Source organism: Cydia amplana, chromosome 8 (assembly GCF_948474715.1).
Source record: "Cydia amplana chromosome 8, ilCydAmpl1.1, whole genome shotgun sequence".
Classification (NCBI taxonomy): Eukaryota; Metazoa; Arthropoda; class Insecta; order Lepidoptera; family Tortricidae; genus Cydia; species Cydia amplana.
This window is the reverse complement of record NC_086076.1, coordinates 11,654,188-11,942,545: the sequence shown is the minus strand read 5'-3', so window position 1 is coordinate 11,942,545 and position 288,358 is coordinate 11,654,188. Positions and strand designations below refer to the sequence as shown.

The following is a 288,358-nucleotide window of genomic DNA, read 5'->3' as shown; positions in this document are numbered from 1 at the left end:
GAAGCGACTTGAGTGATACTTAAAGTCCTCTAGACTGCCTTGGAAATTAGTTATCAAACTATTTGTTTTAAAATTGGATTTTTACCAAATATAGATCAACAATGGATGTTCTTATCTAAATGGCTCCGACGGAAGATCAGTGCTGGCCAACAGGCCAGCACCATACTGAGGCTATATACCATTTCGTGGCTGTAGATAGTCATGTCTTGTTTATTTTTAGTTGGGTTTGGTTTATTATATGCCATGAACAGACATATATTGTGGCAAAAACGAGTATTTGAATAGTAATAATGTATAGTAAGTTTTCACACCTTATTAGTGTAAAAATTGTAAAAGTTTATTAAACAGGGTTTTGGTATGTCAATAACCTATGGTAACAATACTGGTAGGTAGTCTTTATTTCACAACTATATCGTGGATTTTACCCGTTCGAGCCAAATTGGCCTCTAACGACTTCTGAGGTAAAATTACTCACTCTTAGGAGTACTATTCGTTACATGACTAATCAGCTTTAATATCTTGTATTTCACCGTATTGGTTTCGTAATTTTAATGTAGCTTAGGCTGATTAAAGGTTGTCTGCGTCTAAAATGCACCACGTCAGATCTATAACGCATTTGATTGTTTTGAAACGTGGTAAACACACTTCGCTATCATCACGAGCCGAGAATTTTAAATCTTCCGTTCTAAAATAATCCATGACCCGGATTTATTATGCGATTGTTATTCGCTATGAATAGGTAGGTACTTGCTCAAAATTAAAATCAACTGATTCATACGTGCCGTACATGAAGATCCTTATCCGCATCCTATTAGAACCTGCAAAAGGTTTTTATAACTTAGTCAAACGTTTAATCCTAATTGAGATGATTGTATTTGGACTTAATCAAAGTTAATTACTGATTCTCATTAGGCTAAAACTACACCAATTTGTTAGAAAGAAAAACTAAAGTTAATGACAAAAATGTTGTATGATGGTTGACGGGTGGCGAAGCGTGTCCGAATAAGTACATTGGGTTACTATCAGCATCGGGCGACATAGTGCGCATAGCTAAGCCAAATATGGTTAGGCAACGCGTAAAAGGCCGGGTTACTTAAGCGCTACATCTCGCTGACGGCTGCTTCGGTGACAGACGGCCGGTGCTACGTCACCGTCCTATTATTGTCGCGTCGCGTCGCGTCGGAAGCGTCGGGAGGCAATCTTTAAAAGTCAAGGGCGGGATACTGGACCAATGTTAACTGGTGTTATTTAAAGAGCATAGTATCGGCTAGAGGGACTTTCAAAAATGTATTTTTCCTCCACTCGTTACATCAATTGATATTGCACTTTAACAGCATTTCAATTAGTAGAAGCATTGGTTGACATTACTTATTAATGTCCATAATGTTGATATTTAATACGTAGATATCAACATCCGCGGTACTACCTAAAATGATTCAATGTTTTTTTTTTTGGTATAAACATTAATCACGATGATCATTTTCATGAAGGAATGTATAAATACAACAACAAACAACATGCCAAAAAATTTATAGAGCTTATGAAACCAAGATATATATTTCAAGATTGAATAAATAGCAAAAACAAGATTTAGCTACTTACCTTCCGGCATTTAGACGCATAATATAGCCGTGAGCTTTAATTACTTAAATTTTATTTATTAATCAGAATCACATAGCTCACCTTACTGAGACTAAAAATAAGTATTAACCGTATTATAATTGAATTCACAAATTGCAACACCTTCAAATGTTAAAATATATAGGTAAACCCCTCAACAACTGGGGCATTCCAGAAAAGTGTCGGCTACGTGACGCTTTTTTTTACCACTACCGATAAAGCTAAGCTTAGAAATTCAACGGTATATATGACACCGTAAGATTGTGAACCCGTTAGTTTATAATCTAACGTAGGTTAGGTTAGGTTAGATTATAATCTCCCTACCGTCAGTTTATAATGTAACTAGCGAGATTATAATATGACGAGTGTTTACAATTTTACGGTGACGTATATACAATACAGATTTCAGCAGGTTATTGTTAGAAGGTAGCTGCCATTCCCGTCAGTTTCCCGATAAAGTAGATCTTTTTGGTGGAATACGCCAATAAACGGTTCAAAACATTACACACATACACTACATTGTACTAAAAATCCATTTGTATTATGTGACTGTTTGTGTTCTAAATAAATAAATAAAAAAACAACAACAATTAATGCGAGTGGTACATGAAAACCCTAGCCCAATTACCTTCTCTCAGAGCCTATAAAATTTTCAACAAAGCGTAATTGGTAGATCGAGTGGCTGATCGATGGTATCATCGTAATTGGCTCAGTAAACTTGGAGCGGAGGTATGTAATTATAGTCTAAATCAGAAAGGAATGTCAGAGATCTGAGTAGGAAGTCAAGAGGAAGCACCATCACGTTACGTTTCTTAAATCAAAAAGATTGGTTACAATTTATGTCGATGCGATCAGTGATAGGAACAAGGAAACATTGTTCTTCTGAAATGTTGGAGAAAGAGTTTTTGAGCTTTCACTTTATTTATAAATATTGCATTATGGTCAACCGTGTTTCAAACTAAACAAAATGTCTTAATTGTTCAACATACCTTATAATAAGAAAATTAATAATATAATGAAATGAATTACAATTATTAAAATTTACTTAAAATAACATATATACTGAAATTAACTATCGTCTATAAATTCATTTAACATTGTTTACCTGTTGCTAAATTAGGTATTTTACGAAAACTAGGTCAGTTTCATAGTTTTAATGGAAACATAGGTAGACAAGACGAATTTAGAAATCTGCGAACTTCAAACAATAATCTTAGCAAAATTCGCAACATGACACAATTGGGCAATTAAAGTGCATAAAATCAACAGAAACGAAACCACAACTAATCATTATTGCTATCGATACACTTGAGATGTGAGTAAGACGAATTCTCGATGGCTGTCGTAGCAATAGTTTACAAAAGGTCTTTGGGTTCTCATAGTTTTTAATGTCAATAGTCAAATAACGCCCGGAGCTTAGCGCTTATGACAGATTATATGTGACGTAATTAGTCCTGCGACCAACCTATTATTAACGTGCCTACATTAACACCTACGGACAGATGGCATTATGCATGAACTAACCACGATTTTTAATAGCTACTCGTGATGAGATGATATATTGCGTGATTTATATTTGGGTTTAATTCGAGGGCATTTATTATTCTTAATAGAAACACTCGCTGTGTCTATTTATTTGTTTGTTTGTCTTATCTAACCTAGCATGCGTGTAGATAATAATTACATTATATTCATATAGTAAATATATTGGAAACAAAATGAATAGGTAATTGAGTTCTAATATGAACAATTGTAAGTTTATTTAATTACACAAACGGGTCTACCGCGATATAATTTCATTGTTTTTACCTTTAATTCCGACGTTTCAGCTGAGTTGCACGCTCTGTGGTCACGGAAAGACTGACGTCCCAACAAATGTCAACGGAGATATTAATAAAACACCACTAAACTACCCAAAATTAGTTAATAAAAATGTTCGGGGTAGACAAAGAAATTGCAGCTACCCGTCAAAGTTTAATGTTTATTGTCCACGGCACGACACGCAACACTCACAGTATCCGCACACTGGTCCGAAGAGATATTCGCTGGTTTCAACATTTGAATCACTGATCCCCAAGTTGATAATTTGTACACGTCCTCTCGATTGAAATTTTTAGGGTGTTTTTTAATTTTAATCGCCTCTCTCACGATCCGCGGATAATAGTGTCGCTCGTTGGAGAGGACTTTGGGTTTATGTAGCTCAATCCAGTGATTCATTCCTGTTGTCAGCAAGTGCTCAGCTATTGCGGATTTGTTTACATGGCGATTTTTAACAGCCGCTATGTGTTCTTTCACCCTCTCTTGAACGCTGCGCTTAGTTTGGCCAATGTACGCACTTCCACAACTGCATTCTATGTTGTAGACACCCGGATTCTGGTACGGAATGACATCCTTTGGGCTGCGTACAAGACTTTCTACTTTAGATAACGGCGTGTATACAGTCTTAATGGAGAATTTCTTCAGTACTGATCCAACTTTGTCCGTTATCCCTTTCACATATGGCAAAAATATGTGTACAAAACGCGAGAGTTTAAAGTGTTAAATTGTAAGTTTATTTTATTGGAAATCTGGATAGTCACTGATATATCTTATAATCTAAATTATGACGCGACGCTTTAAACACCAGATTTTAGTGGACACTTCCAACGGTGTCCACCACTAGCTAAATAAAATTGTTGAAGGCCTCAAGATGTAACTTAATATTATACAGTATAACGAATATACATTTCTCCCTTCCGGCTTGATCATCATTCGCAAGTTATCATCCGTAATCACTTGTAAGAACGAAATAAGCACTACATCTTAAAACAGGCTTTTTAATTAAGTATACCATATTTGGTTAATTAGTTGTGCTGCAGGTAGCTTTATTTTTTACCGAGTCTTCAAAATTACAGGCTATTATTGTTTATATAAGCATCCCTTTCATCTTGATCCATCTATGTCCGTAACATCTTTGACATAACAGAGTTGTACCTTTAACGACATAAGAACAAGGAAAGTCCATATTAGTGTATCGGTTATATTTATTGTGTTGAACTTTCTCTTGCTAGAGACATAATCGCCATAATCGGCTTATTATTGTTATTGTTAAGGAACTTAGCCGCATAATGGACTTCTGTATCAAGGAGCTAGTCCATCTGAATCAATATAATATGTTAAAAGTAATTACGGAAGTAAATAGACAAAGGCAGTTATAGACTGAGCAATTTATCTGAATCAGAGTTTATAATATGGCAACAAAACAAACAAAGACCCTGTAATTTTTATACTACAAGTAAGTGTCAAATTAATATTTATAGTATAAATTTATAGACATATGTTGAATTTACATAATATTTGGCTGATCATAATATTTGGATTTCATAGTTAGTACGCCACGTAGGAGTCTAGTATTATTACGTAGGATATACGAAACCGGACACACTTAATCGATATTTTCTGCAGTCTTATTGCAGTATTGCAACCAAAAACACGCGTTTGCGTCAAGTGTTTGTATGGGATTTTGAATTTCCTAAACATGCCGCTTGGCGCGCTGTTCAAAATAACATAAAAAATAGACATAATGCAAACGCTCTTTACGCTATCGAATGAAATGTATACTAGGGGTTCAGATTGACGTGTGAACTCGCACGACGCACCCAATGTGAAGACCGCCATTCTTTCTTTTTTCGCATAATCAATGTGTCTTGCATCCATCGACGTAGACAAAAAGATGAGCGCCCCAGGCATTATCAATCAACTAAAAGAAAGATGATATAACATTTGACCGACAACGCAACATCTGACCCATCAGTCACAGCCAGCCATACCCAAATTTCAAACCGTCTTGCCTAAGTTAATAACGCTGAAAGAGAGCTTAGCTAGAAGAAGCTTAGCTTAAAATATAACTTCACTAGTACCTATAGGATACGCCATTCCAGTATTTCTATAGGTAAGTTGTAACACCTATAGCTAAAAAACTATTTTATTCAACATTTTAGGCCCCGTGGTTGCGGAGATAAAGGGGGGTGGTATATTTTCTTAAATGGTTTTTTTTTTAATTATTTTATTCTGAAATGTAAAATTATTCTTAATCCGATAGGACATGTAAGTGCTCGCTTGCTAAGCTTAATAAAATGATCTGGCCTTCAGTACGAATCCTTAACATAAACTTCAAACTATATTCGCACTATATCCATTTTCATTGCCACAATGTCAATATATACGCGGGCATATGGACACTTCGCAGTAACTTATGTATTATACTATACATATGGGTCATTCAAAGTCTTACAATATTCAGAAGTGCTATGATGGCCGTCTCTTTATCATTTGTCACCATGCCTGTCACTTTCTAACAACTATGTAAGTGCGAAAGTGACGCATGACATGACAGGTGATAAAAACACGACCATGATACCGTTGCAGAATAACTTATCGTACTCAGGTGCGTGATCTTGCTGAATTCTTCGAAAATCGTGGTACGATTGTTATCGAATTCCTTTTGCTCCAGCGGTATGAAGTTTGCCATCATTATAGGTCACGACCCTCGCAATATAAAAGTATACAATGTCTGCAATGCTTGCTATGTGAGCATTCGAATGGATATTTTACATCACATCACTTCGTTCTTAAATAAGATAATTACTATGTAATTTATGATTAATTTGCATCTCGTCTGATTTCAAAATTTACATCACAATATTTTTTTTTCATACAAATATTCGTAATGTTTTCCCTGGATTAACATAGGGAACGTTTTCCCTGGATTATTATCTAGTATAAACTATTGTATAGTTCGACCACGCACAATCAACGAACTTTATTAAAGTAAAATATGATGGCGGCAGCTTTCATCCTGCGCTCCATAGGTACAAAAACTATAAAAGTTTCATTATAAGAAAATTTTAACGTACCACTATGACCTTTACAAACGGTTTGGTTCAACAGTCCCTAAACAAAATGAAAGCCATAGGTAAAGTCACATACTTGCGATGCTAATATATGTACATACATAGTTAACCTGGGTTTATTTTATAAATTATTTATAGTATTGAGACCGATATACATTATACAGGATGGCCAAAATACGTTGATTTTTTTTTACGGCGGCACATTGTTGGTAAGTTTAACACACGTTTGCATTTGAGTATTAAAGCTAAAGGGGGATATTTTGAACATATTTTGTTTTGTTTTAGTTAAATGAATGTGGATTGAATTTTTAATGCCATGTTTTATAAAACGTGAAAGTAAGAAAATATTCCTAAAATATTTTTGTAAAGTTTGGGTCATGCTGTAGGTATGTCTGCACGCATTATCTTAAGAATGCTATGTTTTACAACTTGCCACTTTAGCGTTACATAAAGTACATGTTTTTACATCAAACTCAAGTTTTTACACCGTGTAAAATTAACATATATGCAACAGAATATTATGTACATAATCAAATCATAATGATGTTAGTCACAGTTGCTCGTTATTTTAACGGGATTCTGAAATATCGAATAACAATTTAGCACCTTCGTTAATACGATTTACCTACTTGCGAAATACCTGCAAATTTTTAATTGTTTATTAGGTAAACATTTTTAGACAACAGATAACTATTTTGATTATGAAATACAAATGCGTTTATTTCATTAGTAGTTAGTCCATCTTAAGTATAAAGAGTGCGGTAGATAAGTATCTAAGCAATATGCAAATACCTATTGTCAGTGCAATAATTTGTTATTGTACCAATTTTGTGTTATTGAAGAGAATAAGAAACTAATAATAAAAACAGAAACATTTTGTCTTAGGCGGAATCATTATACTTATTCCAAATAAGCAAATACCTGAGTACCTACAATAAGCTCAAAATTACGGCACAAAACTCTGACTGCGATACGCCTTTGCTCGCGTTTACTATGGCATGGCAATAATCGATTAACACAGACGCCTCGTGGCAGATGAGCTTGCATTGAATTCCGGTTTCAATTATTCAGAGTCACGACTTGATCTTGAATTAACTTGCATACCTTGCCTATATTTTATTATAAAGGTATTTCATTGTGGTATGTTAAGCTAAGCTTTTGTTATTGCACTTTTAAATATGTACTTATAGGGCTTATAGGGTTATTAGGGGTGCTTATAGGGTTATTTTTATTATTCATTGTAAATAGTGAATTGGATTGCAGGAAGAATTTTTATTATTGACGGTCAGTACGCGAGGACCAGCAACTATAACGCGTTTCAACGCAGAAAAGAGTGATCATGATAATTTTCAGTATAATAACGAGTAGGTACCTAACATTTATTTTGAGTGGGCACTTTTTATGTTATTTTATATGCATGGTCGTAATAATTAGTTTATATGTTAAGAAAATATACAAACTTATACCCAGCGACCGAGACAGATAATTCTACCTTATGTGTAAATAAATGTTATTTTTATTTTACCTACTACTTTGTCGGTGTGATTGACATATACCCCTAAATGCAGCATTTTAGTACAAAAAAAATGACAAGATGACATCAGAAAAACTAAGATTAATCTAACTTAATGTATAATGTTACTGCTACACTTTGTTTTGTCATAGTCGGTGCAGAGTTAACTTATATGGACTCTAGCAAAATCCTCAATCGCTTTCAATTTCTTCTATAAACTTGGAGACAGCAATGACATGCGCTCTAGACTTGTGGATAACATTATTCAGGCGCTGTATTAATAACTTACACCGTATACAGTGGGCTGTATTTACATCGAGCACTTTGCTATACCTTTCACGTAAGGCGTTATTGAGCGTTTGAGTCAGAGTTAATAGTCTGTAATTTCTACCTCCTTATTCATAAAACGTAGTCTCATAAACCTCTGGTAAATTTTGTCCCTTTATAAAATAATTATCAAAATGACGGAGAGGGACAAACGATTATCAAATGCAAAGAGTAGAAGTTCCTAAAATGTCATTCAATAGAAGTTGCTAACTATGTAAACAAACCGCCATACTAAAATTGACACTGAATGTCAATTTACTAGTAACTTTTGTTTACATAAAGTCCGTCAACCAAATCTTGTCAGTAGTAAAAGGCGGCAAATTTGAAAAATCGCGGGTTAGCAACACTGTGTTCAAATAATTCCAAAACGCGTGTCATCTGTGTTTTATCTGTGGAATGTGGACCGTGAATGACAGCCGTCACCTTATTTGTTTTCATTTGGTTTTCATTCTGAATCGTTTCTGTTTCAAGAGATATTTCTGCTGTCACCATTAAATACCAATACATTAAATAAGAATAAGCAAAGCTAAGGGGCCTACAATGTACAATCATGCTCGTTGATGGTAAACATTACTAAAAATTGAGGTTATGACAAGTATTGGAAGAACTCTTTCGAACTTTTAAGATTATGTTCAGTTTTTTTGTTTTAGGGTTAAAAGGCATAAATAAAATTAAAACCTATGCCTAAATCTATCCAACAAGACCATAAATTGTGTCCTGGAAACCGTCCATAGGCCCACATGTCTAATATTTTCAGCAATGAGTTGTGACTATTTACAAAGGTAAATCTTTTAAACAGTATTAAGAGCCTTGATTATATCGCCGTTCTTTCGCAATATCTACCTAATCCATACATGTTTGTTGCAGGATTAAATCTTGCCCAATATAAGGCGTTCGTAGTAGGTAGTATCTTTTCAGACAATACTTACCTATGGCGGTTTATGTACGTGTACAACGCAACCAAGTCGAAAAGTGACCCTTATCTTATTTACCTTTAAATTAAATAAACACCCAAATATCAGTTGTTTTATTTTTAATATGTATATTGTACAATATATACCAATCAAAAAAATTACACAGGTATGTCATATTCATCCAGAACAGTACACTAATTTACATTAACAAGTGGCATATTATATTGTAAATAACAAATATATGCACTATCTAATTATCTGCATTTTGATATGATTTTATTTTAGTAAACTTAGAAGACATAGATAGGGAACAAAGAGAATATAAGCACTACGATAGAGAGTTGTTTTTGATATCTTCAAATTTGTTCATCATTTTGATTAACATTGTTTTAACATCGCTTTTAAATTGTCCGTCCATGTTTCAATTTTTTTCAATAAACCGCGAGTGACAATTTGAATTGACGTACGCAGGGCGCGCTCAGCGGAAAAAAAAACTGTTGGTTCGATGTACATTGCTGCTTTTCTTAGCGCAATACTGCTCTTTGAGTGTTGCCCTACTTTAGTTTGCTTTACATTGCTACTGACAAGATTTGGTTGACGGACTATAGTTAGCAAGTTCTATTGAATGACACTTTAAGCATGTATATGATCAAAATGTTTGTTACTTTTGAGATACATTTATAAATAATGCCATTATATCAATAATACCTATACACATAAAAGTTATTTACAATACTTGTAGTTACATAAGCATTTTAGCATCAATGTAGCGGATGAAACAATGCGAGAAAAGTATCTGATATTCCGGATAACTTTTCCAAATAAACGTAGATACTTATACCTAAAACTCTACCTATACGTTTAAAAGTATATATTTTACAGTCTTAACTGTTCTACATATAGACCCATCACTTTTTGTTAAGCTGTTACAGAATAGTTATACCTTTGACACCTTGTTTGATCCTCTACTTTTGATGCTGACTGTACCTACCTATCTCTTTCCATATTCTTAAATAGACGTGTGTATATGTAGAGAAACAATATAGGTGCAAAGTAGCATAGCCGTCACAGACACTTGCCGAATCTTTAACTAGGCAAAAAAATCAAACCAAACATAACTATATTGAATAATTTAATAATATTTAAGTATAAGTACAGTTACTATATATCTACTAACTATTCAAACTGAAACGGGTAGGGTACTTCATACTCGTCGATGCCAAATCCCTCGTAGTCGGGAAACTGCGGACCAACCTTGGCAACTGCAAAAGAAGCATTCCTCAACAAACAATACAAACGAACACAATAGGATTACGAATCGTTTACTGACGTTAATTGCATCTGATACGCGTAACGTGTCTGTTTGTTAAATGTGGTGTTAATGGCCTGGGTAATCATTAGCGAAATTGGGAAATGGAAATTCGCTATTTAGAATATTACGAAATAAAAAGTTGGTTGGCCTAGGTGTTTTCTAGGTTGATGAAGAATATTTTAAACTTATATCTTATACTTTCATATGTAAGCAGTATTTACTAGGTAGCAGAAATTTATTTCAGTACCTACGCACAACTTGTAAATATATAGTTACTAATAAGTATAAATGAATTTTCTAATGTGGCGTCTTCTTGTGATGAAAAATTGACTGAACTGTGTTTTATTCTTAGGAAATAATTTCCGGATTTTCGTAAACAAGTAATAATTCGATTGCCCAGTTTCATAGTAATATTAATAATTCACAGATACTTACAAATAGGACCACCAGTTCCAAATATTCGCTTAGGATAAATTTCTACGGGGATGGGCACAGCTTTTTCCAAATAGTGTACGACTGGTCCACGAGCGATTACTCCCTGAGGTAGTCCATGTGGGATTCCTTGTGGTATTCTTTGGTGTATCCCTTGGGGTATTCCGTGGGGTATTCCTTGGGGTATTCCCTGTGGTATCCCGTGATGTCCCTGAGGTATGGCTTGAGGAATGATTTGCAGTGAAGGTTGATGATGGCCATGATGAGGTGGTGGTGCTGCATGAAGACTCGGTCCACTCTTCGAGACTACGGCGTTGAAGCCATTGACAGAGTCCGCCGTGTAATCGACTGTTCGAACGGAGCCGTCGGGTTCCACTAGGGAATATTGTCCTGGAATATGTTAATTTAATGTTATTTTGATGGTAGGTACGTACGCCAATACAATTAGTTGTGACGTCATTCATAAACTCACCACGTGCCTCAATTAGCTATTAATAGTTTGACTTAATCTGTCATTATTATTTTTCTATTAATTTTAAGAAAGGGATATAAGAAGACCAAGTTAACTCTGCAGGATCATCATTAGCTGCTCTTGTGCCTATATCTGCCCCGTTAATACTGACACCCTCTCTCTTTGTTCTGTTCATGTGTGCCATAGACTAGGAATCCTCTAGACGGAATTTAGAGCAATTATTTCATGAACCCGATGCTGCCAAAAATACGGGGGTGCGGGGGGACGAGGTGAGCGAATCCCGTGCCGTGATTGGTCCGTTCAAAGACACGGACCAATCACGGCACGGACTTCTGACACTTTGACTCGAAGATGGAGTAAAACTACCATATATAGTGGCAGACGGGGTAGCGTTACTATGCTCAGTCTAGAGGATGTCTTGTCTATGATGTGTGCAAAGTTAGCTTAGAAGGACACCAATTGAGCCTTGTAAAGTTTTATTAATAAGGGGGTTTATATTTAAAATATTTATACTTTTGATTGGTTGGATTTTTGGAACATTCATATTGCAAAAAAATTCTAGGCTATAACCGCGAAAATCAAAGTTCGTAAATTGCGGGCGTCTTTCTCTGTCACTCTAATTACGCCTTCATTGGAGTGAAAGAGAAAGATCCCCGCAATTTGCGATTTTCGGTTTTCGCGGGAGCCCCTCTAAGCCGTTTCTCCGGTAATTCGTAAAGCCCCAGTACGGATATGATGGTCGTTCTTGTCTACGTGACAGCGTGATAAAACGGTGTCCGTCACTTTCTTTCCCACGGTGTTAAACAGTGACAGTTATTTTATCACGTGGATAAAGATGGATAAAGCTATCCATAATAGGCTGGCTGATCGCATATTTATGGCGGACAAACACCTGTGATCTGGAGCATTCACGAATTCACCACCCTAGGTATGTAATGTACTATTCCCGGGTCTATTGTTTCCCGAATAGTTTTAAGTCATAATGTATTATTTTCCCGCATTTTCGTTAGTCATAATTTATTTGGTTCAGAAACGCGTCACTTTTCAAGATTTCCATAAAACAAACCTAGCCCATCTATAGGATAACCTGACGAAAATCCTGAAAAGTTAACGGTTTCAGTTTTATGCCTAATGATAATATTACAAACAATACATTATGACTTAAAACTTGATGGGAAACAAAGGATCCCTATTTTCCTATTGCTAGAGCTATTTTCCGTGTAATATATTTCCCTTTCCCAAACATGGTAGTATTGTTTAATAAATCGGCGAGTATAACGTAGTTTAGCAAACAATGCCATGAAAACAGTCAAAGATCAAGATAAAGTAGTTACTGTGACTTGTAGTTAAAAGTAGTTACTCTGGGAACTGCGATTGTATGCGATGTACATGATTACTTCTCAGCTGCATAATTCTTATAAATGCCTATAGCTGTACATATTTTTTTATTTAGAATGATGATCAAGGGGTTAGTATTAGGTTAGTATAGGTATGTTTTTTTTTTCTTTCATAATTTATTTTCATTGAGCTCAAAATTATCGTAAGTCTCCTATTATTCTCTTTCTGGCCTAGACATAAATAGTTACCAAATGTTCAAGTGTAAACACCGGTTTTAAAATGTCGGTCAATAAAATTGAAAATATATATAGGTATCTGTCTAAATGGTAGGTATACCTACTTCCATTTTGAATTTATTTCGACATGACTTTCTTAATCTGTAACACGAGCAAATAATTAAAACACATATTATACTCCTCAAACTATAAAACTTTTGTTAAACAACTTTTAAAAATTATGAATCCTTTAGACTTCCGATTTTTCATACAATAGTTATTTGTACAACAAGAGATCAAAGTTTGATATTTCTTCGAGTGCTTATTTTGAGTCCCGTGCAAGCGAAAGATTCTATACTCTCTATAATCTTGAGCGTAGTAAGGGACTCAAAAGCGCACGAGATGTAAATAACTTTGATCTCGTGTAGTTCACAAAACTTTTCACCTCAGCAGTGAGAACATATTAGAGAACCCGAAAAATGTATTCCTTCTTCATCACTTACCTCTATTCACTCATATTTTCTTAAGATATACCAACAATTAAGTTTCCCCTCAGCAGCTTGAACAAGGGTACTTTGCTACTTATAAACAGTGAGCAAAATGCGATTTTGCTCACTGTTTTTAAGTAGCAAAGTACCCTTGTTCGAGCTGCTGAGGTGAAAAATAAATATTGCCTTCAATTTACACTGACATCTGTGTGTTTGACGTTGCTTGTCACGCTTTAAACATAACAAAATTTGCAATACATTGCGTCTTAGTATAAACTTTAAAGTGTAATAAAAATCAAAACATGAGTTATTTTCTAAAGTTCTGGACAAATGTTGGTCAGTTTGAGGAGTATAGCCTACATTTTATTTTATTGCTCCTATTACAGGAAACACCCTGTATAACTTGTAGGAACTTTACCTGTTGTTGTTTTTTTAAACCGATTGATCCAAAACTGTTACTGGGCGGCTACCTACTTACATCAATTTGATAGGTAATTTATAAATACCTATATTATTTGATATACCTTTGACAACATCACCGTCTCGTGTCTCGTGTTGTGACTTCACGTCACCGGTGCTGTGATCTGCCACTCCATAATTGAAGGCGTATCTGGGGCGATCTTGCTGAAATTCAGTGAATCTTTTGTAAATTATTGGTCAACATCGCTTAATCACGGTGGATATATTCAAATCTGACTCAAATGAGAATTTGTAAATTTAATAAATATTTAAACACAACTTGACACCGCCTCTCTAGTGTCCACTGTCCAGTGTTGTCTATGTATAATTATATCTGGCTTAATACATCACTAATCATATTTATCGATTAAAAATATCTAAACTTTTTTCTGATGATTATCAACCACTCACTTTTACAAATAAATAAAACACTTACATAATATCCTTCATAATTTCCAACTTCCATCGATGGCTGAAAAACTCCGTTATATTTGGGATTAGGATCCGCCTGCGCCACTGCAGCGATCACCACCAAAGTTACACACTCTAAACAATACATTATGCAAACACTACTCAAATGCGACTGCAGAGCTGAATGGCTGATCCCTGAATAAGACAATAGAGGGTGTATGGGTATTTATATGTGGCCTTATTTGTCAGCGAGCGCCAGCCTTGGGCAGCTTCCGAAAATGAAGTTTCCTTGCGCGGACGCGGCGGCTAATTGAGAAAATTTTCGCAGGCCACAATGGTCGCATGTAGATTACGTTGCAACACCGTATTGCCTTTATGGGAGCTGTTCAATCTCGGGACAGGTGCATCGCGTGGCCACGTTTTATGGAACGAGTTCATATTCCGCTGTGGTTTTAGAATAACTCATCACGATTACTTACCTACTATTTTTTACATCATCATGTTAATTGAATCTTTACAGATATTATGAGCATCGTATTTCTAATAAGGCAGGTACATACCAATTGAAATCCTCCTCGGTGATGGATAAACAATTTGTACATCCATATAAACAGCCGAGAGTCCATTATGAAGGTTTTAGCAATTGCTCTCGTGATTCTCATTATGGGTGTCCACCACCGCATACCATCAGACGATTAATCGGCTCGTTAGCCTCCTATAACATAAAAAATCCATTTTCACTAAAACTCTGTGTAATTATATTTAATATAATCCTGTATATTTGTATTAAGCTTCTTTGGATGTTTTTTTTTGTTTAATTATAGGTATTTAATTGAGCGAAACCGAAGCCAACACATAAGCGGCCCTTTCGACAATTTATTTAAATTTAAAGGATGCTGGCCTTACCCTTACTTGGTGAAAGCAATGGACTAGATACTGGGCTACAAGAAAAAAATACTAGAAGCCCCCCTAATAAAACGGTAGGTATACAATTTTATTTTCTAGGAGACGGTGACTCGCCTCCAAAAAGCGACATCTTACATGGCTCAAGGGCAACTTCGGTGTAGGGAGTTGGGGATAAAGTGGTATCACTGGACTTTAAACAAGCCGTCTCGCCACTTATACTTATTTACTTCATTTTCTATGACAGGTGAACAGTGATCACGTGATGTTTTCTATAGAAAACGAAGTGTCAGATGCCTCGGCCCGGACCCAGGCCGTTCTAACGTGGGTCATCCTTAAATAAAATGACGTATTATTATTTTTATGAACATTCACTACAATTAGGTTAAGAAACGAGTGTCATTTACTTATAAAGGACAAAAAGACGCATATTAATTATTAACATAGTTAGACCTAACAATTCGTAAAGTGCACATGCAAGAAAAAAATAATTTGAAATTGTTGATTAAGTAAATGCCAAAATATATATTACCAAATATATGACTACAATAACATACCAAAAAGCAGGTGAAAACAAACCTCAAATAACAATGATAATCCGCCATTTGCAAAAAAATGGCACACCGCGGTATTCGGAAAACAAGACTCGTTCTAGAGAAGAGAACGGTACGATAATTTACTAGATATCTGGTAGCTTAGATTTCAACTGGATATCTTTTGCAGCTCAATTCGGGCAAGCAATGTCAGTTTTACGTTAAATTATCGTAGTAAGATCGTTTCAAAATCGTTTTGAGATCTATAAATACATAACGAGACGTTTTAGACATTGTGGAAATCGTTCAGATATTCCTCCAGATTCGCGGAAATGTCAAATTTGACAGGCTAGGTAGATCTTAAAAATACCGTTGTCGTATCTTGGTGATGTCTAAAAGATATCTAGTTCAAAATCCGAATCGGGCCCACATTCTTATTACAATTCTTGTAAGAAGAGTTCAAAAGTTCCTCGATAAAACAAAACTGAATTAGTACCTTCATGCTGATTTACCTAGACGTTTTTTCCCGACGAGACAGGATATCCGAGGCATTAAGCCCACAAGGAATTGTTGATGTTTAACTTCAGCTAATCATGAATGACGAAAATTAGACACGTCGGCGTCGTGCTGTTGTTGTTTTAATTATAGGATTTACTTACATCAAAGGGTATATTGATTTCTTCACCCACACTTTGTATAAAGATATTGTTTAATATGTAATTTTCGATATTTGATAAAATAATTGGGTTATTGCAACAAGAGATAAAATAAACGTGGAATATCCTCTTAATTCCTAAAGATTTCTGAAGTTTTATTGCCTTAATGTGGGGTGAGTAGGCCAATCCTAACTACGAAATAAGTCGAGTGCTGATCCAAACCCTTTTGGCTCCAAGTCAGAAAACATTTATTTTTGTATAATAACAGTAATGAGTAGTTCACTTAGAACAAAGGGGTAATAATTTATCCAAACGCTATTATTTGGATAACACCATGAGGACAGCCTTCGCAGGTGTTTGTAACTACTCAAAAGCATTATCTCAATGTAATCTTTATAGTTTCATTGTTAACCATGGTTCCGTGTAAGTAAGGCCCTTGTGCAATTTTGTAAACTCTAGTAAATACAAGAAAAAATCACATTTTCTAAATACAACAACCTTATATTTAAACTCTATTATTAATCCTTATCCTATAAATTCATGCAATAAGCGTAATTTCGACAAAGTTACTTATCAAATTTATCTTCATATTTTTTAATAAAAATTAGCATTTATAAATATAGAATATATGTTTTTTCGACTTTTTTTATTATATAATGGAATGAAAATTCATCTTAGCGGATTGTTTCGTTTTCTGCAAACGATTGTCATGTTGGCTAGGCCCCCTGGTATATCAGAATGCAGTATCTGAATATTTCGAACCGATTTATAATGTCCTTCTATTCAGAGGGCCTACCGCGAACCACGTTCGACGTGTTGCCTCCCTGTCACACTTACGTACGAATTTACAAGTGCGACAGAGAGGCAACACGTCGAACGTGGTTCGCGGTAGGCCCTCTGAGACTATAGGTAATTGCTTTACGTAACAGTACGCAATACAGCATAATACTCATTCACAAAGAGTACTTATTGTGTACTTATGACAAATTCTTGCGGTACTTTTGTCACTGAATTTGTTTTTGTCTTTGAGATTGTCTGGCAATACTATTCATACAGCTTATTAAATTTGATTGTTTATCTAGAAATGTTAACAAATTAATACTTACCCACATACTGTGCACATGGCATAATAATTATACCAAGATAAGATAGACTTAGATAATAATTTCAATTGGCAAAAAGGCCACTTATATTAACATACCTAGATATAACCTGAATACAATCTGAAATAGATACTAATTAATTTTTCCAATGATACGTACGTAACAATACCAACATAACTATGAAAGTCTTCTCGCTAATAATATTGTTTAATTAGTACCTACCTATATAAACAAACAATTCTCCTACACATTTTAAACACAATTTCAAGCACAATGATCCAAAAAAGAAAGAATGTAAAACAAGTGAGCAAAAACGGTTTGTTTACGATCCATTCCATGTCAAAAGCGACCCGGCACTGCCATTCATAACACGGGACTGATACCATCACGTTTCCATACAGACGCAATGTATGCTGACGTATCAGACATCAACATGAATAAATGCAGGGACCAGTAACGCATTTCTGAATGCATTCAAACATTGTACGATTTCATAGGTGTTTTTGTTTATGTTGATATCACCCAGCCTCCGCCACTGAAGGGCTTAGTACTTAGCTTTTTCTTTAGTACCGAATTATATCATATCTATTTAAACTTATGAGTCACCGTCATGATTTTTATGTAAGTTTGGACCCGGATGATAGAATATTATTTTATTCCGTACGACCGGGTTAGAGCAATAATTATCAAAATTATGTAATTTATTTTTAACCTATCAATTTGTCACACGTTAATGTTTATTTATTTAAACTTTATTGCACAAATGTACACAAAAAAAGTACAAATGGCGGACTTAACGCCTTGAGGCATTCTCTACCAGTCAACCATTTGGCTAAACAGAGACAGTTTGTTTATTGAAAAAAAATGTGCACTTTTACTAACATATATGGAGTGAAACCCCTACTATAATAGTAAAACTTCTAAACTACAGCAGCAGCAACACAATAATGTATACATCTGTTCTTAATTTCAATAATATATCTTTCGACAAACGGGCGCATGTAAATATAAGGGTTCCGTTTTTGCCTTTTAGGCTACGGAATTGTAAAAATTAAAAAATGCCTCTTGTAAGTACTTATACGAAATTTCAAGATGCATTTAAGATTGCGAATAAACTGGTGGCATGATTTCAACAGGACGTTCATGTTCAATCTGTCATGTTGTATCTTCCCACACATTTTCCCATAAAGGTGACAGTCCATTTCCAACCGCAGCTGCACTGTTCATTTTACTATGGAAATTGACAGTAACAGCGACGCCTTCAGTACCAGTAGTGCACTGCGGTCAGAAATGGAATGTTACCCTAAACCTACCTACAACGTTTCACTTAACTATGTATCTTTTCCAAAAGTTTATTCAAATGCTAATACTGCTAAGTACTCCTGATAGTGAGGACTAGTATGGCCAGGGAGGTTGTTTATAAGATAAATAACCACTATGTAGTCTTGTATTGTATCAATTTATTCTCACATTTATTTGTGACAATCGTAAATATTGATACAAAAGTATTACATAAAACGAAAAGGAAGTTTAATAACCACGTATTTACGTACATCAGGGCATCAAGTAGATACATTTGTGTGGTACGTGCTAATACACATTTAAAAATCTAGTTAGTCTATAGATAGTTACAAACATCAGGTACATCTGGAAATTTATCAAAATAAGATATAAATAAAAACAAGAATAATTATCTCTTCCTAGCGACAAGCGTATAAAAGAGTACTTAAATCTAATCAACAATAACCTAAATTTAAATAACAGTAACACTTACAAACTTAGCAAAATCGAGAATAAGGCCTTCTAAGACACAGTTCGACTATGAGAGATCGTATCCAATAAATTCATTCAGAATTTAGCAATTGTCAACAATGTTCGTTTATTTTTCATTAAATTAGTAACGTCAACTTAAATCAACGCAGGAGTAAGTAGGCGGATGCGTATTGCTTAACCAAGACACCTGTATCTGACTAAACAGCTACACCGAATGCAGTTTCCTCTAATATTCTACATCTAACATGATTGTTCATTAAAACATGTTAAAATTAAAAATAACCGACGTAAATTTTAATGTACCTATGCCACATAACCCACTCAGCAAGCATTGGACTTTTGTCCCATTGGCATAGAAAACAACGAATTTGCAGCACAGCCCAGTAAATTCAGAAGCTACATTTTTCTCCCTGCGTTGACACAAGTAATGAACCAATCTAAACGCTAATGATGATGGTGTAGAAGAGTGGCTTCGTGCTGGGAGATGGGCGCGGTCTTGTGCACGACCGCGTTGAACCCGTTGTGTTTGTCGGCCGTGTAGTCCACAGTGCGCAGGGAACCGTCCGGCTCCACGACTGTGTATTGACCTGGAAACAAAGGATTTTATGTTAAGATTATACATACATAGTTTTTTGTTTAGTTGAATACGGTTACGGTTTTCTCTATGGAAATCCATTAAGTAATACCCGCTGCCTTTGTATATTCTCACATTGGCATACAAAATCGAAAGCCGTGAAAAAACATTGAGCCAAGGAATCCTCTCCTCGAACGTATCGGATTTAATACATTTTTTTAATTCCTTGTAATAAGAAAAAATAAATAAATAATACTTAGTAAAATTGTACAACTACCACAAATAAATCCCCGATATTAATGCCAAGTGAACATGCGCACCAACGAACTGCCCCACTTCGTAATAGTGTTTGGACCTAAGGCCCGACTTTACGAAGTAGGTATTAAATAAGTCACTTTATTGTCATCACGTCGTCAGGATATACGAGTAATGAGAACCTGGAGAAATCGAAAGATCTATTCAAATATTGTAGGCACATCATTATAGAGTGATTTGGATATTTTTATAGTAACTCGTACATTTATATTCGGTAACCAACAGTTCGTGAGGTGAAACTCGGGATGAAAACCGGAAAATGATGTTTTGCGAAAGTTGGTTCCTTCTTTCTTTATTGTAATGTAAAGGGGCCCACTGATTCCGCCGGACGATATCAGCCTGTCAGTTGTTCGGAACTGTCAACTTTTTGTTGTAACTGTCAGGCTGATGTCGTCCGGCGGACTGATAATCGGTGGGCTACGAACATAGACTAGGAATCCTCTAGACGGAGTTTAGAGCAATTATTTCATGAAACCGATGCTGCCAAAAATACGGGGGTGCGGGGGGACGAGGTGAGCGAATCCCGGTCCGTTCAAAGACACGGACCAATTACGGCACGGGATTCTGACACTTTGACTCGAAGATGGAGTAAAACTACCGTATATAGTGGCAGAGGGGGTAGCGTTACTATGCTCAGTCTAGAGGATGTCTTGTCTGTGGCTACGAATTACACAGAACGACACGACACAATCAGCGATCTTACCTTTGACTACGTCACCATCGCGGCTCTCGTGATGAGTTTTGATGTCACCGGTGTGGAAGTCGTTCACCCCATATTTGAAGACGTATTTTGGATACGCCTGAAACAGATGAAGAAACATTATTGATTTGGTTGACAGTTTTGCAACATTTTCTATTAATAATGATAGATATTTGCTTAAACTTGTTTCTATTAGTAATGTAGACTGGTGTGGTTGCAGGCTTGACAGCTTAGGAGACCCACTAAAGTAGTAGAGTGAGATGGATATATATTAAGCTCTCTGACACTGATCAGGTCTGCAATGCTCCTAAAGGGATTATTTGACGTTATGGTATTGTTATTATAATAGATGTTTTATAAAGTGTCATTAATATTGTTAAAATGTAATAGTTGATTAATGTTAGTAAATATCAAAAGTATTATATAATATCATAGTTAAGACCGTTGACTAAAACGAAACGCCGATGGACATGTACAATAACAAAACGCTAATGTCAAGAACTAGGGATTTTGATATAACCTAACAACCTAAAAGAACGCTTTTGTTAAATATGCATTAAACTACGTGTTTTTCAGCAGATAAATGTGGTTTTAATTGATGATTCCACATGCTGCTTTTATCAGAAGTGGAAAAGAAAAAAATTTTTTTACGTCCACCATATTCTGGATTGCTCGCTTATTGTTGACGGATCACCGGATGAACGCCACCGGTCCAAGTGATTTTGCTGTAGTGTTCGCACCATTCATCATTGAATAATAATTATGGCAAATCTTTGGTGAAGCCTTATGAAGGCGGATGTGTTGTTTATGACGGTTTGCATGGCTTTCGTTCATGGCGTCATACCAATCTTGCCCAATACGAGAAGTTAGTTGGAATAAGACATTTGGTAAGCTATATCGTATCGTTTCAATTGTTGGAGTGAGGTACAAGCCACCTAAGTTATAATATAATTGTAAGCAGATCAAGAACTTGAGTGCCATAGTGTCAAATATTGAATAGTATTACATACTTAATCAAGGAAAACCTGTGAAAGGTTGTGTTATAGACTATTGCACTTGTTGTAGGATAGTATTGCATGTATGCAAACATTTTCCAGCCTAAAATCTTAGATCTAATGGTACAATGGCAATGACCCTCAGTTATGAGGAATCGAGGAAGAAGAAGAATGTTAAAATGATCCCTTTGAGAATGTTTTGGGAAGTGTAGCATGATCACATTATGGAAAGAGATGTTAATAATTGTCATTTCAGATAAAGTTGTTGCTTCATTTATATTTTCACAGAATAAATGTGTTTTCCTGTTGGAGGTATTGTTTACCAGAACAAGCTTTATGTCTGCATAAGCGCAGAGGTGTTGCAGAATAATTACACACAAATGAGTAAAAGGATTTGGAGGTATATAAAATATAATCAGCCATACAAGATTGAACGAGGTAAGCCAAATTATACAAAGTTTTATGGTGTTATGTGAGCAGAATTCACATAATTTGTAAGTAAAAGTACTAGTAGGTATAGCATGGTAAAAATTTTAAATAAAATATTTACAATTGAAATTGAAATTGTCTTCTACATTGAATAATTATTATTTATTAACATGTTTCAAATGAAGACTGCCTGAACATGTTGCAAAAACAGAGAAGACTATAAAGCTTTAGAGGGTTTTTGTCGGAGACCCCGACAACCTGACTAGTGAAAATGTAAAATCAATGATAAAGAAATATAACAAAACTATAACTGAGTCAGTGATTGAAGGCTAATTGTATTGTATTGTTTCAAATAAAATAGAACAGGCCAGCATAGATACTAAAAGCATGTGATGTCCAAATGGAAAGGTTGAAGTGACATGTGCCATGAGCACGGACATGTACTCGAAGGATATGGTTGTTGACTGTACCATATCAGACAGTTCAGAAGTGAATTAATAAAAATGTTATGTTATGAATTATGATACTTGTAAAAGTGCTAATTAATTTAAATTATTAATGAAGTCTTGGTTAGTCATGGAAACCATAGTCAATACTACTATAATATAACACAAGAATGATTAGAATGATGACTCAATGCCTTGTTTCAAGGATAATAATATTTCTGAATGTGTTTGTTCCTAAGTTAAGCTTCAATCTAATTGTCAAATAAAAAAAAAAAAAAAAAAATGCGGAATAAGATGTGACAGAAGCAGATCACATATTTTTGTTGTTTGTTAAATGTTGCATGTTGTGTGTTGTTAGAATGTTCGAATGTCTTCACAAAGGGCCACTGCAGCTGCTTGATGGGAGTCATCACCGAACTGGATGGTGCAAGAAATTATTTGCAGTAAAAGAAATCTGTCGGTGAGAGATGACTCCGTAGTATGTCAAAAGTTACCAAGTTGAATGCTGCATGCACCACTATGAGAGAAGTTAAGTATTCTCAACACAAGTTCTTTTGTTTCATTAAGTTGAAGTATTTGGCTGTTTCATGCCAATTTTTATTGAAAATCTGACAGTGTCATAGTATAATGGTAATAATATAATGGCACTACATAAGTGTTATAAAAGGTAAAATATAATAAATTTATTGGTGTTTTGACACGAAGGTGGTAAACCTTATGTGGGTATGTGAAGAATTAACATTGAAAGATGGCTAGCTATAGAATAGAATAAAATTACTTTTTAACAAACTGGGTACAGAAGATGACATTTATACAAGAACATTGTCCCAACAGTACCCAATATAGGCGTGCAATGTTTACTTACATCTACTTAATATCTATATTTACTATGCTAGCATCGTGCAAAGTATGCCTTAAACTAATTAGTTAGGTACCCAGAACCCAGAACTAATAGTTAAGTTATTACCTGACGTAACTAATTTTGTGACTTAAAAGCTTGGCGTTGTATAATATTATCTCTATCATATTCAAAATATTAACGTTATGTCATACAACAGTACATATTTCTAGAATATAAATTCCATTTAGCGTAAGAAATTCTTCCCTCTCAAAGTAGGCTCTATGGGATTTCCAGTTTAGATGTGGGTCAATGGTTATTCCTGTTTCACTAATATTAAAATCATCGGGATTGTAACTGCTGAGCTGCATAACATTTGTTTTGGTAAAATTTACATTTAGGTTTATTTTTCCTAGCCTTTCGATCGTTTTTCTTAATGTGCAATTATAGGCTACTTGCCTACTAGTCAAATTAGCTTCTTTGTTAACTGTCAAAACGATTTACTAGTGTGGAATTTACATTAAAACGAGTATAGTGACATCACGGTCAACTCACCTACTTTTCATAATTTTACCCGATTTATTAAATAGTACGTAATTGTGATTAAAAATAACTTTCATCTGTGTTTTATAATGATTATCACGCTTGAGACACGCCTGTATTTACTATCACGTATTCCGATTGATTTATTTCTATTGTTTTGGAATTATTACAATATTTTGAAATAACTGTACGTTGTCTATAAAAAAAAAAGGTAGTTTTCAAACAGATTTAAAGCATGACTTCTTACGCCTGTGTTTTTTTTAATTGCCGTAATAAAACACTGTGAATGACACAGACGAAAGTCTCGTACATATCGATAAATAAGGCTACACATTCATATGACAAATTTTATCCCATATGTCTTTGAAAATTCTATGCTCATACAATATGGACAGTATACAGATACACCTTAGGTCAATATTGTGATCACATGTTTTGTTGACATTATAATTTTTTTATAAAATCTATTTTTAATACGAGAATCTCGAGAGAGTATGTGACTTGTTATATAAGTGTACATTTTGATACATGTTGATGTAATTGAAGCCATCATCATTCTTACCAGTTGACGTCCCACGGCTGGGCATATGCTTTCCCTGATTGGTCATATATAATTCATTCTGATCAAACATTTGGATAAATTATTAGAAAATATTTAGAAAGCAAGGATGGTTCAACCGTAATTTCAAATGTTGAATCCAAACGTGTTATGTTATGTATGACGAACAAAATTATTGCCCTGACGTATGGTTACAGAATGTACTGGCAAAAGTCTGCGTGGGTCTGCATACCTGAGCATTGGTGCGAGTCTGGCGGGCCTAAGTGGCGCGCAGTCATCGCGGACATTGGAGTTGCTGAGCACCAGTCAGCTGCGTCACAAGTCCCCTGATGTGACTTGGAAGGCGTATGAGGCTCAAAAGTTAAGTGTTATAGAAGCAAGAAAAAAAAACTGCCGACTTTCAGGGCTAACCTAACTGATAACCGATTATGAGTTATTGTTGTTTATGAAAGTGTCATGTTTATTTTTGTTAAAAGAAAGTATTGCCGATTTTGCTGTTATTTGTTGATAAATATGATTGAGATTGAGTGATCATGTTCGCACGGCTACACTGGTGTCAGTGGTGACTGGTGGGGTACGGAGCGAAATGTCTCAACGTAATTGAGACTAATGAAACAATATTTTTAATGACATATTAGAGAATGTGTGATAAGTAAAATGTTACAAATAATAATTTTGAAATGTAAGTAATCTGGCTTGTGTGTATTTATGGCTTTCAGGTGAAGTCCATGGTGCAGTTGCGGCTGTAAGCGTTGGGTGGCCAGATCAATTGTGAACTGGTGAAGTCCACGGTGCAGCTGGGGCTTGAAGTTGTGGGTGGCCGGATCAATTGTGAACCGGTGAAGTCCACTGTGCAGCTGGAAGCCGTGGGTGGCCAGATCAATTGTGAACTGGTGAAGTCCACGGTGCAGCTTGAAGTTGTGGGTGGCCGGATCAATTGTGAACCGGTGAAGTCCACTGTGCAGCTGGAAGTCGTGGGTGGCCGGATCAATTGTGAACCGGTGAAGTCCACGGTGCAGCTGGAAGCCGTGAATGGCCAGATCAATTGTGAACTGGTGAAATTCACGGTGTGTTGTTATAAGTCGTCTGTATCCTGATGTAGACGGAGTCAATCGTGTCGCCGATGTAATCACAAATCGAGGAACAACAAGAAGAGCCATCAACAAGATGTGTATTATCCCAACTACAGACGTTGTCGAAGGGAAGAATGGTTTACCTACCCATTAAAGGGCAACAAACTCTGAATTCTGTAGAAGGGACTTTGCTACATTTCTAAACCGACCTATAAGAAGATATAGTTTAAGAACAAGCTACTGTTCAAGCACCTTTCATCTTCAAGCGAAAGCAATCAAGCTAAACATATTGCAGGATTTGCAGGTTGTCGAAGGGTTGACTAGACCTCCATTCTAGACCCGTGAAAGGCAACATAAAGAATTTCTGCAATTTTTTTTTTTGGACCTAGCTATACGCGTTGCAGGTTGTCGAAGGGTTGACTAGACCTCCATTCTAGACCCGTGAAAGGCAACATAAAGAATTTCTGCAATTTTTTTTGGACCTAGCTATACGCGTTGCAGGTTGTCGAAGGGTTGACTAGACCTCCATTCTAGACCCGTGAAAGGCAACATAAAGAATTTCTGCAATTTTTTTTGGACCTAGCTATACGCGTTGCAGGTTGTCGAAGGGTTGACTAGACCTCCATTCTAGACCCGTGAAAGGCAACATAAAGAATTTCTGCAATTTTTTTTGGACCTAGCTATACGCGTTGCAGGTTGTCGAAGGGTTGACTAGACCTCCATTCTAGACCCATGAAAGGCAACATAAAGAATTTCTGCAATTTTTTTTTTGGACCTAGCTATACGCGTTGCAGGTTGTCGAAGGGTTGACTAGATCGCCATTCTAGACCTGTGAAAGGCAACTTAAAGAATTGCAACTGTTTAGTTGAAAGCCAGGCTTTCAACGCCGGGAGGATGTACGAGCACCCGACGGCCACGAAGGGATGCGGGGTGCGGGACGCAGCCCACACGGTAGAAGAGCGCGGCCGATCGGTCGCTCCCACCAGTCGGCGAGTCACCTCTGAAGCACGCACACGTCACTTAGAGTCAATTTTTATAATTTTCGTAATTTAACTTTGATATTGTGAACTTAGTAATAAATAGCTGGAGTTCTTATTGTCCGCCTGGACAATAGTGGCAATTTTATGTAGAGAATGGAAAATGTGACTAACTCCAACTGGGTCCTCGTATTTCATGTTTTAATTAATGTTAAAATTGTTTCACATTTTTGATAACTAAAATCACAAATTAAACATTGTAATTTTATGTTTGTTTAGGGACAAACAAATTTTTATCAGGAAGGCCGACTGATAGATATTTGCTTAAACTTGTTTCTATTAGTAATGTAGACTGGTGTGGTTGCAGGCTTGACAGCTTAGGAGACCCACTAAAGTAGTAGAGTGAGATGGATATATATTAAGCTCTCTGACACTGATCAGGTCTGCAATGCTCCTAAAGGGATTATTTGACGTTATGGTATTGTTATTATAATAGATGTTTTATAAAGTGTCATTAATATTGTTAAAATGTAATAGTTGATTAATGTTAGTAAATATCAAAAGTATTATATAATATCATAGTTAAGACCGTTGACTAAAACGAAACGCCGATGGACATGTACAATAACAAAACGCTAATGTCAAGAACTAGGGATTTTGATATAACCTAACAACCTAAAAGAACGCTTTTGTTAAATATGCATTAAACTACGTGTTTTTCAGCAGATAAATGTGGTTTTAATTGATGATTCCACATGCTGCTTTTAATAATAAAGGTATCATATATTAATTAATAATCAACAGTAACTGTCATATGTTAATTCTAAGGTATGTTCAAGGTAATTAAAATAATGTTACTCTATGAAGCGGGCATTTAGAACAGTGCCCAAATATCGGTAAAAAACATATGGCTTTTAACTCTCGTTAATTACTACGATAGTATTATCAAATGTCCCCAAAATGTACGGCCTTGCAACGTTCTAGTTCATAGGTAAGGACCTTAGCTTTCCGTTTCGATTTCGAATGTATAGACAATTAAAAAGATCTCGTCACCCCCTTCCTTACCAATAAAACTACCTGTAATATAGGTAGTAAAGATTCCATCATTCTACTCACGTTTCTCTTCCATCGTAATACTTTAGAAGTTTATACTAACATTACATAAACGATGTCACAGCTATGAACATACTACTAACTAGCGCAGATCCTCGCAGATCGTTCTTTTATCGCAGTGAAACGTTTCACGAATGACAATCATTATGTAAGTGCTTCCGCTGTCGCGCAGTGGTTATGTGACGAGAGAGGAGCGAGCAGGTAGGTATGCGATTAGCATTGAGTGATGGTTATTATAAATAACTGGACTTTTTGGAGTTTTGCAAGTTACTGAAGTCAAAACATGTTCGTAATAGTCGATTTTATTTAAAGTTGAATAAGTACTTACACCACTTCCGTTTAATTCACACTCTTTTCAATTAGGATTGAATAGTAAGGTTAAAAAGTTATTAAAGAGAAGAAAACAGCATATTTGTAAGTTGTAGTTTTTTTAAACACCTTATTAGCATAACAGACATGTGGCTTCCAAACCTGAGATACTGAACCCGGCTCCTAGATAAAGAACCCTCGCTAAGATGTCTAAAAGTAGCTTACTTGTACTTAGTTCAATTGTTGTACTAAAATCTTGGTAATAATTTGAATTTCGTACTATTTTTATACGCAGTAGGTATTTATATTAGATACAAAAATAAAATTACATTCGATTTTGGTTAGATGTTAACCGCCTATAAATCGCGGCCTCTTGTCACTGGCACCACCGCCAAAAGTTTGCGAAGAAGCGCGTGCGACTGTCAACTATTATAGCGCAATACGACACAGGAAGTGTCGTTTGTATGAGAATTCCTGCTTATTCATGAATATAAAACTGCTTTATATCTACAATAAGTATTATCTACTCTTTATTGTCTACAATAAGTAGTGATTATAATACTTCCTCTCGACCTTTTTTTTTAGTCGCTGATTGTGATATCTATCTAATTTGATTAAACGAGAAATATCGTAGTCTCTGAAATCGCTTGTTCGATGAAATTGGCAAATATCATTAGAGATATATGTGTAGGTTTTCTTCTAGCGAAAAATGTTTTTCCTGTTAACGCTTAAAGCAACAAAAAACGCCTATGAAATAGAATCTTTTCCGACGTATGTTGTATTTAAAATTAATTAGAATTTATAGCTATTACGATTATTGATCGGTAATCGCCAATTAATTTTATGATATCTTGTGAAATGTACACGTAAATATTAAAACGTAGTTTAATTTATTTGTTTTCCCATAGTTATTTATGAGTTAGGTATGTTTGTAAATGTTAATTACTTATATTTTACATAATTAATCCAATTCTGATAAACACAGTTCGATAATATAAAACAAATCGCTTACTGTACTGTAATCGCTTGCTCATTATAGGTAATAAGTAAACACCTTAAAGGGGCCCACTGATTACTAGTCCGCCGGACGATATCGGCCTATCAGTTGTTCGGAGCTGTCAACTTTTTGTTCTAACTGACAGGCCGATATCGTCCGGCGGACTCATAGTCAGTGGGCTCCTTAAGAGCTACTAAAAACATAACAGTCCCTGCGTGCATTAATATCATTGCTGTAAATATAATAATTTGCGAGCGTTGCAACGTTACTTCGTTGCGTTTTGTATAATCGTTTGAATATTTCATTGGTTTCATTTCCATACCCGTTTCGCATCGCATTTGTAGCACTACAAATTTGCATGTTACTTCCTTTTTCCGTCAATTTGATGTCATTTAAGTATCCGTTAAGTGATAAATATTGCACTATTCAATGATGTTTATATTTTTGGTTGAATAATTTCGTTCTGGCATCTGGTTCTTTGTAAAATAAATAATATGCCCTAGTTCCCTAGTACATACATCATTTATATACATATATACTACCTATATCAGCTATCTCAATGTCTTTAATCTGTGTTTTGGCATTAATTTATTGGCATTTTACTAGTTTATTACAATATGACTTTAAATGTAGGTATGTAAATCATTCTCAAGCATCTAATAAACTAAATATATAAATTAATTCTCAGATGTTCCCAAATTATTGATATTGTAAATAGATGTGATGTTTTGTTTAAGTATAGGTACTTTTTCAAATCTGGCGTTTTAATTCCAGTTTAACGATTTAACATTTTTCAAACTAAGCAAGATTCCGTTTCTACATACATAGCGGATAATACTTTACGTTTTATAATGTACTAGAATAATACCTACATGTTATGAGATGGTTAAAAGTGAAACAGTGAATATTGAAATAGTAATGGAAAGCCATTGCAATGAAAGTTGTAATTGAAGTGTAATGTGTATTGGACTAAGCAGTGGGGCATTACGTATGGCTGACTTTACGACTAACACTTTAATAAAGACTTCTCTAGACTAGATTAATAGACATTACATTTTGCTAAGGTAGATGACGAAGAACGCCTTAGTCCTCCTTTCGCTCGTTGACTGTATCCTTTTAGCATTCAAATATATTACTTCAATAAATTAATATACTCAGACGTAATTGTATTTTACAGATTTTATTTTTATAGTAATGTGTAAGGCGGTTATCATACTGATGCTCTGTCCCCGCGTGACACCCGCCTATTTAAGTAAGGGAGGTGAAGCACAACGGAATGTTATTTCGATTGCAATAAAATGAGATATGTAATGTTATCTTCATGCTTAACGTTTCCAGAACTCCCAAGGAGGCATATGTGATGAAATACAGTAGTATCTATGAATCCAGGGTCGAGAACGAACCAGTGACATCTCTGAAAAATCCATATGCTAAGGTTTCCGCACACCATCAAATGACTCAATTTTTCCTACAGTCCCCAAATTATCCAGTATCCTAAATTTAAAATGATCTTACATAATAGTCGACGTGTTCATCTTCGGAGACGTGGTGTTCGAAGCCCAGGCGAGGCTGCGCGCGCTCGACGGTAGCCGCAGACTTGGATTCAGATGGCCGGACGTATGTGAACATCCGACAGTGCGCGCATGCCACCAGCGCCAGGGCTACGATTGTTAGCTGAAAATTTAAACAAATGAGATGAGAGCTTTATCTAGAAGAGTAGATAAGATATGAGCTTTATCTAGAAGAGTATGCGATCAGAAGCTTTCGTTGACGCCTCTATTGTGCTAATCAGATTTACTGCAAGTTGTAAGATCGGATGTAAAGTAAAGTACAAGGTACTTATTAAAATTAACTTGGTTTACGCTCAGGAATATACTCTTGAAATTAACATATTAAGAAGAGCACGGTGTATCAAGAAAGTTACGGTAGGTACCATATGGTCAAACGGTAGGTAGGTAGTATTTGAATTATAATAATACATATTTGCAAAAGAAAAATAATCATATGAATTTGTACCAAAAATATGTATAATATTATTTGACAGCTAATTTAAGAGAATCCAAAATGTGTTACGATAGTATTAAAATACTTATGCATTAATGGTATCAAACTAACTTTCGTAACAGATTAATTATAGTGGTCCTACTTTTGAATAAATTAACTTATGGCGATCTACTTTTTCTTTATTTTGTAATTTTATGGGTTTGAAACTCGGTAAAAAATGGACACCCAACAAAATATACACTCATTATAGAATAAAAGAAATATTCAGAGTTTATAATTATGTAAAGAGATTACAGCTATTAAGAGCTACACGATGTAATACGTTTAATATTAACATTACATGATTTTCATTTTTCTAATATGGATATTTTAACTAAAACTATTGGTGCTATTATATCATCTATTTACATATCATAATTAACAACTAAACGATAGTGAAACCACAACTAAGTAGATATTTCATTCACAAGCAGACTTAATAAAATCATCTTTGAAGTAAACAATGGCCATATTGTATTATCAATACATGATCGATAAAACAAAGGTAAGTTTTTTCCTTGTGCTCCCACAGCTTTCAGAAGATGCCGGTTATTGTCACCGCAGTTATGTGGAATGTGTTATTGTCATGACTTAAGTTCACTTTTGTTTTCACTTAGTGTAAAGCCTGAGTGGACGCTCGGAGCGGAGCGTTCGGCGGGGCGTGCAGCGTGGCGTCGGGCTCACAAGTAATTTGAGCAGCGTGCACTAAGGCCGCTCCTATACGCTTGAATTTGTTTAACATGCACGCCGCACGCCCCGCCCCGCTGCACGCCCAACAAGAGCGTCCACTCGGGTCTTACACTTAGGCAAATATGTATCATGTAATGAGGTGCTTGAACGGCGCAAGTCTGAATACTCTGAATCAAAGAAGAGTAGGTAGATTAAAAGAGTTTCTTTGGAAGGAAAATAAAATTGTATATACTCAAACCAAGTTAATTCTGTTCCTACTTCGATGTTGCAAAGTGTGAAACTGTGGAAGTGTCATAATAAAAGTCACATTATCATATTAGTTTGACATTTATGGTGACACTCAATACTTTGTTATTGCAAAGTCTGAGCTAACTTAGCTTGGTCCTGCCTGCTTTCGCAAATAGTTCCTAACATACGAGTAAGTAAACAAGCTAAGATTAGGATAAGTTTAATAGTCGTTTATAATAAAAATAAATAAAGATGTTAATAACTGACTAGAGTCCGCTTAAGCTAACTTTGCACCCACTTAATTGTATAAAACAAAGTGAAGGCGTCTCGTTCAATAATTATACACGTCATATTTTTAAATTTGACATTAACGATGACATTACGAGTATCATACTTTGTCATTGCAAATGACATGTCTTGGTCTGACTCTACAATTATTATCGCACAGTTCACACACTCTTTTTGTTTTTAATAACACGCTTTTATTAGATCGACCTGTATGTAACTAACTATGTAATGGAATCTTGCAAATTAAATTTGATCAACTTCCCGATTTCCGATTGTGCTGAAATTTTGCATACACATGTAAGTCGGGTGACAATACAATTTTATGGTACCATTGAGCTGATCTGATAATGGAGACAAGAGGTGGCCATAGGAACTCTGTGATGAAACAACGCAACCTAATTGTGTTAGGGGTTTTTAGAATTGTCTCGATGAGTATTAGTTGTCTGTCGTAAGAAAAGTACAGTCAGCCATAAAAGCTTGTACCAAAAATGATTTTTTTGCCAAAAACTTATTATTCATTTTAAAGAGACGTAACTATAACTTCGTTTTGCTATAGGTAAATATAATATTATTGATTGATTATCAGAGCTCGGCGGGGGTGAGCTATTCACCTTATAATTTGACAAGTCTTACGTCATATTATAAGGAAATTAGCTCATCCCAACCCCCCCCCCCCCCCCCGCCGAGCTCTGTTGATTATAGAATTTAAAACATATAAAAATTCTGAGTTTGATCTTTACTATTGGGTATTCTTCCAGTTTTCCAAAGTGCATGATGATCAAACTAGCTTATAAGTTATAATTAGACTGTGTTGAAGCAACGACTCATTTAATTACCTTCGATTTAATAACCGGGAAGGAAACTTAGGTTATCATTTAATCAGATATTAGCTTCCCTCCTTCAGCTATTAGAGCATTCTTTTGACATAAGTACTTCCAAACATGAAACTTGTCGGACATTCATACAACTATGTAACACTGTTGTTAGTTTAATTATTCATTCAGTTAATATCCTACTATCTATTGAATAGTTTTTGTTGATCTAACAAAAATATCATATTCCACAATTAATAGCGATAATGATGGTTATTTAGGTAATTCTGTTGTAAATGTAATGTAAATTTGTAAGTATGACGTGAATTGAAGTCGGGGATGGTGTTACAAAAATGGCTTAATTTCTCCATTGCCTTAAAAAATAACCATAATCACCTTGAAGGCCATTTTCTTTTCGAATCACTAAAGCACCACACTAAACCGAAAAACAGGAGTTCGCTTTTCGGTAGCAAGTTTACGAATGTGAGGAGTGAAAACACGCGGGGACTTTATATGTGGTGCGGTGGTGGGCGCCGGCGCCGGGAAAACATGAGATCAGGTAACGGAGGCGTAACAACCCGCCAATTGTTATACTTGGACTAGTTTTTACAAATGAGATTCGGTGGACGGTATGCTTTGTTTTTGTGAAGTCAGAACAATTTTACGGTACCGTAAAAACTGTCTGTAGAAGAAGGGTAAGAAGTTACTCGAGGTTGTTTACAGCAGTCACTTATACCACCTATGCCTTATTGTTCTGGCTGGTAGCTAACTAGTTGAAGTTTTTTCTTCGATAATTACAACTACTATAATCATAATATTGAGAAAATATTTATGAAGAGGCTTCACGAATACGTAGTGATTTGTAGTTCAATCAATAATTAACACATCGGTCTTGTTTACTAAATTTAAAAATCGTGTCCTCAAACAGTTTTATGGCATTTTCTAACAATGAACATGAACACAACCTAAGTTAGGTTACCCAAAGACTAAATATAATTCTTATATGTAGTATTGGTATTTAATTTTTGTTCGTAAATTACCGAGCAAATGTTTATCCATAATCAGCAAAAATGATTCGTGAAATCTTAGTAAATATTGTATTATTATTACCTTAGCTTATGTCATTCCTCACCCAGATTCATAAATTTTTCATCCAATGTGTGCAGTTATCAGAAGGAGTCTGCAATTTGACATGCAACATTGCACTGCTAAGTGTAGCAAAGCGTAAAGCTCGATCTAATTACATACTAAACAAAACCTTCGACTCGACGTTCTATCTCGTTTTAACTAGTTATGTGTATATGCGATAGAGAGATTAGTTTGCGATTGAGTAGTATTGCTCGGTAAGCAGTAGTTCATTGAATAATGTTTGATGATTACAGCACTTGCATCAGTTTACGTGTAAAAATCAACTCAAGCTATGAGCGTTCCTGTTATGAGGAAATTTAATGGTTATAATAATAACGGTTTTGCATATAATATAGGTTTCGAATTCGAACCCATAATTTTTTTTATTTTTCAATTTCTGCTATAAAATGTATCAATGGTGAGTACTAGACCTTGGAATTATCTAAATCAAAGTTAGCTAGAATATGTTAAATGGGTGCATTGGATGCAAAATTTTATTGCTTGCACTTCAACAAACACTAACAAACACGAACAATAATAAAAGCTGTAAGGAAATAAAAATTTGGTTAGCTCGCTTGACTCTAGTAAAAGTGTGTGAAGATTGGAATTTTATATTAAGTTTAACATAGCACAGTTGATATTCAAACAAATAAAGATTAGCCTAAAACGTAATTGAATCAACGATCGATGGTCGGATGATAAATTTCCGGTTCCACGATATTCAGATCCTGGGAAAAGACTGAAAGTCAACTAATTCCTCTGTTTAAATAACAGTCGCCATCTGCATATTACGTTTTTACTGCATTTAGGTTATTTTAAATAATGTATAATAAATATAAAATGTGATAAAAGTTTGGATAATTTAAGCCAGTCTTTTATGTACATACCTAAATATTATGTATTTTATACACTGGAATAGTATATAGAAAATGACATAAATCCTACGTTATAGAAAAGTAAACGTAAGTTATGTTCTGAACAATAAAATGAGTTATTTTTACGAGGTTGTCAACTTTTGAAGACAACATAATACCAAATAGAAGCGCGCGTTGAAGTCATTGTCTAAAGTGGTTACGGAATCTGAATGGTTTCACATACCCACTACTTATTGTACCCACTTACCCATTTGTCTCGTTTCATTCAATTGAATTTGTTCTTTACGCCGCCGGTGACAAAGTCCTGGTTTAATTTTTTTGTTAAACTAAAATACGACGTTACAAAAGCATCTTAATATTTTCCAATTTTGGTGTTGAAAAATTATATTACCTACAATATGTCACTAATACGCGAGTCGGGTTACATAAGCAGTGAGTGCGATCTGTGTGATTGGTCTACTTAACATCCTACTCTAGTCAGTCTCGTGACGATTTAAGTCCCGTTTAGAGCACTGAGGCCCACTTGCACCATTCCACTAACCCGGGGTTAAGCGGTTAAACCTTCGGAAGCCCGTATTGATCGAAGGTTTAAACCATTAACCTTAGTGTCAAATTGTACTGGTAACCATGGTAACTTCAGGCTTAACTGGTTAACCCCGGGTTAGTGGAATGGTGCAAGTGGGGCTAACAGACTACAACTTATTTGTATTATGATATTTTTCAAACATGGTGGTAATGGTAATGGTTTTTCATTTCAATTTTTCATATTCAGCGAAAATGAATCCTACATCGCTAGTCAATTTGCTGTATATTATTATAGGCAGTATAATACTGGGTGATTTCGGGGTCGTGATCCTGAATGTCAAATATGTATTATTACCTATTCTATTCAAAATGAATATTTAAAAATGCCTTTGGGGCAATTGGGGCCGCCACGACACTATAGTAACTACCTCGTCTTACATACGAATAGGTTCGGTACTCGTGTTTTTCTCTTTGTGCGTTCGTTTCTACTGTAGTGATGTTGTTACTTACATCTGCACAAAACGGGTTTATTTATGATTCTCGAGTCATAACACTGTCAGTAGTTACGATGAATATTGCACAATATCTAATAATTAAGTATAATTATTGCCCGTTTAGCATCACTAGCACTAAAACTGGATGAATGTCCTAGTTTAAAGCCAGATTGCTTACTAGATTACTACAAATAATTGCAGTGTTACCTTGTTATCATTAACTTTCACCTAGTTATGTATAGAAAATGTATAGGATAGCGCAAACAACTGCAATTTGGATTTTTTGAAATTTTGGAAATTTGGAGTAGTTATGACATAAGGAGTAGTTATGGTTATGACATAATAGGAAAAGCGAATAATATTTTCCTTCCGATGCTTCAATAGGATTTAGGAAATTACTTAAACACCTATTGTACTTGGTATTAGCCGGGTCCATCCACACAGAGTGAGCATACGCGCGAGGCAATTTCCTCGCGCACAAAACGGCCAGACACATTGGCGCGACATATCCCGCGTTGAAATAGACTACCCGTCCCTCTTTTATTAACATAGTTGGAACCTAATGTTAAATAGTATTAACTTAAAAATACTTATGCTAAGCCAAGTACAATAAAGTACCTATGTTTCTCTTACCCCATCTGACCTTAAATAAATGTTATTACCAGGCATTTAGGAAATAACTAGGTCCCTATTTAATGTAAACACCTTGCTTGAAACTTTCGCTTAGGTACTGTTTATATTTCCTTATGCATAATTTAAAACAGAGCACAATCCTCAACTTATTAGCATAGATCAGCATTTAGAATAACAATAGACTAACTTTAACAAGTCCCTCCGTACGTGCTATCCTCATAGCATATTCAGCCAACACACCATATTTTACCATCGGTAAAGTAGTCCATCGCCTGTCACAGGTATTACCTCACTTGGGTATCTTTATAACTAAACCGTATCAACTTAACAACGCTATTGAACAATACAAGATACTTACGTCATCTCATAGTGTAATACTTACCGAGTTTTCTTTAATTTATAATTAATTTAGTGGGACTTATCTTAAGTTAAATCTTTAAGCCGGAAGAAAAATCGAGAACGATTATGGAAAATGTGTGATGCTCTATATGCAATGAAGTTTCGGCCAAGTCCGAGAATATATGACAGGCCGTAGACCAATTGCATGTTGACCTACTTGTACCTGGGAATGTATTTTTCAAGTATTATAATTTAAAAAATTCCTTGAGACTATTAATACCTACCTACATAAATTGTGAGTATTATTTTCAATAGGCCCAATCGAACTTTGTAATAACCTACTTTTATAAATTACAGAAATGTCAAGATACAAATTCGATTACTCCCATGAATGGTGGGCCTAAAACGTTTCCTTTCTTTTAATGAGCGTGCGGGAAGCGCGGAAATAATTAAAAATCGTATGAAAGCAAACGCCCTCCTATACAGCCCATTCAAACGCATAAATGTTATTTCATAAAAAGGAAAAGAGACACTACAGTAGGGTTAAGACGGCCGGCTCTTTATCATTTGTCACCATGGCTGTCACTTTCGCACTTACATATTTGTTAGAACGTGACAGCCATGGTGACAAATGATAAAGAGCCGGCCATCTTAGTCCTACAGGACGCAAAAAAAATTGTGACGTTTATGGACTTAACGCAGTCAGTCAGTCTGTCAGTAAGAGGCAGAACATTGGTTCAATCATTTTGATCCCGGGAAATATAATGTAGCTCGATCTGTCTACCTACTGTCGTATAGATCACATTTTATTAGATTTGATTTTAGCTCCATCTGTGTCTAAATGTTGGAACTGGCACCATGCGAGAATAATGCTGCAATCACTGGTTCTCTGCTCTACGTAACGCCGACTCATATCGCCACGATGTCGCTACTTTACTTCAACTATGAAAATTTTATGTGACCAGTGCAGTAGTTTAATTATTTTTTTTAATTAAATTGGAGATGGGCCTTGTCACTTATCTGTTGTACCATTAATGGTCGGTGAGCAATCGTCACAAAACTGACGGTCAATGTCTGATATAAAGGTATAAACTAAGGAATGCAAATCGGTTATTTTTTGTATGGAAATAATCGGTTATTAACCGAAACCGCGGTTATTTCCATACAAAAAATAACCGGTTTGCATTCCCTAGTATAAACGTGACTTTAACTGATTTTATGTCGTGCTTCAAAATACAAGTTGAAATGGAAAAGCCCCGGAGAATCTATAAATATCGGAAAATGCTTCTTATTAACCAAAAAAGTACCTATATATGCCAAAAACTTACATCTCCCTGTTTCAGAATGAGCCTGAAATTAACTTGTGGAGGATAATAATAAAAATGAACTGTTAGTAACAGTAAATATTATTTCAATAAAATATAAACTAAACAGGACCGATGTAAAAGTAATTAGGTATGGAATTATGTAGGTCTTTTCCTCATAAAAATATCCAACGTTTGTCGAATCTTTCTTATGGTTTTCCTCATTTCCTTGGCCTTTTCATCAGCTTTAACGTTAGGCATTTTCACAGAATCGTAAAAATTATAATCTTCGGCCTGGTCTTCATCATTAGTTTCATGATTTTGTTGGTTATTGTTAGAATTATCATTAGTATACTCGTTTGTCGGGTTTTCGATTGTGTAGATTTTGTCAACGACAGGAAAGTCTAATTTTAACGGCACCAATGTATCTGTCTCCTCGGCGGTTGGATTAGCTCCTGAGAAAGTTAAACTTTGGGTCTCTTTTGCGGTTTCTGGGATCTTGTATCCTCTTAAATCGATGCTGGAAATAATATTATACATGCTTAGAACCCACAAAATAACCGTTTAAAAATAAACAGTGACGGGATGAGTGAACATAGATACCTAGTGCATAATATCCATACATTCAGATTAAAACAAATCAATTACACTAACACTACACTTAATTCCCTCTGGATATTTTTAGTGGTTAGTATGTTTAGTTCAACAAAAAAAACTACTTATACACCTGTAACTATTTCTATCAGCAAAGTACTTCACATGCACGCGGTTACCCTGTGCGTCTACATATTGATATGTCCCAACTAGCGTTCCATTCGGATAAGTTTTCTCGTCTCTTGTCTCGAGGTTTGTACCTGGACAACAAAACTAATCGTACATAAACTTTACAAAACATATCCTTATAAGTACATTGTTAATGCAATATAGGAACTTACATTTCACTATTGTGGGAAAAAACAATAACACGATACGAATAATTCTGTGTACCATTTTCATAAAGTCAAAGTGACGGTTGAAGAAACTCGAGAAAAGACTTAAGTGAAAATAAAACCAAAAAAGGTTGTTAAAATAGTATAATGTTTTCAGAGAAGCTAAATAAAATATAGGGTCGGATATGAATTGACATTGTTTCTCCTTATCTCATTCTTTGCTATAGTACGGTGTGGTTTCTTCCTCTTCCAAGTGACTGTATCTTCATCGGTATTCACGATGGTGTTAGGGTTGACTATTGGTGCAGTGTAGAGATTAGGGCGGTCTTTCATTACCCTGAAATAAATATAAAAACACCATGATGAAGTGCATCATTGTTTTCCGTCGTATTTTCTCGGAAACGTTCGTATTTGTCATGCTACTTCAGTCAACCTCAGTACTTTTTGTACCGAGACTGACTGAAATAGCAACAAGACACGTGCGTACGTTTCCGTAAAAATACGATGGAAAATAATTATCTTATAACTTTAAACGAGCAATTCTTATACCTATATTTATTTTATTTATATGTATATATATTTCGGGGATCTCGGGAACGGGTTCGATCTTCGATGAAATTTGCTATACCTGGGTTTTTGGGGGCGAAAAATCGATCTAGCTAGGTTTTATCTCTGGGAAAACGCGCATTTTTGACATTTTATATTTTTTCCGAGCAAAGCTCGGTCTCCCAGATATTGTACTCTAATACGATCAAGTAATAATTATGTACGATCTCTCGTACCTGTTTAACACCATGGTTGCAAATAATAAATGATTTATGATTTAATAATGAAATAGGACGAGCGGCATAACTTTGATAGTGATACCAACGTATAACCGTCCGTTTTAGTTCTGGTGGGGACAGAAAGGTATATTTACCCATTGATAATTATAAATATAATAGTTCTAGGATATTACTTCGTGGTTTGTTTACTAATATGCATGGTAAAGTAAAATTAGGTACCTCTTGACACCAAATGATTTATAACTCAAGATAGGTCACGGGCGTTCCAAAATTGAAGCGCTTACCTTGTGACAAATTGGACAAGTTGCCTTTAGGTATTTTTTGTGCTCCTCAAGTATGAGTATAACCTATCTATGGTTATATAATATCATTGCTTGACACATCATATTTCAATGTTACGGCTATGCTAACCCACATCTGAATTTCGATATCTATACTAACCTGTATCCTTTCTCATCAGCCACATATCGGTACCGATGAGCCCGGCCCGCCGGGTCCAGGTACCCGTAGCTGCCCACTACGGTACCGTTGGGGTACCGCTCCTCATTCCGGTACTGGGTGTTGCCGGTGGCTGCGTCTAATACGTCGTAAGCCGGGTCTCCACCAAGCGCACGCGCTCGCGAGGCAGCCTCGGATGTGTGGCTCGCGAGCCTGGCCTCGCGAGGCAGCCTCGCGGTTTCGCTCGGAGACACTGAGGCGAGCCTCGCGAGGCAGACCGAGCCATCAGAAGTCCGAGGCAATTCACGATGGATAGTTGTGTTATTTCTGCTGGTGCTATTTTTCTAGTGGCTTATTGTTTAAAAAAGAGGAAAAATTCATGTTTCAAGAAAAGACCAAGACGCTGGTGGATAAAAAAACTTTATGCCGTCGCAATAAACATGGGAATAAATTATTTCAAGATTTGAAACATGACGAAACCGTACATAATTTTACACGTATGTCCCTGGAAGATTTTGAAAATTTGTGCTCATTGTTGTCTGAGAAAGTTAAAAAGTGCGAGACAAATTATAGAGAAAATTACTATTTTGTCGCTCAGCCGTTTCTGGTTGATTGGGTCTGTCTGAGAAACAATGGGGGCACGTGCATCTGTTGTTACTAGCCGGTTAACTGACCTGGCTTGTGCAAATTGTTTTGTTGTTCCTTCCTGGTTATTTATTTGTGCTTTTGTTTTATTCTGCCACGGTTTTTCTTTTGTTCGTTAATATCTCACGTGTGAATAGTTGAAACTAGCAAACAGTGTCCCTTTATTTGATAATGTCATCGTTTTCTAGTTTAATGATAAGGAATTGGTTGAGGACCCATTTCTAGTGAAGTGAACAATGTAGTAAAATCAAATTTTTACTACGTTTTCTACACAAAAACGCACGTTTCGTAACATAGGTATGTGTTGGGTTATGACAAAGCAAAAACATAAATGCAATAAATAATACCTAGTATTTTTTTACATTCCGTCTACAGAAGAAGAATGGCTAGCTATATCGGAAGAATTTGAGAATAAATGGAATATACCCCATGTTGCTCCAATCAGCAATGGATGGAAAACATGTTATGTTTCAAGCACCGATTATTTAAAACTATCTGCGCTCGCGAGCCAAAACCACCACCAGTCCACACCGAACGAACAGCGCACACTGAGGCACCTTTGAGCATGTCACATTTACCGACAGCGGACGGCTCGACCCCGAGGCACGCTCGGCCGAGCCAACGTGCGCCCGAACGGCCTCGAGGCACGTCCACATAGACCGAGCATTTGGCTCGCGAGGCTGCCTCGCGGGCGCATGCGCTTGGTGGAGACGCGGCTGTAGCCGAACGCGTATGTGCCAGGGTAACCTGGTTTATTTTTAATGTAGGTACATTTTAATAGGTACCATAAAAAACATATGATAAATAAAATAAATACATATACAAGTAACCTACTTATAGATAATTGTCGAAAAGATTTTTTAGTTTTGTGGTCACAAAACGTAATATTTATTTTTGTGACTGACGAAAAAGGAGGGAATTGCTTTTGTAGTAAAAGCAAGTAAAAGTATAACGTCAGATGACAACCAAAACCCACTAATTAAGTAATTACCTACTATTTACCACAAGTTCATTAGCCATAGTGAATTATATTAGTACCAAAATTAGGTCGACTCGACTTTTGTAGGTATAATATTTTTTTAGTAATTAGTAATTTTTGGTTGTCACCTGACGATAATATACTAAAACAAAAATTATATATGAATAAAATGCATCTTACCATCAATATTGTTGTAAAAGTAGCTAGGCATTGGCTCCGCTAGACTCAGTCTGGGTTGCCTAGGTGCAGAACTAACCCACGTAGGAGTCATCCAAGATATCAGGATTAACACCTATTAAAATCGTTGTATTACCATTTATTTCTATTTTTAAATACATACACGCTTCTATGTATTATTAGGTAATAAATAGGTAATGTTACCAGCCCGGTATCGCATTAGGGAATACGATTAGTAAGTAACAGAAATAGTAATCCTGTAAATATAATCCACTCCTCTAGTTCTGACTTAGCAAATCTACGTCGCCGTGAGTTAACCAGAATTAATCTTCAGTCGTAATTAGGATGCCAGTAGCAAAAAATTGCCCACTAAAATAATAAAAAGCACTTCATTTTGAAAGAGATTAATTAATAGACATTCTTTTGATGTTAGATTTCATATAACTTGTAAAATTTCTGGTTTTATAAATTAACCTGCAAGTGTATCAAATTCTCCTAAGTAGGCTTTTCTTCTGGGTATCTTCTAGGTATGTACTCGTAAATAGAAGTAAAACGTAAAATGTACGGGCACAAGACCCTAATATTCAGTTTTCCGGTTAAATGGTAAATAATTACCTGACTAAGGGAATAGCCCAGTGGGATAATAGAGGCAAGTGCCACCAATTTTACCTTTTACCTGAATTTATAGGGTTGCCCACTTGATTACCTGATCTTACTACAGTTTAGAATGTAGCTGATATACCGTGATTTAGCACCTAAATAAAATGAAACTTGAATAACACAATTTTATTCAATTTTAATTATATCACATACCTTAATGAAAAAATCCTTGTTTATCATTTTCAACAAATCTTATAATCGTTTCATTCACTAAGTCTTTGAAAATAATGAGACGACCACCAGGAGCACTATATTACGGCGGTGTCGGTTCACCAACGACGAAGGAAGCGAGTGTTGACGGGCAAACAGGCGTTGGCCACATGCGTGGACTCTTTTATGAACGACTCCTTTTAGTGGATTTTACTTGACAAAAACGGCTGGTCAAGCGTGAGCTAGTGTCAAGTAAAGGATCCGCAGGAACCGCTGTAGATTTGCAGGCGGGTTGCTTCCAAACTGGAACTTGCAGGTTGGCCCCGGCTCATACCAATGAGTTTTTTGGAAGAATATTAAAAAAATATTAGTTGATACCAAATGCACCTAGATAAAGTAAAACATCGTTAGCTGCAACCGGGAAAAGCGGGGTAAGATGAGAAGAAGGAGCATGAAATTTAAACTTATAAGCGAATTCCTATGACTGTTTTTATACTACTTCATGATGAACTACTCGAATACTATCTGCACATGTTAATTTTTCTACCCAAGCGCGGAACCCTAAAAGTAAAGCGTTTGTTTCTCGTAAACATTGTGGGTGAAGGCAATTTCGCCCATATCCGCTACACTGATGTCATACCAAGCAAGAGTAGGATAAGGAACTGCCTTTTGGAGGTATTTGTATCATAGTAGGAGGTTAGTGACACCTCGGACAATAAATAAAAATACAGTATTAATTTGTAAATTTTTTATGTAAATAAATATTAATTCTTAAATTAATCTTTATTAACATGCAACAATATGGCGACTCTTCAGTAAATACACCTAATTTACAATAGGTGCTTTTTATTATACTACTAAACGGTACAGTCGGCATCAATAGTATGAAAAAACGCACAAAAGTATCTGCCTGCTGATGTCCGATACGCTACTTTTGATGCTGACTGTACGTGTTACTAAATTATTCGGCAATTTAGAGTAAGACACTTTAATCTGTAGGTACCTTTCTTATTAATATCCTACAATAGGATCAACAACAAATATTTACAACTTTCTTACGCAGGTAATAATGAGAGTTTTTATTGAGTAAATTCCTAAAAATATGCAAGCTCGTAAGCAATAACTCTACTATTTATTTTAACATTTGATTACTTCTCACTAAATTTGAAAACGCTCATATAAATTTGCGTTGAACAACCTTTTGAAACGTTGCATATATATAATAAACTTGTATGATGATGATGATGATAAACTTGTACACAGTTTTAAGTCTGGCTTTAGATAAAAGGCGTGAATATTCTTTTTTGGCATTTACGACCGCCGACGCCCACAATGCCTTTTTATGAAGTAACTGTTAAATCTAATAAAACCACCATAAACTCAATTCGACTATAATACAAGTTGTTTGTTTTGCACTTCTGTCTTAGTTCAGTCATTATTTTGTAACTTTAGGAATTGGCTCATTAAAAATAATAGGCATTTAACCGGACGGTAATTTTGTCATTTATACATTAACAAAATTATTAATTAATTGCACAATTCGTGTGTTATTTTGCTCGTTTGTATAATTCAGCACTATTTTATAATTTAGCAGCCTAAAAAGAGTTATATTTATAACGTTATAACTTTGCAGCTTCACGCACTTTTCATGTACACTTCTGGACTAAATGATTCGGTTTTATTGCTCGTAAATGTTCACAGTAAAAGTATGTAACTAACTCGTGTTTTAATATTGTTCAACAAATTTAATATTGTTTTCTTTACATTTATAAGTTGACGCTTAACCTAGATTATTGTCGAAGAGGGTCTCTCTGACGGTGCTGACAACATTGACGTATATCTCAGGACGGGCCTTACGGGCACTAAAAATGAGTTCAGCGGTGTCACTCACGAATTCGAGTCAATCGTGCAGTCAAGGACCGGAAAACCCCTCTTTACGCTTAATCCTATCCATTCGGTAACCCAATCAATTCGGTTACCGTATCATTCGGTAACCCTATCATACTGTTACCTGATTGTAACGGTAAGCTTATTGAAACGGTAACCTTAACCTTTAACCGAGTTAATCTCAAAACCCCATCGCGTTAGGGTTTTTGTTAGGGGTTTTTAACCGGTTTTTATTCAGTTATGGTAACCTTTATTATCGGTTGCTTATTGGTTTGCTACATTCGTATTTAGTGATGTGCCGTCAGTCAAATACCTACTAAAAGAAAAAGTTAATTTATTAATAGAACTAATAGTTTATTTTGTTATTTTTGTATTTTTTTTTTAATTTTGCATATTTTAATGTTTTTGTTTATTTTAATGTTTTTGTTTATTTTACTTATTTTGTCTATTTTTTTATTTTGTTTATTTTACTTATTTCATTTATTTTATTTGTCATTAATTTTGTTAATTTTATTTATATAATTTATTTTGATTATTTTGATTATTTTATTTATTTTGTTTATTTATTTTTATTTTTTATTTTATGTATTTTATGTATTTGATTTACTTTATTTACTTTATTTACTTTATTTACTTTATTTACTTTATTTACTTTATTTACTTTATTTACTTTATTTACTTTATTTACTTTATTTACTTTATTTACTTTATTTACTTTATTTACTTTATTTACTTTATTTACTTTATTTACTTTATTTACTTTATTTACTTTATTTACTTTATTTACTTTATTTACTTTAAGTACTTTATTTACTTTATTTACTTTATTTACTTTATTTACCTTATTTACCTTATTTACCTTATTTACTTTATTTACTTTATTTACTTTATTTACTTTATTTATTTATTTATTTTATTTATTTTATTTATTTTATTTATTTTATTTATTTTATTTATTTTATTTATTTTATTTATTTTATTTATTTTATTTATTTTATTTATTTTATTTATTTTATTTATTTTATTTATTTTATTTATTTTATTTATTTTATTTATTTTATTTATTTTATTTATTTTATTTATTTTATTTATTTTATTTATTTTATTTATTTTATTTATTTTATTTATTTTATTTATTTTATTTATTTTATTTATTTTATTTATTTTATTTATTTTATTTATTTTATTTATTTTATTTATTTTATTTATTTTATTTATTTTATTTATTTTATTTATTTTATTTATTTTATTTATTTTATTTATTTTATTTATTTTATTTATTTTATTTATTTTATTTATTTTATTTATTTTATTTATTTTATTTATTTTATTTATTTTATTTATTTTATTTATTTTATTTATTTTATTTATTTTATTTATTTTATTTATTTTATTTATTTTATTTATTTTATTTATTTTATTTATTTTATTTATTTTATTTATTTTATTTATTTTATTTATTTTATTTATTTTATTTATTTTATTTATTTTATTTATTTTATTTATTTTATTTATTTTATTTATTTTATTTATTTTATTTATTTTATTTATTTTATTTATTTTATTTATTTTATTTATTTTATTTATTTTATTTATTTTATTTATTTTATTTATTTTATTTATTTTATTTATTTTATTTATTTTATTTATTTTATTTATTTTATTTATTTTATTTATTTTATTTATTTTATTTATTTTATTTATTTTATTTATTTTATTTATTTTATTTATTTTATTTATTTTATTTATTTTATTTATTTTATTTATTTTATTTATTTTATTTATTTTATTTATTTTATTTATTTTATTTATTTTATTTATTTTATTTATTTTATTTATTTTATTTATTTTATTTATTTTATTTATTTTATTTATTTTATTTATTTTATTTATTTTATTTATTTTATTTATTTTACTTATTTTATTTATTTTATTTATTTTATTTATTTTGTTTATTTTATTTATCTTATTTATTTTATTAGGATAAAGTTCATTTATTTAACTTAAAAGGTAATAATAAAAAAACATTACAACTAACTATGAAATCTATAAATTAAAAATTTAAAACCTAAACGGGCAGGTCTGTATAATGCCTTCGTCTGAATTGTAACTCTATTTCGATTTGCAAATCATGATATTGATAACACTTAAAAAATAAAAACTTATAAATAAAAAATTTGGCCTAGGTCGTGGTCACTCGGTAGGGTACCCAGAAGGCTGGCCGCATTGCCCCGCTGGATGGCAATGCTGATCCGCTGGGCAAAATATTGGCCAGCCCTCTGGTCGCCAGAAGCCTCTATAAGGCGCTTTGAGAGCTCCTTATAGAGGCTACGTGCGCTAGGTCCCCACGGCCCCAGGGTTTCCACCCCAAACGCCGCAAATATGTAGCTACTACCTAGTGTCGCATATTTGCGGCGTTTGAGGCTTTCGGCTGAGGATGCCGCCGCACCAGCACCAACTTTGGTGCTTGGAATATGGGACGGCGCCAGGGTATCTACACAGGTAGCGTCCCAGACAAGTGGCCGACCCATACTCCAAGGCACCAGCGTCATTCCGTCAGGCCTCTTGCCATCGTCCCTGGCCAGACCGTTGGGCTCGAGGACCGACGGTATCTTGGCACTGACAAGGGCCCTTCGGATGACGTCGTTGAGGCTGGCGTGGCGGGGGATCCTACCAGCGCTCCGGACACAAGAGAGGCCATAAACCTAAACTAAAATTAAAATAAACCTACTTAAAAATTAAACTAATACTTATAATATTATATAAAAACTAAAATGCAATACTAATAAAATAGATGTCAATAATATAATTTATTTGTTTTTTTTTTATTTATTTCATTTATTTTATCTATTTTATTTGTGCCGGTTGCCGGGTTGCCGTTCTGTCAGAGAGGAGATGGCGGCCTACCTCCAGCCTTGCCAGGTAGGTTTTGGTACACCTTTGGGGTGCGAGGCGGCAATCCACGCGACAAGGCATTTTTCAATGAAGCACGAGCACAGCGATACTGTCATCGTCAAACTAGATTTGAAAAATGCATTTAATTCTGTCGAAAGGGATGTCATTCTACAGCAAGTAAAACTTCGCACACCCCATCTGTATCCATTCCTTTTCCAGTGCTACGCCTTTAAAAGCAACCTTTTTTATGAGGGCACTGTAATCGCCTCACAGGTCGGCGCCCAACAGGGCGATCCATTGGGACCTCTCGTATTTTGTCTGGCAATCCAAAGTCTGATAGCGGCATTAGAGTCGCCTCTGAATGTCTGGTACTTAGACGATGGGACCATAGGAGGTGATTCTGATGTCGTATTTAATGACGTTGCCAAGCTTTTGCCAGCACTACGAGCTATTGGGTTAGAGGTGAGTTCCTCAAAGTGTGAGTTGTTTGCTTGCAGCCCCCTGGCGTTAAGCTCCTTGTCCAAATTTGAATCTTTGCTGCCGGGCGTAAAGGTTATCAATAAGGCATCTTTTAGTCTTCTTGGTGCGCCAATTTTCCCTGAAGGCGTGAGTTCGATGCTTCAGGCAAAGACATCCGCTTTGGGGTCTTCCTTTGAACGTTTAAAGCATTTATCGGCTCATGTATCTCTTACGCTACTGCGTAACTGTTTCTCGATGCCGCGCATAACTTATTCTCTGCGGACGGCGCCCACTTGGATGTTTAAGCAAGACACAGAGGACTACGATACCGTGCTCAAACAGGGTCTGGAAGGTCTATTAAACATCCAATTGGTTGATGAACAATGGCGCCAGGCAACACTCCCTATTCGGTATGGGGGTTTAGGTATTCGCCGTATGCATGACATTGGAATTGTCTCGTTCCTCGCTTCCTCTCATGCTTCGGCGGGCCTTGTTGCGAAGATTCTCTCCGTGAACAGTGGCAACATCTGCCTTCCTTTCCTGCAGGAGGCCCTTGATGAGTGGTCGACTCGGTCGTCTGGTGGGACGCAGCCGGACGATCCTGCTTTGCAGAGACTCTGGGACGACACCTTGTGCGAGCTAACATATTCGCAATTGCTGGCTCAGGCGGTTAGGGTTGAAGATGTGGCTCGTCTTAAAGCGGTAGGACAACCTGAATCGGGGGCCTGGTTGCAGGCACTGCCTTCGCCACATTTGGGGACTCTACTGGACAACGACACCCTGAGAGTAGGAGTCGCCTTACGGCTGGGTTCCAAGGTGTGCGAGCCCCATCGCTGTATATGTGGAATGGCGGTGGAAGCGAATGGGCACCACGGCCTGAGCTGCTCCCGGGCTGCGGGGCGGTTCCCGAGACACCATGCGATCAATGAATTAATACGTCGTACCATGGTCTCGGCGAACGTGCCTTGCATTCTGGAGCCTCAAGGCTTAAGCCGTACAGACGGGAAGCGCCCGGACGGCTTAACGCTGGTTCCGTGGGCCAAAGGCCGCTGCTTGCTCTGGGATGCAACCTGCGTGAGTACTTTTGCGCCTACTCATCTTGCTCCCGGTAGCCGGCTGGCAGGCGCAGCCGCGACAAATGCCGCGAGGCTCAAGCGTTTAAAATACGCTAACCTGGAACCAGCGTACGATTTTGTCCCGGTCGCGGTGGAAGCTGCTGGGCCGTGGTGTTCGGAGGCGAAGAAGTTGGTTGGAGACTTGGGGCGGCGTCTACGTGACAGAGGGTGCGATCCACGTTCAGGCTCCTACTTAGTCCAACAGATATCGCTTGCCATCCAGCGCGGTAATGCCGCTAGTATCTTTGGCACTTTTGGGCTGGGTGGGGGTCGGAATGGGGGCGATAAGTAGGTTATTTTATAGTTTAGTGTGCTTTTTTATTTTTTATTTTAAGGTAGTTTTAGTGTTTTTGTTTGTGTTTTTTTTTAATTGTATTATTGTATTTATATTATTGAAATAAAATTAATTTGATTTGGTTTTATTTGTTTTATTTATTTTAGAAACTTACAAAATTAAAAGTAGTAGTATGTAACTACAAAAGTTAAATTAATTCAGAATAACATTCTAATTGAATAAAACGTTATTTAGTATAATCCTACATCTGGAATAAATATTCCGTTTTGTCTTTTTCATTTAAAATAAAAATGTCATGATTTATTCACTTTCTATTTATTCTAAAATAACGAGTGCAAGAATTATTCTTATTCAAATCGATTGGAATAAGAATGAAATTTCTGTTTTTATTCTTATTCTTATTCAAGTTATTTTTTGCCCAACTCTGCTCTAGATTACTCTCGTGTTGTTGAAGGTGACTATTGAACAAAATCTGCAAAATATCTTTCATGTATGAAGTCAATTATTTGCACTTCCTAGTACCTAATAACATGAAGATAATAAATATACCTACACGGGCGAAGCAACATGCGTATTTAAATCGAAACGCTGCGCTCCGCTGGCACGCGCTACAACGCAAGTGCACCGAATGTTTAAAGGTCGTGGTATTTTCTATTGTATTAGGATATTTAGGATTAAGCAGAATGCGGTGAGAGTCATAGTGACAACAATAAAGCCTTATTATTGTACTACACTACAGTATTGTTATCAGTACTCTGCCGTGTCATGACTAATTGATGTAATTGTAGATACATGAGTTAGTGGTAACAAGGTTAAATGGCATTTATTTGGTCATATTATACGTCATATTATATGTAGTACAATGTATATAGATAGTAAAATGAATTTCACCCCTCTTTTCAATGGTCGGATTGATTTGAATTTTTGAAGCCTTCGAAACGGTGATGATAATTTTATAATGAAGCTACATAGAAAGTAAACTGCGAAATTATAATTATGATGGTTCAATGTATATTTCTTTGCGTATTAAGTATGTATTTTGTTTATTATTCCTACCAGCCTTGAGGTCTTACGTATGCTATCTCTTTCACACCTACGGAAAGTGAATGAGATAGTAAATTACTGCAGGTAAGAAAAGAGTCCTACGCTTATCACTATAATTAAATAGATTTGCAGAAAGTTGCAGGCGTGTTTGCACTTGAGACCGTCATTCATTACTCATTGGCAATAACAATAGGATTAAGTCGTGGCGTGGTGAATTATTTGTCAGCATTTGCTAAACACGTGCGGCAAGCGTTGTGTCAAATATACCTGTTAATTTCCGTCTAAATAATAAATGCAAATTTTAAATATCAGAAGAGCTTTTAAAAACACCATAAGTCTTGGTAGTAACTCGGATACTGAAACCACATACTATAGTTCGTTTTTTTTTTAGCATTAGAAATAAGGTAATAGTACATTATTGCAGAGGCCGGGAAAGGGCAATTCGTGGATGAGTTTCGATTCGTTCGAAGAAGACGAATCCACGAATTGCTATTCCTGCCGAGGCATATATAGTGCTTTTCTCCAAACATGCGAGGAAATAAGGTAAAATAATAATTATTTAAGCAGCAAGCATCACTCAAATCGAACCTTCACATCAAAAATGTCAAAAACAATTTCCCTCTAAAATATTTTTTTTTTTAAGTTAAGGGCACAAACTTATTCTGCCATTCAGTACCATTCAATATAATTGTGCAATATAGTTGGTCAAACCAATTTGTCAGTCAGTAAGAACCAGGAAAACTATACCCATCCTTTTCTTTTGGGTGCTAGTACTAGTGTAAGACAAAGATAGTATGATTCTCTCTGTCTCTGTTTATGTACACGGATGAGATCCTTAAAAAAATATAAAAATAATCTTTGATTTTATTAAGCAGTATTTGCACGATCATACACGAGCACAACGGTCTTGTAAGAACGAGACAAGTAAGGTCGTTTATCTTACTATCTCACTCTATCCTATAGTTTGAAATGATAGCTGATCGGGTCGTGTAGACGCGGCTCGCGGCTACAATAATTGGCTGTTTGCGTTTTTTATTTTTAAAAAGTAAAAAACACTACAGTAATAAGTCATTACTGTAGTGTTTTTTTCATTCCCGTCCACTAGAACAGGACAGCGATAGTTTGATTTTTTTAAATTAGAGTTTGACAATAACGTAGAACTTCACGTACTATTTTTGCTACAATAAGGTGAACATTTCCGAGCATATTGGAGAAAACAATCTTGATGTCTCTTTTAATTGAAAAGCACATTTTAAAAATAAGTTACGGTAAATATGTAACAATTATGAATCTAATACGATCTTTTATAGTCTTCTGCTTTCATAAGTAATAGTTATGGTTTTTAAAAAGTGTTTTTCAATTAAAAGACATGTCAAAATCGCTTACCTTCTTTCAAGTTCTTTCTAATGCTAAAAAAAACGAATTATAAACATAATTCGAAAACAGAAAAAAATCATGAGTATTTTCCCCATTTGTTCCTGCCCAACGTGATCGCCGCGATACATGAGGCGGGGACATATGGGAATGATTTAACTGAAGCGCCTATTCCCATCTGTGCCCGGCGGGGAGAAATAGGAATACACCATATCAAGCCATTCCTTATCCTACCTTTAAAAACATCTTTTTTAGGGTTCCGTACCCAAAGGGTATAAACGGGACCCTATTACTAAGACTCCTCTATCCGTCTGTCTGTCACCAGGCTGTATCTCATGAACCGTGATAGCTAGGCAGTTGAAATTTTCACAAATAATTAATTTCTGTTGCTGCTATTACAACAAATACTAAAAACAGCATATAATAAATATCTAAGTGGGGCTCCCATACAACAAACGTGATTTATTTGCTGGTTTTTGCGTAATGGTGCGGAACCCTTCCTGCGCGAGTCAGACTCGCACTTGGCCGGTTTTTTATTTTTTACATTAATTTAGGCACAGTGAGCCATTGAAGAGTTTCGCTATCCACCATCCGTTCAGAGCAGCTGAATTGTACCTGATGATTTAGTTATCACATTAAAATAAATACGGGTATCGTCCAATACCAAGACTATGCGGCAGTAAATTAAATTTGTAAGATTTTATTGCATAAAATCAGGTATAAATTAGTCAAGAAACATAATAGTTTCTTGTCTAATTTACTTCTATCTATACGTAACGCCTATATGGCACCCATACTACATGTTTAATCCAGGAATATTATTTAGAATATAAAATCATGATTATATTTATTTGATTAAGAATGAGATGATTCTTATTCAATTTTTTCACATACGAATTATTTCCGATCAAAATTATTTGAATAATTTTGACGGGAATAAAATCAACATGATTTTATTCTTAGGAATTCTTATTTAAATAATGATTTTATTCTTGAATGCCCAACACTGCTTACTAAGTATGTATGTAATGTATGTATCTATTTAATTTAATCAAAACTATTTCACCTACCAATGTTATAGATACCCAATGAATATGTATAATGAATTCTGCCCTAGTAGCACGGTCGCATTTTTATCGTTTATCACCATGCCTGTCACGTTCTAACAAGTATGTAAGTGCGAAAGTGACGGGCATAGTGATAGTCGATAAAAATGGAACCGTGCTGAGCCCCCTGGTATTAATGAAAGATTTGTAGTATTAAAATAAGTTTATAACTGCTATAGATATATATTTTCTGATCGCTGCATTAAGCGGTACAAGGTAAATTACGACTTAGCTCATACAACTCACCGCATCTAAAAACATTTTAAACTAAAGTCTATTTTTTATTCGGTAGACTAAAATGACATTTCGTAGTATGAACATCATGTGTCATTTCATTTCATACTATGAAATGTCATTTTAGTCTACCGAATAAAAAAATAGACTTTAATTGCTTATTATAAAATAAGCTCATAATAACTAGTACATATGTCATTTGTTAACAATGGTAAAATATCTACCACAATCCGCTAGCGCATGTATCTTTATCACAAAGTGTTTTTTTTTTAAATCACTTAAGATAAATTATACCTAACTAGGTACCAGTAAAATTACTAGTTAGGTGAAAATTTTTCTTTAAATCAGTCTTTAATCTGTAGGTACATATCAAGTGTGAACCCGAAAATAAAAATAATAATCTAAGTAGCATAAAATATATCTAAATAATAGCAGATATTACTAGGATAGGATGTTGTTTACTTGCAACCCCTTTTCTAAAAATTTCTAAACTAGAATTGACAAAAACAATAGGAACACACAGGTATAAAGATAAACAAAGGAATGGCCGCGCTGCGCCGCGGCTGTCGCTCTAAAAATAATACTGTAATCGCTCACTTGTTTTCAATTTTAGCTTAAGGACTCAAAGTGCAATATTGTTTGAATTGACAATAAGCGAAGTTACCGGCAAAAAAACTTGTTTGTGCTGGAGGCTTCATAGACCGCCCATGCCAACCACGGTTATTCAATAATAAGTTGAATTTAAGTCTGCGTAAAGTTTACAATCGTTTGAACTGGTTCAAAACCTTATTATGAGGTAACAGCATAGACGGGGTTTTTATTTCGGTTACCGGTAACAGGGGTTAACTCGATCTGATACGGTTACCGAATCAAAGTGTTACCTTATGAGACGGTTACCGTTATGGTAGGGGTTTTTATAACCACTTCTAAAATAACCCTATGAAAAACCCCGGTTAAGGTAACCGGTTCCGGTCCCTGCGTGCAGTCTAATGCTAGTTGCGATCAATCGCGCGCGTGATGCGAACTCATCAACCAATCGCGTTGTAGCGATGTCACACCGCTGTACTGGCCCCATTCATGCCCCATTTTTATTGCCCGTAAGGCCAGTCCTGAGATATACGTCAACGGCTGACAACAAGTAGTGGTGCTGGGTTTGAAGGTATAAGTTATAAATAGGTATGTTATACTGTATTTTTTTAATTATTTAGCAAATCTACTTTTAGTCAAAAACTAAGCTACCTTGTACTAAAAAACCGTTTTGTCGTCTACATCGTACATTAAACTGGCCTTTAAAGTAGGTACAAATACAAACTTTGTTAAAAAATACTAAATTTACCTTGAAATTGTTTTCTAAAAATCCAAATTCGTGTTACTTTTTCTCTTAATCCACCCAAACCCAGATTTCCTTTAAAGGCGATATGCTTTTATCATATCATCAATAATTTTCATATCAGATGACCCGCTAACTTACTTATTGCTGAGGAGAATGTTGCCATACTTGACAACATAAGTTTTGTTCCTACCGAAAGAATTGTAAATCGTGTAGACTTCGTATTTGTTCTTTATTCAAATTCACCACATACGTAAGAAAAGTAGTTCAAAAACGTCTAAATTGAATATATGTACGAGTATGTACCTATATTAATAGTCTAAATCTCTAGATCCAATACTAGTTAAACGGTTAATTAAATAAAACTAATTAATTACCGACATTTGATTAATTTAGAACCCCTTAAGATTGAACATTGGTGGCTAAATGCACAAAAATTATTTTACCTAAGAATAGACTTACAAAATCGTGTAAAACGTTAAAATTGTTGTCTTAAAACACGTCCGGCCGTGGTTTGATTTTTCGCATTTTTCCGCTACGAGATCAAACTAATTCTAGTCTAAAATTAACCCATTGAACTAAATTAAACCGGTTACCGAGTTTTCTAGCTAAATCTATCAACTTTAACTGGCATATTAAATGTCAAACATTCGTACCTTTACCTGTATCCTTTCACAGAGCGCTATGTAAATCCTTTTAAGATTAGAACCGCGTAAATGACGTGTCTCCATAAACGGTGCCTGCTCGAGACCCGTTCCTAATATCGTTTATGGAACTCATCAATTTATAAATGTTACAACTAGTCATAAATATGAAATTAGGGGTTTTTGAACTGCGAACTTGTAAGTCCGCTACGGCAACTATGACTAAGAGCCATATTAATGTTGTATATTTTAATTGTAGTTTTAATATAAAATCGATTAATGTTATACATGGCTTCATTTAACTAACTGATTAAATTTAAAGAATTATGTGAAGTCACCAACGTGCAATAGGCATTATTGGCCATTCCCAAGTGTTTATGAAAGCAGGCCTGAACCCATACCAGTAGGTACATATAGTAGAACAAACTTTATTTTGATGCGTGAAATGCATTAATTTCATCAATATCCATGGGATCCGGTAGCCGTACCAAAACATAATAATTCAGTATCACATTTTGATTCAACGCCGCAGTACTTAGCCAGATAAAAGAGCAATCTACTTAATATCAGGCCATTCGTCATGTGTGCTTTGACCCCGCCGGGGCGTATTTATCTTGTTTTCTATTAAGGCCCGCAGTGAACCACCAGTGTTTTATATTGCTACAATTTTTCTTTTCAACATACTCTGTCAGGAGGCCATTATTTATGTATATGTACGTGTTTGGGTCAGTCTATATGGGCTTTTAATTTTGGGTTGTTAACGTTAGTCACAGTCATTATGGTGTTTTTCTTTAGAGCTTTAATTTTCAAGGGTTGGAATTTCAGCTAACCCCAACCGAGGTTGGTTGACCCAACTATGTATATTTTTGTATTTTTAAACGGATTAGGTTTTTCACACATTAATGGAATATTTTATTCCCATTTTCAATTCTACAGTGTCTGGTCTTCTTTGACCTTAAAAGTATTGTATGTAGTTTAATATAATTCGGACTGTTGTAATATCAATGCTGCCTGAGCATATGTCTAAGTCTAAGATGGAATATTTTTTCTCTATCACTTGTTTATACAGTTTAAATAATGTGTTTTAGTTACACCTAGAGACTAATACTAATAGCTTAATTATAACAACGTAACAAGTTTTGCCTTATTAAAACGGGATGGTTTAAAATATCGATCGACTTCGAGAATACTACTAATAAAGTAATATTAATAAAACCACTTCAAGTATAAAAAAGTAATTTATTAAATAACCTGCCGTAGAGTTCAAAAATATACATTCATAAAATAGTATATGTTTATACAAAAACTAAAGAGTTCGATAAACTGAAAACATAAATCAGATAGACAAAATAGTGTCTGAGATCAATAGGCTAAATATTTGAACGGGCAACGAATCGTGTAAAGATACTGAGGAATATTGAATAAACATCGTTATGCTTTAAGTATATGCTCATAAATACTAACTAGGTAAACAACCATTACGTACCTATATTAAACCTTAAAATAACACATTAATAAATTGTACTCCAGATGCTGTTATTTGTTGGTAACACACAGTAGCAAATCCTAGACCACTTCGCAATACCATACATATCTGACTGAAAGATGTTTGCAGTTTTCAAAAATACAACAATATTTTAGTTTCCCTTATCAAGTATACATAAACCTGTGTGTACCACGAATATATAAGGTCTTATTTAATCCTACTACGGAAACTTTTTGTACTCTTTTGTTTCACTTACCGTATATAAGGTCCTACTTGATCATTTGCTTTATGTCACAAATATATTTTTACATATATAAACATACAAAACTAAACAACGGTTCTATCCAAATCCGTCATAACCTTGAGAGTTAATGAATATATCTAATTCATTGTCCAAATACCAAAAAGTGCACTTACACTATAATAAAGTATACGCTAGCTCACCTGAATAAGGGGAAAAAGTTTAAAGGACACTTTACTGGTAATTATCTCGCTCGAAAAAATCGGTAATGTGTACTCTAATTAATCATTTGTCCGACTTTTTGCCAGATCGAGCGGCAGCATTCGTAGTCATGTTAGTGTAATCCGTATGGTGATATGGCGAGCGCAGGCGCAGCGTAGTGTGGAGCTACTGCTATTGGCTGTAACCATAGAGAAATATAATAAGACAAGAGTGCTCACTCCATATATCAGTTAGACTATTAATTTCAGTGTCTACATCTAGCATCGTGTAGCGGAATTATCAGTACTGCTACTTGACAATAGATGTAGGAAAGTCTTATCTCAACAGCATAAGACTTTCCGGTCGGTGCTACATCTATTGTCAAGTAGCAGTACTGATAGTTTCGCTATTCGATGCTTGATGCTAATAGTCTTTTTGGTACTAAAACTCATGTATGGAGTGAGCAATCTATGTATTTTTTTCTCTATGCTGTAACACACAGAAAATTCAATTACTAGGATTACAACAAAATATACATGTAGGTAAATTAACATACTAATGAAATAATTATAACTTAGATACGTACAGAATAACCGAATACATTCTCTCCCACGAATTTGATTGAATTTAATTAGAGCACTTACCAGCGAAATATAGACCTATTGATACTATTTTATTTTGAATCAAATCGTAGCAAAAGCCGTTACAGTAATGTTTCTCATCATCAGAGATCGGACAGATTGGCGTCATTGCTCGCAAGAATGTGGACATGACTCCAAATTTGATTAAATAATTAATCATTTAATTAATTTTTTACCTGAGATTTAATTTTGTTCCCTAGTCAATAAATAGTATACCTACAGAAATTTTGGAAAACAACTAATTATTTTTTTAAATAAATTTACATTATAAGAACTCTTTGTGTTATTTATTGATTAGGAATCAAAATTAAACCTCAGGTAAGAAATTAATTAAATGATTAATTATTTAATCAATTTTGGAGTCATGTCCACATTATTGCTAGCAATGTCGCAAATTTGTCCGATCTCTGCTCATCATACAATAATTAAAGAAATAAAAACAATTTAAAAAAATCCATCTTTATTTAAAAAAAATACAAAATTATACACGTAGCAATGTTTAACAAGATAATTTTTAAACATCTTTCAGCAATTAATTTCAACTTTTAACTTGATGGACATGTATAAGGTTAATTTTACGGAACCTCATTTTAATTGATGGGAGATTTCAAAAGCTACATCTAGTAATTTGGCGTATCAATTGAGTTCAAGATCATGGTGTACTCGAGCGTGACTGTCGCTGGCCAATTATTACGGACTTTCTTTTTCATTGCCAGGTTGCATTAATTCAATTGTTGTTTCAATTGTTGGTTCTTCGGCCAAAAACATTTATGTACCTACTAAATAAAGTTAGGCGAACCTTATACGCAAGATCCATATTGTAATCCGTCAATTATATTGACGGATTACGATATTTATTGACGTGTAGGGTAGTGTATTGACGGATCACAATATTTCACTGGATTTCTGGAAATGCTTGTGATCTGATCATTCTGATCCTAGATCCTGGATCGTGATATTTATCTTGCGTGTAGTGTCGCGCTTGATATTTACCTGCCTCGTACAAAGATCGCTTCGTACTGACGCGATCCGTATTGATGGTGTAGGGTGTGCTGTGATCCGGCCCAAGATACATAATAAATATCATGATAATTATCACAATATTTATTGACGTGTAGGGTTCGCCCAGCTCCACTCAGCGCTCAAAATAATTATACATGTTTTTTTTAATAATCGCTAGAAAGATACAAGTGCCTATGATATTTGAGGTTCCGTCGATTCCTTGTACCTAGTCCAATATTAAATTTCTATTTTGTACTATAATGAAAATGGAGTCCAAGTTTATTGGATAACACAATAAATAGGTAAATAAAGGAGTTCTGAAATAGCAACTCAGTATACACTCGAATTTAAAACCTCAGTTTTTGACTCTGTCCGTCCGTCTGTCTGTCCATCCGTATGTCACAGTCATTTTACTCAGAAACAATAAGGATATTAATATTAATACTATTTGGAATGCAAGTGTGTTGTATTTATGAGCCACGACAGGAATATTAACTTATTAAAAACTTATGAACTGACTGACTGCTAAAACTGTTTCGGCATTCGTTGCAGCATCTTGCTCGTAAATCTAATATGGTGAGCATGAGACGCACTATGAGTAATGTCAAATCCAGTTGCGATTTTTAAATTTGGAATGCGGCTCCTGGACTGTGCATATTCCCGAGATTCTTTTCCTTATCAAGGAAATTCGGTGAAATATGTTGTCCAAGTTCTACCTGTTTCCTTATAAGCCTACGCGCCATTAGCCTTGCGCAAGCACAGATTGCAGAGAAATCGAGTTTGTGTAATGTTGCGCCCCCTGACGACTTATCTAGTTGTCCAGTCTGTCGCGGCGGAACAAATTATATCTATGGTTTACTTGGAAAATAATAAGACAATGTGAACACACTAGATTGATTTCGCTTGGTCGCATAAGGGACTCGAGCATTTCCCAACTATTTTTGTAAATCCTAGGTCTAAAAAATATAGGAAATTCAAATTACTACTTAATGGGTCCCGAGCGCGAAAAATTAAGTAAAATAGCAATGGTCGCATTGTGTACCTACACGTCGATTCGGTGGCCATGTGGCAGGGGTCACGGAACGCACGCTCGACTGTCATCCGTTTGCTCTAACCATAACACACACACACTGCATTAAGAATCGTTTACTAAAAACAAAAGGTCACCACACATATATTAATTTTACTTGCAAAATTATACGTTACGGGCAGGATTACTGAGTTACGTCCTACACTATTGTATACTACAACCCATGTACATCCCTAGAACCCAATATCTGCAGATAATTTAGATGTACTTACATGAATACAGAACGTAAACGTAGACGCAAGTGATATAAGCGGTGGCGCTGCGATACTAAATTAGAACAAGAGCACTTATGTGCGGTGACCGCGAGTTTTCATATATGCTCCATCTTGTAGTTGAGGTGATCTGTGGTTTTAATTAATGTACGGCGGTAGGTGTCAGCGCCGACGGTGTATACGCTCGAAGCGTGCGTTTCGTGGCCGTAGCTGGCTGAATATACGAGTATACTGACCGCGGGATGCACGGCGTGCCCGGTCTTGTGCACAACCGCATTGAATCCGTTGTGGTCGTCAGCCGAATACGCCACGGTTCGCGTCGACCCGTCAGGCTCCACTAGTGAGTAGCTACCTAAAGATAAAATGGATGTTGAATAGTTGCCTACATACCTATGTGTTCGAGGAAATTATAAAATATCAATCCTCTGTGTAACATTAAAATTAAGTACTATAGCAGAACATCAGATGACACAAAACTATTAGGTATTACAAGTGTGCATAATTTGTGTGATTTCAATTTGATCAATTGTTATGCCATACATAATTATGTTCGTTTAAAGATTATAAACGTTAATCCAACTTCAATTTATTTCATATAGAAATAAGTGACAAACCCATTCAATGAAATCAGTCTAGCAATTTCGAGGCTAGGCTTTCCCATCGAATTTCGCAAACGTTCGTACAAAAAGTACTGAGGTTCGTACAAAAAGTGGTGAGGAATATTACGATTTTCAAACAACCTATGTATTTTTGTTCCATTGTCTATCCCCATATTGTTTCATCCTCGCTTTATTCGCCTAGTAACAAAGTTTCATTTATATTTCACGAAAGCACCTTATTCTTGGATTAAGATGAAAAGTACCTTTAACAACATCGCCGTCTCTCTCCTCTTGCTGCGACTTTATGTCACCGGTGTGTGGGTCTTTTACGCCGTAGTTAAACGCGTACCTGGGATAAGCCTGTAAAAATAACAATGTTACAAAGGCTATTTTCTCTATACAATAATCGAACGAAATTAGACACAAAATATCAGAACGAATTTACAACTTCACGAGAAATGGGTAAATTACTGTAACGGGATAGGCTACAATAATATTTTAGTGTGCAATATTTTTTATTAGGTCTGATAATTTGTGAAAGAAAGAACTACAGATGATAATACATCTCTTAGCCTTTGCGTTTTCTTAGGTTAAAAATCTCTCTCTCTCAACTTAACGTTGACCAAGAACGTATATTTTATAGTCTCACCACAGGCTTCGCATACACCACCGCACTGATCTATGCAATAACGCGCACAGGCCGCACAGCAATGAGTATGGCGGAGCTCAGCCAAAATTCCCTCTGCTAAAGTAACGTGACTCACCACCAGCTTGGCATGGACGACGGATGCGTGCACATGCACAACGGGAGCGTGCACGAGCGGAGCATGCGCGTACACCGCGCCCGGCTCCGCATATCGCGGAGTCCAGCCAACATTCCCTCTGATAAACGCGACTTCCCACAGGCTCGGCATGGACGACGGGTGCGTGCACGACGGGAGCGTGTACGAGCGAGGCATGCGCTTACACCGCGCCCGGCAACGCGTACTGCGGAGCTCAGCCAGCATTCCCTGCGCTAAAGTACTTAACGCGACTTACTACTGGCTCAGCATGGACGACGGGTGCGTGCACGAGCGGGGCGTGCGCGTACACTGCTCCCGGCAACACGTACTGCGGAGCTCAGCCAGCATTCCATGTGCTAAAGTACTTAACGCGACTTACTACTGGCTCAGCATGGACGACGGGTGCGTGCACGAGCGGAGCATGCGCGTACACCGCGCCCGGCACCGCATATCGCGGAGTCCAGCCAACATTCCCTCTGATAAACGCGACTTCCCACAGGCTCGGCATGGACGACGGGTGCGTGCACGACGGGAGCGCGTACGAGCGAGGCATGCGCTTACACCGCGCCCGGCAACGCGTACTGCGGAGCTCAGCCAGCATTCCCTGCGCTAAAGTACTTAACGCGACTTACTACTGGCTCAGCATGGACGACGGGTGCGTGCACGAGCGGGGCGTGCGCGTACACCGCTCCCGGCAACGCGTACTGCGAAGCTCAGCCAGCATTCCCTGTGCTAAAGTACTTAACGCGACTTACTACTGGCTCAGCATGGACGACGGGTGCGTGCACGAGCGGAGCATGCGCGTACACCGCGCCCGGCTCCGCATATCGCGGAGTCCAGCCAACATTCCCTCTGATAAACGCGACTTCCCACAGGCTCGGCATGGACGACGGGTGCGTGCACGACGGGAGCGTGTACGAGCGAGGCATGCGCTTACACCGCGCCCGGCAACGCGTACTGCGGAGCTCAGCCAGCATTCCCTGCGCTAAAGTACTTAACGCGACTTACTACTGGCTCAGCATGGACGACGGGTGCGTGCACGAGCGGGGCGTGCGCGTACACTGCTCCCGGCAACACGTACTGCGGAGCTCAGCCAGCATTCCATGTGCTAAAGTACTTAACGCGACTTACTACTGGCTCAGCATGGACGACGGGTGCGTGCACGAGCGGAGCATGCGCGTACACCGCGCCCGGCACCGCATATCGCGGAGTCCAGCCAACATTCCCTCTGATAAACGCGACTTCCCACAGGCTCGGCATGGACGACGGGTGCGTGCACGACGGGAGCGCGTACGAGCGAGGCATGCGCTTACACCGCGCCCGGCAACGCGTACTGCGGAGCTCAGCCAGCATTCCCTGCGCTAAAGTACTTAACGCGACTTACTACTGGCTCAGCATGGACGACGGGTGCGTGCACGAGCGGGGCGTGCGCGTACACCGCTCCCGGCAACGCGTACTGCGAAGCTCAGCCAGCATTCCCTGTGCTAAAGTACTTAACGCGACTTACTACTGGCTCAGCATGGACGACGGGTGCGTGCACGAGCGGGGCGTGCGCGTACACCGCACCCGGCAACGCGTACTGTGGTGCCGCCCAGCCGGCGCTCACGCACGCTAGTAGCACGAGTACCTTCCAATATTTATGACAATAATAAATTAAATTTTATCTGATAAGTGATAAAACATTTCCGGGTGTGCACACTTGCCTTAGATTAGGTACACGCAAAGTCTAAGATACTGCTACAAAGCACCTATCATTGTTGAAATGAACATTCTAATTTGTTGTTTGTTGCTAGGCGAAACCTAGCCGCAAAAACCTATTTTGTTATACATTCTGTTAGATTAGGTATATTAAAAGATCTTAATATGACAAAAGACCCTACATGTTTTGTGGCAATTTTATTCGGAAAATAATAAAATGATTTTGTAAATATTCTAATATGTATAAAAAGGAGAAGAAATGTCAGAATATGTGGTCATAGTCTTAAAAAGTTATATATATTCATATTTATGGAATGTTGTTCTTCAGTTTTTAGATCGCGTGTTATCCAAAAAAAATGTCGTAGTATTTCGGACTAAAAATGTCCGAAATGAAGTTGACATATCATTATTTTCAATTGTTTGGTTGAGTTAATTGTAAGCTCGGTTATACAGTAGTAGTATTTAATTATTGAGTATGAAATTTTTTTTAAAAATCTGTAATTACGAAAACCATGTCTTTTAGTTTCCTTTAATGTCCTTTATTGTTAGCCAAACGCAGACACAAGAAAACAAGCAACAACGGTTGCACTCCGGGAGTGCCGATAGAAGTGAAAACTCACCTCACTATGTTACCGACCAGGGAGGTTGCGAACATCCGCATCCGCATCCGCAACCGCGGAACATCCGCATTATTTTCAACATCCGCATCCGCATCCGCATCCGCATAAAATCGATGCGGAGCTTATGCGGATGCGGATGTCGAACAAGTCGGTACAGGAACGTCTTAGCGGCGGCGTAAGTGCTAGGTAATTTCGTCATTACCTATAACGAAATCGTCTAGATCCAGAAAAGTCGGCGAAGTTACTGTTTATTAAATATAACGCACCTATATTCTTGCTCAAATACTAAACGTTTGGTTTTTTTTAATAAAAAAATACTAAAAATGTAATATTTGACGTTTTCTAAGTACCTAATCTTGACATCCGCATCCGCATCCGCATCCGCGGATGTAAGCCTTTAAAAATCCGCATCCGCATCCGCATCCGCGGATGTCAAAAAATCTGCATCCGCAACATCCCTGTTACCGACGCCCGGTAACACGATACATACGTTTAGCGGAGGTATTCTATTTATTTATTATATATTATTATCATTCCCAAATAAGATCACACTTTTTCATTGACATGTTTATTTACATACTGCCATGACAACGTCAAATTATTTGAACATAGGTAAAGAGTCTTGAAAACGAGTCCGCAACATAAATGTCAAATAACATTGATTTAAATGCCATTTAAATTATGAGTGGCCACCTTAAGGGCCACGTGATCGCCTTACGCCCCTTACGGTCACGTGATCGCCTTACGCTGTCTCGAGTTTATCATTTTTTCCCCACCTCAAAAAGTGCCCAGCGCCGCTAAAGAAGTTTTCACTTCAAAAACATCTTGTATAGGTAAAAACATCCAAAACTCCTTAGGACCTCCAGAGTTATGAATAAAGTTACAGCCGATTAGGCTGACACAATGACACTTATTAGTTACTTATTACGCATGAACACCTAATATGTGCCTGGTAATAGTGATAATGTTTAACACTGATTTAAACTTTCACGATTTTTACACATTATTAAATTATACAACGGGACTTAATCGCGTATCTAAGTTTTAAGATTTACCTCCGACGTTTCGAGGACGGCGTTGTCCCCGTGGTCTCGGAGAAGACTGGCTTAAGTTGACATCAGCATCGTCTAACCGCGCGAGTTTTTCGAACTACCCGCACTTGGTCTTGTTTATCCGCTTCATGGACTAACCTACTATAGGTTAGTCCATGTCCGCTTGAACGTTTTGCGCACTAGGGATGTCACTCTGTCGACACACAACACTAACGATATTCGATTTATCGACTGTCGATATTCGTTTACATTTACTAATGACTGGATTCCATGTGGATGAGATCTTGAAACCCTCGTCCCGATTGAAATTACTATGTTTTACAGTCGATAAATCGAATATCGTTAGTGTTGTGTGTCGACAGAGTGACATCCCTAGTGCGCAAAACGTTCAAGCGGATAAACAAGACCAAGTGCGGGTAGTTCGAAAAACTCGCGCGGTTAGACGATGCTGATGTCAACTTAAGCCAGTCTTCTCCGAGACCACGGGGACAACGCCGTCCTCGAAACGTCGGAGGTAAATCTTAAAACTTAGATACGCGATTAAGTCCCGTTGTATAATTTAATAATGTGATAATGTTTGTCACAAATAAAAGATTCTTATTCTTATTAACATGTTTAATTTAACTGTCCCTAAAAAAACTGTCCCATAATATACTTAATATTTCCACCCTTACATTGACTTCACCTAACCAGTTTAAATTAGTAATAGTAGTAGTAGTAGTCGTTTAACTGCTCGTGCTAATATTGATACCCGAGCAAGCGAAAGATTCCAAAATTGAATCGAAAAATGGAATCTTGAGCGTTGCGAGGGTTTCAAAGCACGAGGGTTAAACAAAATTTGCCCCCGAGTGAAACACAAAATTTTTCACCACACCGACCCGAAGCAAATATAAAAATGTAAAATATCAAACAAAATCAAACCAAATCCAAATGAATGTTATTAAATATAATAATATTAGGTCCTTACATATGAAATTGGCGTTTGGCGAACTGGCAACTTTGGTTCAAAATATGTGGCGTTCGGCTAAGAATTCCAAATTCAAATTTATTTCAAATTTAAGACCATGTATTTCTGTGTTCGAATTACGAAATTTATTTGTTATCGCGTCATTTGTTTTTCTTTCACATCGTTCTGTTCACAATATGGAGAACTTAAAATATCGCTATATTTACGAATATGAGTTTCACCTCGGCACTAGTGCTGCAGAAACGGCTCGTAGGATTAACAATGCGTATGGGGAAGCTACTGCAAAAGAAAATACGGTACGTTATTGGTTCCAACGTTTCCGTTCTGGAAATTTTGACCTACAGAACAAGCCCCGTGGACGGCCGGAGACAGAAGTTGATAACGAAGAATTAAAAGCAATTGTGGAAGCAGATCCATCGCAAACCACGTCAGAGTTAGCGGCAGGCTTCGGTGTGAGTGATAAAACCATTTTGATTCACTTGAAACAAATTGGAAAAGTGAAAAAACTTGAAAAATGGGTACCGCATGAATTGAGCGACGCAAACAAAGAAACACGCGTCGAGTGTTAATTGCGTTTCACTTCTCAACCGGCACAATAATGAAGGCATTTTGAATCGTATCGTTACTTGTGATGAAAAATGGATCCTGTACGATAACCGGAAACGTTCTTCACAATGGCTGAACCCAGGTGAACCAGCCAAATTCTGCCCGAAACGAAAGTTGACTCAGAAAAAGGTACTGGTAAGTGTCTGGTGGACTAGTGCCGGTGTCATCCATTACAGTTTCTTAAGATCTGGGCAAACAATCACGGCTGATGTGTATTGTCAACAATTGCAAACGATGATGGAAAAGCTAGCCATTAAACAACCCAGACTGGTCAATCGATCTAGCCCACTGCTGCTTCAGGACAATGCTCGACCACATACGGCACGTTTGACGGCCGCAAAACTAAGGGAGCTGCGACTGGAATGTCTTCGACACCCACCATACTCCCCGGACCTTGCTCCAACTGATTACCATTTTTTTCGGAATTTGGACAACTTCATGCAAGGAAAAAAATTCAATTCTCACGAGGCTGTCCAAACGGCCTTCAAAGATTTTATTGATTCTCGCTCACACACTTTTTTTAGTAAAGGAATCAATGAACTACCTTCGAGATGGCAAAAGTGCATAGATAGCCATGGTACATACTTTGACTAAATAAAAAAATAGTTTCAAAAAAAAATCGTTTTCATTTCTGCCATATGAAACGCCAATTTCATATGTAAGGACCTAATATTTATCATCCAAAATCATCATAATTATAAAAGTCAATTCTACCGGCAAACATAAGAAAACAACTCAAAATTTGCATTTGATTACTTTGCCTCACATGTGAATAAAATGCAACTTTGCTATCAGTTATTGAAGTGCAAAGTAAGCCCTTCCAAGCTGGTGTGGTGAAAATATATTATCGTTATCAAGATAATTATGTGGAAGACAAGACATTGCGAAACTTACCCACATGTTCTCTTCGTACTAGCTAAAAGCTGCACACCGGGCTGCGGGCCCGATCGCCGCTCGCTTATAAATATGAAGCCCCACCACACACCTGCATACGTAGATGCACCAGGGTGCATACCACTTGGGACTTTAAGCAACAGATTTTTCCACAATATATTTAATTTTAAACCTTATTAAAAACTAGTCCCACAATACATGCATAATCTTTAGTTTGTATGTGGACAATCACAAAAAATATCATGTGACTTTTGACGTAAGCGAAAGAACTTTGAAATAAAACAATATATAGTTAAAGGGAGTCGCACTACAAAAAACTTTGTGAACTTTATTCGATAGGCAAACGGTTCATCAAACAAGCATGAACCTACCAAATACCTACCTACTGAATATACAATATCATAATTAATTTGTTTCCTGAACGAATCGCTAAGAACTACGTGGAACAAATAAGATTGTACAATTTACAACACAGGTACAATTTGGTTTTCAAAAATAGCAGAATTATAAATAGGCAAACAAGGTCGTAGCCACGTCGTAGCAAATCTGTGATTCAAATGTTTCCTTAAAAATGATCATTAGTCTAATATTAGCTACAACTTGATTTTTATTTACTTAGGTACCTACATTTGAATGATTTAAGTACAAATTGAAAACATGTCCAATGGTCTAATTAATTAGATAGTTATGGTTTGTAACCGTAAATTCGTTTTAGTTTGAACTTGTCACCTTAAATCCTTCTTTTGGATCAATTTAACACCGTGGATACATTTTTGCTGGCCTAGTCTAGATTGTCGCAATGTGGCCGACATCACATGAGTTATTAGAGTGAGTTTACGAAACCCGATCAGGGCCCACTCGGTACCCATTGGTGTCCTTTAGAAAGTAGTCTATTTAGCTTTGCAGCTTGCTATTCTATCTTCTGTATTTGAAACAGGAACGCAAATATAATTATAGATTCGAACTATAATTCGAAATTCGAATGGCGTTTTAACGACGATGCAGATTAGCTGAGCGATCCTTCTGTGACCAGTGTGAATAGATTAGGATTAGGCATTCAAATTACTGCATATTTAATTTTGCATCTTGATTTGCAATAGACTCTGTTCGGAAAGAGAAGAGTCGTGGAATGTATTGTGCCCCATACGTTCCACGGCTCTTCTCTTTCCGCACAGGGCTATAACCGCGAAAATCGAAGTTCTACAAATGCAGGCATTTTTCTCTGTCACTTTAATTACGTCTTCATGAGAGTAAAAGAGAAAGATCCCCGCAATTTGCGAAAATCGGTTTTCGCGGTAGCCCCCCAGACTCTACAAGCGCGGATCTTATTCAAAATGGATGGAACTAATTTAACTTGTACCTTATGAAATTACCTCTGGAAACAAAGATGCTCTTTAGTAAATATAATTATTTATTAGCAATGAAAGCCAAGGGTGGGTGTAGAAGTAATAATATTTAAGTATATGAAACACCTGAAACAAAACTGCTGGGATTTCCTATTAATTTGATTTTACTTTCGGTGCATCTTTCATATATAATTATAAATATGAACAGGTTGCACTATAAGAAGCATGATAAGAAGTACAAATGTGGTTCCTGAATCACGAAACTCAAGAATGATCAAGATAGCAGCACACTGAGAAAGCTCTCTACCCCGTCGACAGGGCACAGGTCATTAAGTCAAAAGTAAGTAATAACTAAGACTCAGGTCATACTAATCAAGTTCGTTGTACATACTAACCTATTGACTTCTGACTCGAGAACTCTCTATTTGAACTCGCCGCTTTATGTCTTTACGCCCTTCCTATGAAGCTTCTTAGGTACATTACGAGTAGGTATATTTTCTTCCCCTTTCCTTATACCTATATAGGTACTACTAAACCGGTTACTTCAAAGTAACAAATCAAACAGTAGTCGATTTATATTTAAATTTAAAAGGATCTCTATTACCTAATAGGTACCTACCTATGTCACGTCGTGACAATGACAAAAAACAAGTAGAAGTATTTATACCGACGTGTGACCGGTTGCGATGCGATATGTGAATGTGCAGTATATTTACATATTTTATATAGGTACTAATTTATAGTGAACAAAAGGGTCCAAAATATTTCTTATAGTTATCTGGTGTGTTGGTAGTCAGGCTAATGATAAATTATAGGCGTAGGATGATCTGTTCTGTTCAGATTGCTTAAATCTATAAATTGAAGGTGCAATGTGCATACTCGTATGCTTTAAATTTGGTATAGGCGGATTACTTATTCAACAACTATTTATGTATTTCTGAAGTTGCTAGATCTGTACTGTTATATCCACGCTAACCAATCATTTTCCTTAGGATAGCTTCCGCAACATTGAAAATCCAAGAATGTTTATCTCCAACGCACGCAATAGACGAATATTAAATGTCAAAGTTTACGATAGCCCTACTATAATATACTATTATAGTCCCCCTAGACGACCCAATGTATGTAAGTATACCTAATCTCTGATGTCACAGATGTCAATATATAGTGGTTTACCTAAAGCGAGTACTCAGTAAGCGATGCTGATTGCTGTGAGCTTATTGCTGCCCAGCTATTATAATATTACTGACAATAGACATCGATAAATGTTACGTAATATCCACAAGGGGCGAATGCTGGCAATTTGTCTTGTTGGCCACATAACTTACTGGGTTATATCATAGTCATCTAATATTATACTTTATATACGTACGAAGTTACAAAACTGCTTCCTACTTTAAAATGAAATTGTTTACGTACAATATACATAATAGGCATATTTTAATTATAAGTTTTAGGTTAGCAGAAAATCCTTTGATAACTTTGTTCGTCAGTGGTAAATTTGTGTACCTACAGCTCACCAGATAGTAAGGAGACTCCGAAACAAATGGACACTTGCAATACTTGCATCTTCAGAAGTGTCTCTTACGTTAATGATTTAGAATTTAGTGTAACTAAGTAAGTTTCGCTTGTCATTTTCTTGCAACAATCGAAAATCTGTAAAGTTGAAATTTGAACAGTGTAGAAGTAATACGGGCAATAAAATTTAAACTATTTCGCCGCACTGACCAAAAATGAGAGACAACTATTTTTAAATCAATTGAATTTTTTGTAGATTTAGACGAATGTAGTCCATTGCTGCATGCTGGATGTACTTTTTTATGTATGAGTATCTCTGTGTATCCTCCTAGTCCTAGCCTAGTCGGTAGTGACCCTGCCTACGAAGCAGGAAGTCCCGGGATCGAATCCTGGTAAGGGCATTGACTTATTTGTATGTTCATCACGAATATTTGTTCCTGAGTTATGGATGTTTAATGTATCTATTTAAGTATATCTATGTATCTATTTAAGTATGTATTTATCTATATAAGTTTGTATACTGACGCCTAGTACGTTCTTCACGCTTTTATTCTCTTAACAATAAAGTCATTCAGGATCATTTTTAACACCTCGCCCGTTTAGCAACTATTGCTGTTGACTGTACAATAGTACAAGGCTTAGTTTGGGTCGATCTGTGTAAGATTGTCTCCAAAATATATATTTTTCTTAATATTGAGTGAGTTCTGTGGATAAATGAGTACCGTAAAATATGCCCACTTTATTCCCCACTGGGTAATTGTGCTCCATCAGTTTTAACTATATAAAAACATCATTCAAATGTTAAACAAAATAGTAGTGATGGTCTACTCGTATATGTCGCAGGCATTTTGTAGGAATCCGCCGTTTACAAACGGCGTCGTCAATTTACAAACGACTTCACGTTTGTAAAATGACGACGCCGTAAGTAAGTAAGTAAGTAAGTAAGTAAGTAAGTAAATAAGTATACCAATTATTATAGATTACACGTATAAGTAAGTATATTTAAATTATGTATTAAAACGGTTTGTCTCTTTATTATAGGTACTAGCTGTTGCCCGCGACTTCGTACGCGTGGATTTGTATATTGGTGGTTATATATTCTACATTAGCTTAGAACATTATGCAGCAAGAGATTGCGGTAGGACGGTTAATCATTTCTTAATTATTAATATTATACGACGCATGAGACTTGTCTTTTACAACCTACGAAGTTTCAAGCCCCTAACTGAATAAAATTGTCCTCGATGTAATCCCTCTAAACCCCCTTAGAAGATTTTCATGTCCTCTATTTAAGGGGACGGTATATGACGTTTTCGATTTAGAGCTCACTTTGTGCAATCAATTTGTTCAAGAAATGTTTAATAACTGCATTAAATTATACGTAAATTTGTTCACGAAGAAGCCGTGTACCGGCTCTTTACGGCATAATATTTTTTATTTGCTGTAATTCTCTACAAATCGACACTAAAAGTATCCAAAAATCAAAATATGGAGTTCCGTTTGAGCAACACGCATTACAGTTTTGCCTTTAACAGTAATTGAGTTGTTGTGTGATTTTGAAAGCTAGATAACTAAACTAGCAAATTATTATCTACTTATATTTTTACTCACAAATACAACACAGAAATTCAATCCCAAATGTAAACTTTCGTACAATTTCCATACATTGACGACATCACTCAAAATTCTTCTTCGAGTCAGATGGCCGCTGGCCTTGGATCGAAGCAGACGTGTACTTCGTCGTAGCTCGTTTTTGACATTATTTAGACATTTCATCATATACGCATACGAAAATGTATACCAGTAGATAAATTGTATTTCAAAAAATAGGGTAAATAAATTTATTTAAAATTTGATTTGTTGTTATTTACAGGTCGTAACGATCGAAAACAGCAGTAAACTATCCTAAAACAATACGATTACAATTGAATTTAAGTAACTTGTTCCTTCAAAACCCGCTTAAAATGAAAAAAGTTTAAAGACTCGTTTTACTGATTGGGATTGATTTTCATTATGCTGGTATCAATTTTGCGTCATTAAAAAAAAGTATATGACTTCTGTACGTCAATGACATTTGATGTCAATTGTAATCTTGTATTTACGTTAGAGAATATTATATATTCATTTAAATATTACTTACCTATTAATACGAAGCGTAATTCGTTTAATACCTGAAAGTCTTAGTGTCTACACCTACTTTGTTGCCGTTCGTTCCGTCTATATGTGTGCGATTACGTGCTGTTCTCAATAATCAAGAAACAAGCCATAATCTTCAAGAATAAAATAACAGCTAGACTAGCATTTAGTACTAACTAGTTTTTGCGGATTTGGAGACAAGAGATGAAGCTTACAGGCTAATACCGCTGCGGTCTGGTTATTGTTATGTGTATATATCGAGTATTATATAAATTTACTATAAAATAACAATGTTTTTCTACTCCAGCACTTAAATGTGTCAATTAAATGACTGACAGTGATATCTAAAGCAATGTCATTTGAATGCTTTGTCTATAGGCTCATAAGATGACTGCTAGCAGTCATCTTATGAGTATAATACAACTGCTTTATTTTTTTTAAAGATACAAGTTCCGATCATCTTGATTGAAAGAGGTATGTTTTCATTTACAATAATAACTCTTTTTTTTTTAAATAATAACTCAATTTTTTTAAATAATAACTCTTTTTTTTTAATAATAACTTTTTTTTAATAATAACCCTTTTTTTTAATAATCTCTTTTTTTAAATAATAACTCTCTTTTTTTTTTTTTTTTTTTTTTTTTTTTTTTTTTTTTTTTTTTTTTTTTTTTGCTGCAGCTGTCATAGAAAAAGTAATGTATGCAACAGCTCATAATTGGTTCTTAAAATTCTCGGGTCTTTTTTTACAAAACTCGACTTTTTTTTTTTTTTTTGCTGCAGCTGTCATAGAAAAAGTAATGTATGCAACAGCTCATAATTGGTTCTTAAAATTCTCGGGTCTTTTTTTACAAAACTCGACTACGTCTCGTTTTGTAACTTCGACCCTTGAATTTTAAGAACCCTTATTATATCACTGTTGCATAAACTACTATTTATTTCAATGACATTATGTGCGTGGGTATGTATGTTTCGATGATTATAAGAATTTTGTCCACACAATAATTGTGCAAAGCAGAGACTGCATCATGCTTTCTTTACGGTATAAGCGGTATGGTACCGTTATTATTTATCAATACCGGTTCGTTTTGAAGGTAAAACTATACCGGTTGAAATACAAAGTACGGTACCGGTATAAAATTACAGCAGGGACAACCATTTTTTTAGGTGTACAGTCAGCTGCAGAGAAAAGGTACGACCAGATAGATAATTGTATGCAGGGGTGGTACCTTTTCTCTGCAGCTAGCTGTACCTAAACCATCATTGACCGAGCGTTGGCGAAGGTCTCCGTTTCAACTTGGGCAAAAATGCTTTCGTATGTCCGAATTCTTCTCCTTTGCATATCACATTTCTCAACTGATTCTCGTGAAAATTTGGTAGTCCGATATAATTATTCGGTTTCTTTTTTTTTTGAACAATATAAAATAGGCAGAAATTGTCATAAAGGACTTAAGCGCCAGTAGGGTCTGTGACACTTAAGACCACTGCGATTATTAGGTACTTACTGGCCCCTATTTCACCACGACCACGGTGACAGGTGCGACAGTTGTCGACATCACTGTTGCTGACGTCACAGGCCTCCATAGGCTACGGTAACCGCTTACCATCGGACGGGCGATGTGCTTGTTTGCCACCAACATTTTAATAAATAAATAAATAAACTCCATTATATTGCCACTAAAAAATTCTTATTTTGCGAAGCTAATGACAATTGTCACAAGAAACACGGCAACTGTATCGAAATTGCGACACAGAACTCATTTCCTGTCAAGACTTACCGAAAATTCTTTGAAAAATCTTGTGACAATTGTCACAAGATTTTTTCGCGAGAGAAATGTCTGTTATATCCGATATAATAAAGTTTTTTTTTAATAATAGGTACAATGACGGTGGCAAACACGAATACGGCCCGCCCGATGGTAAGCGGTAACTGTATTATTAAATTGTACAACGGGACTTAATCGCGTATCTAAGTTTTAAGATTTACCTCCGACGTTTCGAGGACGGCGTTGTCCCCGTGGTCTCGGAGAAGACTGGCTTAAGTTGACATCAGCATCTTCTAACCGCGCGAGTTTTTCGAACTACCCGCACTTGGTCTTGTTTATCCGCTTGAACGTTTTGCGGTTCCGTTGTACAATTTAATAATGTGTAAAAATCGTGAAAGTTTAAATCAGTGTTAGCGGTAACTGTAGTCCATGGATGCCTATGGCGTCAATAACAGTGATGTTTTTGTCGTACCTGTCACCGTGGTGAAATAGGGGCCAGATTACGCCGCGCCGCGTGGAATGTGAGGTGCATTGGGGTAAATGCATACCATTCACTCAAGGAAAATAATCTCCCTTATAAGATCACTCGTGTGTCTGCCATTTTGTTAAAGCCAATTTTCACCGTAACTACTGGACTAGTTCAATTGAAATTTAGTACACATATGTCAAGTAAGGAAGTAGTAAGTCGGTGATCCGAAGATGAGTAACGTAAATAAATGAACTTTTAACTTTGCGGCGATTTTTGGTATCATGTGACATATCAGATATAATACATAATTATAAGTAGGTGAGCAAAAATGTACCATAACCTAACTCAGAATTGTATTACATAAATACATATACAAAAAATAGTTCAACGCCAAAAGATTAATGGAAGACCTATGTCCTATAATAGGTGAGTTGGTCTTAAACAAAAAATATGCAATAAAAATGTGTAACTGTGGAACCCATAGTGAATCCTACTCGTACATGATCGGTTTTTATATTATGTACCTATAAGATATTTTCTACTTTAAACTTTATAAGTGTACCTACATAATATTTACTTATAAGCAGTTGTCACGTAAAATATTTGTAGATTTTTTTGGAAGTATGTGTCACATCATCATCATCTTCCTCGCGTTGTCCCGGCATTTTGACACGGCTCAAGGGAGCCTGGGGTCCGCTTGGCAATTAATCCCATAAATTGGCGTGGGCACTAATTTTTATGAAAGCGACTGCCATCTGACCTTCCAACCCATAGGGGGTAAACTAGGCTCTTATTGGGATTAGTCCGGTTTTTTCACGATGTTTTCCTTCACCGAAAAGCGACTGGTAAATATCAAATTATATTTCGTACATAAGTTCCGAAAAACTCATTGGTACGAGCCGGAATTGCAATTCGCACGCTCTTACCGCTAGGCCTCCAGCGATTTTTTTTAAGTATGTATAGCACAAAAAAATATTTAGAAATGTAACATTTAAGGTAGGTAATTAAAATACGGTATAAACATTATTGGAGAAGACTTGGAGGAAGTGTCATAGGGATCTACATTCGATGCGTGGAAAACAAGTTCTTTTGTCTAATTATAATCCATCGGCAATCACGCGAGCGCATAAAACGAAAATCATTTTTTTTTCACTCCCTAAAACTCCCTTAACCTAATAACAGTAAAACAAAAAATAAAATATAGAGGGTTACCAACCAGCCAAAGAATTATAAGTAGATATATGCACTTATCCCAACGCACCTCACGTTCTACTCTGCACGGGGTTCATTGCCGCTCCTACCGCCGTAAGTAACTATCAACACCTACATTATCAAGGCTACGATCGAAGATAATCGCTTCAGCACTGAAATAATACCGGTGGAATACCGGTATAATATTTTTTATTTTAATTGTATTAATTTAATAGTGAAACAAAAGGCGAATATACCACATAAAAGTAAATCGGTAAAGATATTAGGGGTACATTAGCCAACACTGTTTCCATATATTTTCAAATTTTATTTTGTCCGCCTTAATTAAATTTTGCACCCTGCCGGAACTTTATTTATTTAAATTCTCATTTAATTGATTTTGAGCCTTATGAAAAGTCGTATAGAGTAGTAAATAAAATTTTACATCTGACTTAATGACATCTGGTTTTATTCGGTTTAACTTTAGAAAACGCGTATCTCGACAAAGCCATAATGTAGAAAATTGTCAACAACCAAATGAATTATTAGAATTTAAATACGTCACGTGTGACATGAACAGACAAGGAAAGCAAGATTAAATGTATTGTTTCTCTTTCTTCTTTCAATGGAACGCTTTTCCTAAAAGGAGGCCACTAAACTCAAAACGCTATCTTAAAAAAAACTTGATGGGTCAGTGACCTATCCCAGTAAAGTGAGGTAGTGTGCGTGAAGTGCGCTTGTGTGTGAAATGGGGTAAATTGACAGAATCTGAAAATTTACCCACCTCTACCGTCACCTTAATAAAACCTACTACCTAACTACATATTTACGAAGTTTCAAGTTCCTAGCTTTAAATAAAATTTGCACCCTAAGACGAACTATCATCCCCTTTTTAACCCCCTTAGGGGTTGAATTTCCAAAAACGTTGCAATTACTTTTTTTGTAATCGGCTATTATGGCTTTCTAAGAAGTTTCAAAGCATTTGTAATGGATTCAAACATTCAACCCCTGTTTAACCCTGTTAGGGGATGAATTATACAAAACGCTGAAATTACTTTCCCTGAATTTTAATAATATCCCGAAATACAAAGATTCAAGTCCCGCGTTCGAAAAAATGTTTGATATCCATACAAACTTTCAACCCCTTTTTCACCACTTTAGGGGATGAATATTCAATAACGCTGAAATTAGTTTTCTTGTATTTTAATAACATATATATTTACGAAGTTTCAAGTTCCTAGCTTAAAATAAAATTTGAACTCCATACAAAATTTCAACCCCTTTTTAACCCTGTTAGGGGATTTACAAAACGCTGAAATAACTTTTCCTGTCTTCTAATAATATCCCCAAATACAAAGATTCAAGTCCCGAACTCTCAAAAATATTTGATATCCGTACAAATTTTCAACCCCATGTTTTACCACCTTGGGGGATGAATTTTTAAAAACACTGAAATTTGTTTTCTTGTATCTTAATTCAATAACTTTTTGCAAAGTTTCAATTTCCTAGCTTAAAATAAAATTTGCACCCTAAGACGAACTTTCATCCCCTTTTTAACCCCCTTAGGGGTTGAATTTCCAAAAACGTTGCAATTACTTTTTTTGTAATCGGCTATTATGCCTTTCTAAGAAGTTTCAAAGCATTTGAAATGGATTCAAACTTTCAACCCCTGTTTAACCCTGTTAGGGGATGAATTATACAAAACGCTGAAATAACTTAACCTGTCTTCTAATAATATCCCCAAATACAAAGATTCAAGTCCCGCACTCTCAAAAATATTTGATATCCGTACAAATTTTCAACCCCATGTTTTACCACCTTGGGGGATGAATTTTTAAAAACGCTGAAATTTGTTTTCTTGTATCTTAATTCAATACCTTTTTGCAAAGTTTCAAGTTCCTAGCTTAAAATAAAATTTGCACCCTAAGACGAACTTTAATCCCCTTTTTAACCCCCTTAGGGGTTGAATTTCCAAAAACGTTGCAATTACTTTTTTTTGTCATCGGCTATTATGCCTTTCTAAGAAGTTTCAAAGCATTTGTAATGTATTCAAACTTTCAACCCCTGTTTAACCCTGTTAGGGGATGAATTTTACAAAACGCTGAAATTACTTTTCCTGTATTTTAATAATATCCCGAAATACAAAGATTCAAGTCCCGCGTTCGAAAAAATGTTTGATATCCATACAAACTTTCAACCCCTTTTTCACCACTTTACATGAATATTCAAAAACGCTGAAATTAGTTTTCTTGTATTTTAATAACATATATTTTTACGAAGTTTCAAGTTCCTAGCTTAAAATAAAATTTGAACGCCATACAAACTTTCAACCCCTTTTTAACCCTGTTAGGGGATGAATTTTACCAAAACTGAAATAACTTTTCCTGTCTTCTAATAATATCCCCAAATACAAAGATTCAAGTCCCGCACTCTCAAAAATATTTTATATCCGTACAAATTTTTAACACCTTGGGGGATGAATTTTTAAAAACGCTGAAATTTGTTTTCTTGTATCTTAATTTAATATCTATTTGCAAAGTTTCAAGTTCGTAGCTTAAAATAAAATTTGCACGCTAAGACGAACTTTCATCCCCTTTTTAACCCCCATAGGGGTTGAATTTCCAAAAACGTTGCAATTACTTTTTTTTGTTATCGGCTATTATGCCTTTCTAAGAAGTTTCAAAGCATTTGTAATGGATTCAAACTTTCAACCCCTGTTTAACCCTGTTAGGGGATGAATTTTACAAAACGCTGAAATCACTTTTCCTGTATTTTAATAATATCCCCAAATACAAAGATTCAAGTCCCGCGTTCGAAAAAATGTTTGATATCCATACAAACTTTCAACCCCTTTTTCACCACTTTAGGGGATGAATATTCAAATACGCTGAAATTAGTTTTCTTGTATTTTAATAACATATATTTTTACGACGTTTCAAGTTCCTAGCTTAAAATAAAATTTAAACGCCATACAAACTTTCAACCCCTTTTTAACCCTGTTAGGGGATGAATTTTACCAAACGCTGAAATAACTTTTCCTGTCTTCTAATAATATCCCCAAATACAAAGATTCAAGTCCCGCACTCTCAAAAATATTTGATATCCGTACAAATTTTTAACCCCATGTTTTACCACCTTGAGGGATGAATTTTTAAAAACGCTGAAATTTGTTTTCTTGTATCTTAATTTAATACCTATTTGCAAAGTTTCAAGTTCGTAGCTTAAAATAAAATTTGCACCCTAAGACGAACTTTCATCCCCTTTTTAACCCCCTTAGGGGTTGAATTTCCAAAAACGTTGCAATTACTTTTTTTTTTGTTATCGGCTATTATGCCTTTCTAAGAAGTTTCAAAGCATTTGTAATGAATTCAAACTTTCAACCCCTGTTTAACCCTGTTAGGGGATGAATTTTACAAAACGCTGAAATTACTTTTCCTGTATTTTAATAATATCCCCAAATACAAAGATTCAAGTCCCGCACTCTCAAAAATATTTGATCTCCGTACAAATTTTCCACTCCTTTTTTACCACCTTGGGGGATGAATTTTTAAAAATGCTGAAATTAGTTTTGTTTTTTAATTTAATACCTTTTTACGAAGTTTTAAGGTCCTAGCTTAAAATAAAATTTGCACCCCAGGACAAAGTTTCATCCCCTTTTTTACCCCCTTAGAGGTTGAGTTACATAAAACGTCGCAATTACTTTTTTTTGTCATCGGCTATTATGCGTTTCTAAGAAGTTTCAAAGCATTTGTAATGGATTCAATCTTTCAACCCCTGTTTAACCCTGTTAGGGGATGAATTTTACAAAACGCTGAAATTACTTTTCCTGTATTTTAATAATATCCCCAAATACAAAGATTCAAGTCCCGCACTCTCAAAAATATTTGATCTCCGTACAAATTTTCAACCCCTTTTTTACCACCTTGGGGGATGAATTTTTAAAAACGCTGAAATTAGTTTTCTTATTTTTTAATTTAATACCTTTTTACGAAGTTTCAAGGTCCTAGCTTAAAATAAAATTTGCACCACAGGACAAAGTTTCATCCCCTTTTTTACCCCCTTAGAGGTTTAATTAACTAAAACGTCGCAATTACTTTTTTTTGTCATCGGCTATTATGCCTTTCTAAGAAGTTTCAAAGCATTTGTAATGGATTCAAACTTTCAACCCCTTTTTAACCCTGTTAGGGGATGAATTTTCAAAAACGCTGAAATTACTTTTCCTTCTTATAATAATATCCCCATATACAACACTCACAAAAATATTTCATCTCCATACAAACTTTCAACCCCTTTTTCACCACCTTGGGGGTGAATTTTCGAAAACGCAGAAATTAATTTTCTTGTTTTTTAATTTAATACCTTTTTACGAAGTTTCAAGGTCCTAGCTTAAAATAAAATTTGCACCGCAGGACAAAGTTTCATCCCCTTTTTTACCCCCTTAGAGGTTGAATTACCTAAAACGTCGCAATTACTTTTTTTTGTCATCGGCTATTATGCCTTTCTAAGAAGTTTCAAAGCATTTGTAATGGATTCAATCTTTCAACCCCTGTTTAAACCCTGTTAGGGGATGAATTTTACAAAACGCTGAAATTACTTTTCCTGTATTTTAATAATATCCCCAAATACAAAGATTCAAGTCCCGCACTCTCAAAAATATTTGATCTCCGTACAAATTTTCAACCCCTTTTTTACCACCTTGGGGGATGAATTTTTAAAAACGCTGAAATTAGTTTTCTTGTTTTTTAATTTAATACCTTTTTACGAAGTTTCAAGGTCCTAGCTTAAAATAAAATTTGCACCCCAGGACAAAGTTTCATCCCCTTTTTTACCCCCTTAGAGGTTGAATTACCTAAAACGTCGCAATTACTTTTTTTTGTCATCGGCTATTATGCCTTTCTAAGAAGTTTCAAAGCATTTGTAATGGATTCAAACTTTCAACCCCTTTTTAACCCTGTTAGGGGATGAATTTTCAAAAACGCTGAAATTACTTTTCCCGTCTTATAATAGTATCCCCATATACAAAGTTTCAAGTCCAACACTCACAAAAATATTTGATCTCCATATAAACTTTCAACCCCTTTTTCACCACCTTGGGGGATGAATTTTCGAAAACGCAGAAATTAATTTTCTTGTTTTTTAATATAGTACATTTTTACAAAGTTTCAATTTCCTAGCTCAAAATAAAACTTGAACCCCATACAAACTTTCATCCCCTTTTTAACCCCCTTAGGGGTTGAATTTCTCAAAATCGCTCCTTAGCTCTTATACATTTTATAAATGCAACCTAGTGTCCAAATTTCAACTTTCTAGCATTTGTAGTTTCGGCTCTACGTTGATGAGTCAGTCAGTCAGTCAGTCAGTCAGTCAATCAGTCAGGACACGTGCATTTATATATATAGACTAGCTGTTGCCCGCGACTTCGTACGCGTGGATTTGTATATTGGTGGTTATATATTCTACATTAGCTTAGAACATTATGCAGCAAGAGATTGCGGTAGGACGGTTAATCATTTCTTAATTATTAATATTATACAACGCATGAGACTTTTCTTTCACAACCTAGGTACGAAGTTTCAAGCCCCTAACTGAATAAAATTGTCCTCGATGTAATCCCTCTAAACCCCCTTAGAAGATTTTCATGTCCTCTATTTAATAAAACCTACTACCTAACTACCTATTTACGAAGTTGCAAGTTCCTAGCTTTAAATAAAATTTGCACCCTAAGACGAACTTTCATCCCCTTTTTAACCCCCTTAGGGGTTGAATTTCCAAAAACGTTGCAATTACTTTTTTTGTAATCGGCTATTATGCCTTTCTAAAAAGTTTCAAAGCATTTGTAATGGATTCAAACTTTCAACCCCTGTTTAACCCTGTTAGGGGATGAATTTTACAAAACGCTGAAATTACTTTTCCTGTATTTTAATAATATCCCGAAATACAAAGATTCAAGTCCCGCGTTCGAAAAAATGTTTGATATCCATACAAACTTTCAACCCCTTTTTCACCACTTTAGGGGATGAATATTCAAAAACGCTGAAATTAGTTTTCTTGTATTTTAATAACATATATTTTTACGAAGTTTCAAGTTCCTAGCTTAAAATAAAATTTGAACTCCATACAAACTTTCAACCCCTTTTTAACCCTGTTAGGGGATTAATTTTACAAAACACTGAAATAACTTGTCCTGTCTTCTAATAATATCATCAAATACAAAGATTCAAGTCCCGCACTCTCAAAAATATTTGATATCCGTACAAATTTTCAACCCCATGTTTTACCACCTTGGGGGATGATTTTTTAAAAACGCTGAAATTTGTTTTCTTGTATCTTAATTTAATACCTTTTTGCAAAGATTCAAGTTCCTAGCTTAAAATAAAATTTGCACCCTAAGACGAACTTTCATCCACTTTTTAACCCCCTTAGGGGTTGAATTTCCAAAAACGTTGCAATTACTTTTTTTTGTAATCGGCTATTATGCCTTTCTAAGAAGTTTCAAAGCATTTGTAATGGATTCAAACTTTCAACCCCTGTTTAACCCTGTTAGGGGATGAATTTTACAAAACGCTGAAATTACTTTTCCTGTATTTTAATAATATCCCCAAATACAAAGATTCAAGTCCTGCGTTCGAAAAAATGTTTGATATCCTTACAAACTTTCAACCCCTTTTTCACCACTTTAGGGGATGAATATTCAAAAACGCTGAAATTAGTTTTCTTGTATTTTAATATCATATATTTTTACGAAGTTTCAAGTTCCTAGCTTAAAATAAAATTTGAACTCCATACAAACTTTCAACCCCTTTTTAACCCTGTTAGGGGATTAATTTTACAAAACACTGAAATAACTTGTCCTGTCTTCTAATAATATCATCAAATACAAAGATTCAAGTCCCGCACTCTCAAAAATATTTGATATCCGTACAAATTTTCAACCCCATGTTTTACCACCTTGGGGGATGATTTTTTAAAAACGCTGAAATTTGTTTTCTTGTATCTTAATTTAATACCTTTTTGCAAAGTTTCAAGTTCCTAGCTTAAAATAAAATTTGCACCCTATGACGAACTTTCATCCCCTTTTTAACCCCCTTAGGGGTTAAATTTCCAAAAACGTTGCAATTACTTTTTTTTGTAATCGGCTATTATGCATTTCTAAGAAGTTTCAAAGCATTTGTAATGGATTCAAACTTTCAACCCCTGTTTAACCCTGTTAGGGGTAGAATTTTACAAAACGCTGAAATTACTTTTCCTGTATTTTAATAATATCCCCAAATACAAAGATTCAAGTCCCGCACTCTCAAAAATATTTGATCTCCGTACAAATTTTCAACCTCTTTTTTACCACCTTGGGGGATGAATTTTTAAAAACGCTGAAATTAGTTTTCTTGTTTCTAATTTAATACCTTTTTACGAAGTTTCAAGTTCCTAGCTTAAAATAAAATTTGCACCCTATGACGAACTTTCATTCCCTTTTTAACCCCCTTAGGGGTTAAATTTCCAAAAACGTTGCAATTACTTTTTTTTGTAATCGGCTATTATGCCTTTCTAAAAAGTTTCAAAGCATTTGTAATGGATTCAAACTTTCAACCCCTGTTTAACCCTGTTAGGGGATGAATTTTACAAAACGCTGAAATTACTTTTCCTGTATTTTAATAATATCCCCAAATACAAAGATTCAAGTCCTGCGTTCGAAAAAATGTTTGATATCCTTACAAACTTTCAACCCCTTTTTCACCACTTTAGGGGATGAATATTCAAAAACGCTGAAATTAGTTTTCTTGTATTTTAATATCATATATTTTTACGAAGTTTCAAGTTCCTAGCTTAAAATAAAATTTGAACTCCATACAAACTTTCAACCCCTTTTTAACCCTGTTAGGGGATTAATTTTACAAAACACTGAAATAACTTGTCCTGTCTTCTAATAATATCATCAAATACAAAGATTCAAGTCCCGCACTCTCAAAAATATTTGATATCCGTACAAATTTTCAACCCCATGTTTTACCACCTTGGGGGATGATTTTTTAAAAACGCTGAAATTTGTTTTCTTGTATCTTAATTTAATACCTTTTTGCAAAGTTTCAAGTTCCTAGCTTAAAATAAAATTTGCACCCTATGACGAACTTTCATCCCCTTTTTAACCCCCTTAGGGGTTAAATTTCCAAAAACGTTGCAATTACTTTTTTTTGTAATCGGCTATTATGCATTTCTAAGAAGTTTCAAAGCATTTGTAATGGATTCAAACTTTCAACCCCTGTTTAACCCTGTTAGGGGTAGAATTTTACAAAACGCTGAAATTACTTTTCCTGTATTTTAATAATATCCCCAAATACAAAGATTCAAGTCCCGCACTCTCAAAAATATTTGATCTCCGTACAAATTTTCAACCTCTTTTTTACCACCTTGGGGGATGAATTTTTAAAAACGCTGAAATTAGTTTTCTTGTTTCTAATTTAATACCTTTTTACGAAGTTTCAAGTTCCTAGCTTAAAATAAAATTTGCACCCTATGACGAACTTTCATTCCCTTTTTAACCCCCTTAGGGGTTAAATTTCCAAAAACGTTGCAATTACTTTTTTTTGTAATCGGCTATTATGCCTTTCTAAAAAGTTTCAAAGCATTTGTAATGGATTCAAACTTTCAACCCCTGTTTAACCCTGTTAGGGGATGAATTTTACAAAACGCTGAAATTACTTTTCCTGTATTTTAATAATATCCCCAAATACAAAGATTCAAGTCCTGCGTTCGAAAAAATGTTTGATATCCTTACAAACTTTCAACCCCTTTTTCACCACTTTAGGGGATGAATATTCAAAAACGCTGAAATTAGTTTTCTTGTATTTTAATAACATATATTTTTACGAAGTTTCAAGTTCCTAGCTTAAAATAAAATTTGAACTCCATACAAACTTTCAACCCCTTTTTAACCCTGTTAGGGGATTAATTTTACAAAACACTGAAATAACTTGTCCTGTCTTCTAATAATATCATCAAATACAAAGATTCAAGTCCCGCACTCTCAAAAATATTTGATATCCGTACAAATTTTCAACCCCATGTTTTACCACCTTGGGGGATGATTTTTTAAAAACGCTGAAATTTGTTTTCTTGTATCTTAATTTAATATCTTTTTGCAAAGTTTCAAGTTCCTAGCTTAAAATAAAATTTGCACCCTATGACGAACTTTCATCCCCTTTTTAACCCCCTTAGGGGTTAAATTTCCAAAAACGTTGCAATTACTTTTTTTTGTAATCGGCTATTATGCCTTTCTAAGAAGTTTCAAAGCATTTGTAATGGATTCAAACTTTCAACCCCTGTTTAACCCTGTTAGGGGTAGAATTTTACAAAACGCTGAAATTACTTTTCCTGTATTTTAATAATATCCCCAAATACAAAGATTCAAGTCCCGCACTCTCAAAAATATTTGATCTCCGTACAAATTTTCAACCCCTTTTTTACCACCTTGGGGGATGAATTTTTAAAAACGCTGAAATTAGTTTTCTTGTTTTTTAATTTAATACCTTTTTACGAAGTTTCAAGGTCCTAGCTTAAAATAAAATTTGCACCCCAGGACAAAGTTTCATCCCCTTTTTTACCCCCTTAGGGGTTGAATTACCTAAAACGTCGCAATTATTTTTTTTTGTCATCGGCTATTATGCCTTTCTAAGAAGTTTCAAAGCATTTGTAATGGATTCAAATTTTCAACCCCTTTTTAACCCTGTTAGGGGATGAATTTTCAAAAACGCTGAAATTACTTTTCCCGTCTTATAATAATATCCCCATATACAAAGTTTCAAGTTCAACACTCACAAAAATATTTGATCTCCATACAAACTTTCAACTCCTTTTTCACCACCTTGGGGGATGAATTTTCGAAAACGCAGAAATTAGTTTTCTTGTTTTTTAATATAGTACATTTTTACAAAGTTTCAAATTCCTATCTTAAAATAAAACTTGCACCCCATACAACCTTTCATCCCCTTTTTAACCCCCTTAGGGGTTGAATTTTTCAAAATCGCTTCTTATCTCTTGTACACTTTATAAATTCAACCTAGTGTGCAAATTTCAACTTTCTAGCTTTTGTAGTTTCGGCTCTGCGTTGATGAATCAGTCAGTCAGTCAGTCAGTCAGTCAGTCAGTCAGGACACTTGCATTTATATATATAGATATAATAAAGAGACAAGAGACTTAATACATATCAATAAATACTCGAAACCCCGCGATGTATGTCTAACTATTCATACTCACACTAACTTTAAAGTTCGAGAGAAAAATGTGAACTGCTTACCATTTGAGGCCTAATAGGACCAATAACCGTGCCATGGGAATGTATGGAGTGAACCATATACATACTTTAGATAATATTCAAGCCGAGATACTGATCCAATAATTACAGTACCCCAGATAGTTACGTAATGTTTTACAAAGTAGGATAATAATAATATATCATGGGCATTGGATGAACATTTTGTTGAAATGATTTCATAACGGTTGATTATAAACCATATAGGGCTTAAGTATACGGAAATCACGGTATTAAATAATACCTACCAATAAAAGCTAACTCAAAGCACGACATCCAGAAAAGTACCTCATGAATTTAAAATTTTAAGTCTTCTCCGAAACCACGGGGACAACGCCGTCCTCGAAACGTCGGAGGTAAATCTTAAAACTAAGATACGCGATTAAGATCCGTTGTACAATTTAATAATGTGTAAAAATCGTGAAAGTTTAAATCAGAGATTCAAATTTGTTTATGTAATACCTGTGGGTATTAAAATCGCTGATTTCATAAATCACTTCTACACAGTAAAATTGAATTATTATGACGTCATGATGCCTTAGCCCTGGCATCATGACGTCATAATAATTTCATTCCTAGATTCATTTGCAGTATTAATTTTGTTGTTTCCATTTTATAAATGTATAAATAAGTTTATTTTATAAACGTCAGTTCCACTCAAGACACTTCATATAATAGCTGTCTTCATCAATGAAATGAGTAATGTATATGTAGACAAGACCGTTCCGGACAGATTTACACCTTCTATATTAATTAAACAGAAATAGCATTCAAACAGAGACGATGAGATCAAAGATACGGTTATGCATGGACATTAGACATTGACTCGAAGTTTGACAGAGCTGTGACCTATATAGGTAGACCGATGTTTGCCATCAGTCGGGTTTAAAAAATAGTAATCTAACTATTTATAATCAGTCGACTAATGAATTTATGAACTAGTGAGTTTGATCGTTTTACTCGTACTAAAGCATACGAGAAATGCAAGCTTACAATATTTAATTTAATTGACATATCCGACGTTTAATCTTGTTATTGTCGCAGTTTTCGTAGCGAAGAAACTCTGACGTCTATTCGAGGAAATGAAGTTAGGTTAACGAGATTTGTCTAATGTATTATGTGGGTTTAATTCACTGACATTATTTTGGTTAACGTCTTAATGTTTGACTGGAGATATTTATGTTAAACTAATAAACATATCTGATTCAACAGAGCGATAATGAAAATAAAGTTTGATTTTTTCTAGTTATGTTAGATATGGTGGTGTGGTTTAGATACGTGATAGTTATGGTTTTTTTTTTAATATGGTCCTGTATGTAACTCATCGGTGTTATATTTTTATCCGGTATACATATTAATTGACGAAATATTATTTATGAGAATGAGCATTTTCTTAAATCATAATTTTATCTGAACTTAAACAACACCCTGGTCAGGTCATAAAACCATCATCATCTTCATCTTCCTCGCGTTATCCCGGCATTTTGCCACAGCTCATGGGAGCCTGGGGTCCGCTTGGCAACTAATCCCAGTAATTGGCGTGGGCACTAGTTTTTACGAAAGCGACTGCCATCTGACCTTCCAGCCCAGAGGGTAAACTAGGCCCGTATTGGGATTAGTCCGGTTTCCTTACGATGTTTTTCTTCACCGAAAAGCGACTGGTAAATATCAAAAGATATTTCGTACATAAGTTCCGAAAAACTCATTGGTACGAGCCGGGGTTCGAACCCGCGACCTCCGGATTGCAAGTCGCACGCTCTTACCGCTAGGCCACCAGCGCTTTTTCCAGGTCATAAAACCATATTAAAAATTAAATACCTAGTATAAAAAAAGGCTTTTGGCCAAACGAAAATTTGGCAAACCAAATTCGGGTGGTAACCATTTGGTCCACAAAAGTTTCTTGCCAATTTCCATAACTAATATCTACACTTACAACAAAAACCTAACGATTTCATGACCCTTATAAAATAATGTAAACATCCGCTAATAAATTGCATGCAGGCGCAAGCCGCTTCAGAAATACCTAAATCCCACAATTAGGATCATCTCGCGGCGGGAGCGCCCGCGCGAGCGGCGCCGAACCAACATGCCTGAAAGTGCGTTATTTATTTATTTTAACATCCTCACTTGCCAGCACACCTTAGTATCCATAGAGCCACCGATTAGAAGACACTTATAAGTTAATATTGTCATATTCATGCGCGTGACGCTGCGCTTCTCTCGCCACATGGATTTCGGTTGCAACGACAAGAACTCTGGCGAAGTGGAGTGCTACCTCGAAATACGTAAATAATTTTTACTAAGCGCTTGCACCCGGTGATTTAGCTTTATTGTTGTTGTGGAACATCGCATTGTAATTGATATTTTTAGTTGGAATCGGCTTTTTGGGTTGTGTAAACAGGCCGGGCTCTTCTGGCATTAAGTCCGTGTGTCAGCGCAGTCTGAGCTTGTTTGCCGAGTCAAACGCTGTTATGAGCATTAGTTGTTATAATATTTGGAGTAACAATAGTGAGTGAAGTTAACAGGCGAGATGCGCACGGAACTAAGAACGATGAGTACTAGACGTGACAATATACCCAGTCGTGAGTACTTATCCGTAGGTAGGCTTCGTTATCTAAGTTGTAATAAAGCTCTAATATTTGCGTCTGAACATTTTAGATTGCGATACGGGTACTTCTTGCGCAATCACGATACAAATGCGTAAGTACTTGTCTTAGTATCCTGCTTGGTTTCATAACAAGAGTGCATTATTAATCCTTTTGTCTTAATTTAGACAACTTGATTGCATCTTTTACTTATCCATATATTGACGCTGGCCGAATTATTTATTTACTTTTAGTAGAAAGAATGTATTATATTCATCCTTTTTGTTCCTGGTCTTCGTTGTTATGAACGAACGTAGTTTTATATTTTTGAATTGAAGCACCCTTAACTTTATTTGCAATGCTTATTTCGTCCCTACGGCTGTATCAATTAGGTGCCTACATATTTATTTTATGATCAACTGCAATTACATAAACTTACTTTATGATCTGCGTAAGACAGACTAAAAAAGGTAAAATGTGGAATTTCACCTGCTCAAACAGATTCGTCCTGACTAAAGGCATTGACACCCTTATTGTAAACAAACTAACCTTTGCTTGAGATTGATAAATACATGAATAAAGAGCTGAGCGAGTGTCTTCAACAGCTAACCCCGAGGCGGTGGGCTGCGTGGAGCGGTTCGCGACCTTCATGTCTCTACTCCTGGTCATCATCACATTCCCGTTCTCGCTGTTCGAGTGCTTTAAGGTAATACTTGCATTTTTATATCTATTTCTACAACATATAACAATTCAACTTAATACTTATTATGCACAGTAGGTACTTTTGAGGCTTTCGAAGCTTGCAAATCCAGAGGTAGCGCAGGTAACGCGCGTTGCCGATTCATGAACACTGCAAATTCGTTGTGCACGTGCTATGTGAGCGTACCTAGCTGTAGAGTGTAATGTTTCTGTGGCTCGTAATTCTGTCGAATCCTTCACTGAAACCCAACGCAACTGAAACACTGTGATGTCGCCAAAATTGAAAATAAATGATTGGATTTGATAACATTCTTTAGTATTTTCCATTAAGGTTATCAACGTTACCAGTTTACAATTTGAGAAGACTTTCTTGTTCATGTGTTCAGGCCTGAATAAAGATGCTTAAGCTAATAATGCTATGATAGCAGATTTAGTATTGAATTGCAGCTCCCTCTTTAATTGCAGGTGGTGCAGGAATTTGAACGCGCCGTAATATTCAGGCTAGGCCGATTGAGAAAAGGCGGCGCGAGAGGCCCCGGATTGTTTTTTGTGCTGCCATGTATAGACACCTATAGAAAGGTGGACTTAAGAACTGTGTCTTTTGATGTGCCGCCTCAAGAAGTAAGTATATATTGGTATCATTCATTAGATATTAAAATATTACCTAGCATTGTGGTATTAGTGGTGTGGCCAGAGCTTTGAATACGGTTAATATATACCTTTAAGTATGCTATATACAAGAGGTGTATTTCCGGAAATTCTTTGTCTCATACCTTTAAATTTCTAAATATGCCAAATTTAACCAAAATCCTTTCATTAGTTTAACCTGGTCAGGTTTTGGTTGGAGTCTGCCCTTGCAAATATAATCTTGTTTTCATGTGATTATTTTTCCTGGCAGTTGCCTTTTTTATTAAAGTAGATCCACATCACATATGTTTAATATAACTTACACTAAATATACGACAATAACGGAGTACCTAACATTGACTACTTATTTATATCGGAGTGAGATCAAATAAGTGTACATGTAACTCATGTATTATTTACTCAGATATATTTCACTACACTGTACTCGTATAGTCGTAGACTAAACGGTTGAGTAGAATTTATCCTTGCATTTAAAGCCTAATGCCCAGAAATGCCCGGTTTAACATCAATAGAGCAAATTGTCATATAAAAATCAGCGACCGTATCTTATAACACTGTAAACATTTTCTCAGAACATCCCGACTGTAAAAAGGTAAACGCGTCAATGATTTTTATTGCCACGAATTCAGTAGTATTGAAACAGTTAACCCCATTCCTGCTGCGATTAATTGATGGCCCTCTAAACTATCAATCAACGGTTTACGGCGTACAAACAATCCGTCTTTGAATCCCATTGTCTAATAATAGTTGGATTTAGAATGCCGTATCACAGGTCTATGCCAAAAAGTAAGTTGCGATCGGATTCGAGCCTTCCAAATTATAAAAATTGTCCTATTGAATTGATCTAAGTTGGTCGCAAATAAATAAATTTATTTATTATATGGCTTACGGGTAATTTTTGTATTTCAGTATATGTTGTTGGGTTGCGCAGGCCATCTACTTCAGCGTAATGCCGTCATCTGCGGCGCTGTATCCCGGCAGTTTTGGGGTCTCAATACCCTAAGCCAAACAAGAAACATAATGTTGGTTCGCTCGCACTATACGTGCTTACTCAATCAAAAATAACACCTCGGACTGTAAAGGTTGTAGGAGATATGAAAAATAATCGTTTGAGAAATACAATATGTAGATGAAATACGAAAGCATGTTTTGGTCAAGCTGAAAAGGAGACGCTTCGCTCACGCTTATACATATGTACTAGGTAGAAAACAGGACCTCGGAGTCGTCCCACTATATAAAGTTGCAGCAGACATTTAAATGAGAACTCGGTACAAAATATAAAAAATTAGGTATCAAATTTAATTAATACTAACTAAGACAACCTTTAGGGTAGTAGGAGATAATGAACAGAAGTTTTGAAACAGGTATGTAGCCAGGTCCGAATATTTATTGGGTTTATAAAAATAATCAATTGTGATACTTAACAAACACGGCTAAATTAGTGTAAGTGCAGGTTATAATTGCGGCGCGCCAATAAATGGTCAATATCATAAATCGGTGCGCGCGCGTTTATTTTGACACGCGAATATGCGCGGGAACGGACGGATCGCAGATCCGACCTCAATCTGCAGCGTAATGTAAACTGAACGGGATTCTGCAGTTCAGTCGTTATTGATTTTAGATTCCGGGTTTGCATGTTTTTATTAATATTTAAATATACTTGATGAGCTAGGGTTTAAGGGAATGGCGGAGTACCTAGTGGCACGCCACAGCTGACAGCTAAATTGATTTATTAGGCACATTAGATTATTTATTTTTCATTAGGCATCAAAATCACCCTTGCACGTTATTTATTGTTGTTATATAAATATAAATATATAATATAATAAGATATGCTGTTTACCATAAGATTCCAGTTAATGAACAAAAGGGGTAAATATAAAATTGATTAACTTACCTATACCAGGGAGTTCTCAACGTGCAGAAAGCAAACCCCCAAGGGTTTGCCAGAGATCGTAAAAAAGTTCACAGCAAGCAACAAGTATCACCCAGACTTTCTTTTACCTATAAATACCAATTAATGTTATGTTTGTTCGTTATATACGTGCTTCGTAATCGTCTGGGATATTGATTAATGATTAGGTTCAGGGATACGCGGGATAAAATGTTTATAATTTTATCAATTAAGTACAACATGTAATAGATTAGAGCTGTGAGTCTAGGTGCTAGCTACTTACTTCGCCTGATGACATTTTCTGAGTTCAAATGTCGTGGGAAGCTGGCAGCCTGTGGCAGCAGGCATCAGCCTTGACACCACTACGACTTACAACCTTTAATTGATAAAGCAGAACCAATGTATGTACTTACGTCACTGACTCAGTAACCCAAATAGGATCTCCTCAGGGCTCAGACACAAGAGAACTGTCACTTTTTCCTATTTTGCGAAACTTCACGCCAGTTAAAGAAAAACAAGAAAATGTTTTTTGATACGAAAGCCACACTTGCTCGATATGAGATTTCATAAATTAGTACGCCGTAGTATTTTGATTCTCGATATTAATATGCAACCTAAAGTATCTAATGAGCATTTTCTAAAATAAGATGATTTTGCTTTTTTCAGCGACTAATTTAGAGTTTATAGAATGTAAAGTCTATTTTTTTATTCGGTAGACTGAAATGACAGTTCATAGTATGAACATAAAATGTCATTTCATACTTTGAAATGTCATTTCAGTCTACCGAATAAAAAAATAGACTTTAAGTGTACGTACGATAATGCACACGATAGGTAGGTATTCAATATTGTTTTATCGCCTTATACACGATGTTGCAATATGCTGTATTTTTAGGGTTCCGTAGCCAAATGGCAAAAAACGGAACCCTTATAGATTCGTCATGTCTGTCTGTCTGTGTCTGTCTGTCTGTCTGTCTGTCTGTCTGTCTGTCTGTCCGTCTGTCTGTCCGTCCGTATGTCACAGCCACTTTTCTCCGAAACTATAAGAACTATACTGTTGAAACTTGGTAAGTAGATGTATTCTGTGAACCGCATTAAGATTTTCACACAAAAATAAAAAAATAAACAATAAATTTTTGGGGTTCCCCATACTTCGAACTGAAACTCAAAATTTTTTTTTTCATCAAACCCATACGTGTGGGGTATCTATGGATAGGTCTTCAAAAATGATATTGAGGTTTCTAATATCATTTTTTTCTAAACTGAATAGTTTGCGCGAGAGACACTTCCAAAGTGGTAAAATGTGTCCCCCCCCCTGTAACTTCTAAAATAAGAGAATGATAAAACTAAAAAAAATATATGATGTACATTACCATGTAAACTTCCACCGAAAATTAGTTTGAACGAGATCTAGTAAGTAGTTTTTTTTATATACGTCATAAATCGCCTAAATACGGAACCCTTCTTGGGCGAGTCCGACTCGCATTTGGCCGCTTTTTTTAATACGCTGCTATTTTCTAGTCTCTACTTTCAACCGAGTCTAGCACTATTTTTAATCTGAATTTCAGGTTTTAACGAGAGACTCCGTGACAGTAGCTGTAGATGCCGTAGTGTACTACAAGATAAAAGAACCTTTGAACGCAGTCGTGAAGGTAGCGGACTACAGGTAAATAATTAAATTAATAATTAGATGCACAATCCAGTAACTAAACAAGTTACATCGCCATTTACCATCGTAACATATTATTATGCAACTAGTAACTTTGTCTTGACATACGCCACGATAACTTTAGTTGTTCTTGTATACGTATGACAAAATAATTCTTACAAAAGCGGATTCATCTAGTTTCGTCTCGGCCAATGTTCTTAATAAATTACACTACCTATTTTAATATAACCTGCCCAGCGGGCTCAGCACGGTTCCATTTTTATCGACTATCACTATGCCCGTCACTTTCGCACTTACATACTTGTTAGAACGTGACATGCATAAACGATAAAAATGCGGCCGTGGCAGGAATTACAAAGATATAAAAAAGGAGTAAAAGTAGTATTTAATATGAATTCTACAGTACACCATAGCATAAAAAGGGGAACAAACTATGAGTGAGGATTGTGTCTAGACAGCTCCTGCTTTGAGATATTTTTCTGTGAAATTTAATATTATAAGAAACTCGACGCTTTTGTCAAGGATTTTCTTTACGCCGACGCGTCCATGTCTGTATTTCATCAAGTTTATTGCTGTCTTCAACCCTTAGATGTATAAGCGATGTAAATTGATGTGTGTCTCAGAAATTTCAAATGAAGAGATCGTTTTTGAAGTGCTGCAATTTTCTACGGTACGATTGTTATTCAATTGATTTTACATTCATTTTAAAAGCAATGAAAACATTTTTAATGTCGTTTGAGCGTCTTTTGTCTTCTTAGGTTACTTTGGGGCAGCTTGATTGATTTTCTTGTACAGACAGTAGCAATAGTTGTTCAAAATTATCTTGACGCGACTTTATTGTTAACAGAATAAGGGTAACATTCCATTGACTGCAGCTGCACTACTGGTACTGAACGCGCCGCTGTTACTGTCAATTTCCATAGTAAAATTGACAGTAATGCAGCTGCGGTTGGAAATGGACTGTCACCTTAAGAGCGCAGCTGCTGCTGACTGTACTGCAAGTCTCACTAAATAACTTTTACTACGGTGGCGTCAACCCCGAATGAGCATAATAAACAGTTATTTCAAAAAGAACATCAACATATTATTCGCCAAAATGTATGATAGTTTCACACATACTCGTACAAATACATTTATTAACAGAAACATTGCATTTCCACAAAAGACAGCATGAATCGTGGCAATTCACGTGGTATGTATGTATTATATAGTATTTTTATAAAGGCTGGATTCCCCTAGTGTGTGGCACAAGCATATTCAGTACAGAAATACTTGTGCCACACAATTCCGCACACTGGTGGAATCCCGCCTTAACATGTATAAACCTACCCAGTGCATCCACACGACTGTTGGCTGCGACGACGCTGCGCAACGTGCTGGGCATGCGTGACCTGGCGCAGCTGCTGTCTGACCGAGAAGCCATCAGCCACATGATGCAAGCCAATCTGGACGAGGCCACGGATCCATGGGGTGTGGAGGTAGAGCGAGTGGAGATGTAAGTTTGAGAAAGAATCGGCACGATGTATCATAAAGTGCGATAAGCGACTGCCTGACCAGAAAGGCTTTCGCTAAATGATGTTACTCAACCTAAATGAGACCACGTATTCAGGGGATGTCTAGGTAAAGCGAGTGGAGATGTAAGTTTGAGAAAGTATCGGCACGATGTATCAGTCATAGAATTTGCGGTAGACGACTGCCTGACTAGAAAGCCTTTTGCTACATAATGTAAGCCAATTTTAGACAAGGCCAAGAATTTGTGAGTGTCGAGGTGGATCGTCTCGAAATGTAAGTGCATATAAAGAATCGGATGTTACAGGAGCAGGAGTTTTTTACGGTCTCCCTGAAAAACTATTAGCCATATCTGGACAACAGCAGCGGGGAGTATGTGCAAATGTTGGTCAGGCAAAGAGATGAGCCCCGAGAAGTTTTTTTTTATTACAGGAATCTTTTTTTAAATTTTGGTTGCATACCGGTGTCTCATTACATAGGTATCTACATCGAAACATTTTACTTCTTATTTACTACTTGTCAACGTGTTACAGTTAGGTTTATAAACAGTTATATTATTACTTTAGTTATACTCAAGCTTCAGTAAATAACGACAATTTCCTCCGTCGTCCAGCAAAGACGTGAGACTGCCAGTACAACTGCAGCGCGCGATGGCCGCCGAAGCCGAGGCTGACCGCGAGGCGCGCGCGAAGATTATCGCGGCCGAAGGCGAGATCAAAGCCTCCAAGGCGCTGAAAGAAGCCTCCCTAGTCATGATAGATAACCCTATGGCCCTTCAGGTTAGTTTGCATAATCGCACTGATACTTACATATAAAATCCAAGATAATGAAGTCCTGTTCCCTTATTACCAATGTGATTTGTGGTTTATCTTATGCGAGGTTCAACTGTGCAGATTACTAACACTTTTTTTTAAATAGGAATACTGTTTAATCAAAAAAAATTGCCCTCAGCTCCGGTATCTTCAGTCATTGAATACCATTTCAGCGGAGAAGAACTCTACAATAATATTTCCATTCCCAATGGATTTCCTGAAGACATTCTTAGGAGTTCCTGGTCCAAGCAATGCGTCATTACCCATATAATTAATTACAATATATTTCTACGCGTTATGGCCACATTTTTATTTTTACTGTGAATTGCTTAATGAACCTACTCGTAGTCATTTTAAGGAATCTGGAATTTAGTACATTGATGTATATTATAATGTATACTTACTGCTCTTTGGTATGTATGTAGATTTTTTTTTAATCTTTATTTATTTATAGAGGGTTTTTACAAATGCCACCCTCATAGTGGCTCTCTAATAAAACTACAACAATCTAACTTTCACTATTTCTAATTTGTAAGAGGGCCTTGACCATATTATAAAGAAGCCCAGCCTTCGGAGGCTGGACATGCCAGGATGCTATTGACTCTGCCGAGGTCATAGCACCTGACATTGAGCAAACGACGCTGTGCAGCACCTCGGCGACATTCCATTGAAATATGAAACATATCTTCAACTACTCCGCATAAGTTACATTTAGGCGAGTCAACTTTTAAAGCGTAAATTACGCATCATAAACGCAAAACTATTTAAAGGAATGTGGCCAGATCGCAATCTAAGAGCAACAATTAAATCTTGCCTGTTCATCCTACAGAAAGAGAACCATGGAGCACGAGGAAGTATGGGTTGGATGGTTTTATGTAGGTTTGTGTTAGATAGGTGCAAGTTATATAGGTGTTAGTAATCAAATGCATAAAAACTCAAACTATAAATATACTTAGAATACCTAAATCCTCTATTCTTTAGTTTTTGGTCTGTTGTCAAAATTGAGCTATCAAGGTCTGATTGTAAATCATTTGTAAATTGTCCCTGCGATTCAACGCAAGTTTTTCTTTTATATTGGTTTAAATTTATACAAACTTTAACCATGGCCAATTCTTTACCTCGTGTCAAGTCTAATGGAATGCAGCCTGCCCAACCATTATTAACAGGTATTTTGAAACTTTAACTAACTATAAATCTCTATTCAAGTTTCAACTATGAAGAACATAATTATTTTTACACATAGTTGTTAGCACAGAACAATAAATATTAAATAATCGTTCCGGTCTTAGCAGTTCACGAAATTTAAATTATGTTACAAAAACTATCAACCCCTGGGTAACAGTTTTTGTATCTTGGTGCGTTTAAATTGATGATCTCGGATAAACTCTTCTGAGTGTTGGTGTAGAATGTTAAAAATATTAAAATACAATAATAATAAATATATGAGCCTAGTGTGGGGAGCATTGTATGGCTTCTCTTGTAATGTTGACTTCTTGATATAAATATAATATTATTTTGTTTATATCTCCTTGGATTTCACGGGCCTATAAATCCCGGTCTTTGCTAATAGGCTTGCGTGGGGTTGGGGGGATCTTTAATGTCATGTAGAATTGTTATTGTTAATTTATTGTTATTATTAGATTAGATTAGATACTGACGTTTCATTATACACTTTTTTAAACGGCAAATACTTTTAATGATGGTAACGAAATTTTGGAACAATTGTTCCAAACTATAGCGGATATAATTATTTAACGAGATTTCAAACCACCGATATCCAACTAGCTTAGCGGAAACGAGTAAATACAAGTATAATAACGTAAATTTATAACATAATTTCAGATATCCAAAAAGAGATCGTAAAGGAAAGAATAATACGGGCACTGGCTATATTACTAATTATTTTGTGCCCAATAGCACTACTATGTTGCTTCAAAGTAAGTATAATGCTACCGATTTTTGTTTGTAAACAAAAACAACAATTTGGTATATTTTGTGTATAAACCAAAAACAAAAAAATCGGATACTTCAATTTTTGCGCGTTTATCCTCATATAAACAATTTATACCTACATATATTATACAGGTGGTAAAGGAATATAGACGAGCGGTTATCCTCCGCTTCGGGAGAGTGCGCGATGACTCTCCTGCCGGTCCGGGCATCATCTGGGTGGTGCCTTGTACAGACTCCGTCATTCAGATAGACCTCAGAACGCAGTCTATCAACTTGCCACCGCAACTGGTAATCTAATCTACACATCGTGGCGGTGCGTCCATAAAAACCGATTCCCACCGACTCCGGCTGTTTTTGAACATTTGAGCAGAGTTGTAAAGGGGAATATGTAAGTCAAATTAACCCCGGCTTGCCTATGGATATGTTTGACGCGCCGCCACTGCTACACATGAATTGTTTCAAACATGTACCATTTGGTTCTTGGCATTTTTACGCCAAATGCACTACGTCAATCAATCAATCAATCAATCAATCAAACTTTTATTGATAAAATAGAAGTATTTTACATGTCAATACATTATTTCCATTACAACAAATTCAAATTAAGCATCAAGCAAATTATAATCTATTTCTAATTATTAATGTCTATCTAATTTAAAAAAATATATATATATTTTAATTATCAAGAAGATTAACAGTAATTAGGTATAACTTATTTCTATTACATGTAGTCAAAATTATATCTAAATTTAAATTTAAATCTAAAATAAAAATATATATCAAATATGATATTCTCGTAGGTAGTCTGCCATATGTCAGAGCGTTTTTTTTTTTATATCAGGCATATTCTATTGTTCTAACAAAACATGTATCCGTTATCTAGAAATTGAGCCCGTTCATGGACACGTAATCCAACCGACTAGGTATGGCACAAAATATATTTTTATTTTTCTCTCTCTCTCTCTTACATGGTGATGGGGTCAGCTTTCCGTGTCTTTTGCTTCCACTTCGCCCTATTTTTATTTTCAGATATTAACGAAGGACTATGTGACGGCTAATGTGGGTGCAATAGTAAACTACCGTGTTTACAAGCCACTCCATTGTTTATTGAACATTCGATCACACATGTAATTTATTTTTGTTATCAATTCTTAGAAAATAGTACTTATACTAACTATACGACTTATTTAATAGAATTTTGTAAAGATTCGATTTAATCCGACCGAAACGCATGCACTGATATAATTATTCTTCTGAGAAAGGCTAAAAACGTCTACGATATCACTTAATTACTTATTTAATTTTTATAAAAGTAATAGAATCATCAAAATAATAAAATGATCATACAATTTTTAGGGATGCGACAGAGATGCTGACCATCTCCGTCTTAAGGAATATAATAAGTAAACATTCACTAACGGACGTACTTACGCTTCGAGAGTCAATTAGTCTGCAGGTGAAGACTGAAGTGGCAAGAGCGGCAGCTGAGTGGGGCGTCAAAATAGAACAAGTTGAAATGTAGGTATATATGTACATCATACAGTCAGCATCTCATACAAAGACATGGCCAGAGTGGCTAAATATACCACAACACATCTTTTGTTTATGGTACGAGTAACATGGTGTGTTAGGGTATATTTGGCCACTTTCACACACAGTCCAGATCTATTTGATGTGGACTGTACCTACATGTACTATATAAGGTCAAGTTTATAAAATAGAAATCATTAGAATTGAAATTGAATCGAATTTATAATAAGTAGGTATAAATGAATGATTTCACAATAAGAATCGAACTACAATTTTTCACAATTCCAGAAAAGACATTGGATTACCAGTGGAACTACAAAAAGCTATGGCAGCTGAAGCCGAGGGAAGACGTATTGCGAAAGCAAACATTATTGCTTCTGAGGGGGAAGTAAAAACCGCTGAATACTTACAAGAGGCATCTAAAATGATAATGCAAAATCCACAAATCATGCTGGTAAAACCATTACGTCCATTGCATAACTAAAAAAGTTTTCTGAGCTAATTTTACTTTTAGCATTAAGGTCGGGTGACTCTTCAGTATGTGGTTATAGGTGAACTTTTTGGCCTTGGGCTGATGAAGTAAAATAAAATCGGATACTTATGAGCTTACCTTATGAGCTTTTTAATAAAATAACTTAGTCTACAATAGTTATTTGCACAACAAGAGATCAAAGTTTGATATTTCTTCGAGTGCTTATTTTGAGTCCCGTGCAAGCGAAAGATTCTATAATAGATATACGAGCGTAGCGAGTGAATCTAATTTAGAATCTTGAGCGTAGTAAGGGACTCAAAAGCGCACGAGATCATAGAGAAAAATATACATAGAGTGCTCACTCCATACATCAGTTCAGACTATTCATTTCAGTGTCTACATCTAGCATCGAGTAGCGGAACTATCAGTACTGCTACTTGACAATAGATGTAGCACCGACCGGAAAGTCTTATCTCAACAGCATAAGACTTTCCGGTCGGTGGCTACATCTGTTGTCAAGTAGCAGTACTGATAGTTCCGCTACTCGATGCTAGATGCTAATAGTCTTTTTGGTACTAAAACTGATGTATGGAGTGAGCACTCTATGTATTTTTTTCTCTATGACGAGATGTAAATAACTTTGATCTCGTGTAGTTCAAAAAACTTTTCACCTCAGCAGTGAGAACATATTAGATAACCCGAAAAATGTATTACTTCTTCATCACTTACCTATTCACTCATGTTTTCTTAAGATATACCAACAATTAAGTTTTCACCTCAGCAGCTCGAACAAGGGTACTTTGCTACTTAAAAACAGTGAGCAAAATCGCATTTTGCTCATTTTGTCTCACTCAGTGAGCAAACTGCGATTTTGCTCACTGTTTTTAAGTGGCAAAGTTCGAGCTGCTGAGGTGAAAAAAAATTGGTCCATTATAAGATTTATAAGTATTAGGTTTAATGAAATGAATGCTGAGGAGAGAGAGAGAGACAGAGAGAGGTTTAATTAAATGAAGTACATTTTATTTAGTAAGAAGAACGTGCTCCAGTTAATTGTGTTTTTCCTAATCGTAAACTGAATATCTAGATAAGAATCACCAGAAGTGAAGCGAGAAAAGAAAAGTTGTGCGATGACGATGAGCAACGTTAGATTCTTTAACTTAGATAAACTCTATCCCGTTGTTTATATTTTCTTTTTCAGCTAAGATATCTGCAAACTCTTAATGCAGTCGCAGCGCAGCAATCGACTTCTATATTTTTTCCGTTTCCTCTTCAAATACCAGATGCATACCAGACGTGATTTTCAATGAGAACCTTTTTTAATCAAATCGTAATAGAAAAAGTCTGTATTCCTGATAAATCAATATGTCACATCCGTCAAAGGATAAAAATACATCTCAACTTTTTTAGAAATCCTACTGTAACTTACTAAACAGCATTGAATGGTTAATTATATGAAAATGCAAACTTCGGCTGTTAGTTCTGAGAGTGGGATTTATCAAGATTTTACGCGTTCAAGACTAGGACACCAAGGTTATTAATTCACCGAGATAACCTGTTGTATTTAACGTAAAGTTTTATTTCGGTTCTTAAGTCTTAATAGTCTAATACAATTATTTAATTCGTTTTCAGAAAGTGATCCAATGATAGAGAAGATTTTGGTATTTTTATCCGTAATATTAGTTATCATATTATTTCCATTTTCTCTGGCATGCATTTTTATAGTAAGTTTACATCGTTTTGTTAGTTTATATTTCACTGAACTTAGTTTTGCTAAGTTCCTTTTCCATTATATTGTGGTTTGTTGAAACAATCAGAAAATTAAATGATTAAAAATGTCAAAAACAAACCAAAGGTAAACGCTTTGTATTTATTTTGCATTGTAGAGTGTCCGCCAATTTGAACGCATCGTGATATTAAGAAATGGCAAAATTTTCGCCAACCGATGCTATGGCCCAGGACTAATTTTCTACTTGCCTTGTATTGATAATATTAAATACATAGACCTTCGAATTATGTGCCATACTCTGCCACCGGAAGAGGTGAGTTTTGCGACTGGACCAAACTTAACTTCTAATTATTGATTTTAATGTGTTTAAGTCATAGAGAAACATTTTAGTGCCTGTCTTCCCGTATAAGCTTAAAGTACAAAGTAAATAGGTAGTATTTAATAAAAAATAAGATTATTTAATAAGCATAATATTTAGCGAGCTCACATGAGAGGACGCCCAGGATCGCGCAAAGTGGAGAAAGGCAAGTAGGAACTAGGGAAGCGGACCCTGGCAGCTACGCTGACGCTAGGTAGAATTAGAACATTAAGCGAGTATTTTTAAGAGCCAACAGGAGTGGTCATTTCTCCATACAAACGTACTCGACTGTTTCCTCCGTGGGTTTTGAAGCTATAGCAATGATTTTTTCAACACAGATTAATATTGTCAATATCTGTGTCGGACCGTTTTGCTTTTTTTGATATTTTTGTTTTTTAAGGCGCTAGAGCCCTTCAAAAATGGCCAAAATGGCCTAATTGACTATGCCGCAATGAGAGGCGCGCTATTCAAAACTTATATCAATTAGCCAAAAAAGCAAAACGGTCCGACACAGATAATGTCATAATCATTTAGATTTCCAAATTTGGTTACGATTGGTTAAGTTTTGGAGGAGGAAACAGTCGAGTACGAAACCTCGATTTTTGAGATTTTTACGCAGGATTTTTATGCTATACTGTTCCTGTATTAAGTACCCCGTAAGGAAACTATTGTTACATACTAATGTTTTGGTTTTTTTTATTGTGAATTTAATAATTTAAAAATTATTTAATCTTAATACCATTCCAATTAGTTGACCAAGGGCGGGTTTAAATTCAGCAAGCTGTACCCGCACCTTTTTAATTACTTACACAATTTTTTGCACAATGTTTAGATAAATACTTACCTACTTACTTCATATACCTAAGATGGATTAATTACCTACCTAACCCTTATATTATACCTAAGAACTGATGTAAAAAGTAATGAAATAAATGCATTTGTATTGTATTGTATTGATTTTTCGCCTTGTCCTTATCGCACTAGTTTTATGAGCCGCTTCCGTTAGCGAGACGGGTATATTTACCTAAAATATTTAAATCTCAGCTCCTGTTGGCTCTTAATATTATGTTCTAGAATCTAGAGCATAGGTATACCTCGTGTGCTCATTAAAATACATTGAGTAGGTACCTACTTATATTTAAAATGTCATTGTGTGTTTACTGGCGGGAAAATATCGGTATTATTGGTAATAATAGAGGAAAACCTTAAATGTAATAGGTAATACCATTTTTAAAACTAATTGTTACATTTTTGATACAGTGTTTAACCAGAGACTCTTTAACTCTAACTGTGCAAGCGGTGGTGTACTACAGAGTAGTAGAACCATTATGGTCGATAATTAACGTGGCTGATTTCAAGTAAGTGAACTACGCTCAAAAGCATTGAAAATAAGTTAATGCATATTGTAATTTTTATTAAATGTGACCTATTTTTATTGCCCAAAAGTGAAAATTAGTGTGTCAATATGCTGGTTGGATAGAGTTAAATGAGCTGATAAATGAGAGCTGGTTAGAAAGTAACCTTTCCAAAGAAATATATGCGACTTATCTTATAAGGTAGGTACATTCGCCATCAGTTATATCGGAGCGGCCGAGGCGCTCAATTTTTTTCTGAACACGCACTCAAGCGGCTTGACAATAGAGGCGTGTTGAGATATTTTTGAGCACCTCGGCCGCTCCGATATATCTTATGGCGACTGTACTTACTACCACACAAGGTATAATGTCCTATAGAGTCACAATGAGGTCGTGCTCGCATTTAATTGAAGTTTTGTATTTGCACCTACAGTTTGCGTTCGATATATAATTAATAATTATTCGTTCGTTCATTCGGTGTGATTTTTCTCTAACAAGACATTTATAACTTTTGTTAAATTAAGTGAAAATATGTATTGCCTAAATATAATTACCTACTTAGTACCTACTTCCAGCATGTCGACAAAGTATTTGGCGGCAACTGCTCTTCGAAATACTATTGGGAGACATAGATTATCCGAACTCCTCGTCAACAGAGCCGAAATATGTGCTGAAGTTTTAGAGGCTATGAAACAATTAACAACTAAATGGGGTGTTTTTGTCATAAGAATTGAAATGTAAGAATTATTATTTGTTACGCTTATTTTAACTTGCCTTGTTAGTTAGTATTGTACATACGTTAGTTTTAATCAAATCTTGAAACCTAAATTCGCAAGTGCAAGTGTTATTTATACGTCATAATTTCGCTGTTAGGTCGTGGCCCAAATCGAATATTTAGTTAATTTCATTTTTATGTATATTGTTTTTCTTTGTATCTTTATATTTTGTAGTTTCACAGTGCCTTGGTTTTATACTGTAATGCTGTGTTACTTATTTGATCAATAAATAAATAAATAAATAAACAATAAAAGGTTGACGTTTAAAATAACACTGCGTGTGCTATCAAGACCGTTGCAGACTTATCTTGGTCTTACTCTAGAAAGATGACGATGATTATTATACCCATGGAGCGCCCCAAAATTACCGTAGTATGGAACTCCTATACTAGTTACTGGCACACGTGTCTTGTTAGGGCGCTCCACGGGTTATAACACAATGTCTAAGAGCCGGTACAGATGAACTGCAACCCGACTGCAACTTGTATGGTTACAGTTGGGGTGCAGTCAGCGTGCAATTCCCATAAAAATTGCAGTCGGGTTACAGTCCGTTTCGTCGTTCGGCCCTGAGATGTAATAATCAATTAGCAATTTACTATGTAATTCCGATTTTGTTCAATTCTTCTTCAATTACGATATGAATTATATTGTAAATATTTTACTTGTAAGTTATTTGACGCTGCTTTTGTTTAACAGGAACAACTTATCAATACCACTCCAGTTAAAGCAGGCTATGGCGACGGAGGCCGTGTCATTGAGATTATCGAATGCCAAGATCATGGTGGCCCAGGCCGAAATAGAGTCAACCAAAAGTCTGGAAAAGGCTACATCTATGTTGATGGACAATCCCCTTGGCATGCAGGTGAGACTTTTTTAGTTTGTTATGAGCTTCAGGTCCTTTTAATTTCAATAAATTTCCTTTGCGGGGAGAGGATGGGAGCTAGCGAGCTCCAGGGGCGTGCGAGGACGGTCTCCAGAAACTTATCCTGACAGAATTGCCATGTAGGCAGCTGGAGAAAAGTGATGACAAACTAAAGTCATGGAACTCACTTTACTAGCAATAGCTCCTTAAAAATATATTTATGAGCAGTGGCGGATTCGCAGTAGGCCCGGGCCTAAGGCGGCAAAAAATTAGGGGCGGAAAACTGTGCCCAAAAAAATGGCTGATCATAACAAGAAATAACTCAATATGTAGTCAGTATGATGAGTGCTGAGAAAGGGGCGGCAACAGGGTTTGGGGCCTAGGGCGGCAAAGACTGCAAATCCGCCACTGTTTATGAGACTATTACACAAACGTAAATATTAGGACTTGTAAGATATATTAACACCACTAGAGCGTTCTTTAACGAGTAAGTATGTACATGTATACCTCCCAGAAAGTCAACTACTTAACCTGTAAATACGAGTAGAGTCGGTGCGAAAAGTCGTAGAATATATAGGGTCCCTTACATTCCACGACTCTTTTCATTCCGCACAGACTATGCCTTTTATCAATAACTAAGTCGATGAAACTTCGCTCTGTGAGAATTGTAAACTCTAGGCGCGTCTTCTCTTTACTCGAATACCTATCTAGAGATGCATAACTAACTTATCCTTATCAATAAAAAATGAAAACTTGTTGGTCAAAAACGACTAATAATAGTAATAATCAAGAAAGACAATAGTGAAGGAAAAAAGTAAAATTAGTAAGGGAATTGATAAGGCAAAGGTGTTTTAATAAACCTAAGGCCACTGAAGAATTTTACTTTGTTCGTTCATTCAATTAGTCACAAGATTGCGGGCGAGGTGTTCAAAATGATCTTGACTCGACTTTATTGTTAAGAGAATAAGAGCGCGTCAAGGTAATTTTGAACACCTCGCCCGCTTAGCAACTTCTACTGATATCTGTATTATACCTACTCGTAATAAGAATTTTATTATTTTCAGTTAAGATATTTACAATCTCTCCAATCGATCGCTGGAGACAAAACTCATACAATAGTGTTTCCGTATTCAAAAGATATGTTGCGCAGTCTGCTTGGTAATAAGTAAATAGCAAAGCTCATGCAAATGTTATTGCTTATTACATTTTGATTAATATACGATATTATTATAGGTTATTATCTAGTTATAGATTTGTTTTGTAAGTTACTTGTAGGTATTGTACGGCTGTTTTAGTTACTTATGTATTAATTATACATTTTAATTATCATAATAGTTATTTTTTAATTTATTGATTAAACCTTCATCTTAAGATGTAAGTAAATTAACGCCACTTAGGGCCCGATTCGGATTTTATAATAGACATCTACTAGATATCTTTTAGACGTCACCAAGATACGATAACGATATGTTTAAGATCTAACCTGTCAAATTTGACATTTCTGCGATTCTGCGATACTCTTGAACGATTTCCACAAGATATGACTTAGAGATCCAATTCACATCTAATAGATATCTAACACTATCTAACGTAAAAGTGACATTGGTTGCCCGAATTGAGCTGCAAAAGAGAACTAGTTGAAATCTAAACTATAACATATCTAGAATGGATCTAGTACGTGTCGTCTCTTGTGAATATCTTGAAGTTCGAATACGGCAGTTGGTCATAAGTGTTTGGTTTTAAGCATGAATAAGCGATAACAAGGAGATGGATGCTGCGATATTACTCAAAAATAAAGAACCAAATATTTCCTTAAGTTTTATTAAAGAGTAAAAAACACAATAATAAATAGGCAACACTAAAACAACAGCTTACGTAACACGACTAGTACTCTCGAGAGTCATCTTGTTCTTTGGCGCGACCGTAGTGCACCGGTCTTTGGGCTTGCCCGCCCTCCTGTTTATGCACCGTTGCCTGCAAAAAAAGTTAACACGTTACTATTTGCCATACATGTAACTAGCCAGTATAATAGCATTGGTTGCACAGTCACTGACCACGTAATGCACAATTACTCGCAATTACACTGCTTCTTATTTTTTCACAGCTTGCTTTGTCAACATACTGATAAAAATTAAACGCCGTTTGCATTGCGATGTTGTTTTTTCGGGAAAGTGGACCACGGTTGTATGACATTCGCTTTATCGACGACGTTGCATGACTGTTGAATTTGAAACACTGGCATATAAAATTAGGAAATGATCAAGTATAGGTTGATCGGCAAACATCTTTACTATTGATTATAGTATTTAATATTTAAGGGTTGTGCTCCGTGGTTTCGTTACGCAACTTGGGTATAATATGTGATATTGTCTCTGAAATGTACTACTCGTAGGTACAATCAGCTAAGTGCTTAGCTAAGTATAATTAGTATTATCTCTTAGAAACAAAAGAGATGTACCTGCAACCATTTGGCGTGTGCTAAGTGTAATTAGGTGGATTTCCATCTTCACAATAGAAAAACTGCATACTACAATACGTAAAATTATAAGGATGGATATAATATAATATGGATACAATAGTATAATCTCCGCTAAGTTACGAAATCGGGAAGCGACTGTTTAGAAAAAAGCATCTAAAGGATCGCACTATATAGCGCTTTTTCATAAGATTTATGTCATACGAAGTCGTGAGCTGATAATAAATAATAATGTCACACTTAACACTGTTGTACTCACTTGGAAACCGTTCTTCGGGTCAGCGGTGTACCTCACCAGACGGACCGAACCGTCGGGCTCGACCAGAGAGTATTCGCCGTGCACGACGTCCCCGTCGCGGGACTCCTTGTGGTTCTGCAGGTTGCCGGTGCGAGGGTCCTCCACTCCGTACGCGTATTGGTAGTCGGGTTTAGCCTGGGGATATGACAATTCTAGGTACTGTAAACTGTAAGCATAGCATTATTTACTTTAGAAATAGGTTGTATTAAGAAAACAGCCGCGGTTCAGTACTAACCCAGCTTATGCCAGCTCTTGATTAACTAAAAAAACTCTCATGTATCCGGAAGTTAGTAAAAATAAATTAATTCTCATTTGATAGAATAGGTATACGGCTATTCTTAAAATATCTATTGCCACCAGAATAACGGCGATCACCCGCAATCCAATCATCTAAGATCTTCATTAATATTGTCATCTGTTAAGTTAAAGAGTATATGAAAAATTATACCTACTGATAAGACTTTTCCTTGTTTATAACTAGGTAACTATAATTATTTACCTGCTTACTACTTACCACGTAACAACTTTTACTTACCACGTAATCTACTGTTTTCAAATGCGCGTATTTAGCGGTATCGGGGTGGATTTGACCTGTCTTGTGATCGTAACCGTAATCGGCATGCTGCTGAGCTGGGATCCCATCAGCTGCTGGCACTTGTACCTCTATGATCTGACCACTCACGGGACCACTGAATCGGTTGTAAGAATAACCCCCATGCTTGGCTGCTAGCCCGGTGGCTACCAAAGCGAGAAACGTTGTTACCTGCAGAAAAAACAACAAATAGTTTTATTATGTTGATATTCTAGCCACGCTTTCTCGACAAAAAACGGAACGACCTTTACGGTGTTTGGGCACTGTCTCGCTATTACTCAATAACATTGGCAATGAAAAATGAACCGAGGAAAATTTGATTCAACTAAAGAGAAAAAGCGAATCAATTTATCTATGCTCTTTTATGAAGTAAGTAATTGAATTAGACTTTTGTATACTTCATTAAGTACTTGAACTTTTTTCCTAGATTTTTGTCTATATAGACTTACCTATACAATTTTTTATCCAACGTTATTGCTTTAGGTAAACAACGATTTTCTCATTTTTTATTAGTTACAATAAGTAAAATTATATTTTATTTATAAGTAGGTATATTAATAAAATATGATAAGTAGGTATTTAATGTCGTAAGTAGGTATGTGTGCGTTTATAGTTTATCATATATATTTACCTTGAACAGAAATGCCATTTCGAGTATACAAGTGGGGTCTGCAGCGATAGTCCTGCGGAACTGACGTCTGCAGGCCGGGGCTGCGGTTTTATACTACCTACACTATGCAAGCAATCGTGAACTTGCCACTTAGATTGCGCCAAACTATGAATCAATAATTTTTCAATAACTATTTGGCTACGCAGTTACAATAGGCGTTGCGTACAGTTTTCAGTAAGGGTCCCAAGGTTTCACCGAGTAAGCTGAGGTTACTGGATTCCTATAAGTACGATGCTGATTAATGAGGACCATCATTCATCATTAATCTCTTGTCTGTGTATGATAAGGATCGTGACCGAATTTTTAGTCATTTATTTCTTCTCTAAGTAATCAGCAGCAGAAGTTGGTAAGCGGGCGAGGTGTTCAAAATTACCTTGACACGCTCTTATTCTCTTAAAGTCAACAAAGTCTCTTAAAGGCGACAATAAAGTCGCGTCCTGACCATTCTGAACAACTGACCTGCTTAGCAACTTCTGCTGCTGACTGTACAGCACAGCCAAGGTTTGAATCCACGATTTTTGACCACCACAAACCACAGCTCATGGACAAATTTAGAGGAACGCAAAAAAGGGTTCAGTTACTTAATACACACCGTAAAACGTCTAATATAAATATTCAAACATAATATTTCTATATTATTATTTACATACAGGGTGGCCCATTTAGATCGGTCAGTATGGGAAAGTCTGAAACTATATATAAGACATACGAAGATTTGTTCTTAGGAACCATGTCATCGATTTTAATAACAAGAAGAACTGCATTCATACATTTAAAAAAAACCTTTACTCAGCTCGGGAATCGAACCCGGTCTAAGCAGTAAATTTTACTATGAGTCATGATGTCTAAAATGAATAAAATTGCATTGTTTTCATACTCTTTAATTTATTTTAGTACCTAAGTGTTCGAAATGACCACCGCCTTTTTATTATTTTGAGTAGGTACAGGTTTTTTTTTAAATGTATGAATGCAGTTCTTCTTGTTATTAAAATCGATGACATGGTTCCTAAGAACAGATCTTCGTATGTCTTATAGTTTCAGACTTTCCCATACTGACCGATCTAAATGGGCCAACCTGTATAATCTAGTACCCACGCCAATTCCTGGGATTAGTTGACAAGTGGACCCCAGGCTCCCATGAGCCGTGGCAAAATGCCGGGACAACGCGAGGAAGATGATGATTATTTATATATAATCATAAACGAAATTGTAGGTATATATATTTTGAATTGCTACGTTAGTCATAAAATTAATCTCTCTTTTTTGGCGGAGCCCATTGGGCGCAATTGGGGTCAAAATAACTTCGCATCCCTAGGTAGATTAGGTAGGAGCAAAAATACCCCAAAGAATGGTGGGTATCTTGTGCTCCTTATTCATAGCTTCGCTTTATATAAAACAACATTTCATAAAGTTGATTTACCGATAAAATATGTTATTATAAGATGATAAAGATAAAGATAAAGATATTTATTTGCAAAAATGTAGTGGTAAATATAGTTGGACAGTGGACAATTAAGTGCGTACATTTACTTAAAGAAGCATGCAAACTTTCCTTATTAACTAGGTACTATAACTAAGTATATATATATATAAAAAATTATAGAACAATAAGAGCACACATACTAATTAATTTCTATCTAAGATATACAATATATTATAATCATTATCCATCATCATTCATGTTCTTCCTAATATTTAATTCGTTTAAATATTTAATAATGAACAGTTTAAAAAATAAGTTTTTGGCAAAAATTTCATTTTTGGTACAAGCTTTTATCGCTGACTGTACTTTTCTTACGACAGACAACTAATACCTACTCATCGAGACAATTCTAAAAACCCCTAACACAATTAGGTTGCGTTGTTTCATCACAGAGTTCCTATGGCCACCTCCTGTCTCCATCATCAGATCAGTTCGACAGTACGATATTATTGTATTGTCATCAGAACTACATACAGCTGCCAATTTTAATGACGCTACGATCCTTGGAAGATGGTTAAATTAGTTATCTTAGATTCCATTACATAGTTACATACAGGTCGACCTAATAAAAGCTTGTTAATTTTAATATTCAAATTTTTCTTAAAGTGGAGCAAAAATTGGAGCAAAGTAGGACCATTTTACGGCACCTAAAGTATAATACAAATCGGCATTGTTTTCTAGTTTACACAAAATATATTCTTGTGAACTATTTGACTCTAGGTATAGGTACCTAACTGGTCAAGTGATTGATTAGGTAGTGTTTTTGATTGATTAGTGCATGATTAGTGTGTTTTTAATGATATAGGAAGCAAACGAGCAGACGGATAAAAGCATGGCACGAGCGGACGGGTAAGCGATTACCGCCTCCCATGGACACGCAAAACCAGAGGACATTTAAAGGCCCCAGTACACAATGGGCCATCGCCGGCCACTCCAAGGGACGCATTTATGCGTTAGAGGGAGCAAGTGATATTGCTATCTCATTCTACCGCATGGCTGCGTCTCTTGGAGTGGCCGGCGATGGCCCATTGTGTACTGGGGCCTTAAGATGGGAGTACGCTCCTTTCTTGAAAGTCGTATCGGTCCGGAAATACGTATAAACACTGAATGAATCCGTTTAGTTGCGTCTATTATGCTGGCTACATACGTAACGATAAATCGTAGCGATTAAACTGTGCAGTCCAATTTGCGCAGTTTTATCTGCCGTGTGTATGACAAATCGTTGTCGATTATCGTTGATCGGTGGCAGTTGCAAATTATATTAGAAAAATCGTTGTCGATGCGTTTGCACAGTTTTATCGTTGCGTGTGGATGGCGATCGGTCATTTCGGCAGTACTTCACGTAGCTTGCTTGTGTGCGCACGTTCGTTCCTCGAGTAAATAATGAAAAATGTAATGAAAAATATAAAAATGAATCCATATTTCTCTTGGTCACGGCATCACGCGTGAACGGCTGGACCAATTTCGCTAATTCTTTTTGTCTTAAAATTTGTCAAGCAGATCTTGTCAGTAGAAAAAGGCGGCAAATTTTATAAATGTAGGCGCGAAGGGACTTCGTCTCATAGAAAATTATAATTTCGCGCCTTTTTCTACTGACAAGATTTGCTTGACTGTCTATATGTTAGTTATTGTCAGGAGAAGTTTCTTATGACAGAAAAAAAATAAGAAAGTTGCTCGGAACATTAGAAAATTTAAGAAAACTTAACTACCACATTAACTTTGATGACATGGATAACATGTTTCTTGCGTGAGCTTCTGCAGAGAACTGACGATCGACGCCGATATCGGAGGCGTGTGGAGGCACTAGGAACGTTCGATTTATCTGCACAGTCGGACTGCACAGTTTAATCGCTACGATTTATAGTTACGTGTGTAGCCGGCATTATTCATCTTAGCGTTTGAAAGAAACTTGACGTCAGTTCGCCTAATGCCGGCTACACACGTAACTATAAATCGTAGCGATTAATCTGTGCAGTCCGATTTGCGCAGTTTTATCTACCGTGTGTATGACAAATCGTTGTCGATTATCGTACACTGTGATAAAACTGCGCAAATCGGACTGCACAGATTAATCGCTACCATTTAGTTAACGTGTGTAGCCGGGGTAATAAAATCCAAAATCGTTATCTCCCTTTATCGCTCTAGGATATTCGAGCTATAGAGAGGCAGATAATAGTTTTCACATTATCGATGTTGGCGTTACACAAATCTTGTCAGGAAACGAACAAAAAGCAGCAATACATCGAACAATGAAATGTAAACAAAACCGTTCCACAGATAAGATATAAATGACGTAGTGTTGCTGACCTGCATTTTTCAAATTTGCCGCCTTCTTCTACTGACAAGATTTGCTTAACCAACTATAGTTATGATATGAAATGTGTTGTCAACATGTATCATTGCCTTTGTAAAGCTGGTCAACCAAATCTTGTCAGTAAAAAAAGGCGAGAAATTCAAATTTTCTATGGGACGATATCCCTTCGCGCCTACATTATTCAAATTTGTGCCTTTTTCTACTGAGAAGATGTATAGTTTTTTTTCTTATTTCCTGACAAATTTGGTTTGACCAACTATAGCTAGGCAAAAAAGAGTAGAAATTAAAATGTGGCAACACTGTAGTGTCGTCCCGTTTTTCTTAAGTAGAGTCCAGACAAGCTGGGCAAATCGACCGATTTGATCAGAAAAATAATTGGCGCCAATCTCATCTGGCGTCCACACGTACACAATTTAATCACCAATTTGCATTCCATAGATACTAACTTCGAAAATTGGCATTTTTGTGTCCGCACCTGCTGATTTGATCGGGGAATCATATTGGCGTTTGCGTCCGCACGGCCTGATTCGATCGGACAATTTCATCAGATTGACGAAAAATTGTCTCGTCTAGACTCTAAGCCCCGCTACACACGTTCTAACTATAGATGGTCAAACCAATTTGTCAGTAAATAGGAACAAAAAAAACTATACTCATCCTTTTCTTTTGGGTGCTAGTACTAGTGTAAGACAAAGATAGTATGACTCTCTCTGTCTATGTTTGAAATAAGACAGTCCTTTGACACACTTTATAAATCGTAGCGATTAATCTGTGCAGTCCGATTTGCGCAGTTTTATCTACCGTGTAAAACTGCGCAAATCGGGCTGCACAGATTAATCGCTACGATTTATAGTTACATGTAAAGCATATAACTATAAATATATTATACTACTACTCATATATATATTATACTACTACTCATAAAGCCGGCATAAGACGTTTAGAGCAAAATACCGGATTGAACTTCCTGAAAAGAAAAATCCTATTCATGATAAGGCAGACTGTATGGCTTAGAGCTTAAGCCTATCTAGATGGACGAAAAAATTTTTTTGACACTTGACAGTAGTTGACATTGACAGTGAAATGAGAAAAATTAGAAAAACAGAATTGGCGCGTTGTTGATCTCTTGGATTTGTTGTTATTTCCAGTGATTTACAATAACTCGAACTAAATCCTGATTTTTAATATGCATTACGCCTAGTAATTATTTAACAAGCCATGTCCAGTCCCGAAAAGAAACGTATGAAATATGGTCCTAATAATCAAGTACAACGTGAATCCACAAATGTGATAGAAAAGCGTACAAGGTCTGAAGTAAAAACAGAATTAGAACGGCAAAAAGAGCTGCAAACCATGAAGAGGAAAATTTTTGTATATGCATGTGAAAAGGTGTCATGTGAAGCATATTTAAATCGGCAAAAACGGTTACAAATCTTGAATTTACCAGCCTGTGCGAAAAGTGAATGCAACCATTTAAAACATGAGGTAAACTACAAATCCAATGTTTTGTATAAGAACAATAAGTAAACTGGGCACATTTTTGTGTACTGAAGCCTGAAGCATAGCTAATGTATAACAAAAAAACTAGGTGGAAATAAGTTCAGGTATCCCTGGATTTGTCCATGTTTGTGGAGTTTGTATGTCAAGTGGCAAAAACCTCTTTTGCCATATATAACAAAGAATATAATAATCATATATTTAGTTATATTTGTTAAATTGATTTCAGACAGTCCAAGAAATGCCTTGTTATGCTACAGAGACTTTCAACATTGAAATAAAAAGCGGAATGTGGTATGATGCATTAGAAGTGTGTCAAGTCAACATTTCCTGTGATCAATACTTATCGGCTGAAGTCATGAAAGAAATTATTGAAATAATGCTGGTGAGCATCAGTCTTTGTATTCTATTTTGTTACCTGCCCCTGTGTTACAGTAGTGTTACTCAAAACTATTTCTGTTGATGATCATTTTCCACATAATATTAAAAGATAGACATTTCTAACCTAATCTCTAGCAGGATCAAGCAACCATAACAAATTATTGCAACATCCTTGGTTTAAACTAAATCTGTTTGTGGTAGAAATTTAAAGACTACAAACTAAACAGTCACAAAAAAAAAGTAAAGTTAAGGTACATATTAATTCACATTTATAGACAGGTCTAACGTGAAATTTATTCACCTTTATTTACTGACGTTTCGACACAGGTTTCACTGATCATGGTCTCGGCTAGCCGAGATCACCGCATGTTAGCCGAGACCATGACCTGTTTCGAAACTTGGGTAAATAAAGGTAATTAAATAAATTTCGCGTAACGCTACGTCTTACGTAGGCGAACAACGCGCGAACGCCGCGCGGCCGCCGCGCCGCTTCGCGTCTAAATCGCTCACGTACGAGTAGGACATACCTATACGTATCAACGGTTTGTTTCATCCTCGCCGCGCCGCGCCGCGTTCGCGCGTTGTCCGCCTACGTAAGCCGTAGCGTTTAGACCCGTCTATAAATGTGAGTTAGTGTTCAAAACGCCAGTTTTAAATATTATAAACTTAAGGTATGTGTAAATTTGTCTAGCAACAATTTAAAATTTGTATTACATGTTTCAGAATGCACACGATGATAGTTATGTAAACTACACAGTAGAGGAATTAATAGATAAATGCCAACTAGTCCTTGCTGTGAATTTCAGCACTCACCCCCCATGTCCCACATTATTAAGAAAGTGCTACGAAAACTTTCTTACAACACCTATGGATTTGAAAGGCAACACATTTACTAATCGGGGGGAATGTGGTTTCACTGAAGGAGTCATCAAATATTGTATGAACCGGCTGGAAAATGACATAAATGCTGAAAACAATGAACCCCTAGTAAATCTCTATGAGAACACACCTTTTGAAATGAAGGAAGGTGTTCAAGGTTTACATTGGCAAAAGGAGAAATGTGAAATATTCGAAAGCCTTGAAAGACCAGAAAGAATTAAAAGGCTGATGGCTGTCCTTGAGAGCACCATTGAACTAATACAATACGACCTCGCCATATGGCTTACAAGGTTACATATTTTTACTATAAGACTTATACTATTCAGTGGCCCAAATCCCAATATTAATTTAATAATTTTATTAGTTAATAATATTCTTACAGGCACACGAGGAATATGGGCACACATATTATGAATTTGAAGGGAAGACCCTTGCTTGCTGCCCTTCTATGGCCAACTACTCCCCTAAACACTGGGGGTTTCACCAAAAATTGTCGCCAGATAGTAGACTTGTTTATATACGTCATTCACCTGCAGTATCCAGAGGAACACATACAACTGATGACTGTAAGTGTTAGTCTGGCAATAAAAATATGACGAAAAATATTTGTTGGCCACTGTACCAATGATTTATTTGAAAACCTACTAGAAAGACCATATAAAACGACTTGTGGTGACAATACATTGGCACTCCACATTTACGGCCTGTAATGTAACTCATGTAAATTACAAGTATCAACTTTTAGGTCCAGGGGTATACTTAGCATGGGCTAATATTAGAGTATCTAATATACAAAGTAGCATTTTTATTATTGTTGTTCAAATTTGTAGGATGTGTTCTACTATTTACAAAATTTGTAAATAAATAGGAGCATTACAGTGTTGTATCTTTTTCAGACCTGGCTAAACACTATGATTCAAATTATCTATATATGTGAAACAAAATCCAATAGTGACTACCCCAATTTAGGGAAATACTGCAACTCATTTGCAACTAAATTTTATGAGAGCATGACAAGTAATGAAAAAGGTAAGTAGAAATTTATTCACAAGATCTGGCTTATAATAGTACAAACTAGTATAAAGTCTGCACCTGCAGTAGCCTTAGTTGAATTATTGATTATATTTCAATTTTTTAAACATGCAGATTACGTCTGCGAGCGATATTCCAAATTTTATATTAAAGGAAAAAATGGAAAAATTACGCTTCCGGCAGGACTTGAACCCGCAACCTCCGCAATCCGTGCGTTAGCTCTTCCAATTGCATGCGTGTATGCATGAGGGAAGGAATGGAAAAATTCGCAAAAATTCTGGTAGGCTTCCGTAGCTCAATTGGAAGAGCTAACGCACGGATTGCGGAGGTTGCGGGTTCAAGTCCTGCCGGAAGCGTAATTTTTCCATTTTTTCCTTTAATATAAAATTTGATTATATTTATTTCTTTAAAATTTGATTCAGGCAACAAGGCCCATGGATGCATATTTTGTACTGGCAGCGTTTGCATACTCTCTCTCTGACTAATAATTGTCTTTATTTTGCAGGTCTGTCCAATGATTCAGTAATCCATATATTGGAGAGAATTCAGCCCTCCTTCATGAGATACCTGATAGGAATGCATGTAACCAAATCTTTTTTAAAGGTCAAAGAAAGAGAGGACAATGTGATCAAAGTTTTAATTAACTACATTGAAAAGTGTCAAAAGGAAGGATATCCTCAATGCAGTGACATGCAAGTATTGAAATCACAATCTTCCACAACAGATAACACATATGACATGTTACTTTCCTTGATGGAGCAATGCAGACTGAATGAAGTTAGTCTTTCAAGCTCAGATAATAACAACAATGGATTTACAAAAATGTCACCCTCAGAGCCTGATAAAGTTGTCAGTGAATATCATGTGGTGAATACACTATATGTGACACTTGAAGCTCTTTTAGATGCTTATAGTGTGAATACCATACATGAGACATTAGATGATCTCAATAACAAATTATTGCAAGGCTCTTCGCAAGCTTTCAATATAGTTATGCCCAAACCTGGCACATATTCCGTTTCTGTAGACTACATAAAGAAATACAGAACAATTTATGCATCCCTGCAAGAACTCATGAAGATGAAGCAAAGAATGATGAAAGATAAAGGGTGGCCAGAAGTGCTAGACCTGTTTAATAATATATTGGAATAGCACTCTCAATACCTCTACTTTTTAAGATTTTTTAAATATCTTTACCATTTATGATTCTAAGTTTTAAACCGAGATGTACCTGCTGATTAAACTATTTTTAAACAAATTATAAAAGTTACCATGAGACATGAGAAACAAATAAAACTTTTGTACTTTCCGGAGAACTATTTTTATTAAACTACCATACATACATACATTAAAAAACTAATATTTCGGCATGAAATGACCTCTAGCCTTCCTGCTGCGTTTAGCTCTCTCTATATCAACATCAGGGTACTCTGCTTTAAGTTTTCCCATATCCATGTCAGGGAACCTTTTCAAAAGGTGTTGCACATGATGGAAGTCCCTATTCCGAGCCTTGCGTTTCTCATTGAGCTGTTTCTCTCTGTACAATCGGAAGAACTTCTTCACAGCCCTGCTGTTAACAATTCCATGTTCCAAATAAGGCTTCACCCATCGACTATTCATGAATTGCGGGATAAAATATTCCTTCTTTTCGTACTTTTCAGGCAACCCAAATACATTTACAACATCAGTTACTGGTCTCTCTCCAGTTTCTCCTGTCTCCAGCTGGTAATATGCCACATTACGCTCCCTCACAACTGTCTCTATGTTATTCATAGACTCTTGCACTTTATCTATTCTTTCTGGATTAGGAAACAATCTTACTTTTTCATTACATGCATGTTCCATAGTATAAAGCATGTTGCGTTCTTTTAAGAGCACATACCACAACTTGTGTAGATCAGTGTTCGATTTTATCCTAAGTTCATCTAGTTTCCACGCTCTTCCTACTTTAATATTAGTCTCCTTCCAGTTTTTCTTATTATCGAAAAATTCCATTAGATCTTGAACAACATTAGTTGTGTGTAAGGCTTTTCTATTGAAAACGGGGACACAAGCACCAACAACATTGTAAGACTGGTGGTACAGCGCTACTGATGTCTTAATTAAACTCCTGATCCCAGGAATCATTGTACTTATTCTTTAAACCTGTATTTTGCGAGAATTTGCAGGTTAATATTGAGGATGAACATTGAACAAAAAATGACAACTGAACTGACAAGGGTAGTGACTTTTTTTTATTAATTATGGCCTGGCTGGATGCGAATTATTTAATCCAAGTGAAGTGAAAATGAACCCTGGTGCGGTGCGGTAGTGTGTTACGGCTTATAAGTCCCCTTCATACTCGTGCGCGAAGCCGCGAATGCGAGTGAGGAGGCGATTTTCACAGACTGCGAATCGACGCCACACTCGCGTTCCCGGCTTCGCGCTGCGATTCGCGCACGAGTGTGGAGGGGGCTTTACTACCCGTCGCGCCTTAAAGTGTTAACACACTATCGCACCGCACCGCGACCTTGCTGCTTTGCACCCATAAGTGAGAGCAAGAAAGAGATATCTGTTTCTCGCTCTCACTTATGGAAGCGACGCACCAAGGTGTGTTACCACTTTTAAAAGCCATAACACACTACTACACCGCCTGATTGATTGGTGTGGTTCTAGGATGCATCCAGGCCAATAATTGTAAAAAAAAACTTATTCTGTTCCAGATATATTAAGAAACGCAAAATATAGATATTATATATTGGACAGAATCTTCAGATTTTTATTAATCAGCGTTTTTAACCCAAGCTTAGACAATTTACGGTAAAAGAAAGCTTTTGGAACGTCACGTCATGTCATGATTATATTTATGCATTTATTTATGGTTAGTTTTTTTGTTAGGAAGGAGACGCAAAGCAGGAAGAAAATGTTTGTGATATTGTAAAAAAGCCGTGCCTGTGGACTTTTAATTAAAGTTATAAACGACTTATCAAGAACTGAATGAAAGTGTTAGTGCTGTGCTGCTGTTAAAGAATTCATATTACGGAGAGGTGAACCATTCAAAGGTATGATAGTGAAAAAGAATTGTCATAAGTTTTAAGACCTTAACATTTCTGTTTTTAAGCTTGGTGATCAAAATAACGTTTAGTTATGTAAGACGTGATAATATTTTACCAATTTAAAGAAGAGTCGTATTCGGAAGGTAATCTTGGTGTTTTGAAGTAAACACAGGTAACCTTTTTATGACAACAGCATTTATACAGTGGAATTATTTTATCATCGTCAACATTGCAAACAAATCTCATCATGTTACATTTAATGCAATTTTATTTTAAGGTTCCATTTTTAGAGAGAGCATCATATTATTTAATATTTAATTTATGCTCTTTGTCCCATTTTGTTTACTTATACCTAACACCAATTTGTGAATCTGTTTCTAAAATAACAATTTTGCCAACTAAGGTTTATTAAATATTGTCAGGTTCAACAATAACTTTTAAATTACCCACTTAATTCTTTAAACTAATAAACTAAATTAAAATCGATTTATCTTTATATGTAGAAAGTCTTAGCCAAATATACCCAAGATTTAACTTTTATGTAAATTGAAAGGGGTTATTAATATATTGTTAGATTTATCATAATTAAAATCGTTAGCCCTAGTTTAAAAAATCTCACTTATAAATAATAAACGTGGGACGTATAGGTTCTATAATGTTTATTTAATTATTTTATGAATGTGTTACACATTATTAAGAAAGAAAATGTCCATGTGCAAGGTTGACCCAGCCTCACACACCTATACTTCGTTTTTTTTAGCATTAGAAATAAGGTAAATAATCTTGATGTGTCTTTTAATTGAAAAACACATTTTAAAAATAAGTTACGGTAAATATGTAACAATTATGAATCTAATATGATCTTTTATAGTCTTCTGCTTTCATAAGTAATAGTTACTGATTTTTACAAAGTGTTTTTCAATTAAAAGACATGTCAAAATCGCTTACCTTCTTTCAAGTTCTTTCTAATGCTAAAAAAAATGAACTATAGCTTCCAAGTTTTATATTACCATTTTATTGGGTTATTTGGTGATTTTGTATGGGCACTAATACATATATGTACATTCACAAATCAAAGTGTTGTGTATCTTCTTTTATGTTTATAACGCTTGTGTGTGATGTATATTAGTAATAACAGAACCCTCCTTAGACAACACGACAGTTGGGTAAAAATACGATAAACTCATACCTACATTTAAAAAACTTATCTATTAAGGTTGCTAACTTGTCCTGAACTGGACCTCAAACTATTTTCATACCAAATATTTAAATCGGTTCAGCGGTTTAAGTGTGAAGAGGTAACAGACAGTCAGATTTACTTTTGCATTTATAATATTAGTAAGTGCTTATGGGAAGAACTTAAAAAATGTCACCACAAAATAAGGTTGGCAAATAGAGTTGAACCCTAAATTACAATTTTAAATTATAAGTTTTGTTGATTGCAGAACTAAAATACTCAGCTCTAAGTTCATCCATTCCATTTGGGATGTTTATTTCAACAAAATATATAATATCCCAAATATTTATGCTATTACTTTACATATTGAATTATTTATATAGTTCACATTTACAGTCTGGATTGGGATGATTTTACATACAAAATCACTAATAGTATTAGCTCGTATTTTATTATGCAATAGGCCCCTGGTCCCTGGTAGGTATTTCTAAAAGATTTCGAACGTCAATCGATGGCCACGGCCATTTAGGGTTTAAGCTTAAATTAAAATGTATTTTGTTATTCAATACCTACGTATTATTAAATTATACAACGGGACTTAATCGCGTATCTAAGTTTTAAGATTTACCTCCGACGTTTCGAGGACGGCGTTGTCCCCGTGGTCTCGGATGTGTAAAAATCGTGAAAGTTTAAATCAGTGTAATACCTACTTAATTGCTAGAAATTTTCAATGTAAAAAATACCAATTGTGTTTTCCGCCGACATTGAAATACTATAAGTTATTACCAGAGCCCGGAATTCTCGTAGCATTTTTGAGCTGTCATAGGGACTTCTCGTTTATCGACTTCCGATTATACATGTGTACCTATATCGATAAATACAGAATACAATATGTAAAATATAATTACGAGTAGAAGTGACAAGTAAACAACATGCAGTCTTATCGCGAATGAGCGATCTCTTCGAGATAACCTTTGGATATCAACTTTTAGGAAATTATAAATAGAAATTAAAATAATTAAATTATATTTAAAAATTAAATTCGCGATAAGACTGCATGTTGTTTACTTCTACTCGTAATCATATTTTACGTATTGTATTCTGTATTTATCGATATACATATGTATAATCGGAAGTCGATAAACGAGAAGTCCCTATGACAGCTCGAAAATGCTTCGAGAATTCCGGGCTCTGGTTATTACTATTAGCGCACCCAAGAATGAAGTGACGATGACATAGCGCGGAAATGTTAAGAACCCACTCGCGAATTTCGGTAAGAAATACACGTGTACCACATGTGTACCGCGCATTTTGCAGCCTTGAAAACCCGATGTGGTATTTCAGAAAATCTTTTGTGCCGTTCACAATCGTATATACAGTCGACATTAAACATATATAAACATTATCCGCCTTGTTACAACGTCATAGGGTGCAAAAGTGTAAACATATCTTTGGCGTTGGCCGGACATGTGACCTTTGTAAAATGATAGTATGTGGCCCGTGCGGCGAGCCCGGCGGCGTTGTAGTAAGTAATTTGTTGCGTGCATTAAGCAAGTTGCTCGTTACGGACCCGCCAAACAACGTAATGTCTCAATTGGTGGTGTCTCCACCTCCTGATAACCACCCTAAATTATTTCACTCAACAGCATTCTCTCGTTAGAGTAATTTAAGCTTTATGAATTCTTAACGCGGCTGAACTAGATTGTGATCTACGACAATACTGAGCACCGCTAGCATAATGTCGCGATACTGCGCTACAGATATTTTATATCGTGTTTGAGCGAGAACACTATGTTTTGCATGATATATGAAAGTTTATACTGACTGAGAATGATGACTGATAAATAGTTCTATTTTATCTCCTTCCTTGGGCCAAACTATCTCTTGACCTAATTTCATCTAAATCCGTTCAGCGGTTTAAGCTTGAAGAGGTAAGGAGGTAACAGACAGACAGAGTCACTTTCGCATTTAAAAAATTAGTAGGGATGTTCATAGATTGGTAAGGACCTAAGGACCCACTTTAGATTGTCCTTGTATCGGTCACTATACATTTAGAATTTAGTTCTGTATAAATAAATTTCTTTTCACTTTAGAGTAAGGTTTCGCTCCGGTCTGGCCTGGTAGTATAAATGGAAATATGTATACTACAATAAATTCGTGGCATCGTACAATAAAATGAAATTGTACAATAAAAACATGGCGCGAATGAGTCCCGTCATCGTCACCAGTTTGAAAAACATAAACCAGTACATATATGCAAAATAAAGGGAACCTGTAGGTGTGGCGCGGATGCGAACGGGCTTACAACGTATAAAAACAACGTAGTCAAACTGTTCGCTGGTCTGAAGGGCCCACACAATACCCTCTTGAGTTGCTTGCATTGTTTGTCAGAACAAGTAGGTAGTTAGTGAGTGGCGAAACATAAATTCCTGTCAATTTCTAGCTTCGACACGAACTTAAAACGGATGATTACTAAATTATAAATTCGAAACTCGATTTGTCGTTGAATTATTGCCTCATAATTTATCACAGCGAAGCTTGGAATTAATATCACGTACCCTTTACCATAACAGTCGGGCGAGTAGGTGCTTACACTGGATCTCCGTATTGAATCGTTGATTAGATCAGGCGCCGCTTTGTTTCGCGAGCATTATCTGGCTCGCTTGTCACTCACACTCGACCCACTGACGGTGGACTGAGGCGATCAATGGGATTCTATATTATGACAGAGATGACTGAATACTAAAGACTAATGTCCATAAAGAGGGTTGCCAGAGTCAAATGACTGTCGGCGGAACATATTACTCGTAAAACTGGTAGTCGCTGTGACAGACAGAATTTGTACAGTGGTGGCAATGAAAGAATATCGTAACAACATTTAATAATGATCTAGATTCTAGAGAATATCACAGGAAACCCTTGGACGACTGCTGCGCATGACCTGTTATTGGCGTTTTGGATTTTAAAACTGTGGAGGCACTTGTCCATGGCAGTGGCAGTCTTTCTGCTGGTATAAGGAATCTCCTTACGAAGTAGCTCTTCCGAAACAAATGTTTGATTTTGAAGCGTTATAAGGCAAAATACAAATAATATAGACATTCCTTAAGTAACTGTAGACAGTTATGTAGACATAGCAAAAGTTTAGTATATTCCAATACTGACTTCCGATACAAATACTGACTGTATTTTGGAAGCGTCGTCACACTTATTTACCACAATTACAACCAAGTAGAGCCAAGTAGGTTCGTATAACGACCCGAATGTGTGTAAGCTCTTGATAAATAAAACAAAATAAGCTCAGACTTCATTACGATCTGATTGTGAAGCGTGTTCGCACTCACGCGATATTGCTGTTTGCACCGACGGTTCCCAAATATTGTTATGAAATTATCGCTGAAACTCTCATATGAAATATTGTATTAAAGTTAGCTAAAAGTAGGTAGCCAAGAAATAACTATACCTAGGTTTGTTTTAATTAAATGTTAATAGAGGTAGCTGTGTATGTTATGTAGCATTTTTTATCAAAATGTAATTCTAAAGGTTCTTAGCCAATAATTAACTGTAGACCGTTGGTTAAATCAGCCAGAAGACGTCTATTGTTGGACAGATTTGTCTACAATATATTTCCACAATCTCGAGTAGATTTGACCTTGTCACAACTGTACGATATCCCAAATATGTATTACCTATATTCTTTTCTACGTCAACTATGACAACTTAAACCTATATATTATTATATCTTATGCTACAAAGGTGCTCTCAAGTTCGTTAAATGTAGGTATTTGAGTAATGACCATAGGATAAGTCCGGCTGGTATGTTTAATAGCAAGTTAATGGTTGTTTACTGTACATAGATTTGTTCGCGACGACGATCTATGGACGCGTTGATTTAATCGGACGCTTTGTTCAGACAACGGACGCTTTATCTTACACGGTTGTCGCATGCGTTCGGTCATTTCATGGCTGATATTACAATTAATCGAGTTCAGGCGAGTCGAACCTTCAAGCCATTTTAAGTTGTAATTGTAAAGTGTCTGGTCTTCGGTGGACATTAACAGTAACACCGTCCAACTGTATACAGCGTGATTTTGAAGGCTTTGAAATGCTTTCCATATAACGTGACGCTATGAGCAGCTTACACAATGTCATTCACCCTTCTAGTCAACCAGACATCTTGCATTTACCCGATAGACACGAGTTTCGTTAGAATTAAAATACCTACATACAATCATTTCTGGCATCACAACATTCAACAACGACGTTACTAAAAAAGTAAAAAAGCGGCCAAGTGTGAGTCGGACTCGCCCATGAAGGGTTCCGTATTTAGGCGATTTATGACAAAAAAACTACTTATTAGATCTCGTTCAAACCAATTTTCGGTGGAAGTTTGCATGGTAATGTACATCATATATTTTTTTTAGTTTTCTCATTCTCTTATTTTAGAAGTTACAGGGGGGGGGGACACATTTTACCACTTTGGAAGTGTCTCTCGCGCAAACTATTCAGTTTAGAAAAAATGATATTAGAAACTTCAATATCATTTTTGAAGACCTATCCATAGATGGGTTTGATGAAAAAAAAAATTTTTGAGTTACAGTTCTAAGTATGGGGAACCCCCAAAATTTATTGTTTGTTTTCTATTTTTGTGTGAAAATCTTAATGCGGTTCACAGAATACATCTACTTACCAAGTTTCAACAGTATAGTTCTTATAGTTTCGGAAAAAAATGGCTGTGACATACGGACGGACAGACAGACAGACATGACGAATCCATAAGGGTTCCGTTTTTTGCCATTTGCCACGGAACCCTAAAAAGTAAAAATATCACAGCTCTGTTGAGGAAGTCCCAAGTCTGTTAAAATTTAATAACAATTCATGAATTTGATCTGGGTTTGTTATGATTAAAAACTAAATCATCAGAATACGCCTCCTAATAGTGACTAGGGGACTAGGGCCTAGCTAGTCCACACTGTCCCCAGTAGATTCGACTGCGCTCAGTGCAATGGGAACACAGTGCCATTGGGCGTCCGCGTCCGGTGCGTCCGGTTCGCTTCTCTACTGTTTGTTTGAATACAACTGAACACTGAACCGTAAGCTGATGTCGGAGGATTGCGTAATCCAATTCAGAAATTGTTGACGAGCCCGTATTACTTTTGTAAGGTATCCGCTTTGTTAAAGTTTCAAAATGTTATGAAACATAAGAACCCTTCTGTATGGAAAGCCACTATTAGTTTTACTTTCCCGTACATTGAATACCTACGTGGGTAAAGTAAGATTCTGTGTTTTATTAATAGCATTAAATTAAATAAGTACCTATTACGAAGTCCAATAATTTGATTTCCCTAATTATACGCAAAATCGCGAAAAGAAAATGTTTGCCTTAATTTGTATAGGTATGGTACACAGAATACCTACTTACCTCGTAAAAGACAGGCTGGTATTGATCTCTGAATGCTTTGACTGTTCAGTTCCATTTCCATGTTATGAAATCGAAAACCAAATAAAATTTGGGAAACGTAAAATATATGTTGCCTGATTCCTGAATTGCAATAAATAGCTTAAATAACTTTGATTTGTTTGATTTTTTTAACGCTCGAAAGTAGGTAAGTAGTGCTTAGTCAACAATCGAATAACTGCACGATTACTTAAATAAAATTTGTAGTAATAGATTTAACAATATTTCTGTAACATACTTCGCTTTCTTACAAACTCGTAGCAATTTCTTTCTTTTAACCTAACAGCAATCCTAAGCTAACTCCGCTACAAAGAATTGTACCTGAGTTAAGGTTTGAGTCGAAATTATTGACGTCTCTAAGTGATACCTAAGTATTTATGTTGTTAGTATCGTTTGTAATTTTAATTGTGGTTTACGTCTATGGAGTTATTTATAGAATGATGTGCTCATAGAATCAGCAATTTGGCTGAATGACGAGTTGTGACGACACGGAAGTCCTCTGTCATCAATTATTAAAGTTATGGGCATTTAATTACAGATAGGGATGTTTTACATAGACAGGGGTTGTTGGGAAAACAAATTTAATCATAATAATATTCCCTGGCATTATTAAACTAATTAATGATATGCTTGATTGTATGCAGAATAGTTTTACATGGACTGAATGCATAATTAATATAAAAGGAAGACAAATGTTTCACATAAAACAATGTAGGAATTATTAAGACATTACTTTGTAAAATGAAAGCTAAGGCTGTGAGCATTGCATAAGTGTCCACCACGTGTCCACTGAATAGTTGGAAACTTACTTTAACTATAGTAATCTACAGTATTTACTGTAAATTAGAGGAATTAGATACTACTTAAGTGGAAGAAGCTTTGTATGTCAAACTTATTTGAACATTGTAGGTGTTCGCTTAATAAAATAAAAAACTTAATTTTGCAAATTACTATAAAACTAGGGAATCAAAATACATAATTTCGATGTAAAAGGAGTCTGTATATGTGTTTATTACATAGGAATTTATCAATTAACTAATTACTGTACAATATTTATTTTCAATATAAGTATCTACATAAGCGGGTTAAATAAATAAATTGCAAAATAAGGATTCATTCTAGTAAAAACATTGTAAATTTAGAGAAACATATTATGTATCAATTATGTAGAATGTATTTAAGTAAGGCAATGAAACTTTATAATATGATTATAAGCTAAAATTTACATAGAAAAATCTTTTGTATGTAAGCATGAATTTACACCTAGGAAAAGTCTGGTCTAGATTGCAATTGAGAGATTAGGGAGTCTTTAAAGCTTAAGGGAAGTATATTTCAATCAATTTATGTAATATAATGTATATAAATTCGAACATTTAATGTTCACAAGTAAGTTTTGAACAAGGAAAGTTTGTATGTTAAAATCATGAAAAATTGAGATTAATATTGTAAAAAATTGTTTTAAGAGATTAGATCATATGTCTAAGAAATAGTTTTAGTCATAATTAACAGTAGAAATATCAGGAAAAGGTAGAGAAAGGCTTGCAAATAATTTGCTAGGTGAAAATCGTATATGACAATTTCAACTAGGAAAAATCATGGGAAATTGATGGTGTAGATACAAGTTGCTACTATAGAAAATTAAAACATATGATTAAAAGATAGTTTTAGCCTTATTTAACAGTGAAAATTTTGGGAAATTCAAAGAATCATACAAATAAAATGATAGGTTATTTTTGATCATAACTTTTAAACTAAGGGAATTACCGATATGAAATTATAGGAATATATAAATAAAATATAGATACATCTGATTTTGCATTAATTTTCATCTAAAAATAAGTATTTTGCTCAAAATTATGAGAAATATATTCCATAGGAAAAATTTCATAATATAGTTTCAAAGGAAAATGAACCTTAATTCAAACATAATAAGGTTCAAATTTGCTTGCACCATAGTATCGATAATTCGAATAAGGAACGGGTGAAGGGAATTACGTTATTTTCGTCGACGAACAGGACGAAGAAGACGATTGAAACGTTAAAGACGGCCAGGACGATAAAATTTGGGGGTATAAATAGAGGGGCCCAATTCTCGGAGATTCATTCAGTCTACAGCAGCCGAACCAAGAAGAGCTCCAGAAGAAGACCAGTAGAAGAAGCAGAAGAGCCCAGAAGAGGATCCAGGAAGCAGAAGCGAGAAGCCCATCGGACACCGAGGAAGAGGGCTGCACATCGGACACCGAGGAAGAAAGCTGCGGAGGCCTAAGCAGGCAGTCACCGAACACCAAGCCCATCAGACACCGAGGAAGAAAGCTGCGGAGGCCTAAGCAGGCAGTCACCGAACACCAAGCTCATTGGACACCGAGGAAGACTGCGAGCCCTAAGCGGGCAGACTCCGAAACAGAACACTGCGGACCCCTAAGCTGGGCATTCTCCGAACAACTTCGAGCGACGGGAGCTGGATGCAGAGCTTCGGGTGCAGGTCGCAGAGCGTCGGAGCGGGTAGCAGAGAATCCTGAGCTCACCGAAGCCTTCTAGTTTCCGTTTTTATTTTAGATCGGTTGTGAAAACTTAGTACCTACCATGTTACTGAAAAGCTGAATGAGATAATTACAGGGAATAAGATGATTATAGAATGCGAACTTATTAGAATAAGAAAATAAGATCTTGGCAAAGCGAAATATTTATTGATTTCTAGGGACTGTTTAAATATAGAGATAATTAATTAAATAATCCTCAGCTTTGGCATTATGAATTTATTGCCATTTATGCCATGTATTGATATTTTGCAAAGAAATCTTGCATTCAAAGATATTGAAACTGAATTAAATGAGAATAAAATGCTTTTGCGTTAAAGAATTTGAAATAATCATAAAAAATGACTAAAATTGGAATGAAGCCTTTACCAATAAATGAAAAGGCCTGGTATAAAAAAGTATGCCAAAATTCTGTTCATATTTCATGATTTGGGGAACATCGGATAGCTGAGCGATTCCGAAAGTTTATAGATGTAAAAGAATCTCATCTGTACTCTGTGTTCAATACGAAATATAAAGAATTGAAACTTGAATTGAATATAATTTATTAGTTATGTATTTATTTTTGGCTTTATTCTGATTTTCATTTGATAGATAGATTTATAAGTAGAAGCATAAATTTAAGGGTTAGATGTTCCACTTCAGAATACTCCCGAATCAATAATTTACAGGATGATGTCATCATGGATCCTCCTCTTCCAAGAAGTCAATTTATTAATGAAACTCAAATTATATGATTTTCTTATATTCAATTATTGTAGAAAGCTATTGCGATTTTTATGTATATTAGCTTTTGACCATGATCAGAGAAAATGAAATATAATTTAGCTTGAGCCTTAGTAGTCGTCCCGTCTTATGACAAGTTGCATTGAAAGGAATTCCAGCAGTTTTTCTTTCATGGTTTCTTTTCTGCTGGATTGTAGGTTACGAAACCATAGTAGAGTCTTATTAATTGTTAAGCAGGTAACTTTTAGGGACTAAAATAATTAAACTCTAAAACAAAACTCCTCAACTAAAAATCATCTTTTCTGGTTAATAAATGCTTAAATTCCTTATTCTGTGTTTGCTTTGGTGATTATCCCTGCTCTCCTAAAAGTTCCTGAGTTACTATTAACAATGTAGGATCTTACCACTACGATCTTTGCCTGGCCATAGTTTATAAGAAGACTGCAAAGCATGGAAATTCTGACTCAAAGGGAATTAACAAATTAGTTTTATAGTATGGTAAATTTTAGGTTAGCTTTCAAATGTTTTCATTAAAGGGTTAAGTAAGTTCTTTGAATTTAGGAGGGTTAGACGTTAGAATATTAATCCGTAAGCGTTTAGGTAAGTAAGTAGTAAGGGTTCTTTTCAGAGTATTGTTTACGTTTCACGTTTGCAGGTTTTATGTGTTTAGATTTAGATCCAAATCCAATGATAGCTCGTCGCATGATGACATAAAACGTTATGGCATCCAAAAATAGTTGAGATTCCCACAAACACATAACTTAGTATAAATCAAATTGGTAACTTTTGAGTGAAATATTGACGGAATGTTTGAAATGCAGATTCCATGAGATATTCGTTGAGAGACTTAAATAGAAAACCATTTAAGCATATTCTGTGAATCTTGAGTAGCGTTTTTCAAAGGACCAAGAGATCAAAGCTATTGAGGCGAATAAATGAAAAGAAGATACCCTATTTCTTTGTGCACGCTAAGAGGCTATTTTGTATTTGGCTTACCGTTTTCAATTTTGCAGATTCAATCCCATGTGTAAACACATCGTAATCAATTTAAAGAGCGATTAAACGGAAACACTTTTGAGACCAGAGTGGCCCATTGTTTGTACTTAAAATGGGATAACTGGGTTTTGAGAAAATATTTAGCCTCCCCGTTAAGTGCCCCCAGCTTTTAAATGGGCCATTTTTTAAATCACGCCTGTTAAATGATGTTATCGCGCTTCGCTGTCTCAGAACGAGAAAACTTTATACACATATTGGTACAGAACAGAATACACATAAAATTTTATATAGTGATGATGTTTGCTGGCTGTTATGTTTTGAATCAAATACCTACATGTCATTTGCGTACCGTGCCAGAATGGTTATTGCCTCGACCTTGTTGGCGAAGGCATTGGCAGAAGGCATTTGCCCGATATGAGTCATTCACATTATGTACGTCCAGCGGCAGCTAACGAAGATTTGCAGTCTTAGAGAAATTAAGGTAAGAAGGATATTCCGGCGCCCCGAAGTAAAATTAATGTGTATCGTCCTATTGTATAGTTCACTGCCAACCTAAAAATGCCATCGATATATTTCACGAAAAGAGTTGCTTTTTTGGGAGGTGGCTGACGCGCCCAATAGGAGTATTGCCCACAATATGTATATATCCAGAAAAGAAAAGAGTTTTTCTGGTAGGTGGCTAGCCTGCCCAATTTGAATAATGCCCGTTTCAATGTGAGGAGATCTTATTGTAGAAGTTTAGGATTAGGTATGCTATGTAGTTAATTGTAAGTAGGTACCAAGTATCAAAAAGGCGGAATCGAGGTAGCTTTATTCTTAGTGCAATTCTAATGTATTTATTCCGGTATCCTAATCATGAATCATGTAATACCGATGATCAATAAATCATGAAATCTTGTACCGGCTCATCATCATCATCTTGCTAGGCCTTGTTCCCATTTACTTGGGGTCGGCCTTCCCTGTTTTTTTCCAATCTTGTACCGGCTTAATCTTAATTTAGTCCTTGTATAAAAGACAGATTACATTGCTTTGCGTGCATTATTTAAATCCGTTCTACACTAGCTAGCGATTATGCCGTGAATAAAGTCCTCGGAGCCAACTGCTGCCAAATCATCCGCGTAATGCTGCCGCAAGCTGTTGACTGTAGTCCGGTCAATGAGGATTTTATACATCCAAATGTGGGAGACATCAAATTCAACGTATTGACATTTTTTGTTTGTAGATATTTGTAGTAAATAAATACTGTTAACCTCAACTAAGTATGAGTGACACCTGGGTCTTCAAAAGTACTGAACATTATTTCTAAGTCAAGTTAATTCAATCAAATTGTTACCATGCTGCTTAAATTTGTTAGTTATACGAAATAATACAAATAAGTACAGTTAAACAACTTTAATATATTAACCTAAAGGTTATCAACGTTAAATCTGAATTAATAATATGTGACAAAGCTTTATGGGTAAACACTATTGAATAAATAAGGAGTTCACGGAGTTCACTTCACGGAGTTAGATACCTAGGTACTCATAACAACAAATATATGTACATGGCAAATACCCCATATTCAATAGTACCATTAGTACCTATTTATAGTGTAAACGACCACGTTGGCTTGAAATCGTATAGGTAATGTGACAATGATTTTGATAATCATTCCTAAATAACAAAAACGTTAAAAGTGTTTTGGCCCATTTTAATATCTTCCTAGTAGTAGAAAATTACCTCATTCTAAGTTCCGATAAAAAGATATCATAAAATTGTATTAAAGATATCATAAAATCTAGAGCAGTGAAAGTGCCAAGTTGTCATATACAACCTGTATTGATTATATTCGCCGTGTGGTCGTTCCCGTAATGCTTGCCGTTGTGACAGATACTTCCCGCACTTGACGCTTGAGTGCCATCATTAGTATGTTCGACGTTTTACAGGTGTTCTTACTTGCTCACTTAATAGATACAACAGGCTGTTCTAAACGGGGTGTAATGCTATTAATTTCATACCGCATATAATAAAGGAACATTTGTATTTCACACTAGTTCTAATAAGAAAACCAATACCTCTACAAAAAAATTTTTCGTCGCTTATTATTCAATACCAGTTTATCTTATTTAGACATAAATTAAATAGGTACCTAATCATAGTAATTATATTGATGCCTGTTAACAGATTCCATAGACACGGACTAATAATAAAACACATAACATACAATTCAAATAGAAGTCACGTTCCGAACGCTGTTATAATTAACAAGATGAATTTTAAATTACCTTTCCGCTGTAACGCAAATAGCGTCCGAATTTTCTTTCAAACAATGTTTCATGTATTTTCCGAGGGCGCTCCAATTATTACAGGCTTTTATTTGTTTATCAAATCAGCGTTGATAAGTGAGTGCACGCGGCGTCACTGTAATTGTCCCGACTCTTTATTCAGCGGAGGTCACACGTTATCTGAAACAGCTGTCGAGCGCACACGGCCTACAATGGACTCGTTTGTATCCGCGCCGTGTAATATTGTTTGTAATTTAAAATATCTGGTGTGTTGGTGCCGCTATTTTCCGGCTCAATTGTGGAGTTATCCGAGGTATTGTTGCGTTGATTAGATCAGGGTAGCTTTGTTCCGTGGAGAATGGCTCTCACCACTGGAGCTAGACGATTGGTGTCGCACGCGACCTCATTGAGCGCGCTAACTCTAATCTAATACTTACTTACCTGACACTTCTATTGGACATCGGTGTTAGTGCAACTTTACACAGCGTAACAAAAATATTGACAATATTAATGGAACTGACGGGGCCTACCCAGGCTTCCGATTGTCACCCTTCTCGGTTACGGAACCCTAAAAAATAATCCAGATTGAAATTTTGAATTCGGTCAAAAACAATACTCTGAAAAAAAAACGAGGTAACTACGTAAAGCCGCTACACATAACTTTCAAAAATTGTTTATCAAACTTTCTACTTCGAGCTAGAGATCGGAATATTCAGAGATACGTTCATAGGTAGACAAGACGCCCTTGGAGAACCGAACTGTTGCTCCAGCGTGACCTGGACGCGCGCCGCTGCATACAAAATGATAGGATTTTCTCGGTTTATATTCCATTTCAGTGCAATTTATTACGTGTGGCTTTGATACTGGAAGGGAAAAGGTTTTAAATAATATTATTATATAATTGTTTGCCATACCATTTATTTGTGGTGAATTTATGGTTAGCGTATCCTAGGTTAGGATATCGCCGTGTTTGCTTACTGACCTTGTTTACCCTCGTAAATTATCCATTTAAATTAAACTATTCGTTATAAACAATTCATGTAAAATATGTTGCATTGTTCAACTAAGCAAATTATACGTGTTTCACAAATTGCCCTTCTAATATGTAAACGGTGTTTATCGAACTTCGTCCTTTGACAGCCTATACGTGGAAGTTATGGGAGCGGCAAAGCTCCTATTGTAGTTGAAGGCCCATTTTACTTTTTTATCCTGCGAACGTCATTTATTTTCAAGCACCTCCCTACTACGAAGCCTCCCAACAAAACAGGCAAAAATGGAGGATACGCCTGAGAAGCCGCTAACAATACGCTAATGCCTTATGTTTGCGCTCACTGCCTTCCCGCCGTCAGACTCTATTATCACGGCTGCCCTCTGTTCGCTGAATTGGCTAAATGTTTTGTGCCTCCCGAAAATATTGTAGATGACAGTGAAATTGTTGATGAACGATCGCTTGCCCTCGACAGGTTCAGTTCAGCTACCTTGCTCTCATTTATTTTTTTACTAAGTAAATGTTTTTTATTGGCACCTACTCTGAAGTGAATTTATCTAATGAATGAATGAATGAAATCTTTATTTCAGGCAACTAGTGGCCCATACATAAATACCTTAAAACTAGCATACATGTTATAAAATATAACTAAAAACTAAAAATCACATGATTGCTATGCATTACGCAACCCTGCAGTAATGAAATGTCACATCATATACCTAATTAATTTGGTATATTGAGCGAAAAAAACGCGTGCTGTATCGGCGCATTGCTGAATGCCTTCATTTGCACATTAATGCGATTTTTGTTTGCGATTTTATTTAAGTAACCCTCTTTGGGTTGCTACATTATGGAATCACACTTAGATCAATGAATCTACTGATTTAGTAGAAACTTAATAGATTAAGCTGAATATAAATATCTTCACCCGTCATATATGCATTGCAAATATGTTAAGCATTGCAAATATTTCTAATTTAATAATGTCTGCATTAAGTAATTGTAGGTAACAACTTCATTGCAGTATTTCATGTTTTGTTCCGGCATTCCCAAATGGTTTTTACTGTTATCGATCGCTCCTAAAAGCAGTTCACGCAAATGTTTAACCTACTATCGCACCCGTAATGGCTTTGAAATTTGTGATGGATTACGTGTGATAGGTACACGAGGAGTGTTCACTATACGGTGTGTAAGGATGTGTGCATATCGCGAGGGCGTGTCGATCAATCACGGGCGAGGATGGACGCGCGACAGGCCATTAGGAAAGCACCGCGTGTCGGCGGGGCTCAGGTGCCGGCTGGCCCGGCCGGCTCGCCACCTGACTGCCTCGTCGCCTAAACACCCCACACATCGCACGAATGCCCCTGCCCTTGTCGTCTTCAATCAGCCGACCAACCGGCCGCATGATTCATAACGCAATGACACACTATGCTTATCGGTTAATTTACATTTAGCATCGATACCGAATAGCTGCCATACTTGCCGCAAAACTAAATGGCGAGTCAGGTCATAATGGTATCACTCTTGGTTGGTCTTAGGAGATAGCGTTATGATCTCAGTCGCCAGTTGGTATTACGGCAAGTACTTAGTCAGTTTACAAGTATTTTTTCGTCGATCGTCACGAATAAAAATCTTTTATCTTTTAAATTAACATGTGGTTAGCGAACGTTCTAGTCTATGGACTCAATGAAATTCAAAAGTGTCACCTGAACCTTTGCCGTGTAGGGGCAAATGTCAGATGCCGTGCCCTTTAACCTCAACGCGTCCTTGGGAGCTCGGGAGCATAAAATAATAACGGATGCACGATTTTTAGGGTTCCGTAGCCAAATGGCAAAAAACGGAACCCTTATAGATTCGTCATGTCTGTCTGTCTGTCTGTCTGTCCGTCTGTCTGTCCGTCCGTATGTCACAGCCACTTTTCTCCGAAACTATAACAACTATACTGTTGAAACTTGGTAAGTAGATGTATTCTGTGAACCGCATTAAGATTTTCACACAAAAATAGAAAAAAAACAATAAAATTTTGGGGTTCCCCATCGAACTGAAACTCAAAATTTTTTTTTTCATCAAACCCATACGTGTGGGGTATCTATGGATGGATAGGTCTTCAAAAATGATATTGAGGTTTCTAATATCATTTTTTTCTAAACTGAATAGTTTGCGCGAGAGACACTTCCAAAGTGGTAAAATGTGTGTGTCCCCCCCCCCCTGTAACTTCTAAAATAAGAGAATGATAAAACTAAAAAAAATATATGATGTACATTACCATGTAAACTTCCACCGAAAATTGGTTTGAACGAGATCTAGTAAGTAAGTAGTTTTTTTTTATACGTCATAAATCGCCTAAATACGGAACCCTTCATGGGCGAGTCCGACTCGCACTTGGCCGCTTTTTATTTAGATGGTAATAAAACCTGATACATATTAGCATTTTTATTAAGTAATCACGTTGTGTTCACTTTATTGTAATACTTCACTACATAGTATAAAACAAATCTGTCTGTCTGTCTGTCTGTATGCTTAGATCTTTAAATCTACGCAACGGATTTTGATGCGGGTTTTTTTAATAGATAGAGTGATTCAAGAGGAAGGTTTATGTATAATTTGTTAACCCGTGCGAAGCCGGGGCGGGTCGCTAGTTTTAATATTAAAATCGATTAAAGTTGCCCGCATTTCCGGTAGTTAGGTATAAACCAACTTATTGCTTTCCTGGATTTTATCGGTAATTCTTGCTGATCTGCCTAATGCAATTCCGCTCAAACGTGACATGATTCGAAAACGTCAATATCCTAACTATTCACCCGCAGCCAATATAAATAAAATCTGCGTCAAATGCAATAAAATGTCACCCCGTTTACGCGACGTTACTTGAACGATTACCTGCATACGAGCGGTTCCCGGCGCGGGCGATAAGATGGATCGCGAGCAATAAAACGACTACAGCCGCAGCCAACTGCGATTGCGACATATGCCATGGGTGCTATTTTAATCGCGGACTAAGCGTAAGTAAGGCGGACGCTGAATAGAACCAGCATAAGTGCGCTCTAGGATGACATACAGTTGTTGCGAGTCTTAAGATCGAGGTTACACTAGTTTACCTGAGCGTTTGATTCGGTAAGCAATGCGAAAAAATGGTCATATCTGCAAACCGCTGCCGTTGGCAGCCTAGCGTGTAACAAAACGTTTTCAGGCTCAGAGTTACCGGAGACGTCACAGTTCCTCGGTGTGTGAACCTTACTTTTGTGTGGAGCGACTTGTCTCCAATTAACTTTGTCCTCAAACTTATCTCTCGACAAGTTTGACAAGCCACTCAGTCTGACACTGAATCGAATAGATGTCTAGGTTTCAAACAATGTAACGGTTTGGTAATTATGACATTAATAGGTAATATCGAGAGTATTCCCAAGCATAAACCATTTTAAAACCTTATAGAATTAATAGTTGTAACTTATGTTAGATTTAGTAATACCCTATTAACATAATTATCCGGCTATTACCGTTTGATTTATTTATAGACTAATCAAATAACAACCGAATCTTAAATAGAAGTACAGAGCCAATAACTTACAGAAGCCATTTTAGTACACAACTATGAACATAGAAGTATCATAAACTTGTGACATTTATGAAATAAGACTATTATTAAAACAGATTATATCGCGTATATTAAACGTCGGGATGTAGAATAAATTTAATATATACGCGATATAATCCGTTTTAATAGTTTTATTTCATGAGTAACTATCGCGGTAACCGAAGACAATATTTTGTGACATTTACTTGATTAATTTCATTCACCCGCGTTTGATAAATTTAATGATAATGACCTTTAAATTATCAATTCAATGTTAAATACATTAGTAACCATCATTTATCTCACCCATTTATACCTATTACACGTTCATGGGAAACAATGCGGTACATGTAGACGCGTGGTGGTCACACGCCGCCATAATAGACTGAGTCCATTAATTAGGCCTACATGTTTCATCGTAATGGACATCGGTTGACGCCTCCTGTACAGTAACGGCCGTATAATTGATGGCCCAAACAGGTTGCCCTTAACGTCACCATTCCATGTTACTCCAACGATTCAACCTGTTTTAGCCTGAATGTTTAGTTTGGGGTATTACAGTAACAGAATCTAAATTATACTTCACCGGAAAATTTCTTACTGCTCCGGGAAATTATACTTTTTAAAGAAATCTTTTACGAAATTTGACTATTTTGTATCCATAAATAATTAAAATTAAATTATTATAAATATCCTGACATACAAGAATTGCTTTAGAGCTAGTTCCATGGATTTTAGGAGAAAGTTGTTAGAAATAGTCATTCTTTTGGACAATTATTGATTGTTTACAATTTACAATACTTAATTTTAGGTTAGCTATGAAGTATAGTATACAGACTTCGCGGTTTTTGCTTAATTTAATATTCATAAAATTCTGGATACGAAAAACATTGGTTAACTAACTACAAAGTTATGAAGTATCCAATATCAGCCATGCTCGGGAAATATTGTAACTAAAGCAAGTTTCGTTTGATATTTAATTGGCTCTCGAGGTCCAGTGGAGTTCGTTCGGGCATACGTTTTCTGCTAGCTCCATACAGCAGAAGTTTTCTTGACGTTAAAGCATGTCTAAAACCAATACGGTTACATTCGTATTTTTTTAATAAACTCCTAGTACCTATTCTCTGTTCAGTCACGTCTTTTATTGTCCACTATCGGTTTATTCTCTATTTCCGCGTTGGGATAGCTATTCACCTTTCCACAGGTAGGTTGCTATTGCGGAAGATAGGGGATGTTATTTAAATAGCATACAGAGCGCAAGCGAGTCAAACCCCCAGGCAAACCAGTATAAATGCCCTCTCCGTTTGCTCATTGTTCTTACTAAACGGAGTAGCCATTAACAGGCTTTCCCCTCTGTCGAAAATAGGCGGCCAACGGTCATACACAATGTATGGACTGACGTTTATCTGACATGGCTATTTTTACGTTACGCATACATTTGACGTTCCCCTCCCCCGCAAAAATCGGCAGACTGTTTTGTACAGAAAATTACAGACATGGCGTCTCCGTTTGATTATATCCTCCAAGGTTCTTACGGATATGGAGGTAATATTTAAATTAGTTTGGACGATCTGTTGACACACCCGCCCTCCGTAGGCATTGGGCATATGTTGCGGAGTCGATGATGTGTGCTGCAAACGTGCGACCGTGCGTCCTGCGCCGCCGGGCGGCATGTTTGAGATAAGCCGTGAGCGCTGGATGCCTCTTGTGGCTTGTGGTCGACAATTACGCATACCCCTTTACCTTGAATGCACCGCATATAATGCACCCCTTATATTATCACCGCCAGAGCATGGCTTGTGATTGTGTTTTCGAGTATCGATCTAGATTTTAAATTGATAGATGAAGATGACTATCAGGAACATCATGCCTGATAGATAAAAAAGGCGCTTTAGTTTCTGTAAATTCTCCATTTTTAAAAATCAGTCTGCTTATTAGCTTGATAAGTAACATTTTTCGCTGTTTATTTTTAAAGGCTGATATAGAAAAAAAATTATATATGTATGTCTTATGTTTCAGGTAATATTATATACTTATATTGAAAGGAGGTACTGGAGGAAGTGAGTAGTTTTTTTATTGCACGCAATTAATTGCAATTTACAATTTTGATTTTAATCTTTTTTTTTAACCAGGAGAGTGCATTAAGTTCTTTAAACCAAACAATTCAAATTCTTCCACATACTTATAGCAAGTATAGGCTGGCATGGAATAATGGAACGAAAAAAAACTATACATTAACTAATTCATTCCAATCTAACATCGATACTTCTGCGGCGTATTTTCCAATAAAGCTCAAGAATAAGCTTATAGCCCGAGGAGTCAGTGCCGCGTTCCGAAGTCGACCCGCGTGTCGGCCGCTGCAACATGCTTTTCTACGTAGGTTGCCCTGAAAGTTTCGGGAATTGCATACTTAGGAACGTATATTTGACATGTGTTATACCTCTTTGTTACAAGCATAGTCTCATTATTCGAAAACACTGGCCACTTAGAAAAAAAAACAATGTTCTATTTTCAATTGTTTTTTAAAGTCGTTGAGTCGCTGGTGAAAATGGAGCTGTCCCGCGAAAGTTTTAGAGCAATGATTTATTATGACTTTAAAAGTGGATTAACACAACAACAATGTGGAGACCGATTGACTATTGCTTTTAGTAGTGAAGCACCTTCGAAGACGACAATATACAGGTGGTATTCGGAATTTCAACGTGGCCGTGTGTCTCTTGCGGATGACGTACGTGAGGGTCGACCGAAAACTGCCGTTACCGATCAAAACATCGATGTTGTTCGCCAACTGATAAAAGAAGATAGGCATGTTACATATCGGGAAATTCAGGAGACTTTAGGCATTGGAATGAGTCAGGTACAAGTTATTTTACAGCAAGAGTTGGGCGTGCGGAAGTTGTTTTCCCGGTGGATTCCTCACTTGTTATCTGACGAGCAGAAAACGGTCCGTGTCAATTGGTGCCACAAAACCCTAAAAAGATTTAATGGAGGAAGCTCAACTGCCGTTTTTAGTATTGTGTCAGGTGACGAGTCATGGATTTACGCATATGAGCCTGAATCCAAAAACCAATCTCGAGTATGGGTTTACGAAGACGAGCCGAAGCCAACAAAAGTTGTTCGTTCTCGCAGCACGATCAAAAAAATGGTAGCCACGTTTGTCTCCAAATCGGGTCACGTGGCGACTATTGCTCTTGAAGATCGAAGAACTGTCAATGCCGATTGGTATATAGGCGTTTGTTTACCGATTGTTTTTGCTGAACTGCGAAAAAATAACCCTAACCGCCGTATTATACTACACCATGATAATGCCAGCCCTCATACTGCTCAGAAAACAAACGACTATCTGAAGGGCGAAAAAGTCGAATTACTGGACCATCCTCCGTACAGCCCCGACCTAAGTCCCAACGATTTTTTTACTTTCCCGAAAATAAAGAATCGGTTGCGTGGTCAGCGTTTTCAGACCGCGGAAGAAGCAGTCCACGCTTATAAAATGGCCATTTCGTCAACCCCCAGTTCAGAGTTCAATAACTGTTTTGAAAACTGGTTTCAGAGAATGAAAAAGTGCATTAAACACAAAGGAGAATACTTTGAAAAACAATAAAAGTACTTTTATTTCATTTAAACGCGTATTTTTTCCAATTCCCGAAACTTTCAGGGCAACCTACGTAGCTAATTAGCTACAAGATATTTCCTCAATTGCCTCAACCTCGGTCCCACCGATTTTGTGTTAAACCGTTATTAAGAATTTGAGAGAGAAATCTTTATAGTCCATTTGTATTGTTGGTGTAAGGTAAGAGCTCCAATTTATATCCATATTTATTAGGAGGCGTACCTTTCTCTGGATGGCGAATGCGCCGAAGGAGCCATTAGCCGCAGCGTGATAACGGCTAAAATTGAAATGGAGGGTTCTGCTGATATTTTATTCCGATCCTTAGGCGGCGACATCATTTAAATAAATACAGTGCCAATCACTTAAATAGCCTCACCTATATATTGTGAGTATTATAATTATACGTGATTATTTTTATCAATATATCTTAAATTTGAATTGTACGCCCTGACGTTTATCGAACGACACAAGTCCGAATTTGTCTGCGCGCGAAACGTTGTGGACGCAAGAGCTAATACGGGCCGTCCACATGAATAGCCTCAGTCAGGGACCGGAACCGGTTACCTTAACCGGGGTTTTTCATAGGGTTATTTTAGAAGTGGTTATAAAAACCCCTACCATAACGGTAACCGTCTCATAAGGTAACACTTTGATTCGGTAACCGTATCAGATCGAGTTAACCCCTGTTACCGGTAACCGAAATAAAAACCCCGTCTATGCTGTTACCTCATAATAAGGTTTTGAACCAGTTCAAACGATTGTAAACTTTACGCAGACTTAAATTCAACTTATTATTGAATAACCGTGGTTGGCATGGGCGGTCTATGAAGCCTCCAGCACAAACAAGTTTTTTTGCCGGTAACTTCGCTTATTGTCAATTCAAACAATATTGCACTTTGAGTCCTTAAGCTAAAATTGAAAACAAGTGAGCGATTACAGTATTATTTTTAGAGCGACAGCCGCGGCGCAGCGCGGCCATTCCTTTGTTTATCTTTATACCTGTGTGTTCCTATTGTTTTTGTCAATTCTAGTTTAGAAATTTTTAGAAAAGGGGTTGCAAGTAAACAACATCCTATCCTAGTAATATCTGCTATTATTTAGATATATTTTATGCTACTTAGATTATTATTTTTATTTTCGGGTTCACACTTGATATGTACCTACAGATTAAAGACTGATTTAAAGAAAAATTTTCACCTAACTAGTAATTTTACTGGTACCTAGTTAGGTATAATTTATCTTAAGTGATTTAAAAAAAAAACACTTTGTGATAAAGATACATGCGCTAGCGGATTGTGGTAGATATTTTACCATTGTTAACAAATGACATATGTACTAGTTATTATGAGCTTATTTTATAATAAGCAATTAAAGTCTATTTTTTTATTCGGTAGACTAAAATGACATTTCATAGTATGAAATGAAATGACACATGATGTTCATACTACGAAATGTCATTTTAGTCTACCGAATAAAAAATAGACTTTAGTTTAAAATGTTTTTAGATGCGGTGAGTTGTATGAGCTAAGTCGTAATTTACCTTGTACCGCTTAATGCAGCGATCAGAAAATATATATCTATAGCAGTTATAAACTTATTTTAATACTACAAATCTTTCATTAATACCAGGGGGCTCAGCACGGTTCCATTTTTATCGACTATCACTATGCCCGTCACTTTCGCACTTACATACTTGTTAGAACGTGACAGGCATGGTGATAAACGATAAAAATGCGACCGTGCTACTAGGGCAGAATTCATTATACATATTCATTGGGTATCTATAACATTGGTAGGTGAAATAGTTTTGATTAAATTAAATAGATACATACATTACATACATACTTAGTAAGCAGTGTTGGGCATTCAAGAATAAAATCATTATTTAAATAAGAATTCCTAAGAATAAAATCATGTTGATTTTATTCCCGTCAAAATTATTCAAATAATTTTGATCGGAAATAATTCGTATGTGAAAAAATTGAATAAGAATCATCTCATTCTTAATCAAATAAATATAATCATGATTTTATATTCTAAATAATATTCCTGGATTAAACATGTAGTATGGGTGCCATATAGGCGTTACGTATAGATAGAAGTAAATTAGACAAGAAACTATTATGTTTCTTGACTAATTTATACCTGATTTTATGCAATAAAATCTTACAAATTTAATTTACTGCCGCATAGTCTTGGTATTGGACGATACCCGTATTTATTTTAATGTGATAACTAAATCATCAGGTACAATTCAGCTGCTCTGAACGGATGGTGGATAGCGAAACTCTTCAATGGCTCACTGTGCCTAAATTAATGTAAAAAATAAAAAACCGGCCAAGTGCGAGTCTGACTCGCGCAGGAAGGGTTCCGCACCATTACGCAAAAACCAGCAAATAAATCACGTTTGTTGTATGGGAGCCCCACTTAGATATTTATTATATGCTGTTTTTAGTATTTGTTGTAATAGCAGCAACAGAAATTAATTATTTGTGAAAATTTCAACTGCCTAGCTATCACGGTTCATGAGATACAGCCTGGTGACAGACAGACGGATAGAGGAGTCTTAGTAATAGGGTCCCGTTTATACCCTTTGGGTACGGAACCCTAAAAAAGATGTTTTTAAAGGTAGGATAAGGAATGGCTTGATATGGTGTATTCCTATTTCTCCCCGCCGGGCACAGATGGGAATAGGCGCTTCAGTTAAATCATTCCCATATGTCCCCGCCTCATGTATCGCGGCGATCACGTTGGGCAGGAACAAATGGGGAAAATACTCATGATTTTTTTCTGTTTTCGAATTATGTTTATAATTCGTTTTTTTTAGCATTAGAAAGAACTTGAAAGAAGGTAAGCGATTTTGACATGTCTTTTAATTGAAAAACACTTTTTAAAAACCATAACTATTACTTATGAAAGCAGAAGACTATAAAAGATCGTATTAGATTCATAATTGTTACATATTTACCGTAACTTATTTTTAAAATGTGCTTTTCAATTAAAAGAGACATCAAGATTGTTTTCTCCAATATGCTCGGAAATGTTCACCTTATTGTAGCAAAAATAGTACGTGAAGTTCTACGTTATTGTCAAACTCTAATTTAAAAAAATCAAACTATCGCTGTCCTGTTCTAGTGGACGGGAATGAAAAAAACACTACAGTAATGACTTATTACTGTAGTGTTTTTTACTTTTTAAAAATAAAAAACGCAAACAGCCAATTATTGTAGCCGCGAGCCGCGTCTACACGACCCGATCAGCTATCATTTCAAACTATAGGATAGAGTGAGATAGTAAGATAAACGACCTTACTTGTCTCGTTCTTACAAGACCGTTGTGCTCGTGTATGATCGTGCAAATACTGCTTAATAAAATCAAAGATTATTTTTATATTTTTTTAAGGATCTCATCCGTGTACATAAACAGAGACAGAGAGAATCATACTATCTTTGTCTTACACTAGTACTAGCACCCAAAAGAAAAGGATGGGTATAGTTTTCCTGGTTCTTACTGACTGACAAATTGGTTTGACCAACTATATTGCACAATTATATTGAATGGTACTGAATGGCAGAATAAGTTTGTGCCCTTAACTTAAAAAAAAAAATATTTTAGAGGGAAATTGTTTTTGACATTTTTGATGTGAAGGTTCGATTTGAGTGATGCTTGCTGCTTAAATAATTATTATTTTACCTTATTTCCTCGCATGTTTGGAGAAAAGCACTATATATGCCTCGGCAGGAATAGCAATTCGTGGATTCGTCTTCTTCGAACGAATCGAAACTCATCCACGAATTGCCCTTTCCCGGCCTCTGCAATAATGTACTATTACCTTATTTCTAATGCTAAAAAAAAAACGAACTATAGTATGTGGTTTCAGTATCCGAGTTACTACCAAGACTTATGGTGTTTTTAAAAGCTCTTCTGATATTTAAAATTTGCATTTATTATTTAGACGGAAATTAACAGGTATATTTGACACAACGCTTGCCGCACGTGTTTAGCAAATGCTGACAAATAATTCACCACGCCACGACTTAATCCTATTGTTATTGCCAATGAGTAATGAATGACGGTCTCAAGTGCAAACACGCCTGCAACTTTCTGCAAATCTATTTAATTATAGTGATAAGCGTAGGACTCTTTTCTTACCTGCAGTAATTTACTATCTCATTCACTTTCCGTAGGTGTGAAAGAGATAGCATACGTAAGACCTCAAGGCTGGTAGGAATAATAAACAAAATACATACTTAATACGCAAAGAAATATACATTGAACCATCATAATTATAATTTCGCAGTTTACTTTCTATGTAGCTTCATTATAAAATTATCATCACCGTTTCGAAGGCTTCAAAAATTCAAATCAATCCGACCATTGAAAAGAGGGGTGAAATTCATTTTACTATCTATATACATTGTACTACATATAATATGACGTATAATATGACCAAATAAATGCCATTTAACCTTGTTACCACTAACTCATGTATCTACAATTACATCAATTAGTCATGACACGGCAGAGTACTGATAACAATACTGTAGTGTAGTACAATAATAAGGCTTTATTGTTGTCACTATGACTCTCACCGCATTCTGCTTAATCCTAAATATCCTAATACAATAGAAAATACCACGACCTTTAAACATTCGGTGCACTTGCGTTGTAGCGCGTGCCAGCGGAGCGCAGCGTTTCGATTTAAATACGCATGTTGCTTCGCCCGTGTAGGTATATTTATTATCTTCATGTTATTAGGTACTAGGAAGTGCAAATAATTGACTTCATACATGAAAGATATTTTGCAGATTTTGTTCAATAGTCACCTTCAACAACACGAGAGTAATCTAGAGCAGAGTTGGGCAAAAAATAACTTGAATAAGAATAAGAATAAAAACAGAAATTTCATTCTTATTCCAATCGATTTGAATAAGAATAATTCTTGCACTCGTTATTTTAGAATAAATAGAAAGTGAATAAATCATGACATTTTTATTTTAAATGAAAAAGACAAAACGGAATATTTATTCCAGATGTAGGATTATACTAAATAACGTTTTATTCAATTAGAATGTTATTCTGAATTAATTTAACTTTTGTAGTTACATACTACTACTTTTAATTTTGTAAGTTTCTAAAATAAATAAAACAAATAAAACCAAATCAAATTAATTTTATTTCAATAATATAAATACAATAATACAATTAAAAAAAAACACAAACAAAAACACTAAAACTACCTTAAAATAAAAAATAAAAAAGCACACTAAACTATAAAATAACCTACTTATCGCCCCCATTCCGACCCCCACCCAGCCCAAAAGTGCCAAAGATACTAGCGGCATTACCGCGCTGGATGGCAAGCGATATCTGTTGGACTAAGTAGGAGCCTGAACGTGGATCGCACCCTCTGTCACGTAGACGCCGCCCCAAGTCTCCAACCAACTTCTTCGCCTCCGAACACCACGGCCCAGCAGCTTCCACCGCGACCGGGACAAAATCGTACGCTGGTTCCAGGTTAGCGTATTTTAAACGCTTGAGCCTCGCGGCATTTGTCGCGGCTGCGCCTGCCAGCCGGCTACCGGGAGCAAGATGAGTAGGCGCAAAAGTACTCACGCAGGTTGCATCCCAGAGCAAGCAGCGGCCTTTGGCCCACGGAACCAGCGTTAAGCCGTCCGGGCGCTTCCCGTCTGTACGGCTTAAGCCTTGAGGCTCCAGAATGCAAGGCACGTTCGCCGAGACCATGGTACGACGTATTAATTCATTGATCGCATGGTGTCTCGGGAACCGCCCCGCAGCCCGGGAGCAGCTCAGGCCGTGGTGCCCATTCGCTTCCACCGCCATTCCACATATACAGCGATGGGGCTCGCACACCTTGGAACCCAGCCGTAAGGCGACTCCTACTCTCAGGGTGTCGTTGTCCAGTAGAGTCCCCAAATGTGGCGAAGGCAGTGCCTGCAACCAGGCCCCCGATTCAGGTTGTCCTACCGCTTTAAGACGAGCCACATCTTCAACCCTAACCGCCTGAGCCAGCAATTGCGAATATGTTAGCTCGCACAAGGTGTCGTCCCAGAGTCTCTGCAAAGCAGGATCGTCCGGCTGCGTCCCACCAGACGACCGAGTCGACCACTCATCAAGGGCCTCCTGCAGGAAAGGAAGGCAGATGTTGCCACTGTTCACGGAGAGAATCTTCGCAACAAGGCCCGCCGAAGCATGAGAGGAAGCGAGGAACGAGACAATTCCAATGTCATGCATACGGCGAATACCTAAACCCCCATACCGAATAGGGAGTGTTGCCTGGCGCCATTGTTCATCAACCAATTGGATGTTTAATAGACCTTCCAGACCCTGTTTGAGCACGGTATCGTAGTCCTCTGTGTCTTGCTTAAACATCCAAGTGGGCGCCGTCCGCAGAGAATAAGTTATGCGCGGCATCGAGAAACAGTTACGCAGTAGCGTAAGAGATACATGAGCCGATAAATGCTTTAAACGTTCAAAGGAAGACCCCAAAGCGGATGTCTTTGCCTGAAGCATCGAACTCACGCCTTCAGGGAAAATTGGCGCACCAAGAAGACTAAAAGATGCCTTATTGATAACCTTTACGCCCGGCAGCAAAGATTCAAATTTGGACAAGGAGCTTAACGCCAGGGGGCTGCAAGCAAACAACTCACACTTTGAGGAACTCACCTCTAACCCAATAGCTCGTAGTGCTGGCAAAAGCTTGGCAACGTCATTAAATACGACATCAGAATCACCTCCTATGGTCCCATCGTCTAAGTACCAGACATTCAGAGGCGACTCTAATGCCGCTATCAGACTTTGGATTGCCAGACAAAATACGAGAGGTCCCAATGGATCGCCCTGTTGGGCGCCGACCTGTGAGGCGATTACAGTGCCCTCATAAAAAAGGTTGCTTTTAAAGGCGTAGCACTGGAAAAGGAATGGATACAGATGGGGTGTGCGAAGTTTTACTTGCTGTAGAATGACATCCCTTTCGACAGAATTAAATGCATTTTTCAAATCTAGTTTGACGATGACAGTATCGCTGTGCTCGTGCTTCATTGAAAAATGCCTTGTCGCGTGGATTGCCGCCTCGCACCCCAAAGGTGTACCAAAACCTACCTGGCAAGGCTGGAGGTAGGCCGCCATCTCCTCTCTGACAGAACGGCAACCCGGCAACCGGCACAAATAAAATAGATAAAATAAATGAAATAAATAAAAAAAAAACAAATAAATTATATTATTGACATCTATTTTATTAGTATTGCATTTTAGTTTTTATATAATATTATAAGTATTAGTTTAATTTTTAAGTAGGTTTATTTTAATTTTAGTTTAGGTTTATGGCCTCTCTTGTGTCCGGAGCGCTGGTAGGATCCCCCGCCACGCCAGCCTCAACGACGTCATCCGAAGGGCCCTTGTCAGTGCCAAGATACCGTCGGTCCTCGAGCCCAACGGTCTGGCCAGGGACGATGGCAAGAGGCCTGACGGAATGACGCTGGTGCCTTGGAGTATGGGTCGGCCACTTGTCTGGGACGCTACCTGTGTAGATACCCTGGCGCCGTCCCATATTCCAAGCACCAAAGTTGGTGCTGGTGCGGCGGCATCCTCAGCCGAAAGCCTCAAACGCCGCAAATATGCGACACTAGGTAGTAGCTACATATTTGCGGCGTTTGGGGTGGAAACCCTGGGGCCGTGGGGACCTAGCGCACGTAGCCTCTATAAGGAGCTCTCAAAGCGCCTTATAGAGGCTTCTGGCGACCAGAGGGCTGGCCAATATTTTGCCCAGCGGATCAGCATTGCCATCCAGCGGGGCAATGCGGCCAGCCTTCTGGGTACCCTACCGAGTGACCACGACCTAGGCCAAATTTTTTATTTATAAGTTTTTATTTTTTAAGTGTTATCAATATCATGATTTGCAAATCGAAATAGAGTTACAATTCAGACGAAGGCATTATACAGACCTGCCCGTTTAGGTTTTAAATTTTTAATTTATAGATTTCATAGTTAGTTGTAATGTTTTTTTATTATTACCTTTTAAGTTAAATAAATGAACTTTATCCTAATAAAATAAATAAGATAAATAAAATAAACAAAATAAATAAAATAAATAAAATAAATAAAATAAGTAAAATAAATAAAATAAATAAAATAAATAAAATAAATAAAATAAATAAAATAAATAAAATAAATAAAATAAATAAAATAAATAAAATAAATAAAATAAATAAAATAAATAAAATAAATAAAATAAATAAAATAAATAAAATAAATAAAATAAATAAAATAAATAAAATAAATAAAATAAATAAAATAAATAAAATAAATAAAATAAATAAAATAAATAAAATAAATAAAATAAATAAAATAAATAAAATAAATAAAATAAATAAAATAAATAAAATAAATAAAATAAATAAAATAAATAAAATAAATAAAATAAATAAAATAAATAAAATAAATAAAATAAATAAAATAAATAAAATAAATAAAATAAATAAAATAAATAAAATAAATAAAATAAATAAAATAAATAAAATAAATAAAATAAATAAAATAAATAAAATAAATAAAATAAATAAAATAAATAAAATAAATAAAATAAATAAAATAAATAAAATAAATAAAATAAATAAAATAAATAAAATAAATAAAATAAATAAAATAAATAAAATAAATAAAATAAATAAAATAAATAAAATAAATAAAATAAATAAAATAAATAAAATAAATAAAATAAATAAAATAAATAAAATAAATAAAATAAATAAAATAAATAAAATAAATAAAATAAATAAAATAAATAAAATAAATAAAATAAATAAAATAAATAAAATAAATAAAATAAATAAAATAAATAAAATAAATAAAATAAATAAAATAAATAAAATAAATAAAATAAATAAAATAAATAAAATAAATAAAATAAATAAAATAAATAAAATAAATAAAATAAATAAAATAAATAAATAAATAAAGTAAATAAAGTAAATAAAGTAAATAAAGTAAATAAGGTAAATAAGGTAAATAAGGTAAATAAAGTAAATAAAGTAAATAAAGTAAATAAAGTACTTAAAGTAAATAAAGTAAATAAAGTAAATAAAGTAAATAAAGTAAATAAAGTAAATAAAGTAAATAAAGTAAATAAAGTAAATAAAGTAAATAAAGTAAATAAAGTAAATAAAGTAAATAAAGTAAATAAAGTAAATAAAGTAAATAAAGTAAATAAAGTAAATAAAGTAAATAAAGTAAATAAAGTAAATAAAGTAAATAAAGTAAATAAAGTAAATAAAGTAAATAAAGTAAATCAAATACATAAAATACATAAAATAAAAAATAAAAATAAATAAACAAAATAAATAAAATAATCAAAATAATCAAAATAAATTATATAAATAAAATTAACAAAATTAATGACAAATAAAATAAATGAAATAAGTAAAATAAACAAAATAAAAAAATAGACAAAATAAGTAAAATAAACAAAAACATTAAAATAAACAAAAACATTAAAATATGCAAAATTAAAAAAAAAATACAAAAATAACAAAATAAACTATTAGTTCTATTAATAAATTAACTTTTTCTTTTAGTAGGTATTTGACTGACGGCACATCACTAAATACGAATGTAGCAAACCAATAAGCAACCGATAATAAAGGTTACCATAACTGAATAAAAACCGGTTAAAAACCCCTAACAAAAACCCTAACGCGATGGGGTTTTGAGATTAACTCGGTTAAAGGTTAAGGTTACCGTTTCAATAAGCTTACCGTTACAATCAGGTAACAGTATGATAGGGTTACCGAATGATACGGTAACCGAATTGATTGGGTTACCGAATGGATAGGATTAAGCGTAAAGAGGGGTTTTCCGGTCCTTGGCCTCAGTGTAACATAATCGTCCAAACCGTGCATTTAAGTTTCGCTTTCAAATTTATTTTATTATGATTAGATAATACAGATGGCATTCTATTAAGTACCTGCAGTAACGCGATAAACACAGTGTTTTTGTGACTATGGGACGTGGAAAAAACTTACAAGTTTAGAAATTGAAAAGGTTAATTTTTATTTAACTCTAAAATTATCCCATCGTGAGATAGCTCAAAAAATAGGTCGCAGCCCTAAAGTTATTAATAATTATGTTAAAAATAAGGAAAATTACGGCCACCAGTATAAAGGACGCACAAAATTTGCCACTACGGATCGTGAACGTCGACTTATTTTACGCACTGCTTCAAATTCCACCAAGACCGCCAGGCAAATAGCTAGTGAAATAAATACTAGAGCACCTCTCTCTACAGTTCGACGGATTATTAGAACATCATCCCACCTCAAACGAAAAAAACTCATGAGAAAACCTCCTTTGCGCGAACAACATGTGGCGGGTCGACTGTCTTTGGCTAAAAAGTACATGTGCTGGAAAACCGAGTGGCGAAATGTGATTTTTAGTGATGAGAAAAAGTTTAATCTAGATGGTCCAGATGGATTTAAATATTATTTTCATGACCTAAGGAAAGAACCGAAAGTACTATCACGTCATCATTCAACTCTCGGATCGGTGATGGTTTGGGGAGCAATTTCTTACTATGGTACTGTTGATTTAATTGTGGTAGACGGAAGACTAAATTCTGAAAAGTATTTAAATTTATTAAAAGAAACAAAAAGTAAGATCAGAAAAGTAATAGGTAGAAAAAAAGTGTTTTTTTAGCATGATAATGCTCCCATACACAAGTCAGCCATAGTTACAAAGTGGTTTGAAGAAAACCAGATTGAAGTTCTAGATTGGCCATCCTTGTCCCCTGATCTGAACATCATGGAAAATGCCTGGGGTTGGCTTTCTCGGCAAGTATATTACAACGGAAGACAGTTTAGTAATAAAGAAGAACTCATTCAAGCTATTTACACTGTTTGGGATTCTGTGGACGTTAATTACATACATTCTTTATATGAATCACTACCTAAACGTATTTTCGAATTAATAAGGTCTAATGGAAGGTATACGAAATATTAAACGAGAGTTTTAATAACTAAACAGTATCTTTTAGCATGTGAGGCTATTCAAGTGGAAGGGTCAATTTATTTGTTTGACGTTATTTCTTAAAACTTTGATTAGATAACAATAAATATTGTATTTACTATTACAAGGCTTCTTGTTTTATTTCATATTTAATGTTTAATATATATCTCCTTTTTATATTACTATGAGAAATATTAATTTTGTTGAGTGAGGCTATTCAAGTGGCTGGCACTGGTATTTGGCACGAAATCTCCTCACGGCTTGGATTTCAGCCGCCCCTTTTTCAACTTTGGAGAAAGTCGTCTTTATTTTAACAGCAGTGAAGTTAATGTGAGCGGGACTTACGATTTTCCTTTGATTCGTTAAAAATGTTTTTTTAGGTTTCAGGATAAGCTTGTTTTTATTAGGGCTTGCGTAAATTTTGGTGATTCGGTTCGTGAGGTCGCATTGTCTGTGCTGTGGTTGCGCTCGGCACTCAACGCTTGTAGGGCCAACAGATCGGTTTTCGATATGAATGGACCGAGCATTTCTATAATACTTAAAGCACAATAGAGTGTGGAAAGGAGTGGGCGAGGCGAGAACAGTGCGGTGAACGTATACCTAGCTATTGTGAGGCGTCGACGTCGGAAGACCTTTGTTCTAGCAGGGCACGGCTCGGCGCCGGGCGGCGAGCGTTACTTTATCTTATTACACGTGTCGCTTGCGGTCTAACGAAGCTGCCCACCGCAATTGTTCCACCTTCTGAATTAATGTGACTCGCCTTATAATAGCTCGAGCCGGTGCCTAACCGTAACTATTGTGTTTACAATGTGCTCTGAGGACAATCTCGCCGTATCAGATGAATGTATGACAATTCCAGAATAACTTCCTTGGTGCCTCGCACTCGCGTATGGAAATTGATTTAAATTTTCGTATATACACAAATGCTATACATAATACTCATATTATTTATTTTTATAAAGCATGAAGTAAGATTGCCTTAGTCCTTTGTATGAGTCAGATATCCAGTTGATCGGTTTCTATTTAAAAACCTAAAATACCGCAAGTCTTAAATATCTACAAATCAGATTTATTCAAATGTATTATCAATTTTCCGTTATCTTGTATTTCGCAACTCCTTTAACGTGAAAGAGCGCTCCAGGAACGAAAACTAAATTCGCACCCAATTTGGAACAATCTAAGGATTCTAAAGTATGAATATTAAATTTTCAGTTTCAATGCCCATTCCCGTGAATAACAATTTTCTGCATCGGCAGTGCCAGTCCTAACAGGAAAGTTGTCGACTTATAAACATGTCTAGTTTCGAAATTTTAGAATAAATTGGATTATTTAATAAATCTAAATACTTACCTATATCTAAATTAGACATTTTATACCGTTAGTATTGACAAAAAAAATTTAGCTTGAACCCTAAATGGATCATCAATTAAACTCTGTGACCGTACACAATTATAATAATATAACAAAATTCTCTTGTTTTGTATTTAATTCGGTAGCTAAGCTTAGATATTTCTTTATAATTTGCGTTTTACTTACAAAACCTTCGGGTAAGGGAAAATCGCACAAGAATGTACAGGAATATTTATACTAATTGAAGACATAAAACACAGTGGGCTCGTGCAACATTCAGGCCCTGATCTTACGCAAGGTATAGAGCTATAATTGTTTGCCGTACTATATACTATTTATCCCTGACTAACATATTAGGGCGGCGAGTGTGTAACAAAACGAATTTATTCTGTTTAACCAAAGTAAAAAGGAATAATGTTTACGTAAACGCTCGTATTTAATATTGCAAACACGCGTTTTGACCTCTAATTAATAAAGGGCATCTGTCTGTACATTTTCACTTGGTGGATAAACAAGTTCTGAGAATTGAGATATTATTTGAGTACCTATTTTTTTGACCACCAAAGTGGATAAAACCGCTCGAAACAGAAGACTGGAAAGCTTTATAGGAGGCTTTTGTCGGGGACCCCGACAACCTGACTAGTGAAAATTTAAAATAAATAAAAACTATACTTAACTGAGTCAGTGATTATAAAGGCTTATTGTATTGTATTGTATTGTACCCATTTTTTAAAAGTTACATTACTACAGGGGAATAACTTCATCTAAGTTTTATTTCAGTTGTAATGTGATCTTCTCCTCTGGGAACGTCGAAACTTACGATTTGTTTGTCAACTTTCCGTGTCATCCATATTAGAGGTTAAACTCGTGTTTTTAGTTAGGTTGAATATTTTTGATCGTTGCCTGGTGCCTCAGTTACTGGCGGGAGAGGGAGATGGGGTATCGACGGCCACAAACGGCTATGACCCAACAGCGCTAAATTACCTTTCGTTTAGACCTGGATTGTGGCATCTGCCTACAAAGCTGCCATCAGCCTTGCGTTAATGAGTCCTCGCCATATATGCTCGTACTCTAACAATGAGCCCCATTGTTGCTGTTTAAAAGCTTAATAGGCGTCTGTTCAATTCTCATTGTCTACTCTACTTGCATCGAAGCGTATGTACATATATTTTCTTATATTTGTTCAGTGTTGACTCGTAAGTCCTCACTCGTATAGTATCAAGATTATTCTTGATTTTATTATTCCATTACAAAATGAACGTCGTTGCTGCACCTGCTTACTTAATTAATCGTTTCGTAGTCTCACAAAGTCTCATTTTGCAAGAAAATTAATTTCAGTCTACGTGTCTCACCTCTACTTACTTATAGCTTAGATATAGCAAAGTTCGCCTTGAGTTGAATCAAAATGCAATTTTCTTAAGTTTTACGTAAGAAACAAATGGTAAATCATGGTCCTTATTTTCAGCTAGTTAAAGTTAAAGTTTTGGTGGAATATTCCTGAGATCCCCGTTTCTCCTTGTTTTCTAGTAGGTACCTAATGTATGCCTTGACGATGGTAAAGATGGCGTTGCCTCGCCGATCTCGCCTTTATTCCAAAGGCTTTTAACGTGTTCGCTGCCATACAAGTCTGCTATTTCTGTTGAACATAATTCGGCTTAACAGGCTGTAAATAATGTGGATGGTACAACAAAACTTTACAATATTGCAGTCTTAAAATACTTAGGATGTCAATGGATAAAACGGTTGCCCGTTTTTGCTAATAGTTAAATAAAACAGCAATCAGCAGCAGAGTCACTCCAATTTCAATAAATTCCTTAAAGAAATTCTCTCCCTTTTCCCAAATTAAACCATAGTTCAAAATAATAGGTATGAACAATTATCATTATTTTATGCGGGCGTAAATTGAAACAGTCTATAACGAGATTAACGACTAGCACATACCCAACGTGAGCCGCATGCCTGCACCACATGTATTTGCATCGATAAACTAAGTTTTGCTTGTATTATCCGATCGAACAAGCTCAAATGCAAATAAGTACCGGATAGTTGGATCAATGGGAATGCACATTCTGTTTCTAAATTAGTGAATACTTTTTATTATTTATTTACTACCTACACAAGTGCCTCCTAAGAAATGTAAACCAAATGAAAAAGCGGTATAAGTATGTATTTTTAGATACTCATTTGAGTCATTGGTATCTACGAGTATCTGAGTCATCAAAATTAGCAAATCTGTGCAAAACATTTAATATTTACCAGTTGCTTTTTGGTGAAGGAAAACATCGTGAGGAAAACGGACTAAATAAGGCCTAGTATCCCCTCTGCGTTGGAAGGTCAGATGGCAGTCGCTTTCATAAAAACTAGTGCCTACGTCAATTGTTGGGAATAGTTGTCGCATAATGCCGGGATAACGCGAGCAAGAAGAGAAGAAGAGGATCCTTTTGACGAAAACACGGAATATATTTTTTCTAAAAAGTGAGTAGGTAACAATCTGTTGTTTGTTCGTAGCGCGGTCAGGGAACTCGGGAAGTCGGAGCAAGAATTAAAACGCCCAAGGAAAAATTAATCTAGTGTCCCGGCCCGACAAATATTGTTGTTTGGTCGGTCCGGGGGCTATAAGTAATCTGGGCACGTTATGCACTCCGTCGGGCGGTTTATTGGAAAAGTGGATCCTCGCTGACCAAGGACCGGAAAACCCCTCTTTACGCTTAATCCTATCCATTCGGTAACCCAATCAATTCGGTTACCGTATCATTCGGTAACCCTATCATACTGTTACCTGATTGTAACGGTAAGCTTATTGAAACGGTAACCTTAACCTTTAACCGAGTTAATCTCAAAACCCCATCGCGTTAGGGTTTTTGTTAGGGGTTTTTAACCGGTTTTTATTCAGTTATGGTAACCTTTATTATCGGTTGCTTATTGGTTTGCTACATTCGTATTTAGTGATGTGCCGTCAGTCAAATACCTACTAAAAGAAAAAGTTAATTTATTAATAGAACTAATAGTTTATTTTGTTATTTTTGTATTTTTTTTTTAATTTTGCATATTTTAATGTTTTTGTTTATTTTAATGTTTTTGTTTATTTTACTTATTTTGTCTATTTTTTTATTTTGTTTATTTTACTTATTTCATTTATTTTATTTGTCATTAATTTTGTTAATTTTATTTATATAATTTATTTTGATTATTTTGATTATTTTATTTATTTTGTTTATTTATTTTTATTTTTTATTTTATGTATTTTATGTATTTGATTTACTTTATTTACTTTATTTACTTTATTTACTTTATTTACTTTATTTACTTTATTTACTTTATTTACTTTATTTACTTTATTTACTTTATTTACTTTATTTACTTTATTTACTTTATTTACTTTATTTACTTTATTTACTTTATTTACTTTATTTACTTTATTTACTTTATTTACTTTATTTACTTTATTTACTTTAAGTACTTTATTTACTTTATTTACTTTATTTACTTTATTTACCTTATTTACCTTATTTACCTTATTTACTTTATTTACTTTATTTACTTTATTTACTTTATTTATTTATTTATTTTATTTATTTTATTTATTTTATTTATTTTATTTATTTTATTTATTTTATTTATTTTATTTATTTTATTTATTTTATTTATTTTATTTATTTTATTTATTTTATTTATTTTATTTATTTTATTTATTTTATTTATTTTATTTATTTTATTTATTTTATTTATTTTATTTATTTTATTTATTTTATTTATTTTATTTATTTTATTTATTTTATTTATTTTATTTATTTTATTTATTTTATTTATTTTATTTATTTTATTTATTTTATTTATTTTATTTATTTTATTTATTTTATTTATTTTATTTATTTTATTTATTTTATTTATTTTATTTATTTTATTTATTTTATTTATTTTATTTATTTTATTTATTTTATTTATTTTATTTATTTTATTTATTTTATTTATTTTATTTATTTTATTTATTTTATTTATTTTATTTATTTTATTTATTTTATTTATTTTATTTATTTTATTTATTTTATTTATTTTATTTATTTTATTTATTTTATTTATTTTATTTATTTTATTTATTTTATTTATTTTATTTATTTTATTTATTTTATTTATTTTATTTATTTTATTTATTTTATTTATTTTATTTATTTTATTTATTTTATTTATTTTATTTATTTTATTTATTTTATTTATTTTATTTATTTTATTTATTTTATTTATTTTATTTATTTTATTTATTTTATTTATTTTATTTATTTTATTTATTTTATTTATTTTATTTATTTTATTTATTTTATTTATTTTATTTATTTTATTTATTTTATTTATTTTATTTATTTTATTTATTTTATTTATTTTATTTATTTTATTTATTTTATTTATTTTATTTATTTTATTTATTTTATTTATTTTATTTATTTTATTTATTTTATTTATTTTATTTATTTTATTTATTTTATTTATTTTATTTATTTTATTTATTTTATTTATTTTATTTATTTTATTTATTTTATTTATTTTACTTATTTTATTTATTTTATTTATTTTATTTATTTTGTTTATTTTATTTATCTTATTTATTTTATTAGGATAAAGTTCATTTATTTAACTTAAAAGGTAATAATAAAAAAACATTACAACTAACTATGAAATCTATAAATTAAAAATTTAAAACCTAAACGGGCAGGTCTGTATAATGCCTTCGTCTGAATTGTAACTCTATTTCGATTTGCAAATCATGATATTGATAACACTTAAAAAATAAAAACTTATAAATAAAAAATTTGGCCTAGGTCGTGGTCACTCGGTAGGGTACCCAGAAGGCTGGCCGCATTGCCCCGCTGGATGGCAATGCTGATCCGCTGGGCAAAATATTGGCCAGCCCTCTGGTCGCCAGAAGCCTCTATAAGGCGCTTTGAGAGCTCCTTATAGAGGCTACGTGCGCTAGGTCCCCACGGCCCCAGGGTTTCCACCCCAAACGCCGCAAATATGTAGCTACTACCTAGTGTCGCATATTTGCGGCGTTTGAGGCTTTCGGCTGAGGATGCCGCCGCACCAGCACCAACTTTGGTGCTTGGAATATGGGACGGCGCCAGGGTATCTACACAGGTAGCGTCCCAGACAAGTGGCCGACCCATACTCCAAGGCACCAGCGTCATTCCGTCAGGCCTCTTGCCATCGTCCCTGGCCAGACCGTTGGGCTCGAGGACCGACGGTATCTTGGCACTGACAAGGGCCCTTCGGATGACGTCGTTGAGGCTGGCGTGGCGGGGGATCCTACCAGCGCTCCGGACACAAGAGAGGCCATAAACCTAAACTAAAATTAAAATAAACCTACTTAAAAATTAAACTAATACTTATAATATTATATAAAAACTAAAATGCAATACTAATAAAATAGATGTCAATAATATAATTTATTTGTTTTTTTTTTATTTATTTCATTTATTTTATCTATTTTATTTGTGCCGGTTGCCGGGTTGCCGTTCTGTCAGAGAGGAGATGGCGGCCTACCTCCAGCCTTGCCAGGTAGGTTTTGGTACACCTTTGGGGTGCGAGGCGGCAATCCACGCGACAAGGCATTTTTCAATGAAGCACGAGCACAGCGATACTGTCATCGTCAAACTAGATTTGAAAAATGCATTTAATTCTGTCGAAAGGGATGTCATTCTACAGCAAGTAAAACTTCGCACACCCCATCTGTATCCATTCCTTTTCCAGTGCTACGCCTTTAAAAGCAACCTTTTTTATGAGGGCACTGTAATCGCCTCACAGGTCGGCGCCCAACAGGGCGATCCATTGGGACCTCTCGTATTTTGTCTGGCAATCCAAAGTCTGATAGCGGCATTAGAGTCGCCTCTGAATGTCTGGTACTTAGACGATGGGACCATAGGAGGTGATTCTGATGTCGTATTTAATGACGTTGCCAAGCTTTTGCCAGCACTACGAGCTATTGGGTTAGAGGTGAGTTCCTCAAAGTGTGAGTTGTTTGCTTGCAGCCCCCTGGCGTTAAGCTCCTTGTCCAAATTTGAATCTTTGCTGCCGGGCGTAAAGGTTATCAATAAGGCATCTTTTAGTCTTCTTGGTGCGCCAATTTTCCCTGAAGGCGTGAGTTCGATGCTTCAGGCAAAGACATCCGCTTTGGGGTCTTCCTTTGAACGTTTAAAGCATTTATCGGCTCATGTATCTCTTACGCTACTGCGTAACTGTTTCTCGATGCCGCGCATAACTTATTCTCTGCGGACGGCGCCCACTTGGATGTTTAAGCAAGACACAGAGGACTACGATACCGTGCTCAAACAGGGTCTGGAAGGTCTATTAAACATCCAATTGGTTGATGAACAATGGCGCCAGGCAACACTCCCTATTCGGTATGGGGGTTTAGGTATTCGCCGTATGCATGACATTGGAATTGTCTCGTTCCTCGCTTCCTCTCATGCTTCGGCGGGCCTTGTTGCGAAGATTCTCTCCGTGAACAGTGGCAACATCTGCCTTCCTTTCCTGCAGGAGGCCCTTGATGAGTGGTCGACTCGGTCGTCTGGTGGGACGCAGCCGGACGATCCTGCTTTGCAGAGACTCTGGGACGACACCTTGTGCGAGCTAACATATTCGCAATTGCTGGCTCAGGCGGTTAGGGTTGAAGATGTGGCTCGTCTTAAAGCGGTAGGACAACCTGAATCGGGGGCCTGGTTGCAGGCACTGCCTTCGCCACATTTGGGGACTCTACTGGACAACGACACCCTGAGAGTAGGAGTCGCCTTACGGCTGGGTTCCAAGGTGTGCGAGCCCCATCGCTGTATATGTGGAATGGCGGTGGAAGCGAATGGGCACCACGGCCTGAGCTGCTCCCGGGCTGCGGGGCGGTTCCCGAGACACCATGCGATCAATGAATTAATACGTCGTACCATGGTCTCGGCGAACGTGCCTTGCATTCTGGAGCCTCAAGGCTTAAGCCGTACAGACGGGAAGCGCCCGGACGGCTTAACGCTGGTTCCGTGGGCCAAAGGCCGCTGCTTGCTCTGGGATGCAACCTGCGTGAGTACTTTTGCGCCTACTCATCTTGCTCCCGGTAGCCGGCTGGCAGGCGCAGCCGCGACAAATGCCGCGAGGCTCAAGCGTTTAAAATACGCTAACCTGGAACCAGCGTACGATTTTGTCCCGGTCGCGGTGGAAGCTGCTGGGCCGTGGTGTTCGGAGGCGAAGAAGTTGGTTGGAGACTTGGGGCGGCGTCTACGTGACAGAGGGTGCGATCCACGTTCAGGCTCCTACTTAGTCCAACAGATATCGCTTGCCATCCAGCGCGGTAATGCCGCTAGTATCTTTGGCACTTTTGGGCTGGGTGGGGGTCGGAATGGGGGCGATAAGTAGGTTATTTTATAGTTTAGTGTGCTTTTTTATTTTTTATTTTAAGGTAGTTTTAGTGTTTTTGTTTGTGTTTTTTTTTTATTGTATTATTGTATTTATATTATTGAAATAAAATTAATTTGATTTGGTTTTATTTGTTTTATTTATTTTAGAAACTTACAAAATTAAAAGTAGTAGTATGTAACTACAAAAGTTAAATTAATTCAGAATAACATTCTAATTGAATAAAACGTTATTTAGTATAATCCTACATCTGGAATAAATATTCCGTTTTGTCTTTTTCATTTAAAATAAAAATGTCATGATTTATTCACTTTCTATTTATTCTAAAATAACGAGTGCAAGAATTATTCTTATTCAAATCGATTGGAATAAGAATGAAATTTCTGTTTTTATTCTTATTCTTATTCAAGTTATTTTTTGCCCAACTCTGCTCTAGATTACTCTCGTGTTGTTGAAGGTGACTATTGAACAAAATCTGCAAAATATCTTTCATGTATGAAGTCAATTATTTGCACTTCCTAGTACCTAATAACATGAAGATAATAAATATACCTACACGGGCGAAGCAACATGCGTATTTAAATCGAAACGCTGCGCTCCGCTGGCACGCGCTACAACGCAAGTGCACCGAATGTTTAAAGGTCGTGGTATTTTCTATTGTATTAGGATATTTAGGATTAAGCAGAATGCGGTGAGAGTCATAGTGACAACAATAAAGCCTTATTATTGTACTACACTACAGTATTGTTATCAGTACTCTGCCGTGTCATGACTAATTGATGTAATTGTAGATACATGAGTTAGTGGTAACAAGGTTAAATGGCATTTATTTGGTCATATTATACGTCATATTATATGTAGTACAATGTATATAGATAGTAAAATGAATTTCACCCCTCTTTTCAATGGTCGGATTGATTTGAATTTTTGAAGCCTTCGAAACGGTGATGATAATTTTATAATGAAGCTACATAGAAAGTAAACTGCGAAATTATAATTATGATGGTTCAATGTATATTTCTTTGCGTATTAAGTATGTATTTTGTTTATTATTCCTACCAGCCTTGAGGTCTTACGTATGCTATCTCTTTCACACCTACGGAAAGTGAATGAGATAGTAAATTACTGCAGGTAAGAAAAGAGTCCTACGCTTATCACTATAATTAAATAGATTTGCAGAAAGTTGCAGGCGTGTTTGCACTTGAGACCGTCATTCATTACTCATTGGCAATAACAATAGGATTAAGTCGTGGCGTGGTGAATTATTTGTCAGCATTTGCTAAACACGTGCGGCAAGCGTTGTGTCAAATATACCTGTTAATTTCCGTCTAAATAATAAATGCAAATTTTAAATATCAGAAGAGCTTTTAAAAACACCATAAGTCTTGGTAGTAACTCGGATACTGAAACCACATACTATAGTTCGTTTTTTTTTTAGCATTAGAAATAAGGTAATAGTACATTATTGCAGAGGCCGGGAAAGGGCAATTCGTGGATGAGTTTCGATTCGTTCGAAGAAGACGAATCCACGAATTGCTATTCCTGCCGAGGCATATATAGTGCTTTTCTCCAAACATGCGAGGAAATAAGGTAAAATAATAATTATTTAAGCAGCAAGCATCACTCAAATCGAACCTTCACATCAAAAATGTCAAAAACAATTTCCCTCTAAAATATTTTTTTTTTTAAGTTAAGGGCACAAACTTATTCTGCCATTCAGTACCATTCAATATAATTGTGCAATATAGTTGGTCAAACCAATTTGTCAGTCAGTAAGAACCAGGAAAACTATACCCATCCTTTTCTTTTGGGTGCTAGTACTAGTGTAAGACAAAGATAGTATGATTCTCTCTGTCTCTGTTTATGTACACGGATGAGATCCTTAAAAAAATATAAAAATAATCTTTGATTTTATTAAGCAGTATTTGCACGATCATACACGAGCACAACGGTCTTGTAAGAACGAGACAAGTAAGGTCGTTTATCTTACTATCTCACTCTATCCTATAGTTTGAAATGATAGCTGATCGGGTCGTGTAGACGCGGCTCGCGGCTACAATAATTGGCTGTTTGCGTTTTTTATTTTTAAAAAGTAAAAAACACTACAGTAATAAGTCATTACTGTAGTGTTTTTTTCATTCCCGTCCACTAGAACAGGACAGCGATAGTTTGATTTTTTTAAATTAGAGTTTGACAATAACGTAGAACTTCACGTACTATTTTTGCTACAATAAGGTGAACATTTCCGAGCATATTGGAGAAAACAATCTTGATGTCTCTTTTAATTGAAAAGCACATTTTAAAAATAAGTTACGGTAAATATGTAACAATTATGAATCTAATACGATCTTTTATAGTCTTCTGCTTTCATAAGTAATAGTTATGGTTTTTAAAAAGTGTTTTTCAATTAAAAGACATGTCAAAATCGCTTACCTTCTTTCAAGTTCTTTCTAATGCTAAAAAAAACGAATTATAAACATAATTCGAAAACAGAAAAAAATCATGAGTATTTTCCCCATTTGTTCCTGCCCAACGTGATCGCCGCGATACATGAGGCGGGGACATATGGGAATGATTTAACTGAAGCGCCTATTCCCATCTGTGCCCGGCGGGGAGAAATAGGAATACACCATATCAAGCCATTCCTTATCCTACCTTTAAAAACATCTTTTTTAGGGTTCCGTACCCAAAGGGTATAAACGGGACCCTATTACTAAGACTCCTCTATCCGTCTGTCTGTCACCAGGCTGTATCTCATGAACCGTGATAGCTAGGCAGTTGAAATTTTCACAAATAATTAATTTCTGTTGCTGCTATTACAACAAATACTAAAAACAGCATATAATAAATATCTAAGTGGGGCTCCCATACAACAAACGTGATTTATTTGCTGGTTTTTGCGTAATGGTGCGGAACCCTTCCTGCGCGAGTCAGACTCGCACTTGGCCGGTTTTTTATTTTTTACATTAATTTAGGCACAGTGAGCCATTGAAGAGTTTCGCTATCCACCATCCGTTCAGAGCAGCTGAATTGTACCTGATGATTTAGTTATCACATTAAAATAAATACGGGTATCGTCCAATACCAAGACTATGCGGCAGTAAATTAAATTTGTAAGATTTTATTGCATAAAATCAGGTATAAATTAGTCAAGAAACATAATAGTTTCTTGTCTAATTTACTTCTATCTATACGTAACGCCTATATGGCACCCATACTACATGTTTAATCCAGGAATATTATTTAGAATATAAAATCATGATTATATTTATTTGATTAAGAATGAGATGATTCTTATTCAATTTTTTCACATACGAATTATTTCCGATCAAAATTATTTGAATAATTTTGACGGGAATAAAATCAACATGATTTTATTCTTAGGAATTCTTATTTAAATAATGATTTTATTCTTGAATGCCCAACACTGCTTACTAAGTATGTATGTAATGTATGTATCTATTTAATTTAATCAAAACTATTTCACCTACCAATGTTATAGATACCCAATGAATATGTATAATGAATTCTGCCCTAGTAGCACGGTCGCATTTTTATCGTTTATCACCATGCCTGTCACGTTCTAACAAGTATGTAAGTGCGAAAGTGACGGGCATAGTGATAGTCGATAAAAATGGAACCGTGCTGAGCCCCCTGGTATTAATGAAAGATTTGTAGTATTAAAATAAGTTTATAACTGCTATAGATATATATTTTCTGATCGCTGCATTAAGCGGTACAAGGTAAATTACGACTTAGCTCATACAACTCACCGCATCTAAAAACATTTTAAACTAAAGTCTATTTTTTATTCGGTAGACTAAAATGACATTTCGTAGTATGAACATCATGTGTCATTTCATTTCATACTATGAAATGTCATTTTAGTCTACCGAATAAAAAAATAGACTTTAATTGCTTATTATAAAATAAGCTCATAATAACTAGTACATATGTCATTTGTTAACAATGGTAAAATATCTACCACAATCCGCTAGCGCATGTATCTTTATCACAAAGTGTTTTTTTTTTAAATCACTTAAGATAAATTATACCTAACTAGGTACCAGTAAAATTACTAGTTAGGTGAAAATTTTTCTTTAAATCAGTCTTTAATCTGTAGGTACATATCAAGTGTGAACCCGAAAATAAAAATAATAATCTAAGTAGCATAAAATATATCTAAATAATAGCAGATATTACTAGGATAGGATGTTGTTTACTTGCAACCCCTTTTCTAAAAATTTCTAAACTAGAATTGACAAAAACAATAGGAACACACAGGTATAAAGATAAACAAAGGAATGGCCGCGCTGCGCCGCGGCTGTCGCTCTAAAAATAATACTGTAATCGCTCACTTGTTTTCAATTTTAGCTTAAGGACTCAAAGTGCAATATTGTTTGAATTGACAATAAGCGAAGTTACCGGCAAAAAAACTTGTTTGTGCTGGAGGCTTCATAGACCGCCCATGCCAACCACGGTTATTCAATAATAAGTTGAATTTAAGTCTGCGTAAAGTTTACAATCGTTTGAACTGGTTCAAAACCTTATTATGAGGTAACAGCATAGACGGGGTTTTTATTTCGGTTACCGGTAACAGGGGTTAACTCGATCTGATACGGTTACCGAATCAAAGTGTTACCTTATGAGACGGTTACCGTTATGGTAGGGGTTTTTATAACCACTTCTAAAATAACCCTATGAAAAACCCCGGTTAAGGTAACCGGTTCCGGTCCCTGTCGCTGACTCGCCTCCGCCACACCGCGCCAACTGCCAACGCTCTCCAAATGTTTGCTGGCCCCGTATTCCCTTCACTTACCAGGCCTTCGACTCAAGCGTCCCATTGTTATTGTTTTCTTAATATTCGTTACAACTATGTGCTCTCAGAGATCTTACTTATACTGGATTTGTCTAAAAAACGTTTCCTCCTCTTTGAAGAAAGATATAAAAAACCTTGGCAGCCTCGTTGTCTCGACGAACCTATGCACCAGACATTCTGTTATACACTTACTAGCTGTTGCCCGCGACTTCGTACGCGTGGATTTGTATATTGGTGGTTATATATTCTACATTAGCTTAGAACATTATGCAGCAAAAGATCGCAGTAGGACGGTTAATCATTTGTTAATTATTAATATTACAACGCATGATACTTGTCTTTCACAACCTACGAAGCTTCAAGCCCCTAACTGAATAAAATTGTTCTCGATATAATCCCTCTCAACCAGAAGATTTTCATGTCCTCTATTTAATAAAACCTACTACTTAACTACCTATTTACGAAGTTTGAAGTTCCTAGCTTTAAAAAAAATTTGAACCCTATACAAACTTTCAACCCCTTTTTAACCATTATAGGGGATGAATTTTTAAAAACGCTGAAATTACTTTTCTTGTATTTTAATAATATGCCCATATACAAAGTTTACAACGATTCAAGTCCCGCACTCAAATGAATGTTTGACCTCCATACAAATCTTCAACCCCTTTTTCACCACCATGGGGATGAATTATCAAAAACTCTGAAATTAGTTTTCTTCTCCTTTTTACGAAGTTTCAAGTTTGTTTGCAACTTTACAAACTTTCAACCCCCTTTCGACCCTTTAAGAGATGAATTTTAAAAACGCTGAATTTACTTTTCTCGTATTTTAATAAAATGCCATTTTACAAAGATTCAAGCCCCGCACTCACAAAAATGTTTGATCACCATACAAACTTTTTACCCTTTTTCACCACTTTGAAAGATGAATTTTCAAAAACGCTGAAATAAGTTTTCTTCTCTTTTAATAAAATACCTTTTTAAGAAGTCTCGAGTTCCTAGCTTAAAATAAAATGTGAACCCCATAAAAACTTTCAACCCCTTTTTAACCCTTTTAAGGGATGTACTTTTAAAAACGCTGAAATTACTTTTCTTGTATTCTAATAAATGCCTCTGTACAAAAATTCAAGCCCCGCACTCACAAAAATATCTGATCTCCATACAAACTTTCAACCACTTTTTCACCACCTTCAGATATGAATTTTCAAAAACGCTGAAATTTATTTTTTTCAGTTTTAATTTAATACCTTTTTACGAAGTTTCAAGTTCATAGCTTAAAATAAGATTTGAAACCCGTACAAATTTTCAACCCCTTTTTAACCCTGTAAGGGGATGAATTTTACAAAACGCTAAAACTACTTTTCCTGTCTTCTAATAATATCCCCAAATCCAAAGATTCAAGTCCCGCGCTCGACAAAATGTTTGATATCAATACAAACTTTCAACCCCTTTTTCACCACCTTACAGGATGAATTTTCAAAAACGCTGAAATTAGTTTTCTTGTATTTTAATTTAATACCTTTTTACGAAGTTTCAAGTTCCTAGCTTAAAATAAAATTTGATACCCGTACAAATTTTCAACCCCTTTTTAACCCTGTTAGGGGATGAATTTTACAAAACGCTGAAATTACTTTTCCTGTCTTCTAATAATATCCCCAAATACAAAGACTCAAGTCCCGCGCTCGAAAAAATGTTTGATATCAATACAAACTTTCAACCCCTTTTTCACCACCTTACAGGATGAATTTTCAAAAACGCTGAAATTAGTTTTCTTGTATTTTAATTTAATACCTTTTTACGAAGTTTCAAGTTCCTAGCTTAAAATAAAATTTGAACCCTATACGAACTTTCAACCCCTTTTTAACCCTATTAGGGGATGAATTTTACAAAACGCTGAAATTACTTTTCCTGTCTTCTAATAATATCCCCAAATGCAAAGATTTAAGTCCCGCGCTCGAAAAAATATTTGATATCCATACAAACTTTCAACCCCTTTTTCACCACCTTAGGGGATGAATTTTCAAAAACGCTGAAATCAGTTTTCTTGTATTTTAATTTAACACCTTTTTGCAAAGTTTCAAGTTCCTAGATCAAAATAAAATTTGCACCCCAAGACGAACTTTCATTCCATTTTTAACCCCCTTAGGGGTTGAATTTCCAAAAACGTTGCAATTACTTTTTTTTTGTAATCGGCTATTATGCCTTTCTAAGAAGTTTCAAAGCATTTGTAATGGATTCAAACTTTCAACCCCTTTTTAACCCTGTTAGGGGATGAATTTTCAAAAACGCTGAAATTACTTTTCCCGTCTTCTAATAATATCCCCAAATACAAAGAATCAAGTCCCGCGCTCGAAAAAATGTTTGATATCCATACAAATTTTAAACCCCTTTTTCACCACCTTAGGGGATGAATTTTCAAAAACTCAAAAATTACTTTTCTTGTATTTTAATTTAATACCTTTTTGCAAAGTTTCAAGTTCCTAGCTTAAAATAAAATTTGCATCCCAAGACGAACTTTCATCCCCTTTTTAACCCCCTTAGGGGTTGAATTTCCAAAAACGTTGCAATTACTTTTTTTGTAATCGGCTATTATGCCTTTCTAAGAAGTTTCAAAGCATTTGTAATGGATTCAAACTTTCAACCCCTTTTTAACCCTGTTAGGGGATGAATTTTCAAAAACGCTGAAATTACTTTTCCCATCTTATAATAATATCCCCATATACAAAGTTTCAAGTCCAACACTCACAAAAATATTTGATCTCCATACAAACTTTCAACCCTTTTTTCACCACCTTGGGGGATGAATTTTCGAAAACGCAGAAATTAGTTTTCTTGTTTTTTAATATAGTACATTTTTACAAAGATTCAAATTCCTAACTTAAAATAAAACTTGCACCCCATACAACCTTTCATCCCCTTTTTAACCCCCTTAGGGGTTGAATTTTTCAAAATCGCTTCTTATCTCTTGTACACTTTATAAATTCAACCTAGTGTGCAAATTTCAACTTTCTAGCTTTTGTAGTTTCGGCTCTGCGTTGATGAATCAGTCAGTCAGTCAGTCAGTCAGGACACTTGCATTTATATATATAGATTTACAATGGAAATTTCGTCGTAAATAACTCTATTGTTATCTTAAATACAATCTTCACGGGTGGTCTATAAATCTATATCTAATAACGGGTAGCTAATAAGGTTGTGGCATCCTGTTTCGCGGTTGCATGTAAAAGCTGTGTGAGTTTAGTTATGAATGTTACATAAATTAAGATCATAAAAAAATACATTGTATTTATAACGACTCAAGAACAGTAGAGCTAATGAGTAGAGTTTAAAATACTCCCGCTAAAAGAATTGAAGCGAGCACTCGGATATTCGAGGAAGTTGTCCATTAAAATTTATTCAGTCGGGGCTACTTGAGCTTCACTTAAGATCTGTATTTAAAGAAACATTTTATATTTAGATATCTTCCGGGAGTACCTGTTACCGACTCTATCTTTCTCATCAGTTTCACTTGATATGGTACATTATTTGTCCTCTCCTTCCAAATTTTTCCGGATGTACTTAGACCATTACAGATTATACTGATCAACCTTTCGAAATTTCACTAATTGAGCTACGGGTGTCGTCTCGCGATTTAAACCGGCAAACAGTTTAATTTTGTTCTGTATTCAAGTCATCGTTCGTTTTGGTACAATTAATTTATTTAATAAATTCTTAGAGGTTACAGCGCGCCGCCTGTCTCCGCACCGCTTCGCCGTTATAAATTTATACCACCGGACGTGTTCAGAATTTATGCGCAGATGTGTTTTCTTGGCGTGCGCCCTTGCAGCGAGAGGGGCATCTCTAGCAAGCGCCGCGCCACTACCAGATGCCTCCTTCATACCTTGCCTCACAATCCGACACAACTATCTAAACTAATTAGATTTGTACCCAGCAACGACTGGTGTTGCTTGCTTATTACTTAATTAAACGTGTTTGACGTCACGTTTCACCCGAATATACAGAATTTAATAAACCCAAACGTATACGAGCGCGTATTATAATCACGGTGCGAACAAGATAGTAGAATCAGACGCCGGTTCCTACACTTCTTACTATCTATAGTCTTTGATAGCGCCTAGCTAAATTTGTACTTTCATTAATATTCAAGATACGCAACGGGATAAAACAAACTGCGCACTAAACGTAAGAAGGGTATTAAGGGCGGGAGTAGGTATCCTTTACGCATAACGAGTTATTGTGGTCCTCTAGACTCGTAACATTTATATCATGTTCTCGGGAAAGTGCCGCTTAGATGATATTTTTATGGTAAATAATTCTTATTTGTGTTTTAGGTTGTAACCGTAACCTTATACTTAAAAGAAGGGTAATAAAACAAGCAGGGAAAGGGGCATGAAGTAACAAAAATGTAACTAGTCTTTTATAAATATTTCTCTAAGAAAAAAAAATGTGGCGTAAAGCCAGTGGACTGTAGTTTTTCTGTGCTATACTAACCCTTGGCTTACCGGCGGTTATGGTCTCTGCTGGTAATGGCTGCTGTTGTCTGGTTAACTATTACACACACTTTTATTGTTTTTACTGTTTTTTTATTATAAATTAAGATCTTTCTTTCGCGATTCATGTGACACCAAGAACAAAAGATTTTCAGATGTAATTTTATTAATTTTTAATTGGGCAATGCTTTATTCTATAGAAGTGGAATTTGAGCTCAAATTGTGCTTTGAATTGTTAATGCCAGCAACGAAACTGTGTATTTATGTCGAGGAGATACAGACTAACAGGAAAGATTAATTTGCGGAGGTGATGCGACAGGTACCTACTGCAGCAGACAGCAGTTATGACGGCACCCTTTGTCCCCGCGGCCGGTGTGCCTGTCCAACCACGATGACATTATCTGGTTAGTTTTAATTAAGTCTTTGACTGTTCATTTCCGATTGTACAACTACATTCCAGTAAAAAATGCTTAGCCTCCATACTGAACAACTCGTATATAATCAGAAGTCAAGTTCGTTATTATTTTTAATGAGGAAGAGTCGTTACATATCAAAGCAACAAATTAAGTATGTCACATGATTTTAGTAATGAATAGATATTTACTAAGTGAATGAGCTACATGGAACTTTTAATTTTATAGAAGATATTAAATTGAATCATACAGCACACTTTTATTCTTTTTTTTTTCGATTTCTTATGAAACCGTCCGCTACAAGCAAATGAGTGCTCGTATGTTAATTGGCACTGTACAAGAATCCAAGTAGGTAAGTTTAAATATACCAATTAGGTACCAATACGTGATAAACAGTGTTCTCAGGAATGCTTCTGTTGACATATTATATAGGTAAAAATGAGATTTGTATTTGAATAGTAGTAGATTCCACATTGTAACTTAGTCCATACAGGTTTTAAAGTTCCCGGATAAAACGTCGAGAATATGTTTTCATACCATAAATCAATCTTAATCGATTTACCCTATATTTCAATATATGTGAGTGAAATCTCTTATAAAGTCCCAGTTGGAGCAAGTCTATGTGCGGTCGCTACTTAATTATCTGCTACTCATATTACTCGGTCTGTATTTCCCCAAGGAAATTCTTCATCGATATTCCGCTGTAGATATACCCTTTCCTTCGGTCTACATTTTTTTTTAATTTCATTTTGCTTATTACCGATTGAATGCCGCATAATCCTCTAGAATTGTCTTTTCATCGGTTTTCTAAGTGGCATTGTTAACGCAGTTAAATGTGAATTAATTGTGGGCGACGTTAAAGCCCTTGAATTAATTCAATTCAGTATATCGGTGTGGAAAGTGGTGGAGACATTTAACTTGGGCTTTGAAGGAACCGAGATGTAATTAAAATAAATATTTGGCACGAAATCCGGGTCGCGGCGGTTAAGTAGAGACGTTCGCACCCTTTGAACAACTTCGTGTTTATGTTTGCTCGGCACACAAATATAACTGAGATTCTGTATAACTCAATTTTTCAGTCTTAGCGTGTTTCAGGGATTATACTGTTGTAGTACCTTGATATCGTAATAATAAATACAGAATTACAGAAACTTGAAAAAATTAGAATGTACTTATTGTATGTGCATCGTTTGCACCACAGTAGGGTTTGTTACAAGACATTATTGTGGCAATTTGATGGTCTATTCATTATTCATAGAGCGCACGCATAGTTAACTAGCAGTCGCAGACGCTATTTGATTGCACATTAGCAACCTAACTCGATGCCAAGTCACGACTAATGGCACAACAACACTTGACTATCGTCTAACGGAATTACTAAGGGCAATAGGATTATATGTCACTGCATTGCATTATTGTTCTAGCACATATAGTTAGTTGTTGCCTCTAACAACGCACTGGTGTCAGAAATCCCATTTAATGTTATGTTGTCCAGTTAACTTCGATAGGTAAGTAAAGAATTTACCAGTGTCATCACAAATAATTCGACCTCCAACCCACGACCTAACCTTTTGCCAATTGATTTCTTATTAGATACTTATTAGTTATACTTTTTCCCCTCTTTGGATTCCTTCGCCCTTTTCCCTACATTTATGCCATCAGAAGTTGGATATAAACATACTTAAATACTTTTCCCATAAAAACATTTCGCCGGCTGTTGGCGTCACTTAAGGTTTCTTGGAATTTGTTATAGTTAAGTAAAGTATTTCTCGTCTGACATTTCTGTATTAGGTCCTATCCTAAACGAAAGAGATTTTATCAAACATGCACTTGGCGTTAAATTAAACAGAAGTCAAATTCGTTTTATTACAACAGTTGATTTGTTATAACTACATGAAAAAAAGAATTCATTAAAATCATTGGTGATTTGTGTATAAGAACATAGTGTTTTTAGACCCTTGCGGTCCTAGAAAGAATTTCCATGACCAACAGTATTCCGGGCGATACCTGGTAAAGTAGTTAATGGCGATGTGTAATAAATCCTCGAGGACGTCAGCTGCCGTTCCGTTGGTAGGTTGAGGAAGGGCAGCCACCCAGACATGTAAAGTCGAGATTATCGGCCCTTAGCCGATCGACCGACGAAATTTTCGCCTGGCTTGCGGTCTAATACATATTTGTTTGATTATAAGGACACTAAAACAACAAGTATTGTTTAACTCAGGTTTACCTGATTATAATTCACAGCCAGTCACAAATATCACAATATTGTTTTATATACAAAACAGTGTAGATTTTTATAAACTGCAGCTAAACACGTAATTCTATAGACGTAATACATATTTACTTTAGAATTTAATACGATGTTAACGACTCTATGTACGTGACAAAACTCCTTTAGATAGGAGCGCCAAGACTAAAAGGAAGCCTTTCGTGATTGCATTTTATTTCCTTTTTATTTTGATCGTCTCAAAGGTCGCTGTCATTAATCGCTTTATAAGAGAGGAAGTGCAAAGTGGATCGTACGACCAAACTCAAGCACGCCTCCTCAACCCTGAATTCATTATTGTCTCCCAACTGAGGCTGCGCTTCAAAGAAAGTGCTGACTGCTACTGTGTCGATTCTTGCTATGGTTCGTCGGCTTATTGCGATCCTAGAATTTCCGTTTATTGATATTGGCCTGGCTTCCGCCATTGCGACGTATAATTTCGTCTATTTTGTGCGTTGAGTGCATCGAATAATAATTAATTTTATTCTAAATAATCTTTCAGTACAAGAAAACTCCATCATTTGGACAGTACATACATGAGTAGTTGTTTTGCGGTCAGCTCACATGTCTAGTTTATACCCAAACTGCTGGAACGACACCATTCACAGTGGCCAGAAATTGGCACACGGGATTGTCGGCTGCGGGTTTTTGGCGTTCGTACCCATCTGTTTTTTATATCCACCTACTGAGGAAAATAATATTATGATTTTATTTGTATACAATGTACATACACGTAACACTCCTTTCATATCATACCTGAATGTGTTCCGATATATTTGGCCACTTTTCGTCGTACAGTATTCATTTGATTCTGACTATACTTATTAGTAATGTCTATTTCTTTGGTAGGTACGTACTGCGGTTCAACTAGACATACAAGTTCATGTTTGTAAGGACTATGTAACAACAACTAACTACTTGTAACAACTATGGAAGTTGTTAGACAATAATAACCTTGAATATAAATAAATAAACATTTGACACACAAATTGAAGGACTTGTGTTGTGGATACTCAGACGATATAGGTACATATATAATATACTTAAATACATAGAAAACACCCACGACTCGGGAACAAATATTTGTGCTCATCACACAAATAAATTCCCTTACCGGGTTTCGAATCCAGGACCATCGGCTTCATAGGCAGGGTCACTATAAATACTCACTAGGTCAGACCGCGCGGTCGTCAAAAATTCTTTAACCGATATTCTTTAGAAGTTATATTTATCGGGTATACGGACAACTTCACTATAGATATTTGCCGGTTGTTTTTATAAAATGATTCATGATGATGAAGATGCTCGTGAGTCAGTGTTTTGAACATCACACGCTCGGTTGTGCACTGCACTGTGTATATCTAGGTATGATGACCTATTTTATATTGAACCTTCATTATGGCAAAGATCAACATTCGTAACCTTACTATGAGATTACATTAATAAAACGAAACAAAAACCTGTCATAACATTAATGAATCTCAATATTTCCATCATACTTTACTTTACTTACTATAACTAACAAAATCTCGAACACAATGATCCTCTCTGGCCGTTGCGTGGAGCGTTATTATTACAGACAGGCTAAATCTAATTTTGTAAGACGTTAATGCCACCATGCCACCCAACTGACTTAGCTATACTAGACAAGAGATTAAATTATTAGTTGGTGTTTAGAGCATTGATGAAGTACGGGCGCACGGGCCAGGCGCCGGGCGAGCCCAGGGGGCCAATTCAATTCAAACTACATCTGACATCAATATGATATCTAAATGATGTCAGTCGCCCATGCGTCTCGCTCACGCCAAGACATGGACAAGTACAAGCGCAATGACATCGAGACTGACATCATTTAGATATTATTTTGATGTCACAATGTAAGTTTGAATTGACCTCCTGGCTAGTTGACGCCTAGCCCGGCGCTTGGCACCGCCGGACACTTGAGACGCTGGCGCCCGCCCAACGCGCTTTATCTTAATGCACTCGCCTGTCCCCTCCCTTCACGCAACCCATAACTCGCTTTTCCACTCCGCAATCGTTTCGGCTATACGATGAGGCGTTGTTAACCGCCGCTTTTACGATCACTCAATAACCGAACAAAGCAAACCAAACAAACTTATTTTACCAATATACTGACTCTTTACTTAACTTTTCCCAAAATTCGTGTTGGGAACGTGGCCGCGTTTGGCGAGGAGTACAAGAATTTAATTCGGGTGTAGCTCCACCCCGGGAGTGACGGCTTGTGACATCCCGCGACGTCGCCCGACGATTTTTCGCCGCATTTTACGTAACAAAAGGAATTTTATTGTATCCACGAAATGTTGGCAATAAAACGTTCACAATATCAAAGCATTTAAAGATATTTTTTTTACTGAGTGATGTTAAAAATGGTTTGAAGTAAAATTTCACATGAGTTGATTTTTTTCCGCAGGATAGAATTAATGGATTTGATACCGAGGAAGCTGACGTTTTATTTTTTTTATTTACGTGAAAATAAAATGTAAAAAATCCCCCTCAGTGATTGTATTAACGTGAATATTCTTCCTGTCTACTCGTGTACCCTGTTCGTAACTCACTTACCCACACCTGTTATAATTAATGGAGTTCCATGTTCACGCCCTACTTCAATCAGTTTTTTAAAAATTATTTTTTTTTAATTTTACGGTTACATATCGCAACTTCATATGCCAAATATGGACCGAAGGCGTTTAAAAAAACCGTTGAATTTTTAGAAAGGTTAATAATTTAACCTAACCTAACCCAATGGCTTCTACGGGAGACCTTTTTCAAACGTTTACAATATTTTACGTTTTTTTTTAAAACAAAAGGCGTTCTGTCAAATGAAACATCGGGCAAACATATTTCGAAGTTGCGATGTGATAGCCTGGAGTAGGTATGTTTTGGCGGCGCGTCAATATTGAAACTGAAGACATGGCCATTCCACGGCGGATATAGGGGGCGCGTTACGGGCCTATCCGAGCCGATGGTGGTACGCCGGCAGCGTCGACGGCTACAGTTTTCTCGTTTTACACGTGTCACTATATTCCCTTGCTTTCCATGTTCGTAGGCGACATAAAATTGCCTTTCGTCCATGCAGTTGCCCCAAAACGAAAACCGAAACAACATGCCCGACCTGTCACAATTTCCTTCTCCAAATTATTGACGGCAGGCACGTCCTCTCGTGGCAGGTTGTTTACAGCCGAATCAAGCTAAATGACAGCCAGCGAAGATTCGATTTCTACTCCAACTTTATGTAGGCAGCAGGTTTATTGAATTAATGAATGACTGTTCTGTCCGGTGTCGATTACTCAGACTGTTTGTAACTTTAGAGTTCCTGTTATGCTCTTAGCTATTAAATAAGCTATCATGCTGAAGCATAACTGATTAATTTCAAGTTTATTAATGCAAATAAGAAATCTTGGTATTCACCAATTTATAATATGCACTTAGGTATTATACTTCAAATGCATACCATTCACGAGTCTTTCTTTTCCAAGGCATTGCTAAGAAAACAACCTTTTGTTATGTAATACGCTTAGAAGATATGCTAAGAGCCCAACAGGTTAGACGAGCGGTCGGAATCCACAAAGACTGCTATGCACACACAAAGTAACGCTGAGTCAATATCAGGCTCCTAGGTGTTAGGCGTTAATGCACGAGGGTCGGTTGTGTTCGAACTGCCCTTTCCTTTTAAAGTCTATGCCGACTCGGGAGGATCTGTGATACCCTTGTCACTGCCACAGACAGGTAAATTTGATAATAGGTGTTGTTTGGTAAGCGCGTAAGCGCTTCCTTTTGTGCTAGACATATGTACGGTCAGTGCCCGTTACGTTTTATCAGAAAATATTTTATTGGTTATAATTATTCCAAAAACAATTGAAATATTAAATACGTTAATTTAATCCTTAATTACGGCTGTGATTAGCCGTCTAAAATGGATTCTCATTGACGTACTTATTTATATTTTGCTTATTTTCCTTTATCCAGATTTCAAAGATTGTTATGAGTGTTATGACGGCTGACATATTGCTCCCTCTATATCAGCTAATCTCGCAAGTTCCAGGAAACTAATCAAAGTAATGTATTTATTCTACAGTGGTTGTCGCCAAGACTTGGGAAGCGGGTACTTATACGCCTATCTGTTTCCATTAATATTATAGTATGTTGATATACTTAGTTGTGGTTGTTATACTTGTTATTATTAATCATTAAAATCGATATACCGTATCTACTTATTAGATTTAACATTTAGTCAAAAACCTTATGATAATTTTACATAGAGCTAATATCGTTATAGTACTTTAATGCAATTATTTTATGACTTTTAGATTAACATAAAACGTACGTTTGAAAATTATTGAATAAATTAGGTTAATGGAATATAAACAAATTGATAATTGAAACTCAAAACGTGTTTTAATGTGAATATCAAATAATGTTACGCAGCGATATGCAATTCAACACATAAAAAAAAATGTGTTATGTTATAAATTATGGACCCATTTTTCTGTGGATAAATTTGAGTACTACGAGTAGTTTTGATTTGCTTATATTCCACCAAACTTAAATTTCCATGGTTCCCATAATGCTCGCTGCGTGTTGCTCAGTTCTTAGAAAGGCACACTTAGAGATCATATATGTCGTTAACAAAAAAAAACAACGGGTTGCACTCCGGGAGTGCCGACAGAAGTGAAAACTCAATGACATCTTACGTCTTACGCTCTCGCGAGTTTAACATTTTTTCCCCATCACAAAAAGTGCACAGCGCCGCTAAACAAGTTTTCACTTCAATATTTGAGGTATACATATGTCATTTGGCTGTCATATATATTTTCAGGATTCCTGGCAATTTGAAAATTGTATGTCGAGCGAGCGTCATTGTAATTTTGAGCCGAGAAATTATTCGTGTCGTACCAGAGTTACAATACTTCAGGCTTCAGTACTATTTTTATAATGAAGACTATTTTTCGTATGAAGTTTTACACACTTAGAAATCTTAGAATGTCAAATTTAATCGCTTTTGTAGTTCATTACTGAATGTCATTTAAAAGCGACTAACAAAAAATCATATCAGCAGTACACTACAAACACTAGTAAAAGATTTTTTTTACATGAATATTTGTGCGTAGGTAATAAAACTTAATTCAATCTTTATGGGGTAACATTAAAATTTCATACAAAACCTCTGAGGACCTAAACTCGCCGTACAAAAAGGGCTTTAGAAGAATGAGACGTGTGTGTTTCAGAGTGATCCTATCCGAATGAAAATTTGTACACGCGATCAGAAAGAGTCAAACCATGGCCGATTTACTACAGAGTTCTCTATATTCTAAAAATCTGTTTGCCCCTGGTTTTGTCTTATAAAAAGTATATAGAAGCCATAATTATGCTATCCGTGTCACGAGTGTTCTATTAAGAACATTTATATAAATGTTACTTAAATACAAAATATCTTGTTAAGTTTCTGTAAGCAGAAACGTAACAAATTTACTCTTAATTTATATTGTCAAATTGTTTAAGTGCTTTAAGTAATATTTTGAGTATAACGCTCTTTAGAATATTGCTAATATTTTGAATTGCAAGCAATTTTCAAATAACTAGAAGTAAAGTCAACAATATTCACCCAGTATCTGCTTTTATAAGCAGGCAAACAGCTGACGGATCCGTTTGTAATTCTTGTTATCTTACTGTAAACTCTTCATCTTAAATATATTTCGAAATTATCTATGCTATAAATTTTATTTCTTAATTATCTTAGTGTAAATTGTTCGTAATAAAGGCACGGCAAATATTCAGCCATTCGCAACAATGAACTGATTTACTATTTTATGATTCAGCGTTCGTCCGTACACTTCGGCCGCTTTAACTCGCTATTCCGCCATGCACGCGGAAGACGAACCTTACCTATAGCAATACCGACCTAAAATGCGAAAAACGTACGATTTCCCCTTTATTATTGCAGCTTATCATTACATGCGATGGAGCACTTCAATTTAGCTTAAACGGCGCATACAATTTTAGCCGTATTATAAACGCTCGGCGGCGCTGCCGCCTGGTTTATTCGTGTCCTGTGCTAACGCGTAAGTTATATTAAAATGAGAGATACTATTGATAATTTACTTTAATAAAATGTGTACATATATCTAAGAAGGCCCGTATTTACCCACGCAATAAGATTCGTCATCCTGCGTTTGGTTGTGGGCGGGTGTGTCAGGGAGCCTTACTCGAACGAATTTTATTTACCGTGTGCACGTGACGACTCCTTTCGCGAGACGCAGCCGGTGTTCTACCGCTCGTTTGTCACTAGAAATTACCTTGAGCCTGAGACATTTACTCACCCCAAATATTTAATAATGTAACCGAAGCTCTCCTTATATAAAACTCAACTTTTAATTTGGATTGATGAAGTCAATTAATTATTGCAAACACTGTTGTATTAAATAGCGTCGTAGTAGTTTAATTGGTGTTCTGTTTCAAGCGCGTGTTTTTTGTTCTTGATGAAACCCGCCACGATAAAAAAAATGTGTATCCTATATTTATGATTTCAAACAGTAGCTCTTCGTTTGTTTGTTCCGGGACAACTTCCACATTTCATTTCCGGGCGAAATTAAACCTGCTCTGAAATCAGTTTTTGGGGTTCCATTCCTAATTTTCAGCTCCTGTAACCCATGATTAAAAATAATAACGAAACAATTTACAGTTTAATGCTTTATCCTGTGGCGCATTAGTCACCTTTGTATGTTACTGGAGAGGCATGATGTCTATGTACTTTTGTAGCTCGCTGTACCTACATAAATACACATTGATTATTTCACAGTGAATTAATAATAATAAATATTTTAATAGTGCAGTTACGTGGTTATCACACTGCACACTGATGTGAATTTACACGTCGCTCCGGTGTATGAGCAGTGACAGCGCTATGTTCATATATAGCGATGTCCCTCGCGCACACGGGAGCGACATGCGAATTCGCATCCAAATAGAAGACCGCCTTACCTATGTTAAGTATATTTTCAGTGTCTAATACCGTTTATTTTTGTTAAAATTAAATAATAAATATATGCATAAAAATTACGTTGAATTTTTTATGTGATATGTGTTAAATAGCCTCTAAAAAGGTACGCCCAAAATTCCATTAACGAGAGACGTTGGGACCGCAAATTGGATTCCCTTGGGATGGACGGGCCGAAATAATGCCAGTTTGACGCTGCAGCCTTTTTAATTTGTGTGAAAAATTAGAGTAGGTACACTAACAGACTCGCCTTTTCGAAGCATTACCTAAATTATATCGCAGTAGATATCTACGTTTTTCAAATACCTATGTGAGATTACATCTATTCCGTGTCGTTGATAAATTTATTTCGTAAATAACTAGTAGTGAACCGTTTCATACGAGTTATGCTGAGTGTATTTGAAATTCGTTTAACAGTTTTGGTTTATCTTTTGAAAAGTTACGTTCGATGCTGTAGTCGGAAACTGATTCAATATTGCATTTGCTTTTGAAGGTAACTTTGACTAGTTCAGGTTTACTATTAGCTTTAATATCAAAGGATGATACTTCGTAGAGTTCGTAGAGATACAGAAATTTGCGTTCTGTGTACAGGTTGTTTTCGTTATGTCTGATCATACTCTTGAGGGGTGAATTATGTATTATATAGATCATGCTGAACAACTTTTACTATAGGGCCAACCCCGAAATCGCGAAAAAAATACATTAACATGATTCGAAGACAGTCATCTACAATTCTACAGTCATATCTGGTATGTCATGGCGTTCAAAAATAGGTATCTGTCACAACTTACTTGTAGAGCGATAACAGCGTGTCAAATAATTTTATGCGCCTTTATTATCGCGGGCCACTCTACTTAGGTAGGTACATTATGTAACAGTGCCCAACAGATCAAATACTAACGGATTTAAACTCAAGAAAAAGCTGGCTTGGTCTGAAATGTTTGTTAGATTTTATCTTGCAGGAAATACGAGTTACAGTTAAAGCAAAACGTTATTGCCGCGAGTCAATTGTCTGTTCCACAAGCCGACGTAGGCGGAATAGCAATGTTAGGCGCCCATTGCTGCCATTATATACTTTGGAACTTAAGGGAAGGCTCATACGAGGTACTTACCACTCGATTACCTACGTTTTATGCTTTGTGTTGCCTGCCAACTACGTTTGAAGGTTGCCAAGTTAATATTCAGGACATAATTATGGTAACGGTTAGAATATTTTTTTTACTTGATAATTTATTTAGACATAACTATTTACCTACTTATTTAAGATTTCCTAATAAAACAACTGAAACCCCTTCCAACATTAGATAGGTACTGCCTTATTTAACAAAATTTAACACTTATTGTCGATAGGAGAGGTCCTTATATCACATGTTGACGTTTATTTGTTTCTGTAAATCTCTCAGAGAATCAACCACTAACAACACGGCTTCCACGTCCATGTATGGAATTATCAGGGTCGTATGTATATGAAATGGGAGATGATAATCCGTTTGCAAACGTGTCAGCTGAATGGGCAGCTCAATTTCGACCCTGTAATTAAGGAGTCACCTGCGTGAACAACTCACTCGACGTAATTGAAGCTTTCAACTTGGGTCGAGTTATGTCGACCCACCAGGGAGACTGCGGTTTGTGAGTCAAATTTCACGCAGATAATAGGACCTCTATAACTGCGCAACTTGTGAGCTAAGCCACTTATCTACTCGCTTTAATTAAAACCGAGAATAAGCTAGCCGAGTTTATGTTATAAACAGTCGGGTGTGGCTAACTAGATTTTATTATGTAGCTTGTTCGAACTTCAGTCACCAAGCGGGATACAAAAAGTTTTAATAGGTCATCTGGATCTAACTGCAGATAGTAAGCTGTGATCGGCAGTGTCGGTTAGATAGAGCAATAGTTGCATTTGTAAAATGACGTTCGCAATGCGCCGGCCGTATAGAGGACGGCAGCGAAGCGCCGGCGAGCGGGGCCGAGGCGCCCAGCCCAGTTGGAGCGCGGCCAACATCTACTGTTTGTTTATAACATTAAAACGTTTAATGTCGCCGAACCTCTTCCAGTTTAAATGTTCTGAATTTTTATAAGCCGTCGCTGTTGTAGGCGCGTTGAGGAGTTTGTTCTCGTTCTGTGACCGCCAGCTCTTGTATCTGTGCAAGTATTAAGAGCAATCTTGGCTTGTTTTTAGATGCAGTTTATCTTTCCGGTCTGAATACTTTAACTCTCACTTTGAAGTTTGTGCAGCTAGACTAAGTAGGATGTATTGTTATTTTGTGGGAGTTCTTTTTTAGGGATCGGAACAGCGATAGGTATGGAATCTATGACACATAACTTGTGGTTAATATGGATATTTTGTCTATATGATAAGTTAATGGACTAGAAATTTATATCATGTATATCATTATTGTTTGTATTAATAAATACAACTTAGTGCATTGCATTTTTTTAATAATCAAGACCATTTATTTACTTTTAAGATCTTTAAACAAATGAACTACGTTTAAGACTACAGCATTCCGAGTAAATGTCCGCATTTAAATAGGTCTCGGAAACATCTGGTTTTGATGAACTGAATACGTCGCTTCCATGCAGGTTGGCGGCACTTGAATGCGTGCCAGCTTATTTTAAGGTTTCGCAGATAGAGCCACGTACGCATAGAAAGTGTCGAGAGGAAGAGATACCATCTAACATCGGCGTGAAACAAACGAATCCCCGCGTACAGCTGCCAGATACTTGAATTAATTTACTATCAATGCTTTCCCGAATTGTACAGATTAATTTTAATATCTGGGTGACAACATATAAAAACTCGAAAATGCGCGTTTTCCCAGAGATAAGACCTAGCTAGATCGATTTTTCGCCCCCGAAAACTACCATATAGCAAATTTCATCGAAATCGTTAGAGCCGTTTCCGAGATCCCCGAAATATATATATATATAAATAAACAAGAATTGCTCGTTTAAAGGTATTAGATTAGATAGATTAAACTAGTCTGATCATTAATGTTTATAGTTATGCTACTGAATAATCGACTTCCAATACATATTTTGTTTTATTTGTGACTCTCAATAACTTCGAGTTCGACAAATTTCGGCATAGTTGAAATAAACTCCCTTAATAGTATATTGCTCGTAAACCGCGGTACTAAAATATTCTTTAAACAGAATATACATCGGGAGGGAATAAATTAAGTCAGAATTGATTTCACTTTCACGTTCTCGTCAGTTAATGCGCATAGTTTCATCGTCACGCAATGATAAATTGTCTGTAATTTATTCTACTAACAAAAGTTGTCAAGCGCTTACTTTTTCTGCCATCTTCTATTAGTGCAATCTAAAAGTTTTTATCACTTATAAAATTAAACGAGTTTCAATATTAACTAATGAAGATAGTTTGCAATTTGTTAACCACTGAAAATCTCGATGAAAAACTTCAAGTTACAACTGCGGTTAAACAAAGGTTAATGAAGCCCCTGAAATTTTAATTAACTCGCGAGTTTGCATATTTTCGTAGGATTAAAAATTGTGACAAAGTAATTTACTCACCACGTTAATTAAATGATTATAATCTAAACCCCTGCGGTATGCGTTCGTTAGAAAATTCATATCATTTGCATACGGAAGCTATATTATTTTTAGTACGGTAATTAAACTGCAACGACGATTAACTAAAATCGAATATCAGCTACATATATAGGTACTTATATATAGGATGCAGTAGCGGCCTAGAAAAACCGGACCTAAGCCAGTACGAGCGAGATGCATAGATAGTAGGTATCGCTGACGTTAGCGTCTATGTCAGTGTTGACACTGTCAGTGACTCGTGGTAAGGGTACTGGTTTGACTTTCCTTTTGTTTAGACATAGACATAGACATCCTTTATTGGTAATAATAAATTACAGGTCACAACTAGGGCTTCCAATACCGGGATCCCGGGATCCCGCCTATTTAAACGCATTTTTCAATACCGGTATTTTTAAAGGCAATACCGGGATCCCGGTATTTTAAAAAATGAGGGAAATGCGCAGTGTAAACCCTTTAAATCCATTATATTCGGCTGTATCAAAAAGCTTACTAAACGTCAAACGCATCTAAAGTTAGACCAAGAAAAGTCTGCAACGATTTTGATAGCACGCGCAGTGCAAGTGTTATTTTAAACGTCAAAGTTCTATGAAATTATGACGTACAAATAACACTTGCACTGCGTACTGCGTATGCTATCAAAATCGTTGCAGACTTTACTTGGTCTAACTCTAACTGGTTTCTAGCCCTCATCTTATTATTGAAACAAGATCGTTGTCTATGCGTCAGATAAATATTTGGTGGTTGGTGGTGGATGAATCCTGAAGTTATGTGGGTGATGTATATGATGATAGTGACATTAACATTACATAATTAGTTCTTATAATTTTATCAAAAAATAAAACGAAAGAGCAAGGATAACTGTAATAATGGCAAACCAATTGTGACGCAAATTTGATTAAATGTTGTCTGGTTGGTTAAGTTGGACTGCAAATGAGACTGGTGAGGTGAAGTCAACAAATTGGATATAATTATTGCCAACCTGGAGTGTGAAATAAAATTATTGCAGATGGCGGCATTGATTGTTTATTGTTGTAATAGCTTTTAGGACATATCTGGTATTCCAGTGAGCCTTTCTAATTCCCCTTTTTAATAAAACTACATATTTTTAAGCGATTCATATCCAATACCGGGATCCCGGTATTGATGAAGACAGTTTCGGTATTAATACCGGTATTGTGAGAAGTCCGGTATTTGGAAGCCCTAGTCACAACTTACATATTATCCAATTATTATAAATAAGACATTAGGTATTTACATATAACTTATTTGTCCATTACGGTCACAACTTATAAAAATAATAGCTTGCAATTATTAACTTAGTAAAATACTGCCCTAGTAGCACGGTCGCATTTTTATCGTTTGTCACCATGCCTATCACGTTCTAACGAGTATGTAAGTGCGAAAGTGACGGGCATAATAGTGATAGTCGACAAAAATGGAACCGTGCTGAGCCCGCGGACTGTCAAATATCTTAAATCGAGCTATATTGACCCTCCGTCGCTGATAGGAAGGCTTGTCATTTCTGGAATGGGCATATTAATGAATCGGGGTAGACTGAAGCAGCTAGTTGCTATAGCGCCAAGGGGTTCTAGTGACGGACTAAATTTATAGCCACGACATATCATGTTATCTATCTATACCATAGCAATGATATACTTGAAACTATTAATTTTAAGGAATAAACCTGATATTTGATATTTACCACTAGCTTTTCGGTGAAGGAAAACATCGTGAGGAAACCTGCATACATCTGCGAAGAAATTCAAAGGTGTATGTGAAGTCCCCAATCCGCATTGGGCTAGCGTGGGGACTATAGCCCAAGCCCTCTCGCGCGTGAGAGGAGGCCTGTGCCCAGCAGTGGGACGTATAAAGGCTGAATTATTATTATTATTATTTTAAACCTGATACATTTATTGGAATTGTATTTGTAAATAACTACTTAAATATATGTAATATGAAACTACATCATGTATTATTATATTTCGGTCGATTTTCGTACACTTGTAGTTACCGTTTCAACTTGAAATTTATCAAGCATACACTAACCTTTAGTTGTTTTCTGCCTAATCATTGTATCAGTAATGTTATAACCAATAAAATAACTGAGTTTTAGAAGAAGCTGGAGGATTAACAAGCCTGCATTAGTCTTAGTCCATTAACAATGCTCCTTAATCATTCGCAACAAAGACCGAGCATGCAGGTTCCACAACTACTTTAGTCTTTGTCTCGTCCATCACTAAAGACGAGAACTTGCCGACTCCCGGCGGAAACGAACTTTGATTTAGTTTAGACACGACAATCCGTTTGCAGCGCAATAATACGCCGCGGATCCCCATTATTGTTATGTACAACTGCTAACAGGATAAGTGGACCAATATGTTTTGTAAATATTCGTATTATGAGTTACCAGCCATAGGTAACTTTTGTCATGTCTATGGGATGGGATAAGTGACCACTACAATTTACTTACGGCGATTAACTAAACAATTTCACATTTTTGATTTACTTTATGAAATAGCGCTACCTACGCATTTAGTGTTAGTGTACCTATATGGACTCGTGTTCCTTGTATTTATTGCAACATCACATGCGATAATTTTAATGACTTATTTTACGCCTGTTATTATGACTAAAACTAAAATTTGGGTTGTTATGGCTGCTTCTTGTGAATTTGAACAAGTAATATCAAAACTGAGCATTAAATGAATCTGGTATCTATCATCATCATCTACGTATCTACTTGGATATTGTGGGCAAGCACTAGCATAACATCTAAAGAAAAATCATCTTTAGATGTTTTAATGTCACCCAGCGCTCACTCTTTTATCTATCTGTATCGCCTTGGGCTAAGTGATAAAATCTTACAAAAGGGGTAAGACCCGTGTCTTCCTTTTAACATATATCCGTCAGCAGGCTGTAGAGCAAGTGCGGCCCATCGCCCCCAGCCAGACGTCATCTGCTCACCCGCCGCGCGAATCCTTTTGCACATTTATGAAAAAACTTTTGTCTTTTTGTTTTGGCTAAATAAAAAGATCCGACCTAATTTGGTGTTTGGGAACTTTTGTCAGTTTCCGTTTAAATACAAAACGGAAGTCTGTTTCTAATAAATTGAACTGGCTACTTTGTATAAATATTTCATTCAGAATGCTTTGTTACTTATGATGTCATTAGCAATGATATAAGAATTTAACTTCTTTCTTCACTAGTGGAAATTTCGAATTATGCAATGTAAGTATATACATTTTGCACCACAATTTTGTGTTATATATGTACATACAAACCTAATACGTATTTGTATTTTGTGCACTCAGTAGCACTCCCCTTTCATCGTGCGGCTTAAAGCAGGCAGCGTAATTACTGGTAAAGACGCTTTCCAAATCAATCCTGAGTGCGCGGCATATTTGCAATTTTGATACTTTTAGTCACGAGCGACAAAATTAGCATCAAGGGGACTAAATATTTCAAATTTGTCAGTTATATGTACCTAAGTAACAATTTTTAGAGTCTTACAAATATACTAAAATCAATGTTACAATTCAGTTATTGGAACACTTAAAGTTATTGTTGAAAATACGAGACTGCAAAAGGATCATTTTACTTTACAAATTGACTTCAATTACATTAGAGCGTTCACAGAAAAATACCGTACTCTAGCAAGAACATGGCAACGCAGGGAAGTGGATAGATATAATAAAGTTTAAAATAGTAACCCTTGCAAATGTTAACTTGCTGGCGTTCTTTCTTCGAAACCGACGTGACACTGCTTCGCTGCACTTTTATGAAAAAAGTTTTGCCCGTTGCTCTCGGTCTTCGGAATTTCTGGTTCGAGTTGAAAACACTACGTTTTACATAGAGATAATTTTATTTGGAATGTGCTAACCACGTTTCTTAATAAAATTGTCTGTAGTACTTATTAGCAATTTATATGATAAAATTTACATAATTGTGGTACGCTTTAATTATAAAATTTTGCATAAACGAGTAAATTGTAGAGTGTGTTAATTGGTAGTTCAATGATTATGTTATTATGTATTTACAACTATTTCAAATACCTATTACATTTTAAAACTAACTTACTTTTTATTCAGTACACGTGCAGTTGTGTTTAACACCTACATATTTATCTTCGAAAATAGTTTTTGACATAAGAACAATAACTACTCACCGACAGTGTCTCTACATTCAATCTTCTTACGACAATGGAAAGGCTTGTTAGCCCAAGTAGCCTTTATGTATGCTTCTAACTTCGGCGATTCGCAGCAAAAAGTTGTTGCGAGAATACTTAGCGTAAGTATGCGAACAGTGTGAGTACCCTCGTACATGCTCTTTGATACTTACAGCCTGGGTCTCCACGTAAAGCATATAAGTAATAAGTATGTAACAGTAAATATATGTGGCACTGGTTTCTATTCTATTCGTTGGCTGCAAGATTTTCCCGGCCGGCTACGCAGACTGAGCCGCTTATTGGCCTCGCTTCGTGGCTTATGCACCAACGGCTGGACTACTGCCTATCTATTCGCCCAGACCTTTCTAAGACATATTCTCTATTCAGTATTTCACATTCACATTTTTCTATAACGGTAAAAATGTCTTCGTCCTCGAATAACATTTTTGAAAATATGCAACGAACAAAATTGAATTGGAATTGTTCTGAATTGTCTTCAAAGTATACCTATCACCATGCACATGTCTCCTTCACAATATTCACTATTGTGATTGATCGTATACATCACACGTTTAGGGGGAGGGAGGGGGTCAAGATGTGACATATTGTGACATGGGGGAGGGGGGAGACACAAACTTTGTGACGTCACTTTAACTTCATCAGTAACCGAAAATTTATTTAAATTATTTTATTCGCCGTACATTTAAATAACAATTTTTTAAAACGATAATCGTTTTTATTCGTTTAATTTTCTTTCCTAAGCAGTTTTGGGTTATAAAATTACTAATATTTATATCGTCAAAAATATTTTGATAAAATATTAATAATACTTAGGTACTTACTAAATTCGATTTGGCGATTTCGTAAAAAAAATGTGACGTCACACTAGGGGGGAGGGGTTTGCCAAATGTGACCAAGTGTGACAAGGAGGGGGAGAGGGGTCAAAAAACCTAGAAATTCGTGTGACGTAATTAATGGATGACCCCTATCGTAGGCTCCTGTTCGCTGTTGCAATGCCCGCATAGTTACAAATGTAGACATAGAAGAATAGATGATTTACAATAATCGTGCCATGTCATGTTTCCGTCTAATAACGCGATGTGGAATCCATGTAAAGCTAATCCGTTAGTTCTATCAATACACGGGGACGGCGATGCCTTGACATGAAACGGCTTATCTATTCCAACGTAGTTTGTACGCCGCATCTAGGTAAATATACGTTTGTTCTAAATCCCTTTCAGAAGAAGAGAACAGCTTATTCAGTAGTTGATTTATGTGAGCGCCTGTCGACAGGAAGAACGATTTGAATAGAGCATCCCCTGGTCGTGTCGAACCTGAAAGCTTTTCATAAACGAACCAACAGTGGCTTCACCTCAATGAAACGCGGCTAAAAGCCACCCGTTGTTACTTGCTACTGAAGAAACTTTATACTTTCTGAAATTGTGTCTCGATGAAGCGCTCTCGCTATTTAGCGACTTGCGACAAACAACATAATTATATTAAGCTTTGCGTTACGCGAAGTGTACCTACTTTATGCCACGCGTTTAAAAAATCATTCGCAAGAACCAATTACACATTCTGCGTTTTATTTATCGCATTGTAATAGTCAAAGCAAAAACAAAATACGTTCACTGTATTACTAATGTAGAGTTACACTGTTGCTTATAGGTACGCTAATGATTAAATTCCTGCTGTCATCGAAAGTGCATCAAAATTCTTGGCAGGCGATCGTCCAGTGAGACGGTAAATCAAGTTTATATGATGAGGGAAAGAGCAAGCGCAGGTTGTTCACGGCAAATCGCGTGCGCGGCGCCCGAGTGGCGACAGCGTTGCATGAACGGCACGCAACCAACATACTACTTGAAATTAATCTGAATCTAGGTATGGCGCCATTACCCATGTTACTATTATTAGAGACCCGTTTATGGAACTGTATAAGGCTGATATTAGTTTACCAACTGTCAATTTGTATGGGTTGGTTGTCAATAAGTACATCATTATTATGAGACTTTTTGAAGTGAAAACTTCTTTAACGGCGCTGGGCACTTTTTGAGGTGGGGAAAAATTGATAAACTCGAGACAGCGTAAGGCGATCACGTGACCGTAAGGTTTAGATGGCCACTCATTTAGATGCCATTTAAATCAATAAAGAAAAACTCAATGACATTACCTACATGAAAAAGGTTCTAATCTTGTACGGGCTGAAATACGAGGGTCTCACAGTTACATTCTAACTTTATATCACTCAAATATAATTCAATAAAGCTACATCTTGATGAAATCGCTAATAAAAGTGAACTCTAGTACTGGTGAATAAAACTCAAAATATCATGACCAATAAGCTCACTGGCCAGCAATTTCGGAACTAAAGTTTTTCAATAGAAAGGAGGATGGGTCAATTATACATAGTGCTGCAGACATTTGGACTAGTCATTGAGTTTTCACTTCTGTCGGCACTCCCGGAGTGCAACCCGTTGTTTTTTTTTACCATTCCTCAGAAGTGATATAAAATGTTCCAGATGTAGAAAAATGTTGTCTACTGTTGTTGGTAAAATTCTCCAAGCCTTGACACAACATAGCAATGTAATGACCTGTCAATGATATGTAGAATGGCGCCTCATCAGGCCTTTCTTTAATTTATATTTTAGATTTGTCTTAGGTATTAAGATAAAAGGAACCAATTCACGTGACCGCTTCTTCATATACAAATGTAGTCTATATTTTCCTCTCAGGATTTTATCATTAAGTATAAAAAAAATTGCCCCTTCATTAAATTGTGTAAAAATATTTATCTAGGGAGGAAAATGGGGACTGCGTTTGTATAGAGAAGCGGTGTCCACAAATTCTTATATTTCCTATCATGTTTTAAGTATTCGTCATTAAATCATTGATATTTTAACAAGCAAGTTTAAAATTCTTAAATCGAACTAATTTGTACATTTGGATATTTGTATGTTCCACCAACCATCACTATTGGATCATCACCATTGGCTGAACAGAAAAACATTACACACTCATAGTTTATAACTTGGAAAAGGGCAAAGGAAATATTTATCTGAAAGCATTTACTTAGGGGCTTAGCAAAAAGTTATTTTTATTAAGTAGGTACCTACTAACTCATTTACGATTTAAGGTCGGGCTCAGGGCCGCTTCGTCCACAATCCTATTTCGTCACTTTCTTGTCGCCGCTAAACATTTTTATACAAAAGGCCCTTCAGTAATTCAGTAATTACTTTTACGCGATTAGTAAAGGTAGGTCCAGTAGTTGAATATGAAATGGCAAATATTTATGCTGAAAACATCCGTAATTTTTTTAGGGGTATTATTTTTCAAAGCGACCCTATTATTTTAATTAACTAGTAGTTCGCCCCGAACTGAGAACTCGCGGTTAACCAAAAATTATATAGAGCCATTGAGTTTGTTCATTGAACATTGCACCTACTTAATTTACTCTAGACACTCTAGAGCAGTGGTTCCTAACCTGGGGGTAATTACCCCCGTGGGGGTAAAACTGGTATTTTACGGGGGTAATAAGCTAACCTAATATAACAATACAACAAACGTACACGTTTTATTTTTTATTACCATTGGGCAGGGCCGGATTAACCCTAAGGCAGAGTAGGCAACTGCCTATGGGCCCCGCCTCGGCTAGGGGGCCCCGCGCGCGCCAAATAAAAATATTTGTTTCATATGGTAAAAAAAAATTGTATGGTACCTAATGTCCAATATCAGTTTCTCAGACACACAATCATTAGATGATTATGTAAATTATGTTATTTTATAGCTTTTAAAGTATGTAATGTCGAGCACGAATTTCAGGCTCCTGAGGGCCTAAAACCTCATCAATGGAATTTCGGCCCTCCGAGTAACTTGTACATATGACACATATTATTGTTGGGTAACATTTGACGATTGGTTCGTGTCAGAGCGCTGCACGCTGCTTTCTTACAGCTCGATCCTCGGCGTCGCTTTTTAACAAATATCAACATTGATTTCAGAAGCTTGGCCTTTTGCCTCGCATGAAAGCTCACCTCGCTGGTTATAAGTACGCTTTGGGCTTGTTAAATAATGTGGAGATTGCTGAGCTCGACCTTCAGCCAAAAGTGAGGCTACCTCAATTTTTGGTTTGTCTTCTAAATCTCCTATTCTTCAGCTTAGCCAAAATCGTACTTGGAAAGTTAAATGATCTAGTGCAGAAACGTATTACTTTCTGCACACCTTTTAAAACAACAATGACCTCCTTTCAGAGCATGAGAAATGAAAATATTTATTCATACCTACTTTAATGTCAGCTGCGCATACTTACCTAAGTGAATTTCTGGCGTTGTTTATGTCGACGATGACAGCTTGGCCACATCTTATTTCAATGGATGTCATAAAAAAAAACTTCACATATGTACACGGTTTTGTTGTTCTTGATATCAATTTTTTAAGACAAAATTAATGATTCATTATTTTTTTAATTGAATTGAATTATCATTTATTCACAAGAACATAAATGGTACATGGGGTGTTACAAAAAGATACTGGAACCTTAATACATTCGGCGTATGTAAAAATTAGTTGGTTTAACCTAGTTAACTACTTATTCTAGTGCATGCACATAATTATTACTGTTTTAGGAAATAAGTAATAATTTTATTACCAGCAATGACCATATTCAGAAATAAAGGAAAGGACTGACATATGCGATACATTCAAAACCAGGGCAAAATTTGAACACTTGGAAGTGTTCACGACTTAGTCACAAACTGTTTTAGGTAGATAATCCTGTTAAAGTGTGTTCGTTCCAATATTTTCTTTTGCATGATACAGACATTTTGTTAATTTTAACATTTAACACTTGTGTTTATGTATATCTTGAAAGGTTTTTACGTTTTTTAAATACGAATAAACATTAATATAAATATAATTTAATTAATATAAAAATGGTATATGAGAGACAGGACAATACCCTAACAGTACGGTGGGTATGATATCCTCTAAAGTGTCATTCAATAGAACTTGCTAACTAACTAAACAAAAGTTACTAGTAAATTGACATTCAGTGTCAATTTTTGTATGGCGGTTTGTTTACATAGTTTCTATTGAATGACACTTTAGCCGCCCAAACGTCAAACCTTGCCAAGCAAAATGAAATTTTATTTTGTCAACACAAAGTTCAAATTAGAATGGTACAGGTGACCTTTTTATATGTCTCTGGGTGGCTAGAGGATATGGAATGTAAGAGTATAACCCTAAGTTCTTTTAGACCGTGCAAAATATTACTTAACACTTTAACTTGGTTAGCTCCGATTCAGTGTCTGCTGCACTACATGAAGGCGCTGTACGGCTACCATCAGTTTGGCACTGACATAAACGCCGTCGAGAACGTAATTTACTTTCTATACATCTGGCTCGTACTCTCATATTTGTGCAAACGAGATGTATATGAAGTAAATTACGTTCTCAATAGCGTAAATGTCAGTTTTGACACTGTCCGTGGCTCAGGTCATGACTCATATTATTTTATCGTTACGTGAGATGCAACTGTTTAGTCAACAGTTTTTATTTTGCATAATATAGAGAAATATTACCATTTGCTTTGAACATTTTCTACGAATGCAATCACGTGAAAAGTAAAATAACGATTTTTTAGTAAAAACTTCCCGTAGGTTATTTTTGCTACAATAATTACATTTCCGAGCATATTACAATGAGTTCCGACAGTTCACAAGGTATGTGTAAGTACTTAAGGTGACGGTAGAGGTGGGTAAATTTTCAGATTCTGTCAATTTACCCCATTTCACACACAAGCGCACTTCACGCACACTACCTCACTTTACTGGGACAGGTCACTGACCCATCAAGTTTTTTTTTAAGATTGCGTTTTGAGTTTAGTGGCCTCCTTTTAGGAAAAGCGTTCCATTGAAAGAAGAAAGAGAAACAATACATTTAATCTTGCTTTCCTTGTCTGTTCATGTCACACGTGACGTGACGTATTTAAATTCTAATAATTCATTTGGTTGTTGACAATTTTCTACATTATGGCTTTGTCGAGATACGCGTTTTCTAAAGTTAAACCGAATAAAACCAGATGTCATTAAGTCAGATGTAAAATTTTATTTACTACTCTATACGACTTTTCATAAGGCTCAAAATCAATTAAATGAGAATTTAAATAAATAAAGTTCCGGCAGGGTGCAAAATTTAATTAAGGCGGACAAAATAAAATTTGAAGATATATGGAAACCGTGTTGGCTAATGTACCCCTAATATCTTTACCGATTTACTTTTATGTGGTATATTCGCCTTTTGTTTCACTATTAAATTAATACAATTAAAATAAAAAATATTATACCGGTATTCCACCGGTATTATTTCAGTGCTGAAGCGATTATCTTCGATCGTAGCCTTGATAATGTAGGTGTTGATAGTTACTTACGGCGGTAGGAGCGGCAATGAACCCCGTGCAGAGTAGAACGTGAGGTGCGTTGGGATAAGTGCATATATCTACTTATAATTCTTTGGCTGGTTGGTAACCCTCTATATTTTATTTTTTGTTTTACTGTTATTAGGTTAAGGGAGTTTTAGGGAGTGAAAAAGAAATGATTTTCGTTTTATGCGCTCGCGTGATTGCCGATGGATTATAATTAGACAAAAGAACTTGTTTTCCACGCATCGAATGTAGATCCGTATGACACTTCCTCCAAGTCTTCTCCAATAATGTTTATACCGTATTTTAATTACCTACCTTAAATGTTACATTTCTAAATATTTTTTTTGTGCTATACATACTTCAAAAAAATCGCTGGAGGCCTAGCGGTAAGAGCGTGCGAATTGCAATTCCGGCTCGTACCAATGAGTTTTACGGAACTTATGTACGAAATATCATTTGATATTTACCAGTCGCTTTTCGGTGAAGGAAAACATCGTGAGAAAACCGGACTAATCCCAATAAGAGCCTAGTTTACCCCCTATGGGTTGGAAGGTCAGATGGCAGTCGCTTTCATAAAAATTAGTGCCCACGCCAATTTATGGGATTAATTGCCAAGCAGACCCCAGGCTCCCATGAGCCGTGTCAAAATGCCGGGACAACGCGAGGAAGATGATGATGATGTGACACATACTTCCAAAAAATCTACAAATATTTTACGTGACAACTGCTTATAAGTAAATATTATGTAGGTACACTTATAAAGTATAAAGTAGAAAATATCTTATAGGTACATAATATAAAAACCGAGCATGTACGAGTAGGATTCACTATGGGTTCCACAGTTACACATTTTTATTGCATATTTTTTGTTTAAGACCAACTCACCTATTATAGGACATAGGTCTTCCATTAATCTTTTGGCGTTGAACTATTTTTTGTATATGTATTTATGTAATACAATTCTGAGTTAGGTTATGGTACATTTTTGCTCACCTACTTATAATTATGTCTGATATGTCACATGATACCAAAAATCGCCGCAAAGTTAAAAGTTCATTTATTTACGTTACTCATCTTCGGATCACCGACTTACTACTTCCTTACTTGACATATGTGTACTAAATTTCAATTGAACTAGTCCAGTAGTTACGGTGAAAATTGGCTTTAACAAAATGGCAGACACACAAGTGATCTTATAAGGGAGATTATTTTCCTTGAGTGAATGGTGTGCATTTACCCCAATGCACCTCACGTTCCACGCGGCGCGGCGTAATCTGGCCCCTATTTCACCACGGTGACAGGTACGACAAAAACATCACTGTTATTGACGCCATAGGCATCCATGGACTACAGTTACCGCTAACACTGATTTAAACTTTCACGATTTTTACACATTATTAAATTGTACAACGGAACCGCAAAACGTTCAAGCGGATAAACAAGACCAAGTGCGGGTAGTTCGAAAAACTCGCGCGGTTAGAAGATGCTGATGTCAACTTAAGCCAGTCTTCTCCGAGACCACGGGGACAACGCCGTCCTCGAAACGTCGGAGGTAAATCTTAAAACTTAGATACGCGATTAAGTCCCGTTGTACAATTTAATAATACAGTTACCGCTTACCATCGGGCGGGCCGTATTCGTGTTTGCCACCGTCATTGTACCTATTATAAAAAAAATTATTATATCGGATAAAACAGACATTTCTCTCGCGAAAAAATCTTGTGACAATTGTCACAAGATTTTTCAAAGAATTTGTAAGTCTTGACAGGAAATGAGTTCTGTGTCGCAATTTCGATACAGTTGCCGTGTTTCTTGTGACAATTGTCATTAGCTTCGCAAAATAAGAATTTTTTAGTGGCAATATAATGGAGTTTATTTATTTATTAAAATGTTGGTGGCAAACAAGCACATCGCCCGTCCGATGGTAAGCGGTTACCGTAGCCTATGGAGGCCTGTGACGTCAGCAACAGTGATGTCCACAACTGTCGCACCTGTCACCGTGGTCGTGGTGAAATAGGGGCCAGTAAGTACCTAATAATCGCAGTGGTCTTAAGTGTCACAGACCCTACTGGCGCTTAAGTCCTTTATGACAATTTCTGCCTATTTTAAATTGTTCAAAAAAAAAAGAAACCGAATAATTATATCGGACTACCGAATTTTCACGAGAATCAGTTGAGAAATGTGATATGCAAAGGAGAAGAATTCGGACATACGAAAGCATTTTTGCCCAAGTTGAAACGGAGACCTTCGCCAACGCTCGGTCAATGATGGTTTAGGTACAGCTAGCTGCAGAGAAAAGGTACCACCCCTGCATACAATTATCTATCTGGTCGTACCTTTTCTCTGCAGCTGACTGTACACCTATAAAAATGGTTGTCCCTGCTGTAATTTTATACCGGTACCGTACTTTGTATTTCAACCGGTATAGTTTTACCTTCAAAACGAACCGGTATTGATAAATAATAACGGTACCATACCGCTTATATCGTAAAGAAAGCATGATGCAGTCTCTGCTTTGCACAATTATTGTGTGGACAAAATTCTTATAATCACCGAAACATACATACCTACGCACATAATGTCATTGAAATAAAACATTGTTATTTTATAGTAAATTTATATAATACTCGATATATACACATAACAATAACCAGACCGCAGCGGTATTAGCCTGTAAGCTTCATCTCTTGTCTCCAAATCCGCAAAAACTAGTTAGTACTAAATGCTGGTCTTGCTGTTATTTTATTCTTGAAGATTATGGCTTGTTTCTTGATTATTGAGAACAGCACGTAATCGCACACATATAGACGGAACGAACGGCAACAAAGTAGGTGTAGACACTAAGACTTTCAGGTATTAAACGAATTACGCTTCGTATTAATAGGTAAGTAATATTTAAATGAATATATAATATTCTCTAACGTAAATACAAGATTACAATTGACATCAAATGTCATTGACGTACAGAAGTCATATACTTTTTTTAATGACGCAAAATTGATACCAGCATAATGAAAATCAATCCCAATCAGTAAAACGAGTCTTTAAACTTTTTTCATTTTAAGCGGGTTTTGAAGGAACAAGTTACTTAAATTCAATTGTAATCGTATTGTTTTAGGATAGTTTACTGCTGTTTTCGATCGTTACGACCTGTAAATAACAACAAATCAAATTTTAAATAAATTTATTTACCCTATTTTTTGAAATACAATTTATCTACTGGTATACATTTTCGTATGCGTATATGATGAAATGTCTAAATAATGTCAAAAACGAGCTACGACGACGTACACGTCTGCTTCGATCCAAGGCCAGCGGCCATCTGACTCGAAGAAGAATTTTGAGTGATGTCGTCAATGTATGGAAATTGTACGAAAGTTTACATTTGGGATTGAATTTCTGTGTTGTATTTGTGAGTAAAAATATAAGTAGATAATAATTTGCTAGTTTAGTTATCTAGCTTTCAAAATCACACAACAACTCAATTACTGTTAAAGGCAAAACTGTAATGCGTGTTGCTCAAACGGAACTCCATATTTTGATTTTTGGATACTTTTAGTGTAGAGAATTACAGCAAATAAAAAATATTATGCCGTGAAGAGCCGGTACACGGCTTCTTCGTGAACAAATTTACGTATAATTTAATGCAGTTATTAAACATTTCTTGAACAAATTGATTGTACAAAGTGAGCTCTAAATCGAAAACGTCATATACCGTCCCCTTAATGAACTGGTCTATCTATCTATATCGGACCATTATCCACAAACATAATTTTCATCAAAACATGTACCTAGGGTTTGCACGACGGATCCGAAATGTATGAGAAGATCCGCGGATCTGGATCCAGATCTGGATAATTGCATACATTTCGGATCCGGATTGCAAACCCTACATGTACCTAAGCCGTCACTGTCACCAATACCATATCAAGACTGACCACGCTAGACAGCCATATTCGAACTTTAAGTTACGTCAAATACGGTTACGTTTCTTCAAACAAAAACGTCACTTTTGACACTTGTTTGACACTGAAATATCCAGTTCATATCGTTTCGATGTCTAATATTTGACGTATCTTAAAGTTCGAATATGGCTGTCTATATAGTCCCGTACAAAACTCCAGGGGTATTAAACAAGCAAGCGATCATAGGGATATCAGCCTGAACCTTCACCCCGACCCATACATTAATTAGGAAGGATTATCGTCCGTCACACCTATTACCGGAGTACAGTGACCCGACGATTACGGCCAAAATCCTTCTCGACGTACCTCTAATAATTTGTCCGATCATCCGAATCAGCACCAATTCAGGCCATTCAACGTTAAGTGAAAAATGTTTTATTACTTACCTCTCTTCATGCTTGCGGTACGTTGTTGAAAGGCATTATAATGTAAAGGTTAGAAATGTAAACGTTTCGTTTTGACTCTTCAATTTTTAAAGAAACACTTACCATAACTCAGCTTCCGAACAATTCAGCGTTAGTGACGTATATGTATACCTGTATGTCAGTATAAATATGATATATAACACGTTTATTTTTGTAGTGTCTTCATTATGAATCTAACTTAATTTGCCAGATCTTCACAGTCGCAACTAAATCAACCTTAAATGAAAAAGTTTTTATGGTTTACTCAATTTTTACTTCTCTGTTTCGTGATTTCCGACTGTTAGCAGTTATGACAGTCGTTCAGTTGACTTAGTCCCCAACCTCAAACGAAGAGTTTTGATTTGAATACAACAAACTCTCTAATACAGTTACGAGCAAGCATTAAAGAGACACTGTTGTTTTATTCACATCCAGCTTTGGTTTGTTAAACACTCTGAATGCAACGTTACTAAATTGATAAATCCCATCCTGGAAATAGGAATGATACCATATTTATTACTTAGGTATAGTTCGGCCGCGGTAAACGCTTTTGATACTTATATCTACCTATACCTAAGTGAGAAAAATAGTTTACGCCGTAATGTGTTTTGAAAAACTTTTCTAGAATAATGTTCCACAGTAAAGGCGCCATCGCCATACACCTCGTACTCATACATTGTTTTTTACTTTTTTGTGGAGACAGACCGCCGGTTGACTACGGAACCCTAAAAACTGAACCTCGTCGTGTATTATTTCATACCAACCGAATAACGCGACGCTGAGGCAAAATCTCGGCGCAAGCGAACGTGAGTGTACCATTAATAAAAGGGAACAAATCCTCCGTGCAAGACAAAGGAGCCAGCATCAATATTTATTGGCGTGCTTAGTATTAATCGGGTCGGATCGTGAGCTGTATCACGACGGCGACGGCGAGCATCGAATGGATGGACTGTCGCGGCCGGAGCGCGCCTAATTTTTCCTTAGCGAATAAATTTTCAGGCAGCGTAGCGCGTAGCGTCGCTCGTAGCGCCCTAGCCCACAGCCGCCCATAGCCGAGCAGTCTGATATCGCCGCCTACTATCGCCGCGAGTCGTCGCCGGCCGACCAGTATATGCCCAGACGCCGCCGAGGTCGGACGTGTCGCGTTCCGCGATCTCGCCCACGACTTCGCGTACGAAATGTGTGACAATAAGTGTTGCTTCCTCTTTGTTATTTAATATTTTCGTGTATAACTGTACAGACTTATACCACATCATATTTAGGACTTGTAAACGTAGTCTAGTTAGCATCTAGTTCGTAAAATTAGCTGATAACAAATCGCTCGAGAAATATTTTCTGCCAACGTGAATGCCGTGTCACAAACGAAAGGGGTAAGGAATGTTTTGCGTATTTTATCCACCATAATACGCAATTATTTAACTGTTAGTTGTAAGTATGTTTGTTTAGAACAGCGGTTCTCAATCTTTTTTTTTGACGGAACCCTTTTGGAAAGCGAAATACTTGATGGAACCCTACAATAAAACAATAGTTTTTAGAAGTGTATTTTTTTATTAATAAGCATAATAATTATGCTTATTTTATTATTCTAAATTCTTGCGGAACCTCTGCAGGGGTGTCGCGGAACCCTAGGGTTTCGCGGAACACACTTTGAGAATGGCTGGTTTAGAAAGACCAATAATGATATTTACATACATCTATTTTCAGTTGATAAAGTTTTGTTACATTTCCGACAGTTTTAGCCGAACTGTATGTTAATTATTTGGGTCATACCATGACGTTCCCAATAACCCCTGCAACATTAATTCCAATTAAACTGTGGGTTTAATCGCTAGCTGGCGGCCATCGAGTGCTCTCTACGAGTATCACATTAAATACTGTAATTTGACTCTACGCTCCATTACAAAAAGATTTTCTTTAGCAAACAGAATTACTCACTGTTACAAGGTACGTGCAATACTTTTGGTACGCGTTAACGTACGCGTAAATAACAAACGGCAACTAAACCGTAACAGTAACATCGTATTTTTATTCCAGCACGCTTCGTGGTTAAGGTTATACGTTCTTACAGTAGATGTAATTTACAGTTGAATTTGCTTCTAGCTTTCAGAACAACTGCAAGTTTTGCAGCAATAAAAATCACCCGCGAAAAGTGCAGCCCACATTTTCGTTGCGGTATCTCGTAATAAATCAACTTTAATGACCACAGCAATAAAATATTTTGTAAGAGATCACGTTTATGTTAGTTTAAGTTGGCTGTGAAATACTTAATAAAGTGCTGAACTTAAATGCTGCTGTTTTAACTTTGGAAAATAGTAGTCCAATTTTTTTGTCTCTTTAGGTACTTAATGCTGATGGCGGAAAACTTGTTTAAATATTATACAAAATTAGTTTTTATTTTTGCTTTTACGACAAATGCGGCCAGATGTTGAAAAAACCATTTTTTCGTTATTAAGATTGTCGACATTTAAGAATTATTAATTTACCATTTACCGTTTTTATTAACTTACGGTTTAATAAACAACACTAAAAACAACGACATACATTTTAAACTCACATGTAAGTTGCACAACACAATAAATAATAATACCATCATTATTTGAAATAATTAAATCAAAATCCACCGCACTGAATATAAATAATGTGTTAAGCGCTGTGTATAAAAATAAATATCACAAACCATTCTTACGTTATTCAACAAAATGATAAAAAATGTTCCTTGGGGCGAGCAAGGCGCGCTCCGCCGTTTGAGATGAGAAATGGGCGGCAATGCAGTTGCAACGCCGGCGGCCTTGCCGCACCTAGCACGTCACGTTGGTGTTATTCTAATAGGTTACCGAGCACGTGCGAGTCCTACTTTTAAGAGAGTCAGTGTTAGTGCTGCCCGGGTTAGCGTATTAAGGATCAGGTCACGGTTACACTGGTTACCTTTAACGATCGACTCGCCTGCGCTTGATAGGCCATGGGCACGGCCTCAGAAACGTCATGTGGGCCGCCAAGGCTGTCGTTTATATAGATTTCATACTTCCGTACCGTAGGGCCAATCATAAGCAATTATTGAAGTACTTACCTCTAAGTGAATTTGGAAAGTTTAAAATGGGTAGGTAAGGTCATCAGCAGAAGTTGCTAAGCGGGCGAGGTGTTCAAAAGTACCTTGACGCGTCCTTATTATCTTAACTATAAGGTCGCGTCAAGATTATTTTGAACACCTCGCCCGCTTAGCAACTATTGCTGCTGACTGTACTCTAATTAAATACGACACGAATTTTAGTTCAAAAGCAAAAAAAGTATAGCGCTTTTTAGGGTTCCGTAGCCAAATGGCAAAAAACGGAACCCTTATAGATTCGTCATGTCTGTCTGTCTGTCCGTCTGTCCGTCTGTCCGTCTGTCCGTCTGTCTGTCCGTCCGTATGTCACAGCCACTTTTCTCCGAAACTATAAGAACTATACTGTTGAAACTTGGTAAGTAGATGTATTCTGTGAACCGCATTAAGATTTTCACACAAAAATAGAAAAAAAACAATAAATTTTTGGGGTTCCCCATACTTCGAACTGAAACTCAAAAATTTTTTTTCATCAAACCCATACGTGTGGGGTATCTATGGATAGGTCTTCAAAAATGATATTGAGGTTTCTAATATCATTTTTTTCTAAACTGAATAGTTTGCGCGAGAGACACTTCCAAAGTGGTAAAATGTGTGCCCCCCCCCTGTAACTTCTAAAATAAGAGAATGATAAAACTAAAAAAAATATATGATGTACATTACCATGTAAACTTCCACCGAAAATTGGTTTGAACGAGATCTAGTAAGTAGTTTTTTTTTATACGTCATAAATCGCCTAAATACGGAACCCTTCATGGGCGAGTCCGACTCGCACTTGGCCGCTTTTTTTATATATTAAATTATTTTATTATATGTTGTATTATTTTTTGTACTGTAATAATGATAACGTACGTAGATCCTATTGTTTATTGTACAACATCCAAATTGACCCGCTGAACTTACACTCCTGTCATCAAACACAATCAGACCATCCTTATAGGGAAGCTAGATTTTAGATCATATTTATCACACTGTCTCCGGCAAACATGTCCAGCCAGTTCCTTATTAATCTAGCGCTTAAGTATAACAGTTTACAACGTTATATTTTCTCGTATATAGTATTAATAGGTATATGTTATCAGCCAAAGTGCAATGTTCTGCTAATCAAGAACTGACCACAAAAACTTTAACGCTCCGACCTCGAATGCACCATGAACGCTATGCTCTGAATATTCATTGTCGCCCGCTACGTAGCCAGCTGGCTCTTTAATCAACTCCTTTTGCGTGCATACAATCTCTTCCTTGCAGTGCAGATCCTTTGACCAGTCCTATCTGTGTGTAACAGTATTTTTACAGTAAGTAGTGGCTAAGTATACCAAATATCATATTGTGGGCAAATAATAATAGTACCAACAATAGAAATAAAAGATAGAAAATATGACATGACTAATGTTTCTAAACACAATGAAGAAGGTCAGAAAAACACAAGTAAATCTATTGTACTGTATTGACACGATAATAATGGACAGGTAACAAAAAGTATCGGCTAGATGACGATAGCCGCGGCGGGCCGCGGATCCTGGGGAAATAGCTTCCACTGATAAATTTTTCCGACCGGCGGAAACAAACTCAATGTCAGTAAAAGCCAGTGGGCACTCCGGATCTAAGGGAGAAATTACTCGAAAAATTGCTTCGGATGAGATCCGTGTGGTAGCGTTATTGAAAAAAAGTCGGCTTGATTGATATTCGAACTTTACACATTGAAAATGCTGAAATGCAGACGCGTTCCGGTGTTTCGTCTCTGACAAAAAAAGATTGACTCGATTTGTACTTGTCCGTTCCGCAATAAACTCGACGCAGGAGATTTTTAACTAGAGATTTATCTTTTCGACGAGACTCTAATCGTTCTAATTTCGTCTATCTAAATTGGGACTTAGAATGTTTAAATGGTTAATTAATGGATTATGTAAATGTCTTGATGGAACATCCCTCTCTTCTATTTCGCGTAATGGTCGTTGTGATGTTGGAATTGTCCATAATCTTAATTGTGTAAGTAACTTTTATTGTTTTATGTAAAATTTTACTGCAGTAGCGTATTTAGAAAATTTTTCTCTGCAATTTCTGCTTAAGTTTTCGTTACAGTGTGGTAATTGTACGTAGCCTCAGCAATGCTTGTCGCTTGTTTCCCTACCCACAAAACGGCCACTACAAGCACACTGCCACCTGTTATTAATATAACCAATTTATTACTACCATCCCGGTTATCACTTACAAAGACGCCAAAAAAAATTTCGCTTCTTAAGTTTGAATAATAACAGTTGTTTTAAATCATTCTGAACAAAAATTTAATTACCTTCCTCAACCTGCTGGGCTTTTGAACGAGGACCATTGTGCTTCAAATAAAACGTCGCGCGCAATGCTGACGACCGTCACGAGAGAGCTCACTGTGATAGATGATATTCGAGAACAATTAATCTTGGCCAAAATATGCGGACGATTTGCGAGCGAGTGGCCGGGCCTAATGGTCGGGAGGATTATCACGCGGCCGCGGCCCGGCTCTGCGGGCCCCGCCGTCATTAGCGAAAAATACCGTTTACCGCCGCGCACCTACTACGGCTACTATAAAACGAGTCCCTTTTTAACTGGTTCGCTGATATTAACTTGAAAGTTTATTGTCTACAAAAAGAACGGTCGTATGCACATATCTTTAAAAGATCCTCAAAGAAGCAATAATGTGGTGGCGCACACCCCATATATCACGCGGAGGGTTTCATAAAGGCGGGCGGCGCGCCGCGGCAAGCGCTCGGACACTGAAGGCGTTGTTATGCGACGGCGCTGTCCTCGGATAATGTCTTGCATAAATTTACTCTAATCGTGTAAAGCCAGTGCCACTCGCATAATTTAATAGAAGCAAGCGATGCACTTTGTCAAAACGCCGCTGTGATTAGGTACACTTTGTTTCAAAAGAAAATACATTTTCAATAATATATTCCCACCTGATAGCAGATCGCTGCACAATATTCGTGATATTGTTCATTGGCTCATATTGTGCGCTAATTAGAATTACCTGTTTGCTGAAACTGCCTTTGTACTAACACGTTATATTGCTCGTGAGAGTGGGCAACGGTGCTTTGATTGTGCTATCGGTTTGACTGCAATTTCGGTGGTAGGTAATTGCTGTGGTAGGTACCCGAATTGAAATTGACAGACATTGTACAGTTGTAAGGGGTTTGATTTCTATGCCACTCCATAAGTTCGTAAGTCGCAGTGACAATAATATGAAATTTCTAGTGGGATTCTTATTGGTTGTCACTATGACAAGTTACGAAGTGGCACAGAAACCAAAATCCATGTACTTACAATCTACCGTAAATGTCGCTTGAATGATGCGCGTGGTGCATGCGGGTAAGAATAATGAAGTAATTAGCAATTAGTTACGTTTCCGTCTGCAATAAAAGATACTTACAATCACAAGGACCCCGGGAAAGAAAGACACGGCTAGCAGCAAGCGGCAGGCACGCGGTAAGCCAGCGCCCGATGCAAATTAGTGGAATCACAATTAGAGCTCGATTGTAGTTCGCCCTGCAGCCAGCATTTAACAAATGAAACAACCAGGTAAGATATTCAGCAAATAAATTATGAAGCGGCGTGCCTTGTATTTGTTCTGAACAGTTTCTGCGTATAAATAAATATTGCAACTTCGCTTCCGAAAACACGAACGTAATGTGCATTTTGTAAGTGCATGTTGTCTATTAAAGTGGAGAGACGTCCAACAAGGAAATAACACATATGTATTCTGTGCTTAGGGCAGACATGGAGCACTATTTGTATGGCAAACAAAATGTCGTCGGAATGTCGCCGGGGTTGACAGATGATGTTTTGGGGCAATTAATCTTGACCAAATATGCGGGAGCTGCGGTCTTCGCTCGTACCCTAATGACGCTACTGCGCTCCCCGCCTCGATCCCCAGCCACCGGCCCCACAATACTAATACATCCCTTTGTCTAATAAAATTATAAAACAATTACACTTAAATACTAATTGTTATCTTGCATTAAGCGTGCGAAAATACCTACTTAATCGTAATTAATTTAAATCCAATATTTGATCAATAATGATTAATGAGCCAAAGGTGATAAACGTCTGGTATCAGAAACTGACGATTCTTGGTTGAATTGACGATAAATATTACACTACGAACATGAAACTAGTATTTTAACTGGATCAGGCATGAGGGGTGGGGGGAAATGACCGAACGGGATAGTCTAGTAGGAGTAGCAGCGAAATCGCTATTATTGTTTATCCTTGTCACAGTCTCACATTTTTTTTATTCCCCACCATAAATTAGTATGGATTATGGTGGGCAACAAATAAATTCGACCAATCATAGTGTCGCATTGCCTATGTTTTGTCCCTCACGGACGCACGCGTATACCACATCTATTAGGATCCTACCATCTATGACTACGACAAATATGAATTCATGTTCAATTTTTAATTACGAGCTGAATTAAAAGCGGAACCTTTACAAAGTGGTTAAACTAGTCGACATAGTTCCAGTTTCGAAGCTATTAATTTTCCAAGTATTAACATTTCATCTAATTAACCCAAAGCTACGGCTACGGCTGAAGAGATAATTAAGGTAGTCCCACCATCTGGCTCTAGGAAGTCACTTTATATACATGCTATGCTAGCAAAGTTGCTGCAAACAGTTTCTAGGTATTGCGACTGGTATAATAAGCTAAGTTCTAGTTCTTAAATATGTACCAGTTTCCGCAACTGTTTTGTTCGAGTTTCAATTCAACGTGTATTACTAGTTCATAATATAAATAGTGATTCAGTACAAAAGGTAACTTGCATTAGTTGATTGGAGATTGGAAATTTTGGAGACGGGGGGTTTAATTCACGACAGCCGCACGCTGGAGAAAAACGATTATAGAGTCTGGCTACTGAAATATTACACATTTATGTTTGACGGGAAATTAAAAAAATCTTAGGCTGGTCACACTTTGTGTAGTAGGAATTATAGTTTTGATACTAGAAAATATTTTTGATTTTCTGTGCACACGTAAGGTACCTAAGGATATAAGTTAAATATACGTTGACGTGCACTCAAAGTCAGCTCACATAATTTCTACCACTATGTAAAGTACAGTCAATGATAAACACATATGTTAACACTTTCTCACCATATACCATTGTAACAAAGCGAAAAATGAAATGTACCTAGTGTAAATAAGACCTAGCTCGATAATACCGTAATATTAATCCATCACCAAAAAAATGACATAAGTACTATGGCAAATATGCTAAGTATCAAAATATTTATATAGCACCAACCTCCTAATTTGTTTATATTTGTTTAGGTCTTGTAAACATTGCAGTTTTTCGTTATACGTCGACTTCGCGCATTGTCGTAATTACTTACCAGCTTAAATAATAGTTTGCGGACCTCACTCGGTATATACATTATTAATATTATTTTCACCTCAGCAGCTCGAACAAGGGTACTTTGCTACTTAAAAACAGTGAGCAAAATCGCATTTTGCTCACTGAGTGAGACAAAATGACATTCAAGTGACCTTAATATTCAAATGTCATTTTAGCATGCGGGGTCTAATACAAATTCGAAATACTTGGATTTTATTATCTCTGTCCCTTTCACGTCGTTAGCAAAAAGAAAGAGACAAAAAAATTTTCAAACGACATTCAACGGTATATTGACGGTTTATAATAGACCCCCGAAAACCGTCAGAACGCATCGTTCCAAAACACATACAAGTATGAATTCTTAATATGTAATTAATGAAAATAAAGTTTCAGATTTGATAAAAACTGATAAAAACACTATATTTTACGTAATTTATTGTACGATTAAAATAATGAACTCAAAAAATACACACGGTGTATCACGTAAAATAAATAATTATACTTTTAAGAATCTCTACAATAGTTTACAAATAGTAAGTATCCGTAATTCGGACCGTACCTTACAATGTTTTTTTTTTACAAAAAAAAAAGTTGCCGATTCAAATGTCAATCAATTGATGGTCGTTGTTTTCATATATTACCTATTTTACTGAAATTTACTACGTTTGTTTGTTTGTTATTGTGTTTGATTGTGGTAATTATACTTAATTGTTAGTATGTCTTAAGAAACATGACTAAATAGGTAAGTGATGAAGAAGGATTACATTTTTCGGGTTGTCTAAATGTTCTTACTGCTGAGGTGAAAAGTTTTATGAACTACACGAGATCAAAGTTATTTACATCTCGTGCGCTTTTGAGTCCCTTACTACGCTCAAGATTCTAAATTAGATTCACTCGCTACGCTCGTGAATCTACTATAGAATCTTTCGCTTGCACGGGACTCAAAATAAGCACTCGAAGAAATATCAAACTTTGAGCTCTTGTTGTACAAATAACTATTAAAATAAACCCCTTATAAACCGTAAACAATTTGAATGAATGACAGAAATTGACAACTGAGTTTTAGGTTTATTTTAAATCATAGACAATTGGTGATACAACAAACGAAATATCTGTCAACAATTTTTGGCTAGCCAGACTCTACATCTACATACACATATTGTAATAAAATCGAAAAAAAAAACGTATTGCTGTAAACTTTCGCGCTTGTTCCACAACACCGTTTTTACATACTGTGTGTATTTATAGGCGGTTTGTTTGTGCCCTAGTTGTTGCTTTTTGAATTGGATTGGCGTGTATGACGCGTGACAACTTTTATTGGACAGGGAGTGGCATTCAGACTGACTTTAGAAATATTTATTATTTTAAGTCGATATTGACGAAATACCGGCTCGCGTCTGCTCCAAGCAGTACTGAAGGTAAAACCCATAGAGAATCATCAAACATCGGTTTTGTTTGATAGTCAGAATTGTTTAATCAGACTTAATCTCGACCAATATTTTTTTACATACATCAAAGTTATAGCAACATAAATTTTATAAAATACCAAATAGATGCACATACGTATTTTGAACAGGCCATAATGGCGCGTAATACATCAGGCTTTGATCACATGCATATGTGCACGTACACGCACACTCAACGAGTTAACGAACGTGATCTGGTCCCGTACAAATCATCACAAAGCTCTTTCCGCATGCGTAAATTAGATCGGTAACTCGGGTGTGTACACGGCTTTATAGGCGTGATCCGCACATTATTGGAGTTTGATGTTAACGGAGCATTATTATGCGGGTTTCCGAACCGGGCGACACGAGGTGTGGAGAACGAGCAAAGTTATATTAAGTTGGCCCTTCCTTGTCACCTCCAAGAAAGCCTTGTCTTTCCAACCAAATAATACCGATATTTTTCGAACTAAACTCTTTATAGTTGTGTCACCGTGATGTATTGAACTTTACCGTAGACTTTGTAATCGAATTGCGCTGAAAATTTTAACTTCCGTCAAGTTGTAAACTCGTTAGCCCGTAGCACACAATGAATTATATTTCTATTTACAATTTTGGGCCGATTAATTTGTCACAGCTCAAAACTTCTTGACAAACAAAACAATTGGCATTGTTGTACCGTTTTTATGATTTAATTAGTCTTTCCAGCTTAATCAAAACGTTTTTTGGCGAGTTGAATTGTAAAATATGCAGATTTTGGCGCTAACTTTAATATTGCGCTCCAAATTTACACGGTTAGAGATTAGCCCCTGCTAGTTTACATTCCCTTCGCCAAACATTCATGTAATAAATAACAATAAAACGCGGGCAGTATTTTGGAATTGCGAATACCTAAGCATACGGAAAATGAAAAATGTAATATATGGTTTAGTGAGAAACGCGAGTTATTTTCTCATTAGAACCGCTTCTATGCGTTCCAGATTAATTCTAAAAGCCATCCGGGACAAACTAATAGTTACTTTCAACCTTGACTCGCAAGTTCATTAATATTTGAGTAATAATAGCTTATGGGTGACTACACAACACCTACGCATTTAGTTTTATGGTGTCTAGCTTATTGCCGTGCCTAAACTATGTGTTAATGACTGTAATACACGAGGGGCTTTTTGAAGTAAAAACTTCTTTAGCGGCGCTGTGCACTTTTTGAGGTGGGGAAAAAATGTTAAACTCGCGACAGACCGTCTTACGGTCACGTGACCGTAAGACGTACATAGTGCTGCAGACATTTTGCACTAGTCATTGAGTTTTCACTTCTGGCGGCACTCCCGGAGTGCAACTCGTTGTTAGGGTTCCGTACCCAAAGGGTAAAAACGGGACCAATTACTAAGACTCCGCTGTCCGTCCGTCCGTCCGTCCGTCTGTCACCAGGCTGTATCTCACGAACCGTGATAGCTAGAAATTTTCACAGATGATGTATTTCAGTTGCCGCTATAACAACAAATACTAAAAACAAAATAAAATAAAGATTTAAGTGGGGCTCCCATACAACAAACGTGATTTTTGACTGAAGTTAAGCAACGTCGGGCGGGGTCAGTACTTGGATGGGTGACCGTTTTTTTCCTTGTTTTTTTTTATGCTTGTTTTGCTCTATTTTTTGTTGATGGTGCGGAACCCTCCGTGCGCGAGTCCGACTCGCACTTGGCCGGTTTTTTTTTAGAGCCGGCGCCCACAGAGAGCGGTCTCGAGTTCTGTGTTCCGCGTTCAGAGTTCTGCGTTCTATGCAATGTGGGTAGCTCCTAACTATAATGCACACAGGAAGCGTTCAGACCGCGGCGGTCAGACAGAAGCGGTCAAGAGTTCTATTCCCGCCGAGACAGCTACAAACAATTAGGCGACACTTAGCACTTATTTTATCACCTAAAGACATAAAACGGCTGTAGAATAGCTACATATTCTAAGCTTACAGGCTCTGGTGACAGTAAGGTCTTTAAGAGGTCCATGTATAGCTTTAAGATACACAGTAGCCGTTTTGGCCGCTATAATGCATCTTAAGCAGCTAGTGTTATAGCGCAAAGTGAATTCTACCATCTTAACATCTATATGAGTAATAAGCAGCTGCAAATTTCACTTAAGGTTCTAAATCGGCGATAAAAAGTCTTTTATAGCTCCGTGTATCGCAATCGCTACATAACTCTCTTGTATCACTTACAGTCGAAAAGAGAAGTTATGAGTCACTATTATAGGTCATGTAGTCGCAGACGAGCGTTATTCAATACCTTAGTACATCTTATACTGTTATTAGAGTCTTACTTACAACCTAAGGCTATAGCGCCATGTTAAGATGACCGATGAATCAATAAGCAAAACAAAAACTATTAATTAAAACGTAAATACTTAATAAAAATCGATATTTTTACTCAATATTGACCTAATGTTAGTATTGTTATATTTAAAACCGGACTTCACGTGTATTGTAGAATTCTTCGAAAATTAAATACGGTGCACCACAAATAAAAAAATATTAATATTCAGATAAATATGCAAAGCATCAGAGGCCCTTTAAAATTTTGTTAGCAATACATATAGTTATTGACAGTGTAATTAAATTCGCCATCATAAATCCGCAGATAAAGCCGGCTATCGAATCAGTGAACTAAAATAACTATTTGTTTTTATTTATCCGCCATTACATTTCACTTCAAGCTGTCACAGTGCAAGCTTACGAATAGTAATAATACAAAATGGAAACATTGCAACCAAAGCAGATATGGGCTAAGGAAAAAATGCGCAATTACCTTCTTGGGTGTTACAAATATTGACTTTGAATGCTAATATACCATCTAAAGCTGAAAATATCATCTATATGGCCCTACACCACTACTCAAATAGTTAGTAGTCGCTTATTTGGCACCCTTTTAAATCCTAAGTACTTAATCAACGCTATTACAGCACTACTTTAGCGCTCTTCTACCTCTTATTTCTCTATTGTAGCGCCGTTTTGCAACCTCAGGTGTTAAAATTTGTGCCCAATTCGGGGATATTACGGGGTTATAGCCGGCTATAACTCCTATTTTTAGAACATCAATAGAACCAAAGGAGCGATCGAACGGTCATATAGATCTCTTTTACCTCTTATATTTAGCGCCTAATGTTAGTTGGGAGAGAACGCCAGAACGCCAGCCTTTCATCGAAACCTTATTGGCGCCTTTAATATCGTACCTACTTAGCTGTGTAAGCTTTGATGTCATATGATATTACACAAACAATTGACATTTATCATATATAAAAAAATATATATATTTATTTATTTCATGAAATACAGAAGTATCAATAAAAGCAGTACAGTGATCCCCACACTAGGCACAGCACAGCCTGTATCGTGGGAAATTATTTATTTGAATACTTACTAGTAGAGTCTGTGCGGAAAGAGACGAGTCGTATAATGTATTGATTACCTTAAATCCCACGACTCTTCTCTTTCCTCACAGACTCTAACCTAATTCTAGTTAACAAAGACGGAATAAAAGCTAAAATCCCTTTAAAAAATGGTATACCATGAACTAAATGAATAGGCAAACCTACCTAACTCTTTTATATCGTGTATTGAAAAGTCGGATCGATTCCACGGGTGCCATCTTTCCTTCGGGCGCCGCACGGTCACCTAGTTCATTCTTAGAAGATAAATTATTTCTTAAAAAACTTTTCGCATTCCGCTGGTAATCAATTTTATGGAACTGTAAGGAATTTGTTCGCATTACGGCAAAAGTTTTTATAGTTATATCACGGTGATAAGTAGTTGTTGGAGTTCATTTTTATCTCGAGCTTTGTTCCCGTTTAGATATAGTTATCTTTGGCGTGGAGGAATTGAATTGTTTTTACTGAGTCACTACGGGATAAGCCACATGACTTGTGCACACCTGGGATTGAGCAAACTAGGATTACACGCATTTAGGACCAAAAAAGGTAATAAAACAATTTCCAGCTTGCTGGGAATTCATTCTTCGAAAACTCATTTGATTGGCTTAGTGATCTACAGATATATTATTCAGATACATTTTATATCGTCGGTCAGAAAACACTTAACGTATGTTTTGTGATAGGAGACGATAATTTAAACTCTAATTCTAACTTTTAAATACCGTTTACCTCCAAAAAAATAATAGCATCGCCACCGTGAGTTGAAATCTGTCTAAAAGCTATTGCTGTGATGAGATTTGTGATAACAAATCTTTTACAGAAAATTGGGCTTAAAGCGGAAAATCCATTTCGTATTTATGGGAACATTCAATCATTCATGGGGATTCAAGTTTAATATCGAACATTCAATCGTGTGCACAAACAGACAAACAAACAGCCTCGCACCCTAAACGCAATCACGCGACATCCAATATTTTTACTTGACCAGGTTAGCTATCATAAATGACTTAGTAATACTAGGTATTACGTCGTCAATTAAATGTTTTAAAGCCCTCGCAAGTTAATTGCTCCTATAAAGGGGACCCTTGTAATTTCGATCAGTCCATCTAGGCGTACGTCAATCACGGCCCCTACCTCCTTCAATTTATCCACCTATTGGAAATAGGAATGAAATTTAACATAGCACCTTTTCACAGACATGATTGATGCAGCGAAAAAGATTTTTTTAAGGCAGGGTACTTATTCTGAACGTCTATGTGTGATAGGTTATTCGTGACATTTCAGTTCCTCGGTTTTTATGTATGAATTTAGTACGACAATTTGCATTGTAAGAATGTTACAGTGTACTTTTATGGTCCTACTTTTATGCTTGGAATTGAATACACGAGTGGTTAAAAAAACTGTAAAATTGTGAGTGTAGGAGCGGCGAGGAGCGCAAACGGACTCGATTTGAATTACTAAGACGCTATAGGGAATTCTTAAGTATGGGTCACTTACTTTCAATTTCATCACAGACGAGCAGATGAAAGCCAGTGCCAAATCGTAACCAATCTACGGAATCGTAAAAACGTGCCTAGAGGGCCGGCAGTTGAAATTAACCTTTCCAACAGTCCCGTAGATTAGTGGCCCAGTTACGGCTGGTACCGGGTCATCCACTAGTTAATATTCAAAGGGTCGTACCATCTCGGATTCCAAGCGCGTTTCCTTTCCACCACCGCACTACCTTAGCGTTTGACGCTCGCTTCGTCATACTTTTACACGCCAAATTGTTTTCAACCGATTCACTTACGAATACGTCTGAAAAACTTGAAAAAAAAATGTTCGTCAAATGGACGAAATAATATTTATACCCTTCGACAAGCTACCTATTTATCATTTTCAAAATTTCATCAATTTATCGGGGTAATTATGTCCGAACGAAGTGATGCTCTCCTCTTGTCCTTAACCTTTTATGTTCATTCCTTAATTACAATCATGTGGTGAAACACAGATCGGAAACAAAAAGGTTTTCACAGTTGCCCGAATTTGGTTTCGCATTCATCACTTAACTTTTTAATCAAATTTAATTCAGAAATTTGAGGATCTCTCCTCTAATTTCACGGCTGAATGGATTTGTTTTGGGGTTGCAAAGAAGTGTTTCAATGTAAACCCTTCAATTCAATTCAAATACGCAAAGGTCGAATTTATACAAGCGGACGGCTCAAGTGTTTACGGATCACCAATCTCCAAGATCCCACATATTTAACAAATTGATATTAATAAAATCATACCTAAATTACAGAACGGCTGTAATAAAAATAACAGCTATACGTAGGTACAGTAAAATAAAAAGGCACTTTCAATTTAACGACAGACTATAACGATAAATTCTTAACTTACTTTTTCCGCTAAAGAATTCTTTGGTACCTATCATATACGATAAGGTTAATAGAGGTTTTATATTTTAATGATTATACCGTCATATCCTTCTTAAATAAGCTTAATATGCACTTAATAGTTGCACAAATCGATAAAAACTGTCGTTCTTTCTTAGAAATCGTCGAGGTTCTCGTTCTTTAAAGTTTACAGCCAACGTAAGTAACCAATTGAATATTCATGTACGAGAATAGCGCTTTGAATCTTGTCGTTTAAGGACAGTGAGGATTGACATCGACAAACATCGCTGTGTAAACTCCGGCGGAACTCGGAAAAATGCTGCGGATGGAAAGCGGTGTAGTAATATTTAGTAATCGTGCGTTATGAACCAGTTACTATTGCGGAACATATGTAATAAGAACAAAGTGTGGGGTAGTTAAGGACCGCAATGAGTATCGGTGCATGTGTTCAGCACGACGGCGCCAACAGAGGTAAAACAACTCACGTATCCTTTATGGGCTTGCCCTCATAACGACTCCACCTACGTTAATTGAATCAATATTTAAAAATCGTCACAAAGGTCAACATATAGGTAGCGCGTTGCGCGAATTTTAATAGGCCGTTAAACGATAAAGGCTAAAAAAACCAATGGCAAGTATCGCAATATGATGATATCTTCCGATACCCATTAATATAATTTACTGGTTATTATCCTCGTGTTTTGTACATTTTTCTGTATTATACAAAATTACAGCAATATAAATATACAAGTACAGGAAATTACAAAAAAGGGAGTATCCAGCATGATTTAGTAATTAAGGTTAATTAGATTTAGAGAGCACAAAATAAGTATTTTATTTTTATTACATTTATCTTGTAAGATAATGATTGAAGTCAATAGCTTAACCAGGTATTTCTTCCGCGTAAACTTTTATTTACACAAACTTTTGACTCTTCAAATATTAAACTGGTTTTGCGGTTTATATTAATCTGTTTAATGTAAATGTAATTTTGTCCACCTATAACTTTCAAACTAACACCAAGAAACTTACATGTAACTGAAATTAGTATAAAGGGTCCCTATTATGTTTTGACAAAATTCCGAAAAAAACATGTGTTGTGTTTGTCGTAATCGCAAGTCTTACCCTCTATTCTTTATTTCTATCGAATTAGGCCAAATTGTTTTCCTATTTATATAAAACGACGACTCGTAAAACTGCCTATAAAATAATGTTTTGTACATAAAACTTTCTGAACGGAACGGGTTTGTATTAGCAATAAGTGACTTGGCTTTAGCAGTTTACGATGATTGTTATTGATTGCTGATCGTCCTCTACTTTTACAGTGGACATTTTGTATCGCTGACAACACATTCAATGAATTTGAGCCTCTTGCCTAATGGAGCTCCATTATAAATAAAAGCTTTAACACTTACCATTATTAACTGTACTACTAAAAGGATATACATATACGTACCTACATACACAAAAAAGGGACAGTCTCGTAGCACGACTGACTTCAGTGAACTCTTTTACTGACACCAATTAACGGACGGTCTAAGTATCTATTACATCCAGCGGAAAAGAAAGAGCTTTAATTAAAATGTTTTTGGATATTTTGTACCATCGTTTCACTTGATTGAAACAGAATTAATAATCAAATAAATTTTGCCCTCCTGACCTTGCGTTTATACAGATTGTACGCCAACACTCCAAATAGAAATAAATGTCAACTTGTGTATGCAGATGAAGATTACAGTTCCTTTTTGTAATTTACCTAACATTAAGTTTTTGTTGTTGCAGGCAAAACAAATGAGCGCGTTCAATAGCGCCGGCCGATCGCCAGGACGGATGCCGTAGCTCGCCCAGTGGAGCACGCCGTCGCCGTGATGAGCACAACCCGCCATAATGCGCCGGCGGCCATTTTAAAACGGAGACTGCGCTGGTCACCACGACATGGCCGTTTATCGCGGCAAACGCACACTCCAACTACCCGCGCAACCGCGCTCTGCTTCACTGTCACAACGCTATGAAATGTGGAAACACGGAAAGTGGCGACAAAAAGCGTCACCACCAAGGACAAACCCAGCCGTTCGGGTTCCAAGATAGATAGTTGGGGACATTTTTACAGTGTAGTAGAGGCCTAAGTGTTACTGTTCTGTGTACATATAGTGTGTGTAGGTTTAAGCATGGGTGGTGAGAGTAGAGGAGCCCGCGCGCCGTTGCTGGAGTGCGGCGAATACGCGCACGCGCATAAGAGACCGGCGCCGCGTTGTTGCTTTTGGTTGGCCAGCCACGTCAACGTGAGGAAATGCGTCGCCGGCGTCATGCTGCTTTCCGTCCTCACAATATTCTTCTATACTTATTATGTGACGGCTCCGTTGACAAGGTAATTTTCATTTATATTATCATCAAACTACAATTTTATAAAACATTAAACATTTGGACAGGGAGAAAAAAATGAAAACAAACCAATGTTGACACCGCTGGCTACCGCGCCAAACATTCCAAACGTTGCAGATTCGGCCGCCGCGCGATGTTGCGTTCTGGTGCACTCCAATCACACTGCATTGGAACGCAGTCCACTGCGTTGGACTGTCAAATTCCAACCGTTTTTTTCGCAATGACAAAGTCACATTCTCGGGATACAATCAAACGCCCATAGCGGCGCCCGGGCTATTCATACATATATTCTTGACCCTATAAATAGATATTTAAGAAAAGTTGAGTATTACTACTATCAAATCGTGATAGCAAAAGATGGGCAATTTAATATAAAAGCGAGGGCTATCTTTATCGATTAAGGTTTTGCAACTCTGGATAACTTAGGTATAATATGGCTTTATTAAAGTTTAGGGACGTTTTCTTAACTAGAAGTTATATTATATTTAATTATAAGTACTGTATCAAAAACTAATCTTGTTTCGGCATCCTCTAGGTCTAAGTGCAATGGCAACGATGCCTGAATCCGTATTCATATTTGATCGCTGCGAAGAGCAAAACGTGATAGAGCTTTGAACGGATCGATAGTGAAATTCGGTTACAGCCCGTTGTAGGTCATTAAATTTACAGGTAATTGGAACACTCGAGGCCATTTTGCTACAGAAGTGGAATTTTTCACTCGAAGCTTCTTTATGAACAAAAGAAAAAAGATAATAGTAAGATATTTCAATGAACTACATTTTTTTAAATGTAGTTAAAATTACTTACACTAATTTAAAAACATGAAAAATTACGAAATAAGTGTTTCGTTTTCCATCCAACGGTTAATATTAAATACGAAAGCCTCTTGAATAATGATGGAAAAGCCGCCTGAACATAATTAATTACTCTAGTTTAAATTATGCGTCATTCGCACAGAATTCAATTTACTTTCGTGGCTTTATCGAATCAATGTGGAATTATACCGGTCAGTACGCTTCGTCTACAGAGGGATTAGCGTTTATTTTGTACCGTTCTGTTAATAAATAAACAGTAATCCGCACATAAGTGGAGTTAAAAACACATTCAAGTTGATATATTAATGCAAAGAACGGGGTTATGCGATTTAGGATCTGGTTTCTGGACGTAGTTCGGTAGTTTGTCAATAATGTATAGACACGCCCGCGCCGTTGCCCGTCGATATGGGGAGTAGTCGCGGAGGCGGACACGGTCCCCCTCTGCGATTTCCTACACTTCCTCGTTCTATTTCTGTCCAAAGATTCCTTTTGTAATTATTACGCATGTTGTATAGAATTGCTTAAGTATATATTTTAAAATATTATGAAGCGAAATTAGTCTTTGAGATGAAGATTTCATTGGATGTACATTGTATGCGACTTCATCTGCGTAGAATAGTATTTCTGTATAACACATCCATAGCAAATTCCATCAGCCTTTTTGTCCCCTTAATTAAGGGATGATCTTCGTGATAAAAGCTACCGTATGTAAGCACATAGGGAAATAGTTTAGGACATAGGTATAGTTTGAGTCTCGGGGAAGGCCCCAAAATTCAAACTATCTCCATACCAAATGTCATCTAAATCGGTTCGTCGGTTAAAGCGTGAAGAGGTAACAGTACAGTACTTTCACAAAGAAAATACGTTTAAGAAATTACTGATACGATATATCCGACTTTCTAGAGTTAAAAAAATGCATTTAATAGCCCGCCTGCTTTTATTTCCACAAAGATAGATAAACCACATCGAAAGACATACGATTAAAAATACGCATTAATATTGTTTCATATGTTTGGACGCTTAATAGGTATGCCACAAACAGAAACTCAGCTACACATATTAAACTCATAACACCCTTTTTGCGTAGAAGGTCAACGGACTCAACGGATACTTATGTTAAACCAAATAAAAGTTTATAAAATTACATACATTATTACCACCAGTATTATTAAGCTTATTATATTATATAATATAATTTAAAATACAATAGTAGTTTATGCAACAGTGATATAATAAGGGTTCTTAAAATTCAAGGGTCGAAGTTACAAAACGAGACGTAGTCGAGTTTTGTAAAAAAAGACCCGAGAATTTTAAGAACTAATTATGAGCTGTTGCATACATTACTTTTTCTATGACAGCTGCAGCAAAAAAAAAGAGTTATTATTAAAAAAAAAGAGTTATTATTTAAAAAAAAGAGTTATTATTGTAAATGAAAACATACCTCTTTCAATCAAGATGATCGGAAGTTGTATCTTTAAAAAAAATAAAGCAGTTGTATTATACTCATAAGATGACTGCTAGCAGTCATCTTATGAGCCTATAGACAAATCATTCAAATGACATTGCTTTAGATATCACTGTCAGTCATTTAATTGACACATTTAAGTGCTGGAGTAGAAAAAAGTGTATAATACATTAATGAAAAACCTATTGAATGTGATACTTATCAGCAACACGCGATAGTACGTAAGACGCGTTCGCGAATAATCATGTTATTCACATTGTCGTTAATGAATAATAACTTTCACATGTTCACGGTATTGAAATGGAAAGTCCCCAACCCAAGATGCGGTAAATAACATTCCCGCGTATCGTTGCAAACACCTGCTGAATTCCGACATGCAACCGGCACCCGACTCGATTCGACGCTGCACTTATCGCTCTAAAGCATCCATGAAAACACATGATCGTGGGAAATAACTGAGGGAAAATATTCTCTAAGATCAAACAAAATACAACGTTATTTGTTTCGAGATTGTATGCCTTTTCTTGAAGTTTTCAACCTTCGAAGCAACCTACATGTCAGATGTGGTAAAATGTTCTCGTTTTCGTAAAGTTGCTTCTCTTTATTTCTTATCTCCTATTGTGTTAGTCGGAACTCACGATGAAAACGTACAAAAAACTCCCATTTTACGAGTCCTTTCCGCCTGGCGCGGGTAACAAGGTACGGACGTGTGAAACCTGCAGAGTCTTTTGAAACAAACGCTTTACTGCCGTTCGGTTCAAAGTACTTTTGTTTTCAAAACGATAACGATTGTTATGCATAAAATTGGCAGTTAATACAGGAAATTGCCCCGGGGAAGAATTAAAGGCGTTCAACTTTGTGCCAGGCGTCCTTGTCGCCCTTTGTTTGGCAGCTTTTCACAGCTATTAGGACGACGAGCCGAATATTACCAAGTAATTTATAGCGTGATTTTGTGTAATTAGGATGGTAGGAAGAAATTTTATTTTATCGGCTTAAAATTGCTCTCCGAGATGAATGAGGGGCAGGGGCGGCAAGTTTTGCCGAGTCTGTGGAATTTATAGCAAAACTTGTGTTCTGACTAATTAATGGAAGCAGCTTCGCTAAGAAGCAGTAAGAACTCGTTGATTTAAAAGCGTATTGTTTATCACCAACGCTACGCCTAACTGCTATCTCGCTTGTTTAAACTCTTCCTGATCGTAACTACACTTGCGTGTTCTACAGTTTTACATTTCCAAATCTCCCTTAAATATTATTTACCGTTTGAGATTATTCTTATTTATTCCAGACTTTATTACTCATAACTTTAGTATAGATACGCAAAGACTCGAAAAGAAAAACTCATTGTGTGAGCTAGTTAATCAGAGCGGACTCGGCTTTATGTTTCTTTTCAGGTCGTCGTTAAAGTTTCCTCCCGGTTGATTCAGACGAGCCTTTCATTAAAGCAAAGAGGCCGCAAGTCTCGGCCACGGCAGGCCTCCGCCACGCCGCACCGCCTCTCAGGATAAATATTTCCACAAATTCCGCCTTTATTTATTTTACGCTATTCAGATAAACCTTAATGGCGCTTTGATGTGGCTCAAACTTGAAATATAGCCTTAGCTTTGGTAGTCTTTGATTGATTTTCTTGTAAATTTTGAAAGTGAAACTGTTTGATGGGTACCTAATTCTAATTCATTATTCAACACTTTATTTACGAGTCAGGATTGGGATTATGCCGGTATCCCCTTCAATTGTATCTCGTAAATAACTATTTGCTCCATCAAGTCCCCTAATTTGTAATTGCAGTCAATTGCCAACGGGTTTGTACTCAAAGTCAAATAAACACATCAACCGTCCTCATTTTAAAGTCAGTGACCAAGCTTGTTTAAACTTTTGCTCTACTAATTTCACGCATAATTTTGCTGACGTATTTAAAGTGATATGTTTAATATGCAGTCGGGTTGCAATGACCTTATTAACTGTATTGACGCCTGATCAATTTCGCTATGCCCTCTCATTGAAAGCGCAATCATGCAAAACCCGGCGTAATCTGCTGTATTACGCATGGCAAACTGATTAAAGCAAGCTTAGGTACTCAGAAACCAAATAACTCGGTGGTCACTCTCTACAGCTGCAATAGCTGCATCACCAGAAGACAGATGTTTAATATTAATCTATACTGTTTACTGATGAATTCCTTTTTGAATAGTTAGTATGTCAATTTTGACAATATAATTAGTAATTTGTATTTATTTAACAGCTTAGTCTGGCGTGACCGCATACCGCGGCCGCTCTCCCAGTGCTCGCTGCTGGCGTCGCAGCAGCAAGCGGCGCGGGACCACCGCTCGGACGCACGCTTGCGCATCGACGCCAAAGTGCTGGTCATCGTGGAGTCGGCCTACTCGCGGCTCGGACGCGACATCGCCGAGCTACTTGTCGCCAACCGCATTCGGTAAGTCATATAAAATTTAGTGTAGTGCCTATTTACCTAGCTGCTGAAAACATGCAAATACAGGGTGTCCTGTAACCAAACGACATGTAACCAACTAATCATTCGTTGCTTTGCCGGACGCCGGACCATTAACATCTCCAGCATATCCTGAGCAAGTGAGCATGCCACCTAGATAGGCGATATCTAATACCTCAGTCAGGTCTAGGTACGACTAGGTACAGTCAGATTCAGGTATAGTTGACCCCCCTTGCAAACAAATTTCTATTCAGTTATCTCTGCAGCTGGCTGTACTTCTACTGTTGAAACTATTAATGTCAAAAAAACATATTTTCTTCACTATAAGGTCAATTCGAACGTGAACTGACATCAAACCGTTATTAGAATGATATTGGAATATATTAGTTACCTGTCATTCGCGCAGGCGTCTCGCTTGCACTAATTGTGCGGATAAGTCTAAGCGAAATGAACGTTGGAATGGTTATATGGTTCCAATATCATTCTAATATCGGTTTGATGTCAGTGCACATTTTAATGGTATGTCGCTTGAGGGTTTCGTGTTTTTCGCATAAACATTCTTATATTTTATTTTTCAGATTCTTTCAGATTTAAAATTGAGTCCGTTTTTTCCCGTGGTCTGCTATTGTTGTCTAGTACTTATTGTCTATACAGAAGTTTGAGGACTCGGAAAAAAATTTGGTGCTCTTTAGCTTTTCTCAGAGAGGGTAGCACTAGTACTTCACGCGCCCTCAATATATTCCCCTGTGTCCTATAGTTACTTTGTCATAGAACTTATAAGCAGTTGTTTACTTATTTGTTTGTCGCTTTGCCGTCGTTTGAGTGTTAAACAACAATTGAAGTTCTGTAGTAGTCCGATGTTTATTATGTTTATCATCATATATGAGGAAGAAATGAGAATCATCCCAACACAAATCAGGTTACCGGAAAGTAACAATAAACGGACTTCACATGCGATGACACCGGTTCATCAACATAGTTTCCTGAGAGTTTGTAAACTTACATAAGAATATATTTAGGTCAGATAATCTTGGTATCTCGAGCCATCGCATCTCACATTCATGACTTGAGTTAACGCATGGCTTATGACCGTATTTCTACGACGTCATGCCGTGATGCTGCATCACAGTTTATGGATATTTATTGTGGATAAAATACTGCTATTAAAAACTATTAATAGGTAGTAAAAGAGAAATAATCATATAATTATAAGTCTTAGCAGTAAGAACTTTCTTGAATTTATAATTTGTTAATGTGTCATATTTTCTATTTTACCGTGTAAGCGAATTGGTAAACAACTGTAAGCTTAAATGAGAGAAATAAATGGTATTGTATTGTATTGTATTTAGCGTTAAGGAAAATCAATACAAAAGAATCTAGCAAACGCATTACACGACTATATTTAACATTTTGTCCTTAGTAACAGCGATAATATTACATCTTTATAGTCTTTATACTCGTGTAAGTAGGTATAGGAAAAGTAATGAGTTAATAGAGGGTTAAGTGTCTTCAAGGACAAATCACTTCAAAGAATCGCCAAAGAAGGCTTGTCCTAATATTTGTCAGGCGCGCTTTGCCGACTATTATGTGAGGATGTTTCTCGCCTCTGTGTGTTTTATTAGCTCGTTCTCGCCCAAGGCTATCGGTTCTGCTCGTTGACAGCTAATATGCGGAAGGCTTGACGTACAACGCTCGGAAAAAGAAAAAGTAAGGAGGGTAAAACCCACCTATATTTACTTCAATACTAATAGCTCCTTACCCCCGTATGTGCGGGCGCTCCTGCTCGCATGGATTTTTGCTCGAGTTAGGTAAAAATCAGTTTACCCCCGGTTTTATTGTGTTAGTCAAGCGCAGACTTGTTAATTAAATGTGCAACGAGACGGGAATAAATGGTGTCCTATTAATGTTTTTACCAATAGCACCATATTCCTGGTGCATCTATACCAGGAATATTTATAAAAACAATACAACAATGCAATAAATTAATAAAATTTACCATTTTATTTCATTCACTCCTAAGTTCGGAAATTTAATACATATAATGCTTTGCATTGTATGTAATGCTTTATATTTTGAAGATATTTCATTTAAAAAGAAGTGTTTCAAACTTTTTTTAACAAACAGTAGCGATGAATGAAGAGTTAATATAATATTGTATTCTAAATTTTATATTAGCGGAAAAAATGGAAAAAGTTACGCTTTCGGCAGGACTTGAACCCGCATCCTCCACAATCCGTGTGTTGCTCTTAACCAATTGAGTTACGGAAGCCTACCAGGACCTCGCCAATCTTTCCCTTATGCATACACGCCTTTGGGGTGGCGTAAATAAAAAATTGATATTGTATTCTGTTTGAGACTACAACATTACGAATACTTCCATCATACCGTTTACTCTAGGGTCATTCCATGTGATTTCAACAAATTTGAATTAAAAAGTGCGCCGCATGATTTTTGATTTGCATAAAAAAAATCGAGGATATATTTCATGGTGGCAGAAGTGCTGAACCACCACCAGTTTTTTTTTTATCTTTTAATTTTCAAGTTTAGCCCATTCGAAGTTAGCAGTGGGGTCAAATTCTTGCTTGTACAAAATCAGACCTAACTTTTTTTCTATAAAAGGTAACGAAATAATTATTACTTTTTTTGATTAGGTAAGAAATGTGGATATTATACTGTATGACAAAATTTATCAGAATTAACTACAAAAAAAATGGTGACCACCCGAAGTGTATACCTAATTGGTCAATTATTGCAATTTTAAATTGGTTCTTGTGCCAACCCTGGTGCATATCAAATATTACTTTTTTCTGAAATATAAAGTACTTGCCGTGTTCACCTTGTAAAATAAATATAATTGTGTTAGATCAATTACTTCTAATAGAATAATATAAGTGTAAATTGAGAAATTCGAAAAATGCTCATGTTTGACTCTAAAAAAATCCATGTGGAAGATAAAATAAAAATTTGATTTTAGTCAGCAAATATAGCTGATATCTTCGTTAATTAGATTTAGAAAAAAAAGTTTTGTTATTTTGTTTATTTTTTGAAATATGATTTTTTTAACATGCTACTTTTTACAACTATCGATACAAAATGTTTTATGTTATAAATTAATAAAAATGGGACGGTAATTGGTCATACGGATATTATTTACGTTTTTTATGTTCAAATAATTTTTTTAACATGGCAATAATTTCATTTGTAAATTTAATGAGGGTAGAAATTCGACAATGCACTGTTACCTGACAAGGATTGTGAATCACTTGCGAATGTTTCTTAATTTAGCCGTGTAGTGAATAACCGACGCCTCCTGACTTGTTAACAAGCTTTATTTGCATGTTACATGGCTAAATTACGAACATAAGTAAACGGCCCAATAATCCTTATCGAAGTTCTATAGGAAATCGGTGCTGCAAACTCTTTGTAGTAAGTGCTTGTGTTATTAATAGTTGACTGTTCGTTATATATCATTGACAAGAAGAAGTATTTATTTGACAATTCAATTACTTCGACAATGGAGCCTTGTTCAATTGGAATATTTGGAGGGGAAGATTGTCATCAAACGACTTTTTCGAGGTCATCATGGCTCAAAACAATAAATGAAACCGACAGAAGTCTTCTTATTAAACGTACAGGTATTACAATTATAAACACTATTTGTCAGTACCACGGCGTGGTTGAGGCGTCGGTTATTCACTACACGGCTAAATTAAGAAACATTCGCAAGTGATTCACAATCCTTGTCAGGTAACAGTGCATTGTCGAATTTCTACTCTCATTAAATTTACAAATGAAATTATTGCCATGTCAAAAAAATTATTTGAACATAAAAAACGTAAATAATATCCGTATGACCAATTACCGTCCCATTTTTATTAATTTATAACATAAAACATTTTGTATCGATAGTTGTAAAAAGTAGCATGTTAAAAAAATCATATTTCAAAAAATAGGCAAAATAACAAAACTTTTTTTTCTAAATCTAATTAACGAAGATATCAGCTATATTTGCTGACTAAAATCAAATTTTTATTTTATCTTCCACATGGATTTTTTTAGAGTCAAACATGAGCATTTTTCGAATTTCTCAATTTTCACTTATATTTTTCTATTAGAAGTAATTGATCTAACACAATTATATTTATTTTACAAGATGAACACGGCAAGTACTTTATATTTCAGAAAAAAGTAATATTTGATATGCACCAGGGTTGGCACAAGAACCAATTTAAAATTGCAATAATTGACCAATTAGGTATACACTTCGGGTGGTCACCATTTTTTTTGTAGTTAATTCAGATAAATTTTGTCATACAGTATAATATCCACATTTCTTACCTAATCAAAAAAAGTAATAATTATTTCGTTACCTTTTATAGAAAAAAAGTTAGGTCTGATTTTGTACAAGCAGGAATTTAACCCCACTGTTAACTTCGAATGGGCAAAACTTGGAAATTAAAAGATAAAAAAAAAACTGGTGGTGGTTCAGCACTTCTGCCACCATGAAGTATATCCTCAATTTTTTTTATTCAAATCAAAAATCATACGGCACACTCGATTTGTTGAAATCACCTGGAATGACCCTCTAGAATTTTCCACGATGCTTAATTTTTCATCCAACTGTAGGAAAAATTAAAAAAATGTATTCATAATACAAGGAAAAAAGTTTATTAATTTTCTTCGTTTAATAATATATTTCTGTGTAAATAGCACTTTTGAATAGGCACTTGTTCAATAAAATTTTGGTTATTTTTATACGAGGTAACGATTCTAATAAAAAAAGAAATATTGAGATTAAGTCTTTTTTGTTAGAGTTCCGTAGCCATAATGACAAAAATGGAATCCTTATATTTTCGTTATGTCCTTCCGTCCGTTAAAGCCGTTTAAATGAAATTTTATATATTACATTTTGTGAGCCGCTACTAAGCATAGAAGTTAAAATAAAATAAAGTTTAGACTTTAGTGGTTTTAGCCCGGTGGTCTTGGGGCCCGTTTCTCAAAAGCTTGTAACTTGTAATACAAGTGGAAGTCCCTTTCTAACAAAAGCTGTCAAAAAGTGGCATCCGCTTGTATTACAAGTTACAAGCTTTTGATAAACGGGCCCCTGATGTTTCGACATGATTATTAAATTTTGAGTATTAGGTAGGTATATTATTATACATGGATATTATACTATTAGATTATGGAAAGATACGATTTAACGAACTCTCTAATACTGTAAACTGTATTGAATAATTGAGTTTGTAAAATGGAAACGTCAATAATTTGGAAATCGTGGACTAAACATAGCCGAGTCAGTATATACGGAGGTATAGGAGGTATACGGTATAGGAGCAACAAAACGCAAACGAAATTAGAGGGAACCAACCGCTCCCCGCATGTGTGTGTGACTACGTATATACATATTGTACGTGTGTCCATTAGGCTACGTGTGCTTGGTCGCTATTTAACCATCACTTCCGCGGGGTCTGCAAATACACGCCACAAAATTGCTCCCGCCTTAATACTGTACCGCAGTATCTGCTAAAGAGCTCCGGCATTCGCCTTCATTGGTCAAATATCACCCGAACCGACCGTTTTTCACTTATCAACTGATGTATAAGAACGAAAAATAAAATATATCTTAAACGAACACGAGATTAGAGTCGAAACTACTTAAAGATTAAGCTGTAGCTTCGTCGAGGTGAACTTAGAGCGGATACTGCGTCTTCCCCAGGCGCCTGAATAAATAGTGGCGAGATAAGCGCACTAGCGCTGGTCGCTAGTTAAATATGAAGCAGTAAATGGGTATAAAGGTGACAGCTGAGTGCACCGAGGCGCGACGTAGCGCGTCCTGGCGTGGCATGGTGGCATGGCGCGAGGAGGCGCAAGTTATCTTACGGCAAGTCGTTGCGGTGTCAGTTAGTTAGTTAGTAGTGCCATTAGAGCCGCCGCGCCGCCCCGCCCGCTATCTTACCGCCCGGTACTCCATTAGTGCTCGTTTGTGTCAAAACGACTTAATTACTTCACGGGAAATTCTCAGTTTCCTTTAATTATCACATCAATCCCCCGTCTCGTCACATACATTCGAGCTTGTTTTGTTGGCCGTTCGGCTCCTCGGCCCTTCTGTTGTTATGGAGACGTTTATTACTCCCAGATGTCGTAAAATCCATTTTATTGCAAGCGAGAACGTTTTAACTCGTAATTCCCACGTCAACACTCATTATATTTGCGCGAACCCTAATTCGCACCAGAAACGCGGTAATGCGGTACTCTGGAACATAAATTTAAACGTAAGTAGAAAACCACCAAAAGCCACTTTAGGATTGGGAATAATGCTCGATAAAAACAGCAACAGAAGGAAGCATGACAAACTTTGCCTTAATTTTAGAAGCCGCTGGCAGTTGTGTCAGTCGTTAGCTTAGTTAGTACGTCCTTGCCGCCATTAGGAGCCGACTCGCGACCGCTCGCCTGCTTATCGCGACGTTTCGAGCTCTTCCAACTTCTTGTATGCAGCGGCGCCGCGCCAAAGACGTAACCGACAAATTCACGTAAACATTTTCTTTGCAGAGAGTCTTGATGGGGCTGTTTCGAATAATGACACAGAAAATATCTCCGTCTAAATTAACTTTACTACGAAACTAATGTTCATTAGGGAAAGGTCGTAACTTGCGGCTAATGACTTTGATACTTTAAGTCAATTGCTACATTTTGAGCAAAGTATCCCAGTAGGAGCGGAAATAGGGCAAGATATGCTCATCAGGCAATTCGGTCACAAAGCAACAATATTATTGATTTGAATTGGTCTGAAGTTTCCGTTAATGTTTCCATCGACAGCACCGGCGACGGCAATTAGCGGGCCGCGGTGCGGCGAGCGTTGTGTACGGGCGCCGCCGGTCTCTTTACGATAACTGCTGTTATCTCGAGGGGCGGTAGGTCGCCGGGGGGGCCTGACATTGCCCCCCCTTTAATTGAACTCACTCGCGCTCCCTTATCACGAATTAGCCCTCGTCTCGTTCGGTTCACGGCTAAGTAGGCCGTTTCGCGCGTTCTAATTTGAACCGAGCGCTCTTATTTAATGACAGGACACTAATTAAGGTAATTAGAAATATATTAGCCGAGCCTGTAAGAGGCCGAGCTGCAATGCTCACGTAGTATCGTGCCGTAAACGAACCAATTCCCACAAATGAACGGAAAAGTTTGAAACTCGAAAATCGGCTATCGGAGGGCGCGTCGGTGTTGTGCGAGCTATATTATGTTATGCACAAAGTTACCAACGAGTGGCCGTGCATTAGAGAGCTAGGGGCGGAGCGGGTCGGCGTGAGTTAGGTAAATGCTATTTGCAAGTTGCCGTTCGCCTTAGCCTGCCTCTGTACTGTAGTGCTCTTGGGCTGCCAAATTGAAACGGGCCTTAACTCGAGCAAAATGAACGGTAGCTGCTCGCTACTTTCATGCCAGTCACCCCCGTTTTCTTCACGGCACTAGGTGCATTTTCCTATTTCCTGACCCGTGACCTGCATTCAGCTATAAACCTATTCATATCTTTCAATATTGATGTAGAACACGTATGCCTAATGGCTACTTTATACTCAATAGAAAATATTATGTGACCGTTTGGACGGAGAATATTAAAACTGCTATTTTATTGCAAATCAACTTCGATCGAATGCCCCATTTGAAAAGGGTAGGTCACCGTGGGAAGTATTAAAATAGTATACAATTCTGTGACAAGGGTCGACCATCATTGCTTTGTTTACAGTATCTGTCTCAGCTGATAGTTTGAAATTTGAATACTGCTATTGTAATGGCTAGTGGTTATATCGTACCGAAGGTGGGTTTCTGTTTGATCTAACTGATTTATCGAGTTGTTACCAAAACGACAGGAATTTAAGGGACAAACCCTCCCAATCAATTAGGGTTCGGGTAGTTGCAATAGACCCGGGTAAAGTTTGCTATACATGTATTTAATTACCTTGAAATGATTTTACTGAAATTTAAATATTTTTCAGTATTCCTGAGTTTTGTTTATTGGAAAGTAAATCCAGGTTTGTAGAATGTAGAGGCATCCGATTTTACTTCATTTTTATTTATGGATACATTTTCTCAGAACTGTACATTACTTACTTAATTTAATTGATAACAACTCTGCCACGTAACCAGATATTTCAGCCTGCCCTGCTAGTTCTTAATATAGGTCAGACGAAAATTATGACTAACGCGGATATGCCGTGTTGGAAAATAAGACTCAGAACTTAAATTGCACGGCTGAGTAGATATCTTCCTGTCCAATTTCGTGAAGCACGACATGCATGCCCTACTTTTTATAATCAGTCAATTTTCCATGTTGAAGGTTCACCAAGTTAATAATAGAGTACATTTTGATAAAATGTGTGTTGACTGTGAGAATATAGAATTTGGAGCAAATGATGGATGATTTAATAATTTGTGGTTTCAAAATATTTAGGGTTAACATGTAAACGAAATCTATTTTTGGTTTTCATACTAATTTATCCATATAATCCCGTCGAATAAATAACTTACTCAAAAATATTGGTGCAAACAAATTTGTTCTCACGTTACAACGAAGCTGGAGCAATTAAGGGTATAAAATTAATGATGGAATGTTTATGTTTGGAAACTTAAGTTGCTAGTCATTATTACACATGGCAGGCAGTTTATCATTTTATTTTACTTTACTTTTTTTAACTACTTAACTAACCTTTAGTTTTGTATACAATGACTTGATAATTAATTGACTGAGCAAGCGCGAAGTATCTCCGTTTCAGCTTGGACAACAATGCCTTCGTTTGTCCAACTGTTCGCCTCTCCAGATCGCATTTATAAACCGATTCTTGTAAAATATTGAGAGCAGGATTGATAAATTGATTTTTTTGTCAATTTAATTTTTAAATTGTCGGAGTCATAGGGTTTCGTCACAGAGACAACAGTTATTATTGATTGTGCAATGCAAGTTCTAATAGGTATATTTTTGTGCAGGTACAAGGTGGAAGTCGCAGGCAAGAGCCTGCCCGTGCTCACCACCTTGGACAAGGGCCGCTACGGCGTGATCGTGTTCGAGTCGCTCTCCAAGTACGCCAACATGGACAAGTGGAACCGCGAACTGCTCGACAAGTACTGTCGCGAGTACTCCGTGGGTGTCGTCGGGTTTGCCACGCCGGGCGAGGAGACGCTGGTCGGCGCTCAGCTAAAGGGATTTCCGCTTTTTATGCACACCAATCTCAGACTTAAGGTATCAGACGTATATTAATCGATATTAAGCTTTCGTGAGACATATTTTAAACTGTTTAGACAACAACGGATCAGTGCACGAGTTGCAGTCGCCGCGAGCACTCGAGCCTGAGGAAGGACCCCCGAAGGCCCCGAAACATGTCGCCAATAGCGACTAAAAATTCAAGTGAGTGAAACCGTTGTCGTCTAAACGTATATTAATGTTATATGGCAGACTGACAGTGATATAAAATGCTATTTCATTCTAAGAGTGGCGCCAATAAACAAGTGCAAGTGAGGTTCACTGAAAATTATATCATATCACACATATAATTTACCTCCCGGTTAGGGTTTGCACGACGGATCCAAAATGTATGGGAATATCCGCGGATCCGGATCCAGATCCGGATAATTTCATACATTTCGGATCCGGATTGCAAACCCTACTCCCGGTCAACGTCAATAGCATCCATGTTGTTCAGAATAGTGTATATTCCTAATACACCTACATTTATAAGCTAAGTTTCATGACTATTTGAATTACTTAAGTTTTTTTCCATTAGGTAAATGTGTAGGAATCTCGGTATTTTACCACTTGACTGTACATACATATACAGTTTTACTATATATATATATCTAATGTTGTTACCAGAAAATTCCAAAAACTGCTTTGTTTGCTATCGCATTTCTACCTTGAAATCAACATCAAACTACAATTTACTTTTCACCTCAGCAGCTCGAACAAGGGTACTTTGCTACTTAAAAACAGTGAGCAAAATCGCATTTTGCTCACTGAGTGAGACAAAATGAGCAAAATGCGATTTTGCTCACTGTTTTTAAGTAGCAAAGTACCCTTGTTCGAGCTGCTGAGGTGAAAATTTAATTGTCGGTATATCTTAAGAAAACATGAGTGAATAGAGGTAAGTGATGAAGAAGGAATACATTTTTCGGGTTCTCTAATATGTTCTCACTGCTGAGGTGAAAAATATTGTGTACTACACGAGATCAAAGTTATTTACATCTCGTGCGCTTTTGAGTCCCTTACTACGCTCAAGATTCTAAATTAGATTCACGAGCGTAGCGAGAGTAGAGAGATATTATAGAATCTTTCGCTTGCACGGGACTCAAAATAAGCACTCGAAGAAATATCAAACGTTGATCTCTTGTTGTACAAATAACTATTGTTATCCAGTAGAACGCCTGAAATCACTAAGCTTCAGAAGAATAAGACACAAACAATAAAGTCCTAACCACCTCAGATTCCTATCTCAGTTACTTACAACTTGCCGCGATATGCTAATGAAATGGACGGCATTACCATAATAAGAACTCTTTCTAATGGAAAACATCGCTCTTACTTGAATTTATTCTATTCTTTATACGGCACAATTATAAACTTTATTTATTTAGAGTAATCAGTGCCTAAATATTTAAATATGGTTTATAATAACACCACTGACTATTTAATGAAAAAATGTTACCCTACCTTCCCAATACTTTTTGTGTTTGAATGAATAGTTGAACGAGAATTTGTATATTAATCATAATATATATGTATGCAATGTTAACGATATTGGCTCGGAATTATTTTGAAGGATTATTCAACAAAAACGGTATGTTTTTAATTGGATTATCGTTATCGATTCGGGGAATTTACGATGTCAAATTCTGCGCTAGGTACCAAAAACAGCATTTAATTTAATTTGTGCAAGTCAACTACTAAAATTTTATAGATGAATTGGCAACCTAATCTCTGCAAACAACTTTACACTCACGTTTAAAACTACCGATAAAGTGCAAGATAATCTCAGCAAGCTTTAGGTGTAAAAGCCATTAATCTTCTTAGCACATCGAACTCTATTGAGTGGCGGTAGCACAGTTGCTATAAGTATAGTTGCAGCTATTTTATCGCCATCACTATCGTTTAATTAGATTGGCATCAAAGCTCGTTGTCTATGCTTAGTGCTTACTCTCTAGTCTAGTTTAGTTCGCTAGTTCGCAACTGGCATAATGTTAATTATCTTATCTTATACCTTTAAACGAGCAATTCTTGTTTATTTATTTATATATATATTTCGGGGATCTCGGAAGCGGCTCTAACGATTTCGATGAAATTTGCTAGGTATATGGGGCTTTTCGGCGGCGAAAAATCGATCTAGCTAGGTCTCATTTCTGGAAAAACGCAATTTTTTTTATATGTTTTCCCAGCAAAGCTCGGTAGGTAATATTATATTAATTTCAATTTTTAAACCTTCCGTCATGTTTTAAACATTTAGGTAATTTCTCTTAAGGTAGACACTTACACTAATAGACGAAAATGTGTTTGAGAAGGCTTAACTCAAGAGCGCTTATTAATAATTAAGCATTTGAGCGTCAAGTTTCAAGCACAAATTATGAGCCCCTTTTGCATAGCAAGATAGATACATACCTAGGTATAATATTGTTTTCGGAACTTTAGACATAGATACATTAAAAATAAATGATCCCAATGTTACTTGTATACTTGGGTACATAATATAATATAATATAATATATTTATTTATATATGTATTTATGCATGTTTGTATATATGTAATTTTATATTGCTGTTATTGTTATATGTGTAAGTGTATAATTAGAATATTGTTTAGAATACTTGATTTGTGTTTCATATTTCTTCTCTTTGTCTACAATCCTGCACTAAGTATAAGTTTTCTGTTTGAGCCATTGGTTGACTGGTAGAGAATGCCTTAAGGCATTAAGTCCGCCATTTGTACAAATTTTATCGTGCAATAAAGTTTAAATAAATAAATAAAATAAATACATACCTATGTGTAATTTTAATAAAGTTAGTTAAAAATATGTAAAATATACAGCGTGTATTTTTAATATAACCGCATATTGAAACGAGCCGCAGGTTTTACTACTATGAAACGTTTCGAAAGAATTTTCTAATTTCGGCTTAACTAACAGAGTGCAATTAATTTGTGTTTTTTTTTTTCGAGCGGCATTATATTGCGTACATACAATATATGTACCTACATAGTCATCACTTGTGTGACAGTTGTAACGTCGCGTCAGTAAGTAAGACGTTTTGAATAAGCAGAAAGTAGGTATGTAGCTTGGAGAATACAACTAAACGGAGTAGCCATTAACAGGCTTTCCCCTCTGTCGAAAATAGGCGGCCAACGGTCATACACAATGTATGGACTGACGTTTATCTGACATGGCTATTTTTACGTTACGCATACATTTGACGTTCCCCTCCCCCGCAAAAATCGGCAGACTGTTTTGTACAGAAAATTACAGACAAGGCGTCTCCGTTTGATTATATCCTCTAAGGTATGTAGTGATAGCTGCGAGCTGAATTATGTTATAAGGAAAAATAAATGACGTAAATCTTTAGTACCTAAAACATCGAGAGCTACATATATGAAATCTAATTCATTAGAGTCTATAGTAGCTGCCCTAAAATTATGACTATACGTTCTAGTCATTATATAGTTAGTACGAACAGTGTTAGTAACTTTGGACGCCACATATTTGGAGCACAGGTCTCCGTGAACGTGATCTTTGGCACTCAATACGATATTGTGCATCGTGGGTAAGCGCAATATCGGAAACGAGAGCCTAATAGAAGACACTCGGCACCGGAAAGTATTTGTGATTCAAGTTTTGTAATATGCAATGGCGTTATTCATAAACGGTTGCTAACTTAAACAGTTGATGTTCGTCGTTTGTTCCTATCTGTCGTTATGCCATAGAGAGGGACAAACGACGATCATCAGCTGATTAACTTAGCAGACGTTTATGAATAACGCCGTTAGTCTTTAAGTTTCCTTTACGAGCTGGTGTGGTGAAAATAGGTAAATAATAGAATAGAATACATTTATTCGTAAGAACAAACGAGATTTATTCGTAAGAACAAACGAGACAAAACAAAATGTATTTTTTTCACCCGTACACATTGACGTATAATATCTAAGGACGGGCTAATGGGGCACTAAACTTCATACTAGTTCAGCGGTGCTACCCACGAATTTCAGCCAATCGTGCAGTCTAACGCGACTAGTTGCGACCAATAGCGCGCGTAACGCGAACTCGTCAACCAATCGCGCGCGTTATGTGAACTCATCAACCAATCGCGTTGTAGCGATTTCACACCGCTGTACTGGCCCCTATCATGCCTCATTATTATTGCCCGTAAAGCCAGTCCCTAAGATATCTATGTCAATGGCCGTACAGCTTTTACTTGTCTTGATTTTAATTTTAAACCTTGCATCCAGGACGCGACGTTGAACCCTGCGTCGCCGGTGTTGCGGCTGGCGCGGGCGGGCGAGACGGCCTGGGGCGCCCTGCCCGGCGATCACTGGACTGTGTTCCGAGCTAACAGCTCCACGTACGAGCCAGTCGCGTGGGCGTTACGGCAGAACGAGTACGGCGCAAGCGGTGAGCTCTTCTTTCTTACGCAACGTACAATAGTTAGCCCCCTGGATTGAAATACCCAGGCTGATTGACATAAAACACTTTATAGTAATTTCCTTTTGCACGCATCCTAGTCATAGATGTCAGTAAAATGAGGTAGATATGGTGGCGCACGATCGTGAGCCATTAAATATAGGTTACGGGATTGAGTTAGTCGTATGAGTGACGCTAACGTGTCAAGTTGTCACAATCGTTGAATCAAATTTTAGTTTTGTCAACTAGGAACGTCACACGTCTACATAAATAAAAGGTCATTGATCCTAGTTAGCCCTCCGGATTGCTACTCGGTATGTTTATACTTGTGAATCGAAGACTAATTGAACCAACAGCTTGTTCCACGAGACCGTCCCCTGGGAGATTTTTTAAGCGACCTAGATAGCCCTTCGGTTTGTTAATGTAACTATTTTGATAGTTGAGTAGTTCCGCACCATCAATTTCGTCCACGGAGCTGTCGCCTGAGCGCTGCATCTGACACGATGACGTTTCTTTCAAGCGACCTAGTTAGCCCTCCGAGTTGTCACGCAGGCTGACGTTGATAGGTGTGCATCCAGCGTTTAGCGCTGCGAAGTATCGTGTGACTATTAGTGAGAAACTTTATTTATAATGGTTGTGTATCTATTTATGGTAATTAGAACAAGACGTAATTTATAACATACCTATCTCCTTCTGGATTATCGCAGATATTTCTGATTTTCAGGACAAAGAATTGCGTAGTATTGTCGAGTAAAAGTGACGTTCGGGTGGCAACAACAGCTGCATTACTATTGCGACAATGAGTGACGTTCATTACTGTCGCGATTAGAACGTTCATTCCGTCGCTCGTTTTATTAAGGAAATTGACAGCGACCGCGTCAAAGTCACCGCAGTAATGCCGCAATATCGCAACAGTTATGCAGCTGCAGATGCTATACGAACTTTATCTTTAACTAGTTAATTAGCTCCAATAAGTATGGGTCTAATCAATTCTGATGTGTGTTTATTTCGTTTATTCACTTTGTAAGCAAAAAGTCTCGTGTTGTCTCATGTTGTTCTGTGAATTTTGTTTTTGGATTTCCTCCGGTTCTTCGTATTCAGCGTTTCGTAAACATTGTACAGTGCCGCCATCCTTTCTACTTCGTATTATTTAAGGCACATTGTCTCCGTTTGTAATGTATTTGTTTTTGCATGTGTTAGATAAAACGAAATAGCAGAAAGGCGATATTACCCTCGAGATATACGCGCCCCGTATATTTTATTGGAATTGAAGAATTCTTTACAGCAGGGTCAACAGGGTATACGTTATTTAGATATTAGGTAGGTACTTACTTAAAATGTACACGCTAAATGAACGGTGTAAAGGAAAAGTACCTGACTGTACTTTATTGTAGATACAGAATTGTACGACGGAACGCTCAAATTATAAAACATATATTGGGCATATATAATCGTTTCCAAAAATGTTTTTTATATCGTTTTTTCATCCGTTTGTTCCCATTTGTTATATAAATAAAAAAGATTAAAATCATAACAGGAACGAAACGCACGCAACGTTCCGGACGAGCAAATAAAACGTGTTAAATATTCACGAGTCGTTCGCTTCGACCAAATTAAAATCTTTGGAAGCGAGCAAACTGACTTTCTGTATTAAAACTCTTGCAAATGGGATACTAAAAGTTCGCGCAATAAAAGGTGCATTTTAACAAAGCAATTGCATTTATTATACATGCATATCTATTTTTAGACATGATATCCAGTTAATTTTTTTTATTTCTTTATATATTTATATAAGTTTTCCGTGTTTACATATTATTTTTGTCATATATCATGTGGGGCTCTACCGACTGGTGCTTTACTATAGGTATCTGTGTACAATAATACATATATAGTATCATGTTATGCCACAAATAAATGATTATGGTTGTGTGTGCGTTTGTGACCTAATTCAATTATATGATATTTGATTTGTGTTGACTTTGTAACCTTTATTTTAATGATTATCCCCTTAACCCTTATTCATAAATCTTTGCAAGCGTCAATTAGTTAATTTACATTTATCCCTTTCTTACAAATAGATAAGTCAAAATGACATATTAAGACAAACGATTGATAGCTAATTGAGGCTTGTACTGTTTGTATGAATAACGCCATACAAAAAATCATTAAAATAAAGGTTACGATGTCAACACATATCAGAATATGAATGAGTTCTCAAAAGATTTTTTTGCCAATGATCATGATAATTTGTGTAAATTTGAGGTCTATGCATTTCTTTTATGTAATTGAATAAATCAAACGTAGTTTTTGCTCCAACACAGTATCAGCAAAAAGCGCGAGAATCCAAACAATCGTCAAAAGCGTATTAGAATAAGTACGTACTCAACGTTTATTCGACTTGTCGCAGTCATCTTTGATTGTTTTTATTGCAAAAGTTTGGAACGAAAGAAAAGTTTGCTGTAAGTTTAGGAGGTACTCCTGCAATATGCAAAATATGCCCTTTAGACTAGGTTGCATAACAGTTTATTTCAGTTTGTTTATACTGTTTTGCCTTATTGAGTTAGTATTCAAAATATTTATCTGTTTATTCTTTTTGATTGTGTTTATTTAAAATTTCTCGCTTCATTTAGTAGAAGCACATAGCGAGATGACTATAACCTCATATTTTTACAGAAGAGCGACTGCCGCTAGCGACGGCGATACAAGACCATGGGCGACTGGACGGTATCCAGCGCGTGCTGTTCGGCTCCGGGCTGCAGTTTTGGCTGCACCGGCTGCTGTTCCTCGACGCGCTCAGCTACCTCAGCCACGGCCAGCTCAGCCTCAGCCTCGAGCGGTGGATCCTCGTCGACATCGACGACATCTTCGTGGGCGAGAGAGGTGAGTCCATACATGAGCACGGACTGGACACCCAGCCTGTTCGGCTCCGGGCTGCAGTTCTAGCCGCCCCGGCTGCTGTTCCTCGACGCGCTCAGCTACCTCAGCCACGGCCAGCTCAGCCTCAGCCTCAGCCTTAGACATTTTCGTGGGCGAGAGAGTTAAGTCCGATTGTATGATACTTTTGGCACATACTTTTTTATTAGATACGATGCGCGTATCCATCCCTCTGGAGCATCCAATCCATGTATCCACCACTCGGAAATAATTGTGATTCAAACATTTTTTCGTAAAAATGTAAATGAAATGGGAACGATTTAAGATTTATTCAATGACGCGGTAATCTCATTGAACACCCGCCCATAACCGTAAGTATAGCAAATTCTATACTTACGCCACATTTCTGTCTAAAGGCGGATTAATTGTGTACGCCTTGTACGACATTGAATTTATCGGAAATACGCTACTTCCCGCTTGAAGGTAATGCGAACGATTGCTTAACCTAATCTGTGGCTTGGCTTCACTGGGAATTATAGGTACCTACACCTATATTCGGTCAAAAAAGAGTAGCAATTTAATAAAACCAAATTACTTGGTAACACCAGATTTATTGATATGAATATGTGTCAAAACAATCTAATTGCATTCACATAGTGGCAAACAGGTCGCGCGTAATATGCGGCAGAATGAGATATATGAATGATGGTGCTCAGTGACGCCCTCCATATACATATAGGTACCCATTATACTCTTTCTTTTGGGACTGTAACAGGTTACATGCTTTATTTTCCAATATGTACTTCTTAATTGAACTTCTTCATTGATCGAATGGACACCAAATTAAATTATTTAACTACAAGTATTATTTTCTAAAATAAAGCCTGAAAAGCTGACCTCTCATCAATTATGTTAATATGGTAATATTCTACCATTCCCATTGCAGCAACTTGCAATAAAACTCAATGATTTATAACTCAAGATAGGTTATAGGCATTCCAAAATTGAAGCGCGTAACTTGTGACAAATTGGACAAGTTGCCTTTAGTCGCGGCTGGACAAGCGAGAAATGTGCACGTGCTAACGAGCTCCGGCACACCGAAAGAGAAAGAGACGACCTTATGTTTAACAACGAGTGTGACAAAGATGGACGGAATGAGAAAATTAATCAAAAATAACAGATTTCTTCGTAGGTACAGAAATAAATATGGAAGTATTTTTTGTGCTCCTCAAGTATGAGGATAACCTATCTATAGTTATATAATATCATTGATAAAACTACTAATTATTGACGGATTAATATAAAAGTGCATTGAAACCACACCTAATTGTATCGAACAATTCTCGACGATTCCGAGTGTAAATGGGACTTTTGAAACTTTCAAGCTATAGTAGCGTATTATTTAGTAAGAGTTCGATGCGCGGTAAGGCCCGTAACTGTTCCGTTTGAGCTAGATTTGTAGCGTCCGGTACTATCCTTTACGACACTTATTTACAAACTACTAATGTTCAAAAGGTTAGGTAGGTACTATATTTCGGTAATATAAAAAGTTTATAGGTAGGTATTTGTGTATATGGCGATATTTGGTGAACATTCGTCCGAATGAGTGTTATGGCTTTTATCACGAAAATATTAATTAGGTATTTTATCCACACAAAACCCATTTCCAAACCTACCTTTACAAAATACATTTCGTATTAAAATCATAGAATAGGTATGTTACAAATTGTTAGCATTGACCAATATTGGAATACATTTCCAACTAAAATATTACAATCGCCAATTATTATTCAAAGCTACTGGCAAATTTATAATTTTGTGCCATAAATTGTCAGTATTCTTATATGTACTTACTAGCTGTTGCCCGCGACTTCGTACGCGTGGATTTGTATATTGGTGGTTATAAATTCTACATTAGCTTGGAACATTATGCAGCAAAAGATAGCAGTAGGGATGGTTAATCATTTGTTAATTATTATACAACGCATGAGATTTGTCTTTCACAATCTGGCTACGAAGCTTCAAGCCCCTAACTGAATAAAATAATGTTCTCGATATAATCTCTCTCAACCCCCAGAAGATTTTCAAGTCCACTATTTAATAAAACCTAAAACCTTTAGTTTAGTGTTTAAACCTTTAGTTAGGGGATGAATTTTTAAAAACGCTAAAATTACTTTTCTTGTATTCTAATAATATGCCTTTATACAACGATTCAAGTCCTGCACTCAAATAAATATTTGGGTTCCATACAAACTTTCAACCCCCTTTTCACCACCTTGGGGGATGAATTATCAAAGACTCTGAAATTAGTTTTCTTTTCTCTTAATAAAATACCTTTTTACGAAGCTTCAAGTTCCTAGCTTTAAATAATAAATTATAGGTAACCTAAACAAACTTTCAACCCCTTTTTAACCCTGTTATGCGATGATTTTTTTAAAAAGCGGAAATTAGTTTTTTTGTGTTCTAATAATATGGCTTAATACAAAAATTTAAGTCCCGCATTCTCAAAAATATTTGATCTCCATACAAACTTTCAACCCCTTTTTCACCTCCTCGGGGGATGAATTTTTAAAAACGCTGAATAGGTTTTCTTGTTTTTTAATAAAATACCTTTTCACGAAGTTTCAAGTTCCTAGCTTTAAATAAAATTTGAACCCTGTACAAACTTTCAACCCCTTTTGGACCGTTATTGGGGATTAATTTAAAAAAAATCTGAAATTACTTTTCTCGTATTCTAATAATATATCATTATACAAAGATTCAAGTCCCGCACTTAAAAAAAATTTTGACCTCCATACAAATTTTCAACGCCTTTTTCACCACCTTAAATGTTGAATTTTGAAAAACGCTGACCTGAGTTTTCTTCTCTTTTAATGAAATAACTTTTTACGAAGTTACAAATTCGTAGCTTAAAATAAAATTTAAACCCTATACATACTTTCAACCCCTTTTAACCCTTTTAAGCGAAGAATTTTTTTTAAACGCTGAAATTACTTTTCTTGATATCTAATATTATGCCTTTATACAAAGATTCAAGTCCCGCACTCTCAAAAATATTTGATCTCCGTACAAACTTTCAACCCCTTTTTCACCACCTCGGGGGATGAATTTTTAAAAACGCTGAAATTAGTTTTGTTGTTTTTTAATTTAATACCTTCTTGCGAAGTTTCAAGGTCCTAGATTAAAATAAAATTTGCACCCCAAGACAAAGTTTCATCCCCTTTTTTACCCCCTTAGGGGTTGAATTTTACACTACACAATTTTAATTTTAATTTTACAATTACTTTTTTTTGTAATCGGCTATTATGCCTTTCTAAGAAGTTTCAAACCATTTGTAATGGATTCAAACTTTCAACCCCTTATTAACCCTGTTAAGGGATGATTTTTTAAAAACGCTGAAATTACTTTTCCTGTCTTATAATCATACCCCGCAACGTAGCTAGCAAAACCGTAGCAAGTGACAGTTTTGTGTCAGGGTTGGCGATTATGATGAACCATTTTGCTTTAACTTTATTGTATGTAAGATTAATAAAATTGATCGAGAACCCTGTTGACCCTCTTCCGATATAACTCGGTTTAATTTACTGTCAAATAATATAAATTAACAAATCAATGTCAATATTAGATGCGTTTCAATGTAGGTATCTGTTATTTTGTTTATAAAATCACGTTTTTTTTCGCATTTCTTTCAAATATTAACATGGAATTTTCATTGCTTGAAAATATTGGTGTGTTTGAAAACAAAGAAAAAATATTTTTTGTAAGTACTTTAGTTTATGCGTAGTAGTGATAACCCTGACGTACAACTGCTACAGATTTGCTAGCTCGGTTGCGAGGTATGCTTATAATAATATACCCATATACAAAGTTTCAAGTCCCACACTCACAAAAATATTTGATCTCCATACAAACTTTCAACCTCTTTTTCACCACCTTGGGGAATGAATTTTCGAAAACGCTGAAATTACTTTTCTTATTTTTTAATATAATACATTTTTACAAAGTTTCAAATTCCTAGCTTAAAATAAAACTTGAACCCCATACAAACTTTCATCCCCTTTTTAACCCTTTTAAGGGATGAATTTTTAAAAACGCTGAAATTACTTTTCTTGATTTCTAATATTATCCCTTTATACAAAGATTCAAGTCTCGCACTCTCAAAAATATTTGATCTCCGTACAAACTTTCAACCCCTTTTTCACCACCTCTGGGGATGAATGTTTAAAAACGCTGAAAATAGTTTTGTTGTTTTTTAATTTAATAACTTTTTGCGAAGTTTCAAGGTCCTAGCTTAAAATAAAATTTGCACCCCAAGACAACGTTTTATCCCCTTTTTTACCCCCTTAGGGGTTGAATTTCCTAAAACGTCGCAATTACTTTTTTTTGTAATCGGCTATTATGCCTTTCTAAGAAGTTTCAAAGCATTTGTAATGGATTCAAACTTTCAACCCCTTTTTAACCCTGTTAAGGGATGAATTTTTAAAAACGCTGAAATTACTTTTCCTGTCTTATAATAATATACCCATATACAAAGTTTCAAGTCCCACACTCACAAAAATATTTGATCTCCATACAAACTTTCAACCCCTTTTTCACCACCTTGGGGGATGAATTTTCGAAAACGCTGAAATTACTTTTCTTGTTTTTTAATATAATACATTTTTACAAAGTTTCAAATTCCTAGCTTAAAATAAAACTTGAACCCCATACAACCTTTCATCCCCTTTTTAACCCCCTTAGGGGTTGAATTTTTCAAAATCGCTTCTTATCTCTTGTACACTTTATAAATGCAACCTAGTGTGCAAATTTCAACTTTCTAGCTTTTGTAGTTTCGGCTCTGCGTTGATGAATCAGTCAGTCAGTCAGTCAGTCAGTCAGTCAGGACACTTGCATTTATATATATAGATTATCCGTAAGCAGATTCCCCTGTACCGCCTCGGGCCATGTTGTATTTTAATCATAACAATATAAAGAATTTAAATTCCTCAAACGTGAACCTCATTATATACACCAATAAACATTCGGAGATCTTCTCATACTAATTCCTTAGTTAAAATAAAAAAGCGGCCAAGTGCGAGTCGGACTCGCCCATGAAGGGTTCCGTATTTAGGCGATTTATGACGTATAAAAAAAAAACTACTTACTAGATCTCGTTCAAACCAATTTTCGGTGGAAGTTTACATGGTAATGTACATCATATATTTTTTTTAGTTTTATCATTCTCTTATTTTAGAAGTTACGGGGGGGGACACACACATTTTACCACTTTGGAAGTGTCTCTCGCGCAAACTATTCAGTTTAGAAAAAAATTATATTAGGAACCTCAATATAATTTTTAAAGACCTATCCATAGATACCCCACACGTATGGGTTTGATGAAAAAAAAAATTTTGAGTTTCAGTTCGAAGTATGGGGAACCCCAAAAATTTATTGTTTTTTTTCTATTTTTGTGTGAAAATCTTAATGCGGTTCACAGAATACATCTACTTACCAAGTTTCAACAGTATAGTTCTTATAGTTTCGGAGAAAAGTGGCTGTGACATACGGACGGACAGACAGACGGACAGACAGACATGACGAATCTATAAGGGTTCCGTTTTTTGCCATTTGGCTACGGAACCCTAAAAAGGCATTGGTAAGAGAAAGCGCATGCATATACAGTTAAGAATGTTTTTGTTTGGACCCTAGATCATCTGAGTTTCTTGCTTCTTGTATTCCCACAGACGCACCGTATCGTACACGTATAGTAGATATCCACCCCCTGACAAAAATCACGTTAGGTACCGAATTAAATATTGTTATGGTTAAGAGTCCGTAGGCAAAATTCAGCTGATTATTTACGCTAAACTTTTTTCATGATTGGGCGTTTTTTTTTTTAAAGTTGTCCCCTACACTTTTTTTTTTAAATTTGGGACTTTTTATGTTATTTCTACTCAGAATCACGAGCTCTTTCTATCCTAATAGGAGAAAAAAAGTGTCCCAAAATTTCCATACATTTTTCGATCTTTCCATTCCGCGACCGCCATACATAGTCTATGAAAAATGGTGACGGAATGAAAATAAAAACCTTAGGACACTTTTATTCTCCTATTAGGATAGGAAGAGCTCGTGATTCTGAGTAGAAATAACATAAAAAATCCCAAATTAGAAAAAAAAGTGTAGGGGACAACTTTAAAAAAAAAACGCCCGATTACAGTATGTATGCATAAACAACCAAGTCATACAAGTTCCTATGTCCGCTTCCCAAATGCCTGGAACACCATTGGTCCGTGATGCATAAAGTAATTTCAGTGCAAAAATAACTTACGTCTCAACCTACAATTTTCTTTTACTGCGCCTCATCGGGCGGTAAACGTATGAGATTATAATTCTCGACGTCAAAGTTCGCTACTTCACCGTCGTATCGAGCGAACTGATTCATTAGATATTCTCGTTCTAAGGAGAATTTAATATCCCCGTCTATACGAAAGGTAACTTGATGCCTATAGACTGCTGCAGTCGACTTCGCTAGGAATAAATGTGTAATCCTATTGACGTATAGTGACTAAGCGTTTATAATTAATATTTGCATACCAGTAAATAGTACGTTGTTATTCTTAATAAACGTTACGGTATTATAACTTATAAATATAGATCTCAGCTTATTTGAAATAATAGGTAATGGAAAATTTGCAGTTTAGGTATGCGTCACGTTTAGCGTTTGATTACGAAATCAAGAATACCGTGAAATGATGTACGTGATCTTAGGGAACTAAGTGACTACCTTTTTAGTAATCGAAAATGTTACAAAGTAACATATAAACCAGACTCCAACCAAAATCTTATAAGATAGAAAAGAAAAAACACGAAAGCATGTCTAATTTTCATTTATTTTCAATTGTATATGTGAATGCCAAAGCAGTATCATTTTAGTATAAAATAGAAGCTACTATAGCTAGTGATATAGCCGAGAAATCTGACAAGCAACATTTGAAATAGAAGTAGCTATATTTCTAGAGTAAATTATATATGTAACTGGTAAAAACCCGCGTGACGGCCAATTCTACTCCGCAAGTTTCGCGCGGCTCGCCATATGTTTTGTTTTCTCCTAATTTCCTGGCTTTACGTCGCCTACACATGATACAATACAAATGAACACCACAATAAAAGAAAACAATTCTTACCTGTTATCGAACGAGCGAGCGAAGCGAAGTGAAGTTCTTACATTCAACTTGGAACACACGGCTGGCTAGGGGCACGTCCCGGCATTTCGATGTTTTTAAGCTGAACTATCAGAGGATAGTTTGATACACAATAACTTAAGTAAATTTGTTCTAATTTAAATTAAATTAGGTGAACGTAAAGTCGAGGGCATTATATTTTAGTCATTAAATTTTGAGCAGGCTCGATCAAGAGGTTATTGAGCTAGAAGAGCTTAAAATGCTAAAAAGCTATTTGTGAGGGGTCTTGCTATTCTGGTCATTTTCATTGCAAGAAAGTTTGGTATCAAATGAAAGTTCTCGGTTTACACATTTATGATATTGTTTTTTAATTTAAGATTTTAAAATAATTAGCAAGATTAAATATAATATTAGTATTTGACAAGAAAGATTACGGCTTACCACAGATACAGTTTATTTTAAATTTTCTGTGGTGACTTAAATTTATCAAATAAGGGCTCCACAGATCTTGCAATAAATCACACGCGGTATTCGATCCTTTGACGACTGCATTCAGTTGATGTTTTCGGCGAACCGCGAGTTCTAAGTTCGGGGCGAACTACTAGTTAACTAAAGTTTTTATACGCAGGTACTCGCCTCCACGAAGAGGACGTTGCAGCTCTTCTGGCCTCGCAGGCCGCCTTACAACGCCTGGTGCCGGGGTTCAGGTTCAACCTAGGCTTCAGCGCCAAGTACTATCACCACGGCACGGCGCTCGAGAACCGAGGCGACGACGCGCTTCTCAAGAACAGAGAGCATTTCAACTGGTAAGATTTGCTCTATTATACGCAAGTGTCCCCCTTCAAGAGGAAGTGTTAGCTCTAATCGAATTTAAACTGTTGTGAGGCATACTAACATTGAATAATTTTACGGTTTAGTCTCACTTGTTTTAAGTCACTCGCGCGACATGTTTCGGAGAGCCCAGGTCTCCTTTCTCAAGCACAGTCTAAACCGTAAAATTATTCAAGTGTTAGCTCTCTTGGCCTAGCAGGCCGTCTTACAACACCTAATGCCGGGGTTCAGGTCCAACCTCTGCTTCAGCGCCAAATACTACCACCACGGCATAGTGCTCGAGAACCGCGAACAGAAAGCATTTCAACAATATTTCAAGAACAGTCAACATTTCAACTGGTATGATTAGCTCTATAACACTCAAGTGTCCGCCTGTACCGGTGTAGCGATGTGACGAGTTCACTTTTTTTCAATTCGAATCATTCGAATTGATTCGGCCGCTGATTCGAATTCAAAATCGAGTTGACTCGACTCGACGATTCGCGTGGTTCGCGACAAGGTCACAGGCACAGGCGCGGAGCGAGTTGAGACGGCGAGTTACGCGGCAGTTGTTGTAAAAAGAACCTTCAGGGCACGGAATTAAGGTTTATTTTTGAATGGCCATACTAGCAGTGAACTCGAGTTGGGATACTTGGAATGGCGAATCAAGCGGCAGTTGTTGTAAAATGAACCTTCGGGTCACGGAATTAAGGTTTATTTTTGAATGGTCATAGTACCAATTCGAGTTGAGACGGCGAATCGAGCGGCAGTTGTTGTAAAAAGAGCCTTCGGGCTACAGTATTAAGGTTTATTTTTGAATGGCCTTAGTAGCAGTGTGATAGCGTTGACTCGGCTCGGCGAGTTGTTCGCCGAGTTAGCTAGTGGTCGAGTTGATTCGAATTGCCCATAGTATTGATTCGAATGAACTCATCTGTAGGCTGATTCGAATTATTCGAATCAGATAACTCGACTCGCCCATCGCTATACCGGTGTGGAAGTGGTGGCTCTCTTGGCCTCTCAGGATTTCACATTCAACAGACAGTACTTCTCTACGGCACAAACGCGCTTCTTAACTGTGGGCCCGATTCGGATTTTGAACTAGATATCTATTAGACATCACCAAGATACGACAACGATATTTTTAAGATCTAGCCTGTCAAATTTGACATGTCCGCGATTCTGGAGATTCTCTTCAATGATTTCCACAATGTTTCCTTAACTCTCTCTAAAACGTCTCCTTATGTATTTTTAGATCTCAAAACGATTTTGAAACGATCTTACTACGATAATTTAACGTAAAAGTGACATTGGTTGCCCGAATTGAGCTGCAAAAGATATCTAGTTGAAATCTAAACTACCATGTATTTAGTACATATCGTATCGTTCTCTTCTCTAGAACGGATCTTGTTTTCCGAATACCGCGGTGTGAACTTCAACTAATAAGCTCCGCTTGATTTAGTTATGATACCTATCTGATATGACAGTTTACCTATATGAAATTATTATTATATTTGTTTCTTATACTTTATTGCCATGGATATACTTTTTGCTACATTAATCTTTTGTTGTTATTATATATAGACGTATTTTTATGGGAAATTTTCCAAGGTGGTCTTTACCCAATGTACAATAACAATTTCTACAAGAGACTAATTACTTTGTGTCATAGATTATGAGGGAACAGAAATTCTACATGAAATGTTGATCGAGCCATAAATGTGTTGTGTGTTATTTACTGAACACACGCTCTCAGATTTATAATTCAGATAAGTGTAGTAACATTATGCTAAATGGCCTTTTATGCCTATTCCCGACAATTTTATAGTACTGAGTAACACGCGTCTTTCACGTTATTAAAAAGTATGTTATTTCATAAATGCATTTTCACCTTTATCTTTTGTAAAAAGTTTTGCGCTTGGCAATTCTTTTATCGGTAAGAAATAGTTGAAGTGCCTGTGCATTCCGCCCGTGCCTTGGTTTAGAACAAATGAGGTCGCTTGAATGGAATGGCGTAGGCAATATTTCTGAACGATAAAATACCTCTTTACAAGAAAAGGCTTCGGAAATGCTAGAGATCTTTAAAGGCAGAAAATTTTATTTTTATACGATGGTTTACGGTACGTCCGGGATTACAAAATACTTTGAAAAACCTTATTTATTAACACAGAGGTGTTGATTATGATTATAAAGACAGAAGTGAAACGCGTCTAAAAGGAGACGCTGCCTTTCAATGCGATTTGTTTTCTGCTTTTAATTAGTGTAGTCGTAAACCGAGGGTGTTTTACGACGCACTTTTGACTTTTGTTTATAACGTATTGTTGTGTTGTCTCGCCGAGCCCATTTATACTGACATTACAAATTCTTTTCGTTTATTATGTGTTATATCATGCCAAGCATGTATTATGGCATGCTCATTAATGCGACTTTAAAAATAAGTAAAAACATCAGTGATACGTAAATCCTTGGCCTTATGCGATAATTTGTAATTAATTTAACTGTATACGTTCCGATTCCTGACAACACAGGTCGATAAACAAAATGACCCTTTGTTTTGGAGCGCGAATGATATAGGGTAGTCAAACATGTGCGAACAATGGAGATAACATAGAGAAGATAAAACGGATGATGAATTCACGCTGGAACGTTGTGTTGTCGTGTTTGCCGTGCGTTTTGTTTGATGCCCGCATACAAAAACATACATATATTCAGTATACTACAAAATAAAACAATACCGCAACAAAAGTTGAAACGAGCTCCAAACTACGACAAAAACTACCAACCAACTAAACTAAACCTAGCCTGTGACACTTTTGCGTCACTACGGTCATTTTGATTTATCGTTGCTAACTTTTCAGGACGCAAAAACCTTATTTATTTCTCAGAGTGGTTTAAGCGGAGCGCGGACTGACCGCAAAAACTTTACAACTATTTATTGAGTATCATTTTACATCATTATTAACTCTATTTTTATTCATGAAATTTTACTTGCAGTAAATATTTAACTCGTGTTTTAAAATTTGTGTCTTAGTAGGTATAACTGCCAGTTGTTATCGTAAATGGACAATAATTTATATTAATTGCCGCTATTAGTGGCCCGCGTAATTATGTGTGATATGTGATTGTTAATTACGGTGATAGACAATTATCACTTTCGTGTCTTAATAACATTCGGTGTTTCTCACAATACCTATTCTTTTTCGAGTTGGTATCTTGTTGTAGTTAGTTCACAGTTGAAGAGGCAGGAAAGTTAGCTATAGATGGACGAGTTGGTATGAGCGAGGGGGCTCTCGAATATATGAGTCAATTTATATTCTATAGTGCTCCCGGCCTTGGCCACTACTTCTAGGAAACAAATTACAGTTTTCATTTTGGAATGTTTTACAAGAGACATACTTTTTAAGGTTTCGTACCCAAAGGGTGACAAACGAAACTCAATTACTAAGCTTATTACGCTGTCGGTCTGTCTGTCAGCGGGCCCATCTCATTAACCGTTGTTGCTATACAGTAATGAAATGAAATTTTCTCAGAATATGTTTATTTTATTTTATTGCCGCTTTAACAACAAATAATAAAAAAATCTTTACTTAATTAGAAATGATGGGGAATTTGGGCATGTAAGGAACATATTTTATTAAATTGTAAACATAACTGTTAAACATAATATCCAGGCCTCGGAGTATTTTTAGCACGGTAAGACTAAGGAGAGCTATGAAGTCTTTGTTAACATTAAAATTAAATTCATACTCATACTCATCCTCATTAATTAAGTTCGTCCGAATCGTTTTATAAATACTTAGACTACTTATATGTAATTAATTCTGTTTACATATATTTAATTAAATGTTATATTATAAAAAAGTAATAATATGTATATGTGTATGTTAATATTATTATATTACCCATATTGCAGTGTCATCGCTCCAATATTTTATTTAAGTACTTAACGTACCTACATACTATAATTACTGTTAAGATAAGGAACTATACGTTGTCACTGGCCGCTTTAGATAATGCACTTAATGACATCATATGTCATGTATCAACATATTAAGACGTATGATTTGTTACTTCAATATATTCATTTAAGGCAAATTTCGGAATAAATTGCTGATTTCATTATGACGGATCCACAAATATCTGAAATTTTGCACTGGATTGAACCGTACAAAGATCTTATATACGGTCACGAAAAATGTGTAGTAATGTGTGTGTCTTGTGACGTACATCTCACGCAATTAAGACACACTTTTATATTAAAGCATGTCAACAGCATTCTACACAATACAAAATCTCGCCAACGTTCTTCGTTTATACAGCGCTGGATAGAACCCTATGAAGAGTTAGAGTATAATACCGATCAAGCAGTTATATACTGCACTGTGTGTGAAAGTTCTAAATATGTGTATGAGTAAATCAGATGTCACATTATGTCATGAATATATAGTTACGTATTTCGTTATTGTGATGATCGCTGATATTTATTAGGTCTAGAGCTGTACATAATTTACTTGTACTTAATTAATGAGGATGAGTATGAGTATGAACTTAATTTTAATGTTAACAAAGACTCCATAGCTCTCCTTAGTCTTACCGTGCTAAAAAAACTCCGAGGCCTGATAATATCCCTAAATCTCGGTTTGATAGTTATAGTGTGCTGATAAAAAAGAAGTAGTAAAGCATCAACTAAAATATTGCTGCAACGTTTGTGCCCATAAGATTCCATGTTCACTCAGCTTGTGTTTTCATGCAAATTTGCATTAAGTTCGCTTAAAGCTTTTAGACAAAGGCTGTAGAATTCGTCGCCCAGGTTTGGTATGAACGTGGTCTAAGTCGGCAAACTACGTATACGTACTATATATTCCAAGGATAATAACTTGACGTATATGAGTATGATTCTGCCTCGGCTCGATTTACGGTTTGAAAGTCCCCACTTTCGTGCGAAACAAAACGAAATTCTCATGCCAAATGCCAACCTGCTTATAAATTGATCCAATTGAAGATCGTATGTGCCTAGAGGAGCTTTACTTTTTTGAATGAGTCAAATTGTTATCCCTGATTGTATGCTGAGAATGCGATTTGTTTATTGTGATAGTTCAGCATCTTTATTGGATCAATATTTAAGGTGAAACTGACTGATAGATTTCTATTTCTATGCAATAACGATATTGCAAATCATTTTTTTTTTAAATACACTTGTGTAAAAACATATAGTTAGATAACGATAGTAGTTTGCGATAGTAATTCCAAGTTTAAATAATACATCCTACTACGTCATTCTCTCGCTACTAGGATACTAGGATAGGATAATAAAACTTAATTAACGGCAAGCTTAAACTTAAAGCATTATATTAACCTTTTAACCGCCATAGATTACGTCCTTGTCCGAAGCTAGTTACGCACGAGTAAAACAAAGTGTGTGACCGAAGCTAGTTACGGAGGAGTAAATAAAAAGCTTCGATCGTAACCAGGTTACGAAGCCCCGGTTACGTAGACGGCCGAAGGGTGCTCGTGTCGCCGGGGGGTACGAAGTTACACGAAGTTTTATCTTATTTATCAGACAGCGGCGAAATAAGCCCGATATTGTATGTCTTATATATCAGTACGGCGGTTAAAAGGTTAATTGGTGTTTGCATTTGTCCCTAGGTTTTGCCACATGTGGAACCACCAGCAGCCTCACCTCTACAACAACGTGTCCCAGTTGGAATCCGAGATGATGCTCAACAAACAGTTCGCCCTGTCACACGGCATCCCGACCAACTCGTGTTACTCGGTGTCGCCGCACCACTCGGGCGTGTACCCGGTACACGAACCCCTGTATGAAGCCTGGAGGAAGGTGTGGGACGTGAAAGTCACCAGTACCGAGGAGTACCCGCATTTGAGGCCGGCTAGGTAAGCTGATTAAATCGTTGAAGATATTACGGACTAATTTTAGAACTATTCAATGATATTCAGGTCTGCTCGATTTTTTTTGTTTATTATTAGGTCTTATCTGTAGCTGTGCTATAGGAGCGAATTGAGAAGTGTTATTTAAAATACGAGTGTCACAATTCTCATTAAAATTATCTTAATTACTAGGGCCGATGGTCATAAATAAAGACGTATTGACAGTTTTTTTATCTAACGTCTTTTTGTAAATCGTATTTTGCCTACAGGGGCTTATTGTTTTAAGAGGTTATCAGTCACTGCAGCGAGGGCTGGGCGGTCAAACCCGATAAATCCAAATATATTTTCATTCAAATAAGAATTCTACACAGTACTTATCGGTTTGACCCCTCGCACAGTTTCGCAATTGTGATATTATTATTAGGCGCGAACTTCTCAATAAGAATAAACGCGCAAATTACTAATGATATACCCACATTAACATTACAAATTATTTCCCTTGTCTTCATTTTTCCACCGTAATATTCCTAACTTTGGCAGTAGGTACTGAGATATTTTTCTTCAAAAGCTTTTAAGGAGACCCTTTACACTAAATAGATCTCAGTTATCTGCCCTGCTGCTATAGAGCTCTAATAACATAAAGCTAAGCCTATGCGTTCTGTACGAAACAGCATCAGCAGTTGGAATGATGTACGTCATTAATTCGAGATGGCCTTGTTGTGAACGATCCCTATTTGTTACCCCTAAAAATATGCCGTTGTATAAAAGAGTCGTTGTTGAGTGCTCTGACATCCCATTTCATTTTTCCGCTGAAACGGCTAAACCTTTAACCCTTGTTAGTGTTTTCTGGGCTTACGTTTGATATATTTTGATACAAAGGGTAATCTTACCTGCCTGTCGACCTTTAAAAATATCCCTGGACGAGTGGACGTTTTTATTTAACGTAATAATATTTGTATTGCGGTGACAAATCCAGCTAAGCAGTGCCAAGTTATTAAAAAAACATTAGCTGTTAGCGCGTGACACTTTTTTCTCAAGTGGGATTTGGGAATTGTTTTGGTTGCTCCGTTGTAAATATAAAAACGCGTTTGAACCGTTGGAATAATGGCATGCTTATATGATTATGGAACGTGCCTCGTGTGTGACCTTTGTAATATAAGGGTAGGTCACACGATTCGTTATGACATAATAAACTTACCTCCTACGTTGTCTCGTATCTTAAGGTCTATTGAAAAATAATCTTATTTGCCAAATTAAACATGAAATTGAATGTTACGCAGGTTACGGCGCGGCTTCCGTCACAGAGGGGTGATGGTGCTGCCTCGGCAGACGTGCGGCCTGTTCACGCACACGCTGCTGCTGGAGCGCTACCCCGGCGGCCGGCAGCGCCTCGACCGCTCCATACAGGGCGGGGAGCTGTTCCAGACCGTCATCAACAACCCGGTGAGATATAACCTCGTCATGGTGCTGCCTCGGCAGACGTGCGGCCTGTTCACGCACACGCTGCTGCTGAAGCGCTACCCCGGCGGCCGGCAGCGCCTCGACCGCTCCATACAGGGCGGGGAGCTGTTCCAGACCGTCATCAACAACCCGGTGAGATATAACCTCGTCATGATGCTGCCTCGGCAGACGTGCGGCCTGTTCACGCACACGCTGCTGCTGGAGCGGTACCCCGGCGGCCGGCAGCGCCTCGACCGCTCCATACAGGGCGGGGAGCTGTTCCAGACCGTCATCAACAACCCGGTGAGATATAACCTCGTCATGGTGCTGCCTCGGCAGACGTGCGGCCTGTTCACGCACACGCTGCTGCTGGAGCGGTACCCCGGCGGCCGGCAGCGCCTCGACCGCTCCATACAGGGCGGGGAGCTGTTCCAGACCGTCATCAACAACCCGGTGAGATATAACCTCGTCATGGTGCTGCCTCGGCAGACGTGCGGCCTCTTCACGCACACGCTGCTGCTGAAGCGCTACCCCGGCGGCCGGCAGCGCCTCGACCGCTCCATACAGGGCGGGGAGCTGTTCCAGACCGTCATCAACAACCCGGTGAGATATAACCTCGTCATGGTGCTGCCTCGGCACACGTGCGGCCTGTTCACGCACACGCTGCTGCTGGAGCGCTACCCCGGCGGCCGGCAGCGCCTCGACCGCTCCATACAGGGCGGGGAGCTGTTCCAGACCGTCATCAACAACCCGGTGAGATATAACCTCAGCATGGTGCTGCCTCTGCTGTCATAAAACTGCTGATTCATCGTTAGATCAACTCGATGGTACCATAGGTAATATTGCATTCTGACCCATCTTATGTAAGATGGGTCAGAATGCTATGTGAAGTTCCAGCCCAATCGAATAACGGGAAGCGAGTCTAATTTAGGTTGGAAGATTTGATTACAAACATTCAGACAACGAGACAAGTGAACCCCAACAAAGCTTGTAAGAAACTATCCACACCCAGTGATTTTCCGGCATTGTCGTTAAACCGTTAATAAAGGTTGCGAGAGCACGTAGGTGCGTAATGAGGATGTCGTCCTTGTGAGATATCATCGTTGCCGGTACTAACTACCGGGGCTCGATTCGACTTGTTTTATAACAGCTCGGGACATGGCGACTATTAAGATGATTTTAGGAGTGATAAACTTACCGACTAATTGCCATTATGTTATTAGATACCGTAGTCATGGGTTATTTTATATCACAGCTATGGCACTAAAGTTTAGCGCCATAGCTGTGATATGATTTCACGCGTTATCAGAAAATCACTTCGAACTAAGTCTGAGTGTAAGGCGTGAGTGTGGACGCTCGAGTTGGGCGTGCAGCAGGGCGGGGCGTGCGGCGTGCATGTTAAACAAATGCAAGCGTATAGTAGCGGCCTTAGTGCACGCTGCTCAAATCACTTGTGAACCCGACGCCACGCTGCACGCCCCGCCGAACGCTCCGCTTCGAGCGTCTACTCAGGCCTTACACTGAGCGCGTGGTTGGCCAGCCTCTTTTATCGTTTAATGAGGTAGCCTTGGTGAGGATCAAAGCAAACCCGCATAGGTGACCCCGTTTCGATTTTCAATAAAAAAAAAGTTTAGGTCGTGTCGTTCTGGTCAGGTCACCTGTAGGTGACCTGTAGTCTGTAGACTATTTGAAAAAGTATTTGCGTTACTCAAAGTTGTAGTTTAGAGCTTATTTCATCGATGGTTATAGCTCAAAACATTGATAAGTATTATATCCTTGTACTTGTATTAGTATTATACTTGTATCCTATATGTATATTTTAATTAATATTTTATTATCAGCCAGGATCCACAAGCGAGTACCCTACCGTACCGCTGAGACGTTCTGCGGCTAAAATATGGGCTACTTTTATACGAAATATAATTTTAATCAAAGGGGGACCTCAGGGTTCATAAACTCCGTTCCACGGTGCTGTTTAGTTACTAATAAATAGTATTGCAAAATAGTATTTTATACAATCGTGATATAATGGAGAGCTTCTCAGTCGAGTACCGTCTTTAGGCAACGAAGCTTGCTGAGTTGCCTAAGGAAGGTACAGTCACCAGCATAAATATATGACTGTGGGCAGCCGTGCAAAAATATCTGATGCTCCATTGGAGGCATAAGTATATGACGAAACTACCTCGGTAAAAATATGTGATGCTTTGTGGCCGGCAAAAATATCGTTAGTCTGTATCCGCATAAATATCGGATCGGGTCGCTTTAAAATATTTGATCACTCATAAAAATCAAAATTATCTGATTACTCTCATCTGGCATAAATATCTCTCCACTGTGAAAGCAAATACATCGGATGGACGACGGACCGCCTATTATAATATCTGACACGTTGGAAAATCACAAATATGTTATCGACCTTCAAAAACGAACCATACATGTTTGGTATAGAGCCGTAAATTGTATGAAGTTATTTGACAATTCACGAAAAGAGTGCAGACTTGTCATTGTATATGTCTGTCTCACATTATATTCTATCATCGATTTGATGGAATATTTTTTTTGTAAATTTGAACGTATTGCAATCATATCATGAATCTAGTATATAACTGGATTTGGCATGAGGGGTGGGGGAAATGACCGAACGGGATAGTCTTATGTATCATTCAGTAGGAGTAGCAGCGAAAGCGCTATTATTGTTTGTCCTTGTCACAGTCCACAAGTTGACTTCTTTATCATCCTTTTTTATGTAAGAAGGAGGTTTATTAGTTTTATTACACATCTTCTATTAAAAGTCTACCTGAATTATGTCACAATTTAAAATTGCAAATGAAATACGCGAGACAGACATATGCAATGACAAATCTGCACTCTTTTCGTGAATTGTCAAATCACTTCATACAATTTAAGGCTCTATGCTATCCAGGTATGATTCGTTTTTGCCGATTGATGACATACATATTTCATAATTTCGTGTCAGATATATAGGCGGTCCGTCTGCCATCCCATGTATTTGCATTCACAGTGAAGAGATATTTATGCCAGTCGATAAATATTTTTAAGCCACCCGATCAGATATTTATGCGGATACAGACTAACGATGTTTTTGCCGGCCACAAAGCATCACATATTTTTACCGAGGTAGTGTCGTCATATACTAATGCCCCCAATGGAGCATCAGATATTTTTGCACGGCTGCCCACAGTCATATATTTTTGCTGGTGACTGTACGAGATTGAAATGAATATTATAGTTGAGTTGGGGTCCCATAGTGAAAAAAGTATGCGATTTCACTTTGGTATACGAAGTCTTAATTCAAGCATTGCAGTCGACGAGTAGAAAAAGAAAGTAAATGTTTTCCGGCCAATCATTGTCTATGGAAATATCGTTTTAAAAAGTATATGTGACAGGCCACCTCTTTGTTTTATATTTGTCTATTGCAAAACTTATCTAGTGACCTATGTACCTACCTATACACGCCGCTCAACAAAACCATTTGTTAGTCACCCAATAGAGGTAACTGAGGTATATGTAGGTAGTTTGATGCGACAGTATGCTTTATAACACATGCGTCATGCATGCATTTTGATATACTTATACAACGCTAGAGGCAGTTCGTTTAGTGCATTTCCTTCGTGGCAGTTTTTAATCGATATCTAGGTATACACATACATAATGCACCTATCCTATGAGGCCAAGGCAAAACTAAGTACGTTAACCTTTTGGACGCCAATGACCGATATATCCGCACCATAGGTTCAACGCCAAAGACCGATTAATCGGTCACAGACCACAGAGCAACATCGACCTACGTGCATATACATAAAGTTCAACTTCAGTTTTGACACTTCAATGATGTGGAGTCTGAGTGACAGCTTTTGTGTTTGACACGGCGTGGAAAAGGTTAAACTTGGAGCAATAATGATCAGAGGGCCTACCGCCAAAACTGAAATTCGCAAATTGCGGGGATCTTTCTCTTTTACTCTCATCAAGACGTAATGAGAGTGACAGAGATAAATGCCCGCTATTGACGAACTTCGATTTTCGCGGTTATAGCCCTGACCCGAAGTTAGACGTTTAGTTTCTGAAAGTGTTTTGGAAAGCGATTAGTAAACCAGGATTACTCTGTGTTGAGTAGTATCTATGTAACTTCTTTCTTAAAATTATTTTACATTTAGTTCCCACTCAAACAGAACGTAGTAAATTATTCAGCATTTTTAAAGCGTATTATATGAATGAGACAGCGTCACGATGTCAATAGAAGTATCAGTACAATACGAGCCATTTAGATTTTACTGGCGACCTCGTAGCGTCGGTCGCGTAAACATTATTATTATCGCATTGACATGTGTAACATAAGAAGTGTTATCTTTAGTTTGACTGGTGACATATGTTTATGTCCGTATTACTGTCACATTCATGAATAACTTTCATACGTTGATGATTGATGTATGTAGCAATTTGGGCGTTTATCAATTATTCTTTGGGTCACTTCCAATGGTCCTTTGCGAACTTTGACCTATACGGAGGCGAAAAGTGTTTCTTTGAAACAACATTTATTTTATTCTATGTTTATTTTACTACATATTTAATAGATTTTCCGCCCACACATAACGTACATTGATGTGAAAAGCCTAATATTACAAAATAGTATTTTATGCAACCGTTGTTTAAGAGAGGTCAAAAAAGGCGAGTGGCGTGAGTAACAATTTGAGGCGAAGCCGAATATTGTTAATAAAGACGCCACGAGTATTTTTTGACTCAGTTAAACAACGTTGCATACAATACTTTTTCAACGACCAAGCACTTACTTTGAAATAAAATTGTAAATTTAACAAATATTTTTCATTCAAGAAGTACCATAAATGGAGGGTACGGGCGGAACAAGAATTAATTAAATTAAAAATAATTAATTATGGATTCTATAAGTAATTTAAATAGTTTTTTTTTTCGCGTAATGCATGTTAATTAGAAAATGTAATTATTTTTTTTGAAAAGATGTGTCCCGCCGAGTTTGTTGCCGGTCCCATATTGGGATACCCTCCTCCAATTGAGGGGGGATTTAAATCTTCTCGGGGCAGAGGTGTAGGGTTGGAGCCGGGCTACCTAGCTTTATTTGACGTTCATAAGCGCATTGTAATTATGCCTACTTGAATAAACTATCTTTTATCTTTATCTTTAAAAAAAACATGTCCATGGTTCTCTTATCTGTCAGAGATGACACATTACACGAAGCATCGAAAAAGTGGCAAAAAGATAATGCGTGTATGCACAAATGCTTTTTTAGGGAGTAGACTAAAGACTTGTCTTGACAAACTATAAGGTAGGGTTTTAAAGGTGTGTGCACGACCCTTTAATGACAAATAAAAGTACGGGAGTAGATTTTTTGTAGTACCTTTTGGTAATAAATAACTGCCTACACACTGGATACTACACCAAGCTCTTGTGGGAATAGCTCGCTATTCGCTGTCACTCTCTTTCGATTAGGCTGACGCGTGTGTCACGTAATGTGAATACAGACAAATTAAGTGAAAGGTTATATTATTCCACCACTATATCAATGCGCATAATTTGATGGGATTATATGCTCAATTAGTCGCAAATTAAATTTAGTAGCCTGAATCCAATTACGATGTATTATCTAGTCTAAATCCATGTTTCATGAATACTGTAAGACTTTCACAGTCAACCATTGATGAATACACGTTAATCATGATGACAAATTCTTAAGTTATGTTCAAACTATTTTTTGACTTCTATAATTCAAAATAGCGTCACCGGTGGGTGCTCAACAAGGTCGGACATCTAAGTTTTTAATTACAATGCAATAACCTACCAATATACCATTGTCACTTAAATGTGTTATTAGTACTTCAAAACAGCTTCCTCGTTTCTATTTTATCTCTTTTTCCGTACCAGATCGAAGATCTATACATTGTTGTGATTAAACCCTTATATGCGTAATTTAAATTGTAAATTATACATTTGTCAACAGATCAACATATTCATGACGCACATGTCCAACTACGGGAACGACCGGCTCGCCCTTTACACGTTCGAATCCGTGGTGAAGTTCCTACGCTGTTGGACCAACGTGAGATTAGCTTCGGCGCCGCCGCTCGCCCTCGCTGAAACGTACTTTCAACTGAGGTCAGACGAGCTCAGCCCATTATGGGGGGTAAGTTAGTCTGTCAAGTTCATGTTAATACCCACAGGAGACAAATTATGGACATTAAAGTACGTTGGGCTAATGTCAGATAGTCTTCGGCGCTGCCGTCCGCCTTCGCAGTACTTCCAACTGAGGCGGGACGAGCTCAGTCCGTTGTGGTTATATTGTCTAATTCATGTTAATACATAAAATATATTGGGCTCACAAAGTCTGTTTGACTAACGAGCTCGAACCGTTGCGGGGGGTAAGTTCTTAGTCCGTTGGTACAGAAACCATACTACGTACACATTTCAGTCTGTTGGACCCAGATGTGAAATGTGTGGAAATTACACAGACAGAAGCGACAAAGTTTGGTTGAGCCACTTGAGACGTCAATAATCATATGAAAATACGAATTAAACGAGTTCTAGATGCGTTTTAATTCAATTACATGCTGTCAATTCCATTAAACAATAGAAATTTGTCCATAAAACCGCCCACACAACGTTTTCCTAACATTTGCTGCTCCAAATTGCATGGCTTTCCCGCATACTTATACCGATACCGGTTCATGTTCTCAACTTCTTTGTATTCAAACATCTCGATAAAAAAAACCTATACGCTTCCGTAATGGAAGTCATATCGCAAATACAATATCCCGGTATTGACACAACGGAATTGCATCGTCTTATCGCGTGCATACGATATCGGAGTCGCCACAACCGCAGCTATGCTCAGTAATATCCTGTAAATAAATTGTCCCAGCCAGCATGTTCATTTCCTCTCACCGTTCTGAGGTAAACTGTGTGGTAACTTCGTCTGAAACAACTGTTTAATATTTAATATCGTGGCAAATGACACTTACAGATACGCGTAAATTGCGGAAAGATTCTCGTAAGCTGGAAAGCCCCTTTTGAAAATAGAAAATTTCGTCTCCTATTACGGAAAATTCAGAAATTTCCGAAAAGTTCCACATGGAAAATTTCAGAACTTTAAAGTCGACTCATTTTGCGGTTATTGCTAGAATGAACGAAATAATGAAACGGGGAACCTTTTATTCAAATTGATATTTTAACAAAATTTGGCCTGCTACTCGTTATATCTGTAGGCCACTTCCACTTTATATAATTACGAAGAATCTGGGTTTGGAAAATGTTGGGTTTTTTTATCCTACTCGGACTGGTTCGAGCGCGTATTGGCGCGAGCGTGACGTACAATTTTATGTCAGTCTACGTTCGAATCGCCCTGTTAGTCGTAATGCGTAATTAAAATGTTCAGGGTTCATCATAGGTACCCCGTTTTCATTGCCCTTGTGTGTAGGTTTATTATTAAATGTTCAATAGCAACCTAATACGAGTTACGCCGAATCAATTATAATTATAGGTACTGGTTAATTGAGTTAACTGCTATATCCACTTGTGATATTTTATTACTGAATCGTCTGAAAACTACTGTCATAAGTTAATTGCTATCTGCGGTATCATACCGAGCCTGCGGAAGCCAAGGTGAATATTCAGAAAAACTAAATAAAAAGCGCATTCGAGACCAAGCCCCAAGATTTTATATCAGCCGATGTTCCTTACCCAGATATTCGATACTCCCTAGGATTGAAATTGGGATATGTCATGTTATGTAAATTTACAACGAACTACAATAGCACAAAGCAACAACGATGATCGAATTATGTACAGTATTTTATATCCGACCAACTTTCAATAAATATGTGGCTGGCTCTTTTACCACAATTATAACGTACAACCAGAATATGAATTCAGTAGAAACCCATATATTTTAGAAACGATTGTTTTTGTTGTTATAATTTATAGAGCAAATAAAATCGATGAAAGTAAAAGATACTACGATTACTTAATTATAGTTAAGTTTCTTAAAACACACTATCGATTTAACACGAAAATCGTTTATTCCGAATATTATTAGAAATACAAACTCAAACTAAATCTAAGTCATAATCTATTCGAATTAAGTAATCGGTTCACTGAAGTGTATAACCACAACATTTTTCCTTTAGCACATCTAAGCTGTTTTAATATTCCAAACATCTCCGGTACATGATTATTCTTACGTTAAATATTACAGAATGGTATCGGAACCGTTTCGGCGTATGAATCAATATGTATTACGCGCGCACTCTGTAGTCTAATCTCTCATCCGCCTTTCCGCCTGGCTGCTGATAAAGGGCTCGAAAATCGCGAAAAAACTTGGATGGATGTTTGTGAGCGCGCCGGTGATATATAAAAAAACTTTTTTTATGATTTATTACCCACACTCGCGGTTAGACCGAGTTGTGTATGAGTTTACATACCTGAACTCGTGTTTGTGCTTATTCTATCGCTAGAAATACAAATGTTGGAGAGTAGGTACCTATTGAAGCAAACATTTACGCTCGACATATAAATGAGGTTTATGTTTCGTTTTTGGTCCCTGTCTAATGAACTTAAATTCAGGAAGTTGTTTTGTAGAGCAGATTAAGCGTGAAGACTTATTTATGTATTTTATTATACACCGTGAACGAGAGTAATCTTACTAATCTTAGACATACTTATCCATTGTTTTACAATTGACTGGTTGATAATATTGACATGGACCAATATCTGTAAGGTATTTTAAGCAACGCCCGACAAAACACTGTTTATTTTTCTAATCGGTCACTGGAATAATAATAGTTTGTCTTGTGTATATTATATACTCGTACTTAATAAACTCGTATTCGTACTGTATAAATTGCTAGAAGTTTTATTTAGGAACTAGTTTAATTGTTTTAACTAAATAATAGATAAATAAATAATAAAACTTTATTCAGAAAAACATAGTCATACATTTAACATCAGGTTAATAATATCTTATAAAGTAAGGCTTTTTAGTGACTAGAAGTCACTAAAAAGCCTGAACCTACCACCTGAACTAGGAAAATCCTGTACCTCAGGTTGAAAAATAATAAAAATACTTAAATAAATTACATAACGGCAAACTTATGAGCTAAAGGGTGTAGCAGGATAAGCCTTCAAAAATTGCCCCCAAAGCTTTGAGTTCAAAACTACTACCAGTTGATGCCCCGTCAAATGAAAATAATCCACACCAATTTTTAACCCTCTACTGCCGCCTGGAACCCCGTGACATTCATTTAACCCTAAAAAGTTTTTATTTTTTTTCTCAAAACGGACAATTATGAAATTTTTCATAAATGTTGATGTCATCTATACAAACTATCAAAAAAAAAACTAACTCTCTACTTACTTATTTTCCTAGAAAAAAACCTAAATAAAAAAATAAAACACCCTGTATATCAGTTCAAGCTCGTCGTACTATCACCATTTTTGTACTAATTATTAACCAACTACCTATCTACATAATATATAAGTTTCATGTAAATAACAAACGTGGAACAGTGTGAAAATATAAGTATTGTTCAGTACGTACCATGTATGTAACACGCTTACCAAACGTTGACGACACTAGTAAAAGATATCGGCCCGCCAACCGGGAAGCCATCCGTAATCATTTTTTTTTTGTTAATTTGAAATGGAGGACAAATGAAACTCATTAATACTTATTCGAACAAGTGTTTCTGTTTATTTTACTTTATTGTTTTGTAAAAAGGTACTACGTAATTGAGTTACTTAGCATTTTATGTAAGTTCTTGAGTCCTGCAAGCGAAATAAATTAAAAAAAATGGCCCTCGGCCGTGATGCTGGCCGTGTTCGATTTTCAAATATTTTTTTCGTAATTAACAAAAAAAAAAATGATTACGGATGGCTTCCCGGTTGGCGGGCCGATATCTTTTACTAGTGTCGTCAACGTTTGGTAAGCGTGTTACATACATGGTACGTACTGAACAATACTTATATTTTCACACTGTTCCACCTTTGTTATTTACATGAAACTTATATATTATGTAGATAGGTAGTTGGTTAATAATTAGTACAAAAATGGTGATAGTACGACGAGCTTGAACTGATATACAGGGTGTTTTATTTTTTTATTTAGGTTTTTTTCTAGGAAAATAAGTAAGTAGAGAGTTAGTTTTTTTTTTGATAGTTTGTATAGATGACATCAACATTTATGAAAAATTTCATAATTGTCCGTTTTGAGAAAAAAAATAAAAACTTTTTAGGGTTAAATGAATGTCACGGGGTTCCAGGCGGCAGTAGAGGGTTAAAAATTGGTGTGGATTATTTTCATTTGACGGGGCATCAACTGGTAGTAGTTTTGAACTCAAAGCTTTGGGGGCAATTTTTGAAGGCTTATCCTGCTACACCCTTTGTGTTCATTTAGGTAGGTATCAGTTTGATATGTTTACATTCAAGAATTATAGCTAAATAATGTGTGCTTACTATAAAAACAAACCATACCTATAATTCTAAAATTAATTACATGGCAATAATGACTAACCTAGGTTTGTGGCGTATGTTACATATATTACAGTTTAAGACCTAAAAACGTGATTTATACTAATAACAAGATAAAGCAACTTAGCAAAACATGTTTTCCGCTTAGTGCATCAGAAAACGAGAAAGAACTTAATAATTATTTACATATTCAGGGTTCGTTAGTAATTTTTCTGTATCCTCATACGATTTACTTTCCAAGGCTTTTTGTACAACCTGACAATCAATTACCCGGATCCACTAATTACATTGTCGAGTGCATAACTCAGCATTGCCTCGCTCGGACATATTACAAAAATGTATGTTTTCATTACATAAGTATATAAAAAAACATTCACTAAATAATTAATACATGCAAACTCGCTTTATTCCATAAATGAGTTGGTACCTAATAAAATAAATGGCTGAAATGTTGATTATATCTGCGATCCAATGAATTCAGTGCTATGTAATAATATCACATAATTGGACACAGCTTTGCACTCTATCGTGTTTGCTTTATCGCGAAATTTTAGCAATTTACTACACACACCTGCATTAAATCAAAAATACAAAAGTTGATACATTATACGCAAACGCATCAATACTTGAGCGGAGTGGCATATTCGACTCCGAGCAAATTTGCCTTGCAAAAACAATATTTATGGCGCATGTTTTAATATTTTACTGGTCGGAGAGATATGTAAAGTATCGTTGAAATATGAAGAGGAAATTGCACATACATCCGTCTACCGGGATCTGAAACATGATAGTTCATCTTTTTAAGTCGAGGGATAAATTTGATTATAAGTATTTTTCACGACCCGTCCGTCTGGTTTGTGATGCATAGTCCGTAGATCCAATTTTCAGGTGAAGAGAAATTATGTTTGTAACACCTATGTAACGATATCGAATGAAAATTCGTGTTTTTAGAGATAGTATTCAAACATTTATTCTAACAAACGTGTTTTCGATCGCAAATATTTGTTTACAAAAAGTAAATATTGATGTGGAGCTTGGACCGCGCGAGCCATCCCGCATTGTTAAAGCTCGCGCGTTTGTGAGTTTGGCCGAAATGTAGTCTGTCTCTGTCTGTCTCTACATAGTTTGATCACTTGATCTGTCTGTCTATATACTTGCCGATTAGTAATATGTTGTATGAACCAATGCGTGAAAGATCTCTAAAAATCCATCCTTGCCTTTAAAGATTGCTTAAGATTGTTTGCTACTAGCCTTGCCTACTTGTTGTTGTAGTTGGATACCGGGCCTAAATAATTCCTGTTTGGTAACCAGTTACGAATTGTGATTATTTTTTGTGAACAAAGCGTAGATGCAATGCCATATTTTTTTTCCTAAAAGTAAGATATTATATTGGTGAAACGTGTAACAATAAATTTCGTTGGAAAATTACAGGCAGGTGTTTAATTACAGCAAAACATAAATAGCTGTATTTTATAATAGAAAATATTTCAGCTAAAACTCGTAAATTATATCGTGATAATAAATGGCAGCCATATTTTAATACCAAAGCCGTTCAAATATCCCGAAAATTCTAAACATTTCTATAACATTCACCTCGATTGAAGTTAAACGTAATCATCCAGGAGTACTTATTTATAATCACGCGTAAGAAGGAAATTTGTTAGAGAGCGATTTATATCGTAAATAGATTTCGATAAATCTGAGACTCCTTCATCGGAAATGGTTTCCCTTTTCCTTACTTCTTTCAGAAATTTCTATCAAAATTCACAACCTTGGTTCATCAAAGGTTAGGTTAATCACACAATGTGCCCAAAATATGTTTACACTATTTAATCCGTGTAGTTTGCCCCTTTTTATGACGTATGTTCGTTTACATGACAAGTTACAGAATAATATTTACTCTTAATGTACCAAATTAAATTGCATGTAAAGATCTAATGTAATATTTACAATCAACCATACATAAACAGTTTTATACCTCCTGCTAAATAAATATATTTACAAACATTTGAAAGCTGCATTCTAATTTCAAATAATGACAATCGTCGAAAAGAGTACCATACTGTCAAATGGTCTGTTTGTCTCGTTCGTTTAGATGACGTCAATGCTATGTCGAGTATGTAATTCCGATGTTTACATTTAAACCATTTTCAGTATTTTTGATTTTCAGGGTTTCGTACCCAAAGGTTAAAACCGACCCAATTACTAAACCTCTACTGTCCGTTCGTCTGTCTGTCTGTCACCAGACTGCATCTATCTCACAAATAGTTAAAACTTTCAGACGATGTATTTCTGTGCCGTTAAGTTTAATAACAAATACTAAAATCAGAATAAAATAAATATTTAAGTGGAGCTCCCATACAACAAACGTGATTTTTTGCCAATTGTACAGAACCCTTAATGGACGAATCCGACTCGCCCTTGGTCGGTTATTTTGTAAATGCATAGATACTGAAGAATTATAAGTTAACCCTTTTCGGCGCCATGTGAAACGCAAAAGCTAATATGAATATTCTTAATATGAATTAATAAAAATAAGTAAGAAGGTAAAGAAAATTATAGCAAGGAGGTTTCATAAATAAAAAGTAGGCCAGAATGAAATAGGTGAATTATAAAGAAATTAGTAAATAAACAGGTGAATTGTGTAAATATGTTTTTGTAGCAGAATGCGTAAAAGTTTTTATGCATCATGAAACGTAAAAACAGAAATGTTGCTCTTGACGTGTATCACGTTTGACACATTGGGTGTAAATATTATTCTGTAACTTGTCATGTAAATGAACATACGTCAGAAAAAGGGGCAAACTACATGGATTAAATAGTGTAAACATATTTTGGGCACATTGTGTGAAAATATAAAACTGTAATATATCACGTAAACAAGTACTTGTCACATTACATGGCAACTTATTTTAATGTAAAGATTTTTTTGTAACTTTCAATTGTAAATATATCTTTGACGTCGACTGTACATCCAAGCTGCATGCGTTAATTTACCCTTAAGCAGCCAATACTCAGGTCCGTGGACACGAAGGAGTCGGAAGGCGGACCCCGGGTCCTCGCGCCCCGCGCGGGGGCACAGCTGGGATTGACGCCAGGATGATGATGACTCAGGTCGGAAACAACGTGTGACACACACACAGTCACACACCAATTGCTGCTAATATAGGCAATAGCAATCTCACTCCAGCTCTTTGTCACTATAGCAAAGAAAACCTTGTGATATGTAGTAACTTTTGAGTGTTTTTATTACCATCTTGAAGTTGTTACGTTTGGAGTACATCGTGATAATTTTGTGTGTTTCCACTAGGACGGTAACGCGCAAATGACACTCCCGATGTTTCAAATATCAATAGACTACAATAATCACTTACCATCAGGCGGGCTATGCTTCTTTACCGTGTTATTAATAAATACAAATATTTTTTTCCTTCTATACAACTTATCATGAATTCTGCCCAGAATCCGTGCGACGACATCCGCCACCGTCGCATATGGTCGAAGAGCAAATGGTGCGGCACGCTGCCCAAGGTGCTGGTCATCGGGCCGCAGAAGACGGGCAGCACGGCGCTCTACACCTTCCTCGCGATGCACCCGTCGCTCGTGCCCAACCTGCCCAGCCCGACCACCTACGAAGAGTTGCAGTTCTTCAATAATAACAATTATATGAAGGGATTAGACTGGTGAGTTTTCTTAAGTTTATCTGGTCTTTGTTTGTCTGACAAAAAAACTTAGACACCTTTATCGGTAACTGGCCGGAAAAAGCACAAACCCGGGAGTTGTGGATAGAAGGGGAGAGGCCTTTGCCCAGCAGTGGGACACTATAACAGGCTAAGAAAAAAATAATCTGGTCTTTTAACGACACTTTTGCTGATGCTCTTAGGAACCTTCTCTCCTCCTGGTCCAACTTTGTTGGTTAGCAAATATTTCTAAATCTATCTGACGTCGATTTAGCGAATATAACATTGTCAGTCGACGTGTTTTAATGTCACTTTTGTTGTTTATCGGTTTTGAGTTAGGAATTTAAACATTTCATTAAGTTCCCAATGGTCTTGGAAATATTTTAACTGTAGGCTCATTTTATTTTATACCCTTTTGGGTCGAGTTGTTTATATTATTAATCGTCTATACAGAAGGGTTATTTAGACCCCGGATTCTTGTCGCGATCACGTGACAAAAGGGTGATTTGGGGAGTAAATGGAACAGTACCTATTAATTAATACGGATTTATTAAGATAAGATAATACAAAAAAAAAGATTAAAATGTCGACGTCGCTCTATTGTTAACGGACTCTCCGTAACAGATCAACAGTTGTTCTAAATGACTTGCGGTTAGGCTACGTCTTCTAGCAGAATATATCCACTTCAAAAAAGAAAAGCTTCTTTCCACTGGGACAGATGTTAACGGAGCATATTTGAAAAGTTTATTAGTTATCTTATAATTTAAGTATTATCTTGTTCTACCATTCCATTTACTCCCCAAATCACCCTTTTGTCACGTGATCGCGACAAGAATCCGGGGTCTAGTTATAATTATTAAACTAGGCACCTAGTTTGTATTGCTATAATTGGCAAAGGGGCAAAGTATTTCCAAGGGTCTACTTGTGATTTATAATAGCGTCCTATTGAATTACAATACCAATCATTAGAACCTAGTTGGATGAATTTAGCTGTTACTAAACCTGCACATTAATATAAATATGTACATTAAACGTAAATGACAACAAGAACCCTCTTCTAATCCAATCCTTAAAAGTCCTAATTGACGGTAATTCGTCGTAAGAATTATAAGGCAACATTTGAGTGTAACATTATTCGGGCCTCGGTTTTCGCGTAGTTATCTGACACGGGTGTCATTATCATTACTTATTAGCGAGGACTAAAGACCCTCACTTACGTAATTACAATGTCTTCAGAGCAACAATACAACGTTACGGCGCCGTCTAAATTGTCCCAACGCTGATAGCAAACGTGCCTGATGATATAAATGGCTGAACTGAACAGGTAGCAAGGTTATTTGTATGCACAAGTGGCGGAATTGTGATAGTAGAAACTCTGTCAAAGGGAGAGAACAATTTGTTTTATCGACTTATCGATAATTAACGCAGCACGTCAAATAAGAATAATGAATAAGATGGAAGGCATTCTATTATTTAATCATTACGTGTCTTATCGTACTTTAGAATTATCGAATTTTTTCATCGAATAAGTATTCATTACGATTTCGGATTTCTTCTCATGCCAAAAAGGTTTTAAATATTTATATGCAATTATTTGACTTTTTCATTTCGACAATTTTCAATACCAAAATAGTTCTCACGCAAAAGACAGATTTCTTTATATCTTGCCTTTATAGATTAGGATTTACACAATATGTAGTGAATAAACCCTCCTAATACAAAGAGTTGAAACCTAGTCTATTTAGATTTGCTCTTAGGTAAATGGTTTGATAAAAAAGAAAAAGTCGTAGGTCTTCTTAACTTAGCATTGTAGCCAGTTACAGAAAGCGCTCGCCGCAACAACAAAGCAAATGTTAAATTAACAATAAATAACTTTGTTGCTATAACATTTCTTGTAAGAGCTCGGCTTTACTACTCTTGGCAGTAATTGGAATCGAGCTACCATGGTAAAGGTGAAACACTCGAGTTCTAGTGCAAATTACTCTATCCCGATTCAATCAGATAGCAATTGTATGCATATGTACTGTGTTTGCTTATATTTAGTCCCTCATCCGTTAGCTGACCAAACGTAATTTACTTCGTGTATGTAAATGACCAAGTGATCTGCCAAATGACCTTAGCTTGTGTATGGCACGAGTACTGGCCAGCTACAATGGTATTTTGTGTAACAGGTACATGAGGTACATATTTTTTTTAAGGCAGCAGCACACATCTAAAATGATAAATATAATCGAAGTAGGTAAGTACATAATAATAATATAATTATAATTCAGCCTTTATACGTCCCACTGCTGGGCACAGGCCTCCTCTCATGCGCGAGAGGGCTTGGGCTATAGTCCCCACGCGAGCCCAATGCGGATTGGGGACTTCACATACACCTTTGAATTTCTTCGCAGATGTATGCAGGTTTCCTCACGATGTTTTCCTTCACCGAAAAGCTAGTGGTAAATATAAAATGATATTTCGTACATAAGTTCCGAAAAACTCATTGGTACGAGCCAGGATTTGAACCCGCGACCTCCGGATTGAAAGTAAGTACATATACACAAAAATATGCATATATAAGACGGTCATACGACACAACAACACTTAAAGAAGAAAACAAGAATACTTAGAAAGATCCTGGGCCCTGTGAGAAGAGAAGATGGCAGTTTTAGACTCCGCAACATAAATGAACATGAACACGTCACCACCCTTTCTTAACGTCGTTCCAACCGAGTTTTCCACGACAGCGACACCCACCTTTTTTTTTATTAAATATTTTGCTAAGTTGCATACAGTACGACATTTCGTTACTAAAATATTATTTATTGACAGACCCTTCACGTTAACAGACAGAACAAATGTATTTTTATTTATTTTTCGTTACAAACACAGTTGGCTAGAACGTTCGTGAAAGTAAAATATACGGAAATAGGTATATTACTTTAGCGCCTGGGAGCCCAGAGCATCAGTTGTTAAGCAAATTTGCAGATAAAATTATTATACATATACCGAGGCTCTCTTGCGGCTTCGCTTGCGGTATGACCTAAAATATAAATATGTTTTTCTGGTTACGCTAGTTATGTAAGTTTGCTTTCTATGGTAAATTGGATACTGTTTAGATATATACTGTTCATGGAAAGTCAAAGCGATTTCCAGCTATGATATTTGTGACAAATACTTAAATTCCCAGAACTACGATTAAACTAAATAATACATAATAATATATGACTATAAACATACCGTTACTGCTTTAAATTATTTGAACTCACCTGCAGGCTCACGTAACATACTTATGCGATTTCATAATGTTATATTATTATCCCATCTATCGCGTTTATTTTCGCAGTATATTAATGAACCTAATTGATTTGGGTTTCATTTATTCCGCTATAATAATATGCTGTTACGTTATGATCCTACGTTTATCTGGCGTGTAATAGTCATAACGTGCGAAAGGCCTCATGATTACTAGACCTAGGGTTTAGCAAAATATCATCTTGCTCGTGTTTGGAGCTGGTCGTTATAGTATAAGTAGCTATAATAGGTATCACTATCAGTTGAATTGCCAGAGCTCTGTTGGAGCTCTGTACTCTTGATTTTCGGTGACCTGCATATGCATACTGGCCACGCGCAATCGCGCATGTTAAACTCACTGGATTTGGAAGCGCTTAAAGGCTTACAGTATCCGTTTTCCAAAAGCTTGAATGCCAAGCGGTACCCCAACAGGGGCGCAAAACAATAGGCCGCTGGTGACAAGGGGTATTTACCCATACAAAACACACCAAATGCGATAAAAAAAGAATTGAGAACCTCTGATCCAATCATCAAATTTGTCACCCAGGTACTTAAATTTCTTCCCGCCGAGCATCATCAATGGCACGCAGATGACGTTCGAGAAGTCGGCCACTTACTTCGACGGCGAGCAGTCGCCGCGGCGCGCCCACGCGCTGCTGCCCAACGCCAAGATCATCGCCATACTCATATCGCCTTCCAAACGGTAAGTTATTTAGTCCCCCTACCTATCAACACTATTAGCTTAGCACCTCTGCATACAAATGTAGGTACTTTACGAAAAAAAACCTAGTGGGTTCACTATTTTAACTTTGTATCATTTAATTAAATAACTTCACTCGGTTCCGTTGTTTAAAGAGAGGGCAATCAATGTGCAGCCAATGCAAAATCTTATAAGCTCTGTCTTATCTCCAATCTTGTAGAAACGAAATAACTTTTTATCAGTCGTTCGCAGGCCAAAAACAATTTTAATTGAAGTTGATCCAAGTAGCGAAATGTAATCCCTCCAAATTGTAGATATCTTAATTGAAATTACTTTGGTCTAAATAATGAAATTCGCAACGGATTACAATCAAATTCTGTAATTACTTCAGTAAATTTAAGAGCTGCCTAAGTTGTATTTTAGTAGGCAATGAACTATAAATGAAAGTCAAACATTTTAACCAAACATTGGCGGTTATTACCAGAATTTATATTCTAGTTCTACTCAATAGGCTTTCGTTCTCATTATGCATTATTAACTTGAAATTACGGGCTGTGTTTTCCATTTTGTTCGATGCTTTTATAGTTCAGAAGAGCGTATCTACAAAAATGGAAAAAGTGTAAAGCGGATTACGCGGAAACTTCCTCAAAACTTTACCTGCTGATCTGTTGAGAGCCGATTCACATTATTACCAAGTAGCATGTTTAGCACTTGATTTGCTATGCCTTTGTTTCTGTCAATCTAGTGCTTGTACCAATGAATTTATATTTTTTATTATGAGGTTTTTTACTACGATCCGATCGAACAGCAAACCATGGGCTGAGATAATCATACTGCCTTTCTTATGCTAGTACCCAAAAAAGAACGTACTCGTATTATATATTTTTTTACTGTTACTGATAGACTTGGACAGCTACCATATACCGTATACCAAGGGCGTTCTATATGACAGGCACATGTCAAAACTTGGAAATAAAATATAAATGGGTATAAAACTTGTTCTCCTTTTAGTACACCTAAACCCCGTGTAGGTATATAGTAAATTAATCCGTTTCGACGTACGCTGCGATTACTTTTAGTTTGCGACTGATGATTTTTGAGAAGCACCTACTTTACCGATAGACGACGCAAATAAGGAAAAATGTGTATATTTTTCTACCTCTTTCTTTCTGGCTAACTCTAACCTGAGGATGTATAATATTATCTTTAAGGCACGTTTATTACGCAGGGCGTACTCGTGGTACCAGCACATCCGCTCACATGGCGACGCCGTGGCCAACAACTACACCTTCCACACCGTCATCACGGCCAACGACTCCGCTCCAAAACCTCTCAAAGACTTAAGGTAAGGTTTTTATTTATTTATGTATCGTATGGTGGCTTAAAAAAAGTTACAGTCAGATGAGAGAGAGATTTAAGATGAAGGATTAATCAGTATGCGTTAGAGTAACTACCTAAATACGGAATCAGAAAAATGACGATCGTGTTTCAAATATTTTTTCATCTAGCCAGACATTTGCACCCCTAGCACATGATTGGCGCGACAGTATCTCGCGGCGATATAGACTACCCGTCTTTTTCTATCTATGTTAATAAAAGAGGGACGGGTAGTCTATCTCGCCGCGAGTAGTCGCGCCAATCATGTGCTAGCCCGGCTGTGTAGTAATAACTTAGTAGTGTAGTAGTAGTCGAAGTATGTACATACAATTTGCTAGAAAGTTCAGCTCAGTAATAGATAACCGCTTCAGCTGCGGATGGTGGATACTATACATAAAATAGTCGTTACAAATTACGCAATCTAGACTAAAAAGCGTCTCGTTTCGTGACCTTAACACATTTCCCCATTATAATCTCATTCGCGTTCATAATTTTAGAGATAGTGTGCTATTTCCAAAACGTTTTGTAACAAATTATCAACGGCCTGTTATAACGAAAAGAACGGGTATTTATATCAAATGGGACTCCGTTATATCGAATAATTGTAAACTAATCCTGGTAACTCTAGCGGGTTCCAACATTTATATCGAAGATGAAATCGACGTAATCTGATGTTTGAATCGAGAAAATGATTGGTGTAAACTTTATCCCAGAGAAATATACAGTTTGATAGATAACTCGAATACTCTGAGATGGTGGGGATCACTTACCTATCTCCTTCAAACTAGTTAGAGGTTATACGCCACAGCAGTTACAAATACTTTACTGTTAATTTTTTTCATGCACAGAAATGTTATTCATTCACTGTCAGGTGTTGCACGATAAACCTATAATATCTATACGGTGAACGCATAGGTAACATACGTTGCCAACGAGTGCCTTAATTGACCCTATATACACTACTGCAATACGCCAATATAAGTTTACATTAATATAACTAATAGAGCTAGAAGCATGTTGTGAGCCGTATGATTTGATATCAAGTAGATTTATATTAGGTATTTCATCGAAGTTTTTAAATTGCTTAGGAGTTTTTTTTTTATCAAAATAATGCGTTTCTCTTAGGAATCGATGTCTAAACCCGGGCAAATACAGCCACTTCCTGGAGCGCTGGCTGGCGGAGTACAGCGCGCACCAGCTGCACGTGCTGGACGGGTCGCTGCTGCGCGCCGAGCCCGCCGCCGCGCTCATGCCGCTGCAGAAGTTCCTCAAGATCCCCGCGCTCGACTACAACAAGCTGCTCAAGTGAGTACCACAGCACCGCACGTGTGGACGGGTCGCTGCTGCGCGCCGAGCCCGCCGCCGCGCTCATGCCGCTGCAGAAGTTCCTCAAGATCCCCGCGCTCGACTACAACAAGCTGCTCAAGTGAGTACCACAGCACCGCACGTGTGGACGGGTCGCTGCTGCGCGCCGAGCCCGCCGCCGCGCTCATGCCGCTGCAGAAGTTCCTCAAGATCCCCGCGCTCGACTACAACAAGCTGCTCAAGTGAGTACCACAGCACCGCACGTGTGGACGGGTCGCTGCTGCGCGCCGAGCCCGCCGCCGCGCTCATGCCGCTGCAGAAGTTCCTCAAGATCCCCGCGCTCGACTACAACAAGCTGCTCAAGTGAGTACCACAGCACCGCACGTGTGGACGGGTCGCTGCTGCGCGCCGAGCCCGCCGCCGCGCTCATGCCGCTGCAGAAGTTCCTCAAGATCCCCGCGCTCGACTACAACAAGCTGCTCAAGTGAGTACCACAGCACCGCACGTGTGGACGGGTCGCTGCTGCGCGCCGAGCCCGCCGCCGCGCTCATGCCGCTGCAGAAGTTCCTCAAGATCCCCGCGCTCGACTACAACAAGCTGCTCAAGTGAGTACCACAGCACCGCACGTGTGGACGGGTCGCTGCTGCGCGCCGAGCCCGCCGCCGCGCTCATGCCGCTGCAGAAGTTCCTCAAGATCCCCGCGCTCGACTACAACAAGCTGCTCAAGTGAGTACCACAGCACCGCACGTGTGGACGGGTCGCTGCTGCGCGCCGAGCCCGCCGCCGCGCTCATGCCGCTGCAGAAGTTCCTCAAGATCCCCGCGCTCGACTACAACAAGCTGCTCAAGTGAGTACCACAGCACCGCACGTGTGGACGGGTCGCTGCTGCGCGCCGAGCCCGCCGCCGCGCTCATGCCGCTGCAGAAGTTCCTCAAGATCCCCGCGCTCGACTACAACAAGCTGCTCAAGTGAGTACCACAGCACCGCACGTGTGGACGGGTCGCTGCTGCGCGCCGAGCCCGCCGCCGCGCTCATGCCGCTGCAGAAGTTCCTCAAGATCCCCGCGCTCGACTACAACAAGCTGCTCAAGTGAGTACCACAGCACCGCACGTGTGGACGGGTCGCTGCTGCGCGCCGAGCCCGCCGCCGCGCTCATGCCGCTGCAGAAGTTCCTCAAGATCCCCGCGCTCGACTACAACAAGCTGCTCAAGTGAGTACCACAGCACCGCACGTGTGGACGGGTCGCTGCTGCGCGCCGAGCCCGCCGCCGCGCTCATGCCGCTGCAGAAGTTCCTCAAGATCCCCGCGCTCGACTACAACAAGCTGCTCAAGTGAGTACCACAGCACCGCACGTGTGGACGGGTCGCTGCTGCGCGCCGAGCCCGCCGCCGCGCTCATGCCGCTGCAGAAGTTCCTCAAGATCCCTGCGCTCGACTACAACAAGCTGCTCAAGTGAGTACCACAGTACCGCACGTGTGGACGGGTCGCTCGTGCCGCTCCAAATGCTTATACAATAAGTTTTAATGTACTGAACGTAACTATAAAAAAATTTACTTTATTAATAATTCCTCTACCACAGCCAAAAATATTGGTAGTTTCATTAAGAATTATGTCATGAAAAAACTGAATCCCATTTCCGAACACGATATATATATTGATAATGTATTTTTATTCTTAGAGCGAAACTGTCTCTCCCGGGATATGGAGGATAAACTCGCGTATATCGACCTCCAAAATCAGCCCTTATGCGTAAGCGTGCCTACTCGCACATACTCCTACCCTAACTGCTATCTCCCCGTTGTTTACCTCGATCAGATATGAGAGTCCTTTGAGAACCCTCATGTGAAAACAATTTTATAGGTAAGTATACATAGTTATGTCACCGCCGGCGAGTGTTATTACTTTATTTCTCAGTACCTATCTAAGCTACTTCATTGTCCTCAAGGCTCATAAAACACCCAATAAATTTCGTTTAGTGACTATCCGAGTCATTAAGTAATTCATCTTTTATGTTCAACAGGTACGACCCGAAGAAGGGATTTTTCTGCCAAGCCGTAAGCAATGAGCGGACGAAATGTCTCGGCAAATCTAAAGGGCGCGTCTACCCGCCCATGGAAGAAAGGTCGGCCAAATTCTTAAAGCGATACTATACGCCCCATAACACGGCTTTGTCTAAGCTGCTGGTCAGATTGGGTCGCCCGGTCCCGCAGTGGCTCAAAGACGAACTATCGTCTAATGGATAGCACAACTCTCAACCTAAAAGGTTGGAACGGGATAAAATACTTCACGGATTGATCAAAGTATGTGTCGTGACCATGCCCTGACCAGGTCGGGGCGCCGCCGCGGAGGTTACAAACGTTGTTTTCAAAGTGTTTCAGTGTGAGAGTATCATTGTTGAAAATGTGTCTATCAATCGTGTAATATAATATTTTAAAGAGTGATATTGTAAACGACTTAATGTTCTCGATCTCTACAATTGAGACGTCGATTTTTTTTTCGTGAGATTAACTACATCTCTTATTAATAGGTGGTTAGTACATAAATTGAGTTCTCAGTAAAGCAATTACTGATTTAAATAAATTAACTTGCCTGAAATATATTTTAGCCATAATTATGTTGTATGATCCGGCAGTTTTTGACGAAGAGTCGGTTTAGGTGCTATTTTAAGTATTGAACAATAGTGCATATGCTTAGTTTTTATCCCATGGTCCCATAAGATGCAACTCTTAGCTTGCAGCAATCCAAAGGAGAGCTTAAGTCATTGTTATAGTTTTACGCAATTTTAAGAGGTACCTCAAGTACAGTATAGTGCTTTTAAGTTTTTTTACTTCGGTATTTTGGCCTCAGAAATATAAGCTGTCATTCCATTATATCACACGCCAGTTGGTTTCCTTAAATTATAACTTTATGTACCTGATACGACTTGTATATTTGTAATTAATTCACATTTTTCATATCGAATATTAGATCAATTACCGATTTCTACGTCTATCTGTGCCATACAGTCTATGTTAAAGAAAACGGCACTAACGTTTATTACTTAAATTATTTTTATAGTCGCAAACTTTAGTTTCGTTTGAACAAAACACTAGTCTTATAGTAGGTGATATTTAAATCACAATTATTTTTGTCAATTTCAACTCATAGGTAATCCGGAACATTTGTGTAAGCACATAGAGTTTTTTTATCTTGTTCCCGTATAGTTACCTACTCGTACAGTTAGCCGTAAGAGTTCTTTATAAGATGTAAACAAAAGGCGTTGTATTTTAAATAATTGATATCAATGATAATGATAACGCAAGGAATGAATACATATAAAAAGTACTTGGTATATATTTTGATATTCATGAATTTATCGGCGAGGTAACTTGGTAAGAAAGACCGACAGTGAAATGACATCTTTTTACAACATTTTCTTAGAAAATACTAATTGATTTATATTAGAGGTCGGCACTAAAATCTTGTAAAAAAATCTGTTCCATAAGTAATAAATAGATTTTAAAATTATAAATATTAAATTGATTTGACTAGAGCATTAAATGTTAATGAAATTTAGTTTTTTGTTATGGATATCTAAGTACATTTTACAAAAGAAAATGCTTTATACATTTTAAAATTTATGTCTACACTTCCGATGTTCTTAATGTTGTGAAGTTGTGTGTTACGTAGAAAATGGCCTTACAGTGTTAGAGGCGAGCTATGAAACTTATGTCATGATTTTATTGTGGTGTTGCTATTGACATGTTTATGTATCTAGGGAATTGAGGTATATACAAGAGACGACATCTCGAACAAAATGTTTCCGCACCTCAGAGAAGTGCATGCATGCATGCGAAGCCGAAAATTGTTAATAAAGACGCCACGAGTATTTTTTGACTCAGTTAAACAACGTTGCATATAATACTTTTTCTACGACCAAACATTTACTTTGAAAACTAAATAATAGTAAATCAACTGTTATTCCGTTGCTTACCGGTGAAATGTTATTCCATCCCTTTTATTATATTTTCTTGTGCTATTGTTGCAACTTTTTAACACGCACGAAGGCATTTTTTAATTATTTTTTTTTCTGTACACGTGTGGCATCTCGTCAGTGGTCGGTGACGTACTAAAAGCAAAGAAGTGCATGCTGCACTTCTCTGAGGTGCGGAAACATTTTGTTCGAGATGTCGTCTCTTGTATATACCTCAATGATCTAGGGGGAGGTGCGGTTCGTGTTCCTTCATTCCCAATTTCACAAAGACATTATATCCTTGAGAACTTTTCGTATGAATATGTTTAGTTTTGTATTATATTGTGAGCGAGGGGGATACGAATACGCCGCCAGTGACGAGGTGGATGTTCCGGGGAACGGTTGTGTTTGCTTGGCAATAAGACATTTGACTTCAACTTACCCGCGTAGGATATGTCCACATAACCAAATTCGTTTCATTAATAAATTATACTTGTTATTTTTATTGTGTATAAATATTTTACAGATACAGCAGACTGCTCTTGAAATGTGTTCTTTATAAGAAATTAATACATCACTTATTTTAATAAATGATTTGAATCTAACTTGATTGTTAATTGTTTTATCTTTATAACCTGGCCCTCCTCTGACCTTATTCCCTCATTTAGTAATTCATTATGTAGACGTGATATAAATTTAAATTCTCAAATGAGAGATTGAATAGACAAAGGATCATTGAATATGACTTGACAAGGTTAGCCACCTTGTGAAGACTGAAACACATTTATTTATTTTAATACAATTAGATTACAATTTATTGTACCTAGCTTATTATCCGATATTTTCTACATTTTTATTTCAGCCACTAGAAATACATATTAACGACATTAAATCATTTTCACCAGATCAGGTCGTAAAGGCTCTCTTTATTCTTCGAAAACGGATAAAAAAGTTCCTACAAGAGAGGGAAAGTAATTTGATGCAAGTTTTGAAGTGTTTCCTCGTGTTGCCTGGTAGATTATTTCGACGTTAACAATTATATATGGAGGAGATAGTAAGTTACATAAAAAAATATACCACTACCAAATTTTTATGATTCTTCATTAAAATTTAATGCGAAAACTATGTATTATAGTTACTGTTCTATATGCTGCTCTCTGCGCTGGGACTACACACTATGCAATATCCAAGACGATTCTCATACAATTTCAACAAACAAAGCAATTGAAAAACTTTCACCCGACTAATAATTTTTCGTAAAAAAAACTCTTTCGAAGCCTGTTAAAAACATAATCGTTGTCACGTGGCGTCATAAAACAACGCTACAGTGGAAAATATAATTATGATACAAACATACATACAAAGAATGCTAAAATCCTAAACTTTTTGCGCTAAATGTGGGTGAGTGCGATGCTTTATATTGAATATGACAATTGAAATAGTATTTTATGCAACCGTTGTTTAAGAGTTAAGAGAGATCAAAAAAGGCGAGTGGCGTGAGTAACAATTTGAGACGAAGCCGAAAATTGTTAATAAAGACGCCACGAGTATTTTTTGACTCAGTTAAACAACGTTGCATACAATACTTTTTCTACGACCAAGCGTAAGTGCTTGGTTGTAGAAAAATTTTGAAATAAAATTGTAACAAATATTTTTAATTCAAGCATTGTAGCACAAATGGAGGGTAAGGCCGGGAAAAGAATGAATGAATGAAATAAAAAAAACATGTCTATAGTTCACTTATTTGTCAGAGATGACATTTAAAATAAGGTTCGCGACACTGTATTTCATTCAATATTTTTTAAGTGGTTATTACACGAAGTATCGTAAAATCGCCAAAAAGATATTGCGTGTAAGCACAAATTATTTTTGGGGAATAGACTAAAGACTTGTTTTGACAACTATAAGGTAGGGTTTTAAAGGTGTGTGCACGACCCTTTAAATGACAAATAAAAGTACGGGAGTAGAAAAATAAATATAAGTAGGTCTTGCTTTAGTTTATAGAGAAAAGTTGGTAGTCGGTCAATTAGTTAAATGTGATATTACATGTAGCTAGGTAGGTATATTTTTTGTTAACTGCTTGAACAGCTGGGATTCAACTTTTTGAAGTCGTAAAAGTGAGACCGATGAATTGGATTCTTGAAAAATACTTTACTGTGAAACTTTTTTCTCAAGTTATTACTTACGATATAGGTACGTTATTATGTCGGTGCCAAGAATTTTCAATTCCTACCTGTTCGCTAGCATTATCACAGATTTTATATTTCCATGGCATAAAGTGATCATACATTGTACGACAATACGTGTAGCAATTCCTAGGAGAATGCAATTTCTGGAGAAATGCAATCTAACTGCAGCCGACCTTCCTGAAAAATGTATAAAATGTTCGATGCGATTCCATTCGGAAATGCTTTACATGCGGCTATAACTTCTCGTTTTATAGGTGCATCCGAAACAAGGTGTGGTGAGCCATATAGGCGACCTGTTTATAGGCGCCTAACTTATTGGAAATGTTCAAAGACAGTACAGACCTGGAAACCGGTATCCTCTTTCAGTATCTTGTCAGAAGTTCTGGTTTATTAGGACACAGTCTGCCCAGGCATGACGTCATCCCCTAGAGCTGTCTGCCGAAAATTCTGAAAGTTTTTTACCATGTTGATCGCTATCTAAAATGCAACAAATGCGAGAGATACAATGACTACGTTAAGGCTCTTTAGTTATGACTGAACGGGTTTACCGGGTTCATATCTGTATATGAACCCGGCATATCTGTATATCTGTATCTGTGTATTTGTGTACCTACCTATACTCTTAAGTACTTGGAAAACCTGTAATGTACATGTGAATTGCAATAAATAAATACAATACAATACAATACAAAATCCGAAAATGCACAAAAAATTATATTAATCGAATTTAAAAACGGAAAGTAGGTACACATATAAAAAAATGAGCGCAAGAGACGTGCGGCTGGCGCGGAGTCTAGATCGGAACCAATTCGGGTTTGTTCGGAAATGCATAGATGCACCCCGGCTCCCCGCACCTCTCTCAGCTCTTACACATTCATTGACGCTTTTAATGAGATATTATTTGCATCGCGAACATACCCCCCCCCTAGTGCTGCACTAGCAGCACTCATCCCCTATCGGAAGGTGAGCGACGCGTGTGGCAGATCTGGTAAGTATTCCCGTTCTGGTCTTAATCCTCACCATTCGGATCCGCCCGTCTTTTCCAGGTATAACTTCTTGTATAATGCCCCTGGGCCACACATTGCGAGGCCCGTCTGGCTCTACAATAAGTACGAGGTCTCCAACTTGCAATGGCCTCGCCTCTGCTTGCCATTTCTATCGCGGCACCAGGTCAGGCAGAACCTCCCTCACCCAACGCTTCCAGTATTGGTCAGCAAGGAGTTGAGCTATGCGCCATTGTTTTCGTAGAAAAAACTCTGATCCGTCAAAGACTCCAATGTGTGGTAGATTGGATGAGGTACCCACAAGAAAGTGGTTAGGTGTCAAAGTTTCCTGGCTATTTGGCTCGACAGAAACGTGGGTTAGCGGTCGGCTGTTTACTATATTTTCAACTTCAGCGAGTAGCGTGTTTAAAGTCTCCTCTCTAGGAGCTCGTTCTTTTAGTATGGTTTTCAGGGATACCTTTACACTTCGTATTAGGCGCTCCCATGCACCTCCCCAGTGTGGGCTAGCAGGGGGAATAAAAGTCCATTTTGCCCCGTGGTTCATCGCTCCATCTTTGAGTTTCTCCTCGTCCAGTTCCTGAATCGACCTTCTAAGTTCAGTATCGGCACCTCGGAGATTCGTCCCATTGTCCGAAAACAATTGCTGAGGCCAGCCTCGTCTTGCTGCCATGCGGCGCAGAGCCATGATGAAGGAATCGGAGGTAAGTGATGCGACGGTCTCCAGGTGTATAGCTCTCACCGTTAAGCAGGTAAACAGGACGCCATATCTTTTTTCGCGTCTTCTCCCAATAGTTACCTCCATAGGACCGAACAGATCTACGCCACAAAAGGTAAAAGGACGTTGATGGTGAGCCAATCTAGCACCAGGTAGGTCTCCCATTCTGGGAATCTCTGGTTTACATTTTTTAAGTCGGCAGGTCATGCACTTAGATACAACGTTTTTAACGGTAGGTCTTAATTTTGTAATCCAGTATCTTTGTTTTATATTATTTACAACCAATTCCTGATATCCATGCGCAGAGCTGGTATGATATTATTTTACAATCAGGCGCGCCGTATAATTCTGACCATCTAGGATTGCAGGTCTTCTCATTGCCGGCGAAACATCTGCAGCCTCATCGATGCGGCCCGCCGCGCGCAAGACTCCATATTCGTCGAGGAACGGTGACAAAGTAAGTATTTTACTATTTTTATTAATGTGTTTTCCTTGTTCAAGGTCACTTATTTCTTGTCCGAAACTTTCAGCTTGAGAATATCTCAAAATTAAACTTTCAGCTTTCTCCATGGTGACATCTTTCTCAATGGTATGTTTTCTACATTTGTTTATAAAGGTAAGTACCATATTAGTAGACCTAAGTAGGCGCAACCAGGAAGAAAATCTTGTTGGGTCCGGCACAGGTAAGTCAATTTCATTATTTTGTATAATATTTACACATTCTAAATCATCTGTGTTTTTTATTTCAGGGTTCAGTACATCGGTTGGCCAGTCACACTCATCACGTCGGAGGAAGGTCGGTCCATGAAGCCATTCGTTTTCCAAAATGCGGCAGTCATAGTTTTTTCGCGTGCCCAAGTCCGCTATGTTTAATTTTGTAGGCACGTACCTCCATTCACTAATGAGCGTCATCTCGTCAATCTCGCCTAAGCGATGTGATATGTACGGTTTGTAGGTACGCGCGGCATTCCTTATCCAATGCAAAGTACAACTCGAATCACTCCAAAAGGTTCGTCGCTCGGCCTTTATCTTATGTTCCTTTGTTATCGCATCTGCTAAGCGAGCAGATAAAACAGCAGCTTGTAATTCCGCCCTAGGAATTGATAAGGTTTTATTAGGCATTACACGACTTCTGCTAGCTATAAATGCAACTTGTATTAATCCATTACATTCCCATCTCCAGTAAGCCACCGCGCACATAGCTATAGATGAACTGTCGCAAAATAGGTGCAACTGCAGGTTTGTATATTTATTATTATGCGGCGGCGCAGGCATAGATAACGATAAGGCCGGGACGGGCGCGTCGCCGCCTAGCGACAGCTGACTCTGCTTCGGCTCGGTGTGCGTTGCGCTGGCGGGGCTCGTTGCCGCGGCGTCGTTATAGTACCTGGGCAGTCTCACATTATCTAATGATTTAAGTAGATTCGTCCACTTGCACCATTCATCGTATATATCGTCAGGTACACCTTCATCCCAAGATATATTTAATCGCCAAGTATCACGAATAATCAGTTTTCCTATAATAGTAATTGGCGATAAAAATCCGTAAACATCGAAAATCGACATCACAACGCGCAGCATGGCACGCTTTGTTGGCCTTTGTTGTCCATTTATAATACTTTCCGGTATTTTTTTAAACGATACGTCAAACCCCAAGGTATCATCAACTGGACGCCACAATAGGCCGAGAGTTCGCTCGCCTTCGTACTGCTCGCCGGTTTTGAACTTTACGGCCGTCTCACCTAGGGCTTCTTTCGGTAGGCTATCGAGTACTGCTGGGCTGTTGCACATAAAGTTGCGTATTTCAAAGTTTCCCTGTTTATGAATCATTTTAACTTCACGTATCAACTTGATTGCTGTTTCTTCATCTGGCACGCTGTCAATCCAGTCATCCATATAATGTTGCTTATGTATAGCTTCGGTGGCTGACGGATGTGATGACTCAAAGCGTTGAGCGTTCTTGTTTTTGATAAATTGGGCAATAAATGGCGAACAGCAAGCTCCAAATACTAAGGACGACATCGCATACGTTCTCACGGGTTCTTCGGGTTCTTTTCTGTATAAGAATCGGAATGCATTCTGATCTTCGGGTCTTATTTTTATGCGCAGAAACATGTCCTTTATGTCACCAGATATGGCGATAGGGTGCTCGCGGAATCTGAGCATTATACCGAAGAGAGACATGAGTAGGTCGGGCCCTTTTAATAAGTAGTCGTTTAGAGAAAATCCGTTCGTGGTAGCTGCGCCGTCAAAAACAAGCCGAAGTTTTGACTTATTTGGATTGTCTACTCCAAAATGTCCTAAGTACCAAGTTTTTGGCGTAACTTGAGTGTCGAGTAGTTCGTGCGCATAATCATTTTCGAATAAGTGTTCAAAACGTTCCATATACCTCTGTTTGTATGCGCTATTCTTTGACATCTTTTGCTCGACATTTCTTAAGCGTGACATCGCAAGGGGAAATGAGTCGGGCATAACACAGTTCACGTCTTTCCAGGGCAAACCGACGTGCCATTTGCCGTCAACGAGAGTAGAAGTTTGCTCCAGCAGTTCACGAGCGCGTTCATCTTCGCTATTCAGCCGCGGTTTAGTAGAAATTCCCATCGAATCCACTGCAAAGTTACGGCGAACCTTCTCGTGTAGATCATTAAGCAACCGGTTGTTCTCGGTGACGTCAGCGTCGTCGACATCATAAGTAGTTAAATGCAGGGTTGTAAACAGTGCGCGGTGTGATGACGTCACACCTGAGGGAACCCTGCCGTGTACACAGTAGCCCAGCGGAGTACGAGTTACATACGGCTCGTCGTGTGTACTTCCACCTATGATTTCTAATGGTAATATCAAATGATAATTATCTTGGCCGATTAGTATTTCAGGTTTTTTATACTGTCCGTTACTAAAATGTTTTTTATACTTTTGAACATGCGCGAACTTTTCACAATTAACTAAGTTGATATATTGTTTAGGTAAATCCAGTTCATTCACACTGCGCGCGCTCAACGTAAACAGTTTTTTGTCACTATTAGACACCGTAATGTTATCTATCTGCTCCGTTTCGCACGCTAACTGAGCATTGTGCCATGCACCACGCGCACGTAAGTACTTGGGCCGTCCCTGCAGGCCGGCCCGGGCGGCCAGACCAGCTGTTATCATCGACACACTAGTACCGTCGTCAAGGACCGCGGTCGTGTTTATAATAGTTCCATTAGGTCCGTGTACACTTATTGGCACGACTTTTATTAACACAACACTTTCGGAGGTACAGTCAATATGAGTAACGACTTGAGTTTCCGTGTTTTCAGTCTCGGGCGGTTCTTCTACGACGGGGTTGCTGCTTGATGTACCACGGTTAGTCGGTACGAAATGCAATAAGCGGTGATGCGCCTCACCGCAGTTATCAATATCACACACCGGCGCCGGGCACAGCTGTTTATCGTGATGACGTAACAGGCACTTGTAACAAAGTCCGGACCGCTTCACATAGCTCCAACGATCTTTTCGTAATGATTTTTTAAATTTCTTACAGTCTGTGAGATTGTGATTAGTTCCGTGACAATAACGACACTTAGTATAACTTTGTTCACTTTGTAGTAGTATAGTCTTAGCGTTGATATTATTGTCCGTGTATTTACGCTTAAAATTGTCCTTTGGAGCATTAATTAACGTAACACTACACTTTGATATTTTAATAGCTTCTTCGTTGAGAAAATCCGATAGTTGATCGAGTCTAGTCGTGGTACTTGCCGTGTTGTGTAGGTACCGGTAGTCCGCCCATTTAGACAAAAGAATGGTAGGCAGTTTAGATAACACAACTGTGATTAGACTCGAGTCTTCGAGGTGATTTTCACGGTTAAGTGCGAGTACAGCGGCAACATAGTTTTTAATTTTATTTGAAAACATAAGAATGTCTTTATGGTATTCTGGAGCCACTGAACTCAATTTTTTTATTTCTTGTTTTATACGCGACAAGATATTATCTGGGTTGCCGAACTGCAGCTCGAGCGTAGACATAAGTACTTCGGGAGAAGTAGCCGTGATGAGTAACGCCTGGACCGCGTCTTTTGCTGCGCCACGGAGACATTTTCGTAGCCGCCACAAGTTCTCGGAATCACTAAATTGACACAATCGAGTTGATTCTTCGTATGCCATCTTGAACTGCAGCCATTCCATTGCGTCACCAGTGAACAGTGGTAGATCCTTGGGTGTACTGATACGGCTTAGGAGTTTGGAGTTTTGTTTTTCAGTGATGCTAGTTGTGAGGAAATCTTTAAGTACGTTAGCGAGCTGGTGAATTGGACCGTCGGTGCTAGCGCCGTTCTGTAACGCTGGCGGGCACGGCAAGCCTGGCCCCTCGAGACCCTCGTTCCGTTCAGTGACTGGCCGTGACTCCAATTCTTGCTGACTTCGCTCCACCCATTTAGCAACCTCACTGCGTTTGGAAACTAAACTGTCGGCCTCCGATGAATGTGGACTGTAATCGTTATTTAATTCCGCTATCTCGGCTTCCAATCGCTTGTCAATTAACTCCATCCTAATTCGTGCTTTCTCTTCCGCCGCTTCTAGCTCCAGCTTCTTTTTGCGCGCTTCTACAGAAGATACAGAAGATTTCTTTGTTTTCGACACACTACTAACGGCGCGCTCAGATTTACGAGTCTTTTCTGTCTTGACTGTACTCGCGATCACTGATGTCACATCCAAAATCCGTTTTTGTGATGTTGAAGGTTGAACTTGTTCTTCTTTAGCTTCGGTATCCTGCGGCATATCGGTACCGGTCGCTTCTTTGTTTTCGGTACCCTCTAATTGCAACTGTTCCCGCTTAGCAACACTCCGTGTTTTAACATTTGACATCTTAGGCATCTTAGGCGTATGGAACATGTACGATCCGGTTCGAAGACCAGCTTTTGTAACGGCTGGGAGTTAAAACACCAGTGAAAAATCCGAAAATGCACAAAAAATTATATTAATCGTGTTAAAAACTGTATAATTACGTGATTACTTTATGTGACTTTGCTGTGTACCAGTTTAGATTAAAATGTTTATTTGGAAACCACTGGTTGATATCTCACTTAAAGCCGAACTTCCGGCTGGCGCTATTTCTGATTGTTGACGGTCTCTTATTGGCGCCAATAACGGAAGTTCACTTTTAACAGTCTGTAATATTATTAAGCGACCATTTATAAATCAAATTGTCAAATAATATACTTTCTGCAATATCTGTTGAAAATTGTTCATGATTAAAATGTTGTGAGTAGTGATGAACTTCCGGTTGGCGCCCTTTCTGACAGTTGATTGTCAATATAAAAACCCGCCATTGCGCCAACCAGGGCAGTTCATCACTAGTGGTCGAAGAGTGATAATCTATGTGATAATCGAGTTAAAGTGAAATTGTATTAAATTAAAGGTGTTGTATAAAGGTTTGCCAAATATAAGAGTAAGTGTTAATTCCATTTCTTTTATTCAATTACTATACCATTACCTTCTTTCCCCAACTTAATTAATGTGAGAGAGCTTAACGTCTAAAGCGTAGTTACAATAAAATTGACAGTATTTTGTAATTAAGGCTTCTCTCCCATGATTAAGGTGGTAATAGTAGCACTATCAATCGAACTAACAGTATTTCAAGTAAAGTGTAAGTACGTTTACTATTTATTTGACTAAATCTCGATTGAGAGCTATAGTGTTTAACATCTCAGAAGTGGGTATGAACAATTTTTTTTTGTTTACCTTACGAAGTCACAGTCCATGATGATATTCCACGTTGAGATATTGAATGCAGTAATATGAAGATAAAATAATACGAAACACGTGTGGCATAGATTTATTATTCAAAGAACAAAGTGGCATTTTTTTACTTACAAAATAATTGTATTGTATAGTTTTCTTTTTAATTATTATTTCTCCGAATCTGCTATGTGCTTATGCAATGAGAGGCTTATGGTACAAGGTATTTTTTTCTTTTAATAAAAAAAAAGTCGGTCAGTTGACAACACATCGACACAGTAATAGTACATACTTAAGTACTAATAATACGTTAGCATGCCTTTAAATTGTTAAAAATTAAAAACATGTTTTAATATTCGGGCTGAAATATAATCCCCTTTTATTTACAAAGAATAAATTGTGCGCAAATGCATGCTCAATTTCAGTGGAACCAGACCAATAAGTAAACTCCCCTTCACGTCCCACCAACGAGCGACGGTCGTGAAGTCAAAGAAGGCGGCCGACGTCTCGCAGAGCATCCCGACGACTGACTCGGTCACATAGCCGGCTGACCAATTGGCCGCACGACCACACAGGCAGTCGTCCGCGCAGCCGCTTAAGCCGTCGGCCATGCAGCCGGGCACGCCGTA

General features: G+C 36.6%; 11 protein-coding genes and 1 long non-coding RNA gene across 15 annotated transcripts; 5 read left to right on the top strand and 7 right to left on the bottom strand.

Moving 5' to 3' along the window:
* Positions 1 to 10,387: 10,387 nt before the first annotated feature.
* LOC134650274 (uncharacterized) lies at positions 10,388 to 14,779 on the bottom strand. Its single transcript, XM_063505233.1, has 4 exons — positions 14,419 to 14,779; positions 14,048 to 14,147; positions 11,014 to 11,400; positions 10,388 to 10,528 (listed from the first exon to the last, which is right to left on the bottom strand). The coding sequence occupies exons 1-4, from the start codon at positions 14,539 to 14,541 to the stop codon at positions 10,443 to 10,445; spliced, it is 696 nt and encodes a 231-aa protein (XP_063361303.1). The 5' UTR covers positions 14,542 to 14,779; the 3' UTR covers positions 10,388 to 10,442.
* Positions 14,780 to 19,777: 4,998 nt separating this feature from the next.
* Positions 19,778 to 33,962, bottom strand: LOC134650307 (cuticle protein 19-like). Its single transcript, XM_063505267.1, has 4 exons — positions 33,687 to 33,962; positions 30,745 to 30,903; positions 20,954 to 21,050; positions 19,778 to 19,948 (listed from the first exon to the last, which is right to left on the bottom strand). The coding sequence occupies exons 1-4, from the start codon at positions 33,696 to 33,698 to the stop codon at positions 19,806 to 19,808; spliced, it is 411 nt and encodes a 136-aa protein (XP_063361337.1). The 5' UTR covers positions 33,699 to 33,962; the 3' UTR covers positions 19,778 to 19,805.
* A 5,023-nt stretch (positions 33,963 to 38,985) lies between these two features.
* Positions 38,986 to 39,583, bottom strand: LOC134650560 (uncharacterized). The gene is made up of 3 exons (XR_010097050.1): positions 39,524 to 39,583; positions 39,316 to 39,442; positions 38,986 to 39,108 (listed from the first exon to the last, which is right to left on the bottom strand). It is a non-coding gene; the product is annotated as an uncharacterized LOC134650560 (long non-coding RNA).
* A 96-nt stretch (positions 39,584 to 39,679) lies between these two features.
* LOC134650445 (uncharacterized) lies at positions 39,680 to 42,041 on the bottom strand. Its single transcript, XM_063505400.1, has 3 exons — positions 41,964 to 42,041; positions 40,744 to 41,084; positions 39,680 to 39,854 (listed from the first exon to the last, which is right to left on the bottom strand). The coding sequence occupies exons 1-3, from the start codon at positions 42,039 to 42,041 to the stop codon at positions 39,680 to 39,682; spliced, it is 594 nt and encodes a 197-aa protein (XP_063361470.1).
* Positions 42,042 to 57,495: 15,454 nt separating this feature from the next.
* Positions 57,496 to 67,896, bottom strand: LOC134650309 (cuticle protein 19-like). The gene is made up of 5 exons (XM_063505270.1): positions 67,826 to 67,896; positions 63,496 to 63,615; positions 61,470 to 61,566; positions 60,844 to 60,959; positions 57,496 to 57,861 (listed from the first exon to the last, which is right to left on the bottom strand). Exons 1-5 carry the CDS (start codon positions 67,829 to 67,831, stop codon positions 57,796 to 57,798), a joined length of 405 nt encoding a protein of 134 aa, XP_063361340.1. The 5' UTR covers positions 67,832 to 67,896; the 3' UTR covers positions 57,496 to 57,795.
* Positions 67,897 to 88,492: 20,596 nt separating this feature from the next.
* LOC134650066 (band 7 protein AGAP004871-like) lies at positions 88,493 to 96,725 on the top strand. Of its 4 annotated transcripts, none has more exons than XM_063504891.1 (8): positions 88,493 to 88,647; positions 89,210 to 89,251; positions 89,742 to 89,842; positions 90,301 to 90,456; positions 93,946 to 94,043; positions 95,380 to 95,541; positions 96,169 to 96,334; positions 96,507 to 96,725. In XM_063504891.1, exons 1-8 carry the CDS (start codon positions 88,638 to 88,640, stop codon positions 96,636 to 96,638), a joined length of 867 nt encoding a protein of 288 aa, XP_063360961.1. In that variant the 5' UTR covers positions 88,493 to 88,637; the 3' UTR covers positions 96,639 to 96,725. The 4 variants fall into 4 exon arrangements, with proteins under 4 accessions (XP_063360961.1, XP_063360962.1, XP_063360960.1 ...); XM_063504892.1 differs by having other exon boundaries at positions 88,493 to 88,836; XM_063504889.1 differs by lacking the exon at positions 88,493 to 88,647 and adding an exon at positions 88,867 to 89,133.
* A 1,731-nt stretch (positions 96,726 to 98,456) lies between these two features.
* Positions 98,457 to 101,619, top strand: LOC134650444 (stomatin-2-like). The gene is made up of 5 exons (XM_063505399.1): positions 98,457 to 98,608; positions 99,350 to 99,447; positions 99,677 to 99,838; positions 100,139 to 100,304; positions 101,521 to 101,619. Coding segments are annotated over exons 2-5 (429 nt in total). The 5' UTR covers positions 98,457 to 98,608; positions 99,350 to 99,445.
* Positions 101,620 to 101,962: 343 nt separating this feature from the next.
* On the top strand, positions 101,963 to 106,568 carry LOC134650443 (band 7 protein AGAP004871-like). The gene is made up of 6 exons (XM_063505398.1): positions 101,963 to 102,043; positions 102,206 to 102,361; positions 103,667 to 103,764; positions 104,337 to 104,498; positions 105,234 to 105,399; positions 106,464 to 106,568. The coding sequence occupies exons 1-6, from the start codon at positions 101,963 to 101,965 to the stop codon at positions 106,566 to 106,568; spliced, it is 768 nt and encodes a 255-aa protein (XP_063361468.1).
* A 633-nt stretch (positions 106,569 to 107,201) lies between these two features.
* LOC134650286 (larval cuticle protein A1A-like) lies at positions 107,202 to 169,798 on the bottom strand. Its single transcript, XM_063505246.1, has 5 exons — positions 169,780 to 169,798; positions 109,397 to 109,433; positions 108,709 to 108,936; positions 108,135 to 108,308; positions 107,202 to 107,373 (listed from the first exon to the last, which is right to left on the bottom strand). Exons 2-5 carry the CDS (start codon positions 109,412 to 109,414, stop codon positions 107,284 to 107,286), a joined length of 510 nt encoding a protein of 169 aa, XP_063361316.1. The 5' UTR covers positions 109,415 to 109,433; positions 169,780 to 169,798; the 3' UTR covers positions 107,202 to 107,283.
* Positions 114,344 to 118,331, top strand: LOC134650064 (uncharacterized). The gene is made up of 6 exons (XM_063504887.1): positions 114,344 to 114,717; positions 114,959 to 115,114; positions 115,834 to 116,279; positions 116,372 to 116,555; positions 116,886 to 117,018; positions 117,527 to 118,331. The coding sequence occupies exons 1-6, from the start codon at positions 114,451 to 114,453 to the stop codon at positions 118,171 to 118,173; spliced, it is 1,833 nt and encodes a 610-aa protein (XP_063360957.1). The 5' UTR covers positions 114,344 to 114,450; the 3' UTR covers positions 118,174 to 118,331.
* Positions 118,336 to 119,195, bottom strand: LOC134650065 (large ribosomal subunit protein uL29m). Its single transcript, XM_063504888.1, has one exon. It carries the CDS (start codon positions 119,146 to 119,148, stop codon positions 118,378 to 118,380), a length of 771 nt encoding a protein of 256 aa, XP_063360958.1. The 5' UTR covers positions 119,149 to 119,195; the 3' UTR covers positions 118,336 to 118,377.
* LOC134650339 (bifunctional heparan sulfate N-deacetylase/N-sulfotransferase) lies at positions 119,881 to 277,460 on the top strand. Its single transcript, XM_063505300.1, has 15 exons — positions 119,881 to 120,062; positions 216,162 to 216,747; positions 221,281 to 221,472; positions 230,464 to 230,716; positions 234,960 to 235,122; positions 237,805 to 238,011; positions 245,794 to 245,971; positions 251,619 to 251,864; positions 253,139 to 253,451; positions 259,291 to 259,473; positions 267,273 to 267,493; positions 271,317 to 271,472; positions 272,698 to 272,814; positions 273,972 to 274,151; positions 276,172 to 277,460. Exons 2-15 carry the CDS (start codon positions 216,548 to 216,550, stop codon positions 276,392 to 276,394), a joined length of 2,832 nt encoding a protein of 943 aa, XP_063361370.1. The 5' UTR covers positions 119,881 to 120,062; positions 216,162 to 216,547; the 3' UTR covers positions 276,395 to 277,460.
* Positions 277,461 to 288,358: the final 10,898 nt, after the last annotated feature.

Bases quoted from the DNA above. Each gene is read 5' to 3' on its own strand.
- LOC134650274 (XM_063505233.1), bottom strand. From the start codon at position 14,541: ATGTATTGTTTAGAGTGTGTAACTTTGGTGGTGATCGCTGCAGTGGCG. The intron at 11,401-14,047 runs GTATATCAAATA...AACATATTCCAG, and splicing joins AGACGGTGATGTTGTCAAAG to GACAATATTCCCTAGTGGAA. The intron at 10,529-11,013 runs GTAAGTATCTGT...CTTCTTTTGCAG, and splicing joins TGGAACTGGTGGTCCTATTT to TTGCCAAGGTTGGTCCGCAG.
- LOC134650307 (XM_063505267.1), bottom strand. The intron at 21,051-30,744 runs GTAAGATCATTT...CATCTGTTTCAG, and splicing joins ATGAACACGTCGACTATTAT to GCGTATCCAAAATACGTCTT. The intron at 19,949-20,953 runs GTAAGATCGCTG...CTTTGTTTCCAG, and splicing joins CGATGGTGACGTAGTCAAAG to GTCAATACACAGTCGTGGAG.
- LOC134650445 (XM_063505400.1), bottom strand. From the start codon at position 42,041: ATGTGGACGTGCCTCGAGGCCGTTCGGGCGCACGTTGGCTCGGCCGAG. The intron at 41,085-41,963 runs GTAAATGTGACA...ATAAGCCACTAG, and splicing joins GGTCGAGCCGTCCGCTGTCG to AAAAATAGCACCAGCAGAAA. The intron at 39,855-40,743 runs GTTAGTATAGAT...TATTTATTTCAG, and splicing joins GCTGATGAGAAAGGATACAG to GGTAATGAAAGACCGCCCTA.
- LOC134650309 (XM_063505270.1), bottom strand. The intron at 61,567-63,495 runs GTAAGTCGCGTT...TTATTTTTACAG, and splicing joins TCGTCCATGCTGAGCCAGTA to GCTTATCCCAGGTACGCGTT. The intron at 57,862-60,843 runs GTCAGTATACTC...CTATGGTTACAG, and splicing joins GGCACGCCGTGCATCCCGCG to CCAATAGCAGTAGCTCCACA.
- LOC134650066 (XM_063504892.1), top strand. From the start codon at position 88,749: ATGCGCGTGACGCTGCGCTTCTCTCGCCACATGGATTTCGGTTGCAAC. The intron at 89,252-89,741 runs GTAAGTACTTGT...TGTCTTCAACAG, and splicing joins CGCAATCACGATACAAATGC to CTAACCCCGAGGCGGTGGGC. The intron at 96,335-96,506 runs GTTAGTTTGCAT...AATTGCCCTCAG, and splicing joins ATAACCCTATGGCCCTTCAG to CTCCGGTATCTTCAGTCATT.
- LOC134650444 (XM_063505399.1), top strand. The intron at 99,839-100,138 runs GTAGGTATATAT...TCACAATTCCAG, and splicing joins AAAATAGAACAAGTTGAAAT to AAAAGACATTGGATTACCAG. The intron at 100,305-101,520 runs GTAAAACCATTA...TTTCTTTTTCAG, and splicing joins AAAATCCACAAATCATGCTG to CTAAGATATCTGCAAACTCT.
- LOC134650443 (XM_063505398.1), top strand. From the start codon at position 101,963: ATGATAGAGAAGATTTTGGTATTTTTATCCGTAATATTAGTTATCATA. The intron at 102,362-103,666 runs GTGAGTTTTGCG...TTTTTGATACAG, and splicing joins ATACTCTGCCACCGGAAGAG to TGTTTAACCAGAGACTCTTT. The intron at 105,400-106,463 runs GTGAGACTTTTT...TATTATTTTCAG, and splicing joins ACAATCCCCTTGGCATGCAG to TTAAGATATTTACAATCTCT.
- LOC134650286 (XM_063505246.1), bottom strand. The intron at 108,309-108,708 runs GTAAGTAAAAGT...TCATATCCCCAG, and splicing joins TGAAAACAGTAGATTACGTG to GCTAAACCCGACTACCAATA. The intron at 107,374-108,134 runs GTGAGTACAACA...CTTTTTTTGCAG, and splicing joins ACCCGAAGAACGGTTTCCAA to GCAACGGTGCATAAACAGGA.
- LOC134650064 (XM_063504887.1), top strand. From the start codon at position 114,451: ATGTCCAGTCCCGAAAAGAAACGTATGAAATATGGTCCTAATAATCAA. The intron at 116,280-116,371 runs GTTACATATTTT...ATATTCTTACAG, and splicing joins CTCGCCATATGGCTTACAAG to GCACACGAGGAATATGGGCA. The intron at 116,556-116,885 runs GTAAGTGTTAGT...TATCTTTTTCAG, and splicing joins AACACATACAACTGATGACT to ACCTGGCTAAACACTATGAT.
- LOC134650065 (XM_063504888.1), bottom strand. From the start codon at position 119,148: ATGATTCCTGGGATCAGGAGTTTAATTAAGACATCAGTAGCGCTGTAC.
- LOC134650339 (XM_063505300.1), top strand. From the start codon at position 216,548: ATGGGTGGTGAGAGTAGAGGAGCCCGCGCGCCGTTGCTGGAGTGCGGC. The intron at 221,473-230,463 runs GTAAGTCATATA...ATTTTTGTGCAG, and splicing joins CTTGTCGCCAACCGCATTCG to GTACAAGGTGGAAGTCGCAG. The intron at 272,815-273,971 runs GTAAGGTTTTTA...CGTTTCTCTTAG, and splicing joins AAACCTCTCAAAGACTTAAG to GAATCGATGTCTAAACCCGG.